Below are 288,358 nucleotides of genomic sequence, written 5' to 3'. Positions count from 1 at the left end.
GCCGGGTCTACCTGGAGAAATGGGGGCTTGGAGGTCGGTGGCTCAAAAAGGCCAGGATTCAATGGCACAGCGCGGCTCAGGAGGGCGAACACAACATGGGATCAGGCCTGAGTCAGCAACATGCGCAGCACAGTTTGAGAGGAGAAGCACAGAGCCCTACGCTCTTGACCTTCCAGACCTCAACAGCCTGGTGAGTCAACCAACCGGGATAAAGGAGAACTCCCGGATAACTTAACACCCTTATGTTATGTGCAGAGAGTCAGTGTAGCAGAACACTAACTGATTTCTGATCTTGACTATCAGTGGGCTGTATGGAAGCAGGTTTCTGCCACTGAATGAAAAATAAAAAAGGGAATTGCGACTTTTTATCTGACAGTTGTGTAAACTTGCAATTGTAAGTTCTAAAGTGAGAATGTTGTGATATAAAGTCGCAATTGTGTGTTATAAAATCAGAATTGCGAGATATAAACTTTGAGAAATTAAGCTTGTAGGGGTCGGAAACCTACGACACGCGTGCCAGCAGTGGCACGCAGAGGGATAATTGCTGGCATGCTATAAAATACTATTAAAGTGTGAGAATTAACTTACGCAAGTCTTCGGATCCAAGTGCGAATGCTGCACGTACTAGGCCTCAGCGATCTAGCAGCGCTTGTCAATGTCAAAATGACTGAGATGACCAATCGAATCAAAGTAGGCGGGTTTATTGTTCACAGAAGCAGAACACGGAGCGTCAGTTTAACGTTAAAGAGACCGAGGTAAGGTGAAGAAAATGATCGACAGCTAGCTATATCCAGTGACAAACTACTTGATTATAATTTTTTTTAATAGGGCCATTTTGAGAGAGAGTGAGCGAATTGTCTGCGTCTCAGTTTAGTTTCCTTAAAAACAGCGATTTTACCCCCCTCGTTGCTGAGAAATATAATGTAGCAATTCCGTATTGATTAATAAAAGTCACGTGGCAGCGCTGACAACAAGATTATGAGTTTCTGATTGTTACTTTTTGCACAGCATGATCTCAGATCTCTGTGTGCCAGTGGTGGTTGTGTGTGTGTGTGTGTGTGTGTGTGTGTGTGTGTGTGTGTGTGTGTGTGTGTGTGTGTGTGTGTGTGTGTACGCGTGTGGCTGCATGCATCAATTTTAAGCAGTGCATTAAAATAGAACAGTGATTAAACTAAACGGTTAATGCATTAGCATTGGCCTTGTCACTCACACACATACAGTGGTGTTCTGGATGGTCACATTGTTTATTTGTTTTTCAATAAACTAAAAAAAGAAAAAAAAACTATTAATGAATAAATCCTCAGAAACTATTTGCATGAAAATCTATTAGGCCTATTCTTTTTTTTATCGTATCATTTAAAAATATGTATGTACTGTATAAAGACAGATTGCATTGGGAAGGGAGGGTAGGCACAGTCGTGGCCTAATGGTTAAAGAGTCGGTCTCCCAATCGAAAGGTTGTGGGTTCGAGTCTCGGCCCAATCGAAAGGTTGTGGGTTCGAGTCTCAGGCCGGCAGGAATTGTGGGTGGGGGGAGTGCATGTACAGTTCTCTCTCCACCTTCAATAACATGACTTAGGTGCCCTTGAGCAAGGCATCGAACCCCCAACTGCTCCCTGGGCGCCGCAGCATAAATGGCTGCCCACTGCTCCGGGTGTGTGTTCACAGTGTGTGTGTGTGTGTTCACTGCTCTGTGTGTGTGCACTTCGGATGGGTTAAATGCAAAGCATAAATTCTGAGTATGGGTCACCATACTTGGCTGAATGTCACTTCACCTTCACAATTCTTTAATCATATAAACATGCATCTAAATCAATCCATAATCCTAACATTCTAATAGATAATGTTACTCAGTACTTAACAAGGACATTTTATATATTATATATAAAAGGGGAAACTTCTACCCACTGCAGGTGTTGGCCACATGAGCCTCTAGTGGTTAATCTGGCTCAGTATGAGCTAGCATTTGCTCTGCCATCTGTTGCTCACTGTTCCCTGACAAAGACCTTGTCACAGCGATCCTTGGTCACCCCTATCAAAACAAAGCCTTTGCATCTTTGCCCATGCAATACTGAAATTAATATATATATATATATATATATATATATATATATATATATATATATATATATATCATACTGTATGACGCAGCATTCTTAAATCAAAAACTACAAAATGCTTACCAAAAGACAAATGAATTGCTTTTGACAGAAGGCATTAAAGGGTTTTGTCTGTATGATATGCAATATACAGATTTCCTGTCACATTATGATAGTACTATCAAAATCAAGATATCAGAAAATGTAAAATAATTCAGTCAGTGCTGTTAATTATGATTTAAAGGTATAGTTCACCCAAAAATGACAATTCTGTCAATAAACCTTTGTTCATCTTCAGAACACAATTTAATATATTTTCGGTTTCTGACCCTACATAGACATCAATGCAACTGACATGTTCAAGGCCAAGAAATGTAGCAAGTACATTATTAAAATAGTCCATGTGACAACAGTGGTTCAACAGTAAATTTATGAAGCTACAAAAACATGTTTTGTGCACAAAGAAAACAAAAATAACAACTTTATTCAATAAGTTCTTCTCTTCCGTGTCAGTCTTTGATGCTTATTCACAAGAGTATTAACCACGTGTGGTGCTGCTGACAAAAAACACCATTGATATTGGCTCTTGCACAATCTGACAGACAAGAAACGTAAAAGCCGGAAAAAATTACAGTGTACGTCCAAATCTAGAGTTATTTTTAAAGCTAGTTTTTTGGCCAGTCATTTTGAAATGCAAACTGAATTCTGAAACGAGCCAATGAGCTTTCCATTCTCTCATTCTCGCCCCTCCCCTTCCACACCTGTCCTGTCAACTGAGAGCGGAACGTCTGGAGGCAGGCGAGTGGAATCTAGCGTGTAATATGATGATGATGCGTCTCGCACTTTGAAGATGCTGGAGAAATGGAGCTCTTGCAGCTCAGAGATAAGACAGATGGATGCAAGAGCGCAATAAGTTAGTCTGGCTCTCTGACTCCAAAAGAATTTTGAAGGATAAGGTTAATTGAATACTGGCATACTTGAGATGTAATTCACATCAAAGCATTAGAAACGCAGCTTCTCCCATGTCTGCGTTCACGATGGTTGTGCTAAAATATGCTTTAATCAACACCCTGAGCTTGTACTACAAATGACAGGACAATGATCAGTTTAAAAGCAGATAGCAATCGCAAAAGTGCTAAAATTAAGGCCCAAAAACGTAATTTAATATGCAAGTGAAATAACACAATTTTCTTTGCCCCCTTCCGCCTGGTCGATCTTCATGTGTGTGTTGTGCAGGTGCTGCTAATTAAAGTCCTGCACCTGCATGCTGTTGGCAGGAGATAATTTAGAAGTGAAAGCCTCCCTCTGCCCTCCTTTATACGGTCTACTGTGTCAAGATTCTCTTCCAGCTTGTCAACTCTTTTTGAATGATTATTTTCAAAAAGGAGTTTCAAAAAGGTCCAAATGTCATTACTTTGAATTTTTGCAGGCATACAGAAGGATTTTCTCAAAACCCCAATTTGTGTAATACTGAATTTAGGAGTCAGCATGCATTTTTCCAAATGTAAGATGCAGCAGAAAATTAGCCCATTGATTCACAAATGGTAAAGCAGTGGTTCTCAACCTTTTTTACTCAAGATAATATTTAAAGCTTACCCAATATATTTCTGGTACTTACAATGAAATAACAAAGCTTCTATTTTTCATTTTTAATGAAACTGTGGGTGCAAATATATTAGAATAACACTCCCCTATATCATATTTATTGAATGAAATACAATACTCGTTCCATTTTGGGGTGCTGGTTTTAAAAAAAATGCCATTTTTCTCTAGCATTGCACACTTTCTCACCAAATATATGCATTTTGTAGCATTTTTGCTTTTGACCACCATATGTAAGGTTATGAAGTCTTGTATTATTCTTCAGTCACCTGAAAAACTACCACAAAGACAAGATTCCCATTTTATTTCTTCAAATCTCTACTGATTTTCACATTCTGAAGATGACATTTTATCATCCTGATTTTCCAGATTGTAAGTTAAATTATACATTTAGTCATATTGTCATACGTTCCAAAACTTTTGACATTTGACAACACTGACTTTTAGTGTATGACCAAAGACAGAAATTCCCTAATATTGCACTGGCATTGATAACAGTCTACAGGAATCTCATACAAGTGGTCATCAACTTTGAGTGGGTAAATTTTGATAATAGTGTAATTTCCAAGTGTAATTTGAGGGGTAAGATTAATTCTTATAGTAACAGACAACAGTAACCGAAAATCCTGCTGGCTGTGCCAAATGAAAAACACTTGTTCTACATGAGCTGATCAGAGTGATGTTTAGAGTTTTACAGTCAACAGTACATCTACCTGCAGGCTGTGGGCAGCAAACCAAATAGCATCACTGAATAAAATGCAACTTTTCATAGAACCGCATAAGAGAGAATCCATCTGAAAATAATTAAACAATTTCCCGACCGGTGGTGAGTGGAGATAGCAGTTTCCCGTAGCTTTCGTGATTGCATTGCTGGTCTCTTTTGGAGTTTTCTCATCATGGTTCCTGATGACATTGGTATCACATCGATAGATCCAGGTTTTTTATATAAATAAAGAAATTAAGAAAAAATGGGAATGTTTTGAATACCCTTAAGGCTATAATGAAATTACGGTTATGGCAAATGTCTCATTACGTCTTCAAGAGGCATTTGTGATGAATAATGAGGCGGTAAGCTACGTTAGGAGCTAGAGCCTGGAATTCTACTTTAAACAAGCCTTTAAGCCAATTAAAATGCGTAAAAGGCTGAGAATTTAACACACTATGCAAAGCCGACACTTAATTTTCATTATGTAATGGAGTGTAGTAGCAAGCATTGTTTAAAATTACCAGCCAGTTTGCCTTTGACATTGAGAGCCACAGTCTTCTGAAATTCAAACATATTAATTTAGCTATTTCTCTCCGAAAAGACTCCAGTCACAGAAAACTGATATTTTCATTTGAATGCAACCAACTCGGAGCATTTCCTATCAGAACGCCTCTGCCTCATTTCCCAAAACAATCATCTCTCAGGGGTTGTGGAGTGGAGGCAGGCCCAGTGGGGGCAGTTGATACTTCTATTGCACACAGAGGGCTTGTGTAAATATCTTAGCATGAAGTGACTCACCATTGTCTTGGCTCTTGTACTGTACACACAGGGTTTGGTTTGGATTAAGACCTTGGGTTTGCTTTAGAAGAACTGTCTTTCACACATAATCAGCTGCTTCTGACTTTCAAATTTAATTTAAATCCTATTTTTTACTATTACTATCACAATAATGATAGATCACTGGCCAGTGTGAGACAGTTCTGAGGCTAATGAATATTTTAAATTTTTTGATTTAGTTGATATCCATTTTTATGCAATGCAACTTATTCTTCTCCTGATATTATCAGAACAAAATTTTGAAAATGACTTGGAAAAAAACGCCAATCCATAATGGAGCTACAAGCAGCATTATGTAATTTTTTATTTGATGTGCTCTCTGTGACCTAGTTTCTGTCTCCCGTTTGATTATGTCATTTAGTTCAGGTGTGTCTCGTTTACGAATGTACTTAAGTCCCTGTCTGTTCAGTTAGTGTTTGTCCGGTCTACTATGTCCCTATGTGTGCTCCAGTCTGATTTGTCCTGGATTTACCCTTGAGTGGGTTTATTAAAGACTATTTGCATTCATCTTCATCTTCTTTGTGTATTTATCTCCTTAGCTGTGACATTAATAAATATGAATAGGGTGATTACAGTAATTTAAACCAAAAATAACTACAGTGACACAACACAATGCAGTGCAACATTTTAAAATACAGGTGTAACACGTTAAAAAGTACACTATACAGTACTACAGATTTAATTAGAATGCTTATAATAATAATAATAATATATCTAGCTTGTTATAAGCATGTTTTCTTTTTGCAAATTAATATTTTTTTTAGGATATTTATTTATATATGGCTATATTATTTATATATAAACATTTAATATTTACATTTATATATTACATTTAAAGCAACAGCCACCTATCTTCAGCAGGTATTTAATGAAAAGCAGAGCATGAACACTGAGCCCTTCTAATATCAATACTATTCTCACAGTTTTTTCTTTTGGTGGAACGGGTGTGAAGACTAAATCCGGAGTGCTCTATTTTGAGTATTTTCCAGGACGCCTGTGGAGTTAGGGAAGACCTGTGTGTGACATTTCAACTGCATGAACAGTGGTGTGTTCCTCAGAGGCGTGTTCTCCAAGACCAGCAAACCTGTCTGCGCTCCTGGCCTACATTGCTTAAAAGCGTTCTGTAATGCATTATAAATGAGCATGGCGCTCTGTGCAGACAGCCCCCTTCTCTAAAGTAGGCCAAAGCTCTGGACATTCCCGAAACTTTCGCTAAGACTAAATTCTTAAAAATCTGAACACGTCCAGAGGATTGCAAGGATCGGCCAGTGGAATGGAGTCGAGGCATTCATCATTACAAACAGGATTAGCTTGTAGGAACGGCTTGATTAAATGTTCTGTCTTTATCTGACATTTCCATTTATGAGACTCACAAGTCTCACTCAAGTGGCAGTGGGATCTAAATGTTTATGCTCTTTCTAAGTAACTCAAGTCAAGTGTACCAGCAGTCAAGTGTGCGCTCATATGTTATTATTAATTACAAACCCACAAGACTTTCTTCCTTTCAGGAGTCCTTACACAAAGGCAGTTTTTGAATACATGGCCAATATTTTTTTCAACACAATTATGGGAAATGGAAAAAAGCAACATAAATGTACAAATGCATCCTCATTGGTTGATTTCTTGCTTATTTGTATTCGGAATCCACAATGTGTCTACATTGTTTAACAGCCGAGTTTTTTGTTGTCCTCACATACTCTATTCAGGTTAACAAATTTGAAGACTTTCGAGTTTGAACGTCTCTGACTTCCTTACAAAGATTGAAATGGTTTGTCAATCATTAAAAATCTTTAGAGAAAAATAGGTCCTTTTCTTCTTCTTTTATTTTTTTTTTTTTTTGCATAAAGCAAAAATCAAGGTTACAGTGATGCGCTTACAATGTAGGTGTTTTATAAAAGCACTTACATAAATTATTCCTTTAAATTGTTAGAATTATTTGAGCTATAAAGCTGTTCTCCTCATTTAAGGTTAATTTTAGAGTTGTACTGGTTATGTCGCCATGGCAGCATTAAATGACTTTACACAGAAAAGGTTGGAAAAAAAATTTTTTCACACTGAAATCATGTTAACATGTCGTTTATGTCTTGTGGTTAGTATTCTAGCATTTACAGATAAGCACTTGGTTTTGGTCACACTTTATCCAAGATTTTAGTTGTTCATGTTTGTGGTAATCAACATTATGCAAGTGCTGTCACTTTAAGATGAACTTGTATTGTACCTGCTTATACTGAACTTCTATTGAACCTACACAAGTGTGTCACATCAGCTCCTATTTCTAGAGAAAAGTTTACAGAGTTGAGTTGAGGTTCTCAAAATACGTTGTTCTGATTTTGTTTATGAACGTTTTGGGTAGGATCTGTGTTGTGTAACTTCTGTATTAGGTCTTATTAGCAATCCAAAGTCTCTCTGTACAGTGATGTAGATCAGCTTGTAAACAGATTGAGATTGTTTGTGAATGCAAGGCTCAATCGTGCTCCGGCTTGCCCATAGCTATGGAGCTGTTGTCTGATTATAGCAAAGCATCCACAAGGGCCTAATCAACACATCTGTTCCACTGGGAGATCCTGTTTCCCATTTAAGATCATCATACATCACTGACAGAGAATACATGCTTGTATTCTAAAATGTATTTAACATGCTTAATAAAATACGGCCACAAAAATATGGGTGTCAACAGACAGATCTGTATAATAAGATTATTTAAATTTTGATCTTGATCTCTCTCTCCATTTCCCTAGATATCCAATCAAGGATTTACTTAGTATGACAAAGGAGGAACTGCCAGGAAATGGAGATTTAAATTCAGAGACTCTTTTCCTGGTCACATCTACATTAAGGACATGGACTGTGCTGGCTACCTCCTGCAGCTCTGCTGGATGACATTTTCTCCACATGAGACTGACAGCTGCAAATGAGTTTCTCTGCCCAATAAGAGGAGGCTTGTTCAGCTGGATCTACTTTTGGACAGCTGTTGAAGGACTTTAATGAGACTGTTGTCTTGGATGCCTAATACCTTGCCTTGTCATTTCAGAAGTTAGGACTTAGACACAGGGAATAGGACTTTGAGGAAAAGACAGAGAAGAGGTCGTTGTGTCCATAAATCTTTACAGTATACAGTTCTGTGAAAATTTTTTTGCCCCCTTCCAGTTTTTTTTTTTTTTTGCATATGTCACACTTGAATGATTCAGATCATCAAACTAATTTAAATATTACACAACTTGAGTAAATACAAAATGCAGTTTTGAAATAATTATTTAATTAAGTCTGCACTCATCTGTTCTTGAATTCCTTTCGATCGCTGCCTGATGTGTTGTTATTTAAGCATGCTTCAATTTGTCAGGTTCTGCTTAAGTGATTTCTTGATTAAGCAGGTTTGTCAGTAATCAGGTCTGGGTGCTAATGAAATTTTACTTTTTAAAATAATGTGATTAAATGACAGTTCTTTCATGATTTAAAAAGGGGGCAATTAATTTTTCACGTAGTGCCAGGTAGGTTTAGACAGCTTTTTTCCCTTAATAAATGAAATTAACATTTAAAAACTGCATTTTGTATTAACTTGCATTATCTTTGTGTAATATTAAAATGTATTTAATGATCTGAATATTTTAAGTGAGACTGCCCTTTTCACGGCACTGTATGTCATGTTTACACTGCTCTGAAGCCATTGGTTGGCTTTTCTCGAAGTAGCAAAAAAGACTATTTTGATTTCAGTTTGTCCCAATAGAATCAAACACATCAGTTTAAACTGCAGTTAATATAAAATGTCTTCTTTCATACAGTATTTCAAGGTGAGGTCACAGTTACTGTTGTTCTGCAAATTTTGGCGGGTGAAATCCAGACATTTTAGGGTGAAATATCATGAGGGAGAAAAGTTTTCCAATGGAGATTTGGTTTGGATGCATATACTGTAAATATAAACTATTATAGACAATGGACCTTTGTTGTCCACAAAATTTTGCCGAAAATTTGCAAATAGATCCAAACCTTCAGACTGCTTCGGATTAAACGTGATTTGGAATTTTCTAATTCTGTTTTCCAAAAAGTGACATCATCAGTTTCAAATATTTTGTAAGATTTCAGGTATAATAAAAAAGAATGTTCTTTTATTGACCGTAAGAACCTGAAACTTGACTTCATGGAGTGTAAAGCTGGATAGTCAGATGCCTGTGGGTCACTTCATTGTAGAAATACTGCAGCATCATTTTTATCCCAATTGAACTTGTGCACTGAGTCGAAACCAACTAGACATAGGTAAAAGTAGCCACTGGTAGGCTGTGAGTATTCACCTGCAATAACACACAGCGTTGTGCTGAGTTGTGTTGTGTATAGATGAGAACTTGTTGTGATCTTGTTTATCTATTTAAGGTGAAACTAATAGTTTTCCCCTCGTGGAGGGAAGAGAGATGTGTTATGTTTGGATTAATAAGTTATAATGTTTATAAATTGCCTTACGGTAAATCTGTAGTACATGCCTAGCACCTTGTTCTGTGATAGTGGTTGGTACCTCAGTTGAAGTGTGATATGGCCATCCACCTGTTAAATTTCTCTGTTTTTATTATGGGGTTCGTGGGTGGGATGGGGGGCAGCAGAGTTGTAATTGCACTTGTTAACTTTTTACTGTTACAATCTGGGAGAAATAAAGATTTATCTTTTGCAGTGTTTTTGGGCGTCTGTCAGATCTCTAGCTATCTCGTCCTGATAAAAAGAAATAATATTAATTAAGCAAAGACACATTGATCAAAAGTGTAAGTAATATAACAAAACATTTATATTTCAAATAAGTGCTGTTCTTTTGAACTGCGTATTCATAAAATAATCCTGAAAAAATATATTATGTTTTGCACAAATATAAAAAATATAATATAAAAAATATAAATATAAATATATATATAAAAAAATTACTTTAAATTGCCATAAAATATAATAATATGAGTGTTTTCTGCATTTTTATTCAAATAAATGCATCCTTGGTGAGCATAAGAGACTACTAAAAAAATATATTACCTACCATTAAAATGGTAATAGCACTTTTTTTTTTTTTTTTTTTTTTTTTTTTGGAAATTTTGGTACAATAAGGTTCAGTTAGTTAATGCATTATGAATCATGAACTAACCATTAACATGAAAAAACATTTACGAATCTATAGGTTAAAATTAATTTTGCGTACACTAATACATTTTTAACATTTTAAGTTGTATGACATTTATGTATTATCAATGGGCATAAATTTATACAATTTAAACAATAGCACATTTATAAATTAGCAATAAACTAGAATAACAAATGCTTAATGCATCAACTAATGTTACAAATTTAACCCAATACTGTAAAGTGTTTAGTAAAGTCTCATCCATTGTGTCTCTTAGAACCGTTTTTTGCTACTGTGTCTTTAAGGCAGATATGTAAATATCCTGTCATATGTTTTTATAGTACAACAAGTGCAAAAATATCTCAAAGGAGAATTCAAACACTCCTTTAAACTTCTTTCACACGCCAGTCTGTCAAAGACGAGTGTGACCCAGCACTCTCCAAAGTTTCCCATCTCACCTTAGAACAGAGGTGCTGTTGATTACTTCTCCAGAGGAACGCCAGTAGCACCTGCCTCTGCCGGACTGGTGGAGGGGCTCCTCCTGCTCTAATTGGTTCCAGGGCTGGAAGTTTGTCTCTGAGGGAATAACACAGCTCAAATAAGTTTGTGCGACCAGCTATTTCTGAACTTACCGTCTGAACATAGAACCCTAGGCCACTAAAGTGGCACAGCCGCCGACTGACGCTTTTGGTAGACTGGCCCTGTCTGAGTGTTTGAAAGTGAAAGTTTCATCATTAAAGCCGGAGTGGTGTGAAATGTGGAGAAACACATGTGTGAAACTCAAAAAAAAGAAAGAAAGAAGAAGACAGATCTGAAGATTCATAATTGAAAAAAGAAGAAACAGAGGAAGGAAGTAAGACGGAGAAAGAGCAACAGACAATAATCTGATAATCACCTTCATTTGTCACTAGTTGTAGAAGCCTCGGAAACCGACCTCAACAACAAATCACAGAAACTGCATTAATCTATTATAGGGGTCTATTTATAGTCGTGCCGCCGTCTTGTGTCTGAGGGGAGACTGGAAGCCATTCTTTGGAGGGTGTGAAGTTAGCATTAAACGGATTAGCTCATTAAGCAGAGGCAGGGCTCTTTATGTATGCATTAAAACTTTATCATGCTCTCAGAAGAGCTATTAAATATCACAGAGCCCACTAGACACACGCTGAAGTTACATTCACCTCATATAGGCAATGACCCTCACGGGACTATGTTTGACCGCATGTGAATCCTTTCCTAAACTAATGACTTCCTAAAACAGAAATGCACTGTCTGCCCCAGTTTGAGTGTCATTAAAGTATCTTTCAGTGGTTTCCCTTAACAGCATGTCTCTTTATCTTTTCTGATACACATTTCCACAAATGGTTTTTCTTTTTTTTCACAGAGGATATTTGCTGTACCATTGCACACCTGTTCAAATGTATTTGGGATGCTCTCTGAACACATGCAACTAGGGCAACAATATACACTGCTGTTCAAATGTTTGGGATCAGTAAGATTTTTTATGTTTTTACTGATGTTTCCTGTGCTCATCAATTTATTTGAACAAAAATATTGAAAAAAACTGTTAATTTGTGAAATATTATTACAATTTAAAATAACAGTCTCTATTTTAATGTACTTTAAAATATAATTTATTCCTGTGATGCAAATCTGAATTTTTCAGCATCATTACTCCAGTCTTCAGTGTCACATGATCCTTCAGAAATCATTCTAATATGCTATAATATGATTTATTATCAATGTTGGGAACAGTTGTGCTGTTTCATGTTTTCTGGAACCAGTGATACATATTTCAGGATTATTTGATGAAGATACCAAATGTAAGAATTTTTTATATAATACATATTTATATATATATATATATATATATATAAAGAATTTATTAAAAATGGAAATCTTGTGTTACAATATACACTACTTTTTTAAGTAATAAATACTTTTGTTCAGAAAGGATGTGTTAAACGGATAAAAAGTGCTAGTAAAGACTCATATTGTAGAACAGACTTAAATTTTAAATAAATGCTGTTCTTTTTAATTTTTTATTCATAAAAGTATCCAGAAAAGAGTATCAGTTTCCAAAGATAAATACATAAATGAATTAGTATATTATAGTATATAGTATTTATAGTATATTAAATGAGAAAAACAATATTTGAAATTAAAATAATATCTCACAAACTTACATTTTTCTTTCTATATTTTGATCAAATAAATACAGCCTTGATGAGCACAAGAGACTCCATTAAAAAACATTAAAAATCTTACTGATCCCAAACTTTTGAACTGTAGTATTTTAGAGCAACCTGATTTGGGCTGTAAAAATACATTGATCTGATGCTAAAAATTACATGTTGCAAATTAATTAATTTTCTATATATTTCAAATAATTGATTTTAAGAAAGTTAATGCTGCTGTGTTCAAACTGCTTTATTTTAAAAGCAAATTAAGGAAACACTTTAGTATAGGGACCAATTCACATGCTTATTAGAATGCCTTTTATTAACACATTGTCTGTATATTCATACTTATAAAGCACATATTAACCATCCCTAATCTTACCCAATTCCTAAACTTAATACCTTACTATTAATGAGCAACAAATTAGGAGTTCATGGATAATAGCTAATGGTTTGTTAATAAGGAGAATTGGACCTTAAAATAAAGTATGACCTAAATTAACAGTTGCTTTCCTTCCCAAATTTTGAATTATTATTATGCATATTTTGGAATAATTGGAAAATATACATAGAAATGTTCTTTAACTAGCCTTCACTCATTCCTTTTGTGTTATACACCATTAATATGTGGCTTAAAACTGGTTTCTCCAAAATTATTTATTTATAAAGTCTTTCAAGACACTTGAATATACTGATTTCAAGAATTAAACTCAAATCAAATAATTGTCTGAACTAATATTTACACTCCTACATTTAATTTGTCCAGCAGTCAAGTGACTGATTGTGTCCCAAGCTAAAAAGATTCTGTGTCAAGGTGTGTTTGTGCCTCTCATTCATCAGATGTTCAGGTACTAACTACCACATGTTCTGTTTCCTGAGGCCCTCTTGAGCATGCCGAACGACTGCCAGGTCAGACAAATTCTGTTTTCTCCAATTAAAATCATTGTTATTCTGACTGCAGGAGCTGCGGTCTGCAGACCTCACTAGTAACTGCCACTATAAAGTTTACATATGCTTTGAATCAACAATAAGAATCTACATTTTTTCATGCAACTCAATTATATCTTCATTGCATATAAATAAATAATACACACACACATAAAGTACAGAAAGATTCAGACAGATTAAAAGCATGTATTTTAAAGTGGAGATTACTAGTTATGATAGTGCTTGAAGAACCAGATCTCTCTCACACACACCTTCACTTGTGTCATCACACATCTGTCTTCACTTCTTCAAACAAATCCCTGGAACACCAGATTCCAAAATCCGCTCTCTGAAACAAAGCAAAAACTCAAACAGGGAGCTGTTAGCTGTTCACACAGACTTATGGACTGAATGCTGCAGAGGTTTGGCAGATGAGGGAATCTGTCCTCGTCAGGGTCTCGGCCCTACGGAATTCAATCACCACTGGCTAATCTGGTTTATCTGGCTTGCATGGGCGCAAAGGCAATTTCCAGTTAATGGCATTAAGGGCTTACTTCAGCCAGGTAATTGATTGTTTGAGATGAGAGGGGAAATTAGATAACACAAATGGAGGGAGAGAGAACAGCGTCCTCGTGTTTGCCAAAGTTCTGTAAAGCTAAGTTAAGGACGAGAGTAAAATTACATTGGACAAACATTTAAATAGCCTTTTTGTCACTTAAAAATCCTGTATCCCTGTCTTTAATTGAACTCATTACACTGTAATAAAGAACTGTAGGCCTTTCAGAACTAATCAAACTCTTCTGCACTGTGATTAGTCGTACAATCAAAAGGATTTTAGCGCATCCTCATGCTCAACTGGAATGAAATCACATCAAATTGTATCTCTTACAGTCTTGGGTTTAATTAAAGGAAGAGTGCAATAAATAAATAAATGAATAAATAAAAACATACTCACCCTCAGGCCATCCCAGATGTAGATGAGTTTGTTTCTTCATTACAACAGATTTGGATGATTTATCATTTCATCACTTGCTTCACTTCAACGGATCCTCTGCAGTGAATGGGTGCCGCCAGAATGAGAGCCCAAGCAGCTGCTAAAAACATCACAATAAACTCCAGTACATCAGTTATCACCTTATAAAAAAGCTGCATGTTTGTAATCACAATCGACTTTAAGATTTGTATCCTCTATAGTGCTTTCCCCATGAAAAAGATAATAATAATCTTGTCTGAACCAGAAGATAAATATGCACAGATCAAGAACATCCAACATCCAAAACAGTTCTAAACATGTAAGTGATAAAAGAGGACAAATTAGAAAATCGATTTTTCACGGCAAGAAACATTATTATGGATTTTGGCCAAAAGCAGTGATTTAAAGTTGAAATGTATTGAATTGTTTCCTACAAACATTCAGCTGTTCACTTCACTAGACAGTATTTATGTACTGTATCTGTGTGGATTATTACTATGTTTTCATCAGCTGTGTTGGGACCTATCCATGGCAGAGGAACCAGTTATGTAATGTAATGCTAAATTTCTCCATCTGTTCCAATCAAGAAACTCATCTACATATTGGAGCCCCATTTATGGCCCTAACGTACAGCCTGAAAATACAGTTGATTGAAATAAAATCCTCTTTTGAAATAGACAATCACCAAAAAAGTATTTCAAAGTCATATGGATCGTTGTGCTTCTTGCATTAGTAAAGGACTCTGTCCCTCCTGCTGTAAGTGGAAGGTCAGTGCACAGCAGCTGGGCAGACGCCGGCCTCTCCTGTCCCAGCTGGAAACATTTACACAATAAATGGACCGAAGGACTCCAAATAACCACCCACAAGTGTCTGCCCTTTGCTGCTTTGTGTTCTAATATAGAATGTCTAATATAAAATCATATATATGTATTGATTTTATGTTTCTCTGAGTGGAGAAAAAAGGCAGGAATCTTCCTTTATTGGAGTCCAGTAATGACAGCTGTAGTAAACCCAAAGGAAGAAGAAGAAAAAATGCAGGGTAATGGAGCTTTCAAGCTTGTCAAAGGATGCAAATCTTTTGATTTGAAAAACCATTTAAGTATTCATCAAAGCAGTCCGAGAAACTTGAACTTACATTCCAATTATTCAAAAGCCATATCATTAACAGAAATGTCTAGATTTTCAGTCAGTAATGTCCAGTTGGTGGAAAAAGTCAGATCTTTTCAAAGAATCAATTGATCTGCTTTGGAAAATCAGTCTAAATGATTAATTTACCAATCAAATCTGGATGATCCACTTTCAATCGAGCTCACTGGAGGGAAAAAAAAGTATACTAAAATTAATGACAAAGCTATAGCATATGAATTCAGAAGGCTTAAAATACATTAATCACCTTCTGAATACGGTCTCCAGACCTAAAGTATAAAACTTAAATTTAATGCATTTTATTTTTCTGGGATTCTCAGAATCACAGGGTTCACTGCGCACTGAAATGCTTTTGATAAATGCTTTTGTTTTGTTTTGGTCATCAGCTAGAAATAAGCATTCCTCATTAACAGCAAGAAATAGGCATTCCTTTTGTTATTGTTGTTTGTTCATTTTTCTGTACTTTGTCATGTCTACTGTCATTAGTCAGTTTATTGCATTAAAGACAAAACAACAACAAGACATAAGAACAATGCTAAATACAACCACCAATTTTTTTGTTCATTTGTCTATTTTGTTTTATTATATCTTCTCCTATGCTACTTTGCTGATGGACCACAGACATGGGATTGAACCCAAATTAGATTCAATAAGCTATAGTTTGAGCATAACTTCAGTTTCAAAATCAACTGCTGTTAAATCTAATCGATAACTATATCCAGAGTCAGAAAGATGATGATAAAAAAAAAATGTAAATCTGTAAACACTGGAGCAACAGTGAACACGTGGAACGCGTTTTAATTGTGTTGGTGCCACCTGGCGGATGATGCAAGTAAGTAGTGCAGAGGAGAGGATTTGTTGTATATGATGTTGTTTAAACTTACACTGGAAAACTAATATGACAATCCAAAGCTTTCCAATTTACCTTCGAGGCACAGTCATGGCTCGTCTTTTAGATAAAATTAACTAATCTAGACTTCTATGTCGTTACGTCGCATTTTACTTTGGTGTTAGGTAATTTAACCCTTATATAATAATACATAAATAAAGATTATAATAAAAAAACGTTTATAGTTATTGTAATACGTAAAATTAAAACGTTTTACCATGTGTTTTTCAAGAAAATCCAACCGTTGTTATAAATCAACAGCGCATTTTTTTATTGGCCTCAGCCATAACACCAACACAAACTGTTCACCAAATGAACAGATATTAAACAGTTTGTTATCCACATCATTTTCACCTCTCGCCTGACTTTGGTACATTTTCACTTATTGTTGATATAAAACATAATTTGACTCACATTACAGGTTCCTGTGTGTATGAGAACAAATGTGAAAACAAAAAGTAAATAAATAAATATATAAATATATTAAGTTAAATGATTATGATGCCATTAATGAAGCATTAGACATCCTGCTTTCAGATCTCTTTTCCACGTGAGTCTGGAAGTGCACTCTCAGATGATATGACTGTTGAAATCTTTTCCCGCAATCCAAGCACTGGAAGGGTTTCTCTCCCGTGTGAATCCGCAGGTGTCTCTTAAGGCTGGAAGAACTGAAGAAACTCTTGTTACACTGAGAACACGAATAAGGCCGTATGCCTGTATGGTGCCTCGTGTGGACTTGCAAGTAGAAGGCTTGTGTGAAACTCTTTTTGCAGTCTGGGCATTGGAAAGGTTTATGTCCTGTGTGGTAGCACTGGTGTTTGAGCAACTTTCGGTTTATGCCGGGTCAAGCTGGCCTTGAACACAAATGGCTTGTCGCACAGAGTGCAATTAAAAGTTTTCTCTGTGTGGTGGCTGTCCGAGCGTGAACAAAGAGAGTTCTTTATATTAGAGTTCTTTCCACGTGGATTCTTTTTGGAGTGGGTCCTCTGGTGTTTGCCCAAAGCCCCTGGGTACAGAAAACCCTTCTCACAGACCATGCAATGGTATGGTTTCTCTTCCAAATGGATGTGCTGATGAGCCAAAAGAGCACCATGGTAAATGAAGCCCTTCCCACAGTTACAAATGAATGGTCTCTCTGGTTGATGGGTCAGCATGTGTCATTTGTATGAGGTTATGCAAATGAAGGTGGACTCATATTCGGTACACTTAAAGGGTCGTCCTTCTGTGTGGATTAGTTTGTGTCTGATTAGAGCTGCTTGACAGCTGAGCTACTTCCCGCAGGTGTTGCAGTGATGCACTGCTTCTTCAGGGTGGGTCTTGTGATGGTCTCTCATGGCACTGAGTGAACTGAAGGTCTCTACACAGTACAGACAGTCATAAGTTTGGGATTCTGGCTTTTTTGGTTAGTTTTGTTTTTCATTGTTCATTTGGTGATGTTAGGATGTGCTTCGCCACATGAGTCTATGGCGACGGAGGGCCTGGGAATGGGAGAAACTGCGGCCACATACAGATACAGGACAGAGGAAAGGATGCTCACCGGTGTGGGTGCGCTGGTGGGCTTTTAATAAGCATGGGAAGCGGTAGCTTTTGCCACAAATATGGCAGCTGTTGGGCAAAGAGGGGTCGACTGCAATCTCACTTCTCATAAACTTAGCGGAGTTGACTTTCTTTATGTGACTTCTGAGGTTTTCCTCCTGAGGGTGGCTGAATGGACACTGCAAGCATGAGAAGGTGTGAGAGGATCCATCTGCAAAAATAAACAATCATCAGCAGTAGTCATTCATTCATTTTTTTATATGTACCTCCATGGCATCTGTACATCAGAACCTCAAAATAAATAGAGGAGTGATTAGAAAGTGACTCACTTGTGTTATCTAAGGTGCAATCAGATGTGTCAGACTCCACAGGGTGACCCCAAAACCATTTGATAATAGCCTCAATGAATAGATGTGCTTGGTAAGATAAACACAAGTTAAGGTTGTGAAATGTCAAGTGTTATGCGACTCCTCAAAAACTTTATATATATTATGTAACATTAGTCATGTAACTGCTTTTCTTGAAGTCAAATCGCTCATTTATACTGTTCGGAATTTACCACGCGAGATTACATCACAGTCTCTGAACGTTATGGATTTGAGTAAACACAGAACAAAGCTCTGACGACATTACGAAATACGGTGTCAAAATAAAAGCTCGAGGCATCCGCTCCAATTAAACGAAAATAATAATAATAATAATAATAATAATAATAATAATAATAATAATAATAATAATAATAATAATAATAATAATAATAATAAAATAATGATGCTACAAGTGCTTCAGTGTTTTAAATAACAAACGAAGATGCTTTACTGCTATGATCATGACATTCAGATTATATGAATCAAAAACTGAAAAAACTCTTAAAACTGTCTGAAAGAAAGTTTTATATTGTAAAAAAAGAAATATTTGTAAATGTAGATGTATTTGTTGCAGTTATTACTGTAGATATATAATGTCATTCATGTTTAAAAAAAAGAAGAAGAAATCGTAAAAAAAATACTATTGTCTGAAATTGCTATTATTGTAAAATTAGTTTATTATGTTTAATAATAAAACTTATTGTCTTTCGAGATCTCCCTGTGGCTAGAAGGGAGCTAAAACCGGAAGCTACCAATACATTTAATTTTCTACTTATTAGATTGTGTTTAATTAACGTCTACGCCTGTTTTTATACAGTCTATTGTCTACACCTACCCGAACCCTAAACCTACCGCTTACAATAATGCAAAAAAAGTCGTTATTGTTATACAGTGTGACAAAAATTGCGCTGTATTGATGTGCGCATGCCCAGTATGTTTCCCTTGAATCCCTCTCATAGACAGTGATCCCTCTAGCCTGGGGGAAGTCTGCTTGATGCTGGAATGATGTTCACCTCTGCACCTCCTCCTAAGGGGTGTTTCCAGACCTGACCAATCGGATCCACTTACAAACCCACGTAATAGAAAAGCTTCAGAAGAAGAGGCTGCTGCTGCAGTGGAGGCTGTGGACGTGTGTGGACTAACAAGTGCTCTATATTAGGCCTAATAAGTGCTTTATATAAAAAGTCACCATGACATTTGTAACTCTTAATAATGGAGCTAAAATGCCAATTTTTGGACTGGGAACATGGAGGGTGAGTATTCACATTTTTTTTTTCTTCCTTGTGCAGTAGTTTCATTCTGGATGGTTTCAATCATAGCATTTGTTTTTTCTGCCGTTTTTTATTGTAGTGTGCCAACTGAACACCGGAAATAGTTCTATTACATATGAATTATTTTCACGTTCTATGTTTCATTTTTGAGATTTTAGCATATTTGCAATGTAGCCTACATTACATTAGATTTAATAGAAACATTCTGAAACCTGCTCCAGTCTGCTCCAGGTGAGGTCACAGAGGCTGTAAAGGCAGCCATCCTGGCCGGCTACCGCCACATCGATGGGGCTCATGTGTATGAAAATGAGAATGAAGTCGGGGATGGAGTAAATGCCATGATTAACCAAGGAGTGGTGAAGAGAGAGGAACTATTCATAGTCAGCAAGGTAGAAGCACATCTAAAAATTAGTATCTGAGGCACATGACAGGAGTCAAGGTCTCACAAGGCCAATCATGTGCCTCACACAAAATCAAACCATGTCACAGATCATGCACAAGGCATTTGTATAACATGCATTATTGTGTGTTATAATCCACTGTTACGTCATGCTTTGATTACTGAAATATATGTCATGGTTTAACACTTAAAATGTAGAAAAATGCTCAAGTACATTATTTGAAAGGAACTTTGGCCATTAACTACATCCTGCATTTTTTACAGCTTTGGTGCACTTACCATGAAAAACACTTGGTAAGAGGAGCCTGTGAAAAGACCCTAAGTGACCTAAAACTGGACTATGTTGATCTCTATTTAATGCACTTTCCCATGGGCACTAAGGTAGTACTAATAAGTATATAAATAATAATAAAATAAGAATTGCTTGTTTTTTCTGTGCATAATTAATGCAGATTTAATTCGTCAGCCTGGAAAAGAGTTGTTCCCAGTCGATAAGGATGGCCACGTAATTCCAGACAACAGCAACTTTCTAGAAACATGGGAGGTAATACATTAGAGATTTGTGTAACTGACATTTGATAGCTGATAAAAGAACAATTGCTGTAATGTCTTCTCACAAAGGCAATGGAGGAGTTAGTGGATGCTGGGTTGGTCAAGGCCATTGGTGTCTCCAACTTCAACCGGGATCAGATTGAGAGAATCCTCAATAAACCAGGACTCAAGTACAAACCTGCCAACAATCAGGTATTGTTGTTGGCAGTAAATCTGAAGAATTTAAAACGGATTAAGACCCGGTGCCAAAATCTTTCCAATAACTGCTTTTCACCTCCAGATCGAGTGCCATCCATATCTGACTCAGGAGAAGCTGATTAACTATTGTCAGTCCAAAGGCATCACAGTCACTGCATACAGTCCTCTGGGTTCTCCAACCAGACCATGGTATGTACTCTCATTCATTAGTTAATTAATAGTGAGATGGCTATAAATTACTTCATGTAGATTTGACTTTCTTTAGGGCACAGGCAGGTGAGCCATCACTGTTGGAGGACCCAAAGATCAAGGCCATTGCAGATAAGCATGGTAAAACCACAGCACAGGTAGGTGTAAACTTGAGTTTTTATTAGTTATGAAATGCTGACTAAAGTCACGTATCCAACAGCTTTGAAGTACAATGTTTTAATGTAAATTGACCCTTGCTAATATTTGCATTATTACAAATGCCTTCATTATATAACATTATATGCTAAGCAAGGAGCATTCTTTCCAGGTTCTAATCCGCTTCCACATGCAGAGGAATGTTGTGGTCATTCCCAAATCTGTAAACCCTAAGAGAATCAAAGAGAATTTCGAGGTATTTCCATTTGAATTAAACCATGTTCTACATGTTACAGAAGTACACCTGATATAAAAGAATAACCCAATCAGATTTGGTAAATGGTCAACATATACTTTTGTCCCTACAGGTATTTGATTTTGAACTGAGTAAGGACGAGATGAACACCATACTGAGTTTCAATAGAAACTGGAGAGCTTTTATGCTGGAATGGTGAGTCATCGTTATGCATATTGCAGTGAACTTTGTAACCATTTGTGTAGCATTAGGTCTCTAGAAGTGTTTACTTATTGCCTCTTTTTCCTTATTATTGCAGGGCTTCCAAGCATAAGGATTATCCATTGAATGCAGAATACTAAAGTGGTATTAATCCAGTTTCTAACTGCATCAGGGATAAATGAAGTATGTCAGTAATCTGCATGAAAGATATGAGCAAAACTACATTATCCACATTTATGCAAGTGTAATACTGTCATTTGAGGGTATGTGTGGTTAGTTTTAAGGAAATGTTCAAGTGAGCAGTTCAAGACACGAGAAACACATTTACAAACATATGCAGAGAGCTGTTGCAGAACTTTATTTTGATTTTTAAAAGCATACATCAATATATGTAAACAAGAGCTGCGCTTGTGAACTGGAAGTGCTTCTGTTGACTTTTAATGAAAATGAGTGTATTAATATTAAAAAAAAATTTATTCAAAGGACCAATACTTTCTCATGTTATCTGCCTAATTGTGCAAAGTGAGTGACATTGTTAAAAAAAGTTACTAGTATCTCCTTAGACTTTCTTATGATTCATTTGTGTTGTTTTATCTTAATACATTTAATGCAAGTCTGTTTACATTTGTACTAAAGTAGTAACAGGTTAAAATTGTCAAAGCATTAACAAATATAACTTTATGAGCAAAGAAAGAAAATTCATTTGAAGTTTATTGGCTGCTATAATAAGGCTTGCATTAAATTTCCAAGCCTGCAAATCACATAAAACAGTGGCTCTGTAAGGAAGTTTCTCAGTAACTAGAGGATTCGTAAAAGCAAAATGAAGAGATTTTCACATGCCGCAATAATGTTTTGCTTAAACAGCATGTTCCAAGAGTTCTTCTTTTAATACTCAGCATTAAATGGGTAGTCTTTGTGCTTCAAACCCCTGCGTTGACAGAAAAACGCATTGTTAAATGATGAATAAGTTACACAAAAATATTTTTTCCCTTTTCATATATGTGACCCTGGACCACAAAACCAATATTAAGTCGCTGGGGTATATTTGTAGCAATAGCCAAAAATACATTGTATAGGACAAAATTATAGATTTTTCTTTTATATAAATAAATCATACATCTACCATAAATATAATTATTTCTAGTAAATAAGATGACTGCAAATTTCAAGACTTGTCTAGGACAAAGTAATGAAAATTGAAGGAATAAATTGAATGGAATACAATTATGGAGTCTGAATGTAAATGCCTTGTATTAACAAACCTTCAAAGAATGAAACAATCAAGAGATCACCATTCTATTTTGATTCATTTTACAAAAAAAAAAAAAAAACTCTTGAAAACCTCTGCTCTCAACCACTAGAATATGTAAATAACTTTTTTTAGACTTGCTTGATGAGATGAAAATGTAGCAAGTTTTTGATTAAAACAACAATATCTGCCAATGAGTTTTGAAAAACTTACTTAACTATCTCAAATGGAAAACATGTTAATCTTTTTTTTTCTGTTACATTTCTCAGAAAACAAAACAATATATCTTTAATTTGCACCAAGTACTGGTAAACGCATCTTAATTAAGAATATTTAGATATTTGTATTGGAAAACAAAACAACAGTACTGAAAATATTAACTTTTTGCAGAGCATGCAACATTTAATGTCATAGCATTTAATTTCCATGACATTTCTAAAATTCCATGATGACCATAACCTGGGAACCATACTCACCATTGCATTGGACAAGCCCTGAAATTCTTGTTGAAGCCCAAAATGGTCTTCATGTCCTCCTGACTCAACTCAAAATCAAAGGCCTTTTGGTGTCAAAAAATATAAAAAAGTAAAATAATTAAAATCAATAATAATAATAATCTTATTGAAGATGTGATTTCTGAAGATGAACTTACTTGAAAGTTCTCTTGAATCCGCTGAGGTGTGATGGACTTGGGGATGACGATCACATTCCTCTGAATGTGGAAGCGGATGAGGACCTGTGCATGGATGTCAAAGAAATATTATTCTATAAGTCAAGAAAAAGCTTTGACATAAGTAGGACCGAGGTCTCCTCACCTGGGCAGTAGTCTTTTTGTGCTTCTCTGCAATGGCCTTGATTTTTGGGTCATCAAGCAGTGAGGGATCTTCAGGTTTAGCCCTAAGTTTGAGAGAAAGCTCAAAGGTTGTTCACAGAAAACATATATAAACTGTACCTTGAACCCTCATAGCAAAAAAATGACACCGCTTCAGTGTCTGGGAACGTCGGCCTACCAAGGTCTCTCTGGAGAACCCAGAGGACTGTATGCAGTGACTGTGATGCCTTTGGACCGACAATAGTTAATCAGCTTCTCCTGAGTCAGATAGGGGTGGCATTCGATCTGGAGAAGAAAAATAAAGTATAAAAAAAACAGGATTTTGATAATCACTAACTAATGTAATCAATCAGTGTCCCACGATTTATCAGAAATCATTCTAATAAGCTGATTTGATGCTCATGAAACATTTCTTATTACTAACAAAATTAAAAACGGTTGTTCTGCTTACCTTTAAAAAAAAATTATTGATACAAATGCTGTTTTTTACTTAGATATTCGAGATTATTCACACATTTAACAAAACATTACTGCACTCCCTATAACAAAATCTCCCTTAAAACAAGCATTAGGCCTGCGGACTAAAAGTCAAGCAGTGTCCTAATGATATTTTAAGCCTATATCTAGACGAATAGCTGTGCCTGTTCTTGACAAGTAACCAGAGATGAAAGGAGCATTGGATTACACAGTTGCTGCAGGTGAAATGCTGGTCATTAGACACATAGTGACCTTTCTCTGTCCGTCTGTAATTGTGTTTAAAGAGAAGAATACGGTACCGACCTGATTGTTGGCAGGTTTGTACTTGAGTCCTGGTTTATTCAGGATGGCTTCAATTTGTTCTCGATTAAAGTTGGAGATGCCAATGGCCTTGACCAGCCCAGCATCCACTAACTCCTCCATAGCCTAACAAACATCGCAATAATAACACTAAATTAAATACAGCTAAAACAATAACTGCAATTGGAATGAAAGTTGTTATGAATGCAGAAATATGTAAAACAGATGAGTCTGTTAAAAAGGAATGTTTATGTTTACTTTACAAATCAAATCCTTGTCGTCATACCTCCCAGGTGTCCAAGAAATTGGTGTCGTCACCAATAGTTAACCCTTCACTGTCCAGTGGGAACTGATCTGGCCCTGACTGAAAAGCAATGATGAAAGTATTTCTGAATATTGTTACAGTGAAAATGTAGCTTTTCATTGTGAAGATCAACAATAAATACTAGAAATAAATGACAGACAGGAAGGCATTACATATGGACTTTTCTCAAATATTTTTAATATTTCACCTTAAAGCCCATTGGCCAGTGAACCAGGTAAAGATCCAGGTAGTCCAGCTTCAGGTCACTTAAAGTCTTCTGGCAAGCTCCTTTCACTAAGGCCTTCTCGTGAAAGGTGCACCAGAGCTGTGAAACAAAATGACATGCAATGAATTCGTCTTTCCTTCATCTCAAAGCTACTAAATCAGCACATGACCTTCCATTACATTAAAACAAAAAAAACTATTCTTGAGATAAATGATGCAAGCTGGCATACCTTGCTGACCACAAAAAGTTCTTCTCTTTTAACCACACCATCTTTTATCATGGCCTGAATTCCCTCTCCGACCTCGGTTTCATTGTTGTAGACGGCGGCACCATCGAGGTGTCTGTACCCTGCAGAGATGGCTGCCTTCACAGCCTCTGCCACTTTACCTGGAGGAGACTGGGAAGACAGAATATAATCACCAAAAAGGAAAAAAACTGAGTGGAAAGGAAAGGAAAATATAAATGATATGGGAAAGGAAAAAAAGGAAAAAAAAAATTCCCCAAATATGATTCTGCATATGGAGAATAGTAACAATGTTCTTTCCTCATTAGTCACTTTAGTATAAATTTACCTCTCAGTATCGCATCTTATCTATCAAACAAAGCACATACTGAATGTTATCAGTTAACAGCCACAAAAAAGAATGATAAGAGGTAAAACTGCTTACTCACTATGACCAAACTACTTTCTCTAGACACATGCATTCATATTTTGAGGATTGCTCCATATAGTTTATTTGGAATGATCAAAACGTACACGGACCAACTGTCTTGTCCATGTTCTCTCACTTGAATCCTCTTAAGTCTTGAGTCTCTTGACCTTCTGCAAGCAACCCTTTGTTCACGCAGTGATTGACGTGGCGCTAGGGGGCGGACACGTGATCGGCTCGGAATGCATTTTAAATGTGCACATTGAATTTTGCTACATTCATTGCTGGACACTGAATGAAAGTGCAATCGTAAGTGTCTTGACTGTGAGTGTTCATGCAATTAAGAAAAATACCATTTGAATGTTATACATATCTAATCATTTCTGTAATACATTTTAAGTTTACTTTTGCAACTTATAAAGCGTTAAAATTAGTATTCATTTTACATATTAAAAGTAGTGTGTGAAATGGCAAATGAAAATTATGTAATTTAATTTTCATTTTGCACCAAACGTTGCACAAATGTATTGGAAAATGTAAATGTAAATACAGAAATGCATTGCCATTTTAAAAAATTGCATTGTCGTTTTGCATATTACATTCCAAATTGAATATTGCTACCCATATGCTTCCATAGGTACGTTTCGCGGGTGCGCATCCGAGTACGGAAGACAGCGTTCTCATCATCCAAACGAACCGAACTCTGACATCAATCGAACCCGGGTGCGCACCAAAAATGCTAGGGTGAAATCACCCTCATCAGAGAAGTTAGACCATACCTTCCATGTGCCCAGTCCGACGATGGGCATGTCTGCCCCGTTATTGAGCTTCACAGACGTTGCCATGGTGAAAGAGAGATTAAGCACTAGCTGTGACCAGCTCCAAACTCAACCGTCTGTGAGGTGAAAGTGTTCACATTAAGCTCTGGGTCGATTTCTCTTGTCTGGAGTTTTGTGTCGACGGAGCGACGTAAGGTAACGTCACTGAATATTTACCAATAAAACCCTCCTGTCAGAATTTTTTCTTTCTTTTTCATTTGCTACATTTGTAGAAAATTGTGACTTATAATTATTTGCATTTTAAATAACACTGTAACACTGTAAACAAAAATGTACAAAAAGGCAATGTCTTTTCTTTATTGTTTGACCAATAATTTATACATTTAATAGTGACACTTGACTTAAAAATATGTGATGCATAATTTTTCTTATTTAAATCTAATTACATTTCTGTTGGCTATTTGATTTAGGCATACAAAAATTTTGGCATCAGGAATTAAAGGCTGATGGGAAGAACAAGAACACACAAAAAAAAGGTAAAATAAATAGGCTAGATAAGGTTTGGATTCATCCCATTATATTATAATTTTTCTGAAGTAAATCCTCTCAAGCCTATTCCACACTCTTGCTCATTGACTGGATTGATCTGTCCTTCATCTAACCTCCCTCTTCCTCATCCTCCTCGTCTTCCTCCTCCTCTCCCTCCTCCCCCTGCATTGGCCTTCGACTGATCTTAGGACCCTTGCAGATTTTGAGGTGGCGTGTGAGGTGGTATTTAGTGAGAAAGCCCTTGTTGCACTTCTCACAGATGAAGTCCCGTTTCCCATCGTGAGAGTTCAAGTGTTTTTTGAGATGGTCTGTCTTCAAGAATTGTTTGTCACACTTTGGACAAGTTATCTGACGGTCTCTGGAATAAAGAAAGGATAATCAAGGAAAAAAGGTGGCTGTTAAAGCAGGTAAGAAAATGATACGCAAAGAAAAAATTACGAATATGATAGGTTTACATTATTCCATATACTTGTAAATCATATTTTTAAATGGTTTTGTCAGGGAAAGTAAAATATTTGGAGAACATGCAACATTCTCAATGCAATTTAAATTCATAATGTTATATATTATGTAAATGTTACATATTACAATAAAATGTATTTACTGCATTTAAATAAAAAAACATATATATATAATGCATATCATTAATTTATACATTTTAAAGGGATATTTCAAATGTATACTTTAAATAAGATATGAAATCTAGCCTTACAGTGAATGTGAATACATGTGCTGTTTGAGATCTTGTTTCCTCACAAACATCTTGTCACAATGGTCACATTTAATGTTCTTGGCACCAGTGTGTATAACCATATGAGATTCCACATGTGCCTTCTGAGTAAAAGACTTCCCACATACTGTACACCTGAAGTTCTTCTGACCTGCAGAAAAAAACATTTATATTTCATGAGCAGAGCAGTAAAGATGACAGCAACTTTTTCTGGCCAATAATAAAGTAATTTCACTGAAAACAAATTAACCTAATTTACCAGAATTCATAAACCACTGTTTCTAAAATGTAATGCATTTCTAAGTGGCATCGGATGTAATTTTATCCACCAGGATTTGATTCTTTGTATCATTAAATCATAATAGATAAAAATGTTATTTCCTTGTTATTATATCAAAATGGCTTGTTACTACAGTTTCACAATTATGAACAGTTTCAAATGCAATTCTCTAATGTGCAATTTACCCGTGTGGATTCTCAGGTGTTTTCTGAGATTGCTGGGATCACTGAAGGCTTTGCTGCAGTAGCTACACTTATGTGGTCTCATGCCCATGTGCCCCATGAAATGCACGTTTAGCTTAGTGGACGTAGTGAACCCTCGTGCGCACATGCTGCATTTAAACTTTCTCTCGCGACCGTGTCCAATGCTGCTGCTGCTGCTGGAATGTTCATTCACATCGGAGTGGCACTGCCACTGTGGGGAGGAAGCCGACTGGGACGACCCACTGGTCACTTTCTCCTGTGACTGAGATTGGTTGTGTGTAGCGTGAGCAGGGTGGTCCTGGGTGGGGCTGTGGCTCTGGGCATGGCTGTTGAGGTGGGATTTAAACTCTGTGAAAGAGCCACATTCTTTTCCACAATGACATATCTGGCCTTCAGGCACTCTGGGCACACCTGATGAGACACAGAGATCTTATATGGATATACTTTACTTTCTTACAGGTTAAGGCAGAGGGTTCCATGCAAGAGGAAGTCCCACCTAACTGTCTGCTGTAGTCCCTGCTGTAATAAAACAATAGCTCCTGATCTGGCAGAATCTCTCTGGATGTGCAGAAATACAGCTTCCCGTCGTCGGTATATGCCACGAGATTCTGTTCCTCTGCAGTCCTGCAAATAGAGTTGATTTTGGTGTTCAGCTACCTGATTGTTTTCATACAATGCATGGTTTCAATATAGAGCTTCCTGAAATAACTGCCATGAAAATAGTTTCTGGGGATGTGGTTACCTTGCTTTCCGTACAAACATCATCCAGTTGCATTCATGCTCATCTGTCGTCACAATAAAGAACTCTTGGATGTCATTGTGGAACATCTACATTAGATTAAATGCACAGTGACCTATTAAAGCTATTTTTAGGAATACAACATGACATGTCAGTGTAATTAATGGTGAATAAAAGGATGCAATTTAGTAGTATGCACTAGCTTGCTAATGTTTGGGGTATGGAAAACCTTTTACCATTTTTGAGCCTTTGATTCTTTTTTATTTTAATCAGTTTTGAAATGTACATTATTCCTCTGAATGCAAAGCTGAATTTTCAGCAGATCCAGTCTTCAGTGTCACATGATCGTTCAGAACTCATTCTAATATTCATGTATTGGGTTTAATGTACCTTCCATATTTGGGGGGTATCTTTATCAGACCATTCTGTAAGTTCTACACTGCTACAGTGCTGTCCGACCATCGGCCCAAAGCAGGTCCTGGAGGGTATGGTCTCTCTAGCGAACACACCTGAAGGAAACAAACAATGGCTTCAGCAATCAAACTAAATCCTTCCCACAACATCACTTCCCATTAACTACAATTAACAAGCTAACTGTTAAGTCACATTGATTACACTTTATTTTAAGCTGCCTCTGTTACATTGTAATTCCATATTTAACTACTAAGTAACATGAATTTACAACATGTACTTACTACAGTGTTAGGGTCAGAATTCGGGTTTGGTTTAGGCTTAGTTGCATGTAATCATGCATACATTACTGTTATTAATATAGTAAGTACATTTTAGATGTGTAACAAGAAGACCGTAAACTAAATTGTTAACCAAGCATCTTCAATAATCAAAAGTAGTCAATTGTTTCTGGCTAAATTTTACTAGCAATAAGATATTATATAGCTATTTCCATAATTTATTGGCAGCATGTAGATTATTGGCTGATATTACAGTTTTTTATTTTATTTTAATGGTATCATATTGGATATACTGAAAGTATAATTATATAAATAAGTTCTGAGCAATGTTAATTCACATCATGTACTTATTAGAAGGTTAAAGTTTGGTTTAGGGTTATTTGCTTGTAGTCTTGCATAACTTACTGTTATTGATTTAATAACTCCTGTAACATTTATCATAAGGACGCTACACAATAAAGTATTATAAGTAACTATATTTTGAGAATTGATCACAACGTATGTACCAATGGGTTCATCGGCTACAGAAATGCGGAGGCAGAGAGGGCGGGGCAGAGAGAGGCGGGCTCTGCTCTGAATGGGCGTGTCTGGGATGAATGTGACGGGTCCATGCTCAGGGCAGTCTGACGAATATGACCGCTCACATAAAGTGCACCCTAAAATAAAAGATCAAATGCATGAAATTGGATTAAAATGCCTTCCAATACACAAAATCAGCAAACAGATCTTACATATGTTGAAGGCAGTGGCCATGTTTTCCTTATTAGATGTTGAGTCTTCTAGTTGTAAAGTAGAGTTCACGAGCACTAGACTGTTGTCCGGCCCAAGAGACACTTCTGCAGTGATGGGTGACACATTAACAGGCTCGAGTCCCATTCCTTGTAGAGATACCTGTTCTAGTTGAGCCTGAGTGGCCCCCGTGAGCACCACACTAACCACCCCAGAGTTCAGTTCTCCAGTGGAGTGCAAGGCTTCACCCAGCGTCCCTGGACCGCCTGCTCCTGTAGTGCTGGTTCCTACTCTGCTGCCCATGTGCTCCTGCTCCATCACCCCCGGGAGCTCCAGGCCTGCTCCATGCAGGGGCATCACTCCTCCTGAGGAGTTCACACCTGTCAAACCCTCATGAGGCTGAGGTCTGGTACCCAGCTGCTGCTGGGTCTCTGCCACCACAACACTCTCCATGGAGGCCAAGTCCTCTTCCATTCCATCAGGAGACATCGGACTACTTACACGTGACTCCATGTTAAGTCCTGTGGCGTGTAGTTGAACATCGTGAGTGCCTCCTTGGTGGAGATCAGCCTGGCCTCCCACCTGTCTTGTGTCAAGGGTCACCAGGCCTTGTTCTAGAGGGCCGCCGGGGCCACTGTATGGGTCTAATCCAGAGGGGTTGTTGTTGGACACGGAAAGAGTCCCATCCATGTTAAGGCTGCTGGGATGAATGTATTGGGGAGGGGGACGATCTGCCAGATATGACAGAATACCTAAAGAGATTAAATAAAGAAGGCTGGTTTTTATTCAATTGGTACATGAATAAAAATACAAGACCCCTGGGGTTCCGTAAAGGTACTGCACAGGGTCAGTGAATTGATAAACAATTAAAAATGTATTTTAAGAGAGCATAATTTGCTCTTAAGCGTCATTAAAATGCATTTTGGCAGAAATCTAATATTTTTTATGATATATTACTCTTGCCAACAGTGCATTTTAATTAAAGCTTTACAGCAAACAAAAAAATACATTTCTGTTGATTGAACTGATTTAAATGTGCTCAATTTGCTCAAAAGTTTTATATAATAAAATGTGTCGTTTGTTGAAATAATATAGTCTAAGCCATAAATATTTCTACCAACAAAAATGAATCAAAATGTATCAGCTCTAAAGCTTTATTTAAAATACATTTCAACAGAAATAAAGCAATTTATAGAATATTTTATTTCACAATTTTGTATGCAAAATACAGACTTTGTATTTAAACACTGATTTAAAATTTCTAGAATTCATTCATTAATTAGTTCACTTGTTCATTCATTCATTCCTATATAAAATATATATATATGTATTTTAAATTAGCTTAAGTTGCCTTAAAGCTTGATTAAAAATGTATTTTGGCAGATATCAAATATTTAAATATAGTAATATAATTAAAAATATATATTTTAATGTGCTTAAATCAAACTACAAAAAAATATTTATTTCTATTTATCTATTAAAATATATCCTATTAAACTTTATATTTGCCTACAAAAAATACAAATAAATTTGTTCAAAAGCTTAATATCAAAATAGAATATTTAATAGAACATATTATTTCTGCCAACAAGAGTTTAAGATAACTATGTAGAGCAAATTAAACACAATTCTTTTTTATACATACTTTTTATTCATTATACTTCATCTGGAATAATTAAATAAACATACATTTCTCTCGGTTTGACACTAAACAGTATGGCACAATAAATTAAAGATCCTTGCAAAAAGTTGTAAAGATATGTTAGTCATTATTGGGAAATTCTAAATTAGTTGTACATTAAGGGAATTCCTAGGTCCAAATGTTTGTCAGTCACTGGTTTAAAATGCACATTAACATATTTTAATTAACATTACCTGGAAGGATATGTCTGAAGTAGCTGCTCTCCAGGTGTGGGTATGGAGGAGGTGGTAATGTATAATTTCTTTCTGGAAGGCCACACATAACGCTTCTGTCCCCTAAATGACCCATGGGTAACATCAGGGACAGTGCAGAAGGAAGAGGCCCAAGTGATGGACCCAGGCTGGGTATAGCCACTGGCATGCCTGAAATAAAACTGACATGTTACTTCTCCATACTTCTCTAGATATACACATGCATCTAAGAGGCATTTGATTCCTGACCTGGAGTAGTGATGGGATTGTGCGTTGGGGATGTGGGGAGGCAGAGGTGACTTGCACTCACAGGCGGCACGCTGAGCTGGTCCATGCCCACTGGGCTGAGGTTCATATCATTCATGCTAAATAAAAGAAAATTACTGCATTTCAATTACAACTCACATATCATATTGCTTGTGCGGAAACAGACATGTAAATAAATTATGTTTGTTTACCTGACAGCACAGATCACTTAAGGCACTGATTTGATGGATGCATTCTAGGATCTTCTTAGTAATTATGGCAGCGTTTAGTTTAGATCACAGGATTCAATTATCAACCTCTTTAAGACACGTTTTATAGTCATTCTGGCAATGCATTTACTTGACAAGCTTGCTTGGTCACTAAACCGATAGCGAAATACTAATAACTCATATTAAACACAAATATATCTATATAATATTCAAAAATATATATGTAAGTAACCGCACATCGACAAGAAAGAGCCAGTAAGTTAATGCAGCCAGTGTTTGAAGCTACTGAGTTTAGTTAACTAGTCTAAGAGAAATGCAAAAACAGAAGGTGTTCATTGCAAGGTACATATATTATTTAAAAGACAAACAAATAATTTACCTACTATAAAGAACAAATATTAATTCTTCAGTGGAAGATTTGTGGTATGAAAACAAAAACATAGATAAAGGCAAAACAGTCAGTGTATGACTCAAGGCGGGGTGGTGTTTCAAAATAAGAGTCCCTCAATATGCTTTGTCAATTTAAATATATATTATATTATATATATTAAATTTAAATTAAATTATTATTTTATATATATATATATATATATATATATATATATATATATATATATATATATATATATATATATATATATATATATATATATATATATACACACACTACTATAGATAGCCAAAAATAGTGTGTGGAGAAAAGTTATAGCGAATTAAAATAAACAAATAGGGAATACCAAATTGAAATGGCTCTCTTTCTCTCTGAATTCTTGGGGCACTTTTATTTTGAAATACAATCGCAGTTTCCTGTGTTCTTACGCAGCGGAACAGAAAAGCGCTGTGACTGTTCGTCTGAAAACCTGCTGTGTAATCTTGTCTGAACAGTCACTAACCTAATTATTTACAAAGAAAAAAAGCAGTCATGCCTGATTATTTAGGAACCGAGCAACGCAAAGTAAAAGAAGAGGAGAAAGAAGACAAACCAATTCGATGTAACGTTATTATTGCCAAGACTTTCGGGTGGATTTTAGATTATAAGAGACAGATTAGCATTTATCGACTAGCCGCTCTGCAGTTGGAATTTTTCAACAAAAGCCGAATCTACTAACTTAAACTAAAACTATTTTAATGTTGTGTCATCCTTTACTTCACATATTTACTCTCCCACGTTCATTATACGAGCTGTCAAATGTCTCAGTGTTGTTAGCTATGTCAGTCTGTGTTAGCCTGAACAGACTTATCAGAGAAAGATAAACACGTTATGCGTCTGCCGTTCTGTAAAATGATGAATATCATGTTTAATTATCTTGATTTGTTTTATTTCTCAGCGTTGGATGAAGGAGATATTGCACTCCTGAAAACCTATGTAAGTATTTGCACTAAAAAGCTGCCTGTTTTAGCATTCAGATGGCTTTCATTTAGCAGAAGTTACAGCAGTGTTAATTGTCTTTTAGTCACTTGCTTTTGTTTGTGAATAGGGGCAAAGTACGTATTCCAGACAGATCAAACAAGTGGAAGATGATATTCAACAGCTTCTGAAGAAAATAAATGAGCTCACAGGTAAGTGTGCTGTCAATTCTTTGTGAGGAGCTAATTTTATGGCTCTTTGCTTTGTAACACAAATGCATTGATGCTGTATTTTGTGTGTCTGGCAGGTATTAAAGAGTCAGATACAGGTCTGGCTCCTCCTGCATTATGGGATCTGGCTGCAGACAAACAGACTCTACAGAGTGAACAGCCACTGCAGGTGGCCAGGTAAGACAGGACAAACACATTTAACTTATTAAGGGTTACCCTAAAAGAAACAGATTATTTTCTTATGACATACTACCATTTTAAGCTTAAAAAAAATAAACAATAATAATGCTTTGATTCAGTAGGGATGCATTAAATTGATTAAACGTGACACTTGTTCAAAAGATTGATTAAAACTTTGATTGATTGATACTGGATTTATTCAATAAATGCTGTCCGTTTGAATTTGTTTCCAGAAAAAAATATTAAGAAGCACATCTGGTTTCAACATTAATAATAATAAGAAATATTTCTTGACCATTAAAATAGCATATTAGAATGACTTCTGAAGGATTTTGTAAGATGAAGGCTGAAGAAATGGCTGCTAAAAATTCAGCTTTGTATTAAATTATTATATTTTACAATATACATTTTTTCCTCTATTCTTGATCAAATAAATGCAAACAAAATAAATGAACTCATATGTAGTTTTATTTGTTCATAGATGCACCAAGATAATCAACTCTGACTCTGAGGATCCGAAGTACATTATTAATGTGAAACAGTTTGCCAAGTTTGTGGTGGACCTGAGCGATCAGGTCGCTCCGACTGACATTGAGGAAGGAATGAGGGTTGGGTAAGCTCACATGATGGATTAGACACATCATAATTACTTTATTGGCAACTTTTCAGCTTGTATCTAAAAGAGTTGCTTTCTGTTAACAGGGTTGACAGAAATAAGTATCAGATCCACATTCCACTGCCACCCAAAATCGATCCTACTGTGACTATGATGCAGGTACGAAACCGCTTGTGTTGTTTGGGATCATATACATCATCAAGGCAACACTGCAGGAATAATGATGTAATGTACATAAATAGGTGGAGGAGAAGCCTGATGTGACATACAGTGACGTTGGAGGCTGCAAAGAGCAGATCGAGAAGCTGAGAGAAGTGGTTGAGACCCCTCTCCTCCATGTGAGTCGGGAATACATCCATTTGTACCTATTAAAACCAAACAGGAGGTATTACACATCTGAAATACTGATTAAGTACTAAAATCAATCTCTATCTTTATAATTCCAGCCTGAGCGCTTTGTGAACCTGGGTATTGAGCCTCCAAAGGGTGTTTTGCTTTTCGGGCCACCCGGTACAGGGAAAACTCTGTGTGCTCGAGCTGTGGCTAACCGCACTGATGCCTGCTTCATCAGAGTCATTGGATCCGAGCTGGTTCAGAAGTATGTTGGAGAGGTACGTGTCTTTTCTATCAACCTGCTTAAGAGATAAAGGAAAAAATAGGTAGTTAAAGGAATAGTTCACCCAAAAATGTAAATTGTCATCATTTACTCACCCTCATGTTGTTCCATACCTGTGTGAGTTTCTCTCTTATGTCAAACATAAAAGAAGATATTTTGAAGAATGCTGGTAATCAAACAGTTGATGGTCTTCATTGCCTTCAATAGTATTTCTTTCCCTGCTATAGAAATCAATGGGGAACAGCAACTGTTCGATTGCCAACATTCTTCACGATATCTTCTTTTAGCTTGAAAAATGTTTATTACAACATGTTTTTGTGTTTAATTCAGGGTGCCAGGATGGTTCGTGAATTGTTTGAGATGGCAAGGACCAAGAAAGCCTGTCTGATCTTCTTTGATGAAATTGACGCCATTGGAGGTCAAATTTCCTATTTGTAATACTCTTCTTTTGGCGGCCTCAAACTGTGTGGCTTGAGGTTTTGAGGTCCCTGTCTACAAACGAGTCCTGAATATAGTTTTAGAAATCTTAGAAGTATGTTATCAATATTTCCATTCTACTGTGCTTCTTTTCCAATATTTTTCTATGTAAATACAATCTAGATGGACATGTTTGTTGATTGCGTTCATGTCATTTGCAGTTTCTCATGTATGACAGTGTTGTAAAATTGTGACATTCAAGACAAACTCATCAAACATCCATCTAGAGTGTTTACATAGAAAAACAATGGAAAGGTAGCACAGCTCTGTGTGAATGGCCTCTTATTATATTCAAAGGGATAAGTGAAAATCCTGTAATTATTTACTCACACTCATATGTTTCCAAACTTCTGCTGAACACAAAATATATGTTGGCAGTCAAATAGTTCCTGCTGCCATTAACTTTCTTTCTATGGACAAAATATGGGAACTACAAACTCGCCAACATTCTTCAAAATATCTTCTTTTGTATTCAGCAAAAGAAAGAAATAGATAGAGGTTTGGAATGACATGAGGATGAGTAAGTGGCCGAATATTTATTTTTGGGGGGAACTTCCCTTTAAAATCTCAGCTTTTGTTTTTGTCTCACAGATTTGACCTCTATGTTAAGTCTCGGTGATGCTTACGCTACCATTCTACAGGTGCCCGTTTTGACGATGGAGCTGGAGGAGATAATGAAGTGCAGAGAACCATGCTGGAGCTGATCAACCAGCTGGATGGATTCGATCCCCGAGGAAACATTAAAGTCCTGATGGCCACCAACAGACCGGACACCCTGGATCCTGCTCTGATGAGACCCGGCCGTCTGGACAGGAAGATTGAGTTCAGCCTGCCTGACTTGGAAGTGAGTGTTAGCTACAATGGCTACCATTTACTGGCTAAAGAAAGACATGTAGTATAATCTCACATTCTGATAGATATGTAAATGTATGTAACCATTTGACTCTGTTTCTAGGGACGTACTCACATCTTCAAGATTCATGCCCGCTCTATGAGTGTGGAAAGAGATATCCGCTTCGAGCTTCTTGCACGTCTCTGTCCTAACAGCACAGGTGAGTGCACACAATTTAAATAGACAATATTTGCATAGACCTAAAGGTGGAGGACTCGGAGCTGTAGTTAAAATTGCTGTGCTTTTCTTCTCTCAGGTGCTGAGATTCGCAGCGTGTGTACAGAGGCAGGAATGTTTGCCATCAGAGCTCGTAGAAAAATCGCTACAGAGAAAGACTTTCTGGAGGCTGTGAACAAAGTCATCAAATCCTACGCTAAATTCAGCGCCACTCCTCGCTACATGACTTACAACTAAACCTTTTCCCTGCATATATGTTAGTTTTTTTGCCTGATTATTCAAGAATTGTCATATGTCTTGTCACTTTTCCTGTGATATCAAATAAAAACATTATCCTTACTAATTGTCTTCTTATTGCTTAATATTAAATATTTGTCCCCTTCTTCAGGTTAGTAGACCTGTTACATGTAATAAATTAGTAATAAATGTAGAAAATTATATAAATAGAAATGCACATTTGAGGAATAGATGTTTAATAATTTAGAGTACTGTTTTGCATTTATTATACAAAAATATCTTAAATCCACACCAGCATAAAAATACAATAAAATGCACCACTTTATGCGGAGGTGCAACAGATTGTTGAGCTTTGGTCTTCATAACTGCAAATCTCAACTCGTTGGGTAATTGTGTGTGTACACTTGATTTGAAATAAAAAGTGCTCAGAGTGGACATTTCATAGGCAGCATGTGTGTCAAACATGTCTTAGACCACCTCAGCCTGTGGAATTTCCATGTAATGTTCTAAAGACAAGAACACCTGAATTGAATTTTCAAGACTTTGTGGATTCAAAAGGAACCACTGACTAAGAACCCTATATATTGATAATGAGGTTAAATTGAAATTGGTGCCAAGAACCCCTGGAGCAACCTAGATAAGCCTTTAGCCAAATGTGTCACCTAAAACAAACCGATACAATCGATATCTGGCAAGTGTTTTCTCAAAAACATCAGACTGAAGTATATCATGAAACAAAAAGCAGCATCGTCACCAACAGTGCACTTATGGGTTCAGGTCTTTAAAAATGTAACATATCGCCTCTTGTTTTACTGAAAACTACAGTCAGATATTTCAAAAAAATAGAAAATTAAAATTTAATACAGCAAAAAGGAAAACTAGCACATGGTGTACAATTGTAAAATGTAATTTCTATCATAAAAATAAGCTTCCTGGAATGTCAATAAAAGATTTGAACCAGTGCTATAAAATAAACACTGGTTAAGAATCCATCTACACTAACTGCACTTTAAAGAACTGAAGCTACAGAGTGTTTTAAAGTCATCAGTAACATTGCAGTGGAGCTTGCGATTATGTCTAGTGCAATAAAACAACAGCACCATGTCATCATATTAAGCTAAACATTTGCTGGTATATTCACATTAAATAAAGTGTTTCCGTCTAAAACTTTTTGGCCTGCTGACTTAAACTCTCCTTGTAATCATGACATCCAAAAGTGATATCCATCACTAAAGTGACTTATGAGTAACAGTACTTGTGCTCGTTTGAGCACGACTCTATCCGTATTCTGCCCCTCAGCTTGGTTTGTGTGTTCACTGGACCTCAGGGCAGACTGGGACATCCCTCGAGCGCTTACAATGCAACACTGCGTCATGAATGGTGGGGAAAATGAGGTCAGGGGTCACGGGCTCACAGAAGAATTTTAGTGTCCTGAGTTCAGAGAGCAGAGTCCCTGCACAACACACAAACATAAAAAAGATCTTACAAGGATCTAAGAAAATTTGTTACATTAATATATAGTAGCATTAAAAATTAATTGTTGTTATTGTCAACATAAACATTAGCTTGACTTGTCCACATGAAGGTTTATTAGTTCCAACTCTAGGTGGAGATGTTTGCCACATTCAACAAATAGATCACAATGAACTTTAACCTACATAAAACATATGAACTCTGGTGGAGACTCAATCATGTTATATTACATTATTTTATAGAAAAGTATAAATGTAATAAATTATTTACTGCTACATCTAAAAAGTATGAGTAAAAAAAAAAAGATTATATTAAGACACCAAATTGCCCTAAAAAAAACCAAACACGTCAGACATCAACAATAACAAAACCAAGCTTCCAAAACATTTCTCAAAAAATTATTCATCACATGATTTTCACTGAGTGGGACAAATAAAGGGGAAAAAACTATTCAAAGAAAAGAGGTTTGTTTATTAAATTACATTATATAGAAATGTATACATGTGTAAATATAATTAATTACTGTAACATCCAGCAAGTTTTCACTCAAGGCTGAATATTATATTATAAATATAAATTATGTAAAAAATTAAATTAAGTTACTTACTGCTACATCCAGCAAGCACAACTTTCACATCGACTGTTGCAAACTCCTTTATCACCTGCAGAAGAAAAGAGGAACTATTTTAACCACAAATGACTCGATATGGTTTCTACAATGTTGTAGGAGGTTGCTAAGGTGTTGCGAAACAGTTTCTAAGGTGTTATGAGTGTTTTTAGGTCACTGGACCTATGGTATTGTTCATCCACTGAGCAAACATCATGATCAGTATCAGTAACAGTAACAACACACCCTTTCTCAACAAGCCATGACATATCAATAGTACAAACAATACAGGAAATGTAACGTGTGGAAATGTAATATTAAGAGTCAGTGGTTTGTTCAAACATCTAACCCATAAAACTGATGTAATGAATAAAACAAGCTTCTCAATATGCAACAGCACAACGTGTGGTCTAATGTATTAAGCCAGATATCTCTAATCGGTCTTCAAGTGTCTTCTTTGGAAATAAAGGCTGTTGACTTACTGATTTAATGGTTTTGGCTCCTACAGAGTCAATAAAGTTAACAGGAGTAAAGTCCAGTATGATGGTGTGAATGGGGGTTAGACGCTGGAGAAAGAAGTCTTCCTCGGATTCAGACTCAGTGTGGTTCTCATTCATCTGGCCATTGGTATACACATGATCCATCTGCTTCATAGGCCCAGCCACCACCTCATGAGTGACGCCCAGCTCCACATCCTATTGTGGCAACACAGAACATGTCAGTCAGTCACTTACTCAGAAATGTTTCATCAATAAGCCGCCACATACATGGAAAGATTTTACAGAAGAAAAGCTATAATGTTTTGTTCTGAAGTTTTGTGATTGTACAGTGAAATCTGTATAGCTCTGAAATAACATAAATTTAGTGATGCATCAAAAATACAAACATGGGGAACCCATGTTGAGGATCAAATGCTTTTATAAAAGTCATAGGTCACAGATGAAAAAACATCATACCAATAAGACAACTGCATTTTTCTTCACTGAGGAGCAGTGGTTTACAGCCTTCTTCGCCCCATTGTCTCTTTTTGCATATTTTAGCTGTGATTTCCTGCCAGCGAGCAGTTTTGCTGGGTCAATTCCAGTCTGTAGTCACAAAAATAAAGTGTACTGAATTATGAAGACAAAGGCCTGCTGCTCATAGGAATCGCTCTACACAATGTATGTTTAATAAATACTCAAGGACAGAACCATAAAACACACAACATTTGAAGTTAATAATAACTTAAGCATTTGGTCTCACCTTTGCCTTGAGGGCGCTCACATACAGGTCACTGTTTGCAAAGTATATGGATGTATTGGACTGAAAAATCTTGATCCCTGAGCATTCCTCAGCCTTGAGAAAGAGAACAAACGACTGATAAGAGGACAAAGATTGTGGTGGAAAAAAGCATGACGGATTAAATCAGGCCTAATTGAGAGCCTGTGACTAAGAAAAGCTTGAGAAGAACGCTTTTGGAATGAAGCAAGTTAAGGATCTAGGTCATTAACGAATATGTTAAGACAACTGGATGCATTTTAAAAGAAATGTCCTACCTCTTCATACTCATCCACATCAAAGTACAGTTCTGTATCTGGGATTTGTCCAAGAAGAGCATTCTTAGGGCTTAAAATAAGAAGATAGGAATTAAACATTTCCTTTGGCAAGTAAGAAAGTAATAAAATGGTCAAAATAATCCAAATAGAACCCATAATCCAAACAATGCATTAAAAAAAGCTGACATACACACACATTTACACACATATACATTGTTTTAATTAAATATTAAGATTTCATACTGACAGACAAGAAAAGGGTTTTCAAGCTGAATTTTGTTATCAGTCGGTATCAGAGCAGTAAGACACGGTGTTTTACCATTGTGTTCTGTAAATAACTGTGAGTATGGCAAAGCCCATGGCAACCACCAGACCATAATCCAGACCCAGGAGAACTGATGCAAAAAAGGACACCAGCCAAATTGCCTGAAAAAAACATGTCAGACATAATCAATGACAAAAACTAATCTCATAAATCACCAATCCCCCCACCTCCCATTTATCGACTGGGAAGTTTAAAAAGAGAAAGTGTTTCATTTAAACAGATGGCAATGATTAAAAACTATATGATAAACCAAACGAAGTGCGTCTGACACTCACCAGTTCAATCTTGCTGGTTCTCCATAATGCAGGAATGTCTTTCAATTGCTTAAACATCCCCAGGAGATTGACCATGATGATAGCAGCCAACACAGTCTAATGAGAATACAAAGACGACAATAATAAACACCAACTGATCTTTGACCTTTGTCCTTTTGCACTAAGAATGCTCATGTTCTGCCAAGAGGGCTCTGGTAACAAATTAGGACTGTCCTTCGCACTTCCAAAAAAAGACCAAGACGTTTTAAACCATTTTCTTCATTTATTATTCATTTTTGCACAAAATCAATAAGCTCCACAGCAAGCACATCAGATAGCACTTCACTTACTGTTGGCAATGGCTGAAAGACAAATCCTATGGCCACTACAACCAGTAGCACAAGTATGGACGCCAACAGTCCTGCAATCTGCCGACAAACACATTAACATAATTGAATTTAGTCTTTTAGGATGCAATCTTATCTTTATGGGTTTATGGCAATTATACAGCCACTGAGATGATGTCATTATGAAAGAGACACTCCATTTCAGGAAACGCATTTTCGCAATCATCGACTGCATTCATGAGTATGTATCACAGATATGTCTCACTTACTTCAGTATGTCCTCCTGTGCTCTCCTGTACCAGGCTGCGAGACATTGAGGCGGTAACGACAAACGTGTGGAAGAATGAACTCATAAAGTTACAGAGTCCCAGCGCGATTAGCTCCTACAGTCATATTAAACACAAAATAACTTCATTAGACCATGTGATTTCATGTCAGGATCATAATCTTACCGACCAACTTTGAAATGGTAGTGTACCTGTAATTATACTGTAGAGTAGTACGTTAATATGCTATTCCGAACATCGCTCTAATTTTCTATATTAAAACAAAATTTCCTAGTTTCTATCGCTTGTGCTCATTAAGTTCATGATCTTGCCTACTCACACAAAAATGTGTCCTAAACAGGCATACTTGTGAGTTAATGAGGTCACAATCCATCTCTATTACTGTTGTTCACTTAAGCATGCCCCTCTGCACAATGTTGCCCCATATGAACTTTCCCTGCAATTAGTGCACTATAAGTCACTTTGGACAAAAGGATCTACTAAATGGCAGGTAACTAAGTAACTAAGTATTTGTAGGGTCAGGACATTCAGCTGTAATGACTTGGAAATTCAGCTGCAACTTAAAGCCATAGAAACTACAATAAAGGGCAGGTGAATAAAATACAACATTAACATTTTCTTTTATCCTCTACCTGATTTCCATCCACACTGTAGCCATGCTTAAGAGCAAAGGTTTTGGCTAATGATATTGCAATCGAGAAGCCAACAACAGATATAGCGAAGGCATCTGGGAACAGGTTAGGAAAGACAGAGAAGTCTGGAATCTTGGGTGGCAGCAACCTTAAAACAAAACATTAAGAAAGAAATATTAGAATGTAAACATTTGTAAAAATGTAAACCATTTCAGTTTGGTATGTGTAAGAAAACCTGCATGTTCTCACCCTGTGGGAATTTTACCCACAACTTCTACTCCATAGTTTTCAGACATAACCATCCCATACGAGACTCCAGTGGACACAATTACCTTCAGAGAACAAGAACATCACGCATTCACACAAAGGGATTTTGAGTACATGTGTGAACAATATGTTTCAAAGGAAGGGCGTTTAAAGATTTACCACTATGATTTCTCCAGGGATGGGGATCGGTAGCTTCTTTTTGAAGCGTTCATTGAGATCTTTAATGATGTAGAGGAACACCATACACACCAGTCCAATAATTAGCGTGACAACATTAGTGCTTGCAATGTTCCTGAAGACAGCATCAAGACTCTGGGGGAAAACAAAATCAATAGAGCTATACAACATAAAGCTATACAACCACAAAAAAAAAAAAAACAATATCACTGTTAAAAGAGTTTTTAACTCTTAAATTAGTACTATTTGTATACTAAAACAGGAATTTATTATTATTATTGATATACATTTTTATAGAATAATTTATATTTTACATTATTGTGACTTTTCAGGGTAATTTTTTTACTTTTTATTTTAGTATTGTTTTTAAATATTTTTTTATCACTGTAGCACTTTAACATTTTATTTTAGTTATTTAGTCTATTTTAATTATTCATCTAATATTTACATTTGATTTCAATTTATCAAGCTACTCTTTCCAACAACAACTGGCCTTGAAAAGACCTTTATTAATTTGTGATTCAACTGATAACATAAACACCAATGAGAATATGTGAATAAGTGTTTATGAAGTAATATGAAGTGTGTTTATAGGTGCAAAAGTGTCTCATAACAACAAAAAAACACCCTAAGGTTTCCCAAGTGTCAAAGGTTACTCACATACACCACAGAGAGAGGCCCGTTGAAGCGTGCAGTGTGCACTCCTAGCAGGTACTTGACCTGCGACACGGAGACGTGCACAGCGGCAGCTGTGGTGAAACCTCGCACCAGCGGCTCAGTGAGGTAAATCGCCAGGAAACCAAATCTCAGCAGACCCAGAACAAGCTATGGGAGATCAGAACATTTATGTTCCCAAACATCAATCTGAGAGTACCTCAGGCTACAGTAACTTTAGGAGGTTTACAGTTTTCAATGAAAGGCCATGAGAAAGAGAATACTCTTGCAAAATAGTGTTTTTCAGCTACAAAAGATGGGGGTGATCACAAACATGCACTGCTATACGCCTATGACTCAGGAATTTAACAGTATTCTAAATACAGATACTGGAGATGCACTGGTCTTGATCAACTACAGTTGGGTAAAAAAAAAAAAAAGACAAATAAAGATGAATTTAGCATATCAAGAGAGAGAAATGAAAAACTAGTTCTTTCTCAGATATTATACACGTAACCCTTAATAAAAATTTATATAATAGATATCTAAATAATAGATACTACACTCATTTTGATTTTCAAAACTTTTGCAGGTAAAACCAGATACCAGCCCACCTGAATGATTCCTACAAGGGTGGTCAGAGCTACAACCACCTCCACTCTTCTGGCATCACGAGCCTCGAAATCCACAACCTGTGATGCGTTGGTCCCGTTGACTGCAAACATGGAGTCCGGGGCCTCTCTTACAGCAACCCCACCAATCATCAAACTGATTACTGCAAAAGTACCTGAAAAAAAAAAATACAATCAAATATTACAATAAAACTGAAGGAAACTGTGCTAAAGTTAAGTATGGATCACACATTATTTTTGTAATTATTTACTATGTTATAAGCTCTCTTACCAGACATCATATATGCAAATACTGGCAATTGTTTAACAATAACTACCATTACATCATTAAAAACATCACAACCTTTTTGTGAAATGCTATGCTTGAAAAAAATGTGATTTGGCTATTTTCATAAATGCAAAAAAATGCTCATATATAAAACAATATCTGCATTTATGGCTAATAATATCGGATAATATTAGTATTTTTTTGCATTTTAAATCATAATTATAATCAGTATTTACATCTATTATTATTGCATTATCACTTTTATAGCAGAATAATAATAATAATAATAATAATAATAATAATACATCTTCAAGCAGTAACTACTTAAGCACTTTAAGGCATTTAAGTGCACGCATAAAAAGATACAACGTACTATTGCGAAACCCCGTTTCTACCTAAATCAATTTTTAGCCATAGAAAAACAGTGCTTTAGATTAAATATTTAATGCAATGGGATTTATACTATTTAAATTGTATCTTAAGACTTACAATGTAATTGTGTAAGAGTAACAGGTGGTGTAATCGCTCTTGGGTACACATTTCTCAGTGGTTCAGTGTTTTCACAGGAAAAGGACCTCCTTTATTATGTGAGCAAGTATGTCCCAGTGTTATTATGAAAATTAGCTCTGCCTTGGATCTTCATCTAGATAAAGCCCTCTGCATCTGGGGCTGTTTTACATTGCCCATAGAGGGACAGAAGGCGAGTGTTGTTTTAACAAGAGGCAACATGCTTATTTGCAGCAGGACCTTATGCCAATTCTCTCGCTCTCAAGTGTAGCCACGGGGGCTGAGAAAACAAGATGTTAAAGCAACAACACTGGTTTGGGTAACCTTTTTGACTTTTGAACCTTTGATCTATGTTCTTGGTGGTGTTTCTAATATCCTGCAGGGATTTCTGAGGATTTGAAGATCCCCACATTAAACAGGAGAAAAACAACTCTGCAGGGAATCTACCCACCCATAAAACAGTAATGATGTCTGCAACAACACTAATAAGGTTCTTAGAAACGCCACTTTCATTTCCTGCTTATGAAAATCAGGACATTGCAACTAGAGCAGCTTTAGAGCTGTCAACCTGTACAATTGGTAGGAAAAATGGAAAACTGACTTCCTGATGAGACTTTGCCACAGGAATTCAGGAAGTGCTGGGAAAAACAGAGTAAGGATTTTAAATCTTATCTAATTGGACTGCACTTGTTTAGTCTGACAGCAACACTTTGCTTATTAACACTGACTTAGCAAAACTGTAGAGAGGAATGTCACATTTCAGGTAGTCACACGCACACAGACATTAAACAAAAAAACACAAAAAAGGCTTAAATTGCAGTGTAATCTGAGCCCATGTTACCAGCATGTGTAGCAACCAACCGCAGTTTCATTTAATGCAATGCGTAGGGTTTACCTATCAAAAAAATAGACAGGTGTAGTACAAAAAAAAAAAAAAAAAAACACTGTACATGGCAGTCTCCACAAAGTCCCACTGCATGAAGTCATTGTGAAGTTTCAGCCAACCAGATTACAACTTCCCAGACTTTAGTTTATGTGAGCAATATGCACCAGACAGTCATGAACCAACCGTGGGTGGTCCGTCTGGGGCTGAAACTATTTTTTAAGTCCCAAGCATGTTATTAAAAGCCTTGCATTCACACCATTGAGTCTCACCTATTGATATATGTTTGGAGGTACCAAAGAAGGTGTATAACAGAACAGGATAAAACGATGAATATAAACCAAACACTGGAGGAACAGCTGCCAACATCGCATATGCAAGACCTGTTGAATACAACAAATCAAAAGAAAGAAAAATGATCAAATTAATATGCACATTGATCAAGGACATAAAATAAATAAAAATAAAATGAGTAAATAAGTAAAATAATTTAATAAACAACAATATTTAGTTGATATTGTTCACTATATTTATAATAATTATTCTTATTATTACTATTAAATTAAATTACTGATACTTCTAAATAGATACATTTAAGAAGATTTTAAAATAATTATTATTCATTTTTAAGATTAACCAGTTTTCAGTAACATCTGACCTTGAGGTAGTTGCATTACACCTGTGCTGATTCCAGAAACTATGTCTCCAAACAAGTATTCCTTTAGTTGATAAGATGGCAGCCATGTTAAAATGGGCAGGAATCCAAACACAACAGACTTGGCTTTCTCAGAAGAACAGCTGAAAAATAAGAGAGAGGTGACTTTTAGTATAAATATGTCATATGCTTTTGTTGTGCATATAAAAATTCTGCAAAGAGAATTTAATTTAATTCTGCAAACATTAAGAGCGAAGGAGAAGATTATCAGTTAATGATGACTTAAATTATAGTCCGCCTTTGTCCGTTAGGAAACTGAGTCATCAATTTATCCAGCTCAGACTGGGACAAGCAGGCTTAACAAAAGAAATGTCACAATTGTTGTGTAATACTAGTAGTCCTGCAATATTATATGGAGGATATGATAAAATAATAAGACTGTCATAAATGACAAATGGTTGTTTACTTAGTCAAACAGTTGTTTTATCAGTTCAAGTTGATTTTCTGAAGTTCAGATAACACTTGAACCTGATAAAATTGTTATAGTTCAAACATACAGCCAAGAAAGTCACAATAACATGATAAAAATCTGATTCCACTAATGCTTGTATTTAGATTTTTTTTTTTTTTTTTACAATTTTTCATTACTACTAAAATCATCAGAATAACAATTTGAGTGAAATGTTGAACTAAAAAAAAGATCACAAATATCAGAATGTATTTGGATTGCCTCAATCTTTTTCAAACTGCACTAACTCCACAAGTGTAAAACTGATGATCATGCCCTCATGCATGATTTGAGAATGATCACCTTGTGCTTCACTGGATCTTATCATCTGTACAAATAGCTGCATGATCAATGTCAAAAATGAGCTTGTATGATTAGTGACCTATAATACATTACAGAATATTTCTCAATACAGCCTCAGACTTTTGGACTTTACTGTAGATCAGGAAAGAAAACACAGACCTATCATCAGTAAGAAAGAAAGAACAATGTTTTGAAATAGCCCTACCGGAGATGCTCGGCTATTCTCCGTTGAACGGACTTGGATGTCCTCTTCTTCCTATGCAGAAGCTCCGAGTCAATATAGCCTTCATTGAATACAGGACGTTCCACGTGGTACATCAGTGCAGCAGATGGTTCCTCACTAACAGTTACGTGCTCCATACCAGCGGTGGAAACACAGGCATGTCAGGCTATGATGACCTTGTGAATGCACTCGTGTACTTGCTTTACTTCCTCTTCCTGTTTTCAATGAATGGTAGAATGAGAGCACTCTGTGAAGAAAGAACAGGGCTAAGAATCAACTATGTACACAAATGTATTTAACTCAAGCATGTTTTGTGGATCAGCTATTAGGTCACAAAACTTTTAATGTCACACTTACAACCCCCTTGGTTTTATTTGGAGACTTGCAACTCTGCTGGTGTATAATTACAAGCCCTCAAAATAATCGTGAATGACAGCCAACTTTAGCTCGTACAGTGATGATCTATCATGCAATGACAAACTGGATATTTAATATACCTAAATGCTGCATCAAAAGTAAGCACAAAGAAACCAGCCTGCAAGCCTATTGGCCTACAGTAACCTGCAAAAAAAAAAAAAAATGTATAAATAAAAATAAAATAATAAAAACTAAACTTTGATAAATGTTTTGCTTTTTTTATATAATAATGATGATGATAATAATAATAATAGTTCATTTTATCCATTCAGAGAAACCGAAAAAAAGTTGCATGAAAATTACATTACACAGTTCTATGATTTAATGGGTCCAAAACACACAACCTGTCCTGAGGACACGTTGTACAGCTTGAGCAATAACAACCTATCCACAGATCCAGTCCATTTTTAGCACAGTCCTCTGCAAATCACAAGACCATAGTAAAATGAATTGTACTGAAAGTGAATGATGCCAGTGGTGTAGGCCAATGTTGACAAAGCACTGATATAAACATTACAAACGACACAAGATAAACCCATGACATGCAAGGGTCATTCTGTGAAACGCGCTCTCTTATCCATTCTGAAACGGCTGATTTTTCAAGTTTTTTAAACATTCGGTCACAAACAATGGGTTGAAGTGTTAAGCAATTACACTGTGTCACCTCAACAAAAAATACAACAATGATGTAAAGCTAAGTAACAGTTATGAGGACATCAGAGTTGCCAGATTTACAGTTGGCAAAATATGAAGTGATCTTTATGAATGCATTTAGTTTTGTTTGGTTTGATAGGAGAAGCTAACTTGTCCTATAAATGTCCACATCCTAAATACATTATATCAGTATTCAATTTTATTTTCATTATTTAACTTTTTAATGAAATTAATATCATTGTACACATCTTGTGGACACAACTTTGAGTCTTTTAGTAAAGAAAGTCTGAAATGACCTTTTTTTTGTTGTTGTTGTTGTTGATTTTGCATGTAGTGCACATTTGAAGAAAATTAGCATTTTTGCTTATACATTCAGAAAAAGTAGGATTCACATCGCTAGGGACAGACTAAAAAGCTTTCTCCTGAAGAAAGAAGTTACTGGATTTGAAATTATGCATTTAGAAAAATAGCCTATAACAACACATAGTAAAAGCTGCTTTTAACTAGTAACGTTAGTCGTTAAAGTAACGTTAGCCTATTCGTTTATACATATGGTTTTGAGGAAACATGAAAATAACAACCAAACAGCATCTGACATATGCACATGTCTACAGCACAGTCATGATGTAATGACTAAGTGACTTACAACATCGTACGTGTCTTTCTGCCACACTCTGTTCCCTCACACTTTTATAAACATAAGGTAACCAGAAATTAACATTTTTGGAGAGCGTCCTCGTTCAGTTTAACCCTACGACTCCACAAACCTGTTAAGCAGGTACAATATAGCGTAACTAAAGAGCTTTGCACATTTATCGTAATTTAAATGGTGAGGGGGGAAAGCCTAAGCATCTTACCTCTCACCACGTCCGTCCTGAAAATGACCCAAGGTCGGTGAACTGAGCTGAGAAGAGCGTGAGCATCGACAGTCCTGTTACTGTATAACATTTGAGAGCCCTTTAACTGCCGACTACAGCTGCGTCATCCGCTGCGTTGCGCTGATAAGCAAAGCGAGACGTACCTCATGCGTCACTACTGACGCCAGAGAACAGCATCATGGGACATGTAGTTCTTCGTTAACTCTAACGCTAACGGATAAACGAGATAAAAGCTGTACATAAGATATCTGGTAGATTCTATAGAGATTGTTAAACACGTAAGTATAGTTATATAAGTTATATAAGTAATTATGATCAGAACAAGCGAATTTTATTCTAAGTAAATAATTTATTCTGATATAACGATGCAAGGTCGTAAATACAATGTAAGCGCGCCATCTTGTGTAACAACTATTCAACAACAAATAATTCCAATGTAGGCTATTATGTGTAATTTAGACTTGTCTTAGCTGGTTGAACCAGGTTAAATATACTCTAAACACAGATTTAAAATATTTTTGATAGTTTTAAGTTGTTTGATATTTTTTTAATTCTTAAAAAGCGTAGCACCTCATGCTATACACTTTTAAATGTCTAGTTAAATAACCTATCAGACTATGGGCAAACTGGGACAGAGTCCAGGAAAAAGAAAAGTATTAATACGAAAGTATATTTAAAATAAATAAAAATAAAAATATAGCCTATCACAATCACAACATATCCTGAAATTATGTCATGACTAAACAAGCCTTTTTGAGTCATTCCATGCTAGTTTAGGATGAACTTAATTTTTTTTTAATTGTATACACCATCATCATAATCGTCATGATAGTAAGGATGATCACACTGTCCTATGTAGTCACCCTTGCGGCCTTCAAACAATCAGATTCACGTTACAATTTTAAAAGTAGAATTATTAAAATGATATTACCTGTAGAGAAAATGTCAAGGTTTTAAAACTCCAAATCAGCACCTAGACTACTGACTTTGTAAAAAAGGCGCATAAAACAAGAAAACATAAATATAACAGTGGTGCACTGAAACTCTTCGGTGACAGATGACACCAGTTACTCCAAGACTCCACATCCTGGAGTTTTGAAATGCTATTTATAGGATAGCTGTACAAGCCCATTGAATTTATTGCACAGAAATATGGTATTGCAATACTGATTACAATGTATTGTGCAATTGTTGAGCAGAGAGGATATCATGAAACTTGTTCTGTCCCATTTCAGCTCCAGAAGAACCATTTCTTCTCAGTGTGAATAGAATTTCAATAATATGTGGCTTTTTTTAACTATAAAAATCATTTTATGCAATGCAAATATTCGTATGGATGTTAAAGGTTCTTCATGGAACCGCAAATTCCAAAAAAGAACCTTCATTTTAAATATAGGTGGGCTTGTGAGGGGTCTCCAGGAGGGGTCAGCACCTCCATATAAATTCAATAAGAGGATAACTAGTTCTTATACATTGAGCATATAATGTTTACAAGAGTATGTTTTGCTTGGTCGCACCTTAAAAAAGACTCAGAGGCTATCACAGGTGACTTGCATAGTGGAAAAGAAGAAAGTAAACGCCCACGGGTGCTTCTAGCTTTCATGCGATGGGTGTTCGGCTTTCTCTGAGTTCACTGACTGGTAATCAGGAAATTCCCTTTAAGACACAAGCCCAGATTCAGTGCGACAGACTGTGATTTTAGTCGCTCGAGGGTGTTCAGTGATCAGGAAGAGACTTGACGAGACGTTTCAGAAAGAGCCGAGCGAATGATTTAATTCTGCAGTATGGAAATCTAGATTGATAATGGTAGGTGAGGGATGAAGGTTTGTAGGTGAGAGACACATCATACACCTTCGATCATGTCAAAAACGAAAAGCGACGAGGAGTTCACTTTCGTCAGTCCAGTGGTGAAATATTTACTTTTCTTCTTCAACATGATATTTTGGGTAAGTGTTTCTCATTATATATTATATTATATTATATTATAAACATTTTATAAAGAATACATTTATTTTTCAAGTTTTTGAAATATTTGTTTAGTAGAATATATAATATTAGTAGACACAAACACTTTTCTTTTTAAATATGTACACTATATTACAGTATCCTATGCACTCACACACACACACACACACACACTGTTTATATATATATATATATATATATATATATATATATATATATATACAAAAAGACTAAATACTGCATATGTAGAGTTGTTTTTAACTCCTCCACATGATGTGATTTACTTATTAATGTTTTACCTCATTTTTAATGCAAAACCACGAAGCAAGCTTTGCATTTAGACAAACAGAATCAGTGTACTTAGTTGACGCTCAGACTGAATGATGGTCAAATTAGTCTAACAGAGATTTAAAAGCAGCTTGACCTGTGTATTCATAAAGAGCAACCTGCTTTCATGATGTTTAATATGAACAAACAATAAAAAGATCACCCATGGCCATAGGCATGCCTCAACACCAGTGTGGGTGTCTTAAGTGCACCACAGGGTAGATTCTCAGAATACCTCAAACAACACAGAACAGTTCATGACACACAGAACAGGAGCCTAACCTGTTTGATCTTGACTGAGAAACACTGGAGAACTGCCTGCATTTTCACAATAAATTGGGCATGCTGTGCAATAAGATCTTTCTAGAATAATAATGAGTTCATATTAGACCTCATCAACAAAACCCTCTTTTGTGAAGTTCTTGATAGTGCCAGTTTACTTTCCCAAACTTTTTGAAACTTGTGGCTGTTGCTAAGCAGCGGGGTCTCATTGATTCATATGCTGATAGAGCAGAGGGTGTTTGGATGAGTGGGGGCCCGTGCTTACTTTATTTGTTGCCCTGTAGCACTTACTGAATAATAGACCTAAATGAATACAACCTCTTCAGAGCGAGAATCAGACACCCAAAATATTTAAAACAGGCTTTATTATGTCAGTTGTTTGCAGAAAAGCAGAAAAATTACTATTAAGCTCCCTACAATTTCTGGACATCTGACTGAGATATTAGTGTATTGCATTCTGCTGGTGCAAAAAATGCACATGCAAATACCTAAGGATATTTCATGCTCAAAGGCTCAAAAAGAACTCAGTTTTTACAATAATGTAGTATAATACAGAGAAATTCCATCTTGTTTCAGAGTGTTGATCTGTGCACATATGTGCTCCTTTTAGTGGTACAAATCGCGACTTTCAGTGGATCGGCATATCATAGAGATTGTTTCTTTACTCTTATAATATGAAAGTATTTTGGGGGAGGCGGGAGCACATAATGAATAGATTTTGAATAAATGATTGCTGCAGGGGATGACTAAAATAAAAATGAAGATGCAAGAGGATGTATTGTTTTCAATAACATTGTTATGATAAAATAATAGCAAAGCCCTATTTTTTGCTTAACAGGATTGGATTGGATGAAAGTCAGATCAAATTATTATGTAAATGTTATTTAATAAATAAATGTTTTATTAAATGTATAAATAGCTCCTTCAAGTTACAAATAGGATCTTTTCTAGTTTTAAAGGGATCTCAGTCTAAGAATACAGACACTGATTTCTCAAAAAACGATAGGAGTTTCGTAGTAACCTGATAGCTTTGTCAGTAAAAGGGGCTACATTGTGTCAGACAAACTGGGACCTTTTGTTGTGTGAGAAACAGAAAGTGAATGAACCTTTCCCTTACGAAAATTAACAAAAGCATATTGCATATTTGTTAATTTGTGGTTATCATGGTCTCCTGTATTCTTTTCTTCTCATGAACTTTCACAGATGCTGATATAAGTGCATACAAACTGCATAAATCCTCCACTCTTTTAGTTCTTGGCCTTGGTCAGTTTTTTTTCACAATACAGTTGGAAGTGCAAAAGGCCCCTCACTAAACAGTGACCAGAAAGACAATAAGAGTCTTTACTTTTCTTAGTCAAGCCATTTACACACTTTAGTCCTTTTCTATTTAGCAAAACTAATGAATAAGTATTTGTTCCTGCCACACCCTGAAGAGAAACCACATTAGAATCATCCTGTGTTTCATCTGTTTTAACACACACTCACGGTTTATCTGTGTCACAGATAATCGCACTGATCCTGATATCTATTGGAGTTTATTCCAGGACGGTTAAACATGGTAAGTGTGTTTACTCAAAAGACTACTGGACAGCAGAGTAGAGTTTATAACCTAAGATATCTGTATTTATGTAGCTTTCTTCCTAGATGTTGAGGCTACTTTATATGGTGATGCTGCTAGCATATACAGTTTTTCCACAACAAAGTGTAAAAGCAGCAAGCAAGCTACGCAAAAGGAGCTTATAAATTTTATATTACTTTATATAACTTTTTTTTAATGAATATAAAAGAAAGGATTTGTAGTTTGCTTCAAGTTTTAGCCGTATCATCGAAGATTTTCACTTGACAAAGTTTTAGAAAGTCTGATTTAGCATGGCAACCATCGGTAACTTATACTGACATCTGGTGGTTGTAAAGGAGCATTACGCAGATGTAATAGTTTTCAGTAACCAGTGCTTTTATAGAAAGTCTGGCATTTATCATTTAATCCACGACGTCTGTTAATATAGGGGTTATCAAGATACCGTGCATCTTTTATAAATCAAATTGTGTATATACTGTATAATAGATAATGCCATAGTGCAAAAGCTGTCCATCTATCTGATACATCTGTTTTACTTTACAGAGACAGCGCTGGCCTGTCTGACGGTGGATCCTGCTCTGTTACTGATGATAGTTGGCATTATCATGTTCTTCATCACATTCTGTGGCTGTGTGGGTTCTCTGAGGGAAAACATATGCTTACTGCAGACGGTCAGTACTAAAACCAGCTGCCTGATCAGATTTGTTACATCGGTACAGGACCATTTCCTTGTCTGCTTTTCAGACATTTAATATGTTTTTGATGGTAATACAGCACAGTTTTGTATCATTCGTGATTTTAAGTATCTCAAATGTGCCTTCTAAATGTAGATTTTTAGTCCGGGACACAGTTGGCTCTTACAAGATACATTTTACATGGAAATTGAAAAAACATCAAACAAATCCTAATATCAAACTCTAATTCCCTTGCAGTTCTGCATCATCCTGACTATCATCTTTCTGCTGCAGCTAGTGGCTGGTGTTCTGGGTTTTTTCTTCTCAGACAAGGTAAAAAAATCATCATGAATGACATTAGTATACTAATACCAATGCCACATATATATGTTAATGTGTACTTGGGTTGTATTTACTCAAGTAGCCGATGCTCTTGTAATTCTAAACTGTGTCTTTAATTTTTTTGATTTACCTTTAGTTCTTCAGATTACAGCATCGTATATTTTAGTGCACTGTTAAATCCTCCTGTCTTTGTGTAGGCTTTGTATAGACAGGCATAAGTACACTATTTAAACAGTCTGGGCATGCTTTAACAAAACCCACAATCACAAAATCTGGAATTTCAGTTGACACATTGCTCCCTCTACTGTCTGTCATTTACCAGTTTGATGTGTCGAACAACAACAAATGACCAAAGATTAACAAGAACTAACATTAGATGACAATTCTAATATATGTATACTAATGTTTTCAATTAAATTGATACAGGCACGTGGAAAAGTAACAGATATGATTGACAACGCCATCGAGCATTACAGGGATGACATAGATCTTCAGAACTTCATCGACTATGGACAAAAACAGGTCAGGGTTGTGTATACATGTATAAAACATCACAACAGTTGGTAATAGTTGATAATGATGTCTTTGTTTTATGATGTGAACAGTTTAACTGCTGTGGGGGAATCTCCTACATGGATTGGTCTCAGAACATGTACTTCAATTGTTCAAAAGAGAACCCGAGCAGAGAGCGTTGTTCTGTGCCCTTCTCCTGTTGTCTGCTCTCCAATGAGGAGGTGAGAAAAGGCTCAGAATTGATTATATATGTAATATCCGACCCTTGACCACAAAATCAGTCATAAGGCGTAGTTTTATGAAACTGAGATTTATACATAACATGGAAACTTAAAACAAGCTTTCCATTAATGTAAGGCTATTGGAAAATCTGGAATCTGAGGGTGCAAAAAAATCTAAATATTAAGAAAATCGCCTTTAAAGTTGTCGAATGAAGTCCTTAGAAATGCGTATTTCTAATCACAAATTAAGTTTATATATATTCACGGTAGCAAATTTACAAAATATCTTCATAGAGCATGATCTTTACTTAATATCCTAAAGATTTTCGGCATAAACAATGCCGTACATTATATTGTTGGCTATTGCTACAAATATACCCGTGCTACTGACTTTGATTTTGTGGTCTAGGGTCACATATATTTAAATATGTGCTAAATTATATTTGAAATGTATTAAAATATAATTAAATAATTAAATAAATATGTTCAATATTATAATATTTAATTATCATGTTCTAAATATATTCAATCTAATTAATAATGCTGTAATATTTGTAAATATTTTAGTAATATATTAACTCTCCCTTCCCCTAATACCACTTTGCCTTTTTTCTTGTTTTGTCAGAATGTTATAAATACCATGTGTGGTCATAGGGTGCAGCAGCTGGAATATCTTGAAGCAAGTTCCTTCATTAACACCAATGGCTGCATTGATAAACTGGTGAACTGGATCCACAGTAACCTGTTTCTGTTGGGGGGTATTGCACTGGGCCTGGCCATCCCACAGGTACCTCTTGACATGGAATAAGCAGGCAGTCTGCTCAAAATGATGTGTTAAAACAATCGAAATATCATTGTGGGTGACCTTAGATGTCATCCGATTGCAAACAGACTTACTTTAAGCATCTATGAGTGAATTTCATTTGTACTGACAGCTTGATCTCTGCTCTTTTTCAGTTGGTTGGGATTCTCCTCTCTCAGATTCTTATTAATCAAATCCAGGATCAGATTAAACTACAAAATTACAGCCAACAACATCGCTCAGACCCCTGGAGCTGAAACAGTCGAGAAAAAAACGAAATGCATTTTTATAGAAAGCTTAGGAACTCATTGCTGCCTGAAGTGACTGACATGAACCGGATTCTGAATAAGGAGAACTGGGCTTAAAGGGATAGTTCACCCAAAAATGAAAATTCTGTCATCATTTACTCACCCTCATGTCGTTCCAAACCTCTCCATAGTAGGAAAAAAAATACTACTATGGAAGTCAATGGCAACCACCAACTGTTTGATTACCAGCCATCTTCAAAATATCTTCTTTTATGTTCATCATAAGAAACCAACTCATACAGGTTTGGAACAACATAAGGTAAATGATGACAGAATTTTCATTTTTGGGTGAACTATCCCTTTAAGAACAGGCAACCAAGACACATTTTCATATGTAAGGTCAATTGTATGATATTTTTTAAGGAATAGTGTAAAAGACAAGCTAAAGATCAAGAGGTCAATAAAACTTTGTAAAAGTATTTTATGAACAAAATATTTTTAAGGTTTGTGATCCTAGCAAAGGACGGTGTAAACTTTTTTTAAAACAAAGTTGTGTTGGTAGATATTATGAACATCGAAGATCTATATAGAAATGAAAGTATTTTTATTCACCATTTTATTTTGAATCATAATTCACTTTAACAAGTCTGTACAGTCATATGTCCTTCTTAATTTCCATGTTATTTAAGTATTGTTTCAAATAATCTATTTTTAAAATGCACAAAACATTTAAAGGTTATATTATAAAATAGCTCACTAATCAACTCACTCCATGCCATTTGGCTGTGATCTTTCTGGAAGGACTAAATATGGCCATAAAAAAACCTGCTTATAGTCTGAACAAACACAACATACTTGTGTTGGCCAGAGATTCAAGTGTTTACTTTGCTGTTGATACGCAGACAGTGGTGAGTGTCGTCCTTCTGATTGTACAAAATCCTGTTCAGAGTGGATCTCAATCGATACACACAGTAATGGATGTTACTGTTTCAGTTGTGTTCTTTTTATTATCCCTTTTTATATAAAAAAGTAAAAAAAAAACAAAAAAAAAACATAAATTCTCCTTATTATTATTATTATTAATGAATATGTATATATATATATAACAAAAAAACAATACTTTAATAATTAATACATTGTTATATTCTAACAACAGGAAACTGGTTTTCTGTTTTAATAACATTATTATTACTAAAAATACACATTTTATACATATTTGAACATAGGAAACTTTGTAGGTATTAATATTATTATTTTGGTGTTAAGGAGACATAAATACATATAGAAAACATAATTTTTCTAAATTTCATTAGCCTCTCTATTCAAATAATCCACCTGCAGGACATATTCCAAGGCTGGAATCTGACAACTGAGTATTACTGAGTTGTACATGGATGCTCAGGGTTTTTTTTATTTAACATTACAAAGACGCATTCATAGACATGGTCGGAAATGCATACCAGGTGCAGTGAAACCAAGAGTGAAGTGTATACTGAGAACAGCCGAGAGCCAGTAACTCATGAGGCCTTTTTTTTTCGAACTCTTTTTTTGACAGTATGGTAGACACCTTCAGTTTGTTAATGTTGTTTAAACGCCAGTGTAAAAAAAACACTGAAATACAAGAACAATGCAGAAAGATTTTATGTCAGTGTATAGGAAAGCATTAGATAGACTGTGCGTGTGTGTGAGAGAAGGTGAGGGAGGTAGAGGTTTTGGGCCAGGCTCTCCCATTAAGAGCTGGAGTGTGTTTGTGTGTGGTCCCCGGTCTGTGCCTCCCTCTGACTCATTCTACAGCAGCCATGTTAGACGGGCTTTTTAAGGAGGCCCTGTGTTGGGAGCACGCAGCATAGTTTACCAACCGCATCGACACCAACAAGTGCTGCTGTCTAAATCTGAAACACTGAACTACACAAAGTTTATTCCCATCCCTTTACAATTTCTCTTAGTTTCCATGGAACCAGACAAATTGTAGCTTTGTATTGTACCCATGGGAATAAGATGAAAATAATGATTTGAATGATTAAATGAGATAAACGCATGTCATGAAATACAATAACAAGATTCTCGCCAATGTAAAACGTGCCACAAGGTTTCATTCAAACTGACACCATTACTGTGGATTTATTTTTTATGTGTTTATGTATTGTTGTGTATCCAGTAGATTGTGTTCTTCATTACACGACAGTACAGATCTTTTACCATCATAACATTTGTGTATATAGTATACTGCCAACATCCTGTTCCTCTCCTATCACTATGGAAGCCCATTTCCACCACAAAGGGGGGAGGGGTTCATAATTAGCACATAGGAGTCATAAAAAGTTTAAATTATTAGACCACAAGTCATATTCATGGCATAAAGTCAAATTTAGGAGATACTTAGTTGCAACAGATACAGAAATAAAAATTTTGAGATATTAAGTAATAAAAATGAATGTTGAATTATGAGATTCAAAAAAATACAAAAAGTAAATTATGAGATTAAAAAAATTAAATTATGGGATACTAAGTAATAAATAAATGAAAAGTTGAAATTGAAATTCTGACATAAAGTAACAACTATGACATAAAACATTGACTATTTATGGCATTAATATGGTTTACCAAAGAATTACTTTTTTCTTATGCAGCATTAAAGGCAAAATGTACTGTATATATTTTTTTAAATATATACTGTATACTAGTCACACACACACACACACACACACACACACACACACACACACACACATATATATATATATATATATATATATATATATATATATATATATATATATATATATATATAAAGAAGAAAATAGATACTAAGTAATAGCTAAAATGAAAGAAAACATTTTTTGAGATAAAAGTACAAATTGGGAAAAAGCCAAATTTATAAGATTAAAAAAAGTTTAGTCAGTGTTTTTTTTATGAAAAATGTGTTTTTATATAAAAGAAATAAAGGCAAATATCAGAATGCAGAGGGTAAACACGATAAGATCAGACATGAGGGCAGGTATGAGTGAAGCATGTAAATATTCTGTAGACTGGCATGGATTGCTTTTCCCCAGTATGAGGGGGATGGGAGGGGAACAGAAGTTTTTGTTATTTGTGTGCATGTGCACCCCCTCCTTGTGCATACCAGAGTCAGGGAAAAACGGATTCCTCTGAAAGTGTAAGACATTTTGGGATCACTGGATCTCAGGTCTCTGTCTGACGAGCAGATGAGTTTTGACAACATTTCTCGCACTGGCTTTGCTGTAAACTGGGGGACGCGGGGGCGCGCTCGAGGGGGACGGAGCGCGCAGCCCCAGGATCAAGTTACAGTCCCAGTCCCATACTTTTCAAGGCAACATTTTTTCCTCCATCACAAAAGTGGGGGATGGTGAACGCTATTTGGTTTCTTCAAACTTTAGAGTAACGAATACCGCAGCTGGGGTAAACTTTGTGCTGGAATTTAAACCGCAACTTTTGTTTACAGCTTTCACGCACCGCGTTTGTACGATGAAGAGATTTTTAATAGTATGTGAGAGAGAAAGGAGGCATAAAAAACTTTGGAATCGGACGAAAAGACATGTAGACAATGTGGAATCGCGAATCTAGGAAATACCCAAATTGTGACTTGGTTTGAAACCTTCAAGCGCATCGCGCACGAGCGGAGACCGACGGTTTGTTTGGAAACATTTGATGAAACATCGCTACATTGTTGGGTCTCCAAGATGTCCTCCAAGCGCCTCTGCTCCATTGTTGGAGGCTTTTGGATGCTTTGGATCTGGGCAGCAACCTCTATAATCGCCCAGGCTGTCATCTTGCACCCAAATGAAACGATATTCAACGACTTTTGTAAGAAATCCACAACTTGTGAAGTATTAAAATACAATACGTGCCTTGGTTCACCTTTGCCGTACACGCACACGTCTCTGATTCTGGCTGAAGACTCAGAAACTCAAGAGGAAGCCTATGAGAAATTAGCCATGTGGTCTGGTAAGTTACTGTTTTATTATGTAATACATATAAATGCATTTTTATTTCTACGTTCCCATTTAGAGACAATTAAATAATGTAGTAACTGTTAGTCTGAATAAAATCAATTTAATATCAAACATTTTTTTTTATTGTATGTCAGTTTTGTATTGTTGAATATTGCTTAACGCATTATGTTTGCAATGCAGTTCAAATGCAAATTGGTTGGAGTAAAAGAACATAATTTTTTTTGCCTTTAATATCTTGTTATTCATATTAAACAAAGTTAATTATAATAAATTATATGACAAGATACAGTTTTAAAATGACAGTTGCATCAATGCCATCATGTTCTTAATTTTCACAACAGCCCCGTAATGAGCAATTTAACCCCTTCCTCTCCCATTCAAACCTTATTCCCAAAGTTTCCTTTATTGTTCCTGAAAGTCCATTGCCCATGGGTCATTTCCTATAAATACGAAAAAGAAAACTACTGTACCAAGGCTTTAAATATCCACTAGATGCAGATAATTTTATAAATATCCTCATTTAACTCTATAAATATTACTTTGATAAACTATCAGATGTTAACCAGACAGTCAATGAGAATTAGACACTATTTTCTCAGACAATCTCCCAATCGCTTGTGCTCAGGGTTGAGAAATGCTCCTCGCTGCTGGGCCGTCATTCAACCATTGCTGTGTGCCGTTTACATGCCAAAATGTGAAAATGGAAAGGTCGAACTGCCCAGCCAGCACCTGTGCCAAGCTACACGCAAACCTTGCAGTATTGTGGAGCGGGAGAGGGGCTGGCCCAACTTCCTCAAGTGTGAAAACAAGGAGCAGTTCCCTAAGGGTTGCCAGGTAAGTCACCCATTTGCATACGTCCAAAAAGTTTGGTCTGGATTACACACGATGTGACCAAATTTTGACCTTCAGAATGAGGTCCAGAAGATCAAATTCAACACTTCAGGACAGTGTGAGGCTCCCCTGGTCAAAACCGACATCCAGGCAAGTTGGTACAAGGATGTGGAAGGTTGTGGGATCCAGTGCAACAATCCACTGTTCACGGAAGATGAGCACTCGGACATGCATAACTACATTGCCATCTTCGGCTCCATCACTCTCCTATGTACCTTCTTTACGCTGGTAGGTTAACCGGTGAAGACGGGGTTTTCAAAGTCTCAAGACTTTCTGGTGTGCAGTATTTCTGACAGAATCTAGCTCAGGTTTGGGCTTCAGTCTTTAATTTTGGATGTTATTCCTGGTTACAATTTCCCACAGGCCACATTTCTCGCCGACTGGAAGAATTCCAACCGTTACCCCGCTGTGATCCTCTTTTACGTCAACGCATGTTTCTTTATCGGAAGTATTGGATGGCTCGCTCAGTTCATGGATGGAGCCCGCAAAGAGATTGTGTGCAAAAGCGACGACACTATGCGGCTTGGAGAGCCGTCGTAAGTATGAAGCCAGTGGAAAATCCACAGGTCGGATTTCATTAAATTAGAGTTATGCTGCACATTACAAATATTGACTGTCAGGAACATTTGATAGCCAAAAATGTAACTGGACTGAACAATAATAATAATATAATTATGACTTACAGGAGAATATTTCAAATGAAATAGTATGAGTAATGACCCTTTTCCATGGTTTATTTTTCTCTAGATCCACCGAGACGCTGTCGTGCGTGATTATCTTCGTCATTGTGTATTATTCGCTAATGTCTGGAGTCATTTGGTTTGTTATGCTCACTTATGCCTGGCACACATCGTTCAAAGCCCTGGGAACCACCCATCAGCCTCTCTTTGGAAAAACATCATATTTTCACCTGGTCACATGGTCTGTTCCTTTCATTCTGACAGTTGCTATATTGGCCATTGCAGAGGTGAGGCTGCACTTGTTATTTTATTTTTTGTTGTTGTTTTTTTTTTTTTTTTTTATGGTTAATATCAGCATATTCAGAGTGCTTCATTTTGACTCTATGAAATATTCCACAGGTGGATGGAGATTCGGTTAGTGGCATTTGCTTTGTTGGCTATAAGAACTACAGATACCGTGCAGGGTTTGTTCTGGCTCCTATCGGGGTGGTCCTTGTTGTTGGCGGCTATTTCCTAATAAGAGGTGAGAGATATATTTTCAATTTGTTTGACAGTTGCACATGGCATAAAGACAGGGTTTCATCAGTGTGGATTGTTTTCTAGGGGTTATGACATTGTTTTCCATTAAAAGTAACCATCCGGGACTGCTCAGTGAAAAAGCTGCTAGTAAAATCAATGAAACAATGCTGAGGCTTGGTAAGTTTCAGATTCCTGTTTATATTTTTTGCATATTATACTGCTTGAACAGCTTTCATTAAGAACAAAATGATAACTACCCCAAATGTTCATTTAAAATACAACCCATATGAAAGTACAAATGTCAGTAATAAAGGTGTACAGTAAGTACACTGCAGCTGTCGCAATAATATTATGCTATTTTATTATAACATATATTTAATAGAAATACTTTTAATATAATAACATTCTCCACAAACAATGTAACACAAGAAGTGTCTGTGCATATGTGAATAGAGTAAATTTTCTCCACAAACAATGCATTGTACATATAAAGATATCCACTATACATAATATAGTTTACTTGCGAATAATATTTTTAGAGATTCTTCACCTTTTGATGTAAATTCTGTGAATCAGTGACTTAATTTACAAGAATGAGCAAATTCCATTTTTTCCCCATTTCTCAGGCATATTTGGATTCTTGGCCTTTGGTTTTGTTTTAATTACGTTTGGCTGCCATTTCTATGACTTTTTCAACCAAGCTGAGTGGGAAAAAAGCTTCAGGGAATATGTACTGTGAGTCTTTTTTTTCTATCATCTAGCATTTCTTGACAAAGTAGCATTTTATAGACATGTTTCTATAAAATGTGTTACCTTGTCCACCAAATATTTTTTAGGGGTGCACAATAAATATCGGCCGAAAATTAATGCGCATCTCATCAATAAAGCCAGTTCTCTAATCTGCTGTAAATTCCATCTGAGAGCCGGCTTTACTGACGAGATGCCCATCAATTATCGGCCGATATTCACCATGCACCCCTAATATTGTTTTATGGTTGTGATAATGTAGAGGGTTACTAATGCTGTCATGTAACAAATCTGGTTTTGAATACAGATGTGAGGCGAATGTCACCATTGCTCACCAGACTAACAAGCCGATCCCAGAGTGTGCCATCAAGAACAGACCTAGTCTGCTGGTGGAGAAGATCAACCTCTTCTCAATGTTCGGCACAGGCGTCGCAATGAGCACATGGGTTTGGACGAAGGCCACCATCCTTATCTGGAAACGCACCTGGTTCAGGTAGCTAACACACATACAGAGACAAATATGTTTCACTAATTTAAAAATGTTATACATTTTATAAAAAATATAAGTAAAACATAATATGCATTTAATATACATTTTTATTGAGATTATGTAATATTTTGTGTTTTAATAAATTAAAAATTCTAATGTGAACCATTTTCTCTCCATCCAAGAATCATTGGCCGAAGTGATGATGAGCCGAAACGCATTAAGAAGAGTAAAATGATTGCCAAGGCATTCTCAAAGAGAAAAGAACTGCAGAAGGATCCAGAAAAAGAGCTGTCCTTCAGCATGCACACCGTTTCTCATGAGGGACCTGTGGGTAAGCACCTCCTCATATATTCTAAAGATCATTTTCTACATTTTTAGGAGCACACTGGCACATAGATGACCTCAAAGCTAGTCAATCAGTCAAAAATGTAAAAGTGTTTTGCTTCTGTATTTTAGTCATAAATCAACAACATTCAATTTTTTAACCATTTGTACAGCGGGTATCAACTTTGACCTGAATGAGCCATCAATTGAAATGTCTTCTGCATGGGCCCAACATGTGACCAAGATGGTGGCTAGAAGAGGGGCAATTTTACCACAGGATATCTCTGTGACGCCCACTGGAACACCTGGTTAGTGCTCTAGTTCTTAAATAACAATTCATTGATATATATTCAATAGTTAACTTTAACCAGTGACCAGTAGTAGCTGTTTTTTTAATTAAACAAAACAATATGAATAACAATAAATTATTTACTATAAAAAATGAATGCATTATTCCCTACAGTTCCGCCTCCAGAGGAAAGAAACAAACTTTGGATGGTTGAAGCAGAAATTTCTCCTGAAATGATGAAAAGAAAGAAGAAGAAAAAGAGAAGGAAGGAAATACGGCCAACAGGTCCTGCAGTAGACGAAGGGAATCCTGCCTACCACCGAAGAGAGTTTGGTCCCAGCTCAGTCCCCCGTCTCCCAAAGCTTCCAGGTCACCGGAGTCTGGTGGCTAACCTTCGGGAGCAGCAGCGACAGCAGCAGGAGGAACGGGATATGCTACCTGGAGCATTCCCAGAATTCAGGCCTTCGTGTCCTCTTCCTTATCAGGAGAGGTATGGTGGTTTGGGATACTTACACAATAAACCCTCCAACCTCCCCCTTGTTAATCCCCTGACTCTACGAGATAGCATGCAAGATGGTTTGGGCGGCTTCCAGCAGTCATCATGGCAACCAAATGGGGTTTTCCGGTACCTTGGGCAGGAGGCTTCCGCGATGGATTCTGGCAGGACTGCAGTTGTGCCACGGGTCGATGGTAGGAGGGGTGTACCAATACACTCCAGAACCAATCTTATGGAGGCTGAGCTATTGGATGCTGACTCAGATTTTTAAATTTTAGTAGATGTTTGTGCAGTGAAAGGTGCTGGATACTCATGCTGAACAATGAACTTGGAGCAGAAGTGGTTTTGAACTGCTGTGCTGGCTCTGCTTGTCTAAAGGATAATACTTTTTTATGGAACTCTCATGAAAATATGAATTATGAACTGGATTTATTAAACATTATTAAAGAGTCATAAAGACATTTGTGCCTTCGACATGGATTTTGTAACATCCTACATGTGGTGTTCAGTTTGCTAGCTGAGCTAATATGACATAATTTTGATTTACATAATTCCCTTTCTTGGTTTGGAAACAGGTTAGTGTTTAAGGGGGCTTTATTCAAAAATGCCACATTATTGGGATCTTAGCTTAAAGAGGAATTGTGTAATTTCTGCAGCACTGGAGTTACCAAACAGAATCATACATTTTTTTTCCAGGTTTTCCAGTCTTTCAATAAAAAAGATAGACCCATCCAGAAGACATGCCATTACCTGAGCCAGCGTTGCTCTGTTCGCGTATTTGAATATGTTGCTTTGTTCAAATAATCTCTTGACCTGTAGGTGGCGCTGTCACCAAATTTGGTATTTGCCTTCAGATCATGATACTGATGAAGGTTACCAAGTTTGTTTTCAAGAGATTAAAGCACTAATCCAATTTTGGGTCAACATTGTTAACTTAATCTCAAAAGGATAGTTTGCCCAAAAATGAATATTCTGACAGCACCTAAGGCTACGTTTATGCTAGTGCCTTTTCAATTTAAAACGGATAACTTTTGCTACGGTTACGTCAGTCATTTATGCTACTCAAAAACTGAGAATTTTGAAAATGCTGCAGATCCTGTTTTAGTTTGAAAACTTTGGGGTTGCGTTTCAGTGTAAATGGAGCAAAATGGAGACTTTTGAAAATGATGGTGTGGTTGCCCAAATCCTCTCTGCATATCCTTGACGACCGTGTAAAAAATATCATGCTCATTGTTGTACACATATGAATATATAAGTAGATAGATTCCCAATTCGACCGCTCCAAGCACACAGACTATGGTTATATTATCATATCATATAGTTATATTAACCATACTATCTTATGGTTGTGTCTGCATGAATGGTCATGTGACATATATTTTCGGTTGTGTAGTGTAGACAGAGATAGTTTCTGAAACGCAGTAAGAACGCCAGTGTTGACAAGGATCATTTTAATTTTTTAATACTGATTTAAAATTGAAATGTACTAGTGTAAACATAGCCTAAGATTATAAAATATCTGTTGAAGTTGTTATTTTTGTTTTCTTTGCACACAAAAAGTATTCTCGTAGCTTTAGCTAAAACTAAGGCTGAAAAACTGATACCACATTTATTATTTTAAAGATGTGCTTACTACCTTTCTGGACCCTGAACATGGTTTTGCTTTGCTGTCTATGCAGGGTCAGAAAGCTCTCGGATTTCATCAAAAATATCTTAAGTGTTTTGCATTTGAACGAAGGTCTTACGGGTTTAAAACAACATGAGGGTGAGTAACAAATGACAGAATTTTCATTTTTGGTTGAACTATTGTGTCAGTGTCGTTATTATATTGAATGGAGCCCAAAAAAATATTCAGTCACTTCATTCACTCCTCTCAATGATCATCTGGTCCAAATTTGGTAAGAATATTTACTGTTTTCGAACAGGTTTTCCTGTCAGCCATTGGTTAGTCTAAGAGTCAACATGCTCAAATAAACATACAGTGTATGAAACAGTGTACAGATGGCTTATTTAAAGTTGCCCCTACATATTAAACTGGGATAGTATAAATTAATATTGAGTAACTTCATAGTCCTTCATAATAACTTCATAGTTTTTTCATAGTGGGCCTACAGGCCATTATATGACATTTGGTATGAAAAATTTTACAAACAAAAAACACAATCTGTACTAAATCAGTTGAAAAATCTCACAATTAAACTTTCTTGGCCACACCTTGAGAATGAACTTACAAAAGTCTTGGTAAAAAAAAATTGCCTGGTGCAATTACAAACAAGTCCACCTCTCTCATTCAAAGAGAAAAAGAGAATATAAAGGGCATTGCTTTTGTTTAAAAACTATAGTTGAAAATGGCCATGATTATGTAAGATTCTGTTTCCATTGACAATTATTTCTGTACAGCGCTATTACAAAAACTATTTTTATATTTTATAGTCCTATTGTTTTTTTTTCACCAGTTTTATTGTATATTATTTTAAACTGTACATACTTCAGATCACATTTTTGTTGCTTACGCCCATTGTAGTGATTTTTGTTTCATACACATGGATTTGCTTCTCGGTGTGAATTTATTTTTAAATGTTAAGGTTATTTACACATTTTATTATTTTTCGTTTTAAAATTTTCTTAGAGCGTTGTTAATATCTGTGTCATTATTAACAAACAAAGCAGCTGTGCAGCATTTTTTTTGCTGTCCTTCAAGAATGTATCCTTTTTTCCCATCACCGTTGCTGTTATTCCCTCATAAGAGCCGGTCTGTCCTTATCAGTAGTATTTTATTTTAGTATTTTCATGTGTGTTAATGATGTTTGCTATTTTCCTGCCATTCCATTGTATATATTTTTAATATTGACCTACCATTAATGAATAAAATGTACTGAAACCTAAAGGATTCAGATTATGTTGAATGCTTCCAGGTTATTTTCATTACGCATAAAAAAAGGAAATAATGTTTAGCATTACTGTATAGTATAAAAATAATGTGACAGTAATTTTTTATTTTGTAGAGAAACATAATAATATATATACAGACCAAAAGTTTGGAAACATTACTATTTTTAATGTTTTTGAAAGAAGTTTCTTCTGCTCATCAAGCCTGCATTTATTTGATCAAAAATACAGAAAAAAATTAATATTGTGATATATTATTACAATTTAAAATAATTGTTTTTAAATGTATTATATTTTAAATTATCATTTATTTCTGTGATGCAAAGCTGAATTTTTAGGATCATTATCACATGATCCTTTAGAAATCATTCTAATATGATGATTCATTATCAAAGTTGGAAACAGTTGGAACTGCTTCTTAATATTTTTTCAGAACATGTGATACTTTTTTAGGATACTTTGATGAATAATAATTAAAAAAAAAGAATCATGTGATAGACTGGATGTTACATGTGACACTGAAGGCTGGAGTATGATGCTGAAAATTCAGCTTTGCATCACATTTTTTAAGTATATTCAAATAGAAAACTATTATTTTAAGTTGTAATAATATTTCACAATATGTCTATTTTTTCTGTATTTTGGATCAAATAAATGCTGGCTTGATGAGCAATGAAAATTAAAAATAGTAATGTTTCCAAACTTTTGGTCTGTACTGTGAATATACAACGTGTGGACATGAAAAATACCCCACGAAAAGAATGTTTAAGTAGCCCGTTGAAAACGGCGGACTTGTCAACACCTGGCGTTTGTTGACGAATGAATCATGGCGTGAATGGTTCAGCGACTCACTTGTAAGGACAAGTAAAATTTGTCGCCACCTTCTGGCTTGACGTTGTAACCTTAAATAAATGTTTCGTCCAATCCAATATATAATAACGAGATTAAAGTTGTATCAATTACAGAATTATGAAATTAAAGATATTGTTTGGAAAATAACATCTTTAATCTCACAATTCTTTAATTGCTCATATTTTACTCCTGCAATTTTTACTTTTTTATCTATATATTATGACTTTATGTTGTTTTGCTATGACTATATTAATAATAATGTTAATAGTAGTAGTCTTGGTATGTCGTGGGTTCAGCTGGAATCTTGTTGACAAAATTTTTAAAAAAAGTAATGATTCCAAATTAATGAAGTGAGTGCTAAGAAGCGCGTTCACGGCAGGCGTGGGCGGCGCGCACAGGCCTTGACTACAGAAGAGCTGCTGGTGGTGGTGGCGCGCGATTGTAGCAGGATGGCGCACACCAAACACAGCATGTCCACTGATGTAGAGAGTCGCAGGCGACGGTCCACTGAGGGCTCAGGCGAGTATTACAATCTTCTTAAAGTTATTCAGAAGCTCAAAGAGACTTTAGTCTAATTGTGCAGTAATGAGAACTGTTTTAATATATTTTCTTTGCTTGTCTGCTTTGTTTGTTTTGGTTCCGGTGATTCTCCTAATCTATAGAAATTATTTAATTTCTTTATTTTTTACTCTAAATTAAAGACACTTTCACATCAGTTAGTCGTTTAAGTGAATGGTGACAAATAAGAAATTACTCAGATGTGTAGTGGGATTTTGGGAACGTGTGACACCTGTAAGGAGAGACTGATTTCACTGGTTCTACCAACGGCATTGATTAATGTTTTTTTTTATTCTACTGCAAATACAAAGTTAAAAACATAAGTGATATGCAAAAAAACAAAAAGGAAATATTTAAGTATTTACTTGTTTTTACTCTGTCACAAATTTAAAGGCCTTTTCCATACTTCTATTATCAATACATTGCTTAGATCTAACAAAAAAAAAATTATTTGCTTTTTCAATTTGTTTTTATTTATTGTTTTAAAGACATTGTGCCTTTTTCTGTTGGAATCATGTAGTATTGTGATCTTTGACCTCTAAAATATATACAAGCGTTTTAAATATAACAATTAATTCATGCTCATAGGAACATTTGGCTTATTTTGAAATATGGTACTATTTGTCTGTGGTTTAATTATTTTTATTGCTTGGATTTTTTTGATGATCTCATGCCATGATATCAATTAGCAGTGCAATAAGACACAGTTAATTCACTGATGTTCTGTGAGAAACTGATGTTCTTGTGACCATCAGGAGTCTTTCGTTAGTTCCAGACTGACTGGTTGGGGACTCCACCTAGTCATCAGATGACCATGAGAAACCTCTTAATCTGCCGAGACATTTCTTTCTTTCTCTGTATGACCTTTAGAGCCCTTCTGGGACCATGACCCCAGAAGCCGCCGCTGTAGCTCCCAGTGTGACAGATTGTGTGTAGCTGGAGCATATCTTGAGATCCCAGACACTCCTTCCCCCTGCACCTCCCAGTACCTTGGACACTACACTCCAAAATGCCTCTCTGCACAGAGTGAGTGTCTTCCTATAGCCTGTCTACTAGTTCATAAGTCAAAAATAGTAAAAAAAAAAAAAAGTTTCAGGGTTATATATAGTAACCAAAAATACAGGTTAATTTCGTAAAAAAAATATATATACATACACACACACACACTTACATTTATTATTATTAATAATTTGAATTAGTTTGATTCAAATTATTCAGAATAATATAAATTAATATTAATAGCTGATAGTATCTAAATTATCTAAAAATGACAATGAAAAGGGTTAGGAAATTACAGCATTTTTAAAATGTTCATAATATAAAGCAAGTCAAATAACTTTCTAACTATTTCTATATTTACTGTATAGAAGTTTATATATATATATATATATATATATATATATATATATATATATATATATATATATATATATATATATATATATATATATATATATATCATATAGTTTTTTTTTCTCTTTTCTAATAATGTCCCCCCCCCAAAATTGAGCAAAATATGCTTGAGATTAAGATTTTTGTTATGCATCTTTTCTTATACAGCTTCAATACTCTGCAAAATGTGTGAAGATATTATTTGTGCAAATTATATGCAAGAAATATTAGCTATGAAATTTGCCCTTGAAAGAACAAGCAATCACCATTTTTATTCCAAAGAATTACTGTAGACCTTTCTCCAAAAAATGATTTCTCTTTTTGTTCTTTTTTTTCTTCAGGGCATTCACGGTGCACAGATGATGTCTGGCAGGAAGCGAGCATCAGAACCACCATCCGCGCAGAAAACGAGGTGGAGGCACATAAACTTGCCAACAACTACAGGGTGTGTAAATATGAGCGCTTATTAAATATTCCCGTTTTAACAGTCAGAGATTTTTCCAGAGTGAGAGTGAAAATCCTTGGAATAACTGCAGGAACTGTTTCAAATGATTTGTTTATGTATGTATGTATGCATTCCAGTTTGGTTTCAGGAAATGGAAGAGTCATGTAACCGAACGACCCATTGAAGACAGGTCTGATGTAGTTAAAGAGCTCTATTCTGACCTCAACTATATCAAACACCATTCAGGTTAGAAAAAAATGAATGAGAAAATTAGATAAATCCCCAAAATCGCTGTATGTGTATATATATATATATATGTATATGTGTGTGGTTTTTATATTTTGACTTTTAATATACATTTATATATTTTTTAACTTTTAAATTATAGTGTGTTTGTTAACTGTGATGTTTCTACTCCCTAGGATCACTGGTCTCTGTTGGGAATGTGATCTATGTGTTGCTCTTTGGCTGGTGGATCTCCTTATTTTACTTCTTGGTTAGTCTGCTGATGTTTTGCACCATTGCAGGGATCCCATATGGTATGTCAGGGTTCTTTTGTAAACTAGTTCTTATTAATAGTCCATTCCAGTTGCACTTTATTCTAATTTATTCTAATCATATTTCATGATAGGAAAGCTCTGTTTGAAGCTGTCAGGTTATTTCTTATGGCCATTTGGAAAGGCATTACAGAAAGTAAGTGAAAAATCCGCAGAACTTCCCATAAACGTATACCGGTAGCCTATTCATGTACTGTATTTTTTCTTTTCTTTTTTTATTCTGTCACACTGTTGAATCGATCTGAAAAGCCTAGTTAGATAAGTTTCTCTTAATGCCTGCAGCAGGGCACATGACATTCATTCCAAACTCTGCGGTTTTCCACGTTTAAATCAATTTTGACTTCCAAGACTTCAGTGTCACTGATTCTAAATCCGAATGTGAATTCTCTCGGCTGACTGCACGTTTTTAAATTCTTTTTTCAGAGCATCAGCCTGGTGAAGAAATGTTGTATCAAATTCCCACATTGTGAGGCCATTCCGGAGGTGGATGAGAGAAAGGAGTCTTCAGAGGTGAAAGAGTCTACACCTCTGCTGCGCTCCGCTCCTGCGGTCACCGCAGAAATCCCTTTGACTGCGCTGCCTCCAAAACAGACTCGTTACTGGGTGAGACTTTCAGTTTTGAGCTGTTTATTAAGCTGATAGGCCTGTAAATCATTCTTGAGGTTTAGCAAGTTGAGGTTTGTTAACCAGAAGGTTTCTTGTTTGAAGACCAATGAGGGGTAAGACTACAATTTGAATTCCTAAATGGATATCTTGATGTTTTCTTTCTAGTGTCGGCTGAGTACGTATGTTTGGCTGGTGTTGGGATACCCCCTGCTGGCTGTGGTTCATTTCCTGGCTATCTTCCTGTCCTGGATGCTGGTTTTCACCATCCCGGTGTCAAAGATGAACGTCAGGACCTTGAGCATCATCCTGCTTATGCCACCAGAGGAGGTCATAATCCGGACTGTGAAAAAAGTAAGCATTATTCTGCTCTTTACATTAGTAGATTTAATGTTTTGTACTAATGGTTGCAATGTTTTAATTTTTTTTCCTTTTTTTTCTTTTAGCCACAAGGTTGTGAGACCAGAGTTCTGCTGTGCTGTTACCGTGCCTTTAACTGGTACTACTACAAATTTACTGTGGATGGGATCAATGTGTTTGCTGTCAGTATCCTTTATAATGGGGGTTTATAAAACTCGCTTACATAAAATGGTATCTTTTTTTATTTCTGATTTATTTACATTTTGTGAAATATACAGGGTGGGAAAAAATAATGATAAAATCAAGGAGAAAATAATCATGAAAATATAAAAAGATGTGTAAGAATAATACATAGTAAAAAGTAAATAAATATATACTTAATAAATGGTACACTAAAATGATTGGAGTAAATACTATTTTTAGTTTTTTCCGCCTTCAGATATTTTGCATTTATTTTTTTTAAATTGCCATTTCTTTGTACTTGTGAAACTGAGTGAAAATGCTTCTACAATTTTTTTTGGGGTGTATAAATAACATGTACAATTGGTACCTTTTGATAAATACATTTTGCTAGCTTTATTTTATTATTGATATGCACCACTTATTGTCATGGTAAGATCTTTAAAAAACTTTATTCAGATCTGTTGCCTCTGGTCATTATCACTCTGGTGATCGGCTATATAGACAAAGAGGATTATTATGTGAGCTCAGAGGCAAAGTTTGCCACAGCAGTGAGCTCTATTATCCCATTGTCTTACTACATTGGGATGGGGATAGCAAGGTAACATTAAAAATCCTTTTTATAATTTATATTACTTCTCTTACTACCTTTTACTAAAAATTATTTAAAATAATTGATTAAAAAGAAAGCTGAATTTTACTTTTGAGCTTTTTTTCCCTGTAGTATTTCCGCACAGAGTAACTTTGCAGTGGGAGCGGTAGTAAACGCCACGTTCGGCTCGATCACGGAGATGGCCTTCTACATCACAGCTCTGCTGCAGGGTCATCGCGCAGGAAGCAAGTGCTACGCAGAGATCGTCAAATCTGCTCTGACCGGCACACTGCTGGGCTGCATCCTCTTCATACCTGTGAGAGCCTGTGTGTGTGTGTGTGTGTGTGTGTGTGTGTTCCTGTGCTTCTGCTGCTGCTTCCTCACACTCTCTAAAAACCGCCACTCGTACAGTACATGTTGTACATTATAACATTTCCTCTAACAGCTGCATTCTGTGTGAGTGTGTTTTAGGGCATCTGTATGATCATCGGCGGCTGCAAACACCGAGAGCAGCGGTTCAACAGCAGGTCGGCGGGAGTCAGCTCAGCTCTGCTCTTTATATCAATAGGAGGTGAGAGGGCTAAACAATTCACTGCGTTAAGTAGAATGAATTATATTTGACCTTTCACCTCTGTCTGACCACAGGTGTTTTCGCTCCCACGCTGTTTTCAAAGGCTTATGGAAACTTTATATGTGAGGGCTGTAACAACTCGCCTGGTAACACCACAAAGCCCTTCTTATGTAACAACTGCCATTATGACCTGGTATGTTGTTTACTTAATAAAATTCATGTCATTCAAACATATTTTAATGATGCAAAGCACAGTAGTTAAATATATTGCCATGATGTTTTCCTACAGAGCGAAAACAACCGACCTCTTTTTTTGAGTCATATCGAGTGAGTATCTAAACGCATTTGTTTTACTACATAAAGACCTTTTAAATGTCTAAATGATGTCTTTGTTTTCAGGCCTTTAGTGTACACAATCTCTGTCCTGTTGCCTTCTGCATATCTGATTGGTCTGATCTTCACCCTTAAGACTCATTCGCATATTTATGATATCCACATCAGTGATGCCCACTGTCATGGTGCGTATTAGTGGATTTGCTTTTGGATTACACCATTCTGGTTGAATGTTGTTTAGTTGAATGTATGAATTGTTCTGTTTGTGTTAGTTGTTAGTGACCATGGCGCGGTGGTTCACTGGTCTAGAGCGAGAGCTCTTGTGGTGCTCATATTGGCTACAGTAATGATGGCAGCTTGCGCTGATCTCAGCACAGAGCACATCAAACCCATCATCTCCAACTCCAGTGTCTCACAGGTACATTTTTATTTTATTCTTTATTTTTTTAAATTATAATATATATATATATATATATATATATATATATATATATATATATATATATATATATATATATATATATATAAAAATATAAATTATAAAATAATTTCTAAAGGTATTTTATTTATAAAATGAATGTTTTTCCCATTTTATTTTTATTTTACAAATTAAATTAAATATCTCCTATGTACAGTCCCTATTCCTGCTCTGTATTTAATCTAGAATATTCACTCATTATAAATATTGCAGTATTTTATTGGAGTTACTGTATTGGCTATGGTTCCCGAGCTTCCTGAGATAGTCAATGGGATCCAGTTTGCTCTTCAGAACAACATCAGCCTCAGGTTACAATCATTTGGTGTTAAAATAGATGTGCATTTCACTGTGCATTTCCACTATGTAATCTGGATGTGGCTTTAATATGGGTATCTGTTATCTTGTAGCCTGGAAGTGGGGAGCTGTATTGCCGTTCAGGTGTGCATGTTACAGATACCGCTACTGATCTTGTTCAATGCTTTTTATGTAAGTCACACTCAAAAAAAATTAATAGTTGTTTCACTTACTCAGTTCTGCAGTGTGACACAAGTTCTTTCTGTTTTTCCCAAGGATGTTGGATTCGTTCTCATATTCAGTGATTTACACCTCTGGGCAAGCATCTTCAGTGTTATTCTGGTCAACTACATATTTATGGATGGAAAGTCAGACTACTTCCAGGGTAAGTGTTATTAGTATTATTGGTTTGTACATCATTTACACACCCTCCTGTAACTGTACTATAGCTTTATGTAAGGAACAATTTACTTTCATTGTATGAAAAGAAAAGCTTAGACATTCTACTATAAATAACTTCTTTGTATTCCATTGAGGAAAGTCATATAGGTTTGATAACATAAAATGTGTGTGTGGGCTAATAAAATAATAATATAAATTTAAGGTATAATGTATCAACTAACGTGTATCAGTTTTTTTTGTGAATTTTTCTTGAGCTTAAGACTGTTAATAGCATCATTAAATGTAATGCAGTTGGTTTAGGCAAGTACAGTTAGTTCAGGCTGCATTGTTACATAAAATAGTTATTAATAACTATTGTTTTTCGTTGAACAGGAACGGCTCTGGTGGTCGTGTACCTTATTCTTCTGGCTTTGTATTTTTTTGCACCTGCTCCTCTTGGATGTTGAGAAAAATGACTTTTTCCTTGTTATTTTTTTATTGTTGACATGTTTGTAGTGTTTCTGTGTATTCTTGTCTTACATATATATTGTAAAATTTTGGATATTTTCCAGCATGTGAAGCATGCAGACTCTTACTTGTGAGCCGGTTAGAAGCTGGGAGCGATTTCACTGTGTTTACTTGAAAATGCATAAAAATATTTTACATTCACCCCCCCCCCCCAAAAAAAAAGATGTCACATCAAAATTAAACTAATAAAAAAATGTTGTATTCCATTCATGAACTTTTCTTGAACTTGTGTATGTATGAATAGCAGAGATCCAATGCAACCACCAGTTTGAACAAGTTTATTAATTTTTCAACAATAAAACACAAAACGGGAACACAAGTTACAGGTAACGGGTGAGTTTTGGACATTTGCTGCACAACTGAGGAATCGAAGTCCAGCGAAACCCCTAGTCTCAAAAAAACACGAATGTAGGGACTCCCGTCACTCCATGCAGACGGAGTGAAAATGTTCTCTGAAATAATTTCTGGAAATAAATGTGGAGTTGTCACTGTTTGCACATCGCCCGTATGACAAAGCACCCTTAAATCCTGACCCATGCAAACAGGAATCCAGTCATGCAGAAAGAAAATGGCAGGTAGGCACATAATATGGGCATGTATGTGATCTAATCCCAGAAAGAAGCTACTTCGACAACATAAATCAAGGGGTTGCAATTGTGAATCTTTTAAAATTTTACTCCATTACATCAACTGCTGGTGGCTAATGAGTGTAGTTAAATAAATGGCCATGAAATGTAACCGGTTAAATAACCCAAGGCAAAATGCATTAACTCTGAATTCAAGATGCTGAATATGGTTTTTCGACCAGAGATGTTTTGAATTCAGAGCTTTTTTTTTTTAATAGGTCAGCATAGTAAAAGATGCTCCGCTACATTATTGCTAAATGATTCAGTTTTTCTGTACAGGTATACACAAGGCCCAAAATATCATTAGCACTGCACTGACCATAGTTTTAAATTTAAGTTTCATTTACCGCAAATATATCAAGTGCTAGAAAGCTTGATGAAAATAGTAAGTGTGCGTCTTTGTTGTATTAGAAATTCAGGTCAGCTTTTTCTAGAATATAATTTGAGTTAAATAATAAAGTGCTTTTAGCAAGGCTTTGTTTAATTTAGCACATTATCACATCTTGCTCAGTAAAGGCACTACTAGATCAATTAAATGTGTCAATGTGTCAGTTTAAACATTTGGATGAGGGATGATTCGATTTAAGGAAAACATTTTATTCAGTAAAAGCATGAAAAGTTAATTAAGGAGCACCTAGTTCACAGTGATGGAACGATTGGTTTACAAAACTGGATGAAGCATGGGAACAGCTCTGCTATGACTGTACAGCTTTGTTCAAACATTACTCGGTCTGGTGTTTGTGCCTCGAGTGCAGACCAAACTGCAGATCTAAGCAACAGCATTCAACCTAAAAATCAACAATCTCTGTCAAAACCCATTTTGTTAAAACATTCAACTTTTCAACACTGTTTTGCACCGTATTCATTGAAGTAAAACCTTAAATCACAATCCCAAGCATCAAAAGTTCTGCATAAGTCTGTTCAGATATCCAAACAGTTAACTGAACCCCGATTACATCACTTCTGATTGAATATTCATGCCGTGGTGTGGTGATTCATAAAACTTAAATAATTATTTGACAGGAGAGGAAATAGAATTAAGATACATCAGTAAAAACAATATCACTACTGAAGGCCAATAAATAATAATAATACAATCTCAAGAAGAAGAAGAAAAAAAAAACAGCTTTTCATTCAGGTCACTGACCTGTAGTGTTTGAGAAAAGAGCCTTCTACTGGATATTTGTAACTTTTGTATTGATTTTCAAATTATTAAAAGGTGCATACGCAAAAACAAAGGCATCCTACAGTTTTTGGTTTTAAGGCGGGCTGTGTTAGGATGGAGTGCCTTAGTCGATTCTGTTCCTCTCGTCCACAAGCTGGCTTCAAGTGCCGTCGTCCTGCCCATAATGAGCTTCAAAAAATGAACGAAAACTAAAACTTAAATAAAAAGGTACACATATAGTACATAGACGATCTGTCTCTCACACTCAAAGCTCCCTCGCCTCTTTATTTCAAGCGTTCAATGAGTTCCTGGGTGAGGCCCAAGTTTAGCAGCTGTATCGGGGTAAGTTGGGCCAGGTGTGGGAAAGATTTGAGCAGACGCTCCCAGCACAGCTCTAGCAGACTGGGCACTACCAGCCAGATCTTAAAAAGGGAACCAGTCCGCTTATTCTCATGGATGTTCACCACGCCGCCGTGGATGTACATGCAGCCGGCCTGAAAGATAAAAAAAAAAAAGACGTTTAGAATGATTTTAGACCCTTACCTGTGTAAAAGAAACTCTGTTAACTCTTAGAAAATTGTTAACGCCATTAACAGCAAAATAAATGTAAATGTACAGAGAGAACAACAAATAATAATAATCCCTGAGCTGACCGGGGTAACAGCAGCACAGTGGAAGTACGCAGGTTCAGGCATCACTGCAGGTAGTTTATTCCACTGAAACGTCTGCAGATTGATTTTCCACAGGTCGTCTAGTATTACTTCACCATTGTAACCTCCACATATAAATACATCTGTCACAGAGAACAACAGTGATCACACACGGAGCTCTACAAAGTAACTTAAATTAGATATTTACATTATTACCATTTTTGATTTGCACACAACTATGACATCTCCGAGGGGCTGGGTATCCTGTGGGGGAAAAAAAAAAAAGCACAGAGTAAGCATGTAATACAAACACTCACAGTGTGCTTTCCATTGTCAGATGTCAAATGTATCACTAAGATGGGAATTTCATTACTAACCTATTCTTTCATGAGGCTTAGTTGTGATTTCCTCCCAAGAATTTGTTTCAAGGTTATATGCATGTATCTGATACAAACATTTGGGACAACGGTCATTTAGAATAAAATTTGTAAAACAAAATAACCTGAATGCATATGACAATTGAATTACACAGAGATGTTTCAAGAGCAAGGCACATTAGTTCAAGTAAACAAATGAAGTCATGTAACACTGACTAAAACAGTGATTCATGGAAACGTTTGTACCTTGTCTAATGGGTAGGAAGTCCAGGAAGTTCCCCCTCCTAGAATATATATCCTCTGTCCATCATGGGCTATCTCGTGCCTATATCTACACAAAACAAATTTAGAAGGAAGTTTGCCATATCTCCTCATAGACTGACATTTTATCATCAGACAGCATTCAGAAATACGTTTAGTCATTTAAAATAAAATGAAAAGGTCAAAAGTCACTTACCGCTCCTCAGGCAGGTCATCTGGAGGGTTGTTGGGTTTCAGATGAATCCACTCACGTGTCGTCAGATCCAGTCTGTGCAGATCTGTGCTGTAGATGTAGCCTGTCGTACCTCCAAATACATAAAGGAAGCCGTTGATTATGGCCATCGCCTGCAAAACAAATCAAGGATCGCTCGATTAATCAATGCAAGTTAGTATGCTTACTAGTTCACTCACTTTTCATTAGTGGGTTACATCATATCAAGGCTTTTGTACCTGTCCATATATTCGATTGGGTTTCTTGCCCCTGCAGTTGAGGAGGGACCAACGTTTGTATTTAACATTGCAGACGTGAACATCATTCCCATTGTTTTCCCCAAACGGGATTCCGGTCCCGCCAAACACAAGCAGGTTGTTTCCGTGCAAAACAGCTGTTTGATGTACACAGAAGATGGTCATATACCTAAAATACCTAAAAGATGTGTGGCATTTCTGCCTTTTCTCCATCTCTATCTCATGTTACCTGACATTGAGGCCAGTTCAGTAGGCATAAAACCCTCGGTGCGGATCTGTTGCCATGTCCCTGTGGCGAAGTGGAACCTCCACAGCTCCCTGAACAGTGGGTAGTCTTCGTTCTCTGAGCCACCTGATTCGTCGTAGTCAGGGTTGTATCCTCCAAACACATAGAGGTTGGTGTTGTCAGCCACACAGCGATGGCCGCTCCGGGCCGGAGGGGCTCTGTGACCTACAGAGACAGACAGCAGCCTATTGATGGCGAGGCAAAGATAAATAGCTACACAGCTCAGTTAGTGGCGAAGATGAGATGTCCTCACGGAGTATCTGTATTCAAAAGGTAGAAGGAAAGATTTAAGATGTGAAAAAAAAATGATATCCAATGTTTGCTGCTGTTTTTGCACTGTAATTATTCGAGTAAGCACAATACAACATTAGTGGGACAGCTCTTGAGAGAAAATGGAAGATTAAAGACATTAGAGTACACAAAGTCACCTGTGAAATGAAAACTGCTATTAGTTTAGTTATAACACAATCATTATAATTTTTTACTAAATTTGAAAACGAGCATTTGAAAACAAATTTTTTTACCTGCATTTCAGATATAAATTAGATGAACACACTCAATTTTAATTAGATTGAGAGTTATAGAGTGAGCAACTCTAATCCACCCATCCTACTAGAAATGAATACTTGAGGCTGTAAATTAAAACAGAGTAATCTCAATCTCCAACCAGATTTATTCATATTTAATGCAGCCAAATTTTATAATGGGATGCAAATATGGACAGCTGTGAAAGTGACTCGATTCAGGAATCAGGATTAGCCTTAGATGAACTTCCTTCTCTAAAGCAAAGCTTCAGAATGTGCACTTTTGTACTTCACATATTTGTTCAGTATCAGATAAATACAAAAGAAGAGCATACATATAGGTAACAGTGACCCCAAATTAATTAACAACAACTAGTTCAAATCCGCATAAGCCCTCATTTATTGGCAACCCCTAGTTAATTAAGCTATATCAAAGAAGCTATGGCAACTGACTCCAAACACAATGCAGAGATACACAAACAGGATTTTGGAAGAAACAACTGTTTCTAAATATATGCTTTTATTTCTATTTATTAATATAGTAATATTAATATTATTATAATAAACTATATTTACATTATATATTTAAATATACTTTGTTTATTATGATTTGCATAATAAACAATATTTAATAAATACATATTGATTATAGTAATAATATAAATAACATTTGTCATATAAATGTATACATATTAATTTATAAATACATGTATTAAATATTATTAATATGAAAATGCAATACATTTTTAAATATATAGGAACACATTTTAAATTTTAGAGAGTGAGGGAGAGAGAAATATTTAAATGTAAAATATTATAATTTACCAAAGGGGCGAAAGGTATTGTAACATTTGCATACTTTTTTTTTTATTTTGTCCCAGTGTGCAAAACTTTGATAAGCTTACACCCAACTTGGTGGATTCATCTTTTGAATCTCTGAAAAGAATTGATCTAAACAGTCCACTAAGTCTTCTACAGCACGTGCAAGCTAGCAACCTCACCCTTGCAAATTTCTTGCCAGTGTATTTGCCTTGAAACCAGGAAGCTGCACCTGAGTGAAAGCACCACAGGGAAGAGCTAATAAGGATGGGAGGGAACTGAAAAAACACACTGACACAAATCAATAAAAATAAAAAGAACCAATACATCTCACTCACAACCAGACAAACACTTTGACCCTTCCCGGTTTTTATTTTCTTATTTAACACCCAAGCCATCCTGCCCCAGCTTTGCCCCCAAAGAAAGCAGAAAGTTGCAGAAAGAGTCCTGGCAAAAGAGTGGTGGTCTTTTCTATTTTCACCACAGTGAGGAAAAGCAGTTTTGAAGAGAGGTAGGATGGGGACAGCATGGGGACACCTCCAAATTTGCCATGTGGGTTTTCTTTTGGAAGTTCAGATAAAGGCGGATTTCGCCTATTACCCACCTTCTCTTAAAAACCTGTTAGGGATCCGTAGACTGGGGCAGGTCTGGCCAAGGAGTCTTCGAGCTTGTACCCAGGAAACTCTCTTCTTAGAGCCTGTTACCACAATCACCGCAGTCAGACAGACAAAATAACAACAACAAAAGGACAATGGCAAAATGAAGGACAACATAAACAGACAAACTCCCTGCCCAACACTCAAGGGGTCAATAAATGGGTTTTGGGAATAGAGAAAGACTAATGTACAATAAAGTGAATTGGTATGTCACATCTCACGGGTCAATAAAAACTTCTGCACACGTTCCACAGTTTAAGTAATCTGTGCAATAACCAAGAAAAACCTTTAGAGGTGCATTTAAAAGGACCACAATATACTTAAAGATGCCATAGAATGCAAAAAACACTTAAAAAAAAAAAAACACTAAAATGGTAAAAATCCACTCACTCATAGTTTTATAATTCCCAAAAAATCATAAATAGTCTCTCCACACGAGCAGTTCCAGACTATAGCCCCTTTCACATTGCATGTCGGTCCCAGAAAATTGCCGGGTCGCCTTGTGTGAATGCAAACATGTCCCGGGATTGATTCCGGGATCGATCCCGGTTTGGGGACCTAGTAACATTGCTGGGATCAGTCCCAGAACTAGCTCTGTGTGAACAAAAGCCTGATGATGCACGTCATCGTGCGACACTTCTACCAGGTGTTTTGAAGGGAGATCAACGTTCACAAAAAAAAGTGTGTGCAAACTGTAATGAATCAGAGATCAGTTAGCTCATCACTTTCTGCGCTGAAGCTGAGATCGTTCGACAGCTTAAGTAAAAGTACACGAAAACGCTAGGCACGTTAACATTACACGTCACATCCTGACATCACTTGTCATTACGGGACCAAACGAGTTGTGTGTGAATGCACGCAAATATTCCAGTTAATCATTGACAGTGGGAAAGGGTCAAAATCTTGCGACCCGGGAACAATTGCTGGGAGACATTAACCGTGTATTATCCGGAATCGCAGTGTGAAAGGGGTTTATGACGACATAGTCTGTGAAAGTGTCACCCATTTGTGACTCTCTCTGCCCTATTAGCAAATACACAGCCCTGAGTGAAGAGCTGCGGCCCGCCATTACTGTTCTCTTGCTGTAGCTGCTGGAGGTACAATGTCAGTGCCAAAGAGTCATGTGCTGGGATGCACCAACGCACATAGGAGTCTCCATAAACCGCTGAGGACCAGCTCACTGGCATTTAAAGGGCGTTTTGGCTCAAACCCTAAACGTGGCAATTTCAACAAGGTATAAAAAATTATCTTTGGGGTATTTTGAGATTAAACTTTGCATACACACTCTGGGGACATCAGAGAACAATTAAAAATATTGTATCCATGCATTCTATGGCACTTTTAAGAGTTCAGTGGCATGTAAAAGCAGCATAAAACAGACTCAGACGTAAAGCACCCGGACCGTAGGCTAAACGTCTGATGTATATGGGACACAAAAGCAGAAACACTTCAGGAGAGTCGAAGATGTCATCGGATTGGCTGAATTCTACAGGATTTCCCTGAGTTTTGGGGTCTGCCTTTTTTTTTTTTTTTTTTTTTTTTGCAAGGATCCATTAAATTGATCAATGATCCATGACATTTACAAGGTTACAAGAGATCTTCCAAATAAAAAAATTTTGTTCATCTGAAGATTCTATTTATCAAAAAAAAAAAAAAAAAAAAAAAAAAAAACCTTAAGTATCACAATTTAAGCAAAATTATTATGGTTTTATTGCATTTTTGATTATAAAAATGTTGCCTTGGTGACCATTAGATACTTTTCAAAACATTGAAATAAATAAAAAAATAAAAACTAGGGATGCACCGGTTGACCGGCCATAAATTGGTTTTTGGTCTTTTTTGGGCCGATTTTTCTGGAAGTGCGCCCACTTGCACATACAACATTGTAATCGTTCGCTATGTCATTTGTGTGGAAATATTTCGAAAACTGAATGCGGATGCTAAATGCGGATGTCTGAACCATCTATGTTTGTATTAAATGTAGTCTACTTACTGTGCAGTTACTGCTGTTAATTTTCAGATGGCTATGGTTATTGTGGTCAATAGCCAAAAGCCAGTTTTGGCCTATTAAATACCAAATAAACATCTTGTTTATGCACACTCTCCTTCTTTCTTGTTTGTTGCTTAAAGATTAATAAATAAATAAAAATCGGAAATCGGTATCGGCCAGTTTGCTTATGAAAAATCGGTATCGGCAATGAAAAATCATGATCGTGCATCCCTAAAAGAAAACATTGTCACTCAAAGAGGGATTTAATCAGGGTCTCCACACAATTCAACCAATTAATTATTTTTTTTTTTTTTCCTAAGCGTTTCTAATTACTGGAAAGTGATTTTTAAAAAGGCATTTTACAAAGACTGGCAATTTGTACACACACACACACTAAATATTTAGAGATTAACAAAAATGTATATTTACTTACAAACATATATCATTTTTGTATTAAATCAATAACTTTTCCCGGCCTGCGCAAAAACAAATCCTAATATTTACAGCTTTTCCATGCCCATTGGAACTCTGTTTAATGTACTATGTTTGATACATCTGAAATGAATTCAATGTTTGGAAACAACTGAAAACACACCGATAACTGGTTTGCTTTGGTTTAAGCATTTGTATTGGCATCTATTGGCTCCACAGAAAGCAAATGATAGTTGCACACCAGTGATGTTTGACAGAGCATTGCTATGCATTTGCTAAAACGTTCGGGGTGGTTAGAAGTCACCCAAAGTGCGAGAACAGACAGTAAGCCCCCTCAAAAGACAACCCGAAGATGTCCACTGAAGACATGAAAACCACCGGCCACCGCAGCACGTATTACTATTGCACCAAGCAAGTCACATGATTAGATTTGAGGTTTTTAAGATTGTCATATGCAAAACATCATCCGAGGGAAACATTTACAATAAACCAGCTGCCTCCACATGAGAAGTGTATTGTGCAAAACACTAAACAGCCTCAAATTATATGTTAAGAACAACCTTTGCAATCCATTTAACTAGGGCTGCACGATAGATCGCATGCAATATTTAATGCTTGTCAGTAAAGACGGTTCTGTAATCTCCATCACCTTTTTTAATCATTCATCATATATAAACAGGAAGGAGGATACAGATGGCTAGATCTGTAGGCTATGAGATGGGCGGTTGAATATCATTAGATGTCCTAAAGCGACACTGCAGCACTGTTTTAAAGCATTAGAAACAATTGCTGTGCGTGTCTTACAGATGAAAGATTACACAATGACTTTGAGTAGAACCAGACTGGGCTTTGAAAGAGCTGGGCTTTTATTTACTCTGAAATTGTATTTACCCATGTGCTGATCTGGGGCACAAGTGAAATGCATCCCTGTATAGACTATAGACATTACACTAAACACGGAGTAATTCTGTGTAGAAGTCTTGCCACATCCATTCTTTTTACTCCTGGTGTGCTTTAAAAATCATTTAGTCAAACATGCAAACAGAATTTAGCTTTGACATTTAATCTAGAAATATAAATAAACATTTTGGTTACAAATTAGCCACATTTATTTAGTAGATCATTATGCTAACAAGTTCAAAATGACTGCAAACAGGTTTGTTTATTTATGGCTGAAACAAATTAAATCTGGAAACCAAATGGATAAGCTAGAGTTAAAGCACCAACTTATTATACATTTAAATATCTATTTTGGCACCTTTCGTAGTATATTGGCACTTGACAAACTGATCAAATAGTTGATAAAAAATAAGGAAATGCTATGTTCCTATCACTTCATTACATCGAAAAAATAGGTCTGACAGCTTTAACGTTAACATTAACTAAAATGCAAATGAACTCGTCAAGCTAGATCCACAAGCTATCAGTAATTAATGCAACTTTTTGATAGACAAACTAACATAAAATGACGACTACAATGCACAAACTTTTTTCAAATATATTAAGCGCTAAACATAATAACAACAACATGTGAATTTGTAAAGTTTGTAATCAAAACAATGCCATTAGCAAAACGGCTAGTGCTAGATGCTAGCAGCACTAGAGATGTGAAATATAAAATAACTTCATTTCGTGGTAAAAAAAAAAAAAAAAAAAAAGCAAAACAAATGGGAGTTTCTTGAAGAAATAGTGTTATTTGTGTGCTTAATTCAATCTGTTAACGGAGTCCTCACTGACCTGCGGCTCTCAGCGGAGGCCTTCCAGACAGCCGCTCAAACTGATTGAGTCTGTCCGGGCTGTGCGCTTTTTCTGCGGCAGACATCGCTCCAGAAATCACGCTGATATCATCCACCTACACGCACTCAGACGACGGGGCTTCCTTCAACAGACAGATGCGGACCGCAGAGCATAACTCAGCCCATTCTCCCCTGGAAGAGACGTTTAAACAGAAATGGATGGACCTGACCGGATCTCCTTTGCAATGAACGTGAAGGCAGAAACGCAGAAAACCTTCAAGATGGCCACAAAAAAAAACACACAAGCTATGAAAACAATCAGACATAATTGGATGTTTTTATGCCTTTCAAATTAAAAGACTTCATAACAAACGTCAAACTTTACAAATAATGGATCCAAAATGTAAAAAAAAAAAATGTAATGCTGACCCCAAAATTTCCAATCTAAAAAAAAAAAAAAAAAAAAAAGCTTTAGCTTGCTGCATAAACTATATTTTGAAATGTAATGTTAAATGTCATACAGTACATTAATTTCTAAATGAATTTAATGTATTATTCACTAAACCTGCAAAATAAGGACTTTTTATTTGGGGGGAAACTGAACAACATTTAAGCAAGTTTTTTTAAATTTTATCTGTGATTTTGCATGAGAGACACATTTATACAAGTAATGCTGGTGCTTTAAGAGCTGTTGTTCACTAGTATAGTCTTAAGTGAACTGCTCATGCATTTTATTTTATTTTTGACTTAACTTGAATGTTAATCTCTCTCTCTCTCTTTTAATATTTAGAGAAGGGATGAATTTTTAGGGTCAAATTATTAATTTGAATATCTCCAGCAAGATTATTTAATTGCACACAAACTAAAAAAAAAATCTAATTCAAAACTGTACTTGCTAAATAATTTTGCATATTGAGAATGGCTTAGATAGGCCTATATTTGAGAGGGGACTTATGAATTGTAAAATATTTTCACAACACAACTGCAGTCTGACAGTGCAATTCAGTCAAACATCAATATGAGACATGTCTTGGCGTGGTTATTTTTGCTCACGCCTCAACCAGCTTGTGTCTCAGCTGAAAGTATCTGCTCACATTGAGTTGGACTGATTACAGAAAAACAAATGTCTCTTTCCTAAACTGATAAATGGTATCTGTTACTGCACAAACACCCTGTTTGTATCAAGTTAATGTAATACTAATGTAGCCTAACAAAGAATTAATTATTCAACCCCATATTTACAAACTGTATATGTGGTTAAATCGTATACTTTTGTATTTATTTGTCTCTGATGAACATAAAATGAGATTAATGAGAGGAGCATGAAAACAAAACGAGATCATGGAATGCAGCACTATCAAGTGCTGAATAAACAATTAACATCAATTAAACTATTATTATTTTGATGTTAGGAATCACTGTCATCAAAATAAGAAAATTAGCAAAATGACAGAAAGTGTGCTTTACTGTTACCATGGTACGTTTTAGTAATGGAGGGGGCGGAACTGTGTAAAAATGTTGATAATTGATATCTTGCAGCGGAAGGGTTTGGAGACAGACACCGAACATGGCGGCGCTCGGCAGCCGTGCAAATCGCTCAGAAAACGGCGAAAAACAAAGCAAATCTCCACTAGTATCTCCCCTGAAAGTGAGGGAACTTCTCAACGAAGGGGTCGCTTCGGAAGACTACGTGTTAAATTGGTAAGAGTTCCGCTGTAATTAGAAAAAAAGTGGCAAAAAGGTGAGAATGTGTGAGAAGAAAACGACAGGGGCGGTGCACAATTCAGCAAACGGAGAAGTTTTTACTGTAAACCTTGGTGGAACGTTGAACTGAAATGGTAGTTGTGTTTTTGAACGTGGGAGATGGTACAAAATAAACATGAACTGATGCACACTGCTAGTATGTATTGGGAAATCATCCATCTATAGAAGACTACCAGTTAGACTTTAGACTAGAAACAAACCACGTTACCAATCTACCTGTCAATCTGGTAGACCTTGTTAGACCAAAACAAACCAGCCACCAGCTCATCAAGCTGGTTTTTGCAGCATGGTAGTTGGAGCTGGTCTACCACCTTTTTTCAAATTAAAATCTTAAAATGTATTTTTCTGCAGAGTGATGCACGACTGATAGATGTTTTTGGACTAATGCATGCATTTTATTTCATGTTAGAATTAAATAAGTGCTGCAAAGGTACTTTGGTTCTATTTATGCCTGGAAAATATGGATTAACGGGAACATTGGCGGCATAGTTTATGCATAACACTGATTGAATTTCTTCCCCATATCTCAGTTCGCAGCAGGATCCAAATACACTGTCTCCAAATGGCCTTGGGAAAGCTCCTTGTGAAGCAGCAAACAAAGAAGCATTTTTCACCAGAGTGGAATCCTACTCGATATCCTTTTGAGTTGAGTTGAGTGGCTTGATGCGAGAAGCTCAGAAGCAGTTTCTGTTGCATAAACTGGTGTAAAGATTATTCATAAACTCAGTCCACTGATTCGTCTCTCATTCATTGCTTTTGCAAAATTCATCCTTAACCTAAGCACTGTCTGAAATGGGCTGGAAAGCCCCATGCTCTCTCGCCGCTCAGATGTGCGCGGTACGGCTGGATCAATGTAGACTGTGACATGCTGAAGTGTTCTAGTTGCCATGCTTTCCTCTGTGCATCAATCCAAGCAACCTTGGACTTCCAGAAATGTAAGTTTTGAAACCTTTGAAGTCCCTTCTTCCGACAAGAGTAGTCTGCTCTGATTGGTCAGCTCACCCAGTGCATTGTGATTGGCCGATGCACAAAACTCCGCATTTGAACATTCAGTAGCAAATACTTAAACTGATAACAAAACATTCTTTTATTAGCTGATTCAGAAGTGCCAGCTTGTCATAGCAAAGTCAGAATGACTTCCTGTCCTAGGTTCACGAAACGGTTGTCCATAAAATATGTTGCTGTTCTGTTGTAAGTAATCTTAAAGATTCCTAAATGCATCTACTTTCGTAAAAGCAAAATAAAGTGCTTTTGTTCTCGCCTAGATACACACAGCATCTCCCTGACATGACTGGTTTAACACTAACTGCGGTCACTGAAACCACGCCTGCGGGTGTGTTTGAATGAGCCGTTTTAGGGGGGCGTGGGAGTCTTAACTTTGATAAAGAATATCTCTTTGGATTTGAGACTTAGTCTTTGCAACTTTACAGATCTTCATTCACCAAAAGCTTGTAACACTCCAAAGAGAAAGGAAAATTTTAAATCGCATCATATGACCATTAATTTTTCTCTTTTTTTAGATGAAGGGCGGATTTCGGAGTTGCTACAGCAGCTTCAAACACAACATGAGAAATTCTGTTCCTGGCCAGATTTTCCATGTCCAGGTACTATCTTGAGAGGCCTACTACTACTAGTCTGTCTGAAATCTTAATCAGACATTTCTAGTAAATAGGGCGGTTTGTTTTCCAGATCGCTTCTGGATGGTTCCTGTAAATGAGCCTACGGTATTACTCAGTGCCTTTCTAGACCGTTACAAGAGTGCTTGCCTTCTAGAACAGCAGCTGCCTGCTATGAAGCCGGGGCAGCTAAAAGCCATGGTATGGTGTCTTAATTTAAAGGGAAGTCCAATGATAATTCTACTGTGCATTTGTAATTTTGTTGTTGTTTGTTTCTCAGACCTTGACTGAAGATGTAATAAGTGTCCTCCTTCAGCTGATTGAAGATGAACAAGTGAAGCAGGGTGGTTCTCTTTCTAAGGTCTCAACAGATCCATGCTCTGTACAGGTGGCAGCATGCATCATAGCTCTTTGTGGTTGGGCAGCCAGGTAAACATCCAACCAGTCACGTTTGATCCAGTCCTGGCAAATTTTCTGCTGAACATTTGTTTCACCTAACTCGTTCCGTGTTTCTATTTAGCCCGTCTCTCTACGCTATGAATCTGCCCATCCTCACTTGTTCTTACTGCATGAGAAAGGTAGGAATGTGGAACTTCTATCAAATGGACACCGTTTCAGAGAGCGAAAACCCTCCGCAGTCTCCAACATCTACTACCACCTTGACCCCATCTCAAGGCACAAGTGGGGAAAAGGGGACGCCCCCCTCACCATCCCAGTCCCCCACTCCATGTCGCATGAAGCTGCGTAGTCAAGACTCCACACGCTCTGAGCAGGTGGTTCTTTCAAATTTTGACATTATTCAGTATATCTGGATATAGTAAAGGTTTGTGTGTAATTTCTATACAAACAAAACTGGCAATGCCCATTATATTCCATTGATGTTCTACAGTCATAACCATCTAAGCCTTGTCAACATGCATGTAGATGGAGAGTACACCGTCCCAACTGGTCCACCGTGCCAGAAGCAGGGACTCGCCGATCCCACATGAGGAGCTTCCCAGCCCTCTGTCCAGGGGCAAGAGACCCATGACCCGCAGCAGGGGCCAAGGAGATAACCTGGCTCTGGATGTGCCCTCCAGTCCACAGCGAAAGACAAAACGGCCACGTCTCTCCTCTGCCAGTGGCCCTGTAAGGACAATCCATTATCTTTTTTTAAATATACTAATAATAACTTCTATTATAGAAATAATAATGTTTTACTATATTATTACTGTTATTATGATTGTAGAATGATATTATATTATCACATATATTTTTTCAGCATAACTCTATGTATTCTGTTTCTTTTATACACACACACACACACAGGGTCTGTTACTATTATTACTGTATATAAAGTTATTTTTACTCCAGAACGATTTTTATATTGCTATACATGCATGTTATGTTTGTTTCTACCTTGACAAACACTATATAGTTTTAAACACCATATCTAAGCACTAAAGCCTGTTTTGTTTTTCTCTTATAGGAAGGGCCCATGCACCGAAATGTGTTTGACCCAGTAGCCCAGCACAGAGACTGGTGTCCTTGGGTGAGTGTGGAAAGAGAGGATGGCGGTGAAGACGGCTCTGTCTTTGTTGGCTGTGAGGCTGAGGTCCCTCAGCCAGGCTGGAAAGCAGCGCTTGCTCTGTTCTTATCCATGAAGAGAAGCCTCAGTCCAGTCGGGGCCAGTCCATCTCAGGTGACCCAAATACGCCAACACTTTGCCAAAGCAATCATTTACATCGCTCTAATGCCCCATTTTTTATTATTATTATTTTTTTTATCCAGGCTCCTCATGACAAATCTAAAAGGGTGTTTTCGATATTCCGACAGTGGCAGGTATCTTCCCCATCCCAGTAGGTTGTTTCAGAAGGTGGACTGGGAAACGCTGGTGATTATTTTAGTGGTACGCTGTCCTTTGTAACAGTGGCGGTGGCTTTCAGATTGTTTCTTGATCAAGTGAGTCTTGTTTACAGAATTGGGTTTGGTTGGGAAAGGGAGAGTAAATTCACATGGATCAAGCGGCCCGTGCTGAAACACCTTGGGATGGAGGAGTGAAGCCCGATAGAGTTCTTCTCAGAAATTCCATTTTAGCACACCGTTTTAAATCTGGGCCTGTCCAGTCGGCATCAGAACATCAGAAGACTGGAGACTGACGCTTCCTACCTCGCATGCACAGCCAGATAGTCCTCACCACCTCCCTGGGTATGAGACTTCAAAGGGTTTTTAGGGAAAATTTTATTTAAATTTAGGGAAAGCTTTAGTGAAGCTTCATGAACTACACTGGAAGACGTTAGTTGTATCAATGCTTTTCACATAATAGTTTAGCTGAGGAGAACCAGTGTTTTCAGGTTTGTGTGTGTTTTCTGCAATGTCTAGGTAGGTATATTATATTTACTTCCATAAATGTGAATGGGATGAACAACATTTTTATCTCTCTCATTTTTTAAAGACGTTTCTCACCTTTATCATCTTATAGCCACATGCCAGCTGAAATGGATGCCATAATTAGAAAAGAGTGCCAATATAAATCATTTTGATTTTTGATTCACTTTCTCTGGAAGTACTGCTTGTAGTGCATCCATGCATGTTAGTCTTGTGCATGTCTGCCTAAATTTAATAAACATTTTCCTTTTGCTGGTTTTCACTATGTATGTCTTGTCATTATGCTGTCTCAAAGGGGTACTCCACCTTTTTAACCTTTGATTTCTATGACTTGTAAAATGCTATATTATTATTTAGTTATTATTAGTTATTTAAAAAATACAAATAAAAGAGGGGAAATGGTTTTATATATATATATATTAGTACCAGAATTGATCACTAAATCCGTTTAAATACAAATACACATAAATACAAAATAAATATGTTCGGTAAAACAACAGCTTTTATATTAAAGATAATTGCATTGTAGTCATCCAAGACTACAATTTTGCAAATATACTACAAATGTGAGTCGTCCGCTGTTTATGACGTCACCCGAAACACCGCATAGAAGGAGGGGGACACCTTTCGTCGAGTAGACGTGACGTCATCGGCGGAGGGATAGATAGCTGTGTGTGTGAGAGAGAGCGCAGTGTGGGCAGAGGACTACCAGTGCTATCCGCTGCGGACAGAAAGTGGAGGGCGAAAACTCTCGGAACGACAGCTTGCCGTGTGCCAATGTGCAAAACTATACAGTTTCGGTAGAGGCTAAGGGATCGAGAATCAGTCGCAAAAGATTCGAGCTTCGGTCATCAGAAAGAGGAGTATATAACGATGTCGTCTCCAAGTCCGGGCAAAAGACGAATGGACACCGACGTGGTGAAACTGTATCCTTTAAAATATAAACAACATAATTACTGTAACGCTATTGCCGTCAAACACCTCCAGTGTTCGTGAAAACAGCCCTAAAACGCTTCTACTACTGCTTTAAACCCATTTTGGGCGCCCGTCTGGTCTGAAAAACAGTTGTCAAAGCCAGTGTAATGGTTTATTGGATGGTGATCAGCTTTTGACGACAAAAGTGTTTTGATGGTTGCCAGTGCGGCCAAGCAACAAAGCCAAGACTCATAAACGTCCATTTCTCAAATAACACAACTTAACCTACAAATCTGATTTTTCTCGACGGGATTTGTTTGTTGTCAGCGTTCAAAGGCAGAAATGTTGAGGATTATTTATAGCAGATCTCTTGTTTAGTGTCCTTTGAGTGTTTTGTCATAGCTTTTCTCTCCAAATCCACCCCAGAGCTTGACATCCACAGAATTTAAACACGTATTTGTATAGATACTGATCGGATATCGATATTTGTATGATCTCTGAAAAAATTAGACGTGTTTTTGAACAAAATGGTGAATGTTACTGTGCATTTGGCCTGCTAGCGAGCTAGCACAACCTCACAAGCCAGTTATTTATTTATTTGTTGATTGTTTTTGTTGCCGTGTTATAATCAAAACAGACATTTGTTAGCCTTTCGAGCTATTTTAAGACGGATTTGTGTGTATTACACGAAAACAAAAGAGATTCTCACATACAAATTGTTGATTTAAATATACGTTAGACATTTTAAAATGCTCTTTAAATAACAACAAATGACAAACTTCACATTCGGCGTCGTTTTATATTCATGTCTGAATGTGTTTTTCTTTTTCTGGCTTTTGTGAAGCTCGAATGTTCTCGTTTGGGGTTTAAATGTTTTGACAGGAAATTTAGCCTGTATTTACCATCTTTCTTTTTCTGATTTTAAACCTTTTGACATGAGAACAGGGGAAGTCGTGTTGTTGCTACTGTGGTTGGGTGCGGATGTTTGTCTCTATATCACTAGTCCATAAAAATCATTATAGTTTGTATGACATAACTGACAAACAGCAAAAGTTTGTGGAGTTGTTTTTCGTCCACTTGTGCTCAAGAGTGCCGTGGCTATTATGCGTGTAACATGCCTTTTTTCCTAATGTGGTTTGGCTGTGCTGTCAGTGTGTTTTGTTGAGGTTTTTGTCTAAGCATCTAGAACACGTCGTTCTTTTGGTCTTTTAAACGTATGGTTGATCATTCATGAAGTGCAGTTATGTCGAGCTGTTTTAAACAAAAGAAACCCGCATTTATTTGTTTGCTTTAAAGCTCGAGAAAGTTGTCTGTCTTCTGACTGTCGTCATGCGACTCAGAGCTGTGTACTGCTCGTCTTATGTATTTATATTAAAAAGTAAAATATGAAACACTCTTTGAGATGTTTGTAAAGTCCTGAAAGGCTCTGGGAATGTCTCGTTATGTTTTTGTCTGGAGCAGTAGGAACTAGCCTTATGATTGGCCGCTCTGTTACTACCCGGAAACTGCAAGTAGGTGGGCTTAAACATTGAGTTGAGTGACAGTATTTCCTAGTTAAACCCGAGGTGTGTTTTTTCTGATGTCAAATAATACTGTTTTCCTGTATAATATTAATTGACATTTATCTTTAAGCTATTATTAGGTTAATTGCTCTAAATAAAATTAAAAAAAGTGTGAACGGTGTAGATCTGTGAAAACATTGCTGTTCCTATGTTCTAAAAGTAAATATCATTTATATATCACTATTTTTGGCATTTTTAATTATGATAGGACTTTATAGGAGGTGAAGTGGGAGAGAGATTGGGAAAGATCCGCTAGCTGGGAAGGTCGTTAATGGTGTTGTTGAAGCCATAATTCACATCATTTTAACTTTTTTTATTTTTTTTTTTATTTTTTTTTTTATAATCGTGTATCTGCAGTAGAATTCCTGGTGGAAAACCTACATTACCCATCATTCCCCAGAGAAATCTCCTTCAATCAGAAGCTAATCACGGCAAAAGAACCGCCCACTTCCATGAAGCACTTGAATGACTTAAACAAGTCAGACTCCTGCACTCTCAAATTTTAATGTATAATATGCTTATTTTATAGTAAAAATGTATATTATTTCTATAAGCAACATTTTTGAGTCATATAGTACTTCATCGTTATTTTTTGATTGTCATTTGCAGTGCTTCTTGGGATTGTAGTTCTTTCCCTAATTAAAGCTGTCTCAGCCCATAGTTCAAAGGCACAAGCTTGTACTTTTTGTCTTTTTGCCCGATTTTAAATACTTATATGCTTCAAATCAAAGTTTATAATGTTGAGATTCACCTTGTAGTTTAAAAAAATTTTTTTTTGAGGTATAAAATGAATGGGGGAAATACTAGCAACAAGGAAGCTAAGAAAAGTGCCCCTATGAGTTTAGAGGTGGTGTCATCCGTTTATAAACCAATAGTACTAGGGAAACCTGTTTGGTATTGCTATTAGTGCAGAAAATACACACTTCTGGAGCTGAGGGTAGAGGTTAAAGGTGAAGGGCTTTAATTACTAAAAACAGCTGATGGCAAGGGCAACTTTTTAGAGCCCTTTAAGCAGGTGGCAAGAATGACCTAAAAGTTTCCTCTTAAAGTATTTTAAGGAAGTTCGGAGGTGGAATACACACACACACAAATGGAGAGATAATTACAGTAATGATGTAATTTAGCTTCCTGTATTATTTTGGTCAGCTGTTCCCCACAAACCTTTCACTAGAAGAGAACAAGACCACTTTAATTGTCCAGGCTGTCCGGTCACCTGTTGGCTGACATATTAATGGCAATTGAGAGGAGTCTAATCACTCAAAACTGCTCAGTTTGGTGATGTTTGTCACATTTACATTAGCTTAATCATGTGAGAATTTATTCACAGGATCTAGGACAGCTATGCAACAATATGGTGGGTGGACAGTCACATTTCTGTCATTGCAAAACCCATGCAAACAAGCCCACCCTCCCCCAGAATACACGCTGACAGCCATGAGAAAACACATTTTAAATGCCAAATACCCTTAAGGGGAAACCGACAGACGTGTGACAACTGGGAGCAGGTTTCGAAAGTGCCTCCTGTTGCTTGGGACAAGTGTTTGTAACTGGGATGTGGAGCTTTCCATGTGTAAGTTGTTTTCTGCATTCTCTTATGAAGGGCAAGCAGCAGTGCCGTTAAGTTGCTGTTATGATCGGACACCATGATCCACTCTCAGTAATTTGCTGTGGGCACCAGAGAGCTGCGGATCTGGATCACGCTCAACTGGGAATTCGCAAATTGAATGTCATAATGACCTCGCCGTGCCGAGCTGCCTTAAGCACTTCCTAAGCTCGAGCAAGAGAGAGATGATGACCCATCTTTGACATCAACAGATACTTCTGAAACATGTTAGAACAGGTCAAAGCTGGCTGTTGGCTTTGACAGGGCAGCATGGAATAGCATAATGTCAATATGTTGTGTAACATCTGTTGCACTTCTGATTTAGCCTATCGTCTGTTCACTGAGAGATAGAGGTCTTTTGAATTTATTTATCTGGGACTCAAAGACCTCCTGATTTAATCAGTGTGGACTGAGCTCTAGTGGTTCTTATCTCAAGGTTTTTTTTTGCCAAACCAAGTCTTGATCTAATTAGCTAGAGCAACTGTAACCAAAGCGCTCTAGCTAGCAAGGTCAGTTCACCTACTGAGTGTAATGATTTGTCATTTTGAAATCTATTCCATTACTAAGATTTCACTCGACACCTCAGAGTTTAACTAGTCTTTTTCGCTATTATTATTTTTTTTATTTCTATTATTATTATTATTATTATTATTATTATTATTATTATTATTATTATTATTATTATTTTGATCTACATTGATTTCTTAGTGCTTGAAAATAGGCCTAGCTTTATTATAATTTTTTTTTAAATAAAACCACTAAACTTTTGTACACCATTTGTGCTATGAACATAATTTATCATGTGAAATATGACTTCCACTTGTTGAATTACTGAACAGAAAAAATTAATAAATTATATATATATATATATATGTGTGTGTATATATATGTGTGTGTGTGTGTGTGTTACTAAAAGGAATCAAAATATTTAAGGGATTAAATGTTGCGTGTCGCTTACGTTAATCAAATGGACAACGCAAATGAGATGATCACTCACGGCTCTTGACTGAATAACTTGTTAAGCTTTAATTAGAATCACTGTACAATATATTTAATTCATATAGTGAAGGCTACACAGTGCTTTTTTTTACATTTGATTATTCCTTTTTAGACTTGAATGCCACTGTTAAACAGACGTACTGTACCAAAAGTTTTTTATTTCAGTTGTTTCTTATATACAATTTGCATCTTTGTTTAATAAGTTATGTATATTCCTAATGGACTAATCCAAGCTACAAATGCATTATCTAGGTCTTTTAGTTCAGCTTCACAAAATATGGTCTGATTCAGTCAGACTAAAGCTTTTACAAAATAATTCAAGAAGAATTATTTACTTCAGCTCAAATTGAAATTAGAAGTTAAAAACCAAAAGTAAAAGGGAGAGTAAATAAGGGACCTTTGAGCAAAATTAAATATTATTTTTAAATAACTTACGCAAGTCTTAGTGTTTGTTTTCACTGTCTCTATAGAAATATATAACGCACTGAATCTGAACTAGCCATGATAAGTCTCTTACATTCAATTTCTAGTTGTTAGATATAATGTAGTGTCATGCTAAGTAGCCCTTCCCAAAGTACAATCTCATTAGCCCAAACTTCTACTTCACATGGCGTATTAAATATAAAAAATGTTCTGATTGTGCCATGTCGTGAAGCATTTCAATGTGGCACCAAAAAAAATATGTACTGGACACTTGCAGCATTTACATGTGGTTAGAACGTGGTATCATGTTAAGTTCAGTGTTCAGAAGGTGTAACCTTTTTGATTTGATGACTTGTGCCGGGTTCGAGCTTTGTATATCAAGGTGTGCAGTAGATCCATGACTGCTTGTTATTTTTCATGCACAACTCGTTGATCTGTAATCAGGTGATTTTTGTGCTGGATTTTTGTAAACTTGCTTCCACTGTGAGCAATAGTTTGGCGAATAAGAGCATTTAGGGCCTGTTTTATAGTCTGCAAAATGGCCACTGGCATCACTTTGAATATGCAAACACTTAAAATATCTAGGTGTTCCTATTGTGCAGTCCTTCTTTAATCTTGACTACTAGGAAACAAGTAGAGGATTATAAATTGAAAGCAAGTCTCCTTCAGGAATGCTTTGCGTTTCTATCTTCTTGTTTGACTGCCAAGTCTTTAGACGAGCAAACAAAGGCCACATAAGGGATTGTACACAGGAAAAATAAAGAGATTGACTGTTAGTTACAAAGACGATTACTCAATCCCACCTTCTCTGAGACGTCCAGGCATCGCTGTTTGTAAACAGGATTTGTTAATGTAAGTGAGCTCTGTGGTATGAATTCCCCTGTAAGGCTGTTGGTTGTTAAAACAGTTGGTTGTGTTTCAGTCATGCTGTCGGCCTGAACATTTCAGCTCCATGTATGTGAGGGGGAGGGGGATTCCTAGTGTACCAGCATCCATTGTTCGGCTCTGCTACATTGAGGAAAGATGCAGGGAGCAGCGAAAGTTTTCCGGGGCCCCTGCCAACATGGAAAACCAGGGACATTAGAAATGCCCCCTGTGTTTGTTGGAGTGGATCGGATCCCTGTGGTGCTGAGGCAGAGGCCCCGGTGTGTAAGACCAGTCGAAGGCTTTAACTGGTGCGATCGGCCTCTTTGTGCATGAGCTGACATCCGGCCTTCCCCAGCCTGCTTTCATATGCCCATGGAGTCTTATGACTGTGCTGCTGCTGTATTAGTACCTGTCTGACGGCTGCTACTGAACGATATTCCCCATCATTCTCATCTTTTTTTGCTGTGAGAATGTGCATGTTGAACTGAAATGGCTTTGAAAGGCTGACGCTTGGTGTCAGGTTTACCAAGCATTGATATCCTGTTGAGTTCCACTGGTAGAGAATGGAGCTAGTAATTTATACATGATAAATATACACACTACACACACATTACATACATAAAACCTTTTACTTTGAATTCTATTAATCACAATTAATCATTGCCCAGCACTAATAATTTTTTTATATTGAGTATTTATTTATTAATTTAGTTGTTTTTATTTTATAATGTCTTTGTTATAATCATTCATTTTTAGTTATTAATTCATTTTATTTATTGTCATTTGTTCATTTGTCTTTTTGTGTAGCTTTCCAATTGGATTAGCTATTCTCTTTGATGGTGTGCAAAACAGTAGCCTGAACATTCTGCTAAACATCTCTTTTGTATTCCTTGGATGGAGAACGTTATATGGTTTTTGGATAGTGTCGAGGGCGAGTAGGTAAATCAGGACATCATTTTCAGTTTTGTATAAAATCTCTCTCGTTTCAGTTTCTATGTCAAAAGCGTATCACTTCATTTTCAAATTTCATTTGATCTGCAAGAGTCTAAATGTAGATGAGCTTATTGGCTGTAAAGGATTGTTTCTGTTCAAGTGGGTTTGACGGACAGGGAGGGCAAACGGTCGGGTCGTGGATGCATCTGCCCCTTGACAGTGGGAGATTTGAGGCCCTCTGTAATCCCACAATAACACTGCAGTTTCCTGCACGCATGGCCAACCTCAGGCTGAAAGCAGATGGACTGAAGTTCCTCTCTTTGTCTGATGATGTTTGGGGCTGCGCCGCGTGTGCGCTTTTTTTCCCTTTTGAGAATGGAAGGGTTGTTTTACAGCAGTCCAAAACACACAACGATTATCTGTTAGATCAAATCTAAATGCTGCAGATGAAGGTGAAACTAGATAATCAGATTAGCTTTGATGTATATGAATATCTTAGTAACCTAAATTAGACTATAATGGCTATACTTATGTATAATATGTCAATCTTAGGTGCCCTTATTTGATGGAGAAGTTTTGCATTTGTAAGAGTCGTGGTGTAATCAGCTGAGTGCACAGGCGTTTTATCGTGTAGCTGCAGGATGTTTCAGGTGATATGGTTGCTTGAGCCATGGTGTGTTGCATGCTGATGGACCCTGCCCTTTTCCACCCACAGAAACCTGTTTGGAGCAGCCAGAAAAAACCCTATAGAGATGAAGATGTCAGCAAATCTTGTAAAGAGACAATGTTATTTAGAAAAAAAACTTGTATATAACCTCTACAGCCTTTAACATTAGCATTGTATGTGTAATTATTATGGTAAATATTTATAGCATTATAAGATTAGACCATTTTTTACTCCTCGAAAAGGTAGCATTGTTAATGTTTAGCAAGTTGTTGAAACTAAATTCTTGGTGCAATACTTTAAAAGTATAAAACAGTTTAGGAAATTCTATTTAATGCAATTCGGGTCAGTATGCCGAAGGAGGAAATAAACGTTTTAAGCAGCATCAGACAGGGTAATATTGATGAAAGCTCATTGTGGCACTCGGTTTCGTTGCTGTTTGTCTATGGAAATAAGAGCAGGGTCCACTTGGCCACAGCATGTGATTGAGATTCTGGCAAGAGGTAGTGTTTGGCTGGTTTGTGTGTTCTCAGGAGCCGGCCCTAAGAGAGCAGGAAAGAGATCGAGATTTCTCACAGGAGATTCTGTAACTCATAATAGCAGCGGAGCCTTGTGATGCCTCCACTGTAAACTTTATGGCCTCATTTATTTGTCATTAGCATGAAATACGTTTAGTCAAAGTCACTGCTCCGTTTAGAAACTCTGTTGAATTCACATGAACATTTTAAGTCTGAAAGTACAAGTCGTGCTTAATTTTGTGTTCTTTGTGGAAATGCAGTTGAATTGTATACTGTATGCCAACAAGTTTTCTCGGGTCGTCCGCGGAAATGCACAGGTTCAAGTTTTACACACAAGGGCATTTCAATTTGGATTTTGCTGCCTTTGAACTATGGGCTGAGACAGCCATTGATATGTAAAGTGTGCCCAGGCTTTTCTTTTCCCGTCTCTTTTTCTCCATCAGTATTCACAAACTCTGTTCAGGCCTCTGGGATCAGAGTTTTCATCCTAACAGAGCGCTTCAGATTGCAGCATTCCACTCGGAATAAGAAACTTGTGATGTCGGAAGGGAGGTTAGCTGCTTGGTACAGAGTAAAATCAAAACAGATTTGGATCCTGTGCTACAGTAGATCAGAATACTTCTCACTCAGCATGCCGGTAAATCATGGGCCGGTCAACCTTGAAGCAGTGCCGTATGTGACCGTTTCTTTAGGATTGTGTGTATGTTTCATAGAGAGTTTGGTTATTAGAAGGAGACCATAATGTGTGTGTGGGGTCCTTCTGAAAATGGCTTTCAGGAAAAAGTAACACTGATTCCAAGTAGCAATCATTTCTCCTGCAGTGAACAATAAAGTGCACCTCAAATGAATCAGAACCGTAATGAACTCAGCTGCTGGTGTTAGATTAAAAGCGAAGGTCTGTCGGGTCCCATTATATTGGTTTGTGCAAGAGACTATTGCTACAGACATGCACATCTGAAACCATTTTAACTGCAGAAAACGTGAGCCATGTCAGGTTCCATGATGTCATTTCCTGTTCTTAAGGTAACAACAGAGGAAATCATATGCCAGGCAGTTATTTTTGTATTGTTTATATACTATTATAGTGTTTATTAGTATGTTGAATTGGCCTTTATTTTTACACTTTAAATTTTTTTTTTTTAGTTTTTATTCTATTTAGCCTTCATTTGTTTTGGTTTTTAGGAATTATTATTATTATTTTTTTTTACTTCAACGTAAACCTGTTTTATTTCGGTTAATTGGCATTTAAAAAAAAAAAAAAGTTTTCATTAATATTTGTATTTCACCTTATCGAAATCTATTTTAAATAGTTTCAGGTAACAATAAAATTACTGATGCAAAACCTTCACATAAATCATGTCTGGCATAAACACTTTTCCTGCAGATAATCGAAGTTAAAAAATGGTCAAATCTATTGTGTAAGATTTTAGTTAAAGTTTCAAAATTGCAATCCGCTTGACTCCAAATGCTCGATATGTTCAGGCTGTATCCTGTTAGTGTGAGCAAACACCATCTAACTGCATCTAGCAATTTGTACTCCAGTATTGCCAACAGAAAGCATTATTATGTTCAGGTCAGGATTTGGACTCCAGGTCTTTACGTGACCCTGTGTGAAATGACACGTATGTGACTGCCCAGAGCACTGTTTTACAACAGCTCCACTTATTTAGAGGGCACGGCCTGTCGTGTTTAAGGTTAGCGTCCATTTGGGCTAGATAGGCCAGAGGTCAGCTGGACTCGGAGGCCAGCAGTGATGGTCACCACTATCACTGCTGTTTAAGATCAACTGGTTAACATAAAAAAAAAATAATAATATAATAATTAATTATATATATATATATATATATATATATATATATATATATATATATATATATATGATCTTATGAAAGGGGCAATTTCATTAAGGGAAAAAAACAAAAATATTATTACTGTCTGATCATACTTGTACTCATTTTATTAGAAAAAAATGGAAAAAAATTATTACAATGATAAAGATGCCAGCAAATCTTGAAAAGAGACAACATCATTAAGGTAAAAAAAATTATTAATATTGCTTGTTCATACTTGTTGGATCATTTTATTAGTCGTTATTATGTTGTGCAAAATAAAATAAAAAAATCATTATAGAGAAAGATGCCATCAAATCTTGAAAAGAGAAAACATCATTAAAGGAAAAAAAACTATGAATTCTTCCTGTTCATAGTTGTTGGATCATTTTATTAGTAGTTATGTTATGGCAAAATAACATCTTTTTATAACTTCTTTAATATAGATTAAATGCATGCCATTTGAATGCATGCATGTCATTACATAAACATTTTAAGAAGCATCAGACTACCATTAATGAAAGCTATTATTATTGATTTAATTGTATTACATTTTTAGCAAATTCAGATTTTCAAATTTCCTTATTTTTATATTAATTGTAATTAATATACATTTCAAATTAATTTTTGGAATAATTATAATTTGCTATCTTTTAAATCCCATATCAACCAGGGTTTTATTATAGTTAACAATTATATTTAATGGTTTTAGTTATCTGAAATATAAATTCTAAAAAAATCTCAGTAATACTAAAACAACATATCAAATTTATACCAGCCTTCACCCATATGCTTCCTTTTATACTCTATCAACCACTAATAATAGGCTATATTTTGGTCACTGGTTTGTCTTTTCTTTTTTTTCTTTTTTTTTTTTTTTAGTAGGTTAGGGTTAGTTTCGATCTGAAACTCACTTCATGACTTCATAAAGACCCATCATTCATTCTCTAAATCACTTGTCTTCTGTAGTTCGTAATGCCACTGATAATGTAAATGAAAAGTCTTAGTAATATTAATTTCCTGCTGTGGTTTCCTGAGTGGCTGCAGTAGGTTAATGCTTAGTTAATTCTATAAAAGATGACATGGAAGAGGTTGCCAATCTTACAGGTAAACAGTTTCATCCCTTAAGGCCCTGGGTTGTGTTTTACTGAAAGTGAATGGTAGAGCCAGATTCCACTCTCTTCCCCCCTCCTCACTCATCCGCTCTTATACACACACACACACACACACACATATAACCAGGCAGCTGCTGCTCACTTTCAGATCAACAAATGCACACGTATGGTACCTACTGGCAATGTTTATTCAACAGTTCTTTAGTGAAGATGGCTAAAGATGACTATGCCTTTATGAGACATAATGCAAACAGACATATCTAGAGTTGTGCACACATCTACAACAGTCCCACATAGCCTATATAAATGTTTGCACTCCTTGAGTGCACTTCTCTGAGTATGTGCTTTAATGTGGTATAGTGTATCACATGTGTCACAGCAGTGTGGTGTTTCTGTTCTGGCGTAGGACTGTGTGATGTAGCTAGATTAAAAAAAAAAAAAAAAAGAAAGAAAGAAAATTATATTTGATATCTGTATAAATTTACTCGAATTGCATGGTGGCAATTGCTATGGCAAACAGCCATTGTTACCATGTATATTTCAAATGCTTAATGTAAGAACTATGACAAGTTAAAATCTAGTTTTTAAAATAACCAAGGTTTTTAACATGGTTTTTCACTGAAGGGAAGCAGGAAAGAATATTTATTTATTTACAGTAATGCATATATCCACATTAATTATTTTCCACTATACACAGTATACTGTATATTTTAAATGCATATTATTGTTGCTATATATATATATTTCAAATGTTTAATATGACAACTAAGACTTAGTTTAAAAGTATATTAAATTATTAACATGTTTTTTTTTTATGTAATTATTTAATTTTTAAGGATGATGACCGTTGAGTTGTTCACTTAATTAATTGGAATGAACAGTTTGAGCTAATTTAAGGAAATAAATCAAACATTCATTGAAATTTAAATGACTGTTACTATTAATCCCTTTTAATTGCTATTAAGGCATGCATACTAATTGGCAAGGACTACTGCAAATTTTTTTCTAACGGCACAGTCTTTAAGAAACATGATAGCCAAGGAGCCATTAATGCTTAAAATAATTGTCATATTCATAATGTTACTTGATTTCATATCACCAGCCAAATCACAACTATATAATTAATATTTGATATTTTGCCTAGCCTTAGTCTGGAGTGCAGCAGATGTCCAGGAGAGATAATAACAGGCTCAGAGCTGTGCATGTGCCTGCTGATCAAATGAGAGCTAGTTAATTAGGAAATTAAATAAAGCCCAAATGGATAGAGTTAGGAGAAGGGAAGGGAGATTTTTATGCAGTTCTTTCCAGGAATGGTCACTGTAATAATGCACACTTTTCACTAATTAACCAAATCTCTTTCTGAGATCTAACCAGATTCGAGGAAAATCCTTGGACTTTCATGCATGTGACTCCAGAGGTAAGCTGCACACAGCAGAACTTCAGTTCTGAGAAGAGCAGACTTACACAGCGAGTCATTGAGCCAGACAGCTGGGGAAGGGTGTGAGGTTACACTAGGATAGGAAGTTGTTTTTGGGGTACTGGAAATGACCATAGATGGCTTCCCTGTTGGGTTTGATGTCTGTCTTTTGAACCCTATTTCACCTGATGCTAATCATGACACGCATTATCGCTAGATGGTTGAATGGAATCTTAAACCTTAAAGTGCGTCTTGTCTGTTTCTCCATCAGTGAACCCGTGTACTTCCTCTTAGCATCTTGCAGACTAAAAACTGCCACACTTCCTGTCTTTCATCTGCCCAACTTGAGCAAAATAGTGTGCTTATGACTGCATGGCACCAAGAGAGAAAAAAAAAACGGTCTGCCCTCTTTGCAAAAAGTCACTCTTCTCTTAAAGTGTAACAGTTCTGAAATTTAATTTTCAACATCAGTATAAGTGAACTCTTGTTGGGTACTGTTAGTATATGCTTCTGGGGAACCCATAAAATTCACATTTTCCTTCATGCGAAATTTTGCAAGTGAAATTCAGTCATTTTATTAGGAATCCATATGATCTGGTATTTCGCTCAAGAACCAAAGATTTCATAAAACAATTTTCACATGGGTTCAAGCTAGTCATGCAAAGTGCCATGTTGACCAACAAAAAGTTGGTGTGCTTTGGACATCGCTGCACTATTGCTAATGGAAAATGTGTTGCTTGTGAAATTTAACAATCTGTCTGACAAAATCCTTGAGTTTCAGCAGAGAAGTTCATGAATCATGACAAGCAGGATGCAGAGTAGCTAATTACCGTTAGCTAATGGTATTTAGCTAGCTAGCTGCCTATCTGTTTGTAGAAGTTTCCTTATTAGAAAATGCATTGAAAAATTGTGTCCAGGCTTGTTCGGTGTTAGGGATGCATTTGGAAAATTCCAGGTGGTAAGTTTGGAACACAATTATACCTTAATATGAGGTTTAAATAAAAATAGTTAGTACATTTAGCTTGTGTGAGGGCCTGTCTGTTTTGTAGATGTGCACCACTAGCTCCAGCCGGTTTTTTTTAACAACATTAGCAGGCTTCACACTGTTAGTGGACTGAGGTTTCTGAGTGGATTACAAAATAGAAACTCTTCGGACAGAATGACCACAGCCTTTGGCATACACATAAATATTTTAAACCACAAATCTTTTACTCAGACACTCTTACATGTACCGAACTGGCCTGCGGTATAATAGTGATGTATTGCCTTAAATCATCTGTAAATAATGTGGCACTAACAAGCAGACAGTGTTTTCCACCCTGTTGGCAGTGGGTAAATATTTAGCCTGCACCCCAAGGCCAGCCGTTAGCATTAGGTGTCAGAGAACAAGATTCCCTCCTCTCTGTGTTTGTCTGTAATGATGAATGAATGCGTCTCAGAAAAGAACATGCTGCTACGCCGCCGTGTCTTGGCAGTTGATGTCTGCCCGCTGTTTTCATCCTTGGTTATCCAGAATGAACACGGAGGGATTTGCTCCTGCAGGGAGGGGGTAAACCTGGCTATTGTGTTTGTGTATTTTTATTTTTTTTGCATGAGACCGATTTAATTCTAACTGTACCCTGTGGCTCATGCTGTGATTCAGCGTGGTGGCCGTCAACTTTCTAAATGACTGAGAATGCACTCCACAGACTGCATACCTGTATTTACATTTTTTATATGTCTATTTAACTTTATACATCGAATAGTGTAATAAGTTTGATGATTTGAAATCTAAGAAATTATAAAGTTTTTGAATTTTTGGTTGCAGTTTTATTTTAAATTGTTCTTGTTACAGTGAAATTATACCGTTAAGTTCGGAGTAATATTAATTTATGTACTTATAAGTTAAGGTTTATAATTTGTGATTGGTTTAGGGTTAGTTGCATGTAATTATGTACACCTTATTGTTATTACTATAATAAGTACTTGTAATGTGTAACGATCAAACTGTAAAAAAGTTTAAAAAAAAAAAAGTTAAATGCATAAGTTGGCAAAGACTTCTGATGCTGTTCATAAAACAATATGTAGTTCAGATGGAAGCTCCAAAAACTTTTTTTATTTTATTTATCAAGTTGACAGAAAGACCAAAATAGTTCTTACTGCACAATAAGTGTTTATTTGAGCATAGTCAATGTCTTTCTTTCCATGCTGGGTTTGTCGCTCATTTGTCTGTCCAGTCGAGTATGTTGTTTTCTCACAACAGACTTCTAAAAGAAGGTGAACCCCCTGTGGTTTTCCTCTGCATGGGGTGACCATTTACACAAATTGTCTTTTTTTTCTTTCTTTTTTAACCCAAAGTACAAAGCAGAAAAAGAGTGCTTCTCTGTAAGATCATATACCTAGACATGTGCTTGTCTGGACCTGTTCATTCACACAGGCTTATAAACACTCATAATCATGTATGCATAAGATGGCATTGTGCAACCAACCACAACAGCTAGTAGGAATCCATGTCTAAGCGTGTGTTGTTTCAGTGCTAATGTGAGTGGTGCTCGCTCTCGTTCCATAAATGTCTCTGATATTTTTAAATGAGGTGATTGATCAGTCTGTTTAGTGTGATTAGATTATACATGTGCGCAAAAGGAACACTGGGCCATGGGTCTCCTGTAGGTTATGGCTTAATCCATACAAATCCATTGAAGGGGGAGGGAGCGTTGAGATGGGTGAAAACAGGTGGGTGCCAAGACAGCATTTTGTGAGAAGAGAACACAATTGGGCTGCTTTGTCAGCAGCCGGATTGAGCCTTGGGCATGGGTTAAACCCTTGTTTATGAGAATTTAACATTATCAGAGGTGCCGTCAAAGAAAACACAGCATTTCTCTTGCCTGCATGTTTGGGGAAGGGATGCACCACTGCTGTGATAAATAGTACAATGTGGTTTCGCTTTATAAGAACTATACAAGTAGTTGAGTAGATTAAACTTAGGCTTGAATAAATTAAAATTGATACATTTATTTTTAGTTTGCGATTTTAATTCTAATTAGTTGCCACATTCTTTTTAAATGTTTTGTCTATTATTTATTTTTTTATTTCAGATTTATTTAAAATACTAAAAATGACTTTTAATAGTTTTAGTCTTAATTAATGCTGTGACATTCTTGCTTCAGTGAATTGCAAAAAGAGATGTTTTGAAGAATGTTAACAGTGCTCTTTTAAAAACACTGAAAGTGAATAGGGACTGGTGCTGTCTAGCTTCAAAAATACCAAAAGTCACCATAAAAGCAGTCCACACAGCTTGTTTGTTCGGTTTTAAGTCTTCTGAAGGTTTACATTGAAATATATAGTAAATAATGACTCGAATTGTGTCTTTTCTAACTCAAAGCTGCTTCAAAAGTCTTCTACTTTTTTTTTTTTTCCACATTTATGGAGTCGTAAGGAAAAGGGCAGCTTAAACTATCTATCTACTAAATATCTCCTTTTGTGTTCCACGCTGGAAAAAACTCAATATGTTGTTGCGGTGACTTGAGGATGATTAGGTAATGACAACCAGTTCTTCAATGCGTACAGGATTTCCAGACAGTTAATAACGATCTATTTTAAATCTGTGTCACCGATGCCTCAGAGGAGACACGTGCCTTGCAGTTCAGATGAAGAATTGAAGGAAAACTGAATTATCAAATCAATAGAGGTTGTAATGTACAGTGCTGATAAATGACTCCCTAAGGATGAAGGTGGAGAGGAATATGACCTGTATTTTCAGTATGAATCCATCTCTTCCTGTGTAGTCTTCAGGATGAAGGAAAACAGCAGGCTTCAGGCATGAGGAATGGAGTAAAACCCCTGCAGCCTCCAGGCTTCTGCTTTTCTGTGTGTGTGTCTGTACATGCATGAGCATTTGCTTTTGTGTCTATCCAAAAGAGGCTTAATATACAGGCAAAAAGTAGTCCCACGTGTCATTGGGCACAGCCAGACAGCTCAGCAATGGTGCTTCTCCACTGGAGGTCTCATGATCTCAGCAATGGGCACGGATTCTTTAACAGGTCTGCTGAAGCTCCACACACACACATACACTCACCCCTTTCTTTATCTCCCAAGTCTCGTCGAGAGCAACCTGTACAGGCTGCCAGACGACTACATTCCTACCTGAATGGAAACTGATCTTGTGTTTAAAAAAAAAAAAAGGTGTGTGAAATTCATGTTTATTATGCATGAGTCATCAGTCCAATCTTCAGGATCACGTTTGTTGCGAGTCAGTGTTGGTTGAGGATAAGCAGCTAATGATGCTTGTGTGTTGTTCAGATTTAGATCAGTGAACGTGAAAGCATGAACGCATTGTGCAGAAACACACTCTTACTGGGTGCTTCCACTATTCTCTCAGTCTTTGCAGATGCTTCACAGCCTAAAATAAACCCTTGATGTTTAACACCTTGGTGACCACAGCCTCTTAGAGCTACAACTGACAAAGAAGCCAGCTGGTGTCTTGAAAAAGAAAACACTATCCCTCTGTGTCACACTCAGCCTCTCTCAATCTGGCTCCCTTGCATCACTGTGGAGGACTAGTGGGAATACAAAAATAAAGGAAGGGATTATTCACTGAAGAGAAAAAATAAACAAAAATAATAAGTTCACAAATTCACATTTAAAATAATAAACTTAATGTGTAAAATGTGCTAATGGAAAAACTGTTATCAACCCTTAAATTAAATGTAAATAACGTTGTTGTTGTTTTTTCTTAAACGTTTTACTCCTATTTTAAATGTATAATAGATACAGTGAAAAAAAAGGATTTGGAAATTAGGAACAAATCAGTTCATTTTAAAAAATACTTTTTTTATGGGTGTATTTAAAATTGTTTCATTTAACAAGAATTTTAGACTTGGTTCACTCAAAGAATTCTATTCTTTCAACAGTTACTCTCCCTCATGTCATTCCAAACCTGTTTGACCTTCTTTGTTCTGTGGAACATGAAGGAAGATATTTTGAGAAATGTATCAGTGCATTTTAGTTATTCCTTACATACAGTGGAAGTCGATGGTACTTTATCTTCCACAGAAGAAATAAAACATGTATGAAATGGCATTAAGAGTGAGTAATTAGTGACGTGTGTGTGTGTGTGTATGTATATGTGTGTTTATATGTATATGTGTATATATATGTGTATATTATATATACATATATATATATATATATAAATAATATATGAGATTACATTTTGAAGATTACTCTTCAACCTGACAAAATCTGACATTGTGGAGCCAATTAATTGAATGCCACACAAGGTATACAATTCATTTGCTTCACAATGTCAGATTTTTGGAGATAAATCTCTGTATAATTACAGTCATTCAGTTCATGCAACTTGAGACTCTGGCATCAAAAAGCCACAATGAACGATAATCTGACGGAGAGCGGCTTCCACACCTCTCCCTGGAGCCCTGATGTCTCTCGCAGCAGATGTTTAAAGGCGACCACTTTCGTATGACAGCTCTGTTTCCCAGTGGAGCCCAGAATCAGCAGCTGATACAGGCACCCTTGAGACGAGCACTCAACTGGTTAACTCTCACACGAGTCACAGGACACATCACCGTTTCAACAGACCGTAAACATGTTTGCCTTCATGAGCCAGTCTGGGCAGCATGTATGTGTGGTTTGAGTCACGGTGCAGCCTACACAACAGCTGACACATGACACACACACACGATATAATCAGAGCATCGGTAACTCATTCAATTAAAATGCAAGCCTTGACAAATTCTGCTTGAGAACTGTGTTTTGGATGCATGTTGTGTTCAAGCCGAGATGGCAGACTGTGTGTGAGTCCTTGAGAGCGTCGGGTCTCTGTCATGGACTTGGTGTGGTGGTGAGCATGTATTGTCTTGCTCAGTGAGGGTCTGACTGCTGCTCTCTGCACCAGCAATATGAGAAGTGACAGCCTGACAACCATAGCTAATGACAGGAGTGTCGTATTGAGTTGCCCTGATGTCCTCCTGTGTGCATCAGTCGGAGAGCTGTGGGTCAGACCCACGGATTGGGTTTTTGCCATCCGATCTCCGGAGTTGAACCTCTTAATAATTATTGATGGTCAAAGAATAAAAGCTAAGTGAGAATCTCAGTTTGAGAGATTGATCTGTTGGTGTAAATCTGCTCTTTTTGTGGGTCGAAAGGTCATTTTGTTGCATTCTTCCACTTGTCTCTTTCCTTAACTTGAGTTTAATTGTCATTTTGATGTGAATGGGTCTTTCTTATTTGAACCTTGTTTAACTTTTTTCAACTTTTTCCCCTTAAGTATTTTCTATAAATGAATTGTGAATGTAATTTCTTGTCTTTGCTTTTTTTTAATTGCTTACAGTCAGTATCAAAGCTCTTGAATTTGCCTTAACAGTCTCTATTAGCATCGAGAGTAAACATGAAGTCACAATCCTGAGTGGACTCAATGAATTCGTAGTGAAGTTTTATGGACCACAAGGAAGTAAATATTTTTTTTACTTATTTAAACACACGTTGAATTGAACCTCATGAAAACATTACAGGTCTTATTTCACCGTCCCCCACCTCCATTTCTCTTTACTTTAATGCAAAAATAACATACTATAGAAATAAAAAAATAATAATATAAAAATGTATATACAATATAGTAATTTGAATTGGAGGAATTATTTAATGCATAATAGAAATACTATGAAAAATATAAATGTCGTAATATTTACAAATAAATATATTTGTCATAATTGTAATAATAATAAAAAATGAGTGTCATTTTTTTTATTACTTATACAAATCAAAGGAAACTATACTATAATACTATACTAAATGATTTTCTTTTCATAAAAAATTAAGCACATACCCTCCATTTTCTTTATTGTAAAACAAAAAAAAACAATGTTTATAAATTACTTGAATAAATGTGTACGTGCGTGTATGTATTTATGTATATAAAACAAAATCACATTTTATGTTATGACTACTACATGAATTACTACAATTATGATGACAGTTGTATTTATTTGTAAATACTACAGTCGTGTTATTTATTAGACTCATATTGTAGTAATGAAAATGTAAAAAAAATCTATATATATTTAATATTTGCGTATTTAAACATGCACATCTTACACAACTCTTGGTTTGGGACATGACGTCACTGTTTACAGTCTGCGACCCCGTCTTTAATGATCAGATCATCTGCTTTTACGATTAACGATCTTTCATTTCTCTGCTTTGAGATGTAGGAGCAGGTCTTATCTGCGGCTGGGCTTTACCTTTCGTAGTTTGAGCTACTGGCCACAAGGGTCAGATTGCACGGGGCTATTCTTGGAGCAAGCACACGTTGCACCATACTCTATATCGCACGCAGCACAGCTTCCCGTCCACATGTGTGCCATTCCACATATAATTCATAATCCTCTAATCAAGTATTACGGTTACCCCCACACACTGTCACTTCTGAATACAAAGACCTCTATGCTAGAGTTTGCATTATATGATTATTGCTTGTCTTTTCATAGTCTCGGTTACATGCTAGAACAGATGTGAATTGTTTCTTGAAGAGTCATGTGTCTCTGTTTTTCCTGTCAGCTCCATATGAGGGGGGCGTATGGAAGGTGCGAGTAGATCTTCCAGACAAATACCCATTCAAATCTCCTTCTATAGGTAAAGTATTACTATACATTTATCCAAAAGTGGCAGCTGAGTGCCCTTTAAAAGTCACACACGTTGGTGTGGTGTATGAAATGAATGGGAGTACATTCAAAGGTGTGAAAGGTGAAAAAAAGCATGTGACTTTACTGTGATGTCATATTTAATGTTCTGTAAAGATGGTGTGGTTGGAGAAAGGTTAGGAATTGCCTGTTGTGCAATCAAATGCTGTCCTTTGTGTCTAAGACCATTGTTTGACATCTGTCACAATATTCATAACAATTAAGCATACTCCCTTCCTCCCGAAATCTTATTAATGCAATGCACATAAAAAAATTAATAAAATAAATGACATTCATTAACCTATGCAACTGAATGTTTTATTTCTATCTCCATCCATTCTTCTTCAAACTCTGTACAGGATTTATGAACAAGATTTTTCATCCGAACATCGATGAAGCGTAAGTCTCTTTTAGTCTAAATTAGATTTTTAATTTGCCTTTTGGTGTGCTCTTAGGAAAACATTAGACCTTTTAATATGTGTTTTACCCACACGTTATTCTAAAGCATTTGTTTTACTTCTGTGGAAGTCATACATTAGTTTTCTCTCTCACTTTGTGTGTGTGTGTGTGTGTGTGTTTTTATTTATTTATCCACCTTTACACCATGAAACATTTGAATCTATTTTTATTTCCTTTTTGTTTTCAGCTGTATTTTTTTTAAATGGCATCATAGTATTATTAATGTTGATAATTAGCATTATTTGTATATTTTTAGTTAAAAAAAAATTGAGGTTTCATTAATTTTGTGTATGTGTATATATTTCTATATATATGTAATCAGTTTTATTTCAGTGCTTATATTTAAACCTGTATAGCCAAGCTAACATTTTCATGCACAGTTTTCATCTAATATTTATATTTTATTCCAGCTTTTTTTTATTACAGAAATTTGTAGTTTTAGTTCAGTCATAGCACTAATTGTCAGCAAAAAGTTTTGTGTTCATGTGATATCTATTATTTTGATGTCTATTCCCACAAAAAGCCATTGGACAGAGCAAAGAAAATGCTGTTTAGAAAAGATTGCATACCCACAAAATTCAACTGCTAACACTAAGTGAAAGTAAAACAATGTGATGGTGTGTCATAGGAGTAGATCGAGGCATAATGTTAATTCTGGTCATATTGCCTACCCTCTAATGCCAAGACCATTATTCTTTGTCCAGGTCAGGGACTGTGTGTTTAGATGTGATCAACCAGACATGGACCGCTCTTTATGGTACGTATATGTGAGAATGATTACTCTGCATGTGTTTGCTTTCATGAACATTGATAATAAATGCTCATAACTTGCACTGATGCTGCCTGAGGAGTAGAATAAAGTCTCCGGCCTCTTAGACAGGATCTCGGTGCCCTGTAATCCTCTTACCCTCTCTGAATGAGCTAATACCTGTCCTGCAAGGTCAGAAAACAGCACTAAACAACCACACTTAAGCGGCCTCATCCCACCAGTTATCTTTCACAACACCGCTGTCTGGTCTTTTTACAGATGTCTGTCTGTTTTTATCTATATAATAATGCAATAATTCAAATGGTATTATATGGTTAATTGATCTTTTATGCAGTAGTGTAATTGAGTTTGTTTGCTGCCTGGTTTTGATGAGATTTTGAAATACCTAATTCTGATTGGTTTGTGTTTTTGTTTGAATAGTTGTATATACATTCTGGTCATCATTTGTATTAATGACCGGCTGACTGTACATTCTGGTATTTGGTTTAGATGTACTCAGCTGCTTTGTGCCATTGACCAGGTTGTGTTTGTGTAATAGAGTGACAGCTAGAACACACAGTACTGGCTATGAGAGAAAAAGAGAAAGACGGAGAGAGATCTATGTCCACAGCCCCCACACCGAAAGGGAGATTAGGCCATAATCATGTCACTCAACACAAATCCTCCATTTTGTGCTGCACGCAGGGCTCATAAGACTTTTGCTCTGCTCCTGTATTAAAGGCTACTTCCTCTCTTTCTCTCTCCTCACAGATCTCACCAATATCTTCGAGTCATTTTTGCCACAGTTGCTGGCCTACCCGAACCCCATCGACCCTCTGAACGGGGACGCCGCAGCCATGTACCTACACCGGCCAGAGGACTACAAACAGAAAATCAAAGGTGATTGGAAGAGTTGCAGTCGTTTAACCTCCATCTGGCCTCTGGGTTTCTATCTGTCACCATGTTTCACGTCACAGTTTTACGATGTCTTCTGCTCTAAAAATGATGCATGTTGTTTGGTGAAAGGTGCTTTGCTTGACCCCAGCCTGACCTTCCATTCTAACGAGAAGTATAAAGTAAAAGCTATATCAGTCTTGACTTTTAATTCCGTTTCCTCCGCCAAAAGTAAAGACTTTTAATATTGCAAAAAGACAAAAAACAGTATATGTATGTCGTAGTATTTTTAAGCAGCATGCTGGATGTGTTGTCATTTGAACGCTTGCTTTTTGCTTGGCAGCTGTTTCTAAAAGCATGAATGTTAGTGTCATGACCATTTCCTGTCTTTATGATTTTAGCTTTTTCATTTTGCGTTGCAAAGATGAGTAGGTGTTTTTTTTTTTTTAAGAAATCAATACTTTTGTTCAGCAAGGATGCATTCAATTAATCAAAGAGACAGTAAAGATGTTTATAAAGTTACAGAAGATTTCTATTTAAAAAAATGTTTTACTTTATTGAGCAGCACAACACTGATAGTAATAATGCATGGTTCTTGAGCACCAAATTAGCATACTTGAATGATTTCTGAAGGATCACGTGACACTCAAGATTCGAGTAATCGCTGCTAAAAATTTAGATTTGTCATCACAGGAATAAATTACATTTCAAATTTGAAATTGTACGAATATTTCACAGTATTACTGTTTTTTTTTTTAATCAAATAAACGCAGCTATGGTATAGTTTTGAGTGGTAGACTAAACATAGGTAGACATACATATATTTAATTTAGCGATACAGAAGTGTGAAACATCATTTTAGAATTGTATTTTTTTACATGATGAAATGAGTTAATTGTCTACATAATTTTTTTGTAGTGAAATATTTGCTTTCTATGTCTAACATATTTTTCCCATCCATCTCTTTCTATCCCCGTTTCTATTCAGAATACATCCAGAAATATGCAACAGAGGAGGCTCTGAAGGAGCAGGAGGAAGGAGCGGGCGACTCTTCTTCAGAAAGCTCCATGTCCGACTTTTCAGAGGACGAAGCTCAGGACATGGAGTTGTAGTTAAGGGTGACAGTTTCTCCCCTTAACCACAGAGACTATATTATTTCCTAACCATGCGAAGCAGACTATAAAAGATTCATATTTAAACAAGGTGATTTTTTTTTTTAATCATTATTATTACTAAACCAGGATTTTTATGGATATCTAGCGTTGATGATGATGAATACAGCACCCTCTCAAGGTGTTCTATCTCTACTTCTTGGTGGTTGTTTTTTTCCCCCTTTCTCTCTTTCACTCTCTCACTCGCCCTCTCCTTCACCCCAGCAAAAGAAAGGCTTGTAGTTTTCCCCCTTGATTCCACGTCGGTAGCTGCGTAGCTGGAATGCATGTCATCGCCTCCCTAATCCAACTTTTCTGACGCAGACAGCCCGGACAGAGGCTGTGTTTAAACGGGGGAGCCCTTTTTTTTTTTTGTCCCCTTGTGATATTACTAATGTACTGAGAGTTGTGTCCGTGATGCTCTGATACATGAATCCCCTCGGCTTAGACCTTTTGCCAGGACGGTCCTCAGATGGAGTTGTTGCAGTTGGATCGGACACGTTTTGCCTCATTACTTCCATCCACCTTCCCGACGCAAGTCATTTTGAATTAACGTTGCTTCCCTGGTTGTCTCTCCCTTATTTGAATTTTCCTTTTTGTTTTCTCTTTAAACAGCTGTTTTAAGATAAAAACGCTCAAGAGAGGAACTCTCTTCTTTTTATTTGGGAACGTTTCCACGCTGTACGTTAAAGCAATCATCAGGATTTTACCGAACGCCGCTCACCGATCAAGCCCTCGATACAGCGCCAGTGGAAAATCTCAATATGACTCCCTTTAAGTTCCTCGAGCGTTTTTTTTTTTAAAGAGGATGTAGATGTAGAGGCTAGCACAGCGAGGCTCAACTTTTCCACTAGCTCGATGTTTCTGGCTTTTGTTCTGTTGTTGTGGAAGCCCCACATCACCAAACACGGCTCTACGCTTCCACAGTGACCTTCACAAAACGACCAGGAAGTGACTGTCCTGCTTCACGGAGCACAAATCGTTTATTTTGTACCAACAATGTATGCACAGAGTGTTTGTCTTTTTCCTCTTTCTGTCTCGCACCCGCTCCCTATTTACGGGCATCTTTTTCTTTTGTACATTTGGAAGTGGTCGTGTAGGACTTTGTTGGTCTAGCCTAGAAGAAACCTTAAAGAGAAAAGAGACAAAAAAAAAAAACATAAAAAAAGATTTTTACTAACATTTGTAGAGTTCATCATCTTTTCCTATTGCTTGTGCATAACTATGATAGCTGTTGTTTGACCTCATGTAGATCTAGTTAGTTTTACTGGGTGGTGAAATCAAAATTAGATGTTCATATGGATTTAGGTTTTGTAACCTGCTTGTCCGAATACAGATATTATCCGAAGGATCCCATTTGGTAAGATCTGCCTCGGAAGGACTTGTGGGTTTTAAGAGTAACGGGGTGGAAACGGGGCAGATATCTTCTGTATAAAGAGCTTTTGAATTTCAACATCTGCAGATGTCATCAGTGGCATGTTGGTACCATGAAGAACCAGATTAAGTTTGTGTATGTGTGTTTTTTGCAGTATTCTCACAATGCACTTGCAGATTCATTCATCGTCCAAAATGTAAATGAAACGGGGCTGAAGTGTAGAGAAAAACGGACATCGACCCCAACAACAATGGCTTAAGGGGAGGTGTTTCAGTTCAGCTCGTGTGATTTGATCAAGAGCTGCCAAGGTTTTTTTTTTTTTTTTTCATGGAGTGGCTTTTTATATTCTCAACTTTTTTCTTCTTCTTGTTTTTTTTTTTTTTTTAGGTTTTATGGGCTAGACATTTGATGTTGTTATAGCCCGAGTCAAGAATTGGCCAAATTGTGCAATGGAAAAAAGAAAAGTGTCTCAGTTTTGAGTCTAAATCTGTTCATATTTTCAAGTAAAAGAAGAAAAACACCACTTATATGCAGTATTGTATTAAGAAGTTACCTTACAAGGAGAGAGAGACTGCGTACTATTAGAGGTGGCTTTGTTTCACATCTTTGAGACACGTTTGGAAGAAAATGCTTCTCTGCTGCGGTTTGGTTGTTATGGTAAACATTTTGCCATGCCTAGCAACACATCCCCGACAAACAAGACAAACTCAGCTTCTCTACTTCATTTCTGATCCCCAGACTTTAATATGAGAGACAAAATATGGACAATTTAGTTTGAACTATATATATATATATATATTTTACTTAGTTTTTAACTCAAGTCAGAGTAAAATGACTAAAGAGTCTGAGAATCTCAAATAAACATGTATAAGTGTGCTTCCATTATTATTAAAAATTTACTTTTTTTTGGTGAGAATTTATTTACTAATTTTTGGATTACTGTGCCCCCCATGTCAATAAAAGAGATGCTCATTTGGAGCAAGTAATACATGCTAAAAAATATGTTTGGGATTGAAGGGAGTTATTATTCTTTTATTTAAATTTACTTTTTAGTAGGTGGGGTGAAATAAATTATTACAGTGTGTCTTTTGTGTTTTGCACCCATAAGCCCCCAGTGCTTACACACACACACATCCAGGGTACAGCAGTTATTAATGTTGTGGTCTCCAGCTGTTTGATTGCCTGAGAAAGAGCGAGGAAGAAGAGATCAGTCTTTGGCTGCTGCTGTGGCCTCAGAGGCCCCGCCTGCTGACCCTCTCAGCCAATGGCATCGTGTCTCTTTCACTTGTGTTTAACTCTCCAGTGCACTTTGCATGAGTCCGGTGTAGAGTCCAGTCTAGTTCAGTCCTTTAGTCCCTGTACCTGTGTTCAAGAGGGTGCTCAGACATGGGGCTTATGTGGGCACACAGCATGGATTGTTTTTTTGTTTTTTAATAATCTGTATTTAGTACCTAGTGTTTGATACGCTGACTTAAAAGGAAAATACACTTTTTTTTTATGTTTTTTTTTTCTCCCCAAGATATTATGGTAATTTGCTCTTTTTATTTCCTTATCCATTAATCTTACACTCTATTTTTGCCATTATTTTTTCTTTTCTTTTGCATTGTGAAGTGGGCATGCCTGTCGCAAAGGACAAATGCTCTTTATCTATAGGATTATAATCTCTTAAATAGCTGTGTACAGTAAACTGTAATAACTTCTTTTTTAATAAAATATTAAATATGTGTACAAACTGCTTTGCATCTTTGTTTTCTGTGAAAACAGTCAGTCTTTTTATTCAGAACGTTTTAGTGCCTAGATGTGTTTCTGTTAAACACAAAAGAAGATATTTCAAAGAATGTTGGTAACCAAACAGCTGCCGGTTGCCATTGGCTTCCAAAGTTTTTTCTTTTCCCCCCATATTATGAAAGTTGACTGTTCGTTTGACAACATTCTTCAAAATATTTTCTGTTGAACAGAAGGAAGAAACTCACAGGTTTCGAACAACATTCGTAAATAAATGATAAATTTTAATTTCTGGGCAAACTATAACTTTGAATTCGACAAATACTTTTAAAGAAAAGAAAGAAAGAAAAAACATCTGGGTATTTAAATAAGAAGTTTAACAAAATGTGGCCCATTTTAGCTGAATTCGCTCTGTATCTTAGATATTGGGCAATCAAAAATTTTTTTATTTTTTTTTAAATGGTATCACAATTAAAAAACATTGGGTGAGTTCAGAGTGAATGTTTCCTTGTCATGTTCATGTCCTTGTTTGGTTTCCATATTAGTATTCAAGACATTTTAGTGTCCCCATCATAACCTATTTCAATTATAGACATGGGGTTGACTAGCGCATATTTCATATATTCTTTAATAATAATTTAAAAATATTTAAATTACCACACATTAATAATAATAATACAAGTCTCAAATGATACTGCAGTAATGACTTAAATTATATTCCCATATGCTATATTTGAATGTATATTACAAACATTCAAAAATATTCTAAATGCCAGCCACAATTCAAATTCGATAAGTGGGGCAAATGGGAAAGCCTCAGGGGCTACTTGCTCAAAACAAACATTCCCACAGCATTTTGTTTTTACTCTATACCACCACTAGATGGCAGTCATGTCGTCAAAGTGCCCGAGAGGAGAATATTATACATTGAAGTCAAATATATTTTTAAATTCTTCCAAGTCCACCAAAATGCCTTTTTATTTGATTCCAAAAACAGACTTTATAAATTACATCACAAAGAAAAATGAATTAATTCAGGCCATGTCAATGTATAAAGTGGGCCTATGAACTGCATCATCTAATGTATTATATTATATTATATTATACAGATTTTCTGTGCAGAATACAGCATTGACCACCAGGTGTCCCTCAAGCTACACAAAGTAGAATCGTAATACATCTGTAGTACCATTAGTGGCCTGCAGGGGACGATGTCACTGGTTTTACAACGGGGAAACAATTTAGCAACATAAGGCAAATTAATCTTTTCAACCAAAATGTCTCTGTCACGCAGCAATCTGTCCTCTCTTGTTACCTCATGCTTTAGAAAGAGATGGAATTAAAAAGGAGTACAAATGTAGCTCTACTTCACCCTCCCACATTTTCCTCTCCTTTTCATTCCCTTTTCTATTTCTCTGGGCGTTTAGCACATCTGTTTTACTACATTATAACTCTTCCTCCAGTCTTTCCCAAGTAACATTTCAACTGAGTCAGAACCTGTCCGTGAACGGTCAAGGACGAGCTCTGACAGAAACGGGACAGTGCGTATACCGATTTTTCCAAAGCCCTGACCTCCAGTGCTGGAGGAACATGAGCTCCTCAATGAAATATTTAAAGACCTTTATCTGCAGTGCGATGGTCAAGAGGACTACAGGCCTACATGACGTAATGCCCAGTCCCGGGCGGCCGTTGTGATTGGCTGGAATCAGAGTTTGCCGTCACGTGACCAGTCCCAGCGGTCCACCGAACTCGCTGGAGAAGCTTGATACTCTCTTGTACATTCGTTAATGTCTCCATTATTTTCGCTTAAAACTATTTCGGACTACAGAAGCTTAGAGGTAATGTGTTGGGATTTGCTATCGCAAGAAATGATAGATGGCATAAACGCAGAAAACGCAATTATGGAACAATATACAAAAAAAGTGGTCGAAAGTGCTGCGGAATGAAGGACAAATTTAAAAGGACTCCGGCTTTGTCATGATTCCTCATTTGATGTCCATCACATTAATTATCGCTCCTTGCACTTCTGAACTCTCATTAGTAACTTACATGAGTTGCCAGATACACCCAAGAATCATAATACTTTACGAACTTACGAAGCCTAATAAAACGCCACAACTGACCGCGTTATTGTACGATCAAATATAAGAATATAAAGTGTAAGAAACAGCTAAGACCGGAAGCTAAACTACTGCCTTATTTATTTATTTATTTTCTTTTTCATGTCAGAGTGTGTCTTGTGTGAAAGGGCATCCCGATGCTGACATGTGAGACGAAAGATCACGATCACGATGAGCGTGTCTCGTGTCGAGGACTCGGTTACTGAAGCAGCCCAGCTCCGTTATTAATGGATGAGCGTCTGATTAAAAACTCATCAGACAAAGACACAAATGGCAGATGCTCTGACTCACTGTCTCCATGGCTACTGATGATGCCAACTTGGTCAAAATGAATGTTGCCGATGGTAAGGTGATGACATGCAGAACGACATCTTCTATTAGTAGCATATTAGTTGAATATATCAATATGTTGTAATATGCTAAATAACTGCATAATTGGATTCATCCAATTACTATCGAATTGCACAAGCATTTTTATACTCAGTTATCTTCTGAAATGTTTCTTGCCATTTAGAGCTGAATCAAACAATATCAGATCAATATTAATTATATTGCATCCCTATGCAGTTTATTAACAGCATCTATTTTCAAACCATTATTCCCTCTTGTATGATAAAAATTAGCTTTTTGGCAGTCTGCAATGAAGATTCTTCTTCCTGTGTCTTTGCAGCTTGTTTTAAAGCTTTTAAGTTTAAGTGATGCTGTGAAATATTCTTTAGAAATGAAACTGTAATGCATGCATTTATCTGTTTATAAATAAGTGACTAAATTATGAGTGACAGAGTGACATTGGCTGCAAAACATTTTTATTGGCTTCAGTTAATCTTTTATATCTTTCTGTATTTTAAATGTGTATATGCTCAAAACAATGATATCATTGTATTTATAATTTATGGAGCATATTGAATTACATTTCTGTATCATCAGGAAAACAATTTTTTGTTTGTTTTTGTGATTATTTAAGAAGTATTAAAGATTTAATCTGTATAGTGCATTACAAGCAGGAAATTTACTGCAACTGAATAATATCATATATCTCTTTGTGAAAGTAGTTAACACCTGCATAGTAATAAACAAATTACAAAAAGTAATAAATACTATTAAATAAATACATTTCCTCAAATGATATTTTTTATCTCCATTAAAAAAATTGCTTCAACAATAAAGGCTCGAACTTTAAATTGTAATGCTGACCATAAAATGCACTTAGAACTCAAAAAGGCAAATAATCAGCTTTACAACTAAAACATATTTTAAAATCTATATATTAATAATTCCAATTACAAATTCTTACGGATATCATAAAACCTAAACCACAAACAGTGACTTAACTGTTGGTGACACATTGCCTCAGCATGTGTTCACAAGTTTATTATACTTATAAGTGTATAATATTTAATAGATAATATGACAGGTGGGGTTCATGGCAGTGGATGGGAGTTTGTCAATACATCAAATGCTCCGTTGATCATCTGTAAACTATTCCACCACGCTCTTTGTTTCCGCGGCCCGTATCATGTATCATTCGATGAGGGGCATCAGTTGTGCCAGAAGAGTGGCCCGGTTACACCCGATACCCATCTTGGCAGGTGGGGAGGGCTCTAAACGTCATATGGACCGACAGGTAGCTGCAACGAAATGACTATTTTAAAAATTCAAGAGCTTAACTTCCCTCATACAGGTGATCTGCGGCTCGTGTTTCGAGGTTAATCAGGTGAATGGAGAGTGGACGGGTGAGGGGACGACTCTACCAGCGCTGACTGGTCAACAAAGAGCCCCTGGGATAGATTTCACTCTGGCTATTTGGTTTGAATAGATGTAACAAGAGCCGCCAGACTAACACCACTGGCATAATTTAAAAATATAGAGCCGTTTTTTTCCACTGAGGTGTCAGTATAGGCTTCAACTATCAACAGCAGGTAAGTGGACTCGGGGGTTGAGGTTAACGTGGATGGGTATATATACGAAGAGAGACCCAATGGAGGACAGCATTGCTTCCAGGCTCTGTAGAAGCACTTGGAGTGTGATGCACCGACTGCACTGCGGCTGCTTTGAAGAGCTTTCCAGGACGGAGGGATGCTGTCTACGATGTCTCCCACATGGGGTAACCATTTATACCAGTTTAACTTGAGATCATTTTATCTATAGACTGCTAAAATGTTGTCATAGATCTGTGAATAATTGACATTGGGGCATAGGCTGGTAGGCCTAAACCTATTATTAATATAATAGACTGAATTATAGATTCCAAATTGACAGAATTAAAAAGACTTGATATAACAGCAAACAGTCCTATTTAAGGTAATTTTTTTGAACTATTCAAGCAACTTGCTGAGCACAAAGATGGACTCTGGCTGCTAACTGAGTGGGGACCGTTATGTAAAAGGATGCTCATAGCTGATAGGGCCTGCAGGCATAGAGCAGATGAAATGGTGCATTTGAATGCTTGTTCATTACAGGCCATCTGGATGATGTCATCTGATCCCAAACCCCAAGACCTGCGGGACACACACAGAGAAAATCCTAACCAAGGCAATGCATTATCACATATTGATAGGCTTTTCTGATTATATGTAGCTTTCTTTTTCTTTTTAATTTTTATTAATTTTTATTTTTTGTTATAATGATCATATAAATATTGTTTTGGGGAAAAAGGCTCAACTGGTTTTAGATAGTTTAAGATGGTCTAGTCTGCTCCCTCGCCTGGTCTAGCTGGTCCTAAGATGGATTAGCTTCCAGACAGATCAACTGAAAAGTGCACAAAACCTCATTAAAACCAGTTGGCAATCCTCTTTGATCAGACCAGCTCAGAATTTAGACCAGAAAACCAATTTAGTCTGGTTTAAGATGTTTTTTTGTTAGCCGAGTTCTTTCATTCCCCCTTTTGCTCTCTCTCTCTCTCTCTCTGCAGACAGAGCCTCTTTGTCTGCCAGTAATACAGGTAAACACCTGTCTTGGTCCTCTACAGACACAACACGTCACATTTGGTCAAGATGTGTTTGTTTGTAGGAGTCTGTGGGCTCTCTTGCTAAACAGAAGGACAAACTACAAAATATTGCGTTAGGCTATTAAAGAGATCGCATTCTAAAGCACTATTTTCAGAGTGTATTTACAGATTTGTTTAGGCTGTCATAGTTTTTCGAATTATTTAGGCCTATTACAGCACTGATAAATAAAGGTACAAATGTACCGTGTCAGAGTCACATGTATGCTACGCAGTTCGAAATTAAAACGGCGAGAACGCGCTGCATGATGGAACATGACATTTAAAAAAGTAGCCAATTGGATGTTGTGGCCAAACGAATATATCACGATTTCAAGTCATCCCATGAGGGCAAGAGTGTGAAATATTTTTAGAAATAAGTAGAAATATATATAAGTTTAAACAACGTTTTATTAAAGAGAAAAAGTTCGGATTTCCTCAGCATTCGATAAATAAACATTCGCGTGATGATGTAATCATAGGAACCGCTGTCGATGATAAAATATAAGTAGGCCTAGCCTACGTGATATAAAATACAAGTGAGATTATTTATCTCGTTGTTGTAGAGTTATCAACAATGTACAGACAGTAGCCTGTTATGTTTAAAACGGGTTTATGGTAGGCTAGCTCACAGTTAGCTAACTGTGTACAATTTAGATTCCGCAAGACGAAATCCTACTGACGGGAATTATTTAAAAAAATGTGTTCCCACACTCCCGGAGACTATGAAAAAATTAGATGCTGTCGTAGCAATTAAAAACCTGCTCTTTTCATCATTTTTCTATTGTAAAATGAAAACCCGTCTCCAGAATAATTCGGTACTGAAATGACAATCTTTTAATCCGAAGATGATTTAAAGCAGCGACAGCTGTATGGTCGAACTGCAGCAGAGCTCCAGAGAGCCTCGCCTCCGTCAGCTCCACCTTAAAAGGACAGAAAAAAAGCACCTGAGTTAGTGACATCGCAAAACGCTGGAGACAAGAGGAGGGTTGGATTATTCCTTCGGCACTGGGGTAAGATGCTTAACTAATTATCTTTCCATTGGCAAATCCTCACGGTTGCAGACCAAACAGGCGGACTGCCTTCTGTGCATTCTGTTTAATTTAGTCTGAAACTCTGGAGTCGTTTGAGCACCTGGATCTGCGCAGGTACAGCGACTCTTCAGGTGGAAAAGGGAGAGAGGGAGAATATGTAAGAGGGGGGGAAACTGGGCTGTATTCGTTATTTGATACTCAGGAAGTAAGTGACGACGCTTTGACTTCTTTGTCTCATTGAAAAATGCTCGATTATGCGGCGAGAGAGCTTGATAAGTCCCGGGAAGCGAATGCGTTTAAATCAGCGCAAGCTCTGCGTGCAGTGTTGGGAGAAAAAGTCAGCTCGTTTTTGATAGCAGGCGCTCAGATGTTCGTCGAATCTGTGCAAATCAGGACGATAAGACCGAGTTTTAGATTTTAGTTGTGTTTAAAGCTTTGTGAGTGTACACAAATAAACTAAAGGAAGAAGCCGAGTCTAAAAAAAAGTTATTAGGATTTTGAGACGCACGCATCAGGTAAGCTCTTGAATATTTTTTTGAAATCACACGGAAATTTTAAACAGAATGTGTAGGCTATATAAATACTGTCCTCTCTTTGAAATGCTGCCCTGCGTGTTTTCCTTTGAATAGGCTACACTTATTAATTTTTACGGGTTTTATGAAACACAGATTATTATTTTTTATTTATGACTAAAACATATGAATATATAGCCTATTGAATTGAATGTTGTTTAGTTATTAAATAGGATAATAGTCTCAACGCAAAAAATAAGTAGCGTGTGTGGATTTGCATTCACAGCATCCCTCTTGAAAAACAGGACTGGATATTTGGATGGTTGACGCAACGCTTTTATCATTATTTTACGTTAATATGTATTTAAATTAAATTTAAATAAATGTATTTAGATATTTGAGGGAACGTGTATGTTTTAGGTCTTCTAACTGGTCGCCCTTTTCGCTGTTTTAAACACTTTTTGCCTTCACTAATTCGTTTATTTGTAGTTTTTAAATTTGATGGTTTTAAAAGCACAAGTAATTAAAAATGAACTGTAATATAATAATAATAATAATAATAATAATAATAATAATAAAACAATGTAGCCTATTATAATAGCTGTAAATGCATTATTGGTTATTTTAGGTTTAAAATGTTTTTAGGAGTAGCCTATGATGTCAGACCGCGGGGCAAGTCAGCTTCCCAAAAGTGTTTCATGTCATCAACCCATCAACACCTTTTCCTGGGTCCCGCCAAAATGTAGCCTAATTCTACAATTTTTCTTTTTGATTTTCAGTTTGCCCCTGCGTCGTTTGCATAGACTTAAAGCAATTTGTTTAGTAAGTAAAAGTCGTTATGCTAGCAACTGCATGTGGAAGAAAGTCGAAGTAACTCAAAATCAACCTCAAGAAGTCTGGGTTATTAATTTTAATAACTAAAATGTATTATGCAGTGACGTTATGCTATAAAAAAACCCTAAAACAATGACGCTGACAGCGATTATGGTACGATGCCAAATATTAAGCCCACAAACAATTAACTAATTATATTTCACAATTTATTATAATATATAGGCCTATATTTGTACAATATTTTTTTTATATTTTACAAGTGCATTTTTTTTTATTTTCAGTTTATCACGCTTAACACAAAAAATATAAATGCATGAATTAAATAGGCCTACATAAAAAAATAAATAAGTGAAGCATATTTAGGCTACTTAAATATTTAAAATTAAATGTATTCATATTTTCTACTAAAGAAAATAGTTTTATATTTACAGGTAAACAATCCACGAGACACTACGATTGTTTTGTCTACAATCACCTTGAGAGCACAAGTCGCCCCGGGCGTTGTCCTTTTGGGGGACACTGAACTGGTCTGGCCAAATCTTTCCTAAAATAACTAAAGTTCTAGGAGATGCTCGCTAATTAGACAAATGCGATTAACCGGGAGCTTTGAGGCCGAGGTTAACAAAAGGTGACCAACGCACCCACACAGAACTTATTAATGATGATCAAAATTATGAGACTTAAATCTTCCAAAAACTCTGGATCCGTCTGACGCAGAAACAACCGGCCATGAATGTGACGCAGTGCAGGCATGACGCCATGTAGGGTTCAAAGACACTGCATTGGGTTACCTTAAACGAAAAATAATAATGGCTATAATTTTATCAGGCTCAAATGAATTAATCTTTTAGTTATTGTGGATTGACCTGAATTTGAAAAATAAATAAATAAAATCACATAATACTTAATGAGTCTGGATTTGAAAAGTAATGAAAAATGATAATAATAATCTGCATTGTTACAGTATAAATACGTGCAATATTCATTTTATTATATTTCTATAAACCTTTCCCCTTTTTCTTTAGTTACAGAATGGAAATAAACATATATGGATGATTTGTTAAAGTAGATCTTTTTGACATTTTATATGGTTTTGCCCGTGGCACTATATGGTTTCACGCATTTGTATTCACGTTTTAGGAAATCGTGAAGGGGGATGACATTCAGTTTCGAGCACTTTCGTTTTTAATGATGCCTTGTGCCAAGACAGCCAGCAAAAATAGACCATTAAGTCGTCATGATGTTATCATATGAGAATTTTTTCTTTCATTATGCAGGGGTGGGGGGCGAAACAGAACCAGCTAGACCAATTTGACTGTGCTGGCTTCTCCACTTGGCTTTTTAGAGGTATTGATTATACCAGGAAATTGCAAGAGGAGTCCTGCTCCGGGAGCCATTTGGGCGTCTGAAAAATCACTTAGAACATCATTTTTGATCTGGAATCAATCTGGCCTCCATCTCCTGCAGGAGCAGAGGGAGCAGGAGCTAATGGCTGTTCCTGGGTCCTCCTGGGTGGGGCTGCAGGCTTCGCCTATAGGGGAGGAGGGTGCTCTAGGTCTGGTGGCTTCTTCTATGGCAGATGGCGTGTAACCAGAAGATATGGGGTCTCAAAGGCAGCAAGCTCTCTTGGGTGCTGTGTGTTTGGGGTTTTTTGCTTAAGGCTAGTGAACCCAGCAACATGGCGTCTCTCGTGTCACTTTAGACAGTGATTATGATGATGCTCAAAATGATGTTGGCGGATCTCTGCAGGCTTTTATTGCTTAGGAATTGTCTGCTGTGTTTTGAAGGAGATGTTTTTGTGATCTCATACTTGGACATGCATTTCACAGTAAAGGGATCATCCTTTTGGTGTAAATCCAGAACTTTGTTTGATAATCTCTGAAGATTATCTAAAGACAATTTCATCCAAGGAAGAGACTCTTCGTTCTTAAGGAGATGCAAGTCCTTGCTCAGTATAAAGTATTATGATTATAAATACAACTTGGTTTAATCTCCTCAAAAGCTAATTAAAATGTCTGTCTGAATTCAGAATGGAGGAGAGTCAGCATTTTGCGAATCAATTGACTGAAAATGCTCTATCCATCTATTCATGTGGAAAAGCGTGTCCTAGTGTGTCCTTTATAATCCCATTGATGATCCAACAAAAGAAATAGCTTTGAAATGTCTTAAAAATAATATTTTTTTTATAGTTTTCATTCTCCATAACTGAAACAAATTAGAAGAGCCTTTTTTGAAGGCACCTCAAACAGTAGAGCTTGGTGAAAGGAAAGCCAAGGTTGCCAAGGTCATGGGTTCGATTCCCAGGAAATGTGTGAACTGAAATACCGTGCAATTTTTAGTCAAAAAGCATCTGCCAAATGTGCTAACTAGTCTTTGCCTCCACTGATTTAATATTTTCATCATTACACCATGTTATTCTGTACTGCAGTCTTGGCTTGCTGTCTCTCTGAATCTCCTATGATGAACTTTTGTGTTCCTTTCTCACTCTCTGTCTCTCTCTTTCTTTCCCTTTAGGAAGAAGGGTTCTTCTCAACTTCCTTAACCCAATCTCCCCCCACCTCCCCTCGTACACCCCTCTCCCCGCTGCTCTGTCGTTCTTTCATTGGTGTTGCTGGAGGACGCAGGTTGTCTTAAAGGGGTGAAGCTGACAGACTCCTGTTCTGTGTATGGCACTGGTAGAATTCACTGTGAAAGCACACTATCAGTGAATTACCAAAGGGCCATAAACAGAGCAGAGAAAGAACCACATGATATCCGGTTTGCTTCTCTGGTGTAAGTGGGTCTGGATTCCAAACTCTCGGATACGCTCTTGTCTCTCTTCTTTGCCTGTTTTGGCACTAGCACATTTTTGCTTTTTTATATATACGTTGAGCAATTATGTGTAGTGCCAATATGGGACAAGACAGAAATGCTGCTAAAACTCATGCGCTCACAAAGGACGGACAGCAGGCCATTGGCGTGGTTGATCCTCTCATCGCAGTCATGTTCTATTTTCAGTCCTTCTGTCCAGTGTAACATAAGAAGTGACCTTTGCTGTGGAAAGCCGAAAGTTCGATAATCTCGTACCTTCATGAAGACATTTTCCTTTCGGTCACTGCAGCTGAACCCCAATAGAAGTAGTCATGGTGGTTTTTGCAGAGAGATGATTTGCACAGATAGATTATGACACTAAGAAGGTGCATCAGACACCATGAACTGTCATTACTGGAGGACGGATATTCATCTCCTCTTGAAAGCAACTGCATCTTTATCGATCAATGCAAAAATTTGTATAAACTGTTTGCTGTGTTTCTGTGCAATGCTATAGTTGCTGATGAAGGAGATTTGCAGTTGAGTTTTTTTTTACTTTTTAGAGGCTATTTTATGCATATATTCTCTCTAAAATGTTTTTTTTTTTTTTGATACTTGATATCAGTTTACAGATTTATTTTTTGCATTGCACAAAAGGGTATTTAAAGTGCAATATAAATATATTTTTCAACTATTCAAATATTCTTCACACTAAGAAAAAAACAAGGGTCCTTTGTAGAACCCAAAATGGTTCTTGTACTGCACTGCTATAAAAAAAGTTCCTTTTGGAACCTTTATTTTTTAAAGAGTGTATTTAGTGCTAGTAAGAGCCTTTGTTTCTGGCTCAATGTAGACCTTTAATCATTTTCCATCTCTGGTATTACTGTATATCTGTTGTGGCCATGAATAGCCCTTTTCTCCTCTGCTACAGAGTTCAAGGACAAAACTCGAAGGTTCTCCGTCGGTATTTGGCAATGGTAGAACTCACACTGGTGAGGTAGTCAGATCCGGTGGTTCTAGACTTGCCAACTACTACCTGAGAACATCTCCACTCTGAAGCATGGATATCAGTCTCCGAAGAAATGAGAGCACAGGTTCGAAAAGTCACAGGCTCCGTCCCCTGAGTGAGTGACTGTGAGTTGTGCTGGTTGGGGTGAAATTCAAATATTCCCCCACTGCACACCACAGTCTCAAAGCTCCTGATTCTTCAGTCATTGATACAAGCTGTTCGCTGATACTAGTCGGCCATGATTGGTTTTCATTCTAGTGCCATTGTGAATCTCATTGTGTTGGATCGGTCTTCCTTATTTCTCTTTTTTGGGCTGTGTCAGCCAAAAAAGAGCACTGAATTATACACATTATAGGTTTCTAATCAAAGTCTCATGTACACAATAAATAAAAACTGACTGTATGGAACACAGCTCTTGGAGAACTCGGTGATTTGGCATTTGTGTGAAACAGCTTGTGTTTTGTCGCTTGGTAAAGGGAGAAGCCGACCCTGTATCTGGGTCAGGGGCTGCTAATGTAGGTGAGGAGGGGATTGCTGGATTAATTCCTCTTTATCTCCTTTTGCATAAATCTATTCACACAGAATGAATGACAATATGAAAACATTAGCCATCAATGAAGTTTAATGTTATTATTCCTAGTGTCTGTCATCAATCACTCTATTTAGGTCTTTGGTTGATGGTGAATGCATCTGTTGAGGAGGAACTGAATCTAAATTAATTTGTTAGAGAATTTATGTTTATGCATTACAGAAACAAAGCAGTCAAATATTCAAATATATGATCATTGAAGAACTGTTTTGAGCCACTATAGAGGTTGCAGCCTCTATAGTGCTGTTCACTTTTATGCTGTTTACCTGCCTGCATCAGAAAATCCAAAGCAAACATGCATATATTGGAGAAGAAAGGAACATTGTGTCAGATTCCTGCCGAAACTTCGGCTGCAATAATTGCTTTGTGGGAAATCTATGTCCATGTGGGCCTTCTCCAGATGGGCCGCCTGGGTCGGGTTACACAGCATTTTTCAGGCCTCCTCCTCTGTACCGACCTCCTCTCTCTCTCTCGCCCTCTCGTTCAGTGAATAATCCCTGGTTAGGAGAGAAAGAAAGAGCATGGCCGAGACAGAGCTCAGTCTGTACTCTAATGTAAAGCGAGCATTAGTAGAATGAGATTAGGGTCCATCTCTCTTACGCACTGTCTGGTGCCGAGGTGTGTTTGATGGTGAGAACATCATAGTAAGTGACGATGACAATGATGATGGTGGTGGGTTGGAAAAAATCCCCTACCTCATGAAGCATCTGCATTTTTAGTCACTGTATTTTGATTTTAGGAAATAATTATTTAAGGGTAATATAAGTGTGTGTGTGTCTGCATGCTGTTTTAGTAATACATAATTACTAATTATCTCTCTATCAATAATATCATGCTACAATTTATAGATGGATTCTGAATAATATTCTGAATCACAATCTGAATAATATTGTCTGTGAATAATATTTATCATTCAGTCAGATTTGTGAATATTCTGAATAGATCGATGGATAGATTTCTGAATATTCTGAATATATATATTTTGAATGGATGGACAAAGATAGATCGATCGATGTATATATATATATATATATATATATATATATATATATATATATACATATTTATATTGATTATTAAATAGTATTCTGAATAAAAATCAGAATAGTTCTGAATAATATACAATCATTTAATACAATTTTTTCATATTCTGAATAGCAAAAGGAATACTTCTGAATAATAAATCAATCAGATGATAAATAGATTTCCGAACAATATTCTGAATGATAATCTGAATATTTTCTGCATAAAATATCAAATAGATAGATAGACAGGTTGGATTTAGTGAGGGGGATAATCCATTAGTTTAGAGCTACTGCTAGCATGTGCACGCGTGTGAGTGTGTGTGTGTTTGTGTGAAAGAAAGAGGGCCAGAGGGATGTAGTGTGTATTAAGATACGATTAGTAGAGATTAAAGCTCTGCCCCAGAGTTTGTGCAGCTCCAGGCTGGAGGAACAAGCCCCCCGCAGAGACTGGAGCCGTCAGAGCCATATCCTCTCCTTAACACAATCAATACCTCTGCCCCATATTCCCCTGATGACACAATACCACCAGACAGCCAGTTACCATTTGTTCCAGCTAATGGCAACCCTCATAAAAAGATAAAACTAATGAGTATTCCTATACATTTACAACTCTGAGACAAAGTGTTATGGTAACTTTGTCCTGCTTGTGTTAGCAAAGCTACACTCAAAAAAAATATTTAACCCCAAAAGTTAAAACTTATTTAATTCAATTAGATGTCAATTTTCCATCCAATGTAATCACATAAATCCAACGCAAAAGTTAATATTTTTTTAAGCTTCACCTTTTCATGTTCAGTTAACGTAAATGAATTAAATACATTTTATGAAAACTGATGAACTGTGATTTAAGCTTGTATAATACATAAACTTTACTCATTTTCAATAACTTATTGTTACTTGCTTTATATAAGCACCTTACATTTTCTTAATTCTATTGAATAAATGGACAAAACATGTTACATTTTCAAACCTTTATTGTTGTAATTGAAAGTGACAAAAGTGACGTGACATTCAGCCAAGTATGGTGACCCATACTCAGAATTTGTGCTCTGCATTTAACCCATCCGAAGTGCACACACACAGAGCAGTGAACACACACACACACTGTGAACACACACTCGGAGCAGTGGTCATCATTTATGCTGCGGTACCCGGGGTGGCAGTTGGGGGTTCGATGCCTTGCTCAAGGGCACCTAAGTCGTGGTATTGAAGGTGGAGAGAGCACTGTACATGCACTCCCCCCACCCACAATTCCTGCAGGCCCGGGACTCGAACTCACAACTTTTCGATTGCCAGTTCGACTCTAACCATTGGGCCGCAACTTCCCTATTTTTAAAATTTTAGCTAACTTGGCAGGTCCTCAACCCAACCACAAGCTCCACACTTCACCACAACGGTAACTCGCACAAAATACACCAATATAAAGTCTTTTAAAATGCCCATATAATAGAGCATTAGACATGAAAAAGTCTCCTTATGATCACATTTTACTAAAAACTGCATAAAATAACACTTTATTTCAACATTTTCTCTCCCCATATCCAGTCCTGTGCAAAGCATGATGGGAAGTGTAAAACTTATTTTGAGGTACTTGATTGAAACATGTTCTTTCAAAATGAAAACTTTATGTTAAACCAACGAGTCACAGTTTTAAGTTAGTTTAACATGACACAATCATGTTGAACTGAAAAATAGCCAAAATGGCATTAATTCAACATGAATTGTTCAGGTAAAGTGAACAAATGTAAAAAATCATTTTTTTGAGTGTAGTTTCCCTCTGTCTGTCTGATTACATATTATAAATAATGAGGTCTAGAAGTCATGAGAACAAAAAAAAAAAAAAGTGCTTAAAAATTGCTAATAAATGGCACAATTCATTACAATGAAAAAATGAGCAACAACGATATTAAATATGACATTTTGTATTTGGAAACATTTTAAATAGCATTTTTCTATTGTAAAATGTACAATACACATTGAAAATGTGCATGCTGATATTACGGCAAAATTGGGACATATAAAATAGGAAATTCTGAAATTTTTATTAGTTAACACTAGTTATTGCCTTTGCTATGTACTAACACAAAACAAGAGCATTTTAATTGTATTTATATAGGTTAATATCAATTTCTACATTTACTTATGCACTTTTAACATTCAAGTTGCAATTGACTATTTAAATTTAAATGAACCTAAATGAATAAATGTTGTAAAATTGAAAACTTTATGAATTTAACCAAATTATAATTCATTTATATATATATTTTAAATATATTAAATTTGAAGAAAAAAAATACCCCTTTTATTAAGGTTATGTAAGTATCTGATATGCACAAATTTGCTCAGTGATTGAACTATACTTGTCAGTGGTTTTATGTATGACATCACACTTAAATCAAGTACGTAACGCTCTGATGTTAAAATAGAATTGTGGTTATGTATTAGGATTAGAGCTAAACGCTGTGTGTTCTGTGAACATGGCGCCGACTGAGGAACAGATTGGCCCGAGCACTTGGACGGGATGAGGGTGGGGCCAGGGCCGATTCTCAGAAAGCGTGCTAATAAGAGTCCCTTAATCTGCAGCTCACGACTGACGCACGCGTGCACTGAGCAGCTCCTGCCAGCTGCCACCATGACCTGAAAACCACAAACACACGAGCCCTCGCTCTCCCTACACACTTCCCTTAACATCTCCCTCTCATTTTGCTCTGTTCAGATCGGATGTGGTCGGACAGGGATTAGACAGTCTCTCTCCGATCATGTTGCCCAGCTCTGATAATCTAGAAGTGGAGTGGGATGCTTGGATGTGCGCCGTGCCTGATGGATTAGCACGCTTCCCTCCTCCTCCCTCGGCAGAAGGACACAGTCCTTAAATCCAGGTTTTAGCCAGGAGGGAGGGATCAGGGCTTATGATGCAACAGGAGCCCCATCCATCACAACAAGCTGGAGGTGGGGTGCGGATGTCACCATGTGGTTTTCTTTGGTAAAGAGGTCATGGAGTTTAGTGATAGGATTATTTAACTTTAGAAAAACAAGTGGACGATGACTAGTAAACTTGACGTCTAAATGCACACAGATTACCAACTTTTATATTAATTTTGGGGATTTATTACACTATTGGTTGAGGAAGGTCCAATACAGTTTTAGTCCTGGATGCTGATTGGTCAATACATTGCAGCTTAGGTAAAATAAGCAATTTAGCAACTTGAACACAATTACGATGTGAAACACCTGTTGATTTCCCAAAATGTAACTTCTGGAATATAATGAACTTAATAAATTGTTCAAATATTTGATGATGTATTCTTACGTATCTGTATTCTAAAATAAAATGGCACTGTCTGTCACGTGTGATTATTTTTGTGTAATAATTTTCAAAGGCACACTTTTGAATAGTAGCCATTTTATTTCCAAGACTGGATAAAAAGGGGAAGATGAACTCCGCCAACGTCACCATCATTCATTCACCGGCAACATGGGAGAGTTCGGTTTCATCAAACCTTATATTTTACAAAATTTACATAAAAAGCATCTTGTATGAGGTTTTACAATTGTATAAAAATTCAATCCGACCAGGAGCAGAGACCTTGATGGGTTATGGGTGGAGGAGGTGCTTAACCATAACAAAACATCTATATTTGCATTGTAGAAACGATATGGGAGTTTCTGAGAGAAAGAAGAAGATATGAACTTATGATTCTTTAACTTTGCAATAAAATCAGAATGTGTCCTCTATCATACCTTTACCTCTTTCAATGTGTGATTTTGTGTGTTGTTCTAAAGATATGAGCGCACATCTAAACATTCAGAAAAATAAATAAAAAATAAATAACATTTTCATGACAGAATCAGTTATGCACAGTTCTGTTCATGTTCTGAAGTATAAAAGTTGACATTAATGGAGTGCTACATCTTCAGCCTCATCATTGGTAAGTCGTCGACATTTATAGTTATCGATTAATAGTTTAATTCAGTGAAAGTCTATAGATGGCTCTGATCGACTGTGCTCAAATATCAATAACAATTCTGTACCGACAGGAAACAGTGGTCTCATTCAACATACCACATAATCATTCAAGGTCATAGCATTTTTTACATTGGGAGTTAATGTGAAATGCATACAAAGAATTCTACATTAAACAGACTGACAAAAAGCAAAAAAACATGCATGTCACCTCAGTAGTCAATGGTATCTAACACTAAAATCATAATGCAGTTCACACATATTAATAAAATGACTCAAATATGGCACAAGATGTTTTGCTATATCTATATATATTTATATGCATGTATGTGTGCATGTATGCATTCATGTCTGTATGCATGCATGCATGTATATGAAAACTAAGGAAATATCAAGAATGACCAACACAATGCTTGCATGGGAAGAAATTAAATTATACCAATTATTGAAGGTTGAAAACATGGTTGATTTCGTTATCCTCTGCAATACATTTATCAAACATCAGCTAAAAAAACGAAAAACAAATTTAACAACACTAGCAAAGAAAATATAGACAATGAACTGTGTACAATGTAAAAGAGAAAAACAAAAGAACTATCCAGCCCCCTGCAGACACGTGAACAGCTTCAAATCTTATTTTTACACTATATTCCAGCAGCTATTCACATAGACGCCGGACGTCCTGTCCCACACACCTGCAGGGGTAGAGTATGTCACTGTTCTAGGGTCACCACTTCCACCGCCTGTCCGTCAAGCGTCACCGTGTTGTCGATGCGCGTGGTTATGGGAGCCATGGCCACCTGAACGGGTCGATTTCCCTGGGCCAAACTGGTGACCACAGTCTGATACATGCTGACTGGAATCTGGACGAGACCTGGGATGAGACACAGACCTGTTACAGATGATTCAAGACCATTTCTGTTTTAACTGTGATGTCATCAGTGTAGGTGGAGGCCTAGCAGTTTGGGACGTTCGTAGTTGTTATTTGAGACAGCTGGAGGGAGGAGACTTTAGAAGTGCGGTCGGATGAGGCCGCAGAGCATGTGCGCAGTCCAGCGGCCTTGTAAGAGTTTGCGTGCAACGTGGATAGGGCCGGCCCCTAAAAAGGGGGCTGAGGGCAGGGCTACTGCATCACACTGCAATGCAGAACAATGGAGTAATTGAGGCGACCGCTCCCAGCTTCCGTTTCTCCCTCTCTCTCAATCTAGCTCTCTTTCCATGGCCAGCTGTGAGCGTAGCAACCTGGATTACTGCTGCAGTCACATGGGGCGAGCGGGCGGGAGGGTGGCCAATCTCTCCGGACCGAAAACTTGTATGGGCAAAGCGGAAGGTCAGAACTAAATGTGACTAGTTGATGCATCCAGTAAGTTTTATGGTAACTGTAGGCCACTGTACTTGTGCATTACATGTTTCTGATAAGTGTGCCTAAAACTGTCTCATGATGACGCACAACCCTGTCCCAGCGTCTCAAGGAAAGGACTCATATTTCAATCAAATTTGCCATATAGCCTGTCAGTTATGTTAACTTTTCAAGCTGACACAATTTGAACTAGCTAAATGTTGCTTGTAATCGCAGGTCCACACAAAAGCTGATCAGTTTTGACCTTAAATGTATCTTAAACAGGCATGAAGAAATGTTGATTTTGTCCTTATTGTCCCAGAATCCTTTCATGAATTCTTAAGGTAATTCTCACAAAATCGGTCAAGAAATATTAATCACAAAATACAAATTGGAATTATATGAAATATACAAATTAAATTTTTCAAGTTCTTGACAGTGACAATTAAGTTTCCTAATCATTGTCATAATTAGAACTAATAAAAAAAATGCATATTAATAATATAACAAACATGATTTATAAACTCTAAATACTATTTATTTTATTTTTCTACATATTTTGCTATTTTTTATGTTTAAATGTGTATTTCTGGGTGTATATATACACGTGTGTGTCATTTTTGACAAAATAAAAAGTCTACCTAAAACTCATACATTTCTTTGTGAGATAAACCCTTTAAAACGTCAGAAAATCATTTTCCCCACATGGCATATGACTCAATCCAACTGCTCCGATTTCTGGTAATCACATTGTGTCTCAATAATTGACGGGGAGTTTGGAAGCATTGTTTTTTTGAGTGAAGTGCTTACAAACCCTCAATCACTCTGACACTGAGGGTTTCTACCAGGCTTCGGAGCGAAAGAGGGGCACTGGCGCAGGAAACAGAAATCAGTCACGATTACCTCAGACCAGCCTCTTCAAAGCTGCATCCTCACTGCCATTTCACTGATTGAATAAGCTCAATAAACGCTGGCTGACTGTCAAGTGTCTGGTGTTGACTACGCTCTATCTCAAGCCTCCCAATGCTGAAGCGTAAATGAGGTTTAATTGCGTAGCTTAAAGGTGAGGGCCTCATTTTGGCCAGAAGTAGCTCTCTGGGACTCACTGCTGGTTCAGAAGAGCAGTCAACATGCTCGGTTACATATAGGGGAGCTCCGATCAGGATTTTTGAGTCTGATCACCGAAAGCGGTATCTGCCGATCCGATCATCGATACCAATCTTTTCAAAGCCTTCTTTTTATCATGTAGAATTGTTTATGAGTGATGATCCAATCAAGATTTTTAGACATGTCTTCATATTTATCTCACCTAAATGTCTGATCATGCACTGTATTTTTGTTTTTACAATCGTGTAATTGTTGCACAATAGCTTACACAGTTCAAGCCTGATTTTGTGAGCTGTATGTGAGGCACACACACACACTCTGTTTGCAGTGTGTATGTGGTCCATGTGTGGTACAGAGGCAGCACAGACTGTGCTTTCACACAGGAGTCTGCTCCTGATCCACGCTCGTTTACCACAAACACAACATTTATCCATTCTTCTAATTTTAAATCTAAATATTGTTACTTAAAATGTTTTCTTTTTCAAAAAAAAAAAACTTTTGTGATTTTTTTGTACACAGTACAGTAATACAATCTTTCATCAATTATTCAATGCTTTTTACCTTTACTTTTAGATTTATATATTAAGTTGCTAAAGCAAAACATTTAACCTACTTTTCTTACATCACGCCAAACATTCTAAAAATCAGAATTTACCATTGAAAGAAACAGTCAGCTCTACTGCCTTTCTTTTGCATTTAAATCTTTATTACAAGCAATCCTGTGGTTCATAAAGAACTTTAAAATTATACACGTCTATCTAAAAGTGCTCTTTTTTAAAAAAAAACCTAGCCAAAAAAAACATAGCTTATGTGTAGGCTATGAAATACAGTAGACTTTAATTATATGCATATACGGTGTAATTACTATATTTTTGCGTCAATGCATGTTCATAATTACCGCAAACAATATGCTGTTACTTTAATTCACGTGTGCAGTACAACAAAACTCGGTGCGGAAACTTTCTCAAAACTGCTGGAGACGCATCGCTTCTAAATAAACTGCCTGATGGCAACCGTGTGTGCAGTGTGAACGCTTTATCCATTAACAAGAGCGCGGGAAAAATACGCACCACATACTCACTGCAAACGGAGTAATGTGAACCTGGCATCATTACAGCGATTCTAATTTCCACTCCTCACACCCCCCAGCTCTGCATATTTTGCACGTTTCTCTGTTAACACACCTGATTCAGAGAACCAGCTCGTTAGAAGTGAGCTCCGTGCATTGACATGGTCCCTACACAGTGTTCATTGCTCCCTACTCCCTGAGCAGGGGAAATCTGTTGGAAGTTTACCTGACGGAACAATCATTCACGGATTTGCGCAGCACAACGTCTTCAGACATGGATAGGTGTGACAGCATATACCTTGGTAAATAAATACGATTAAAATTCAGGGCTGCATCCGAAAACTTAGCAAGCTGACTTGTTGCATCGCTGTCGTATCAGGCAATGACTTTGCAGGCAGCATTTTTGCACGAAGGCACCTCATGAAACTGATTTTGGACAGGCTACTGAGGCAGAGTAATGGTTCAAGTCAAGTCTGCTTTATTGTCAATTCTTCCACATGTACAGCACATACATACAGAGAATTGAAATTGCGTTACTCTCAGACCCTTGGCGCAGACAGATAACACTAACAGTAGAGCATAAAAATACAGACAGATACAGATTAAATATAAAATACAACTACACAAGTAAGGAAATAAAATCTACAGCAAAATATAGTGTTTGGTGATAACTAAGTGGATATTTAATTACTGCAATATTAATTCTAGCTAGAAATGACATCAAAAGTGGAAAACGTTGATCAAAAACGTACATTTAAACAAAAACTGACCACCGAGCTCAACTTTCAGGCGCCATCTTTATTTTTTTGCTTAGCGGTCACAGAATTGTACGCACAGGATTGTGGGATATTAAAGGCAGCGAAGGATACATCTATGCTGCCTTCAAAAATCAGCCAGATGAAGGCATCTCAGAAGACAGGAATGGAAGCTAGCATTGAATTCGGACGTGTCTTGATGCCTTCCTACCTTGGAATGCGTCTTCCAAAGGCATAATTTTTCAGTTTTCGGATGCAGCCCACGTCTCGCACGCTTCAATGCACTTTGAATAGAACAGATATGTTTGCTTCGAACTGGATTAATGGTGGGATATCCTGTGAGGTCCACTTCGCAGGGCACTTACGTTTGACTAGAACAAACGTCTGAAGCATAAGAGAAACATACAAAATGTGCAGGGGGGCTGGGGGGTGGATTTAAGAACCGCTGCATTAATATGTGTGTGCGCTGCCAATGTGCATGAGCGTTGAATGGATTAAACATTTGCAAGAATTGAAAATAAAAAAATGCTATTTATAAATTTTTGTGACGATGCGACACTGCCTCGATAGTGCAAATGACAATTCATGTGTGCGTGCAGCTCGCTTTTATAGTGCAGTCGCGATGTGATTTGAAGCCATTTGCATTTTGAGAGAAAAAGAGGGCACGCTGTGATTCATTCATGCCGTTTGTGAAATTATGTCTCATAGATTACTCTATCAGTTAATTAATGAAGAAATAAGAATTGTACTTCACCTAAAGCATTATAATTATTTCACCCGCGCCGGACAGAGACTGAGATGGTGCCGCTACATGTTGAGCCAAACTTCTCACAGCAGGTGTGTCATCAGCTTGAGATCAGTTTTATGAGATCTGCCTTTTTAGAGACCGCCGATCAATCATCCCAAACCGATTATCGGACGATTATTATCGGTGGCCGATCAATCAGAGCAACCCTAGTTACATATGTGGGAAACGGGACGTACTAGCATTCTCTGTACACAAGGTCAGTACAGTGTTATATAAAGTGATATCCGCTTATCAGGCAACTATTTTCCTTCATTCACATTAAAATTAAAAGGGGGAAAAAGAAATAAACCAAGACAGTGAGTCTACAACCCCCCTTCGAAGCAGTGGGACCCAATATGTTAGCTAAATCATTTTAATCATTGATCCAATAATATGAAATACTAAAGCAAATAAAATATCAAAACCACGGTCAAATATTTATACCAAGAGTGGGGAAAAGCCTGACACCAATGTCTTTAAATGTAGTTTTAATGCCTGCTAATCAGCTTTTATGTTTAAATACACCCCTTGCTCCTGTCTATTCTCTTAATGTCATATGAGCGTGTGTGTGTGTGTGTTTTACAGAGTGGGCTGACAGCTGGCTCTGTGATTAGACCATGCACTGATAATGGAGAGGATCAAAGCCCTTTAAGAGGGATCCTGGGGGGTTAGGAGGGGGGCGAGGAGGGGCTTCTCTTTGGTCAATGGGGGCAATGGGGTAAGCTAGGACACTAGGTAAGATAGGTCACTGGGAAATGGCCATGTATGATTGGAGCAATCATTTTACCCATCAACATTAAATCAAAACGGACCCTGTTTACTATGTTGATACAAGTTCCTGGCCATACTGTTAATTATTTCATCTTAATAAATAAACAGATTAAGGATGCAACACACTGTTGATTATTTGTCATTATTGTGATGTAAAGTGTAAATGGACACAGTCGTAATAATTATAAAGTCAATATGAAAATATTAAATTACAACGTCAAATTTTTATCTAATAATTCTGACTTTTTCCCTCTTATGACTTAGTAACTGATCATTTCTACTAAAATCATACTTATTTTTTTATAGTTTTGTTTTTTTCACATAATTTTGTTGTTTTATGGCGTAATTATGACTTTTTAAATCTCATTTTCAACTCATGACTTTTTAATGTCGTAATTTTAATTTAACAAATGCATGATCCTTCTTTCTGTTAAATGCATGATTATAAAAATAAAATAAAAAAAATTAGGATGCACCATAATGATTGATTGTTACAGTACATATTAAATATATATTGGCTGATATTGTAGGATTTTAATTGTCACATTTGAATCCATAATAAGTGGTCACTGTTAGTTCATGTTAGCTCAGGTTTATTAAATAACATTGACAGGTGCAGTTTTAAAAAATATATAGTAATGTTGAAAAACATTAACACATGATTATTATTTTGAAATAAATTTTGCTCTTTTTTGGCATCTTGCTCTTCCTTTCCAATAATTCTCCATTTCCGCTGACATCGGAAATGTGGCATTACAGAAATACAATGGGTTGCAATACTTTAACTGGAAGAATGTTATACTCAGAAAACAAAAATGCATAGATATTCTAATTTCTTTCAACCAATTTTTCAATATATCATAGCTAAAAGGAAACGTGTTATGCGCCACTTCACCGAGCAGTAACGAATGCCTCCAGGAAACATTAGTGCTGCTATTCCACTGTAACATGGCTTCTAATGCATGTGTAAGCACTAGTACTAGAGGCTGCCGTGCATATGCAGAGCTCTTAGAGGTTGAAGCAAACCGAGGATTAGCAAGGAGTGTAGAGGCTGGAGTCTGTGACACAGGTCACACACGCACCATCTGTCCCACAAACACCCCAGGGCTTACAGTTAGACCTCCACAGACTTCCTCACGCTCTGACATACCTTACATGAGATGCATAGGGTGCCCTCACATAGCAAGACAACTGATGACCAAAAGGATGTTTCATCATATGTTTGCCCACCTTAAACTGTCCTGTTTAAGTTTCATCCATTGAGTGTGAAAGGAGACTAAAGAGGGTAAATGTGGCTGCTTGTGATATAGAGAGGAGGTTCGTACCACTGCCATCCGAAACGCCAGTTAAAGCTCCTACTGCAGCCGCTGTTTCTCCTGCTAACACAATTTGTCCTCCTCCCTGAAGAGTCGCTTCTGCTAACGTCGCCACTGCGTGAGCTGCTGCTTCACTGCAACACACACACACATATAAAATATTGAAATAATCTCACAATAACCCTGCATCAATAAAGATTTTCCATAACGCTTTATACAGGATTTAAGCAGGATTTGAAGTCAATTGAGGTGGACTGGGGTGTACTGCCCCCTAGTGTAGGAAGTCAATCAAAGGGCACCATTAAATCAAATAAACACTCCCCCATACAAGTCCATTTCTGTCACTTAAGAAAAAAAATCATGCTTTGGTATAAAGTCATTATCATTTAAACTGTCTAATTCATAATTAAGAGAGAAAAATCTGAAATCATCCCAAAATGGATCCATGTTATAGTAAAGCATGTTATAATTTAGACTTTTCTAATTTGTAATTATGAAATGTTAAGTTGAATTTGACATACTAAATCATAATTGACATAAAAAGCTGAAATCGATAAGTCATCAAATCAAAAATCAAAAGTTTTTTTCAAAATTGAATTGTAATTATTAGATAAAAAGTTGAAATGATATAAAAATGGCATGAAGTCTAAATAAAGCACCCAGTCAAAATAATAATAAAAAAGTCCCTTATAAAATGTCTAAATTATACTTTTTATTTATTTATTATTTTTTTGATTTGTCCTCATTTTGAATCATCTCAGTAAAACCTGATCATTTTGAATAAATTCACACTTTCGACTTTGAACATCAATTTTAATCATTACTTTGACTTCTCATCATTTTGTCTCATCTCAATGATTTTTAAACACTCATTATGACTTGGCATATTAGTACTTTTAATGTCATAACTTTAGTTTAACAAAGTAATTTTTTCTTGCATGATGTAAATGAGTTTCTATACTAAACAGAGTATAAAGGCAGTCTTATTGTGACTTCCTTTGAGATAATGATAAAAAATAAAGCTATTAACAGTGCTTTGGGGCTTTAGTAGAGGAAAAGAACACTTTTTTTGGTTCCGTTTATCGATGTCCTGACTATGCTCAGCAGACTGATGGTGGATTTACTGCTTTAATGAAGGCCGCTGAGCAGAAAACAATGCCTCCTAAGCCTAATTGTTGTGGGAATGGAGTATGAACCAATTGTTCCCGCTGTGCTGTATTTCTGGGCTGCTGCTGCTGCTACCTGCTTGTGATAAACAGGAGACCAGGCTCAGGTAACAAGACCCTGGAGACCTAAACCTGAATCTAGGTGCTGCTGTGGTTCAGAATTTCCTATCTCTCAACTTAACCGCTACTTCCCATGAGTACCTGTTGAGTGCCATAGTAACAGTTGTCCCTGGCTGCATCTCGTGCGAGGCAGCTACCGCAGCTTCGGCTAAGGAGGCCACCGCCTGCGTGGCTTCTGACGGTTGTGTGGTCTGGATGGTCATCTCGCCTCCCTGTAGTGTGGCCCAATTCTGTACCTCCTTAGAGATACAGAAAAAAAAAAAAGGTTTGAAGAAAGAGATATATCCTAAAAGCACAGTATGTGTGTAAGGACATGACAGAAGAAGCTGGAGATGCAAACTCATGGAATATTCAGATATGAAGGTGTGTGTGTGTGTTGATGTTACCTCTCCATCTGTCACTGTGGAGTAATTCACCTGGGCCACCGTCACCGTGCCGGGCAATTCTGACGCATCTGCCAGTGTTGCTACCGTGGCTCCAGTTCCAACCTGACAATAATATGATATTATGTTAGAATACTGCTGTAATACTATTTAAATACTGTAATGTGACCATTAGTGATTTTAGATGTTTTATTTACTTTTCTAAATTATATAATTATATTAGAAGCATAACAGAAATTAACTTTTCAGGTTTGGGTTTGGTAAGATTTTTTTTTTTTTTTTTAAGAAGTCTCTTATGCTCAAAGGATTGTTTTGTGTTGTACTTTAAATCCCAAAAAGATAGAATAATAGTTAAAACATTGTCAAATTAAATTATTATTATTTATTTATATTTTAAAAATCATCAGTTTTACAATTATTTTATTATTACAATATATTACAACTTTTCTATATTACTATTATTTATATGTTCTTTATTCTGTGATAGCAAAGCTGAATTTTTATCATCCATTACTCTAGTCTTCAGTGTCACATGATGCTTCAGAAATCTTTGTAATATGCTGATTTGGTGCTCAAAAAACATGTATTATTATTATTATTATCATCATCAATATTGGAAACAGTTTTGTAGAATAATACTTTTGTGGAAACCATATTTTCTTTTCAGGATTGCTTGTGGTAAAAAAAAATTAAAAGAAAAACATTTATTTAAACTGATTTTCCGTAACATTGTAAAAGACTTCACTTTGATGAAAATTAACGATTTTTTTTTGTATTTTCTTTAAAAAAAAATAATAATAATTTAGACAAATTATACAAGATACAAGTGTTAAAGAAGTAAAAAGTAAATCTATATTATTGTTGACCTGAATATGACTTATTCTCTATTTTTCAATATTTTGGTCTCGGCCTTATCTAAATGAAGTCCTCCAGTTGAGCTAGTTTATATCATAGTGAAAAACAAGCGTGTAGTTGTTCCCACAGCTGGGACCTGGGCTCACCTGTATGAGCGAGACGGTTCCATCAGGATTACTGATCGTCTGCACTACGGTCTGTGACGGCACCAGGTGTGCGATGCTGTGAGTGGTTGTTGTGGCAACTTGTGTGGTGATCTGGTCCTCAAAGGCGTAGAGCAGGTCCTCTCTCCCATGCTGCTTATAGCAGTTTTTAACGATAGTCCTCAGGGCTTGCGTCCATGACACCTGTTTCCAACGGAAGTAAGCCCTCGATAGGTCAAGATGATGCAAGCTTTAGCTCATTCGTTTCAATTCAGATGTCATTTTATGGAAAGCTGACAAAACAAGTGTGGCTGATTCAATAACTTGTTTGCGTCATCACGCGAGACATTTTTCGTACAATAAAATGTTTTAGTGTAATGTTTATGGTGTACTATAAAAATCAGTGCATATACAATAAAATCACAAATAAAACCAAATTTCTTCAAAATGAAAGAAAATAGGCTCCATATATAATCTTTCACAACTCAGTTGTAATAAGAGCACCCAACACTACCCTCTGTTTCTGCTCTTCTGTTCGGACATCACTGCGTACGTTGGCCCAGGGAATGTCCTCTGGCCACCAGATGGGCTTGCAGCTCTCTTTCCCCCAGCCAGGCTTGCCACGGCCTGTGGAATACTTTAGCATTTCTGGAATGAACGCTCGGAGTTGGGCCTGCAAAGCAACAAAAGGGCGCACATAATCACTGTGGGAGTTTAATACTGGGAGTGGCAGAGCGAAGCATGGCCTCTGGAAAAATCAAATCTGTGTGAAATAGAGTTTGGAAACAGCAAGCCATTGATTTTCCTCTTCCTTCAGCAGCTGAGTGCAGACAGTCTGTCCACACATATAGCTTGCGAAAAGCTAAAAGTAGACTATTAGGTTTCCATTTAAAGACTAATCTATGGGTAAGGCTCCAGTGCACACTGACTGCAGGAGATTGAGAGGATGGAACATACACCACTGAACTACAGATTATGTAGAGAGAGGCAGGAAAATACTTTTAGGGTTGGTACACTACCATTCAAAATTTGAGATTAGCAAGATATCTTTTAATTTTTTTGTAAAGAAATTAAGTTATTCAGCAGATGCATTAAAATTGAGCAAAAGCGACTGTATAGATATTTACAAATGTTACAAAATATTTTCATTCAAATGAATGCAGTTTTTTTCAATCTATTTATCTAAGAATGTTTTCAACATTGAAAATAAGAAATGTTTCTTCAACAACAAATCAGAATAATTTCTGAAGGATCATGTGACACTGAAGACTGGAGAAAGGGCTACTGAAAATCCAGCTTCGCCATCACAGGAATAAACTACATTTTAAAACATATTAGATCATAATTAAACCATAATAAAAGTTCACAGCATTATTGTTTTTACATTATTTTTTAAGAATTAAATATAGCCATGCTTAACTTTTCAAAAACGTTACAAAACCATCCCCAAACTTTTATCATAACAATACTTTAAAATCCCACCCAGTTCTAGATTGCACTAATCTCAATGATGTCTGAAACTTCCTGTGTCTATTCGCCTCCTTATGATGAATGGCTTATTGTATTCCTCAATTTAAATCCCATTGGATAAAAGCGTCTGCAAAATTAATAAATATAAAAAAATAAATAAAATAAAAATAGTCTAATCAATAATCACAAATCTGCTAATAGATGCAAAAAATTGAAAACAACAAATTCTTTACAAGGATGCCAACTTGCTTATGCAAGTTAATGCCATAAAAGTCATGCCCTTAAAAAAAATTAAGTATTAACTTGACAATAAAGGAGCTTATTAAGTCCATTGACGTTTTTAAAATCCACACTGAGTAGTAAGGGGAAGTCCATTAGCCCAGTGACAGCTCCATCCTGAGGGTGAAGCTGGAGTTTACCCCAGCGTCCTCAGTGCCCTTGGTAATTCCATAGGCAGGCCAGGGATTGTACTGCACAGCACTCTTGTAGCAACGTCTGTTCACCTCGACATCACAGGCTAAATTTGGCTCGGGAGGAATAAATCGGTTCCCAAAAGAGCTTCTCCCTCACTCCCTCCCTCCCTCTCTCTCACTGTCACAAACACACTTGCTGTAAGCCTGACATTGGACGGTGACAGACGACAACATTGTGAAGAAGAAGGACTTCAGACAAAGAGCTAAAAACGCAGTGCAATAATACATAAATATATGCTTCATAATATATTTTAAATAAAATAGAAACAACTATTTAATAATAATAATAAGAAGAAGAAACGATCTAAATACACATTGTATGAAAATAAATCATGATTAATCATTCAAATTAAATTTAGGCATAGAAAAAAGTATATAAACAATTATATACACACACATAAATACATACTACATATGCATATATATATATATATATATATATATATATATATATATATATATATATATAGTATACAGACTTAAAAAAAATACATGCTTCTTAATGCATTTCGAATATAATTAAAACAATTTTTATTGCAAATATAAGCCAAAAATAAATCCTGCTTAAACCTGAATCATCTGAACTATTAGATACGGATGTTAAGTACACTGTTTAAAGTCATGTAACAGATTGTCCACAGCGGCGTCATGACTTGTAGGCTCTTCCTTGTGTTTGTGCAGATGGACTAATTACGTGGCGAAGGAATTAAGAGGAATCTCACGCCCCAAACACATAGATCAGCCGCCCATTCCCTCCCCCAGCTCTGCTTTAAATCCACTTGGGAGCCAATCAGAAACCTCTGTGCTCGGCCACGATGTGCCGGATAATTACTCGCGCGCACAAGCCTCACCTGATGATCCCTGCACAGACCTGCCTCCAACTGCCACAAGCCAAGCAAGGTGTGTCTGTCCTGAGGGACACTAGCTCTCAGCAGTCCGGGGTAATGAGTAAGGGGCGAGCTGGTAAATGTAGAGGTTATGTGGTCTTATATATCAGGCTTCAAGTAACCTGTGCTAAAGCCCTTTAGTGGATGAAGTGAGACTTATTCTCATTTTAACTGCTGCCCCATGAGCCTAGAAAATGTCACATTTGCATGTCAAAGCCGAAACCTCAATAACTTGCATTCCTAGCTCATAGTGCCACCTGCTGCCCACCTGTGTCATCTTGTCCACAGATACTGGTATGCCGTCAATAGTCAGAGGAGGCAGTTCAGAGGTGAGTTCTCCACCGCCAGGGGGTGCGTGTTCAGCCAGAGCGTTTTCCAAATCCTCCAGAATCATGCTCTTGTATTTTCTCACCTGAACACAAGACATGCCAAAACAGGGATGAAATCTGAAACAAACAGTTCAAATGGTATGAAGGCAAGAAACACAGTAGATGTACTCACCACATTCTCTAATGGTGCCGCTCCAAATACTCTAAACACAGGGTTCGGTTTAGAGGGAGAGATGCACAACACGATAGCCTGTTGGCCAACTCGTGTTGTGTACTCGTCCAGAGTTGCTCTCAGCTTCCTGCAGACACATAGTAAGAGAAAGGGTTGTCGTTGTGAACTATTAAATAAGTGTAATTGGAATTGACATTATTGGAGAAAATTCAGAACTCGTTTTTTACTACTTCTAAATACTAAAATTACTAAAACTCAAATAAAAAAAATAGAAAATAGCTCAAACATATATTTTTTTAAATAATATGAAAATAAAGGCAGATGACTAAAATCAAAAATCTGAACTATAATTTAAATAAAAACTTAACTACAAATTGAAAACAATGAACGCTAAATCAAAATATGAATGAATAAATACTATACAGTACATAAAAATTTAAAAATGAAAGCACTGAAAGAGCATATATATATATATACTTATTTATATTTAACTTTTATTTTAATAAAGTTGAATGAAAATACTTAACCTTAAATAAAAAAATATTTTAAAATAAGAAATACAATGAGAAAAACAAAAATTAAAAGGAAAACTAAAAATATACAAATAAAATATTAATAAATACTATAATAGTGTATTAATAACACCAACATAAACGAAACTGGTAACAGTACATTTTGAATCCATCTATTTGGATATGTATCCAAATATACATAAAGTTATTTTACTTTATGTTGTAAAACGACTCATATTCGATTACAATACAATGAACAATATTGAAAATACAGTTCACCTAAGTAAACGAGTCTGTTGTCTTTTACGGATTGAAGGGTTCGATTCAAAGATGTGCGGTCGCTTTCGTTTCTTCCCTGTTGCCACAGCTGCGGCTGCTGCCATGCCAACAGGCCCTGAAAAAGAATTAGTGGAATTAAATAAATTGTTTTCAGACATTCTATATCATTCAGAATATGCATGCATCCATGGGAATACACAAATTTCCATGAGCTTTACAACTGTTGCAACTACAATCTTTTGCAATGAAGCAGCTGACAATTTATGGTTTAAGTGCGCCATCTAGTGGTTAAAGTGATAACCACAAGTCAGAATACAACAATGAGCACAAACCTACCTGCAGCAGCCAGATGTGCGGTCACCTCATCTGTTCCAGTTGAGTTAAGTATATCAGAGTCATCGTAAATATCATCATCAGGCGAGGACGGCGAATCTTCATCAGCGCTCAGCATGCCATGCTCTGTGTACGTGGCCACGTGCACCTGCTGACTGACGGCGTGGGCCTCAATAGTGGTCATGTGCTCCGTCTGATGCACCGTGTGGTCTTCCATCACCCGATACAGTTTCTCTCAAACACACTTAGACACAAACAAACAATTCATTAGCACACAGATTCGTCAAGCAACTGCATCATTCAGATTCACAGATGAGGTGAGTGTCATGTACCTGTTATTTTGAGGGTGAAGAAGTGCTCAAATACATGCATTTTAATTTGCATTTAAAATGCATAAAAAATATATGAGGAAGCACATGTTCTGATATTGTCTTATAATGACCAAATCACCTTTTACTAGTAGTACATATGATGCATCTGCGTAACAAGGCATTATATTAATACAGTCTTGGCAGACAAGCTTTTATATAAAACAGCATGACAAAACATTTAATTTAACACTGGATGTGATCTCAATGTCAAAAAGTGGCATTAAATAAGCCAAAAATGTTTCGGCAGCAGCTATTTACACTGTGTGTAAATGTATATGATATTTACCCCAAGTTTACATTTACTGTGAAGGGAAAAAGAGCCTGTTCCTTTCTATTTATCATATCTAATAATCAATTAAATCACATAAAGCATTGCATCTATAATTGTTGCTTTAAACATCACTCCATTAGGGGGTACTAACCATCAGATATAATCAACAATTTGCTCTTAAAATGAATATTTATTTTACAACATAAATTTTTTTTTACGAGGTTTAGCTAGTGGTAAGTCTATGGTATTTATCCAAAATAATATGGGTATAATAAAAATTGATAACAGCATATACATTAGCTGTACATAATTTTTTGGCAATATGCAATCGTGTGAAAATACAACACTATTCATTTTCAGCAAGAGTTTAAAGCTGTATCAGTGACAAACTAAATGACACAGATCAAAAATCTTTTAACGTTATGTTTTTGTTTTATTGAATAACAATGACACTGTAATTACAATGGATATTTTAAAAATATGAAACAAAAATAAAAACGTAGGTGTGTGTGAATAATGTAGGATGACGTGGGTGCACACAGATAAATAAAGCAGCTCGCGCAGCTACAGTAACATTCTGTTCAGTTCAACAGCCTGACAGTCTGAGGCTCTTGAAGGAAAACACTAACGTTACATTAGATTTGACCAAGTCAACAAAAACATTCACAAACACGAAAAAAATACATTTCAACCACCACAGGTAGTCAATAATAAAGGTAGGTTTGAATCTCCGAAATAACTAAATCGATATATACTAGTTAAGTCCAGCATCAATAACAAACACATAAATGGCGGTTATTTTCAAACTGTGAATAATAACGTTAACGTTACGTGTAAAGATAGCGGGCAGTATGTTAGAGAAATATTAAACACTAAATCAACGCAATTTAAACTGTTATTTTAAACACATTCTGTTAAAGTAAACATTAATTCAAGCTACAAAACATCTGAAATAATCTGTTAACGTTAGATCAAATTTAGCCGGGCACCGCTGTCGACTCGACATTTAAAGATTTAAAAAGTCGAGTGATCGATAACACTGCACTGCTAATATGATATTAAACAAACATTCAAATTTGATCAAGGATATAAAAAACACAAGTCACCAAGCCTTGAAACACCATTTAGCATCTGAACAAAACAGTAGCGATTCGACTGCACATCTAAATTCGCTAACGTTAGGCCAAAGGCCTGCGACAGCGCCATGATTCTTTTTGCTGCTATTTGAGCGGGGTGAGTAATAATTGCCATCGTGTCAAAATTGCTCGATATCATCCCGAGTTCAGTGTCGCATCTTCGCGATCTGCGTCTGAGTGCGTGAAAGACAAACGCTGCCGGGTTGTTTGGTGCGGCTGCGCCGGGGCTGAAATGTCTGGAGATTGCGCGGTAGGGCACTAACCTCAGAGCGGCTGCGCTACTTCGGGCCTGCGCTGTGCGGCTGTGCGGCGGAGCTGCGATCACCAGCTGTAATGGAGGACAAAGAACGAGCAGCAAAGCGCGCGCGCCCTGGCCTCGGCGCGGCCCCGAGCGGTGCGCGCGGAACAAACCCCGCCCCTCCTCTCAATCTACACACACCGAAGCCTGGTCGGTTGCATAAACTGTTTAGACAAGTCTTAGAAAGTTAGTCATCATTTTTTTCCCTTCTTCTTCTTCAAGACTGGTCATAACCATAGGTCATAACTTTTTAAAATTAAGTTATGAAAAGGTAGATTGGTCTCATTTGTATAGGAAACGTAAGACGTAGAAACGTAGCTGTTCAAACTTGTTAGTTTTTTTTTTCCTCAGGTTCTTACATTTTCAAAAACTATGCCTTTTTTTCTCAAAACACATATTCAAGAATTGCACACACAAAATGCAGAATGCCTCACATCTCTTGCAAAAGGAAGCAATGCATTCAAAATATCAAATATATTCAAACATTTGCAAACACCTTTGCCATAATTCCTGTTTAATTTCTGTATTACATAGAGAATTGTGTGCTATGTTTTATGAAACTGAAAACTGAGTCAAAGGCAGAAAATTATGGTTTTGCAGATAGATTGGACAACTGTGGTTCTGGTGTTTGAGTTTCAGGTTTCAAGTAAAGATTTTGTGTTTTAGCAGTTGAAAAAAAACTGTAAGACACAGTCTTAACATGGAGTTAACAAGTTAATGCAACTGGCCCTGAACTACACAAAGCTCCAGCAACAGATTGAGGGTAGGACTTTGGGAAACAGATATTTCTATGAGTGACTATGATTCTATGATTTATTTTTTATTAATATAAATATCTTTCAAATGCACAATTGTTTGAAACTCTTCATTTTCAACTCTTCTATTGTTTGTTATCATAATAGAATGTCTAATTCCTATATTTATTGTCTGATTCCTATTATTATTATTATTATTATGTGAGCGTATTTGTGACTCCATTGATTTCAGATGTGTTATTTGTCATTCACATTTAATTGTAAATTACATGAATGCAAAATAAGTTACAAAGTTGTTTATTAAATATAGTGCAAAATATATAGATTTTTATGAATAAATAGAATAAATAAGCTTTCTATTGATGTATGGTTTTGTTGGCTGAGATACATCTATTGGAATCTGAGGGTGCAAAAAATCTAAATATTGAGAAAATTGCCTTTAAAGTTGTTCAAATGAATTAATTTCTTAGCAATGCATATAACTAATCAAATATTTAAGTTTTATTATATTTACAGTCTAAAATTTTCAAAATATTTTCATGGAACACAATCTTTACTTAATAAGCTAACGATTTTTGGCATAAAAGAAAAATCAATCATTTTGAACCATGTATTGTTAGCTATTGCTACAAATATACCCCAGCGACTTAAGACTGGTTTTGTGGACCAGGTTCACACATGTGTATTATTTATTGCATTTTTATTATATGTTTTATTTATTATATTATTGTATTTATTTTATTAAGATAATTTCTGTCTTTTATTTTTAATTCTCATCTTGCTATAATAAAATGTTTTCTATGTTGTCAGAATAATTAATAAATGCTGGATGGCATGATGGTGCAACAGAGAATAATAAACATAAAGAAATACATATTTTTTTATTAATTTATTAAATAATTTATTTTGAATAATTTAGTATTTATATATTATTTATATGGCAGGATGGGGCAACAGATAATGCAATAACAAAGATATACAATTAATTTATTACATTCATATTGAAAAAATCTACTTATTTTAAATAATTTAGTATTTATATTTATTTAAAATATATTTTATTGTTGTTATTTTAATAAAATATCTGAAATAATATTGTCAAAAATATATACTTTTATGTTGTTTTTTGTAATTATTGCTTTCAGATGTGTTATCTGTCCTTATATTCCTTGATTTGAATGAGAAAGGAAAATTCTAATTTAACTGTAAATTAATCTAGTGTGAAATAAGATGTTAATTAAATATGGTGCAAAATATGTTTATTATTTATTGCATTTTGTTTAATTGATTAAACAGCATTGCATTTAATGTATTTTGGTTATTTAAATCTATTTGAAAGTTTTATTTGATATATTTTTACCTTGTTTTACAATGCTTTCTTTTATGTTGTCAGAATTATTCAAAGATGCCAGAAGGCCCAACTGGATGTCCATACTTCGTTTTATCCATACAAATCTTGACTTTGGTGAGTACTTTTGGATTTTATTTCGATAAAGAAAAGATAGCCTATTTTTTTTTGCAGATAATATGTCTAAACCCATGACATAGGTCTCATAAAGCGAGAGTGAACTGTTACCATTTATGTCTGTTGGTAACTTTGATGACAAGACTAGACGAGAGCTTAGTTAATGTCCGTTGTTTAGTTTAATAACATCCATAAGAGGGCAATATAGTATCACAAATGCGTCCGTTTGATTTATGTGTAACACTAGATGGCAGAAAATTCTCATTTTTGGGTTGCTGTATGAAGACTGATGACATGAGAGTGTGTTTGTTTGTGTTTGACTGAATGTCAGATTTCTCCAAGACTGAACAAACCAGCATTTGTGACTTTGTAAAGTTTATTGAATTTCGTTTTTGTCTGCATCTAATCCAGTGTAATACGATGCAGGCTACTGTATTAGAAATGCAGTTTAATCACTGGGGAGATTGCAAAGCTAATGAATATTATTAAACTCCATTAGCTTGGCATCTTTTGTTATTGGCAGAGGACCTGCAGTCCACTTTAGTTTATTGCATAAAGCTTTAGTTTAAGGTTGTTTAGACCAGCCTAAGCAGTGAGAGAGCGACTGCAGGCCCATGCGGTATTATGCCAAGCAAATTCTCAGGTGATAAAGAGTCGGTCTTTAGAGGTTTCACAATCTGCGATCTATCTCCACCGTGCTGCCCTGCTGGGGAGAACCGATAAGGTTTTGGAGGAGTTCAATAATTCTCTTAATTGATTGTCTGGAAGTGAAGATAATTCCTGGTAATTGTCAGGCCAGCGAGGAGCTCATGAGTTGAAGCCACTGAGGGAGGAATAATGGAAGCTTCACTCACTAACATGGCAAAGACAGACCTGTCACAGATCTAAACAGACTATGTTAGTGCAGTGAACTGTGAGGGAAAAACAAATTGTGCTTTGCTTATTATATATACATCAGACCGAGATAATACACTCATGAATAAAGACATAACCACCAGAGTGCACTATGGGACCATTTAATTAGCTTTTATTAAGATTATTCGATTTAAAGCTGAAGCATGTAATTTCTGTGTGACTAATGAAAAAATTAAATCCGCTTTCCTGTACATGACGTCAGTTTGTAGGGCCTGGAAGGCTAATTCTTTGTTGGTTCCCTTTGGAATGTCTAATGATTTTTTAAAAAGTAATTTATGAAATAATCTAAGTTCCAACACAAGGACGACAATGACTGCCTGATTCATCAGGCACATAATCTCATGTTCTTGTGATAGTTAGGTTTTAAAAACACAACCTAAAATGACATGACATTTTTGAAATTCACAATTGAGACTGAATGTAATTTATGTTAAGTCTTTGCATATTAATCTAAGAGAAAAGGTTTTACTATAAAGACTGATTTTTTTATATAAAGAAATTAAATGCATATTTTATGAACATTATGTCAAGGTCTAAAATACATGTAAGTTCCCTGGTAAAAATGTATAATTATTTTAATGATTTAATTATTTATAGATTTTAAAATGTGGAATAATTTCTGTTAATGAAGAAGTCTGAAAAATATGTCAGCTTTGTCGTGATAACAGAAGTATCTTGGTGGCCTTCAAATATCACCTTTAACAATGAGGGGCCTTGGAGCAAAAAAGGATGAGAACTGCTGATGCAGGGCTTCCTCAACATAATGCTCATAAATTGTCCTAATTCCATGTTAATTTAATAATTCAAGATGTTTTTCATAAGCATTTGACAAATTATAGATTTTCATCAGTGGAACTTTCAAAACAAAGGACTATTTACATTAATGACTCAAAGTAGATTCTAAAAGAAAATAGCAATGCAAAATGTTGTTTTCACCAAATCAGCCATCTAGAATGATCTTTGCCAAGCACAGTCAGTCAGGCCTTGCCTGTGGTGGGAATGAAGGAATGAAGCCAGAAATAGCCCAAGCCCTTTAACCATGAATAGAGGCTTGTATAATTTATTCCAGCTGTAATCAGAGCAGGGATTGCTGTCAGTGCAATCAGCTCATAATTAGCAGAATTCTCTGTTGTTCTGCTGTGTTTTCTGGGAGGCCCTGTAGTGCTGAGTGTCTGTCTGTGGGCTGATGTGTAGCAAACAGCCAATTTACTGAACCATTAAGATATCGGCACCTTTTGCTTTTCCCTCGTAACCTGTTGCCATGCCTGCTTCTCATCTCATATTATCTCTCCTTGGCTTCCTCTATGTTCCCTCTGCTTTCTCTCTCTCTCTCTCTCTCTCTCTCTCTCTCTCTGTCTGTGACTTCCTCCCCCGCAAGTCCTGTGGTGAACAGGTGCAAAAATTATCTCTCATTCACAAAGGGCAAAAATACTTTGCGTATGGTGTCTTTGTCACACATCAGAAAGGGAGCCAAAGCCAGGTCCTTTCCATGCATTTGCAGTTGTCAATAGAAGAGAGAGGAGGAATTGATAGATTGGGCAACTTGTCACTTTTCTCCGTTCTCTGCCTCTGATTTTCCAATATGAATACATATTTGGTATCATAGGGTTAGGGGGTTTGTGAAATGGCTAAATTATCATGCAATATCTGTGTGAACATGAGCGATGCCACTTGTGAATGAGGCATGTTTTATTTCCTCTGGCAAAACTGAAAAAAATAAATAAATTTGTATATATATATATATATATATATCAGTGTGAAGATCAGTGTGATATGAGTTGCATTATGGAGCACTGATCATGGTCAAGATGTATCTTGGTAGACATCAGGAGAAAATGAATTTGAAAGGGACAAAAAAAATTCAAATTCAGAGCTGATCATCTCATGTTTGAGGGTCATTTCAGAGGTAGACTTCTATTATAGAAGATTTAGGTTCAGAAGAAGGGGACAAAAAACCATCTGTCGATGTGACCGGGTGGTCTAAACAGTGTTGTATCACATGTCTACAGTAGAACTAAAAGGGTCATTCTCCGTCTCTCTTCGGTGTGAATGCTTAATTTAACGCTCAGGAGGGGACTGTACCACTCTGACATCAGTGCCCCACTGTGACATTTCTTGCTCTGCAAGTAATGACAGGGCGGAGGAAGATCGAGGGGGCTAAAAGCAAGAGGGAGAGAAATAACGACAGACAGAAAGACATTGTGGCCTGTACAAACAGTCCAAATCTATCCCCCTGTCCCCCGCACTAAAACTTTGTTCTCTTGATGGGTACAGACAGTGGGGTCCAAATGTCTGAGACAACATAAGAAATCTGGATTTCTTTTCATTTTTATTTACTGTAACTGTCACTAAAGAAAAAAAGGGGTGTAAAATTTATTTTGATACACTAGTTGCTAGTTGCTAGTTGATTTTACAAATAATGACAATGAATTGAAGACTGAAATAGTATTTTCTTGGAAAATGTACTGTACTCCAATAATCTTTTTCTTTTGTTATTTTTGTATTTATTTACTTATTTATATTTTACAGTGCTGGAAATAAAGCATGTTCTATTATAAAAAAAAATGCAAACAAAACTTTAAATTAAGAAATATTTCTACATGTGTTCAACATAATTATTTAAAATGTACAAGAAATAATAATAATAATAATTATTATTATAAAAATTATAAATGATATATTGTTGTTTAATTGTTTACATTAAATGATTGTTTATTTAAATACATATTTAATTGAATTGAATTGAATTTAAATTATTTATTAAATATGGCACAATAGAAGCATTGTTGCTAGGGTCAGACCCCACTGTATAATATTGGATTTGAGCAGCTTTAGGTGCCTTAATACATATTTGGAAGGTGGCTACAATTCAGATACTCCACTGCATTTATTTTCTTAAGAGATTGACAAGAACTCCTCATTGTGAGTTGGTCATTCAACACACACATGAGGCATTTAACTCCGCTTACTGTGAAGCTCAAAACGATGGCTCCTAGTGCACCTCTCTCACAGGTTGAATTCACAGGAGACCTTATTACTTTGAGTCTTTACACACAGTTTGGCTGACATTGCACTGCTATAGTCACCACAGTGTTCAGCTGCCCAATTATGTCAATAGCCGGGATTTGAAACAGAATATGATAATGCCCTGTAAAGTTGCTAACTCCCCTGTTTTGAACTTATTAGCTGCGGCGTGAAGTGCTGTTCAGTAATTTATCGCCTCTTGGAGTAATAAATGGGGAAACTGAGCTCTGTTTCTCTTATTGATTCACAGTGAGTGTTGACTTGCAGGTCTGGAAGAGTGTTCTTGCTCTCAGCACTTATTTGTCAGCCGTTTCTTGCTTCTGAGAGTGTTGACCAAATCTGTTCTGCATGCACAATTATATTTATACAGCATAAGCTTTTAAAACAAAGTGCAAACTAGCTTGAATACAAAGCATGGAAGTGCAGACATACTTATTAGTGTCTAAAAGATGAGCATGGCCGTTTTTCATTGTGTCAACAGCATTTGCTTTTGCACAGTCATTGTGCTGTTGTGCTTGGTGGTGTTTTTTCTCTTGAGGGTGGGCACATGTCTTGTCCTTTCTATAATTGACTCTGGAGCTACGTGTTTAGGTTTACAAAACCCAGCCATTGATTCAGGGCTGCAGGCTGTTTCACGGTGTGCTTATTGCTTGAATTGCACCTCTGTGTAAGTGCTCACGGAAGGTGAAGGGAAGTGACGTTACTGGTGATAAACAGTGTATTAGCAATCAGGCAGCTGTGATATTGCTGATTTTGGTGAAAGAAGGAAGAAAGCGATTGGACAGGGAAAACAATGGAACTATCAATCAAACTACATGTGTGCAAAAATGCAGAACTGACCATTATATGGTAAAAGTCTGTGCAAATGTTATAGTGGCTTGATCCCATTTGGGGCCAGTAGAGATTTGCAGGTAAACTGGTGTAATCAAATGGCATATATTTCCAATACCACATATGAACAGGATACCTCAGTTCAGACCTTTTGTTTGATCAATATTTTGATATTTCTATGCTCTGCTTGACAGAAAACAAGCTCTGTAATCCAATCCTACTTCTCCTGTATATGAATTAATTGCAAGTTTACTCATATTTTAAATGCACGGTCTGTATTTACTTTGATCTTATATATATATATATATATATATATATATATATATATATACACACACACACACACACACACACACACACACACACACACACACACACACACACACACACACATACTGTATATTTATTAATTTAATACTGTAAATAATCCTGTCCTTAAAATTATATAAGCAGATCTTCAGCTAGTGTCAAAAATTTACTTTTTCATTAAGGTTCAGTATTTGCTACTGGATTTTTTGGGGCTTTTTTTATGTTTCAAAAAATGATTGAACTCTCAGTTTGAATCAGCTTCTAATACTGATGCAAAAAACTAAAGTGAAAAAATGCACAGAATATCATAAAACAAATCTGCTAAATAAATTTTGCATAATTATCTGGTCTATATATTTTATAGCACTGTTGAGTGTCATGGTAGGCTTTTATGTCATCGCTGTTTCAAGTTTTGGCAATATTGAGCCTGCTGAGATTTGTTCTACTCATTTAGTATTTGCATAGCTAGTTTTAGTTTCTGACCCATCTGTGACCCATCAGGTGTTAAACACTGATAAAATTCCACGTAGAATCGCTGAAAAGTCAAAGGTTCTGTGATTTTTTTCTGTGGCTTTTTGCAACATAGTTGTTTTATTGATGATCTAAAAAGGCAATAAAGTTAGGTTTTGGAGTAGGGGATGGAAAATATAATTAGCCAAGTATACATCCCGACCATGTTAGAAAAACAAACATATGTGTGTGTGTTTAAAGTGATTCTTCACACTCCAGTTGACACTGCCTTGTGTGGCTGTGTTGATATGTGGATTCAGCAGGTGTGTGAATCACAACCCCATATTAAATCTAAATTTACCTTTCATTTCCAAGATGATGAATGGAAGATTGAGTGTTTATTTATTTATGCAGCTTTATGGTGATTCAGGCTGCCTAACATACAGCTTGTTAATGCATATGTATTCATAGGAACATAACTTTCACCTTAGAACGTGTGTATATCACTTCCAAACCAAGTTTTTTCTTCTGCTCACAGTATCACAAATCAGTAAATCCGCAAATATGGGCCAATATTTCAAAAGGCTTTTATTAAAACAACCTGGCTGTGCCGTTATAGTAATATATTAAGATCCAGGCCCCATCGATCCTGTCTTTGTATTCCGGTTTGTTCTACAGAATCCAACTCTGCAAATCATTAAATTTTTATTGTCTACTTATATCCAGCTGAATAATTTATCAGGCGGTAGGGCGAGTGATTCAGAAAGCACTTGATTGTCTGCATGCTGGGGGTCTGGGGAGGTATTGAACCAGGAAAGATGATTTAGAAAATGTATTGGATGGAACGGTGGCAGTACGGAGATGATTGAGCAGAAAGATGACAATGTTAATGACTGGAGAATCTTCCTGATTCAACCTTGCAGCTTTCCAATGTAATAAAGCAGACATTCCTTTTTCATACTCTCTGCATTTCTTTGATGAACATTCTTTGATTAAAACATTAATATTGAGAAATATTATTACAAATTAAAAATACTCCAGTCTTCTTAGTAACTTGATTTGGTATTGTCACAGTGTCTGTTCTGTGTTTTCCTGGGTGTCCACTAGTGGTCTCACTTCCCCATAGTCACCCCACTGCAGGCACTACATTTCCCACAAAGCCTTGTCCCTTCATCACTGTTAACTGCACACCTGTTAATTGCACCCAGCTGTCTCCACTTTCATCGTTTTTCATGGAGTCCTTGTTTTTCTTCACCTGGCTTTCTTGTGGTTTTTCATGGTTCTTTGTTTTGGACTGCTTTCCTTGTTATTGACCTCTAGCCTGTTTTTGGATTTAAAACACTGCAATTGGATCTCTCGTTTCCTGTGTGCATTCATTACAGGTATTCAAGAGACATTTCTTATCAATGTTGAAAACCGTTGTGGTGCTTATTATATTGGAAACTATGATATTTTTTTTTCAGAATTCTTTGATAAATTAAAAGTGAAATAAAAAAACACATTAATTTGAAATCGAAATCTGTTGCATCAATGCAAGTGTTTAAACTGTCACTTTATCTGTCAATCAATCAAAAAATGACACCAAAACTTAAAACTTGAACTTAAAAACCAAATAGATGAATGGATATTTTTCTTCTTTTGCAAAGTAGGTAAGAGAATTTTCTTTACTTATGGTAAAGAAATATTTATATATGTGACTCTGGACCACAAAACCAGTCATAAGGGTCATTATGTCATTTATTGAATAAATAAGCTTTCTGTTGATGCATATGGTTTGATAGGAAATTACAGTGTTTGGCCGAGATACAACTATTTGAAAATCTGGAATCTGAGGGTGTTAAAAAAAAAAAAAAAGTATTGGGGAAAAAAAAATCTACTTTAAAAGTTGTCCAAATAAAGTTCTTAGCAATGCATATTACTAATCAAAGTTTTGATATTTATGTTTGGAAATTTACAAAATATCTTCATGGAACATGATCTTTTAATATCCTAATGATTTGTGGTATAAAATAAATCTATAATTTGAACAAAAAAGTTGGCTACTGCTACAAATAAATCCGTGCTACTTAAGACTGGTTTTGTGGTCCAGGGTCACATATGTGCTTTTACCTCATTTATATAGCCAAACCGATTATTAATCTGAAAACCAAAACCCCCAAATTCTGGTCTGAATGCTACAGTTGAATGTTAAAGTTGAACTTGTAAAAGGCTGAACTTCAAGTGCTACATTTTTACCCTATTAGTTCCTACTCTTATATGGCATCATTTTCACTGACAACACAGTTTTGACAAAAATATTATTAGGATTAAGTCACTTTAAATATTCAGAGATTTAATGCAGAAGTTGAAAGCCATGAGCGTGATGCCATCAGTGGTAATCAGCAGAATCCATTAAACTGTAGCTGTAGTGAGAGAGAAATTTAGCCTCACCTCCTCCTTCCTGCCGCCGCCTCCTCCCTCCTTACTGCCCGCTTGTCTGATTGTTTTTACATTCCTGCATTATGTAAATATGTGCATTGTGATTCTTTGGGGAGCATCTGAGCATTAGCAAGGGCAATCTGGGGCCTTTGCTAGAAATGCTAGATAACATATGTCCACTTGTCACGCAAACACAAACACAAACACACAAACAAATGGACATTAATACACTCACGACCAGGCCCCATCTGCAATCGTGCACCATTTGCAGATACCCCCAGGTGTCATTTACAAATGACAAACTTATGGCTGTGAATAGACATTATTAATGGAGCCCAAAGTGGAGATACAAGGAGCTGCTTAGCCCTGAACCCTTGGTGAATATGAATAACAATGGGTGAGGGATCATTACCTCGGCCTGGAGGGAACACTTAATCAGGTTTCGCGTAATGAAGGCTGTTGGCGTAAATCGGGCACATGCATAATGTGACGTGTGCTCAGCATTGCACTAGCCTCACTGCCAATGCCATGTTAGCAGAGGTGTAATTGAGTCAACGAAATCTGAAGAACGGAAAAAGTACATCCTTTAACAGTATTCCCCCCCCCCCCCACATTGTCATCAGCTTAATATTCACACGTTTGATGAAAAGAAATGCTTTTTAAATTCACTGGCATGAAACGACATTGATTTATCCAAATTATGCTAATATCAGCGAGGATGCCACAGATTCCTTTTTTAATATCTAATAGCTTTTAGTTTGTCAAAACCACCCTTGACAAGTACTGTGGACAAAAGCAATTAAGTCACTGTCAAAATGAATGAATTCTAGCCACTTTCTTTGCAGCAAATTGATGGCCTGGAAAAAGAAAATAAATTATGAGCATTAGTGCTTACTATTACATTAGTACTTACTATTGCAGAGGAAGGTGGTTATTATAATTTAGGGGGAGGGACATTCTTTACCTAGAGCAGTGCTTTTCAACCAGGGACCCAGGGCCCACTTGTGGGTCTCATGGTGACTAAAAACTATTTAATGTGTTATTTTAGTGACATTGAGATATTATTGTAATTTTTTTTATTAATATTTGAATTTATTTTTGTTTTCCGTCTTTATTTTAATTTTAAACACTTCTAAAAATGTTTTGGGTTTAATATGGAAAGTTTTAAATTAAATTTTAAACCTACAATTGGATTAGTCCATATCTGACATAAAATTGGGTTGAAACAACCCACCATTTTTTAGATTGAAGTTTTAATATTTTTATTGTTTTTTTTTTTTTTTTTTTTCTCATTTTTATTCTATTTTATTTTTATTTTAATTGTTTTAATTATTTTAGTTCAAGTTAATACGAAATAAAAATTAGAAATGTTGCCCTGGCGGCTAGCTGAAATAAGTTTTGTATTAAAGGTTATTTAATATTAACTATACATCTTTGTAAATCAATAGTCATTTAAAAAGATTTAACTTTAATCTAAAATATAAACTTCAAAATATAAATGTAATCAAATTATTGAAATTTAATAATAATTTAAAACAAAGTGTTGCTTTTGATTTAAGAATGTTGAGTTCTTGAAACCAGTGAACTGCAGTTAATTAAATATATTAATAGTCCCAGTTTCTGTTAATTATTATTATTATTTTTTAATTTATTTTTTAATGTAATTATTTTTGATTATTGTCTTGGACAAGTTGGAGCCCTCTGTCTCAAAAAAGATTGAGAAACACTGCTCTGAATGTTTTAACTGGATAAAACAATATTATGTTTCTATTTATAAGTGTGTGTGTGTGTGTGTGTGTGTATATATATATATATATATATATATATATATATATATATATATATATATATATATACATAGACACACACACACTACATTAATCAAAAAATGTCTTTGGTTTCTCTTTTTTTGTGTTGTTGTTTAGAGGAAAACTCAGAAGTTGTTTCAGCTGGACACTTTCAAGATGATGGTTGATACAAAATGCAGAAGACATCAAAAGTAAGTTAAAATTTGTTTAGTCAAGTTGAGAAAATGCTGTTAGATGCTGGACATGAATAAATATGATGCAGATCAACACAAATCCTTTTTTAATTCTCCGGAGTCAGTGTGGAAGACGACTCAAAGCTGATGCGTTTACGCAGCTGTTCTGACTAATGAAGTGCAGTGGTGAACAGCGTCTCACTCTCATGTCCGTTTGATGTCGGCACGTCTTTCCTTTTGTACAGAGGGAACAACAGCGGGGGCCTCGATCAGCCAAACCCTGTTTAATCTAAATTAAAAACTCGCTAATCTTGTTATTATGCTGACCCCTTTGCGAAACACACTTCCACAAGGCCCCCTCATCCCCGTCACCCAAACCTTTTCATCCGACTGAGACAAAAGGATATGGCGGGGAATTAGATGACAGTGTGGCAGTCTGAAGTTGGAATATTGATTTCAACAGGCTTGTTTTGATCACGAAGGCTTTTGAGCGATTAGGGGTTTCACTTTTTGTCCCTTTTGATTGTTTGTAGTAAGTTGCGTGATAAAACATCTTGGGTCTGTTCGAAAATAAGGGGTGAGTTTTCACTGTTAATGCCGATTTGGGATCAGCCAGTTTGGGTCACATTGCTCAAGGTTAGGATTTGGGAATGGAATAAGCTGTGTATGGAGCCGTGAGGATGAACGCGTGACCTCCTCCTAATCCTGCGATGTGTCCTGCATAAGACTTTTCAGAGGACAGGCCAGACCCCGTACTGGAGATTGAGAAAGTTCCATTTCCATATGCATGAGATGAGCTGTTGTTATTTTAATGAAGGGCATCCTCCCTCGAGCAAATAAAAAAAACTGAACTGATGCTAGACATGCCTCTGTGATCAGCTTTAATGGTCTATCTTTGTAAAGAGATGTGGCAGAAAGAAACGCATTAGGGTGATGCCTGTGTGTGTCTCAGAAAGACTCATTTGAATCATTGCAGTGATGATCCTAGACAAATGAAAAGTGAAAAACAAAGCAGAAAACTCCCGCATTTATAATGTTTCTGCAAATGTCCTTTTAAATGCACTTTTTTTTGTCCTGCTGTCTTTTGAGGAATGAACCTGCAGAATTTGACACAAACATCCCCTGCTCAGAGAAAGGTGATGTGCACAGGCATACAATTATTTTGCTATACATTTTTGCATTTATATAGTTACCTTAGATCATGGTAAGTAATTGGTACTATTTTCTTTATGAAATTTGTAAAAAAAAAATTGTTAGGTAGGTCTGATAATATAATATAATTAAGTGATAATTTAATATAATGTAAAATATAATTAAATGATAATTTTATAAAAAGTTCAGATTTGTATTAAGTAAAAATAAATGACAAGCTGTTAATTAGAATGTATCATTGCAATGTGGTTTATAGTATACTTAATACAGTGGCTGTCCTCAAGGGTTTTCATACTAATTTAATATTTTATCCTCATAATAACCTGTTAACATTCTTGGATATATATATATATTTATGAGTATTTAATAGTGAAGACTGCTCACTATCATACGGTCATATGATGTTGCTAAAAGTAACATTATTTGGTGTAATGCAATGTGTCTGTGATTTAAGGTAAAAAAAAAAAAAAAACACATTATTTTCGACGTATTGTACATTATTATTTCTCCTCTATGCCCCACCTTTCTGAAACACATCTCTGGCGAGTGGGGTGGGGCCGAGGGACGTGGGAACAAGGAGGGAGGCCGGCGGAATGATTGGGAAATCAGCAACACCTGCGCCCCACCGCAGTCCCACGTAGGAGATGGAAGGATTTAAAACTGGAGCGAAGACAGTGAAGGACGAGAGAGGACCAGGCCTGGGCTTTTAGTTGTGTTTTGGTTTTTATTTGAGCTCACCAGTCGTCCGTGAGGGGCTGGTGCGCTGTTTTGTGTTTATTTTGGATTATTAAAGTTTCTGTTTGATTGTCCGCCGGTTCCTGCCTCCTCCTTCCCGTAGTTATGGAGTTTATATCATTACAACATCCATTTTTTAAAAAGCTCATCGTCCTGAAAAGCGAGTTGTGTTCTGATTGGCCAGCTATCCAGTGCACTGTGATTTGCTGAATATCTCAAGAGTGTCACAGAAATGTTCTGCCCCTTACCATACTGTGAAGCTGTGTCCCGGTGCGACAAGACAAAACCATTAAACCCATTACAAATGAGGCATTTGTTGCATCCAGTGGGGACATAATTACTGATTATAATGGCTTATACTTTTTTTTTAATGCGTTGCATTGTGTATTGCACTGCGCAAACATAAAACCATGCCTGCATTTCTGGTCGGAGAAACAAGGTCTACTATACACTGCTTTAAACTCATGTTTGACTCATAAGTCGCAAATTCTTTGAATATGAAAACATACTTACAGACTGAGAGTCAGAACAGACAGCATTGTAGGCTACTCTCCTAGGTTCAGGAAACAGTCCTCCGTAAAATGCATTGCACACATCTGAATATTTGGGATAAACTGTTCTGGAACAGTGTTGTACTGTAAATACAACTTAATCACGGATTTCTAGTTGTGTCCTCTTTTGGAATGCCAAACGAAGTAGTTTTGCTTTTGCAGCGAAACACACAGCATCTCCATGACATGGTGGCCTTCTTTCTTTGCGTGAACATTTGGGTGGTGTTATGCAAATCTTCCCACACAGTGACATAGATGTGGTGGTGTGCTTAAATGAGGCATTTTAGGAGGGCATGGATGAGCCTTAACTTTTTAAATAGAGACTTGGGTTTGAGACTTTAGTCTTTGCAACTTTAGGGATCTTCTCCATTCACAAACAGCTTGTAACACTCCAAAGAGAAAGGAAAACTTACAAATCATGTCATATGACCCCATTAGAACATAAAAACTAATGTAATTGATTCTACAAATTCATGCTGGGTTTGTGAGCTCTTAGGGGTGTTATTCCTCAGTAGTCATTTTTTCTCAAAGTCAAGAGTGAAAAGATGTCGTCTCCTTTTGTATTTGTATTATAATAACTTACCTAATGATTATGCAGCAGCAAAAGTGATATGAATCATAAGTAATGAAAGAACCGGGACCTTGTAGAGATGAGAAATGCATTCAAACAAGACTGAAGAAGTAGTAGTAGAGGCATCCAAAAGCCTAGGTGAGATGGAGAAATAAAGGGACTATGGACAAACCTTTTAAACATCTTTTAATTATATTAGTTTTGAATTGCGTTATGTTGACTTAGTTGTACATCTATATTAGTAAAACTTTGTCTACAAAGGTCTATGTCTGAAAGTTGTTGGTTTCTACTGTAAGTTTTCAAAGTTTAAACTATTAATTTGTCACCAACATGTCATATTGAGTAGTTGCTGACGAAGCCCTGAACCTGTCTAAAGATGGAAAGATGGAAACTATATGATTATTTAATTTGGCTCTCAGAATAGCATTCTCTATCTGTAGGTCTGGAAACATTTTAGATAAAGGTCACTTTTCTTTATAAATAGGACAATGAAAAAAAGACTTTCATAGTGTTTTTTTTTTTTAAAGTGCAAGACTAATTTGCGTAGAAGAATATAAAGTCATACTCATACCTGTGTTGAGTATTGTATGGCAGTCTAATTTGTCATGTATGTGTGTGTGTGTGTGCATGTGTGTTTTGATTCTTGAGTTACCAAATATTCATGAAAGGATAGTTGAACCTGAACATTATGGAAAATGGCTCCTCAAACAATATCTTAACAAAAATTTTAAAATGCAAAATTATTTCTGTGAGTGTGAAATTTAGGGTTTAGTGAGAAAAAAAAATCATTAGTTCAGTATAAAAACTATAGACGTCAATAGAAAGCCCTCACGTTAGAAAACCAAACGTCTCTCTCTCTGTCTGTGTGTGTGTTTATGAGAAGCAGTGAAAGAATGAGTGCCACCTTTGACTTGCTCCTCTTCCAGCCTCAGATCACTCACTGTCAAGATTTTCAAATTCAATTTATCTATAGATATATCAGAAACTCATTTGGAGGTGATTTTCTCCCTCTCCACACTGGCTGGCTCCGGCTCCAGTCATATACACCTCTCCCGTAGGCGGCCGTAAGCCTGATCCTGAGCTGTACTATTTGATTTAATTTGAAGGGCCATCTGTAATCCCCCACGGTACTCTCTGAATCCCTGGGCCTCTCTGCTCTGCTGTGCTGCGAGTGTTATTGTGCTTGCTGCAGTGCAGGGCTCCTTTGTCATTTACAGCTCACACCGCTGAAAAACCAGCAGCACTCGGAGAAAGTTTGAAAGAGTTTTCAGCTGCTGTTTATCTGCAGGACTCATTCAAATATGTGGGAGTATTTCTCTGTCACGTCGTGAATAATTCATTATATTATATCGCACAACAACACATATTACACATGCACAGAATTGTATGAATTATGATTCAACAGGGACACAGAATCTTTTTTTCTTTCTTTTTTTTTATTATATTTGGATATTCTGACTTTTAGTCCTGTAATGATTCTTTGGTTTTGTTTCAGGACCAAGTTTTGATATTTGATATCAAGTGGAGACCCTATGGTATTGAAAATGTTTTAGTGTACAAAAGTAGCCTAACAGATGTCTAATATTAAAATGTATTTAAATGATCATGACTGAATATTCTCTACATGATTGTTAAAATGGAATCCAAATCATGTATTTAAAATTGTAATGGTATTTCAAAATATTACAGGTTTTTTATTAAATATAGCCTTATGTCAAAAACATAAAAATCTTGCTGAGCCCCAAAACTTAGCATTTTGTTATTTGCATTTACCATTGTTTTTTTCCTGTTACCCATGCCATGACTCTCAAAACAAGTTACAGCTCACCAGTTGAGAACCACTGTTTAATATTAAATATGAATCTGTTTTATGTTGTTTCATTACATCAATGTGTCTGTTAGATCCCTCTAGTGGCTGATCCTAATATTGCTTCCATTCTTCTCTTGAGGTTTTCAATTGGGTGCAGTGAGGGGTCGTGAACACCGGGCAGAGATAAGCACCTGGAGAGCTTTTATATTTTCTTTTTAAAGTGTCCAGTCAAGAGGAGAGCAATTCGGCTGCACAGAGGCCCTACGTTCTGTCTCCTCATTTCTCTGCAGTCCTTTTTTCTCTGAACTAAATATGTTTAGAGTGATACACCCACAGCCAATCAAATGAGCTGTAAATACCATGCGACCAATGATGTTAATGGATTCAAACAAAAAGGAATGCATTAAAGAAGTAATGCTAATTGAAGAGTTGAAAAACTGAGGATGATGAAATCTTCATCCTTAGTCTCAGTCGGTGTGGATGGTAAGGGTAATAACCCTTTCTGTGCAGAGGCAGTGAGTCAGCGGTAATTACGAGTGCTGCTTTGACTCCCCTGACCCTGAAGTTCTTGTCTTGCGTCTATAAATAACAACAGTGATGGGTCAGCAGCATCACCCACATGAGCACCATCACAGCATAGCAAATGAGATCCCATGAGCTGTATGTAGTGTACATTTAATGATACAGAATCTGCAACCATAGGTTTGTCTGTGTGTGTGTGTGTGCGCGTTTGTGCATGCGTATGCATCTCACATGTGACCCCAGAAAGGGCTGAATGTGTTATTAATACGTGTTTGAATTTGTAATTCATAAAGTGTAAATGGGTTATCGGTTGGCCCATAAGTGTCAGTGTCAGGGCTGTAACAGAGAACTGCTGTCTACACTGTAACTCCTTCTCCAATCGATCCACACGATCCACATGCAGTAATAAAAGGATGGACCTCAGGATCTGCTGCAAAAGCAGTTGAGGTGTCAAGTGGGCTGGAGAAAGAGGGGAATTGATAACTTATGGGCGCCCTCACCGTTTCCCGCCTACTTGTTAATTGTGTTCTGTGTTTTCTGTTTGTAACCTTTTTTTTTTATGTTCCAAAATGTTTACAATCTCACACCCTTGCCTCACCCACATAACAGCATGAAGCTGGTTCTTCATGGAACATGATGTTTACTTAATATCCTAATGAATTTTGCCATAAAAGAAAAATCGATAATTTTGACCCACACAATGCATTTTTTTTTTTTGGCTATTGCTACAAATACACCCCAGGGACTGGTTTTGTGGTCCAGGGTCACATAGGATAATATGGTATTGTGTGTTTGTGCGTTTATATCATTGTAATCATTTTGAACAAAAATCAGCTGGGGTGTATTGTGACCATGATGAATAGTAATTCAATTATGATCTATTGTGACAACATGCTTTATTTGTTATTTAAAGGCCCTCAGACGTATTATGAATTCATGCTTGGTGTAATGGTGAATTTCAGATCACTGTCACTGTCTCACATGTATCACTGTGTTTCAGGTAATTATTGTTTTATTGACAAGGCTCTTGTGTTTACGGAGTGAAGTTTGTCGCACTGAAGTCTCAAGGACATGGATGGATTTTAGTCCATTTAAGTCATTAATATGTATTGGAAATTATTTTCTTCTTTGTGGTGAATTCTAACAGCTTTGAAGGCCACTGAAGTGTTGAGGAAGGTTAGAGTGCTTCGTCATGTTCATTCTCTAGCACAAAGGTGCTCAGTATTAGACTTTCTGCCCTGATTCACAGGGCCTGGATCATCTCAGTCTGTCTGTGGGCTTTTTTTTTTTTTCTCTGTCTGCTTTTTGGCTGGCGGGTGGTAGAGACCCTTATTGCACTGCCCTGACAAGAAGTAGGGAAGAAAAATCATTTCCAATTCGAACAACAAACAGTTTGTGCCCGAGAGATATTTTGGAGGAATTATTGTTTTGGAAGAATATAAACTTTGCAATTAGTTTTAATGTCGGTGTATAACTTTAATTCACTTAAGTTTTAATCAAACCTCTTTTTGTAAATCTCATTAGTAACTCTAATATACATTTTGAGTAAGTGCCTTTTGTGAAGTCTTCTCTCTCTTTCTCTTGGTGTTCATTTATTGTTGTTGAAGAGAAGCTGTGAGTTTTTTTTCCTGATGGAGTGTGATATAGAGATTGCTTGGGGCGTAGCTGATTTTAATAACCATGTAGATCCTTTCTAAAGCTGTTTATTAAACAGCACAATCGCAAACAGAGAAGACAACCTCCGTGCATTCATTATTTCCTGAATGAATGAAAAGTGAAAGCTATATATGGACACCAGTCAGGAAAATGCTGATGTTATATTTCTTATATATTCTTCACATAGATAAATGATCACAATGTAATCCTACATTTGTGAAAATGACATTTTCATATTTCTTTGTATATTAAAAGGTGAATCATGTTTTCGGTGCACTCTCAGAGGAACGGGACCTTAAACATAGATTTCCCATGATGCTCTTGCTGATTGTTTTTTTTAAAGAACACATTTATTTAAGCGTTACATTACTGGCTAGCATAGATTTTAGAGCATAGAGAGTAGATTAGATTTAATCTAATAAAATCCATCAGTCAAAGTTATAGAACAAATATAATTTGCTTTTAAATAACATTTTATGCCATCAGAACATTAGAGTTAATTTTATGAGAATAGTATCAAAGATTGGGCTTATTAGATTTAGAGTTAATACATTTCAAAGAACACAAATTTCCCTATTTTAAAGAAATGTCTGTACAATTGGTAGCAATGTCATTATTTTAAAGAATGTTGGTTACTATTAAATGAGTCTTATTATTGGACTGAAAAGTGCATGTGCATAAGCCTATGAAAATAAGATGTCCCAATGCTTTTTCAACAAATTGAACACCTGGTTAAGCTTAAAAAAGGTTTTGCAATGTATGCTTGGTGCAAATGTATAAAGTCACCTCATAGTATTCCTCATAGGGTGTTCTAAAATACAAATGTCACATTTTCAGAGGATGTTGGTTACTATTAATTGATAAATGTTCAGATCATTACTCTTAAATTGAAGAGAGAAAGCCATAGTTCATATAAGTAAGCCTAATATGTGCTGAAAAGCTTGGCAATGATGGTGCAACTCAATGTATTGTATTGTGAGTGTTTAGTTAATGAGACGTATGGTTTTGCACTGTAAATTGGGGCAACTGTTGTAAATTCACCACATCATATTTTAAAAGCAGAAAAAAGTAAGTGCATCTCAGAAAGTATGTGAAAGAGAGAAAGTGTACATGGAGGAAAGAAAGAGAGCAATGATCTTCGGCCTGCATCTCTTTAGAAATAAGAGGCAAACATTTAAATGGATATGTCAGTTTGAAGATGGATAGGACTCTGTTAATGCATTTTCTCTCACACGGCGAGGAATTAACTCTTCGCCGACTCTCCCGCCCCAGATTGAGGCTGTGTAATGAACCTTAAACAGAAAGTGCAGAATGTGTTTATCTTTCTTTTCGCCATTCCACCGCCAAAAATAAGAAAAAAAGGGAAGGAGAGCTTGAGAAAAATGCCTTGATACAGCTGTGACTGATTGGAAATGCAGCACTCAAAGCCCATTTGAGCCACACAACAGAAACTCTTCCTTTAACTCATTTCTGTGAGCTGGGAGAAAAAGTGAGGTGTGGAAATGAGAGTGTTCTGAAGATGCATGGAGGGAGCTTGTGAAGGATATCTAACAATTGGAGAATGTGTGTGTGTGTTGGTTTGTGGTATATGTTCCAGTCTCCACAGGAGCTCTGGAAGTAAATCAAATCGGTGTGTGTGTGTGTGTGTGTGTGTGTGTCAGTGCAGACAGATCTTAGTACCATGCATGGATGTGAGTAGTTTTGAAATGCATGGCTTCTCCACACAGGCCACCGGTCATGTCTCATTTCCGGATGAAAGCGAAGAAACCCCCACCCCGCTGTTCTTGTCCTTCCCTTAAAAAGCAGGATGCTGAGGCTTCCCATCAGAGCAAGGATGCCCCGCTCCTCTTCATCTGCGTATGAGGGAGGGGGTCTCTCTTCTGTGTCCCCCCATCAAGCTGCCCCCAGCTGGGCCTTTGTCCCGTTCCAGCATCTTTTCTCCAGTGCTGTCGATTCAAACGTCTCTCATGATGCTTTGGAGGACTGTGAACTGTTTACAGCAGGGAAAAGCACAGTCTACTGGAATGTATGTGTGAAAACAAATGTGCATGTCTTTAGACTGTTACCTCAATCCAGACTAGGCTGGACAAAGGACTTCTGTGGTGACATGTGGAATATTCATCGTACTAAGCTACTAATGTGGTAAATATGAGATGTTGTATCTTTTATTAAAGTGAAAGCATTTGTGTTTTGCATTTAACCTATCCAAGTGCACACACACAGTAGTGAATAGGTCACCGTGATTTTACCAAGTAAGACATGTTCCTGGTTCAACATCTTTTGATGATCGTGGATCAACATTGTTGTACAAAGATCTAGACTTAATCCAATCCAATCCCCACCCCTAACCCTACCCATATTTGATTACTAAAATCAGTGGGAAATGATAGCTGATTAACAAGGGAGTAGAAGCACCCAACTCTGATTGTAAGCCTAAAACAGGTATTTTCTGAAAAGTTATATCTCAATTCTGATTGGTTGATTGGAATGTTGTTCCAGGATTAACAAGGATGTTGATCCAGGAACATGTTGTACTTGTTGAAATCACGCTCATCGTAGTGAACACACACACAACCCGAGCAGTGGGCATCCAATGCTGCAGCGCCCCGGGGATCAGTTGGGGGTTCGGTGCCTTGCTCAAGGGTCTCACCTCAGTCGTGGTACTGAAGGTGGAGAGAGCGCTGGTTATTCATTCCCCTCTCCCATAATTCCTGCCGGATCTGAGACTCCAATCCACTACCTTCGAGTTAAAAGTCTGACTCTCTATCCATTTGAACATGACTGCCCACTTGAAGTGTACTTCAGTTGATTAATACTTTTAAAATCATAACTTATGTTATAAAGATTTAACAAAGTAAAAATAGTAGAGCAGTCACAAGGCTACAATTAATCAAATTCATTTCATTATTTGTTTTAGTATTTAAATTAGTTAAATCATATATTTTTAAAAGTATATTTATATATCTATTTTATATTCATCTTTTTTTCATTTTCACTTATTAATGTGCCATTGTCATACAATATTCTGTAAAAAAAAAAAAAAAAGAAAGAAAAAAAAAAAAGTGCCAGAAATCCACAGTGAAAAGAAAATTACATATTGGTGCCTGCATATTTTATAGCTTATAACTTTAAATATGTACCTTAATATATACTATAATATAAATATGTACTACAAAATATACACTAATAACTACTACATCTATGCAGGTGATACAAAGGCACATGATGAATTAGATTTCATTGTAAGTGGTTTGTCAATAAGACATGAACAATACTTGTATTTACAGGGCCATACACAAGACAAAACACTGTTAGGGTAACACACTTTTAAATAAATATAAATATAAATATAAAATATAGCACTGATGGCAAGTATTGACTATCGAACTAATGGAATTGATGCTAAGTAAAAACTAAGTATACTGATGGGTTATACCAACCTACATCATATATAATAAAGTAACTTACAATTAACTGATTACTAGGTTTTTCTTGTAGTATTTTTTGCATCTATAGATAGATAGGTAGATAGTATATTTTATATTTTGCATTGTTTTATTCATGTACGTACAGCAGTCACAAAATACTGTTTTCATGGCTGGTAAGACATATTTATGGATGGCAATTTTGCTGAATGCACCTGCCATGTCAAAAGTTAATTGCGGACCTTGCACATTCCCATACTCCTTTTCTGCACTCCAGGCACTTAAGCCTGCCCTTATAGACAGCTTTGATTGATATTGGTGCTAATTATTGCTTCTCTTGCAAACATCCTCCACAGTTTCTCTGCATGGTTCGTCCATCCATTAAAGTTCTGTAGTGTGCATATTGAATATTTCTTTTTGAGTAACAAGATAACTCTTCATCTGTCACTGACCAGCTCTGCTCAAACGGGTCATTTGACCTTGCTAAAAAGAACATTATTTTGTGCATTTGGTGTATTGCAATGCATTTATGCAGTTTAAGATTCAAAAAACTTTATTTTATCATTATCATTATTCTTTCTTTGCGTATACATTTGGGTGGTGTTATGCAAAGCTTCCCACACAGTGACGTAGACATGGGTGCATGTTCAAACGAGGCATTTTAGGAGGGCTTGAACGAGTCTTAACTTTTATAAAGAATATCTCTTTGGGTTTGAGACTTCAGTCTTTGCAACATTAGGGTTCTTATCTATGCACGAAACAGCTTGTAACACTCCAAAGAGAAAGGAAAACATGAAATGGCGTTATATGACCCTTTTAATGAATGGCTTTGGCTATAATCACAAATAATGCTTTTACCCTCTATCACATTTAGCATGATCAACCTTATTGATGCTTTCAGCAAATGTGCATTTGATGAAATTTCTGTCATTTACTCACTCTCAAATCATCCCATTCCATCTATATTCCATTCCATCTATATCATTCTATTGCACACTCAATGCTGGAATGTGTAACCATGTATGTGTAAACATGAATTAAGTTAATTAGGTCAATTTTGATTTCATGTTAACTTTAAAATGGACAGTGAATGATAGTGATGACTGCCATTAACACTATTAACTCTTTGTAGCTCTGATGATCTGACAGGAATGATATTTCTTATAACAGAGTCTTGCAATTCATTCCTTTAAATATTACAGCCTCCAGTGAGAAAAATGTGAAATCTCCCCCCCCCCTCCCTGTTATTTTCCCTGCAAGCTGTCCTGAAGTTAATCTCTGTGGGTAATGACCAGAATTTGATTTGTCCCTGAGGAAATTTATTAATTTAATCCTTATCTCTTGCTTGTAATAGATCTGTGCTCTGATTGCTTTTGGCAGCATTTGAGCAGAATGGATGTTATTCACATTGTGTTTCTGAGCATCTGCCTGGGAAAATTGTCCCGTACGCTGAGATGAGAAAATTTGTCCTAGGTCCTGTAAATTTAATTGATACTTCCTTTCTCAATGAACTATGATAATAAAATGACAAGAAAGTTAATAAATAACTGGTATTCAGCAACAATTTATTTGCTGTAGTTATTACAAATGCAATGTCATTATGTGTTATAAAATTACATATTATATTATATTACATATTATATCATATTACAATAAAAAAAGAAAATCAAACAAAAAACATACATTTTTAGCAAGGTATTCTAGGATTAGAATTTAAATAGTGGCAGCATTGAAATATATCAGCTTGGTGATTTCCATGGTATTACTTTTGAGTCACTGTGTAAGATGATTTTTTCAATATTAAAGAAGGAGTTTGAGAGGTGTTATGTGCTTGATCCTGCACTTCAGATTACATTGAAAAAGAGCCAACTTAACTATACTTTCATATTGGTGACCTTCGCCGCTTGTATGTTTCTTAATTCTAATCTGCGCCAAACATCATATTGAGTTTTGGACCAAGGAAGGGTCTTCCTTTTTAAATTATTGTGATGATTTCTCTGGTCCACTGAATGTGAGACCCAGAAAAAGAAAGCTGATAACTCTCTTCACAGGCCTCACATTTCTTTATCAGCGATCTGTCGACATGCCATGCACTCTCCGACTCGGAATGTCATTTTTATTACCAGCTTGCCACAATATTAGACTTTAAACAGCTTACTCTCACCTTCTCCCTCACGATAGACACCAGTGCATATAGCACATGAAGACCCCGGCCAATATCAAAGCTTAGATAAAAGACTGTTTGTGATTAAAGTAGGAAGGGGTACGGATGGAACGTGATGGATTCGATACAAATAGGCTCCTCTGGCTGTAATGCATATCACAGCCTGGTGTGGCTTGAGCTCAGAAGATTGCTTTTCCCTTCTCCCTGCTGTTACAACCCACCCCAAAGTGACCGGCACTCTGTCACTTTCTCAAAAGGATTGGTCAAGATTACAGCATTACGCGTCGTAGAACCGAAAGGCCCCGGGGTGAATTTAATTGGCAAGAACAGGAGTCGGCAGCTATTTTCTTGGAGAAATAGTCATCTGACGTACAATGTGATGTAGCATTTAATATTACATATTTATATAGATAGCCTAAAGGACATCTATAACTTCCATTTCATTTTCTTGCATCTTATCTCTTCACCTCTGGCAGCATTTTCCATTTTTTCCTGCAAGTTTTATTTTATTTTGATATATATATATTTATATATTTACATGCCATTATAATTTTTCTTGCTATTATTATTACTATTTCTCTTTGTAGCAGAAAACAACAAAAAGAGTTATGAATAGAGTTATGAAGAGGTGGAGAGTACAAAATGTCAAAAGTACTTTGTACAGAGAGTACTAAAAAAAGAACAAAAGATGTTTTTTTTTTCAGCTGTTTTCTCTGTTTTTAGACTTGATGTTATTAATATTATGCGAACAGGCATACAAATTTAGTCTCTTTGTTTAAAGCAATTCATATCAAAATGTATCACAAATGAACAATTTTATCGTGACAATCTCTTTTCTCCATTCAATTGCTCTTCTGGATATGCCTTAAGAGGCACTACAATAATCAGAGTGACGATTGGTTTATAAATCACAAGTCCAGAAGTAATTGGCTGAAGTGAGTATAATTTGATTGCTAATTGGTCCATGCGGCAGAATGTAATAATGAACAGCCTAATTATCTGACAGTTTCGATGTGGTGCCATAATCCAGTGTCTGGCAGAACCAGTATTTATAAACCGTTTAATACTTCCATTCTCATGATTCTGAGTAGCATTAAAAAAGCGCAAGGAACTGACACAGGAATTACAGTGACAAGTGCAATCGTGTCAATTATGTTCTTGTTTACGGTTTCCTTGAAAAATGTATCTGCCTTTAAAAGTTGATTTCTCTCTTTTTCTCATCTGTGTAAGTTTCTGAAGAAAATAAGTGAGGAGAAATTGAATTGTTTTGTAAATGGTGTTTAGAGTTGCAGTTGACCCAGTCATTATGCCATGTACTGATCTGTGGAGCGTTTCCCAAAAGCTTTGTTAGCTATGGTTGTTAATTATAGCCTATTGAACTACAGTATATTATTAATGATGGAACTTGCTACCATAGTTGTTTTTGGGGAAACAAACCCCTGAAATGGACTGAGATCTCTGTATTTTATTTTATGTTTTAAAGAAATATATTGTCATGCAATTCAGCTAGAACTCATTAAAGTGATCAAAAATGATATACAGTTGTTATTTCTATTTCAAAGAAACACTATTTAGCAATTTATATTTTTTAACATTGATAAAAAACAGCAAACCAGCATATAATATTTTCTGAAGGATCATGCGAAGTAAATTTACCTTTGCTATAACAGGAATAAATTACATTTTAAAATATATTTTTTATGTTTTAATGTTTATAATGCTTTTACTGAATATTTGATCAGATAAATGCCTTGGTGAGCATTATTTGTTAAACATAAACACAGCTTTCAAACTTTGTTTTATATATGTGATATACATCATTTTATGTGGATATATTATATTAAATGATGTCTATATTTAAAAAAAAATACAGAATAAAGTGCCTACTATAATGGTATAATATGTGCTATTATAATGAACTGAGCAGTATGTGATCTGACTCTCCTTATGGATTTAATTTTCTTTTAATATAAACAATTCTTTTGAACAATAATTGACATTCAGTGAAGGTAAGAATAAGTGAGAAACACGAAAGAGGAGTTCCTATTCTGGCAGTTTTTGATTTCTCTGAGGACTCAAAGTGAGCTGCAAAAACAGCAGGTGATTCACTCTGTAAAAACACAAATGTGTGCTATTCAGACTGGATGAGAATCATAAAATGCAGTCATGAAATGTCCAGTTTACCTAATCGCCCTAAGGGATATAGGGTCTCCTCGAAATAGGGTTATTCTCTCTTAACCTTTTTTCTCTGTCTCCCACCCTTGCCTCCAATATTCCTTTCATCTCTCTCCCCCTCCTTAAAAATAATCCCCCCTTTTTCCACGGTGGTTCTTTGAGCAGTAACTGCAGGAAACTAATCAGAGGATCAATACTGTGGATGTAGCGGCCGGCTCATCGCTCTGATCGTCAGCAGAAACAAAGTGTTTATATAGCAGAAGCCCTGGCGATGCAGCAGTGGCGCAAGCGTCAGAGTCTAAGGCTGTGGCGGTCCTCCTCCTGTCGATACCCCCTGAGTGTGTAAAGCATGCCTGTAGCATCTCGAGAGGAGTTTATCTGACAGCATTCTTAATTGCCCGATCCTTCTTTTTTCGCTTACACAAACACTTTCCCTGGTCACTGAAGCGAAATGTTCTTTGTTTTGTGTCTGACGCTGCAGCAGGTTTGAACTCCCGAGGGCAAGTTTACCTCTCAGCAGCAGAGATTGATATTTCTCATTCCAATCGCTCAGGTGATATTGGTGATTATATCAGACAGATCATAAATGGCGGGTCTTTGCGGTCGGTCATTGACGGCAACAACCACAGCCAGTCTTAACCTTTTCTACACTGAATTATTTCATGGCAGATTAAATGTGAAGGAGGAAAATGATTTTCGGTGGAAGATGGAACAATGGCAGGATCACATGCGTGGAATTAATGATCGATTCATTCATTAATGTGATATACACTGCTCTAAAGCGTCTTCCATCCATTATAGCACCCATCATATCAAACGTATTATCAGACAATATTTGTGGTTCATGCATGTTTAAATATCCATGAACAGCAATTATATATAACAGGGATGCACATATATTTCAATTCTAGCTGATACTATTTTATTATATTTTTAATTTGATGAGCTCAATTATCATGTTATAGCCAACTATTAAATGGATGAAAAGTCAAATATAACATTATCAAGTAAAATTAATTGCTTTAAATGCAGCTTTTTTTTTAATTGACAAAAAATGTCTTATATTGGCATGTTATCCAATATAGTACCAATATATTGTGCATCCATAATATACATGATTAGCACTTTGAGACTAGAGTACATGTTCTGTTTCTGTCATAGCTAGGAAATATTTTGCATGGATTTAAAAAATAAAATAAAAAGTAAATTCATGTTGGAATGACACATGTACACATTAATTACCATTGTAAACCTTTTTTTCCCTTCTTCTTTTTTCATAAAATTTGCATGTCATTTTATTGTACTATTAAATGCATTTTAAACTGAATTTGGATCCTTTGCTGTTCACTATGGTTTCACTTGTAAGATGAAACTTCCCAGGAGGACACAGACGGAGTAAGGACTAGTTTAGCAATCCAGCCGGTGTGTATTCTTAACTCCCTGCTCTGGTATTTGCCAATAATGTGATTGTGCACTGCATAGCAAGTTATTCTGGTAAGAAAAGATCTGCTAAGAACATAAATGTACCCCTGTTTTCCCTGATTCTGCGTGATAGACAGAGGAAATAGATCTGTGCATCTCAGAGCTCCAGCTAGGCAGTGGAATAATCAATCTCCCATTAATGGACTAAGTGGCTGTGCAGGGATATTAAATGTTAATTGCTGTAAAGTATTGATCACGTCCATTGATCCCCATGATAATTGCAATCGGTGCAAACAAAGATACATTATACAGGGTTTTTGGAGCTTAGCTTACAGTGGATCATGGACTGGAAGAAGGGATGGAAGGGTAAAGAGCTTTAAATGGATGGGTTTGAATCGGTTTGATTTATTGATCTCGATTGACATGTTAAAAAGTCATTTCCCATTACCTGCTTTTCTGTACTCTTGGGAGTTTCTGTGAATAGATGTAGATGCTACAACAGACTGGTCTGAAAACTTTCCAAAGTCACCAATTTGCTCAGGTGTGTTTTTTTTTTTTTCAATTTTCATGTATTTAAGAAAGAATGAATTTCAAGATTATGACTAAGGAAGGAAGGCAAATTATATAGTTATCACGTCAAGTGTGTATTAAGTGTCCACAAAAATGAAGGAAAACAAGAAAACAAGGGCGACAAGTGTCTGACTTGCCATGCCAGATTATTCTTTAGATTTTCAGATGGTTGCTCTGGATGTTTGGATGGTTTTGTTCTTGTTGTTTTCCGCCCTCCACTGGGTCAGAGCAGGGGGGTTGTGATCTCAGATTGTCTGCTTCATTTTCAGCAGGTATAGACAACTAGTCTGTGAGCAGTTCATATATTAACCTCTGGCTGCTTTGGGTCGATGAATTCTCGACAACATTCTGGCACCAAAGCGGGCTAGCTAGGGGCCAGTGGGTATGTGAGTGAGCGAACGAGCGTGTGTGTGTGTGTGTGTGGCCGGGGAAGTTAGTCACAGCTGAGCTCCTGTTGCCCTGGGATTGCTGGCTGCCAGTAGAGCTTGTCAGCTGCCTGTTGAATAATGCATGGTGGAACGGTTTGGGTCCTAATACCGCATGACTGAGACATCCCCTACAGGTCCCAGATCAATAGCACTTAGCTGCAGCTTTATAATCAAGAAGACTTTAAAATACCATCATCACGCAATTAGATTGAGTCTCCAGCCATCTTTATTTTTCTCTCCGACATCCACAGCCCACTTATCCCCATCACACCGTCTATTTACAACCCATTCATAACCTACAGGCCATCCTTTCTTCAGAGACATCCTAGTACTAGTAAGAAACCCATTTTAATGGTGAATTCCGCTGAATTTAACGAGGCAAATGTCAGGTAGTTTTCATTCAGGAATGTTTGGAGAGATCTGCCAGGGAAACATGAGGGCTGCTGTGGCCTAAAGCCTGTTTCACACTGAATGGGAAAACAGTGTGTATTTTATTCTGGCGCCCATGTTAACAGGTTAGAGTATTGACACAGTGCAGCATTCAGTCTATTCAGTAAACCTGACTGAATCCAGATGATCTAAACACTTTACAGCTAAATTTTGGGGGTTTGGGTTCTATTTTGTGTAGATTAATCACCATTTGTACATTTGGTCATCCTCATGTAAATTATAGATCTCAACATTTATCATGATTCATTGGAATCTGTTTGTGCATAACTGCTTTAAGTGCTTTTCTGTATATTTGAGTTGCACCTGAGTTTTAGCTTCCTTGTGTGTGTGAAGCTGAAATGCATTTTCTAGCATGCCATTTTCTGTAGATTGAGTTAGTGATTGTAGCCTCAGGCAGATGCAATAAAATCTAAAGTCACTGCATGTACTATGAGCAGTATGGACACGTTTATGTGAGTTCACATCTTTGTGGTTTTGTATGAATGATTTTCATGAAATGGCAGGTCTAATGGTGCAATCCTTGATGGCCTGAGCAAATGAAAATGCCCTAAAGAAAAACAAAATATGCAACTAACAGTGACTTCACACAATGGCAAGGAAGCCTAACGCTGAACTGGTTTTAACAATATTCAGAACTGATATATGGTGTCCAAATTTTATTTTTTTGGTTAACTATACCTTAAAGATTTGAACACAGTAAAATTAATGTATATAAGAGAAGCATCTTACATTTTTCAGGGCTGATTGTGTTTGCTCTGGTGCTAAACTGTTGAAAGATATCTAATGTGACCAGAGTAGACGTTTGCACACGTCTAAGATCAGTCAGTAAGTTGGAGATGGGCACTGAAGACTGAGGTCAGTTCATTAGTACATCCTGCCAACATAAAGATGGCCTGGATCATTACAGTCCATTATGTATGGTTACATCATTCCATGTGGTCCGGTCTAAGTGCTTCTCAAAGTCCCTGGACAGATGATCTTATCCACTGAAAGTGTCTTCTGCCTATAGGGGGAGTCATTATTTAGGAAATAGTTTCAGGATATTTCAGAGAACATATCTTAAAAGTCTTCAAGGCATCTCTGTTTTCAGAAAACCAGATACTGTCCAGATTATTATTATAATTTTTTTTAAATATGGAATTAATTTGGAATATTCTGTATACTTTTATTATGCAAAACTACATTATATTGATTAAATTAGACTGTAAAGAATTTCCTAATGGTTCAAAACAAACAGCCACTTTTCTAAAAAGAAAATAAATGGCACATTTAGCATCTACATAAATAGTAGCATGCAGAGCTCTCCTCAATGTCAAAAGCAGCTTTCCATTGTGCCACCCCCTCTATTTAATTCATATTTGCCATTAATATACATCTAATACATTCATCCCCAGCTCTGCAGCTTGCAGAGTGGAGGAGTGGGGCCTTCAGCTGAAATTGGCCAGCTCTGCGGATTCTTATCACTGGGCAAGAGACTGGTGCCATTCCTCAGTCAGCTCTGAAGAGCTCTCCTCATCGCTGAAGACCACGAGGTTACACCCGTGGCAGGGGCCTATCAGTCAATCTGCAATAATAGAATAATTGCGTAATTAACAGGGAGGAAAATTGCCCCGGGCGTGAACGCTCAGTGTCCACCATTAAAGGAGATCATAGGGCCATAATTAGGTCTTTGCTGGCCACTAATTGTCCTGCCGTTATGGCATTGGGGTGTTTCTGTTATTTATAATGAGGGCGCACACTCACCCACAGAGTGAGGTCACACTCCAGCACACTCGGGGGTCCGTTTTAGAGAAGGCCTACTGTGTGTGTTTGTGATGGATAGTGAGAGACTGAGAGGGGAAGAGACAATGAAAACTAAAATATTAAAGCAATAAGCTACGAACGAATTGGCCACATTTTGCATGAAATGTAAATTACTCTATATTATTGATTTTTTTATTTTTTATTATTGATATTGCTACTTTTATAAAGCAGTTTTGCAAGCAAGATCTTATTCAAAATCAACTCGCATTTCAACCCAGGCTTATTGGAAAAATGTGTCTTTGGTGATATATTCCTGTTTCGCAAAACTTTCCAAGTGAATTGTCCAGTGCTAAAAGCATCTACAAGCAAACAGATGAAGGCAAATCTAGCTACGTTTTTATTTTATGCTGGTAGCTGTATGCATTGCAGCAGTTCAGAATAATGGCAGTTAAATGTTCTGTTGCATATAATATACCTCGCTGATAATATTATCCAAAGTAAATGTGAGATGATAAACCTGAGATACTAAAGCAACCATGCCATCTTAGCTTGTTTCTAATTATCATGCTTTCCTTCAAAGGTTTCATACCCAAATGCTGTACATCATAAGTACAATGCTGTACCAGGTCATCTTTCGAGCAAGTTTACATATGGACATGTTTTTGAGATGCAAATATTAAAATGTATTTGTTTGCAAATTATGCGCTGTAGGGTTTTGAGGTCAGTAACGTTATTGTTTAAGGAACTGCAAAAAAAAGTAAGTCTTTATTATTTGCTCATGTTCCCTGTAATCAAAATTTCTGCGAATAAACATTGGTGTTGTTCTACTGCCACTAGTGTTTATTTCAGCTGGAATGCTTAACAATGAACACTAAAGCCAAATAGCGTCCTTTTCTACTTAAATATTTGAATAAAATATTCAGTTAATGTGCAATCTCATTCCAATACTGTTCTGCTGTTTGTGTTCTTAAGAGGGAAGCAAATCATTTGCATTCTTGTTCATTTGTAGCAGCTAAGAACGCGCTCTAAATCAAGCTGCAAAAAATGCAGCACAATGCCAATGTACGGTTTACTCTTTACGGTATTTGTAGAAGAGATCAAGATGCATTAGGCAAACTCTCTCTGTGTGACTGATTACCTTTTTTGTGAAGAGACAAAATCCAGCTGAAGTGACAATTGGCAGTAGATGTTTGAAAAATGCTTTCAGCAACTATTGTTACACGTCAAGTTAAAATGGCTCTGTCACGTAGGACAAAAGCGAACGGAGATGGAGGGAGAGGGGAAGAATGAGAGCATGATAATGAAAGGCGAAGATTAGGAGAGGTGTGTAAGAGAGGGAGACAGCATTGTGATGAACCGCAGGTTTGTGCTGTTCTGTTGTCATATACTGGCGCATTGCAGTAAAGAAAGAGAGAGGAAAAAAGTGAGAAGAGTGTGTGATTTATAGAAAATTTGACAAGCTTTTCATTTACTGTCTCTGTAAATCAACTCATTTCAGTTCTCTTTCTCACACACATGCACAGAAACTCGCTCTCTCACGACTGGGCTCAAAGATGTGCCTATTGACCTTTTATGCAAGTTTTTTTTTCTCTTTCGCTGCTGTAAAGAATGAAAATCACTTTGAAATGTAAATGTCACATTCAGCTCTTTTTTTTTATTTAATGAAGTGTGGAAAGAGGGAAGAGTCAGAGTTTGAGGTAAATAACAGTCCTCAACTTTAAAGAGTTTGTTCTTCATGGAATGAGTTGTAGCCCTGTCTACTGATGTGACCGTTCTTTAATGCATTTGAGGGGTGAAGTGAAACAAATCCATCAGTTACAAAGGACAATTGTGAAATGAATTGAAGCAGACTTAGTTAAGGCAGCCTCTTGAACCTTTTCCAGGCCAAAGACCCCTTGATGGATAAAGAGACGGATCAGGGATTCCCTGCTACATATTGTGTGAAACTGAGTGTTGCATTTTAAATCTGGCCTATAATGTCATGCATATAAAATTTCCTATAACACTGAATGAACACACTTTATGATGCTTACATTGCAAAAGGCCTTAACAAGCTATAATCATTGATACAAGCCATGTACTTTATATTTTAATTTTGCTTAATATGCACAATAAAACATGAATATGGAACAATTAAACATTATGGACATAGCTATTTTTTAGCTTTATGTTTATTTATTTTATTCCTCTCTGCTTTCGCTTTTGCCCTTTGCTTTATTTATTTTTTTATTTTATATGAGTTTGAAATCAAACCAGATTTTGAGCTGTGCCGCATTTTATTTAAGATGTAACATTAAAAGTGATATGCATTTCAATTTTTGCATGCTGTATTCTCCTTTTTTACAGACAAGTAAGTTACTAATGAAGAAGGAACTTATTCAAAACTACTGTCTCTGGAATTGTGTGTTTTTGTACTATGAAGTCTTCCATTGTGGCAGATATTGCAGTGGTTCAGGGATGGTGCTGGTCTTCATGTTTGCTGTAGAAACAGTAAAAGCCTAATTTCATGACTGGCTGGGCTTTATGTGTGAGACATTATTTAAAATGTGCAAAAGTCCACACAATATATCAACCGGTTTTCTCTCTTCCCGATCATCTGTCCTTTTTATAGCACCCTCAGCGTCAGCTCTTTCTTTTTCCATTACTTTTCCCCCCTCTCTCTTTTTTCCCCTCACCACCCTCCTCATTTTTTTTGTCTCACGAGTTCCTTCAGCACAGCTGATGACAGAATTTGACTAGCTTGCAGCGACCACAAATAGATGTGCTAAACAGCAGAGAAAAGTGTTTACTATAAAAACTGAAGAATCCTTAAAGTAATGTAAGCCTGAAGCACCAAGGTCAAAAATATACTATATGCCTTGTCACTTTGCTGATTTACAGTATTTTATCTTACAAAGGCAAACATATTAGTGAAACCAGGGCTAGTTACATTTATTAGTAACATTATTTGTTTTTCATGTATGAATAATGACCTTGGTGCTTGATGAATATTTCTTATTATCATCAATTTGGAAAGCAGTTGTGCTGTTTTAAATTTTTAGCAAACCAATTTGCTGAACATTTTCCTTTTTTTTTTTATGCTAACTTTTAATTTAAAAAACATTCTTTTTATTTTTTATTTATTTGTTTTTATATTTCACATGATCGAATAATTCTATTTAGTAAATCCCCAGCGAGCCTCTTCCGTGTTGGGAATATTAGTATATTATGCTGCCTGTTTGCTCTGAGCCAGTGTAGAGACTGAGCTAACATGTTTACGGTGGACTGCATAATCCTGTAGAGCACTTTGTCACATGCCCGCAAGGTCCAGAGACTGATAACCTGAGCCGAAGATCTGCAGAGGAGCTGAAGTGTGCTTACAGCCCTTAGCATTTGTTCGTCTTTGCTGTCAGAACTCAGTCTTGTCAAAATTGGCTCCTGTCCTCCCCTTTTCAAATTTTGCTGGTGCTTTACATTTTAAATGTGGAGATAATCCTTGAGGCACTTAAAAAAGGAATACAAAAGTGAAATAAAAGTAAGAAAAATCCAAGCAAGAATTCATTACAAAAACAAGCTTCAAGTGGATCCTTCAAGTCAAGAAGTGATAAATAATAATAATAATTGTGACAAACTCACAATTGTGAGAAGTCAAAATTGTAAGATAAAAATTGCAATCCACCATTTTATGATGGAAACAAAAAAATAGAATTGTTAGATGTAAACTACGGTGCCTGTGAGAGGACATGGTCGGTTCACTTAGTTTTAACTTAAGTTTTAACATATTAACTCTTGGGAACATCATATTATGTCATGGCCTCGAGATATTATGTTGAGGGAACCATAGACATATGGAGGGACATTTACAAATCAAACTACGTGAATGATTATTTCCTCAACGAAACACTATTGTATTTATAATTATGTCCTATTAATAAAATGAAATATGTTAAATTTAAAACACATTCCAGCAAAAATTGCAGTCAGCATAATTAAAGCTTGATTTGCATGTCCAGAGTTTACAGTAGGCTATTATTTACTTATTAAGTATTCAGAACGTTAAGTAAAGAGATCGAAATGAAGCAAAAAAATAAAAGAAAAATATAAAAGAATATAAAATATAACCAATAAATAGTCTAATAATAAAGTCCAGTAGCCAAGGCATATTGTTAATATAATAATTTAATAATGAAATATTTTCTGTGATGATATAATAATTTCGTAATTCAAAATAAAATATTAATTAATGCATCTCTGATAATCCCGGGTTGCTATGGTCACGCAGGTTTGTTATGCATTAAACTCGTGGCCATGAGAAAAACATGCTGTTCCCTCAACATAACTTCTCGAGGCCACGACATGATATGATGTTCCCACAATTTAATATGACATTCCCAGGAATTAATATTTCGTGGCCACGACACATTATCACGTTCCCATGAGTTATGTCGTGGCACTGTAGTAAACTAAAAATTCTGTGGAAAAAAAGTCAAAATTGAGAGATGTACACTCAATTAAACAATAACCACATAAACAATTACCCTGACATATCTTGCAATTACAAGATCTAAACTCAGAATTGTGAGAAAAAAAAAGAGTTGTGAGAAATTATTCTTTGCAGTTAACCATTTTATTTCATGGTGGGGAAAAAAAACTGAATTGTGAAATGTGAGAGAGATACTCAGAATTGTGAGTAAAAAAAGTCAGAATTGTGAGATATAAACTCAAAATTAAATGAAAAAATTATTCTGTTCTAATTTATTTATTTATTTATTTATTCTTTAATTTGTTTTGCTATTAAATTTTCCAGCTGGTGTCAATCTGCTGGCAGAGGTCATATCGAGGCCACCAGGTGGCGCTTATCCAGTGCTCTGGGTCAGTCGTTTTTCTCTATAGTGCCAGCCAGACTATACTGTAAAAAAGATTTATTGTTTTATTATCATCCACATAAAAGCACTATCAGTATGGTGAATGATGGCACTGCGAGCATCTGTTAATGCAGCAGAAATACTTGTCAATTATCGCTTGGCCCTTTGTGTAGAGTGCGCATAATGTTTACATCTTAATGCCCCAGTTTGCTCTTCATTAAAGCTGAACGCAACAGTTCAAGATGTCAAAGAGAACCTCAGGCCTTCACACGTCTCAACACATAAAGCTGAGAAGCAGCTGCGATTGAGCACCATCAATCCAACCTAACTCGCCCTGCAAACTGCGGCGTCCGTGACTGAGATGGAGGGTTTCATTAAGAATAATTAGATATAGCTGTTTTTGAGGAGCGCGTGGGAGGCAGGAGCGCTTATGTGTGCCGCAGGTTTGAACGCTGGCATTCGCTGGCTCCTATCCTTCTGTGCCATGAGTTTTCCCTTCACACTGATGCACAAGATTCAGATGCCATCTGTGGTCGTTCTTCTGCAGTGTGTGTGTGTGTGTGTGTGTGTGTCTTGTGCATGACAGCACTGTGTGTAGCTCAGATGTATAGTGGTGATGGATGAGCCAGGTCAGTGCAAAAATAGAATTTGGAACACGCTGCGGCTGTGACTGTATCTTCTGGGTATATTTTCATAACAGTAAGCAGAGAGACTCTTGGAAATCAGCGGTTAGAAATGAATGTATTTTCAGATTCTTTGCTTTGAATTTGCTCAAATTTGCTCTTATAGGCTTAGATTTAAAGCTTTGGATGAAGAAATGCATTCAAATTAGTTCACATCTGCTGCAATCAGGCGGTTTTTTAGCTTGTTGTTCGACCTATTCGCTTTGTAATAGCACAGTATTGATGCTTCAGTCAAACCCTGAAAATATACAGTGCATTATAATCATAGTTTAATTGTGGTGTTTTAGCAAGAGATAATCTTAATATTTAAAACATTAAGTCACTTGAAAATATTACTAAAAAAATATTAACTGTGACGTAACTGTAGCTGTGGCATTTTGTTCTATATTTTTTTACTGCCACCTACAGTATAGTGTTTACTGTTTTATTTATATATATATATATATATATATATATATATTAAAAAAAATATTTCAGACCCAGACTTTTACTTTTAAAATTAGAAAATGCACCATATACATTTTTGATAATCTAAACACAGGTTATATGATCCTTCGGTATTTATTTCAAAAATATAGCCATTTCTTGCTACACACATTATGACTTTCCTTCAGTTCCACAGGAACTTTTATCAAAAAGCTTTTTCAAAAAGCACATAGTGCACTATAAACATGCATGTAAATACTTTAGAACAGTGTGTGTATATATATATATATATATATATATATATATATATATATATATATATATATATATATATATATATATAAAAACAGTAAACACTATACTGTAGGTGGCAGTAAAAAAATATAGAACAAAATGCCACAGCTACAGTTACGTCACAGTTAATATTTTTTTTAGTAATATTTTCAAGTGACTTAATGTTTTAAATATTAAGATTATCTATGTTTTTATAATATACAAACAAAAATATGAGGCAGTCTTAAATCGTTTAAAGAAAAGTGATTTCAGAGCATTGAGTTTCTGTGCAAGAAATGGTTTGCAAGAGCAAGATATTGTTTTTATGTCATCTGGAGAGTCTAAATGTGATGATGAAATCTCTTAGAAGCAGCATCACAATAAATCAGCGCAGGCTCTCCATTCTGGCACTCGGCATACAATTCTCAAATCAGATTGCTTCATAAAGATCCTATGAGAGGCCCTGGCCCCGATCTTCTGTGGGTGACTGCAGTCGTGTGTCTAGCCCGTCAAAGCAAGAAAGTGATATTTTCTTTTCTCTGCCTATTTCTCATTTTCGTCAAATTCAGTGTTTGCCATCTTTTAATCACTCTATCTAACAGAAAATGGAGTAAAAATGAGCCATGCCATCATCATCATCATGTCTAAATCATTAAATCATACAAATGTCTGACTGCCTTCTGTGCTGGCATGTAATTACAATGAGGCTCACCTTTTTCCCTTCTGCCGCACAGCCTCTGCTGAGTGGCTCTAACAGTTCGTTAAAATTCAGCATGTTTTCTTTGTGGTGCCATATTGTCTTCCTCGCCCATCATCGTGTTGCAGACTGGTTCAGTTTAAGCAGTATTTGTCATCATGTTCAATCACATTGTTGTGGAATAATTTGACAACAAACCCCATCAGCTGACCACTAATTTGAATATCGAGGGTGGACGTGTCTAAGGCGGTTATAACCCGGCGTTCAGTGTTTGTTGCCATTATGTAGGTGTGCAAGTGAAATGTTGTCAGAATGACTCATCAAAGTCGGCCCACTAGCTAGATTGTCATAGTTTATCTGGCCTGTGAATGAATGTGGGCAGCAAAATAAGCCATTCTGCCTATAAAATGATTGTTACAACCACACAAGCCTGTATTTCCAAGTTCTCCCCAGCATACAGTGCTATATTATGATAATAGGCGTTGCTAGAGCCTGTCTTTTATTTCAACCCCCATAGAAATCTGCAATTAAGCTGTCCCCTAAAATTGTGCATTTATATGATCTCTCCTCACATTTGGTAAAAACAGCGGGAGCAGTAAGATATCAGGTCATTTCGACTCTGAATCTTCCCTTCCCAGTCATTTAAATCATTGAAGCTTGTTACATTAAGTATTACTTTCACCATAGACAGTGTTTGACCCAGTCATAGGGCGGTAATGTTAGTCAGTCTCTTATCCGGATGCTCTCTTTTTCAAGTTAAATCTCAAACTAAAGTGCAACCAAATACTGATGTACTGATATACAGAAACAGATGAACAAATGCACTAAACTATTTACTTATTTATTTTTTACTCTGTTGTGCGAAATCACTTAAAATTGTGTTGTGTTTTTGAATGCAGTCATATTTACTAATATTTGGCAATTTTTCTTCCAGTAATTTCAAAATAAATTATTTAGAATTTAAAATTTTAATTTTAAGCTCCACAACTTAAAACTTAAAAGTACATTGTGAAGGGGTAGGAGCTATCAGTCAATTAAAATATCCTCAAATAATAAGGATTGAGTTGATATTGCATAAGTACAAAGTGTATATAAGTGCATAGTGTATAGTGAGTCATTTGGGATGCAGGAAGCATGAATATTTGCTAAAATAAAGTGTCATCATGTGTTTACGATAATGTTGAGGTGCTCACTGGCGCCCCCTCTAGCTGGTGGCACTTTAGGCAACTGTCTAGTTGGCCTAAGCCTAGAAACATAGCTATAATATTACAATTTAAAACCATTGTATTAATTTTTTTTCTCTTTTGAAGAAATTCTGCTACTGTGACTGCACCTTTAAGCAACTATTGGTGTTGCTAGAATTAATGGACTTTATAACTGTGTTGCTGCTTTAGATGAAGGTGCTTCCAGTAAGTTCCAGCGGCTGTTGTTTTCTTCCGTTTGGGAGAGTGATGGCTCGAGATGTTGTAAATTAGTTCGCTAATCACAAACAGATTAGCTGCTCTCATATTACTCCCTCCCACTCCCACTCCTTTTGATTATTATGCCTGAGCTTTAATAGAATCTCTAAAACTCCCCTAATTGAGAAAGAGAGATGAAGATATGGGAAAGTGGGAGACGTGAGATAAAAAAAAAAAAAAAAGATTTAATCTCTCAATTACTCCATTGTGTCCATGCACATATTGTTAACATCTGTTGCTATTTTGTTTGAATTCAATTTCATATTGAACTTTAATAGCTTGCTGTATAGGCTCATTTATATAGCAGTAATGCTAGGTTGGTGTTAAAAGTTTGGTTTGCAGTGGCACTTTATGCAAGCATCCCATTAGCCAATATTTGAGCATATTTTCTTCATTTACGTAATCATAAGGAGTTGGTGTGAATGGCTGGGTGGGTGTTAACAGCTTCTTCGACTGAACTCTCTTCACAGTTAATGGCCTTATTGGCCCTCAGACAACATCCAGCAAGTTTGGAAGTATTGGAGGCAGTTGATACTCTGCATCCTGCTCAGATTTGATGCAGATTTTTCCAAACACAGTCACATATTGCAAACACTGATTGTTACCCATGGTGATTGTGTAACCAAGCATTTTTCTGGGGTTCACCTACACTTACTGTAAATAACTGAAGCAAAGGCAGAACAGTTTGTGTTTATTAACTGCAATTTTTTTTTTCCTTGCTGAATCCGTGTAGAAATATAAATATATTCTGAAATATATCATTAATCCTTGTACAACACTGTACTAAACCTGAAATATTCCTAATGTGACAACAAATGGTCAAATTTTTGTAGGTTTAATGTTTATATATATATATATATATATATATATATATATATATATATATATATATATATATATATATATATTAGTGCTGTCAAATGATTAATCGGGATTAATCACATCCAAAATAAAAAGTTGGTTTACATTATGTGTGTACTTTGTATACTTATTATTTGGATATGAATACACACAGTATATATTTTGAAAATATTTACATGTATATACATTTATATATTTATATTTATATTATATATAAATATATTTAATATAAAAACATAACATATTTTTCTTAAATATATACATGCATGTGTTGATATTTATATATACAAAATAATTACAGTGCACACACATATCGTTTGACAGCACTAATATATAAATATATATTTGTTTATTTCCCAGTTAATTACATGATATACTGTTAGTTAGAAACGAAAGGCCCCTTTTCACCAATGATAATCATTTTACTAAAGCAGATTTGGAGGTTTGGACAGAAAAGGTACTTACTGTACAATGTTTGACAGTTTCATACTTTCAGAGCTCCTCAGTCATCTAGTCAACTCATAATAAGCACTGCAGATCTGTTCCTTATTCAGTGCATTCTGGAGAATTGTTGTCTTTCATTGCATTGTGGGATTTAGATGGCCAGCCATTTATCAAGCACAGGTCTGACTAACTGCCTTTCACAGTCCCGCACAAAAAAAAATAGCTCTGATAATACAGACTGATGGAAATGGAAAGTGTGTACACGGCTGTGCACATTTTTAGTCCGTAAACTAGATTTTGCTTTTATTTGCTCAGTTGCATCTCACAGTATCGTCCTTTCTGTACCTCAGGGAATTTCCACAACAAAATTAGCTTAAATGCAGAGAGAAGTTTATCACAGACTTCTTTCACTCGATTGTTCTCTTACTTTTTTTTGTCTGTAATAAATCGCCAGAGGTCTGCAAATCCAAGATTGATCACTTTCCTTCATCGGCTGCTTATAAACTGAAGATGAGTGACACAATCTAATATTCGGCATTTAAATGATGAATAATGTCAGACAACAACAAGCGGAGGGTACTGAAGCCTCTGAATATTAAATGCCCAAACTCAATTTGGATCCGAAGGGAAATGAGTCGTTAATGGGGAGAGAGAGGCATGCTGTCGTCTCGGTATGAGATTTCAGGTTTGTTCCATCAATCCAGACGCCCAGCCAGGTAATGGCACTGTGGCCACAGAGTGGCAGCTTATCTGCCCTGTCATTAGGCCCTTAAGTGGCGGCCCCTAGTGTCACTGCTTGTCTATCAGGAGATATTTGGGGAACAGGGGTTTCCTATTAAAGGCCTGGAGGTTAAGAGAGGAGTAATGGCCTCCAGAAATGCCGAGAGAGCAGCACGAGGAAGAGTAATGCAGGGCATCAACTGCTCTTACAGTATAACAGACTCTTAGTATATCAGCACCTCTTTCCTGTTCTTTCTTTATCACAATCTCTCCAAGGGCTGAGGAGATAAAGCATCAACAGTCCAGCTGCTGTTTTGCTTGCTGATGTGAATGAGTTTTGCCAAGGACTTCCTAATCCAGATCAGATTTCAGGTCTGCTGGCTAATTACTCAGACTTAGTTTTGCATTGGGTCTGATAAGGGAATGAAAGCTAGAACAGCACACCAGAAACAACAGAGACAAGGTTTGATTAGCCAAATTAGTGTACTTTATCTTCTTATTGTTTTCATAGCTCTGACTCTTTTATTGAGTAATCTAGAAGACTGATAACAATGTTCCCTTTGATTCTTTTTCTGCAGTGCTATAAATTGATTGAAGTCAACATGAAACAGCATTTTGCAACATATTTTGTTTCTATAATAGGTTTCTATAATAGCTTTGTTTTCACTGGTTCCAAAAAAAAAAAAAGAGAGAAATTATATATATATATATAAATTGTATATTAAATATATATGTATATTAAATATTATATATATATAATACACACACACACACACACACACACACACACATATATATATATATATATATATATATATATATATATATATATATATATATATATATATATATATATATATATAAAAAATATATTGTATATTTAAATGTATATACTCTTACCCAAAACACAAAAGAAATTCTGTCAGTAAGAAATTAATACTTTTATTTAAGATGCATTAAACTGATCAAATGTGACAGTAAAAAAATGATGTTCTTTTTTTATTTTATTTAATCAAATAATCTTGAAAAAAACATAAAGGTTTCCTTAAAAATGTGAAGCAGCTGAACTGTATTCAACATTAATAATAATAAGAAATGTTATATGAACAACAAATCAACATATTAAAATGAAGGATTGTTATTAATCCTTGTAATTAAAGGCTTGTTATTCATATAACTGTTCTACTGTATTTTTGATCCAAAAAAAAAGAGACTTCTTTTAAAAGTATATATATAAAAAAAGAAGGAAAGAAAATACCAACACTAAACTTTTGAACAGTATTTATTTATATAAAACAAAATGAATAAGCTCTGGCACAATGAAACAGGTGACAGTTTTATCAACTGTCCTTTAAGCTTCTCCCATTGCAATGAATAAGAATAGATATCTCAATATCTCTTTCTCAATAGGCTATAGACCTTCTTGGTTGTTCAGCAAGAGCAGCTTTTTATTCAATTTGTTTTGTCATCATTTGATTTTCATCATTGACTAAACTACTTTAAGGAGGTGCTAATTGGTCTAGACAGAATTATCCTTTTGAACCTGTGGAGAAAAGCGTTGTGGGGGTTGGTGAAGTTCAGTGCATTATTTGATGGCCTGCTCACTGCTCATCCATTGAGAATATCACCATGCTCTGACACTGTCAACACTTTCGATTGAGTATCCTGACACCCCCCACACCACCACTTGCTTTTCAAATCTCTGTTTGCTTCTCTCTTGTCCTCCCCTTCAGTAGTAATTAGTGCTTGCGTCACATTGCTGTGAGCTGATTGGACCTGATGTCACTGCGCTGGTTGAATGTCTGCATGAAATGTGGGGTAGAAACAGAGAAAAGCAATGGGTTACCTCCCATAACGATCAATGCTCAATCAACAGAGAGCATTTTTCTTCTGTCACTCCATCTTTTTCCCCCTCAATGTCTCTGTCATCTTTTCTTTCTCCATGATTCTACCCATGATTAAGGCCTTTAGGCAATTATGATTCATCTCAGAGTACATGGGAAAAGAAGTATCAAGATCAATCTTCTCTAAGCTCGCTCATTCTGCCCACCCCGAAGCAGATTGTCAAATCTTTTGTGTAAAAGCAACATTTTTTCTTTATTATCTGCTAGACGGTAAGCATTGTAACACCCATATATAATTTTTTCCTCCAAAGCTTACAGTCTGTTGTTTGATGCAAGCTTTTATTGATTGTCTGATTTGACATTTGTTTTACTGAGAGATCCTTTTTTCAAACTGTTTGGATGAAGGCCAGATATTAATTCTCCATTAAAAACAGGATATTAAAATGGCCTTTCATTAATATAGTATCTCAAGAAAGATTGTCTTGTAGAAAAAAATGCATTTCCCTCTTTGTATGATACTGTTTGTTCTAAAAGCTTTTGGATCCTATATATTTTTTAATTAAACTCGCATTTGCCATCCTCTTTTAAATTGGTGAAAGTTTATGAGCAACATTGTAGCTTTGTGTTCCTCTAAAACGATCTCTTGTTCCCACTGAAGACATTCTCATAACAAGCAATAACCCTGATGTTATAGACGCCTCCAATAATGCCCTCTCGTCCCCCATCTACTCTGAGATTCAATTCAGTTTCCGTATACAGTTTATGGATTGTGTTCTAGCGCACAGGCCTTTGTGTACATGCCCTAGTGTGTACAACGTACGTGATGTGGAATATGTGTGTATATGGGACAACTTGTCAGTGTGTCTGCTGAGGGGCACAATAGCTGAGGTCCAAATCGTTTAAGCGAGGCAGGTTTGTGGGTCATTAACTAGCTGGATAATGCTTGAGCGTTCATCACATTGGAATGGGCCTGCATAGGAACAGGGCTCATTAAAAAAAAGATAATTGACAGAAATGTGATAAAAAGAAACCATGCTTGTTGTTGAAAAATGCAGGCAATTTTTGGAAATAGGAAAAAATATAAAAAAATAATTTCTCTTTTAATTTTGCTTCTTTTTATTTTATATATTAAAATACATTTATTTAATACGACTTAAAATAAATTGTTTAAAGATTCCTATACTTTATTGTGATTTTTCGTGCTGTGTGACTATTTTCATTATATTAAAACAGTCACTCATTGAGAAGCATTAAATCAGTCTTTAGTGTTATGCAGTTACGCTTGTGTATTTTTCTTAAATGGTTTACAAATCGAAAATCTCAGTGAGTAAATGTTTGTGTGCTTCTGATGATGTTAGGTTCAGCGGTCCATGAATAGTTTTGCAAATAAATGGAAAATATCATAGCAAGAAAAATAATATTAGCTACAGGGTGCGCGCAAGGGGTACAATGGAGCGCTGTGATTTTCAAGAAATAACGTCACAATATAATCCCTTTAAAATTGACAATGATGCTGTAGCTGCCGCTGCTGCAGCCCATTTACTTTTCATTAGATTAAAGCACTTTTGACTTTGAATGAAATGCCAAGTGTGAAGTGAAAAATGTTCAGTGTCAGACTTGTCACTTAGTCACGAGTTAATCACAATTTTTAGCTGGACAGATTACAATTTATCCTTTTTAATTATTAGATTCAGCCATTAATACACGATGTTTGGGTGAAATTTTGAGGGGAAATTAACCATAAACTATGAAAATCAAATTATGTGTTTTAGAAAAAAGAATATTGGAGCTTAAAAGATGGAGGAAGATATAAAATGCAATAAATATATCAAATATATAGCAAAGAAAGAAAGCTGTTATTGTAACATTGTCTTCTCATGTACCAGTCAAGGTCTCCTCCAGTTTCCTTGTTAATCAATTTAGTTGCATGTGATGTCATTGGCCGTCCCACTAATTAGGCCAGTGAGTGGTTCGACACTGATCTCAATTGTCAGAATGTAAATATCTCCCATTTCCATGACGAAAAGTGCCTCAGTCATACAGCAATGCAATTATGCAGTGGGCTGCAGAATTTGCTCTGTTGGGAGACCAATTAGCTTATCTCCATGTCCATTCAGTCTTTGTTTTGATACCACATTACAGCATCTCCATTTGCATTGATGAGGGGCTTGACAAAGGACTAGTTTATAATAGAGTTTAATGCGAGATGGATTTTTTCTTTCTTGGTTGAGTGGAATAGATGTCATTAATTAGAATAAAGGCTGTGACAAGAGGATTTAATTTTCTAAAAATAGCGACATGAGAAATCCTGCTTATAGGAAATGCAACTATGGTCATGCAATAACTAGACAAGGTTTTTTTCTTTCTTTCTTTTTTTTAAAGTCTTAGTGGTCCTACCCTCAGCTATTTGTTATTTTATAACAAAATGTATTGTATTTTTGCTGCTGAATATTTCACAAATAATGACCAACAGCTTTCAATTCATTCTGACAGGCACAGTTAGCAATATGTCATATGGGTAAGGGGAAAACAATCCCATTAGATCGAATTGACTTACTATTCCCACTTCATGAGATCTATCATTGGTGGGTGACTTGAGAAAATATACCAGCTCTAAATCTATGACTGCAGAATGACTTTTCCTTGCAAATATGTAGCAAACAAAAGGTCATTGTGCCACTTAAGATTAGCTGGTGAAACTTCACCTATGAGGTTTTAAATTTTATATCAATTAAAGACCTATATTAATAAAATATAAAAATAAATGTAAGTTATTTGACAAAGTCACTGTGGGAGATATACAGTTGCATTCAAGAGATATTAAGTTACTATTGCGAGAAATAACTTTGCAATAGTAACTTAAGTTTTTTTTTAATACTAATATGACAGTAAAGCTGACAATTAACATCCAACACCTTTTGTTATTTTATAATTATTATTATTATTATTATAGTATGTAATACAATTCAATTAACCTTCCTTTTTATTATTAAATTTAATTTCAGATATCAATTTAACTTTTTTTTGTTTTTAGTAATTTTTATTTTTATATCATATATATATGTATGTATGTATGTATGTATGTATGTATGTATGTATATATATATATATATATATATATATATATATATATATATATATATATATATATATATATATATATATAATTATTAATATAATTATTAAAACAAATAAAAAAGATTAAATAGAAATTATATACAATTATATAAATATATCATATGTGTGTGTGTGTGTGTGTAATTGTATATAATTTCTATTTAATTGTGTTTTTTGTATTTAATAGTTTTTGTTCTACAACTTTTTTTATTTCAGTTAGCTGCAAATGCAACATTTGTAATTATAAAATTTTTTTCCATTTAATGTTTATTTTATTTCAGCTTTAATTTAATAATATAACAACACTGGGAGAAAAAGTCTAAATGAAATCAGGCCAAGCTAAACTCAAAATTAATGCAAAGGAACCTATCAACTTATGCAAGCAATTTTTTTGTTCTCTCCTGAACTGCGTCGTTTCAGTTTAATAGAAGAAATTCCAGCAGCATGTTGACAATAATGTTTTTGTTCCACCGGTGGATAGTTATTTATTTGTGGTTGTAAATGACAGTGTATGAAGGGAGAATTTGTGGTGTGTTCACTCGGATGCTGCTGTATTATTAGAGGGCTTTTGAGTTTCTCTGACTTTGCATCAGCTGAATGATGTTTTTCAAGGTTGACTTCAGGCTGCTGTGGTCAAGACATAATTTAAATGTACTATCAGCAAGCCTCTGCCCCCAAACCCCAGAGGCCACAAATACTCGGCTTTAAACGAATTGGACTCCACCATCTCTGGAGTCTGCTGTTATCAAGTCATTTCACAGGCCATTTCCTAATTGCCATCTGAAGCCCATCCGAGCGTGCAGGTGCTCTGAAGAACACTTTAGCATTCAGGGTTTTCGAGTTCTGCTCTCGTTTTTCGAAAGCAAAACGGTGGAATGGATTTCTGCCAAATTGGAACATGTTGGATAAACACGCAAAGAGGCTTCGGTAAAAAATACACACCGCTATTTAATGAAGAGCACATAATTGTTAATTCAAGCTTGATTTCTGTGCATTAGGGTATATGTATGTTTCACATGTTATGGTTATAGTGGGTTGAACCTTTAAAATCTTACCTGTTGCACCTTTTTGTTTTATTGGGTTTTACTATAGTGCTGGTTCTGCTAGACATCAGCAGTGGCGTTTTTTCATCTCAAAGTCAGCTGTCAACCACCCAGAGGTCACAGTCTGCAATCTGAGTGCTGACCATAACCTCTCTGGTCCAAGGCTTTGAGTTGCACAGACATATCCGTCTCCCACCTTCTGCTCCAAACCCCTAGAAACAGCCATATGGGGTCTTGACTTTGGGCCCGTGACTCATGACTCGCCAAGCAACAGATGGACGCTTCCTAGAATATACAACAACAGCTTCGACTCACTCTGGTGAACATTACATGTCTTATTCAGCCTGAACCTAGAGTCATATATGGTACAGTGCATGTCTAGCATGTAGCGACAGACACCTACACTGCAAAAAAATATTTTCTTAATCAGTATTTTTGACTTGTTTTACAGTACAAATATTGTGTTATCTAATCATTGTATTCAAATCGAGTTTATGCTTAAAACCAGAAAACATGTCAATATGTTGAGGAAAAAAAGTAATTAATAGGGAAAATGAGTTTTGATGAATAAAAAACAAACAAAAAAACATTTATTCTTGTTATTTCCTCAAGGATATTTAACTTGATTAATGATTGTTTAGATTTTTATCAAAAATGCTAAATACTTGTTTAAAAAAGTGTGCAGTGTGCATAATCCACATCTGCTTTATAGAGAAATAATTAGCTTGGATATTAAATATAAAAACAATTTACTCTTGTCTTCTTTTTGGTAAAGAAAGAGAACTTTTTGGATTTGTTCAAATCCCACAATTTGCACTTAAAAGAAATCATATAAAACAGAGTTATCAATAAAACTGTCCACAACCCTCATTAACTTAAACAGACTCAGTGGTTCAGGATAAAAAGAGTTGTTTTAAGTACAGGAGTCCTGATTCAAATGCTGTCTTTTGTTGTAAAAGCCACAATGGCACAGTGGTTGAAGCATATAGTTGCAGACAAGGTTGTGATTATGGGTTCAAATCCCACTCTTACATACATTAAACTGTTGTTATGATGGTGCAGTGGCTAAAACATGGTTAAAATGGAGTTATGGGTTCAATCCCCAGTGCAGTGATTAGATATGTGGCATAGTGGTAAGAGTGCTACCTCATGATTTCAGAGGTTGCTGGTTCAAACCCAGCCAGATCTCTGTGATGTGGGGGATCATGGCATCCTCCCCTGAGCTCCAGTGGGGGTTATGCTTCTGCCTGAAAATATACAATTTGCTTTAAATTGATTGAAATTGAAATGTTATAAGCATTACCTACAGTATGCATCAGCAGATGTCCATCATTACAGTCAATGTCTGTCCATATGTCACAGAGTTCTGTTGGTCAGATGTCAGATGTTTGGTTCAAACACATCCCTTAATCTGCAGAGGAAAGACAAAAACACAGATGCTACTTCATATTGTTCTTGTAAGAATGCCGGCGTCTCAAGGTTTTTGAGTTCTGTTTGCCTGATTTACCTCTACATTGGATCGGTCAGTATTTTGATTCGGTTTGTTTGCCCAGGCTGCTACAGTGGATGTCAAGCGCGATACACAATTATCTCACTTCCTCAGGCATTTGGATTCCTCCATTCTATTCTGTCTCCTAACATTCCTCCATGTGCCCAAAGGATTGTGGGAAATCTGATAAGAATACATGACTTCATGACTGCCTGAGGTTTTTATCCCTGAGATAACACCTGTGTTTTCTGAGACTGCAGCATCCTGTTGTGCAACAGGGCTAGACTTGAGCTTATGTGTGCATGTATTGTCAGGCTTTTCATTCAAACTGTAGCTGAAAGTGATGGCTTTCCCGTTCTGTGCCTGTGGTGGCGACAAAAGGCATGGTGTTTATAGCGTTTTCAGACAGTCACGGATATGTTTAGATGTGAGATATGTTCCAATCTGCTGAGAACTCTTAGTTTTTTCTTTCTTTTGGTATGTATTGTGTCATTACGCTGGCAGACATACGCATATGACTTAGTGCTTCAGTGAAAGATTACCACCACTCACCACTGATACGTCTCAAATTCTGGACTTTGGGTGAACTAAAGGCTGGTGAAAATATCATATTTCCACGTATTTCCATAGACCTTATACGTTAGAAAATCAAGCGTGCAGTCAAAAATTTGTCTTTGAACTTCCATTTTTGCGAAAGCACTATAGCCTCACTGTTGAAGAGTAATTAGCTGGGGAAGTTTCTGACCCAGTTTTTGGGCAGTGAGAGTGATGGCCTTGCCTTACATAAAATGTCCATTTACATTTTCTGAAGAAATATGAATGGTTCTTGTCTATGCAAAAAGTGCTGCTATAATATTAGTGTTTTCTGGGTGTCATTGCTTGCAAAACTTTTCATGTAACGTCTTTCTGTTAAAAGATTTGTCATGTTTGAATTAATCCCTAATCCTAAATATGAACATTAGTATGTTGTTTTTTTATTGCTTCAATAAAACTGCCCTAAAAATGACCTTTAACTAATTTCATTTACAAGCACTGATTCATTCAGGAATTAAACGAGTGAATGCCTTTATAAGTGACTCGTTGAATCACTGAGTCAACCGATTCATTGTTTCTTCAGTAGAACACAAACAGAGATTTTTACAACAAACTGTTGCAGTCTGTCAGTCAGACTGCCTAATGCTGAGTGCACACCAAAAAGAATCGGGCTGATAATCCTAGCTATGTCCCGATTATCTTGATGGTTCTACAGATTATTTTATCAGATTTTCCCATGGTGTGAGGTGTGTTAAGAGTGTCTGGACCTGAAGAACATCGGAGCCGCCCGATCGTAAATATTCAATGTACAATCATGTTTAATATTTATGATCAGAAATCCTGATGTGTGGGGGGAACCCTGAGGACAAACGTGCACGCTCTGGAGATTTTCATGTGAAATTAAACATCTGTGTGATTTTGTGACCGTTGCTCACCTCTAGCTCACTCTGTAACTTGTACAGACGATGTCCCCACCATCTCCACGACTTCCCCCCCAAACCCTTTTCGTTCTTTTCGTGAATTTTCTGTGAAGATCATTCCAAACACTATCATTGCAATTTCTTCCTGTGTCCACAATGCTTATTCTGAAGTCTCGTGAGATTTTGCGAGATTTCCTGTGTTCACAGTCGACACTCTGGGTGAAAATCTGTTTGTGTGTGTTGGATTTGTCACATCATGGCACACCGCACACTACAGGAGCAAAACTGTTAAATATAGGATTTTTTTTATCCTCATGTTTGTGGTCTATCACATTTTGAGAAAAAAAATTATAATCTTTTGGTGTGTACCCAGCATAAGAGTAACTCATTGAGTTGTTTAATTGATTCATTTAAAAAACATAGATTCATTCAGGAACAATAACTAGATTTTTTTTATTGTTGCACTTTGTTGTTGTACTGACATTCTCACAGGCAGTGAGTTTACAGTGATAAATTTGATTTCTCAGGCTTTTAATTAATTGAGAACATATGGATCTCATCTCAACAACAGCTGCAATGCTCTGTTTTCGAGCCAAAAATAACAATACAGGAGACTAACCAGAAAGGGTCACTTTGTATAGTAATTTTTGAACCTGTCAATGATTGGGTTTGTCTGGGCAGAAGTGCATACTGCCTAAAAGATGTGCTGCTAATTTGATCAATGTGCATGGAAATTCATGAAAAACATCAACCGTAATATATTTTTCTGATACATGTAAACACATTACTGTAGTTCTATCTTAAGTGCAGTGTTAATATTTGCATGTACAGTTACTAAAATTTGCACCTGATATTCTTTGTTAACTAAATAAACATCTAATCACATATTAATCACTGTTAAGTTATTTTAAAACAGTAATTGCTAAAGGTGTACTTTTCTATTATCTTATAGAATCAGCATAATGCAATACATGAATGTCTATATGAACTATATTTTACCTCAAAGCCTACTATATAATTTGATGAGTAATTTTTATATAGTTGATCATATTTAAAGATTAACATTTATTTGATTGTATCACACAACTTGTCTTTACATTGTAAATGGATTGTATACAAAAAGTGTCCAAAAGCACTACATGCTGGAGACCGGCTACAATACTTCATATTGTAAAAAAAAAAAAAAAGCAAAATCACACTAGAAACCTTTGCCTTCTATTATCAATGTTGAAAAGGCTGAATGTTTTTTTGTGGAGACTGATAGGTTACAATTTCCAGGCTTATTTGATGAACAGAAAGCTCAAAAGAACAGCAATTATTTTAATATAAATCTTTTGTAACATTTTCTTTTAGTGTGTCTTTATAAAATGATTTACAAGCATTGAAAAACAGTTTAAAAATTTTACTTTATGGATATCTTTCACTTCATATGAACAACCAGAAAAAATGATTTGCAGGCTCTGTTAGTTAAGGCTAATTCACTAAAAATAACCATTTGAATCATTCGTTCGGGAATCGTTTGTTTTGATTCACTAATATCAATCGCCAGTCAGTCATACTACTCTAGTTGCTTTGCACTGAAAGTTTATCAGTTGTAATCTAACTTCTACAGTCTGTAGTTGTAACATTTGTCATTTTCAACAAAACTTATAATCGGTTCATAATGAATCAGCCCGATCCGGCTGATTCAGCCGATTGGTTCACAACACTGAATCATTTAGGAATGGAATAACACTGAAATTGTTTTTGATAATTAGTCATATGAATGCAGTTTGTTTTTAATAACCCTCACATATACAGTGCAAGTCAAGGATTAATCCATGTTCAAATCTGCTGTTGTTTATGGTGAAGGAATATCTGGGAAATCTTACCTTTACCATATTAAACATTTACATGGACACAAACTTAAAAAAAAAACTAATACATGTACACTATACATTTATGTATTTTCTTTTATATTGTGTAATATATAGTGTATGTTTCTGTGTACAGTATTTGTATTTTCTGCATTTCTGAGTCTTTCTGCTGGGTGATTGTTATCCCAACTTGGTGAGGTGTGAGTTGAACCCTTGCCTCTGTTCCAGCCTCGTCTGTACTAACATGTGTTTAGCCATTATCACCATCATGACTTTCACACTGAGCATTGTGTTTCTGGCAGCTTTGTTGGATATGATGTTTATTATGAGTTTAAAAGTTGTTGGATTTGAGCCAGTACTTTAATGCTGGCAAACAATTATCCCTTGTGCCACTTAATTGATGAATATACTTGTAGTTGTGCTATATGTGTATGAATTAAGGTTATATTAAAACAAAAGCTTGTTACTTTGGGGATTTGAACCCAAACTGGTTCATTCAAGCCTTTATACTTTGCTTTAAATAAAGGAAACTTTAATTGTTATGGGATTTGAATCAAGATCTTTGTATTGGAAGGCAAACAATTATGTTTTGCACCACTCAATCGGCAGTTTGTTGTGTGTATTTGTAGAAGTATATTGTGTATTAATTTATGAAAAAGAAGTCGCACAACTGTGGGATTTGAGCATATACTTGTGTTGTGGTTTTGTTTGTCAAAGACCTGCTTTTAACCACCACACCAGATGGCCCTTAGCAAGTGGAGAAAAAAAAATTGGGGTGAAGACACAATCCTCTGTTTTGTTTTATATAAAAGAAACTTAAATTATGAAATTTGACCCAAGGCTTTAATGTTGGAAGGCGAAAAGTAACCCTTTATGCCACTGAATTGCTCAACAACAAGAAAAAACTAATTTATGGGATTTGAATGTATGCTGGGTTTTTTATTTCTTATCTTTTATTTTTTATCATAGACCTTTTATTAACCACCACACCAACTGGTCTTTTATGAAAGCCGTTGACATTTTGTTTTGGTGAGAACTCTTAGCTTTTATATAATGAAACCTTTAAACAGTATGGGATTTGAACCAAGATATCCAACTTGGCAACTTAGACCTGGCATGGCATGAGTAAAAGCATAATTTCCAAGCCCCATATCTATGACTGAATGACAGTACAGTGTGTAAAACTATTTTTAACTTTCAGACAAGGCATTGACAAATTATTTTCAAAGTTTGTTTTGACAAACTTTAGCTATCTAGTTGAATGACTGGTTTGTCTTCAGGCTTTGCTGAAGTGGATAGTTGTGGGGCTTTTTGTTTCCTTTTTTGTATCTCTATCCATCTAAATGACCAAGAGAGAAAGCCAAACCTTTTTCCTCAGTATCACACCCTATTTTCCCACGAAAATCGATTGATTTCGTCTGGCTATTAATCATTTAAAGTATCATTCAATGACAACTGGAAGGTCCTTGCCTCCCCTGACAGGATTGATTGATGTGTTTTGAAGCCAATAGGAGGCACAATGTCAAACTTTTAACTTGATAGTAAATGTCAGATCAAACATTAGCCTCACAGAAAGCTAATAGTCGGAGATGTGGATTTTTATTGTGACATTCATCCTCTCATGAAGATAAATGGAAATTTTTATCTTAGCAGGCGTTTAAGTTATAAAACTCATTATATCAATGGACAAACATTATGGGCAAATTGCTCTCATGAATTGTAATGTCTGGTCGTGAAAAAAAAAAAGGTGTTTGCTGCTTGGATCTAATGAGATTTCCAGAGGGTTACTGCTAACATCATTTGCATTCTGCCTGCATGTCTTTATAGTTTTTATGCTCCTCGAAGCAGTGGTAGTGTTTAGACAATGTCCAGCATTCTCTCATAGCATTCTTAATATTTCTTCATTGTATAGTATTTATAATGCATGCCTGGAATAACAGGCTACATTTGCAAAAAAATTAAAGTAAATAGAAATTTTTTTATGTTTTAAAAAGTAGTCCTTATGGCAAAACCAACTCCAATGTGACCAATCAGAATCAAGTATTCTAACCATTTTAATTACTCTTGAAAATAAGCTTAATATTTTACATAATTTTAAAACCCTTGACTAAAAGTTAGGTTATAAAGGAGAAAAATGGAATGTAGTGTGCAATATACTATGCCAACTGTAATATAACAGTTTCTCATCGACTTCCTGAACTCCTTACCGTGTCTTGACCTCTCACCCATCATGGTGTGTGACTGCACCATCAGCAGAACGAATAACATACAGACAACTTACTACAATTATGTACTTTTAACGCAGAGGGATGTGAAGAAAGTGCACTTTGCATGAAGGGCACTGCTGTTGATTCGTTTTCATGCCAGCCTTCGCCGCAGAGTCTGTGTGAACGATGACTTCTCCATATGGGCGAATAAATTGAAATGAGCTCCAACAAAATATAGTTGCAAACTTTCTTGGATGCACCTATCTGCTTCACAGCGGCCGTGTGCCGACCATCTCTGCATTTTAATCTCATACCCAGTGGGTGGAAGGAAACTTTAGAGTGCGGATGAAATATGAACAGTGCAGTGTGTGCAGGGTTGTGGGGGGTACGAAGATGCTAGCATATTTTATTTCAGTTAGCGGAGACGCGACAACCTCGTGAACTTCTAGCTGGGTTGCTGTGACATACGGGCAATTGAATCCTCATCCACAGAAGTTTATTTGCTGGATCGCAGGTCACAATTCATCAGGCACACACTCGCCTCTATACGCATCCTCTCAAAGCCGTCCCACACTATCTGCGAGCCTCATCGGCGATGTATTGATTAAACACATGAAATTTGAATAAATGAGTCATAGCATCTGTATGGAGCTTTTGTAGACACCCAAAGCACTTTACATGCAAATGAGACTCACCTCACCACCACTGCCCACATGTGCGCACCGCAAACACATGCATATGGATGAGCAGACAATTTTAAGATATACAAAGCTCGTCAAAGGTAGATGCAGAATTCGTACACAGTGTTGTGTGCCACTCAGCTATGGCCGAAGTAATGATCTTGTAGCAGCATGCTAAGTTTTTGTTAGCTGCATGTTGGAATCTAGGAGTATGAGAGTCTTTGAACATTTGTAACTACCTGAAATATGTCTCCATTGATATTCAATGTTACATTAATGTTGCTTTTCGTTAGAAAATATTGCTTGTTCTTTCTAGTGCACATGTTATATTCCCAAAGGACTGCAACAGAGACGTGGCATGTCTGTTGGCTTTTCTGATATTAATCAATAGCATGAGAATGAATGCACAGTCAGTAGTTGGTGTTTGCGATGGGTTTATTCAGGCAGTGCTGGGAGAGGGTGGCCAGACACAGGTGATGGGCATCTTTCCACTGTTTGACTGAAGCGATGGGGAAGGAATTTAATTACAGCAGTGTTCATATTGGAGAAAAGAGTCACAAGCATTGGAAAAGTGACAAGGGACAGACAGATTCAGAGGGATTGAGTGCCTATGTTTGACAGAAAAAGTACAGCTAGCTAGTTGCAATCAAGTGCCATCGTGCTTCCATGTACAGAAACACTAGTTCTACACTGTTGATTGTTAAAGTCTTTTGCATTAAAAATGCTGAAATCATATGAATGTGTGGCATACGGGGTCTTATGTTATGGATGTTTGTTACCAGGCGATATATTCCGAAGGACATTTTCAATTTACACCAACATCAGTCAGTCCCTACAGCGTTTAGGGTTGTTTTACAGTGCTTGGGCATAATATCCCTAAAGCTGCATAATGAGACACAAAACGAATAAATCTCAACTGGTTTTGCTGCAGGACCCATATTTTACTTTGGATATTAAACCGCGATCCAACACATTACCAGCACTGATTGTTGCACAAAAGTAAAGAAAAATTTATGTATTTATATTGCCAGGAACTTAACAGACACAAAAATATGTATTTTAAGGATAAGCTAAAAAGGCACAGATGTATTATTTATGCCTGTTTGATAAGATAAACAATCTTTGACATCCACAACTGGGAAGCATTTTCCCCTTTTTAACGTTGCAATGAAACATAAGTAGCAACCGATCGTTTTTTCTGTTTACTTGAGTTTTATGATTTAGTAAAACATTTCAGCATAGGAACTTATTTTTACTAGTTGCTTATTAGCCTGCCTTTTATTAACATATTGGCTGTTTATTAGCACATATTCTGCATGACCATATTCTAAATCCCAAATCCTACAGTACCAATACCTAAACTTAATTTACATAACTATCTATTAATAAGCAGCAAATATGAGTTTATTGGGTTTGTTAATGGCGAGAACTGGACTTCAAAATAATGTGACACTATTCAACATCTTTAACATAACATTCAAAATAGGCTTCAAAAGATTATTTTGCTGTCATTACTATCCATGACCATATGATACTTTGCATTTTATTGTTTGCATTTAGCATTCTTGTTTCCTGACATCCACAACCCATCAAAACAGACTGGAAACCAATTTTTAAGGTTGCAAACCACCAGTTTAAAACCACTGATATCAAACAAGTGTTCTGCTTTGTATGCCGTTTTACGAGACATTATATACTCCTCTATTGAATCCAATAGATGCACTCCATGTGAGAGTACTTATGTTAGATCTCACCACACAAGAAAACGGTAATTAGATTATTAAACAGCCAATTCTGTCAGAGGCATGCAAACATAATAATGCAATCAGAACTTGAACATGGTCTGCGCCACAATCAATTTTTCCCTCATATGAAACATGCATTTGCCAGAGCGTCACGCATTTATTCAGAAATTAAGCATCGCTGCACACACAATGAAATCCATTTTGAAATTGAACCCGGGCTGGTAACTGATTCCAAAGCAGACACGACTTGCAAGTCAAAGCCCATGTTTTAGTTCTGAAAAGGAACGGATCAATAGTTTTAGAGGGGTTGTGTTTGGCAGAGACCGAAGCAGTGGAGGGCAGTGCTGCTCTATCACTGATACAGACATTTACAGTGGATGTGTAAAAGCGGTGTGCTTTCCAATTTTTCATCTGCGCCTTGTGAAATGGTACTTTTGGAAAATGAGCAGCACCACAAGGGATTCAGCCTGACTTTAGACACTCAGAAGTCTTAAGAGTTCTTATTCAGCTGTCTGTTTCTTAGCTCTACCTTTCGGGCCATTTCTGGTGAATTTGATAATGATTGCGTCTCCGTTCCTCCAGATGGGCGCAGACAGCATGTTGATATTTTTATCATATTTATTTCTAAGCTGTTCTGTTTTCTTTGTGGGCCGTGGATGGCAGATCTCATTGCTGTCTGCAGCGTCTCTGTTCAGTTGAGCTGTTTGGTTTCTCTGTTTACTCGACGGGAGCCCTTGCCGGATCTGTTGTCTTTTCACAGATGTTTACTTAGACAGATAGGACAAAGCTCAACCAACTAATAATGCTAATTGCTTCCATCTGCTCCGCCGCAGCTGTCAATAGCCATTTTAGTCAATCCCAGCAACCATCGTTCACCCTGCATTCTTATTAGCCGGCCCGCACTGCGTCTGCAGCTGGAGAGAATTCTGCCGGAATGTTCCGAAATGAAAAGATTCGGACGAAAACGAGTTTGTAGATTGGAACAGAGGAGCAAGGTTTAACATTTCAAAAGAACCAGTCGGACCACTACGTGGAAAATCCTTGCTGTTACGATGACCTTGCGCTCTAGGCTAAAACGCAAGAAATCACTCAAAAGGGGCAGACGCTTTTAGCACCTGTTGTGAGGTGGCATTTTTGTGAAGAGGTTTTAAAATCGCCACCTCGCTCTAACCTTCCTCCAAGAGAGCCCAGAGACAAATGCTGAAAGGTCAGGGGAACGCACTGGAGTTGTGGAGGGGAACGGTTTCTCGTTAACTGAGAGAAGCGATACAGTCCAATGAGATGAAATGTAATAAAGGTGGCAATTGAGCCCTCTGGCACTGTGAGACAGCAGGAGGTTAAAGCCGGAGTCTTTGTTTTTCTGCAAGATGACGGCTGTAAAAATGCCCTAGTGTTATTAAAGCAGGAAAAGAAATAGTAACGGTCTGGTTTAGAGGGGTGGACGTGAAGGTTGAGGCCGTATCCAATCAGATTAGAGGTTGGTGCACAGAACTGAGTGAGACTGTATTCTTTCATAGACAGCCGTGTTGAAAATAGATTATTTGGAATAGTTGTGAAAGTTGTGTGAATGGGCTTTGTGTGAGCAAGTGCTGCCGAGCTCTTTTGCCGCAATTTCTGTTTCTATGGAAACCGCAACTTCTCCGACTTCCCCATTAGGCTAATTCAAAGCAAGGCAGAGACACAAAATGAATCTTTTTCATAATAAAGTTTATTCTATATTACAAATAGTATTTTGTTCTCGACTGCAAAATAGGAATGCATTATATTTACATACACAGGTATACAATTAATTATAACAAAGTTAGAGAAGCTTGCCTTTCCGCTGGTCTCTCTCTTTCTCGCCTCCCATCAGGATAAATCTATCTTGCATCAAATCTGGAAATATTAAAAAGTCTTTTCCGACAGGTCTGTGTAATGCCTGTTGTAACACTGAGCTAAAAGGACTTTTTAGTTCTTATAAAATGTTTAAGGTGGAAACTTTATCAGGTATTTTGGGTGTAAAGGAAAGGTTAAACGTACATGAGAGATGAAACGTGAAACACAGGATCAGAGTAATGAGGGAATCCAGGAACATATCAGCTTTCCAATCATCATCAACTCATTTAAAACCTCTGTGGACTTTATAAATGAGTTCCCAGAAGAAATAATGAAACACTTTATAGTGTCAATTCTGAACTCATTTCCAAGATTCATTATTCATTAACAAATATCAGTGTTGAAAGATTTACTAAAATAATAATAATAATAATAATGAAAATACCTAACGTGGTGACAGTGGTATTTTATTAGTTTATCTCATTAAAATCATTAGTCGGGGGCAGCTGTGTACCTGAAATCCTCAAATACCTCAAAACAATCCTCTGTCACTAAGCTACACCAAAAAACAACAAAACAAAAGGGAGCTCAAAGCAGTCACACATACAGAGAGACAATATCCAAAACAACATTAAAAAATAATTTGGTGTAATGCTAATGGAATCCTGAAAACATTAGGTTGCATCAAAATGATTCAAATGCACAGAAAAAGCAGGAATAAAATATACAGACAGATAAGGAGAACAATGACTGAACACATTCAGGGAATCAACTCTTTAGAGTTGCACATTAAAGACGTACAGTAAAAAACACAAATGTAATGTGTTGTGATAGTATGTTAGGTGTCACTGGACTGGCATGTGAGGTTGTCATCACATTTGCCCAGCGTGAACGAGAACTCTCAGATGGACGGCCTTCGAGAAAGGCAATCCACCTGACAGGAAGAGCAAAGGAGTCTGATGGAAGTCTAACAAGAGTTTGGTTTGGTTTAGAAATCCCTAGTAGTATTAGATAAATTGATAGCAAGGCAGTTCATTTCATATCATCCAAATAGGTCAGCATGCAAGGGTATACACTATATCTGCTAAAGGTTTGACCTTAGTCTTATTAGTATCTAACACATTCACATAACATGGTCATGGCAGTTAAATGGAAGGGTCAGGATAAAGCTTCCACCTTAACAGAGGTTGCAATTTTGAAGATGACAGCCACTTTTTCCATCTCGTTCTTCCAAGCAAAAGAAAGAAAAGAACACATCCACATCATCAATTGCAAGGCTTATATTTTTCTGTTTTCCTTTTTTCTTTTTCTTTTTCTGAAGTTTAAATTGAAATACATGCGCTGAAAAAGCCAATAAAGCACCCAAGGTGGACCTGGGCAGATTCTCCACACATTCACATCACCACATAGGGTACGCTGTCAAGGGGAAAGAGGGGTTCAGAGGACAGAGGAAAGGTGGGCAGCTAAATTGTCTCTTTCCCTTTGTCAAAGTTACATCCAATACTTGTCACGTCCTCGTCATGCCATCCGTTTGCTTTTGGAGTGGTTAAGCCCAGGTAAGATTCTTCTCTCAAGGCTGCCAGCAACACTTTAACAGCAAGCCCTTAAACTTCAGATCGGGATTTCTTTCTCCATTCCCAGTTGTGCAATAACCGAACACGGACACGCAAGGGTAAGTACGGCCTCTGTGCTGCACACAGAATAATGGACAGAAACAAATACGAGGCTGCAGACAGAGCCATAGATTCGTTCTGCAGGTCATAAAACAAACAATGCCTTGTGTTCGCTTTCTTAGGGGTCATTTATTCGCTATGCTCTTTTTTAAAAATTGGGCTCCTTTGGTTTTCTGCTGACCACCTTGTCCACGTGTGGGTTTTTCTAGAGGCTTCCAGAGTGTTCGTTTGGGTGGGACCCTGTGGCAGTTTCAACATCCCACCATTTCCCCATTTAACAGCTAATTCTGAGTAGGATATTTTGTAATTAAAGTCCCCCTACTGGATGTGTGAACTGAGACACCTATTGAATGTGCTTTTTTTGTTGTTAAGATTACTTCGTCCTCTTGCAGCACAGCGTAGGTCCTGGCGACCTCGCTGGAGTACAGAGAGAAGGCGTCGCTCTCTGGAAGAGGGGTGTGTGTGCTTGATTCTAAGGGGGTCGAACCTTGGCTTCTCCTCCACTCATCTGGATAAGAGAGGATCAATTTAGATGTGCACAAGCCGGATAAATGCCGAAATGAAGGCTGGGGGTGAAGTGGTGAAGATGTGGGTATCCCACAAGAAGACAGGTCTCGTCTTTTAGTTTCAGTGTCAAGTAAGGTCCTGGAAGAAACAAAAGAATTGAAGCACTAACTTGCCACGTCCTGCTAAACGCAGAGGGTTTAAACAAACTTCGCTGTCTTCAAAGTGAGAATAAGCAGTCGGGATTCTCAAGGCTTGATTGTTCTCTTATCAAAGCATATAAATGATCTTGCGTGTCCCATAAATCCAGTGTCCTCAAGGTGTTTTGTGTCTTTTGAAATGGCCCGAATGGACTGCATTCTTCTGATGCATGCAGTACCATTTTTTGTCTCGCGTTTCTGTGTTTAATAAAGGTACTACAATGAACTGGACTCTATATTAGCGTCGTACACTACCCTAGTCATAAAAGTCAGAACAAATTGACACCAAACATTGTGGTTTCTGCTTATCAGCTAAATTTTGAAGGCAACAGAAATGTTTTTTTTTTTTCTTTTCCAGTCATGGGAGAAGGATGGAGGATGCAGTGACGTGGGACTCGTAGGCAGCCACCCCTCCTCTACACAGCAGAGCAGGATGGCCGCCCACTCTACTGCATCATGGGTAATATAGTCCTTGGCTCCTCCGCCTACCCTCCAGTTCCCATCTCTACTCTTCTAGGAAGCAGAGCTAATATGATGCAAACGCTTGTTTTGTGGGAAGATTGCAAACAGAAGAGATGAAATAGATGGACAGGTCTTCACTCAGGCACGGCTCGGTTTCTGATGGATCTCCCAGTGCACTCTGGGAAATGCGGTCCTCAGCTCTCCAGGCTCATGAAGGCAACCACCTGCTCCAGCTTATAGGCCAGTCTCTGTTTCCTGGCACCATCATCCTGCTCCAGAGCAGACACAATCTGCCAGAGGGAGATGACACATCAGTTACACATGCCTTCAAATAACCACATATTCCTCTCATCTGCACTTCTCACTTTTATTATTATTATTTGTTAGTAAAATATCTCTTGGACATTTTTTTAACAGGCATAGTGGTGATTTAACAGGTCCACACCTCTTCTGTATATTTGCCCACATAAGAGTAGATCTCGCTGAGGGAGCTCATGCTGTTGAACTCGTTCATGTGCATACGGGACTGTTCTGCCAGATATGCGTTCATATCCTGATCACTGATCGCAGGCATCTTACTAATGTCAGAGTAATATCTGCAGAGAAACATAGAGAAACAGAAATAGCACAGGTTATTTAATGAACATTTAGAACTTGGACAGGTGACAGGACTTCAGTTCTTGCAGTCTTTTTCTACTTCATGTGGAATAAGAATAGCATGTTTCAGGGTCATTTCTGGGACAGAGTGAGAGGCGTCACGCCTCTCCCAATCAGTTTGCCATTCACTTTCTGTGGCAGTACAGCTGCGGCTTACATCAGTGAGTGACTGTGAGTCTTAATGAGCTGCTGTCCTTGAAAGTTTTCCAGAGATCAGCGGAATCTATAGGATGCTGGAAATACTCAATAAATGTTTACCCATGCATATGATGACACTAAACACACTCTAGCACATCCAAAACAAAATGTTCACAAAAAAGCACACTGTTATTAAAGATACAAGTACTCTTCCAAACCACTGCCTAGGCAGACAGCATTGCAACAGTCATACTGTATGTGATTTGGAACACCCTAGTTAGGTAGAAGCTTTTTGCATCAAAAGTTGCATTTGTGTTTGATGTTACCATGTTGATAAGCTTATGCTGTGATACACTAATAAGCTTAAAAACACAGTGCACACAAACAGTTTTTATCCAAAACTTTAATTTTGAATGAAATATGGTTATTGTAGTACATATTTATCTTGCTTCATTCGCCACCTTGGATTTTTCCACTCAACACGTGAATGCATTGTGGGATTGCCTTTTCATGGAGGATACATGTGATGTTACGGGGTAGCATCTTATGAGGCAGTATAATTAAGATTCCTATCTTTTGGAACAGCCTTCATGCCTGGTGAGTGCCCACGATGACTTAAAATTCTGTCTCTAGGCAGCTCACCAAGTTTTGGAACAGAGCAACACTATCTGTTGTCTTTAGGTGGCTGGTGCGTGTGAGTGAGTGTGAGTGTGGAGGAAAAGCAATCAGTCACTGTCACCTGCAGCTGCAGAAGCTCTGTCGACTCTTTAATTAAGGCAGGTCATTTACATTTTTAATTCCTGCACCATGCCAACTCCTGGACTCAACACATTGACTGACTAACCGGTGGCATGCGTGTCTGTTTCAGGCTCCCTTGAGCATCCTGAGTAGCAAGTACGTGCTGCAATGCACCATGGGGCATCAGTGGGGGAGAATGGCATTGTGAAAAATGCGAGATAGTGAGGGTTTGTAATCTCTAGGTATGGCCTTTCCAAAGGAATCTATTCTCCAGTGACAGGTACACCTAAAAAGAGTTTAGCTTCTCTCTCTGCGCCTCTCTGTGTCCAGGCTAATGACTGGAAGCTTGTTTGGCACTAATTAATACCACGTTTAAATGTCAGCTGTTCGTCAGCCAGAACGAGTCCATGCTGGCAATTCCCTTGTATCGTGCATATACTGCAAATGGCTAAAAACAGAGTTGCTACATACTATGACTTTTACAGAAATATTCATGAAGAACTGGAAATGGCATTTAAAAATAAATGGCATAGAGATTAGAATTATAATATTTATATGTTAATTACTATACATATATATTTGTGGTGTAACGATACACATATTCATATTGAACCGTTACGCATTACAAAAGGAATGATTCATGGGACTAATCCTATCAAATTTGGAAAATAAAAGAGCTTTAAGTGTGTGAAATATAATGTTCTCAGTGCCACTGCGCTCAACAAGACAGCTTAAATGACATAACAGGCAACATGTGTTCTGCCCAGCAATAACCTCCTCTTGCTGGGGTGCTTGTCTTGTATCGACGATTTCCAGAGTTATCGTCAAAAACAACTATTATTGGCAATATTAAGAGGATTTGGCATTTTCAGTTAATTTAGGCCTGTTATATTCTTATTTTCACTATGCCGGTTATTATTATGAATTTACTTTTCGGCTTATTAAATTAAAATTACAACTAATTTGCCCTGCAATATTAGACTACCACATAACTGACGCGCTGTGAGGATAACTATTTACTCGTCTATTGTAAAAAAATATATATATATTTAAAAATCTTTTGAAATTGTTGTATAATGAATTATAGGCCTATAATTAAAATATTATCACTCGAGTTATCAATTAAAAAAATCAATGAAATAAAAAGCTTAAGCCCACTTCAAGCACCGACTTTCAAAAACAGCCTGTTTAACACGAAATACTTTTCTTCTCATTTTCCACTATGTATGGGCCACAAGATAAAATGTTAAGAGAATAAATGAAAACAGTTAGCTATATATCGTTATCAGTGTATGTTGAAGAAAAGGTCTCTCATCGTCTCTGAGTGGACATGCAGCATCAGATACAGAAAGCTTTGTCAGATCTGAGATGGCCACTGGCATAACTCTTGTGCAAAGTTTGATATCCATTGACTCGCCTTCATGTTTTATAACCAAAATTGCGACATTAGCGTTCCGTATATATATATATATATATATATATATATATATATATATATGCTGGGCAATGATTAATTGTGATTAATCGCATACAAATACAAGTTTTTGTTTATATAATATAATGTGTGTGTGTGTACTGTGTATGTTTATTATATATATATATTAGGGGTGTAACGATACGCGTATTCGTATTGAACCGTTCGGTACGACGCTTTCGGTTCGGTACGCGGTACGCATTATGTATACCGAACGGTTCGTTGGAGTAATTAATTATATTTGAAAAAAAAAAAAAAGAGAGAGAAAGAAATATAATGATATGCGTTCAACAAGGTAGCCCAATAACCCAAACAACGTAACAGGCAACGCCCCTGACACTCCCGAAGAAGAAAAAAACACCATCTTATATGTTTATGTTAGGCTACTCAGCAGGCGCTCGCTCACTCAGTACGCGCTGAAGGCTCGTTGCAAAATAGCCAATGCGTTTAACAGACTAGAAATGAGAAGATCCTCCAATGACCAACAGGTCTGGTGTTTGGGTGCACTTTGGATTCCCTTTAAGCTATAATGGTGATGGCAAGAGAGTGGTGGATAAAAAAACAACGGTATGTCGCATCTGCAACATGACAGGGTACACCAGCGGGAATAAAAATAAAAATAAAAAAAACACCAGCGGGAATATCTGGGATATATGCGTCAGTACTATCTGGGAAAAGACGAAAAAAAGGAGAAACATGCACGCAGCAAACTATCCCTGCAGCATTTAGAAACTATAGCTTACAGGGAATCCAACCCAAACACCAGACCTGTTGGTTATTTTAGGATCTTATATTTCTGGTCTGTTAAATGCATTAGACATTTTGCAACGAGCCTTCAGCGCGTGCTGAGTGAGCGAGCGCCTTAGGGGCCGTTCACATATCGTGCCTAAAAACGCATGGAAAACGCTAAGCGCGTCTTTCTCCTGAGGCGTCTGTCTTTGCTAAGCAACAATGACGTGCTCTCTCCATGAGACGCGGAAATTTCAGCGAAGGATAAATGGATTTGCAGCTCTAAAAATCGCTTGCAGTAGCTCTGCTACTGAATTTATTTCAAAATTGCAATCCATATACAACTATGATCAGCTGTTCCTTCATCTTGGCTGAGCTCTCAACGTTGTTACGGGAAAGGATGAAGCTGATTGGTTGGTTCTTGTCACATGACCCGCGGTGCGCTTGCGGCATTCTGAAAAGTTGAGATGTTTTTACATTTTGCTGTATCTAAAACGTATCGAACCGAACCGAACCGAACCGTGACATCAGTGTATCGTATCGAACCGAACCGTGAATTTTGTGAACCGTTACACCCCTAATATATATATATATATATATATATATATATATAAAGAGACATACACACAGAATATACTTTGAAAATACATATACATAAAATATCTATTTCATATGTACATAATATATGTATTTACATGTGTATATATTACATAATAAATATTCACAGTACACATATATTATGTACACAACAACTTTTATTTCGGATGTGATTAATCGTTGTCCAGCATATAAAAAAGATTTGCATGAACATGTTCTCAAGGGCATGGTACCCCTGACAGTGAATTTAGCTTCCTCCTCTGTTTTAGGGGAAAGAGGTAAATGAGGCAGCGTTTGGTCAGTGTTTGTCCCTCATTTACCTCTTTCCTCTAAAACAGATCAACCCCTGCATTTATGAAGACATGAAAGGATCAAAGGCAGCACTTCAGCACCTGTCCTTGACTCTCTCGCTTTCTTGCTGTCTTTTTTGCTGGGTAATTTTAGCATGGCCCTCTTCATGTGCCCTGCAGTCTTGAATGAGTGTACGAGAGAGTCTCAGCATGGTGTGCATTTCTAATCTGTAACTCTCTCTTCTCAAATCATCTGACAAACAGAAAACAGAAGGACTGTCTCAGTTCGCACAGATTTGTCACCTATCAGGATATCACCGAAAACAACCAATTAAGGAGCAACGTGAGAGCTGTAACTCAGAACAAAGAATGTATCTTTGAGAACGTATTTTACCTGGTTTACACACGTAGATGTCAGCACCTATAATTAAAGCAGGCTTTTCTCACCTCAGTAGGCACGTTTTAGTATGATCTCAGTCCTTAAAGATGTGTAACACATTAGCTAATGCATGAAAATGAGCTTTCTCTCCATCTCAGCTCTTTTGTAGTGAATGTGAGCTGGCAGCATGATTACACTCTTATCATTTTCCCCATCACGCTCGTCTGCCAGCTACCCATCTCCTCCTGCAGCCTCTAATACCTCACGGCAAATAAACACGTTAGTCAGAGGCTGAGGGTCAGTGTGCGTGAGCAGAGACACACGGCGCTGATGAGTTTTATCAGAGCTGTTTACTGTAGGGTGGTGAGCTTGAGTAGACCAGCACTATGTGCCAAATTGAGCACAAAACAATAGAATCATTTAAAGCTCCTTCACTGTATTCCATATTATATAGCATGTGGGGGAAAAAAATCAAAGCATTCAAAAAAAGAGTTGAATAGAAGTACCATAGAGCCATGGGAGAGGAGATGTGAATAGCAGCGAAGGTCATGTGACAACATTTGAATTTCATTCATACTATCTATATACCAGGGGCGTTTCCTCTGATGAGACAAGGGAGACATTGTCTCCTCAAAATATTTACTGAGAAAAGAAAATCCATAGTCCAATAATAAATCAATGCCAAAATATAACATTAAAAAGTGTAAAGAAACATTGTCCAACAGACCCCTTAAACTTGCAAAGCGTTTGGTGAGTTTCGTGGGGGTGAAAGAAAATGAATGGGGGCAAGTCATGGGAGAGGAGGCAATGGCTCCATAGCGATGTGACTGAATATGATTGATTATGTTCGGCGTGAATTAACGGTAATGACCCAGATGCAGTACCTACTAGACAGCATGTAATTTCGGATGCAGCTTTTTACAGTTCTTTAGCTTTATTTACCTTTTTTTTTTTTTTTTTTACCTTTTTACCTATTTCATTCTCCTTTTTTGGCATTGTTGAACACAGAGTTTCTGACCCAGTGGATTGTGGGAAAAGCAGAAAAGTTTGTCTCTCTCACCAAACAGTGACTAATTGCTCTGGTGCAGTGTTGGGTAGACCCAGAAGATCTACTGAACCACAATAGAGCTGCAATTCATCATCCTGGAGCTCTACAACACACTTCAGTCTGATTACCAGCAGCTACACACACACACACACACACACACACAACCTGCAGGACATAATAAAATACCGGGCTTTTATTCACACCGATACCCACACAAACACTGTATCTTTGCATCTCCTCTGATTAAAAACAGTGCACCTTATAAATAGTTTCTCATTCTCCCACACACTCACACTAAAACATTCTAGCAGTTTCTACAGAATTGCTTCACAGTAAGACCTTAGAACCATGCAAACTGTAGGAAATCTACTTTCCTGATAGGTGTTTGTCAGGTTGCAGTGCTCCACCAGATACCATGAATGACAGTCTTTAGGTTTGCCTGTTTAATCACTTATAAACATAGTAATGCTCGTGCTCACCTCTCCACCCAGCTCTTGTAGCTGGGAATGTCCTTGGCATACAGCAGCTTGTTAGAGGGGGAGTCTTTGCCCAGGCGGTGCTCTGACGTCGAGCAGGAATCCATGAAGGTCTGCGCTACCACAGACAGACAGGCGTCCGTGATGCTGCTCTTATGGATGTCGAACACAAACTGTGGGTTCTTGATCACATTCACCCAGAACCGTAGAGGTAGACTGTGGAGAGCAGAGAATGTTTTAATGACATTCTATTTTCAAAAGCTCTTTTAATGCATAAGAAAGCAGTTTTGGAACAGGAAGCATTGGCTTTATGGAACCTCAGACTGCTTTTAAATGATCTAAATATATATTGACTAGATTCAATTATTTTAATTTAGATGTGCAGATTCAATTTTTCCAGTCTGAAATGGCACCATGAGTATTTGCGCTATACTCAGAGAGCTTTACTAATACATCTCATATTAGTTTGTTTGTATCTGAGCTCTCCCCTGCAATTGTGCACCTGTCCAAAACAATAAACGTATACAAGGCTACTTTATACCGCTGTCCATTTGTGCTAAAATGAAATCAACTTTGCACGTGCACGTCTCAAGGGTCTCAGATGTTGTTTGGTCTGGGATTGTGTCAGAGACTGCAGAGTTCTGATTAGTTTTCAAGACAGCTTGGCTTTTGTCTTAGATAACAAAAACTGAAGAGAGGAGACGAGGGACTAAGAAAGGACACTGCAGTGAAATGGACGCAGTGTTTCGCATCAAAGGAAAAGAGAGAGAAAACAGTCAACAAAAGCTTTTCCATAGCAGCCTCCTTTCTGTTGCCCTCTGAATTCATTCAACAATAAAAACTGCACCAAAGAGGATTTAGAGCGCAAACCATGTATTATGACTCCCAAATTAATCAGAGAGAATCAACTGGGATTATCTGCGCTCTATCAAAAGGATATCAATGCTTTAACAATGAGCTGACACTCTCGTAAACCTGCCACAGCTGGCATCTGTGAAGATCATATTCTCTGTACAGAACAAAAAGCAGGACGTGCCTAAAGCGCCATACTTTAGAGAGCTCTCAGCGGAGAGAGTGAGTGGATCAGGAGATGGGAATGATGTCTGGATGGACTAGATCCCAGCTAAATATAGCACTCAGCTCAGCGCAGCCCTCTCTGGGAAAAGCCTCACATTCTTCTCTCAAATCTTTTGGGTTTCTTGTGTAAAGGTAGAAATATTTGTAATTTGTGAAATGGTTTCCGATGTAATAGGGAACCACTGCTTAATGTCCAATGGAGTGCCTAAAATAAAGTCTAATTTATCTAAATATTCAAACTAGTTGATTAGTGAGGTTTATATAGAAATGCATTGGAGGTCAGGTGAATTTAGGTGAACCTAATTCTACAGGACATTAAATGTGCGATCACATCGTTAAAATTCTGTGAAACTTCTGCCAAATTTCACAGGCAAGAAAGGTGCACCGTGTTGACCAACTTGAACCCATTGTGAAATCTGCATGGAAAAATCTTTTTTTTCACCCAATTGTGTGGAATCCTAATGAAAAAACCCACAAAACTTTTCTGAACAATGCTGAACGTGACTGCAACTTGGACCAATCGACTAGTCTATTTTGGAAATATGTGCTTTTTGACTAAAGTATGTAACAGCATCAGATGAATAGCACATTGGTAGCCACTGCAATGTGCCAATGATCATTTGCACAGTTTAACTTTAACTATGTTGCATCATCACCGTTGCCTCAAATTTCCAACTCATAAACTCATTGCAACAAATCACTGTCAGTGTGCACACCCCTTCAATACTAAAGCAATAGCATTCATTTTGTTCATCTGCATTTTGAGTAGCTCAACAAAGAAAGTTAATTTAACCACATTAAACAAACTGCTTTGATTATCTGTATCTCTGCATTGACAGCTTCTACTTTGATTGACAGGCTGTACCGCCCAATCCTCGCCCAGTCACAAGAAAGACAATGGCATGATGGATGATTCACAAGCGCCTCGTCCATCAGCAATCCATCTCTGCCTGGCTTTGGTTAAAGATCTGATGCTTAAGGCTTCCTTTGATGCATCTGAAGAAGAGATTTGTAACAAAACTGGGGAATCCATCATTTAAGTTGTGATTTATTTGAATGAATCCCTTTGGGTTTGATAAAAGTCAATCTAGATGTTTATGGGATTCACACAGAAAGGACCGCACCCACTGATAGTGCTGTTAATTTGCATTTGCTTTATGCATTGTTTTAGCACTAGATTCACCTAATCTATGTGAATCATATGGCCTTTAAAAATTGTTTTTAGGTTCAATGGTTCAAATGTGCTTGATTATGGGTGGTTAGTGATTAAAGATTAAAGTTTTTTGCTGAAATACTTGATTTGGCCAGTTTAGACTGTTATTCTCGCCACTAATATTAAATAAGTGTTTGTCTGTGTAGGACACACTCAAATAAGAGGACAAGGAAGAGATTTGGACATCATAAGTTGCCATCCGGATTGTCTGGAAGTCTCTCATTTGCAAAATCAATCAAAACGAGAAAAGCCTCACTGCACCCTGTAAAAATAATTTCACTTCCCCATTAAGAACAATAATAACTGGTAAAGAGAATTGATGAGCAAACACTAACAGGCTGTAAACAAAATAGTGATTATGCCTGTGCTTTTATGGCCAAAAGCATTTAGCTTTAGAGTGTTCAAATCCTCTATAGACAGCAAATATGCCCCACCCATGGCTCTGGTCCAATTAACGACTTGTGTGGTGGCAGCAGCACATCGAGCCACACAAATAAAGCTGAGCCTGTTGTTTTGTGCACAATATCTGAAAATGGAGCTATTTCATTCTCTGTGAGAGACATTAGTTGTCAGCAAAAAGCTGGGTAGCAGTGCATTAGTCCTGTAGAAGACCCTCTCACACGCATTAAAAAATATCACAGATGCCACAGTGGCATCGGGCTGTAATGCCCGGCGATGAGTGTGAGATGATAAATCGCTATTTAACGTTCCACTCTTTGCGAGAACGATTCCATTAATGTGCAATGCAAGAGTGACCCTCTGTGCTCTCCTAAAACACTTAACGCTCTCAAATGGCCCCGAAACACACTGCAAGGGGAGACGGGGAGAAATTAGGTCTATAAAACAGAGCAAATAGGGACTGTACCCACCACCCCCCTGCCATGCCCTCACATCAATAGCATCACTTTATCCCCCGTAGCCCTTTGGGGTGGTGCGTGATGGGACGTTGGTAGAGGCTAATGATAGATTACCACTCATTACATGTAATGCCAAGCTTTCCTTTCCCCTCTCATCCACTCCACCCCCTCTTCCTTTCTCACTCAATCTGCTAGTTGTTTATTTAACCCCCACAACCCCCTTCCACCATGGGGACATGCCTCTAAATTGGTTGGGTGAAATTAATTTGGAAACGAGCTTTATTAATTCCTCTCATACTCATTGCCATGGTGATGTCCATGGTTACAGATACATTAGCGGCAGTTTCAAGGTATCTGCTTTTATGGGTCTGTTACTATAGTTTTGCCATTTTTAGTTTATTTTTAATTTAGCTTGCATTATATATGGACCTTTTTTTCATATATACATTTTATTCAAAATTATACGAGGTAATGAGGTCTCCTCCTACCAGTTGCTCTTCCATGTGTGTCTGACGTGCGGGTCGTGAATGCTGTGCTTGTCGGCCTGCTCATCCAGGAAGTCAAACATGTACTTGATGGCGAGAGGAAGGGCACTTCCTCTGTGTGCTGTGCTGAAGATGGTCTCAAACAGGTCATCAACAAACTTCTGTAGAGTGCCCTGAGGAACCACAAAGTGAAAAGGGTTAATTTTCATCCATCCCATCCAATTCACTCTGTCCTATGCTTTATTTGAATGACAAATACACTTGTGTTATCAGCATTACAGAGGCAGGCCATATAAGAAGACCCTGCATGGACCTGATATTTAGCAATGACATGAGCTGCTGTGTTCCTCAGAACAGTTATCTGTTTATGAGTATTTGTGGGCCACCTGTCAGTAATCCCACCATCGAAACCAGCGTTCCTGAATCAAGCTCTTAGATAGAGAAAATGTTACTTTGAAGTTCACCTTTAATATCACGTAACAGAAGCGATTGTGCCTAAGCTGCTTTGTGCGGATGGATTAACGTCCACCCCGCACCATTGACCCTAATTTGATTTAATGGCAGCGAGTCTAAGAAGGAGAGAAGACGACAGAATCTAATCCACTTGTAATGAAAGAACTGATAGGATGCACGGAAGAGAGAGAGAGGAAAGTATCAAAAAGTGCCACCCGTATCTCGCAGCCAGCACCGGCTTCGCATCCGGATGAGGTGTGCACAAGGCACAGCACACAAAATCCTATTTCCGTTTGAGCAGACGGCAAGAGTCGACGGGGAAGAAGAAAAAAAATCCCGTTAGCTGACAATCACGACAATAATTCTACTGTGTCCCAGATCCCTGACAGCTTATCTTTTCCCTATGAAGATGAAAATACATATTTCTCACTCGCGCCCTGTATCAACCCAGCGACAGCTGCAGGAGGCAGGCAACAGGGATGGCTGCGAGGGTTCTGACAGGTGTCATCCTGTGTGACGACTGACATCATCATTAGTCGCCCAGAAACCAAAGTGGCTATTTGCAGCCGTTTGAAATGTACCTGGTCATTATAGCGCACTTAAAAGCATGCTATCAGACACAGGCAGGCAGTTGGAGAAGCATTAAACTTCAAATAATCATTTTCTGGACAGGTGAGGAAAGAACATTTGTGTAATTGCAAACAGAAAGAGGAGGGAAAAGTGCAGAAGACAGAACGGTGGAGGAAGAAAGATTAAATAAAGCCTGGCATAATGGAGGGCGATGGAAAAAGGTGAAGCTCACCCATCCTCAGAGACACTGATGGACCGAATGCGGAAAGCATCAGCACCCCAGGCAGATCACTGGTATTTATTGCAGGGGTGAAAGCCAAACAGTCAATTACTGTGCTGTCACACCAATCATTTTTCACCAAGAGAGATGGTGTCTGCGATAAACTGGTTATTTCACAGAAATAATCCATCTAAAAATATGACACACAGTCTGCAAGTGGAGTAGGGTAATCATTAGGGCATTTGTGCATTCGAAAAACTTCATGTGAAACTCCTGCTTGGTTACATCAGGAACATTGCGTGATGGTCAGAATCACAGACACATGCAGTTCTGCAAAAAGCTGGTTTCTGTGGCAGTACTTCAGTTTCTCAGCCTTTTGGAAAACATGGACAGGGGCCTTCACATCCAAGTTTAACAAAACACTAAATCACAACTATGGGGTTTCTTTGTGAATCTTCCCTTTGTGGATCGTCCAGTTATTTTTAAAAGTCATAGCGTAACTGTCATCAATAAACTGCTATGTTCTGAGGTTTACAGTACAGGATGAAATGAGTGGCAAAGTACAACTCTGATGGTTACGGATTTGAACAATGATTTATAGTAATAGTGAAGCCTGCTTAATCAAACAAAACCCTCTATTCCATTTCTTTAGCTTCCTGATGTCATGAAGCACTATTCTTTTCTGGAAGTGAGGGATCAGTACTCTGTTTACCAGCTCTTAGTCTCAGGTCAGTCAGCGTGAAACTAATGGAAAAAACAGGCAGACTGCAGTTTGGAGCAAACAGCATAAACAAGAACCATCTGACACTCTGGCCTATTGCGACAATCACTAACTCCACAATCTTGCCATTTGATCTCATTCTAGAAGCTTTGCATGTTTCAGGAAGGATTAGATCTGTTGACAACTTCAACCCTTTTCGGGGCCGTTCCATACGTTCTGGCATGTGTCTGACGACTGGAATATTAAACATGGTGGCAGAGCTTACCTTGGTGGCCAACAGTCTGGTCAAGTAGATCTCCGAGACCATCTTGCTGCCACGGTCTCCCTCCTTCTGGTCTCCATGCTCATGGTTCTTCACCAGATGCCACACCTTGACGCCGCTCTCCAGGTCAGGTGTGATCATTGGTGTGCGGGAACGCAGGCTGTCCGGACTGCCCGTGTACTTGATCATGTTTTCTGTTGGAGTGAAAAGACAAAGACCCATCAGATGACGGTTCCTCCTCAATCTTCCTTTGCTGTCAATTGTCCCATGCAGCTGTTCAAATCAGTTCCTATCTGTAAAAAACACATTGCCTCTTGTTGTGCAGTACTCCAGATTGGATATGAATCATTTAGAACGTATAGATGCTTAATTTTTCATCCCTCGTCCTCCAGCTCACTTTCTCTCTGGCGAACGTGCGCGTTTGCTCACTTTGGTGGACACAAAATCGAACAGGTGTCAAGCCAGATGAAATATTCATGCTTCAGCCAATAGGGAGAGATCAGCCATGACATTTTAAAAAACACAGAGCTCAATGAATGTTTACACAGTGTGAAAAACAATTGATTGGCAAAGGCCTGATTTGGTAAGATAAAAAAAAGGGTTCAGTGGCAGATGCAACAGAAATCAATCTCTCCAGGGGAAAGAAGCAGAGAGAGAGAGAGAGGAAGATGAGGATCCTGATAAAGAAAGACAATAACACCTTCAGGTAAAGAAGAGGATGACAAACAAAAAAGGAATGATGTTGAGTGTGTATATATGCATTTCTTCCCCTGGTGCGGATCTCGGTGTGGCTATGTTCACACCGCCTCAATTTGGAGTTAAAATATTCAAGACTTGACCAAATTTTGAGAGTGAGTGTTGATATATGCTGCATTAACCAAACAAGTTGTCTGTAGCACAAACTGTTCATTATAAGCACTGACTGGGTGAGCGTAGCCTATATTTGGTAAGATCTAATTAATAACCCGCCTCACAAAGGTCTCACAAAATGTCTTTCCAGGTGCTTCAAAAGGTGTCTCTTGCTGAACCTGTTAGAAGAGCCTCAATGTCGTTTGAAGCTCATTCTGAAAGAGTGAAGTGATGTATGGCATTTTCTTTCTATCTTTCCCATCAGTCACACTCCCTCTCTTCTTTAAGGCTCATTTAGAGTGGAGGAAAGTATATGGAGATGAGATGATTTTAATGGTCTATTTGATGTCTATTTGGACTGCTCGGACGGCCCTGAGCTTTGATCTTGCACTTTATCAGACCCAGTCGTACTGATGGCGGGTGAATGACAGCGACGGATTCAGAGTCTCAGGAGGGAAGTCAAGTGCAAAGAGACTCATTTTCCCTGCTTCCCCCTTTGTATGCTGCAAGACTATCTCAGCTCTCTCCACATAATTCTGTTTGAGCTTCGTTCCGGTTCTCTTTTGTGAATGGCTGAGACATTACACATTTAACATCTTTTACCTCCGAAAAACAAGACCGTTTTTTTAAACTCCTTTTCTGTTCTTAGTGACGCTCAAGGGGAATGTTACCATAACCCGCTGAAGACACTTTAGTCAGTTGATTATTGTTTTATAAAGTGGGCCGTATGTTTTGTTTCGGAGATATGGATGCATTTTAAAATTAGAAAATGAGTTGACAAACACAAACCATATTTGCTAGCAGAGGTTCTGGAGACAGTGGAGTTGTTCACAGAGTTGTATGCGGTGACCTGCTTTGGTACGAGAGCTACCACAGAATTATCAGGCACCTGCGGACAAAGAAACAAAGATTATCATACAAAACATTTCAGACATCTTTAAAAAAGCAAGTATGATGTCTAGAGCACCCTAATGGTTGCACAGAGTTTGGGTCATTGGTCCAAAAATATATGATTTTCTCATCTAGGTAAATGTTACACTGCATGAGTGAGGGACGGGATGAGATAATCTGCTTCAATTTCAATAAGTCCCTTCCGGTGGGATGGGTCAGCTATTTAACTATATGCCTCAGCAACTGCTAACCACAGTAAGCCTTAGCATGCCAAATTCAATTAACACATGGGGGCCTCTACTCCCCAACCACACATCCCTCCATCCACATAATTTGCCATTGGATGCCTGCGGCGCTTACAGGGTTAATTGAGGTGACTGTAGATCTAGATGATGTGGGCTCAGAACTGCATGGGGACGCAAATCACAGCAGGAGGGAGAATATGGGCTTCAAAGACCATTAGGACATTATCCTTACACTCTTAACCTGTTTTCTCCCCGGACAAACTTGACATGAAATCATCCTCATTTACTCCCGTGGCCCATGAGGACAGCTGTCCAAACTTCAACTGAATCAAAAAGATATTTCTCACACCTCAGCGTAGATGAACGACTGTGGGAAAGGAGACTTCAGACAAGGGCTATATTTCCCTGGAAAGGGGCAGTTTAGAAAACAGCAGAGATTTTCTCTTTTATCTTTCCTCTGCGGGCAAGTTTACGCTTTAAGAGAGACTCCGTGTTCCTGATAACATTCAGACACGTCAGATATCTGAGATGGGGCTTATACAACCCCAGTGTGAAACTTCCTAAGAAGACATCAAAGATTTAACGTCAGAGCCAGATGCGTTTGTAGCACCTCGATTTGGAGGAAAGTATCAAAGATGACTTAAGACATACATTAGAAATGCACAGAGGATTCTTAATTATTTAGAATGATTTAATGTTGTATACTAAACAAGGGGAATTCGGTGCTATTACAATTGAAAGGAAGTCTGTCATGAGCATATATTTGGTGCAAGGACAGAAATGAAGAAATGGAAGATGGTACAGGGTGCACGGAGGGTCTCTTTCTCCCTCTTCAGCTACTCTAACAGGCTTAGGGTGTCTGATAGCTTTTTTTGTCAAGGATAGCATGCCCTCCCCGACTGAAAATAAATTAACTTCTGTCTTCATTATCTCATCTCCGATTCCAATCAACAGTTAATCCATCCTGCCGCTTGCAGCCCTGCACCCATGCGCCGCCCCATGACATTTAATTTGAGTACTGTGCAGACTCCTCTCTCTCAAAAAGCTCATTTGCAGGGTGGCTTAGGGAGGAAATTATTTACACCATAATGAAGCGCCGCCTGTCTCCTCTCCACCCTAAACTGCCCCTCGCAATTCTCACATTTTGAGTGTTTATATAATTGCAGATAGACAGATTTTATCAGTCCCCTGATGAGACAGCATTGCCATACCTGACCCCTGAAACTCGATGGTCCCATCCAACACGTTGGAGATCTGTAGGTTTTCTAAATGACCTGGAGGTGCCTTGACTGCACCCTATTATACAGGTCAACTGGGGCATAAGTGTTCGATAGGGCTGAGATGCAGTGAATGTTGACTATTAATGTGTATGTTTCCCTAAACTAGATCAACTAAGACACACCAACCAAAAGCAATTACCATCACAGAGTATCTTTTCTCTGCTTATCCTTTTTTGTGTGCTAATCACCTCATAAAGGTTCCCTGTTTCATCTGAGATGAACATAAATAGAGCATTATACTTCTGAGCTTCATGAAAGACATTCAAATCTCTTTGTTCCAGTATTAGTTACTCTGTCAGAATCTGCACTATTATTGAAAGCCCACGCCAAAAAAACTCACGTCACGCAGAGAGCTGTTTACCAAAAGTCATTAGCTAGATCATCTAACCTGGGTGTCAAGCTACAGATCCGCCTGCACCTGCATCCCGCTGCTGTCAGATTAAATGTACTGGGACATCTGGAGATGCTGCTTTAAATAGAAACCAGCAGGTACAATGCTCATCCTCCTTCTGATTTAAGATAGATTTCAAAGGCTCAAAACAATCTTTTCCAACAGCAGATATCTTTATATGCACTAACTGAAAAAGATTTAAGTCTAAAACAGAAAATAACCACTTTAACAATTTTTCTCACATGAAGCCTTGAAGTAGATGGTAGGGATGTTAGAAAGAAGAAAGAATGTACCCCTTCTGAAGCATTCATGTCTTGGACCTCTGGCAGTATAAAAATCTAAAACTGAACAGCTCGTTACAGGAATAAGTTTACCTGGAAACGTGTCTGGTCGGGAATACTGCATACACAGGATCTTACCTGGTAGTGAGTCAGCATGTTGAGTCTTTTCCAGTCACACTCAATCTTTGTCGTGACATCTTCATCTTGAAGAATGACTCGTACTACTCTGCCTTGACGCCACTCTGCAACAAGAACACAATGATAACATCCAGTGATTAATACTCAAACTAATTTTGAAAGTGCAGCAGAACCAATTAAATTCAATTCACATATATTTGTATATCACTTTTTACAAGAGAGATTGTTTTAATGCAGCTTTACAAGAGCATGTATTGCAATGATGCAATGTCATTTGTTCCTAATGAACAGGGAATCTTATAATTATAAAATATTAAATTATACTGTATCATTAAAGATATTAACTGTTTACAGAGTGAAATAACTTGTATAATTGCCTCTGAATATTAATTGGGCACAGAAAGTATTCCAAGCACAAAAACTTGAGCAAACCACAGCAATTATTTTTCTTTGGAATAGAAAAGCCACTTTAAGCTTTCACAATCAAGCATACACACCTACTGTGATAAATTTGCTGCTATTTATAGTATACAGTAATCTTAAAAATTATTCTCTTTTTTTATTCAGCTTTGAAAGAAAAAGTAGAGCTAAAAAATTGACTTTTAACCTAAAAACGAAAAGGAACAATAGAAGAAAAGAGGCAAGGGATAAAGGCTATACTGAGAGAGAGCAGGAGAAAGAGATAAAAACGAGAGAGAAAATAAGGGTACGTGAAGGAGCATTTGAGAAAGGGAGGAAGGAAAGGAAAGGTAAATTAATCTCTTCTGCCCTTTGTTAGAGAGCCGGGCCTTCGTGGCCAGTGGATCGATGGGCGTGATTACAGCCACTGCTGAAAGTCACTTCCTTTTTCATCTGTAGTGGGTCGAGCATCCTGAGCCCAAACGGCCCTGATCGACCGCACTAAGCCTCCCGCTGAGCTTGCTCTTATTGTAGTTACAGAGCTCACTAGAGATGCACAACAAAATGCGAAGATATTCTCCCACCCTCCCCTCAGCACCCACCAGCCACTGTCTGCAGACTCAGCAAAAACAGCAAAGTGAAACGGCAATGCGATGGGAATCAGCGCTGAATGAAATAAACATATCCCTTTGCAATATGATGTACAGATAACATGGCCAGGAACAAGAGAGACGTCTCTCTCATTTTTTTTTTTTTGGACCCTCTGCTGCAAATGAATGTATGATTGGAACGCTAGAGGAGCGAGGCCTCTTCATGCCGCCTGCTGCTATCGTTCGCTCTGATCCCAACCAGAGAAGCAAAACAGCAATCACAGGCAAGATGATGAAGCATGTCTCCGGGTGATGAGAATAACTTCAAATCTCCAGGAGAGGCCCGACCATTGTTTTATATCTCACTACAGTGCTGTCTATAAACATGCAAATGAGCCTCGGCTCCAAGCACAAACAGAAAAGTAAACAGAGGGAAGAATAGAAGCTAAAAGAAAAAGAAAACTAGAAGAAAAGCCAAAGAAAAAGAAAAAAACTATAAAAGAAAGATGTGAGAAAACCTGAAAAGAAAAAAAGTGACTAAAAAACTACAAAAAAAGAAAATAAACTTAATAAAAGTGAAATGAAAAGGATAGAATAGAAATGAAGATAAAATATTGCTGAAAGCAACAACAGCAGCAGGATATAGCTGGATAGAGAATAAAGCCAAAGAGATTGTTAAAATAGAGACTGAGATGGGCTGAAGTGCATTGATTTGTCTGCATCACTCTCTCCTTCTTTCTCTCTACCTACTCTCCCTCCATCCCTGCCCTCAGGGGACTGTGACAGAAAGAATTAAAAACAAAGGCAAGGGACAGAGACACTCCGGTCCAATCTGTCTCAGAGGGATCGAGGAGATGGAGGCTACCTCATTCCTATTACCCATTATCTTTATCTGGCTCCCGGATCAGGGCCAGAGAGTGTGCCGGGGCTCAGGAGACCCTCAGATCCGTTTACGGAATGCCGAGATGCCTCCTCTCAACCAGGGACAACCATTGCTTTATCTTACAACACACTCACAGACAGTCGTACAGACATCGTCCAATTCTCCCCCCTAATAAAACAATAATAAACCAAAACGCTTGCCCTCTGGGGCCCATAAAAGCATTTTACAGAGGAGAGCCTGTCAAAAGAGGGTAAAATTATTTCTTCACTTATCATGGTCCTAATCCCTTATGGATAGACTATTGTTAGGCTACGACTAGAAATATGTCAACGAAAAAATAGATTGGTCCAGTCAGTGTGGAAGGTGTAGTGTACAGAATAAACAATCAGATTCTCATTTGGAATGTGTGGAAAAATAGATCTGCACGGATCAGCCTACCAATTTTTTTTCCCAGTACCTGTAGTATGCTCCCACCTGTCAATTAGGTGTGTATAAATAAACTCACATACCGTCACAGTTGATATTTGTTTATCAGCATGTATGTTTAACAGATGCATGGAGGCGGGAAAAGCTTAGTGGTAAAAGTGCTGGAGTTGTAATGAGTATGTTGCCAGTTCAATCTCCAGAAATCAGGACAGATTCACTTTAAAATCATGGCATCTCCAATAAACTTTGGGTTAGGGTGTTGGAATTTGGTTGGAGGATGTAAAATCTGCTTTGCAATACAAAAGTTATTCATGAATCAATGTTTATTGGCATGCTCAATCACTTCTGAGCAAGACTAAACCAGAAAAAGGGTATTTAAGATGGATCCTCTTTGATACTAATGTATTGTAAGCTTTTGGCTTTGGATAAGGTGGTGTGGGAAATAACAAAATGTGCAGTTTGGAGATGGAAGGTGTGTAAAACATATTTGTAGTTCCAAAGGTTTGAAGTTAAAATTCTAGAGAAGACACGGATCCTCAGCTGGTATTATGTAATTGTATAAGCCACTTTTGTACAGTAGAGGTGCATTGACCCTGCTTCGTCTCATGTCTCTATAGATAAAAAGTGTTTACCAATTGTCTTTGCTAGTGGAGTGTTTTTTAAAGAATTGGGCTAATAATCCCACGGTCAGTGGATCGAATCCCATAAGGGCCGATTTATGGACTTTATTATTGGAACCTCTATCACGATTATGCCCTAGGACCCTGTCTGTCAAATGAGAAATAACAGAATTTTAGATAGGCTGATATTGATACACCAGTCACCTTGATTTGACCCATCATTCCACAAACATCAATGTCATTGATTCACGCATTGAATCTCCTGTGCAAGAGCAAATGAAGGGCTGATGAGGAAAACAGACCTTAAAGGGTAAAGGCATCTAATGTTATTCTTACCTAGGTCCATGTCAGAGGCTTTTGGTCTGTGCGAGTAGGGCACGTTCTTGTAGATGGCGTCCAAGATCTTCTCTTTCACCTGGCTGATAGTGTCACAGTTCAGCACCTTCACCTGCACCTCTGGGCTCTTCTCATTGTCTGGATGCATGCAGTTCACCACCTACACAACACAGAACAAAATTACACCAATTAGCCCACGTGTGGGGGAAACATGAATATTTATGTGGCTGTAAAATGATCTTTCTGCATGAATTGAAATGTATTGAGAGTTTAAAAAATGCTTAAATGCATCCATGTATGTGATATGACAAATTTCTGCTAAAAGGTTTAACCGAGCTGTACGAAGAGCTTGTAACATGTACAGTATATCTACTGAGGCCATATAGTAACTGATCTAAGATCTATGCTTAACACCTAATAGATCATACTTTAAAGGATGACAGTTGTCTATTCAAACCTGTAAAGGTTCACTTTTGTGAACGCAGTCAGCCGACGTAATGGCACAAACGTAAAAACCCATTGGCCACCCTAAGGGAGCCGTCACCTCACTCACCTCAGTTTGCAAAAGTATGCAATTAACACTCTAATTTTCCTCATCTAAGTTCCTGTTAGAATCTCTGTCTCCCTTGATAGCCGTCATTAACGCCACCAATGGTACTGTCATCATCATCAGACGTAATTACATAGCTCATAGTTGGTATATAAAGGCTGTGAAGGCCCTTGTTGGTGTCTGTTATGATAAAATGCACACACACTGCAAAAGAGCTCATGCACTTACAGTCCAGTAGTATAATGGACTCTCCTGAAGGACCCAAACCAGAATCAATACAATTAAATGCACTGTGTGTGGGCTGTAAGGAAAGGCTTTGTCAGACCTTTAGAAGGGGTAGAGCGTGTTTTCCCACAGAATAACCTCTAAACAATAAAGGCCAGCGCTAAGCCCTCTCTTGGACTAAAAAGCTGTCGGAAAAGCTTTTGCATTGAAAACAAAACCAAATTTAAATAACGGTATCTAGGTGCCCTGAAGTTATAACAGGAAATATGTGTAGAAGAAGAATTAAAAAATAGTATGAAGGATTTTAAATCTGTACTAAAATGTTGTGGATGTTGATTGGTCAGTATAATGTTACCACTCATATCTTATTGTGTAAGAAAGAACTGACTGGAAAATGTCCTCCATCTTTCTAGGGAAGGCAGAATGTGCTATTGGTAGTGGCTTGTATTGTGGCGAGTCTGCAGCCGTTTAAGTGTTTTGGAAGTGAGGACAGAATGATGAAGCTGAAACGGCTCCAACAGTCATCAAATCAGTGCGGTGTTCAAAGGAATGGGTCGGATGCCAAGAGATGACACTATTTGCCACATTCCTCCTCTTTCGTTTTCTTAGTCTCACACAGAATACAGATTACCCTCCTGATGTGCAGTCCCAAGTAAACACCCCGTCCTGGCATACGTGCAGCCCTGACAGCATGGGCTTAGCTCATGCCTGTCACAGTGGCCAGCCAAACACAGCACTGCCAATCACCACAGAACAGCAGACAGGTCAAAGGTCATAACAAGCATGCATGTTCCCTGTCAGGCGTGAAGACTGTGGGCATTGCATGCTGCGTCAACCCAAACAAATTACCTTACCCTTCTCTCTCCCTCCACACCTGTCTGCTTCTGAATGCTTTCATGCTCCTTAGCCTCCTTTCCACCCATTTATCCTCGTCTTTTTCTTTATTCCTATTTTTGTTTACTCCTCTCCTTCTCTATCCTTCCAAAACTGTTCCCTCTTTCCTTTCTTCATCCACGGTATGGTTCGGAGCCTTACCAGTGTCTTGTAATCAATTTGCTGTCTGATGAGCTTGTCTTCACTGAGTGAGTAGCGGGCTTCTCCGGTGATAGAGTCGATGGGGCCTTTTTCCATTTGTTGCTTTATGGCACAGAAAAGAGAGAAGAGGGGCTCCCCAGCACATTCCTTCATGAGGAAAAAAAAGACACTGTCACTTTCAGTCTCTTAAATTTCACACCAACCACCTACAGAGAATGTGGGCTGTCATTACATCATTCAGTAACAGTAATAGACATTTTGAAAGGAGCTTTACAGTTGTGGCGCTAGTGTGTCAATTTCAACTGACATATCAATTTCACTCATATGGATTTCAGTAATAGTTAAACTCGATCCCTGGAGGAAAGACAGACAGACAGAGCTAGGACCCAATGTTAAATATTGTAAAAAAAAAATTTTGTTATGATTATGACACATGCCGTGGGGAAAAAATGTCTATTCTTAATGGCCAGATCTGTACATTTACATCACAAAGCCAGTAAATAATCATTTTATGTTTTAATTTACTACATACATTTTAATGTGGCGGGGACAATGAACATTTAGATAAACATTATCTGTAACTATTTTTGAAAAAAAATTAAATGTACAAAAAACAAAAGATCTAACAACAATTGGTAGACCCCATGTTGAAGATCCCTGCGCTAGAAATTAAGCTGAACTGCAGTGTCTCTGGCTGAATTTGGGCAAATATGCTTGTTGAAATGAGAAATGGACTGTAAAACCGACTAGTGGTCTGGGCAGCTGGTCAAGCACTGTTCAATAATACTCAAATCAATGTGCTGTGACTACAATAATAATGTTATGGTTTCGCATGGATGAGGTCACAATAAAGTCCTTCGCTTACAGTAGAGTCCAATTTGAGCTTAAATGAATCCTGAAGCTCTCGAGTGATGTATCGGCTTCATTCACTCAGGTCTAATCCGTTAAACCAGACTGGACAAAACAGCCTTGACTTCCAGAATTTCTTGCCTGCTTTGTGCTTTCCAGAATTCAGGAAATTTCTGTACACTTGCAAAATTGCACATGCCATGTTCTGATTGCAGCAGATGTGTTTATTAAGAGATTAATGACAAGTGCTAGAGAGGACCGTGGTGGTGCTGACGGTCACAGTGCTATATGTAGAATTGAGCAGCACCTGCTAAGCCGACTGTCTCATTATAGGAACAGAAATACGCTGAAGTCAGCAAGACTTGGCCAACTTTAAACCCTCTTTGATTAAAAAGTGTATGCAGGCACACTCACATACAGATGTACATACACACCTAAACATATTCATACACAAGACACACACACACTCTCTGTCAAACACCTGCAGTGCATCACTGCCAGTGCTCCCACAGGACTTCACTTGATTCCTCTGTGCTCAACAGGGCATGTGCCAAATGACCTTGAAGGTGACTGATCTCTTTTCTTTGCATATCTGCCAACTGCTAATCTGAATATTCTTCAGCAATTTTAATGGTTGGTTCTTAATCATTACAATTAGGCTGCCCAGACATGAGGATGTGGTAACACACACACACACAACGTGCACACATACAACGTGCACACACACACACACACACACACACACACACACACACACACACACACACACACACAAACCTGAACTTACCTTGAGGAATTTGTATAGCAGAAAAGTGAACCAATTTGTGAGCATTTTCTCAGCCACAGACTCTGTTCTGAAAAACAAACAAATAAACAGAGTAAGTAAATAAATTAATAAAAGCAGCACAAAGCCACGATTATCACTGTGAGTGTCACGCACAAATGCGATTACCACGACCATGCGAAATTCACTTCACAAAGGATGGTGTCTCCTAATGAATGGGACTTAAACAAACATAATTGCTGGAACATGAATTGTGCTCTGGAATCTATAGCGCCAATCTGCAGGCTGTCTTTATTACCAAAATAATTCACAAGACCCTAATACAAGAAACCCAATTAAGAGCCTTCATGTGATCTGGCTGGATTGATGCCAAGTGAACCTGCTCTGGCCTGGAATAAGACCGGACTCATTTTCTCCCCCCACAGTCCGGCCATTGAGCTCGAAATGGATCAGGTTACAATAAAGGGTGGCTGAATGGAGGGCCGGGGTGCATCAGAGTACATCATGATTGGCTAACGCCTTCGCTTGGACCACAGGCTCTGATCCGGCATGAGAGATGTACATACATAATAACTATAACAAAGTGAAACTCAATATACGTGGATCCAGTGTCTCCAGTCTGTGTGTGCCGCAGGGAGCTGGTGAATTGCCAAGGCGCCTGCAATGAGCCATGGCACAGAGCATCAATATTTCAGGATTACAGCATTGTTGTGTGTGTGCGTCTACGCCTCCTCTGCCATGCCCTGTATCCCAGCTGCCACCTGCATTCCCACTGTCCCGCTGCCGTACTGAGAGCTGCCGCTGTGCAGTACCGTGTGTACATGTGAACGTATTTGTGTCTGCGTGTGCCCGCTAAGCTGGCGCAACACCTGGAAAGGATTAGTGTCCCCATGTTTTGTAGCCACTGCCTTGAGTGGGCCAAAGGAGGACAGGTCCAGGGGTCAACAGGGTCACGTTTCATCTTTCCTTTCATCTCCATCCTAACACTGCCCTGTAATCATCCTCACCCTGGACTGTTTCTCAATGCCTGGACAAATTACAAGAGAAACGGTAGGCGGGGGAAACCCGGAGATAGACCGCAGTATTAAAAAAAAAAAAAGGATAAAAGAAGAAAACAGCTTTTCGCCACCTTCTTGCTTAGGTGGACTGTTATTCCCATTAGCTTTCTCTTTCTTGTGCTATCGGCTGGTTTGATGGTAATTATTGTTGGCAAGACCCCATAAACTCACTTACCCATATCCTGTGTTACCTCTCGGCTTACCGGAGGGGAATAAGTAGCCTTGTTGCCAGACAATCCTGGCAAAACCTCTCCATAACTTTGCCATAGCGCCAACTATCACTGTCCCCCAAATCCTTATGTCACATATCACTGCCTAAGAGAACGAGCGCTTGTTTGGCTTTGGTTTTGGGAGGCAGGAAAAGTGATGCCCATCCAGCGGTGAGGAATGGGATGTGGGCAGCACCTGGTGCTTAGTTCCCCCTGATTAAACAGCCATTTTGAAGTGGAACGAAGCTAAATCTGCTGGAGGTTTCCTTCACATCGAATGTGCAAAGAGGCACACTGAAGCTACGCTCCATAAACAAGAGAAAGAGGGCGAGGAAAGAGCTCCATATATCTTCCTCATCATCTCTTGCATACAGCAAAGGCCATTTACATTTGATGCTGCTTTCTGCCACCACAAATGGATGTGAACAGCCAGCTCTGCCAACTTTTAGGACCTGAGAGAGGTTTATGATTCCAGACACCCTGCAAAAATGAGAAATGTCACTCTATGACAGATACTGCACTGCAAATGTGTGTTATATGCAGAAAAAGCATCTTGTTAACAAGTTAATATATTTAACTGTGTTGCTAAGTGCGTGGCATTAACTGAATAAAGGTTTTACTGAGAGTTAGTCTAAGCGTGCTATGAAACTGAAACTATGCTTCAGCTAAAAGCTGACCAGGAACAGACACACACTTGGCTAATGGGCTGACGTTATTCACCTTGCAGCATCATAAGCTTTATTTTCCTAACCAAACAATCGTCTGTTGAAACAAACTCCCCTCCTTAATGCACGTGTGTTAAAGAACGCAGCTTGAAGCCAGGAATAATTTCAATTTCGCACTCTGCCTCACGCGGGGAAGATTGTCCGCTCTGCACACTGTCGGGTCCCGCTGCGTAACCATGGTCCCCCTTCACTAAGGATTATCCCTAGAGAATAATCACAGGACTCCTATTCAGCTCTGCCTGGCAGTGTGTGTATGTGTATGAAAGTGTGCAGGAACGCGTTGGTCACTAAATGTCTGAGTAATGTGTACGAGCATATGCAGGAACAGGAGACCCACGTGGACTTCACCGATGCTATACATATAGAGAAAACGGGCTACATGATCCGATAGGTTATTTTTATTCGTAGATGAGGAGAGTGGGCTGCAGTGAGCGAGGGAGAAGGAGAAATACGACAGATGGTTCTAGAAGCCGCCCGTTAGTTAGCCTGTTTGTGCTTGTGAACTCAGGTTGATGCTGGACAGATGGGGCGGCCGTCGCAAGCGCTTTCTTGGAAATCGGGAAACGAAAACTGGTTGGAGGCTTCTGCCAAAGATGTCCTGCTTCTCTGCATTTTAAACACAGATTTAGAAATCATGCAGTGAAAGAGAGACAGGGATGAGAAAATTATTCTCAGACAACAGCTTAAGCTTCTCAGTTCTGGCCCAGTGCTCTGTATCGTCCTTTGCTAAGCAGCTGCTGGAGGCTAGACAGGTTCCATGTGGTGAAGATCGCTCTATATACCCGTGAGCGTCTAATCCATTGAAATATATGGACTAAAATGGCGCTTCTCATCTGCACACTTCATGGTTTAATAAATGTCAGTGTTTCTTTTTAATGATAATTTTTATACAATAAAGAATTGTAAAATGTTGAATCTGGAACCTGAAGCAGAACGTGTTGAGAGCCACTGGTTGAAAGCTAATTCCTGATGACACATCCATCACAAAATGCAGATGTTTCGGGTGCATACAAAAAGGTGACAGGGTTGGTTTTGACTCTGACAGAAGCCTGACTGTAACAAAGAAAAATCTCTTTTATTTTCCATCGCTAATATGCACTGCAGCTCTTTGTGCAATTAATCTTCCCTTCACTTGTTTCAATTAATCACGCCTGTAATCAAGGGTGTTGAATCAGTTATGATTCAGTCAAGGAGCTCCTCTTGTAGTTCTCACATGATCAGCCTATCACTATTAGCAAGCTTGTTTTGACCAACTCATTAATTTGTATTATATATCATTTTTTGCTCTAAAAGCACTATTTTTTTCATCCCAGTAGTTTCAGTTAGCAAAAATCAGAAGTGTCAGTCATCTAATGTTCACTAGAAATTTAAGAAACATTAGAAGTTTTCAAATGAGCAAAATTAATCAAAAATCAATATTGTACAGTAATAATACTATCCTCTGTGCTGTTAGAATACAGAGACACAAAGGTACTTGATTGCATGGGGAACTGAGGTTCACATATCTCCCAAAGTTCAGTAGGTTTTTAGTACACTGTTAATTGGATCTCAAACTAATTAATCCTAATTACAATTCAGCGATGAGTATGTCAGTGCATTACATGTTTGGGAGAGAAAATGTGCATTTTGATGTCCCCAAATGCAATTACTCCCATTCAGTGCACTAGAGTCCACGTATCAAAGACAATTTGCAGAGGTCATCTGCTCTCCTTTATGAAGTTGACTATAATTAGAATCAGGCAGATTGAAATGAGCCCAAAATTTTGAACATGTGCTCTGTTGAATACACTCACTCGAGGGGCATTTATAATCAGTAAAACCCACTGGACTGTAGGGCTAGATTTTTTAAAGATGACTCTTCATGTGCAATGTGTATAGTACCTTCTGAGTAAGAGTTTGGGATGGTTCTTGCTTTCCAGGTTCTTGTCAATGAGGTCAGACAGCAGGTGTTTGAGCACATCCGTTGCATACTCCAGTTTACTTTGCAAAACGGTCATGATCAAGGATGCAACATTACCGCGGTCTCGCATGGAGAAGCCTCTCTGAGACTCTAGGGTTCGGATGAAGGACAGCAGGAAAACCTTGTTGTTGATAAGCTGTCCAAACAGTTTAAGGCCCTTTTCCACCTGTTCCTGTCTGTAACCTGGCACCTGCAGGAAAAAAGAATGCTCACTTAAACATCAACTAGGCTTATGTGGCTGAAAAGCTTTTTCCAACTCTCTTATTTGGCCTACAGCATCCTCTGCTAGTGTCCAATGAAACACCCACATGCATTTAAACTAAAGAGAACCGAACACAGTAAACAAATAAAAAAGCAAACCTAAGGCTAAACAATCCAGGATACAAATGAAAAGCTTACATCTAATAACAGCTGCTCACTGGGCTAAAATGTGCACTTAGAATACCCGATGACAAACACTTAACCACGCAGAGACCTCATGACATCATTTGATGCCATTTGCTTTCATCAATAATTATTAAACACCTGTCAAATTCTCGAAACGTTCCTGTCATTAGCTGTGATTTTACAATAAACTTTTCTAAGAGAGGGGACATTTATTCCAATCAAGTCTTAATTGATATAGCTGATTACAAGCAGAGCTCAACTGGCATAAGCAGGTAATATGGTTCATATGTTGACTGAAGAAATGTGTGATTCAATTAAAACTGTCCATCACTGCCATAGCGGGGCGTAAATAACCCGTAGGTCGGTGTACCCTGCATTGGATTTTAATTCTCTTCCCCACACTCAGAAAAAAAATAAACGGTTGAGACGCATGTCATTACTGTTATTAACGAAAGACTGATTGTGAATCAGAGAGCAGCTCATTACTTTAAGAAAAAAATGAGTGAGCGAGAGAGAGAGAGAGAGAGAGAGAGAGAGAGAGAGAGAGAGAAAAAGCACGCATGTAGATTATAATGAGAGCTGCTGCCTTTTGTTTACCGAGAGTGAACACAAATGGCACAGTGACAGCTTTAATTCCCAACAACCCCACTGTGCTGTTAGTCCTTCAGAACCGAAAAACAGAAAGAAAAAAAATATACTTAGCAGCCATCACTGTGACTGTTCCTCACACATTTACAATGTGCGGTAATTACATGCATACATGAAAATGCTAATGTATGTATGTGCATCTCAGAAACTCAGTAAAGGGCCCTTTGGATGCAAATGTATTATTTTGCAAAACCTTTCTGCATCAATTAAATTGTTAGATTACCTCCAGGTCTCTAAGGACAGGGTGCTCCTCAATGCCAGGAAACAGGACTCGCATTGTGTATGTGCGGTAGTCTAAGAATGGAATCCCAGCTCCGTCCAGATCACTGGTCAACTCATGAATATCTGTCTGCAGCTCTGCAAATGCTGTGGAAGACGCAAAACATGAAGAACAAATAGATTGAGATCACTGAATACTTCTTAAAAAAAACGTATAATCTGTAAAAATGTTGCAGATGCAGTTTATGAATTCTGCAAAATCACCTTTTTACTCCAGAGCCAAACCACTTCCCGACTACTTACCCTCTTTGCATTCCAAGGCTACTCTGGACTCCAGGTTGTCCATCTGCATCTGCAGGCGCTTAAGAGTGAGGTCACTCTCACGGGACTTGCGCTTGTATGCAATGAGGACAATGACGATGAAGAAGATGAGGAGGCCTCCTGCCCCAGCAATGCTGATGACGGCGGTGCTGCTGAGGGGGCTGTCGGAGGTGATGTGGACCACACCTGGAGAGAACTCGATGCCACCTACACGGGCCTAAAATCAAGCACATTTTGTGAAGATTTCAATTAATGCAATAGTTTTTAGTAGGTTAAATAAGCAGACTGGTACCTTGTTCAATAACCTGTGCTACCAATTGAAGCAGATCAATATACATCTAAAGATCTAAAGTTCATGGCTGTAAAGGTTTGCAGCACTTTCACTTCACAGGAAGTGAACAAGCAGGCAGTGAAGCAGGCAGTAATAATTCTTATTGAGGAAGTATTTTCTATTGCACAGTCAACTTCTCAGAAAGTACAATAACCACAAAGTCCCCAAAGAAAAGTAGTTCATTGTGAAAAATGGATATGCGCCGCAGTATTCAGCAGCTTACCAGAACCTTGTGTCGTCCAGTCAGATTGGGCGATTCGCAGAGCAGTTGAGTATCAGATACAGTTAAAGTACAAGGTTTGTCTCCAATAAGAACCGTGTAGTTGAGCTTCCCGTTCCCACCCGGGGCTGGAGGGAGGAAGTTTCTACCCTGAAAATCACATTCACAAAATGTAGTAACTGCAACAGACAACTGAAAGACCAACAATGCTGAAATTTATGTAAATGCTTGATTTACCTTGAGTATGATGGGAGACCCTGGCTTGAGCTCCTGGACCCCAGTCACACTGAGCGGTTCAAACACTGGATTTGGGTAGTAGATGAAGTTGGTGTTGTTGAGGGCCAGCACAGACTGAACGTTGTCTAGGATGAAGCCGAACTCATCGGGTCTCTCTAGCTCTTCCATTTCCCTGCTTAGACTGTAGGGAAGCTCTGGGGCCATGCACTGCATAGTGGAAGGACTCAGAACCTGACATATCTGGCGGAAACAGATGATATTGAACATTCAATAAGTCATTAGCAGTCCATGTGCAACTGAGAATAAAATAAACATGTAGATGTACAACTATACTCCATTTAAATTACAAACAGTAATTCAGATTAATACCTGGATTTAACCTCAACTCCCTACAAAAGAGGTTTAGCAACAAAGCAGCATTAAATAAGCACTTTTAAAATGGCCACAGAGTGCTTGTGCCTACAGTGCTGGTGACTCACCAATGGATAAATAACCACACTTCCCTGAGAGAGATTTGACATTGTCATCTCTCCTTGATGCTCTGTCTGTCTATAGGTCACATTATCAGGACTTTCACTCCTTAATCTGATTTTGTACACATCATCATTTAAAGGAAGTCAGTGTTTCTCAGCCCACTTCTTTACTTTCCCCTTTCTTTCTTATTAACAGGTCAGGTTTATCAAATGCAAAGTTATGGGCATGGGTTTATTCAAACCTATATATGCATTCACTTTAAAGTGTATAAATAAAAAGCCAGACAAGACCCTTGAGTTTTTGAACCCACAGTGCTTTGCAGTTGGCTGTTAAAATACCCAGACAGCAGACTCGCCATCAAAAACATCCCTACAGATATCTCCAGTCATTTTAATTGGATTCCTCTCAAAGCTGTAGCAGCCAGGCAGTCGAACTTTCACTTCCTCTAACACAAAGGCTTCTATAGAAGGTTGTAACGGGGGGAATTGTTCAAGATAAAATAGATTTCAGGTCACCTTTTTTTTTTTTTTTTTTTACCGCACAAAGTCTGGTCAAACTCTTTTCAGACTAGTTATGAGCGATCACATTACAAACAAGGATATGAGATGTCTTGTGCCCCACAAACAACTTCTTTCAGAGACTGCAAGGTAGGGTATGACTTCTTTCTGCCGTGCTTTGAGGAGCAGTGTGCCAAAGCCTAATCATATCGCAGCCCAGATGCTAAATGCGGCCATGTGTGAGATACGTGCCCGAGATAACATTACGCTCTTTTGTCTTTTGCCTTTCAATCAGATCTCACTGAGTGCAGCCTCCCATGGCTGTTTGGGTCCATTCTGAAGACGGGGAACATGATATCCTTGTCTATGCATCCACCCTGTGTTACGGCATTCTCCTCTTTCCCTCACAATGGGAACATTGCTGCTACTGCTGCTGTGACCTGGCAGTTTTCCTGTTCTCTGTCTGTTTCTTTGTCTCTCTCTCTCTCCTTATTTCCCTCTTTTATGCAGCTACTGTCTCGGATCCAATGGTGCACAGCCGACACAGGTGATTGGAGCAGGGGGAATAGTCTGCTAATGGTCATTCCAGTTCACTAGCCTCAGGTTAGGTGAAGGTCGAGTCATCGTTTACTGTGGAAAACGTTTGCACTTACATTGACCGTCTCCATGTTCTTATACTTGGCTCTGATGAGAGGAGTCTGGATGATGTCCAGGTTTGTCCCGGTCACAGTCACTGGTGTGTTGCCACTGTGAAAACAACACCATGTTTGTTAAACTTTCACATTGTGAGGTTCTTTACAATAATCTTTAGATGTAGTTTTTTTTACTACAAAGCCATTGTCTTAAATGGCTTTGTAGTACACACACCTGAAAATGCTCCATTCAGGTTCGAGTTTGGTGATAGTGGGGTCCTCCACATACTCAAACTTGAGATCTTTGTGAATGTGGGCTTTATCCACAAACACCGATACGGACACGTTTCCGTAGCCTTGCATAGAGGCATGAGAACGACAAGTTATCCATTGTCCTCCTCGCCTGATTTTTCAAACAGGAAAAATAAAAACAGTGTATGAGTAGACGTTCTTTAAACTTTTCAGTATTTAAGAGTTTTAAACTAAATTAAACTTTAAATTCAAAAAACATTTTTTTTTTTAATCTATTATGAATATATCGATACCTGCTTTAAGAATTGGTTCAGTTAATTGGTTTTGTATTATTAAAGAGTTGCTTTTATGTGGCTGTAAAGAGTATTCCCTTTAAAGCAAAGCATACTAGACCTAATTTAATCTTCTGCTCATATGATTAGACTCTGTGGCTGCACCTGATGCAAGAAGAGAGTGATGGCTATTGATGTTACTGATTACAGATCAGAAACTCTCAAGTTCTTAAGATAAGTATTGGCTTTCTTTGGTGGTTTGGATCCGCCAGAAACTTTGAATGACTGGCAAGCTAACCAAAAAGCATGATGACATCTCAAAGGGCAGTGTGCTGTACCTTTCCATTCAAACCCTACCGTTGATAGGTGCACTTCTGGTCTTTAAACATGATTGAGACATTGCTGCCTGCATCTAGGTTGCTGCCGCTGATGTTTACTATGGTGCCTCCAGATACTGGCCCTCGGTTCGGCTGTAAACTCAACAGTTTAGGGACCTGTAAAAAGCAATGGGAATTATTTACAAGCTCACACATCATAAGAAAAGGTGAGGCAGCAATCCCTTATGTTTTCATTCTTCTGTATCTCTTTCCCTATCTGATTATCACCTCCTTTTCTCAGAACACCAACTGCCCTCCTCACCCAAGAATCACATAATCCAATTACCACATCTGAATGAGAAATAAAAGCCATTAATGTTTGCATAAAACTGATAAATGCTATAAAATGGCTCTATAACAGGAAAAATGACACTGCAGCTCAATTCATTTGGATGGCTGGATCACAATCTGATTATGGGTGTTATATCAGCATGTGCACTGGGAGCACTAGAAGCAAGAGAAAAGTGAAAGATGGATATAAAACTGAGTGTGGCCAGCGTCATGCAAGATCCTATCAAAGACAGAATTCTACTGGCTAAAAGAGATTTTCTCGATCTGAAAAATCTTACAAAATCACTTTATATATGTGGTCTCAAGCATATAAATATGCTGATGAATGTATGTATAACCAAAACAACTAAAACTTACATATGCTTAAGCTTACATTGTTTTATTCACTAATTGTTTTAGTAAATCAAGATCCCTATCAAGGGAAATTTTAAGTAAATTACATTATGTAAAACAAGCACAAAAATGCTTGTGCAATGGAGGAAAGGATGCTGTGGGAGGAAACAATCTTGCACAACAGCAGCAGTAAAATGCAAGTTTTATGGGTAGACTCTCCGGGTGTTGACCGAACACTTGGTGGGGTCAAGTGCCCGCTGATATGACTAAGTACATCAGCAGGGCTACATGGCCAAAGTGTTCACTCTTTATTAGTGACACAACAGTAAATCCAAGCACTTTCAACCCTGAAGCGGCGAAGACTTGTAATTATACAGACATGGTTCAGAACACGGTGGACAGACCAGCAGTTCATTGGGGGTTATTTTATGGCCAGTGATTTGCTGAGGTACTCACCAAAAAGAAGTAGTACTTAGACGACTTGGCCATGAACTCGGGGCGACACTCTCCCACACACACTTGGACATTTCCAGCAAACTGGCTCATTTCTGCTTTTCCCATTTCGCACACAATCCTGTAAAACACACACACATTCAATTAGTCAACCAGATTAGTTCCTCAATAATAAGCAAACCATTTATGAAATTTTACACAAGAGACTTTAATGTCTATCCCTGCCATAATAATATATGCATGAGATAGGTTAATATGAACTAGTTATTCTGCCTCATCATTCCATGACAGGTGTCAGACTCTCTCATGCACCGCAGTAAGAGGCTTATCACAGCGTCCAAATAATAATAATAATAATAATAAACCTGTGCTGCAGCAACCTACAGCAGAGAAACTCAGAATAAAAGAGAGGGTTTTTCAGGTCAGGACAATAATACTGGAGAATTTTTCATGTTGTCAGCAGGGCTTTCTCAAATGCTTGCCAAATAACGCATAATTATCTTTTGCTGTCCTGACCTCGGATTAAAAGTTTCTTTAATGTTTTCTCTGTGTTTACTGCCAATCCATATCAGGCACTTTTAAGAGACACAGGGTTCTTGGCAACATTTATCAGGCCTGCATTATGCTAACTCGGGCTGCGTCTGTAAAGGACAACTGTTTAGAGACTAAAAACAAATCTATTAAGGCGATTCAAGGGAGATGACATAATTTAGCCATTAAATCCAGGTTAAAAATATGCCATTATGACAACGACCACAAAGAAATGTCAAATCTGGCCTGGTACTATGGTAAAACCTGAATGCTCTCCAATTTCTAAATGTAAACACTTACTGTTCTGCTGGGATATATCCCTCGGGTACTGGTATACATTCCACATCTGCAACCTTTACATGGTCCTTAATCTCACTGAACTCCAGTCCCAGGTTCTCGCCACGAATAGTCACCAGTGTTCCGCCTTCACGCGGTCCTCGAAGTGGAGTGATCTGCAGACAAGTCGCCACAGAGACATTCCCATCATTCCCATTGAACAAGAAACAACATGGAGAGCTTCCACATCCCCCGGCATTCCCACTGTTGGTACAAACCAACAGGAAGTGAAGAATGACTCAGCAGCCGATTCTTTCATGCACCTGCAGGAGTCAGTGATTGCGAGACGGTGTGCGGGGCGGGTGACAGCGAGCGAAGCTGTGAGTGATTTGGTTCAGTGGGATAATTGGGCCACTTTTTGTCAGAGCAGTGCTTATGTTGAATAATGATCAGCCGCACAGCCAGCTGAGCCAGCCGAGCCCTGCCTATAGCAAAAACAAAGCCATGCTAATTTATGAACACAGTGTCAGCATCTGGGAAGAAATATGCCGACACCAGCATGTAAAATCATATGCTGCTAAGATTGGAATATAAACACGGGCGTTGCACGAGGATGCTTATTTTCATCTGAACATGTCAGGGCGATCAAACACCTTTTATTCTTTGCTCCTAGGGATGCTAAGCAGTACCAAATCTGGCTGATTAGAGTTAACGTGTCTAATGTACTTGCATGGTGCTATCTCTAGCATCTTCATGCTTTTGCTAGTGTTATACCATTAACACAAGAAACACTTGGCTGCCGATTCATTAAACACTGTTAAAGGAAGGCATTTATGGTGCATTAAAATGTAGCGAATCACACTTAATAATTTAATTGGCAATTCATGTGCCATAAAACATGTCTTGTGATGTTAAGACCGAGACATGTCTACTCGATGAGGGTATTATTATTAAATGATATGCCATACGCCAGGTCCATATAATCATAACAGACCCAGCAATCCAACCAAAATGAACTATTCTTCAAACTCTATGGTTCTGATCAGTGGGATTTTAACAATTCAAATAATAAATAAAATAAAAACAGATGTACAATTTCTCTGGTAACACTAACCTGCCGAAATGTGGGGGGAAGGAAAGAAAGAGGAGTAATGCTAGCATGCAATTAATTCCCACAATGCAGTTTTGAATAAAAGTACAAGCTGAAACCATACAAGACGAACAGCTCTTTTATCGAGTGGCTATCCATCAATCCTAAAAATAGAGCCTATCAAACAGTCTTGACCCACGTGTCTGAAGTCGGGCCCCATATGTGTATTGACAGCTGGGCTATTAGGCCAAATGTAGGACACCCATTCCTCATCTTGGCAAAACGAGGGGCCGCTGGATCCCAAAGGGCAATATAGACATGTTAACATCTCGGCTCTGTCATTATTTCCTGCCTGATAATGATCCAACTTTAGGTCAGAGATCTCATTAGCAGCCTGGTAGAGGGGTAATTTCCCTTTAACCCATCACATGTACTGATCGTAGCAGAGAGATTCAAGTTTTTCATAGGTTCTTTATTGGCTTCAGAGCACTAGGAAAATTGATTTCTCTAAGGCTCTGACTGTGTGTTTAAATTTTAAACATGCCAGTGTACTACGAACACACCCTGTCTGGACCAAGCATTTTAAGGAACATTATTGTACTGTTGTAATTTATCTCTCCAGTAATTCAGTTTAACTCTTCTATGTTTGAGACTATCAATGTCTTTACAATGCCTTTAGGGCCTTAGCTTTTTGGGAAGTCTTTGAGTTTTACGATATGCCAGATGATTATTTAAAATGAAATAACAGACCCACTTTACTGGTAAGTCACTGTAAAACTGCAACCTTCCGATGAGAGGATGAAGCAGGAGTTTAGATGAGTATGAGCTGGAGAGAGAAACAGAGTAGTTTCTTTTCATTAGGAGATGGGGAGTTGATTAGATTTGTGACTTTGACAAGCTAATTGACGGTTGTTGGAGGAAAAACACTTAATCACCATCCACTTCAATGTCAGCGAAAGATTCCTCATCTACAATGTCACAGTAATAGTGCATTAGAATACATTACGACCTGTGAGCCGATCAATTGAAAAAGACGCCGAGAGTGATAATCAGAGAGAGTGAGAGTATTTATGAGGCACGGGGAGAGCTTGGATCTGGAGATGGAATAAAAATAGAAGAGCTCAGTCCAGGAATTCCCTTCACAATACCCACAGCTCTACTTGGCTTACTTCCATTTCAGGCTTTCAAAGTGTTAATTGGCTATTAGAATCTCAGCTCTATCAAACAAAGCACTGAAGTGACTGTTTGAAGTGATAGTGGTGACCAACTTTAAACAGATTGTAGAATGATGCAGAATGAACTGGTTTTATGATATAATTAGTATTAAACGCTAATACTTTAACTTTTCTAATTGCTTGGCCACATGATGGATGATAAAACTAGTCATAAAACTTCTACTTCATTCCAGTACTTTCTATAATTTTTCTTGAATTTTTCTGTGAATGAGGATTTGCTCTTGCCAACAAGTTTCTGAGTTTGATTAACAAGCTTCAGACACAACTGCTGTTCTTCATTCAGAGCCTGTGGCACTCAAACAGGTAGCGTTCCCTTTCTGCTATATGTTCATCAATCATTTTGATGGGGCGCTACAGATGGAGTTGATGGTGCAGAGGCTTCAGTGTTCCTCATCTCTTCCATCCTTGCCACTCTTCCTCGCCATTCTTCCACCCTCAGTATTCCGCCCAAGGTCACACTTCCATCATAACTCTTTCAGCAACGCACCCATCTGTTCCCCCTCAGCCTTTTCTTTCAGTTTATATCAACTGTTCATCTTCACAATGATGGTTAACCATAAAACATGCATATTTCAGTGAGTACAACTGAGCATTTCTGTCACATCTGTTTATGTTACCAGAGTTTTATTGTACATTTGGAACAATTTTACGATGAAAAAATAATAAAAATGATTGTAAAATGATTTGGATTAGAAAACTGAAAAACACATGCATTTCAATGAGTGATCTCACACTTCTGGGCTCTATACGGTCTATTTTGTGTGTGGATTGGTGCACAGGTTTTACCTTCGTGATTTTGGGGTGCGTGCACTTGCTATTGATGCCATTGTGCTCGAGCCACATGCTCTGCGGGTGAGGACAGTGCTGTTTCAGAGAGCAACGGTTCTCTCCCTTACACCACACACAGCCGAACAGAGGGTCCGCCTTCAGACAAAGTCCACAGCTCTCCCTCCGTGCGTCACACTTGTACAGGTGCACTGAGGATACAGGGAAGGCAAAGGGCAAGTCAGGTTGGGAGACCCATTGGACATTGATCAAAGCAAAATGGAAACTGATATAATTTGCGGCAATGGCTTGAAGTACTTCTAAAATAACGAAAAAACAAAAAAATGTAGAATCGAAATCATATAGATCCCAATTTGTTAGTTTCCTCTCAGCCCTGAAGATAACCGCTCATCTCCTCCTCTCCCTGGTACAGTGATATTATGTTTCATCTCCATGGCAACCAAAAAGACATTCTTAATTGCTATTAGATGCTTTTATGATCTGTCCATCATCTGCTGCCCCCTGAGTGGCTCCCCCTCAGTGGGAACCAAGAGAGAAATCTCAGATACTTTATTTCCCCTCATAAATTAGCCTAACCTTCAGACAGACATACACACACCTAGTGCTTTAATAACACTCAGACACATTCGTGCTATGTTCATTGATTTGGATTAAAGCAGGGGCACGTTTAACTTGAATCCAAATCCCATTTCATTTCACTGAAACTTCTGAACTTCTAGTCTTGACATTGGGCATACATGTTTAAAAATCTCTGAGGACTCAGACTGCCTCTGCAATTACTTTGAATTTTATTTTAATGGTCAGGATCTTCTTAAGCGCAGAAAATCATTTTCTTAATCAGTATTTTTGTCTCGTCGTTTTTATCTTCCAGTAAAACATCTCAACATCCATTTGATGAAAACCATTTCCGATAACCACATATAAACCAACAAAACTGCATTAACATTAAGATGTGGTATCATGGAGTAAGCTATTTTTCTTACCCCACTTGACATTTTTTAAGCAAAAATCTGAAAAAAAGTATACTTTGTGTGTGTGAAGTAAAATGATTACATAGTTAATTAATCACATAATGTATATGTATATGTACTGTGTATATTTATGTACATATAAATACACACACATGCATTAATATATTCAAGAAAAATGTTGTTTATATATTAAATATATTTATATATAAATGATATGGATATAAATACATGTAAATATGTTCGAAATATATGCAATCAATCATTTCACAGAACTAAATATATATATATATTTCAATAACATAATACTACATATATTGTTAAATTATTTTATAATAAAATAGACTATATAAAATTATGATCAGATAAAATAATACATAAAAATATTGACCAATAAAAAAGCAAATTTTGTGTGAAAATAGCAACCAATAAATCTTCAGTTGTGAAAAATGAACTTCACATACTTCGAAAAGCTAGCTCTCGATTCAACCAATCAGAAGTATTTCCCATTTTGTGTACTTTATGCATCACACCGCTGGTGTGACGTCTGAGACTAGGGTGAAATTATTCAAGGTTTCATATTGGATTAGGTTTGTACTGGGTGGAGTTTAAATTCATCATATTTAGTTGTCATTATCATATCTCTCTTCCTCTCTGTTGAAAGTGTTTGTTGGCCAATGAACAGCTGTCTTTGACAACAGATCTCTGACTGGCTGTTTAACAGGTGGATACACACACAGGTAAATTTAACGCAAACTTAAAGACTATGGTAGATCTAATTGTCACATCATGTCTCTGACCTTCTGTGTGGTGCAAAGACATACACACAGGGAGAAGATGAGAGGTGTGAACGTGAGATATTGTGATGTATTAAGTTAAACAGAAGGTCAAATTAAACAGAAATAAACAGACGAGGAAGAAGTTAAGCAAAAACATAGGCTATCTGCAGTCAACTCCATCAGGATTTCAGGGGGATGGATGCTGCAAGTCTGTTGCTATGGAGACTGAATCCAGAGGCACTAGCCGGGCCGCCGGATCAGAGGCCTTACCTTTGTTTTGGGCCGGGTTGTCAATGCTGAAGTCTCCATTCCAGATAACCGTCAGATCCACAGGGAGGCTACTCATCTCCATCCCATCATACGAGTACTGTAGCCATGGGAACAGAGTCAGAGAGAGCGTGAGAGAGAAAGAGAGAGACATTTGCTAGTTATATTCTGCCGGAAGAGTGCTTTTATCATTCATCCTCAGGTAAGTCATCACAGCACAGTGGAGAAGACTCCAAAATCCCTACATTGCTGATGCTGGGACAACAAGCAAACATGCACTAAATATTCAGGACAGAACACATGTGCCACTAAAATAAGCTTCTCTCACACAATCTCCAAACAACAACTCGCTTTTTGCATTGCTTAAAATTCTGCACCTTGTTTCTGAGAGTACCCTTGAGTCCACAGACAAATGTTTGGTGTACACTAGCAGTGTCCCCAAACAAGTATTTTCATTGTTGAATCGGATTAATTCAAATCTTGCCGATATTTGACTGATAGTCCAATCATATGTTTCGGGGGTGGGCCAAAATACATTATCAAGAGTCAAGTCAGAAATTCAACAGTAATAATTACATAATAACACACAAGGAAAATGTGTAAAGGACGACTCAAAAGATGCAAACCAGAAAAATGTTTTATGTTTTTTTTAAAAGATAGAAAACATTAAACGTCTGTGAAACCCTAAGAATGCACAAAATGTTTTACAATAGTGCTATCATTATAACGTTATGTACAGGTGCATCTCAAGAACTTAGTATGTCATGGAAAAGGTCATTTATTTCAGTAATTCAACTCAAATTGTGAAACTCATGTATTAAATAATTTCAGTGCACACAGACTGAAATAGTTTAAGTCTTTGGTTCTTTTAATTGTGATGATTTTGGCTCATATTTACCAAGAACTCACCAATTCAATAGCTTAACAAATTAGAATACTTGATAAAACCAATTAAAAAAAAAACCTTTTTAGTGAATTGTTGGCCTTCTGGAAAGTATTTTAATTTACTGTGTATGTACTCAATACTTGGTAGAGGCTCCTTTTGCTTTAATTACTCAATTCGGCGTGGCATGGAGGTGATCAGTTTGTGGCACTGCTGCGGTGGTATGGAAGCCCAGGTTTCTTTGACAGTGGCCTTCAGCTTATCTGCATTGTTTGGTCTCTTGTTTCTCATTTTCCTCTTGACAATACCCCATAGATTCTCTTTGGAGTTCAGGTCTGGTGAGTTTGCTGGCCAGTCAAGAACACCAACACCATGGTCATTTAACCAAGTTTTTGGTTTAACTCATCATTTATTTCATATAGAATACGCTTTGTTATTTATACAACATAATGTTAATATCATGACTTATAGGCTCTCTGCCTAAAAATGCCCTGAATGCATGAATGTGTCTTTGCAGCTCTTAATGAACTCCTTATGTGGACGCGTTCTTCATGCAACAATGTGCAGAAACATGGCAACTAAACTTAAAATTCAGAGCATTTTATTATAATAGTGTTCTCATTATAATGTTATGTATATGACAGTCCCAGTCATAGTTATTAATATTCTGTATTGATGTTTGTCCTGCTCGCAATGAAGAAATAATCACTGTAGTACTACAATTAACCGCTTGACTCCAAATGCATCTTATAAAAGCTAAATTATATATATACATAATATATACAGTATAAGCCAGCTGAAATGTTTTGAAATCACTTGTACCCTACCTGATAAAAAAAAGAAATCCAATCTTTTACTCTCTCTGTGTCAATTTGAGTCTTGTTAAAGTTTTAAATCCCTGCCGCCAAGACGCTCCTCTGTCGGTCACGGATTATGGAAAAGTGAAACTTAAATCTATAGGGGTGGTTGGATTTATTCACGCACATTAAAATATTTATTTAAAGGTTCTTTCATTTCAGATTCTTATTTAAAGCATTATTTTAATAGGCTGTATATTAACTTATTGGGAGAAAACCAGTGGTTCTATGTGAAATCAGACATTTGAGCCCCCCATATAGCCAAAATGGCATGATCACAACACCCTGTGAATTTTCGACTGTCCTCCCTACTGAACACACACTCTCTCTCTCACACACACACACACTTGAACACAGACTTACTGATGTGTTCTGGCACTGTACGCTGGGAGCTGTTGAAGCGGAGAGCGGGAACTCTCTGCTCCACACCCTGTATTGTGAGTACACACTCGTACCCACGCTGACCTGACTGTGGCTGGGGCAGGTTCTTGGCCCGAAGGGTGATGGGTTTCACCACGTTCACTGGAACCAGGATACGATCAGCTGGAAGCAACTGAGGACATTCCTGCAGGAAAACAACAAACTGCAAGGTCAAAAACAAACCAAAAAGTATCCTTTATTAACACAAGTCAGAAACTCCCTGGTGTTTCTCCTCAGAGTGTGAGCCCAACAAATCCTCAAAATGAGCATGGGCCTATTCTTAGCATCAAAATCCATCTTGACTGTTCCTTAGGCTGAAAGGACAAGCCAATAACGATGGTCTGAAGCTCATTAGCATGGCTGAATTGCTCTGGGGCAGAGTTTAAAAAAGCCATTATAGATAATTTGAGAGGCTATCTGCAAAAAGAATAAAAGTGAGTGCCGTTAATTCAAGCAGACAAAAATATGTAATTTTAAAGGAAGAAAGAGGGTAAAGAACACTTCAGTGTGTTTTTTTCTTACAATCTATAAGACTGATGTAATGCTGTCTTTCCGATACTACAAAAGAAACCAACGAGGTGGTGCAGAGTGGTATTTATGCAGTGCAGGGATGTTCAAAGTCTTCAGTAAGCTTTTGTAAGATGAATACAAACTGAGGTGCTATCTGGACCAAAGCGGCTATGGAATGCAGATAGCATACTGAGTGCAAATTTAAAGAAGCACCGCAGTCCGACTGCAGCAAGGTAATATTTTGTATGGGCATGAGGATGATCCATAAACCCCTTTCATACCGGATATTTACAGTACAGGAGACACTTAGTGTTTCACTTAACCACACATGAATGCACACCTTTGCAAGCACACCAATGCTGGGAAGCATAAACACTTATCTTAACATGCCAAATAAACAAATACACCACCCACATGCATAATTGCAGTCTTAAATAAAACAGCATAGACTCTACAACACGCCCGACTCTCATATCTCCACCCACACAGGCTCCAGATATTAAAGTCATCAGTAAATGCCGGGCATAAAATGCACACCCATACTGCCGAGGGCAGCCTTACTGTGACCCGACGTTCAGGTCTCTAAATCCCCATTTAGAGCCCTCTCACCTTCATAATAGCTACCCAGCCCCATGGTCTTCAAGGGCCTCTCTCTAAGTCCTTCCCCAGACCAACCTCCAAGGATTTATCTCCCTATCGCTCTGATATAACGTGAACATGTTTATTGGCAGTGGTCTTAGTCATAAATATGGGACGACAAGGGAAAACCGCCCACTAAAAGACCAATATCTCCGTCCATCCACGCCCAAGTCTCTCCGGTATGTGCTTTCTTCTTTGAGGAAAGTGTCTGGCAGGTCACCCCTTTTTCCACGCCTCTTATTGACGGATGAGTAGAGCTCCACTGGCAGCTTTATGTGAAGGGAGATTGACTCCAAGCATAACAACACTATAATTGAAGGCTGGGAGGCTCTAATACGGAGTCTTCAGAGACACTGAAGACTAGGGCCAGGTTATTAAGTCTTTACAAGGTGGCAGAGAAAAAAGGACAGAGATAGACACAATGAGGGAGAAAACTGGACGGGAACAAATGAAACGCTCTATTGCTGATTTTGAAACCTAAGGCTGCTTCCATTTCAGGCCTCAATATACAATTTGTCACCAAAAACTTTGAAGGACACAATGACGAGCACATCCCCATGTCAGCATCAAACTAGATCTTGTGGTCTTGCAGCTTTGAACATAATTGAAGAAGATCAAAAAAGTGGCCACACTTCCTGTCTTGAGGCTCAGAAAAGAGAGCCAGTGTCCAGGAAGAGAATGATTTCTGTAGCCTCGAGCCAGATATGGCTGAAGAGTCTTCCTGGAAAAGACGTTAATAAAAAATGCAGAGACTGTAATTCAACATGCATTCATGAGACAAATGACTCGACACTGTGGTTTCCGTCCTTGTCCATGATGCGTGTCAAATCTGACAAGAGGAGCCCGAGGCGGCTCATTTGAGGTGGGAAAACAAAGCAGGGTTTGATTAAAAAAAAGGGAAATTTTTATTAAGAATAGGCATTTTACAGATAAAAGAGGCTCTTGAGAGTGTGTTTACAGTCTTGGTCTGAGCAAGAGAGGCCTGAGGGTGAGCTGAAGCATGATTTATTTGTCAAAGGGACGTGGAGCGAGGCAGACAGCAATTGGTCTCTCGATTGTTTACTACTGGGGGGGGTGGGGGTCTGCATTTATCTCACTGCAGCTGAATCTCTAACATCTCAGAACAGGACTGATATAATTAGACGCTGAAGAAAGAGTTACTGTAGGTGGGAGAAAAGATTGAAGTTCAGTGCGTGTGCTTCTGTTAGAGATGCGCTGAGACAAAGATAGTCATTGAGTGCGAGCAGGGAGGAAGACGCCCTGGCAAAGAGAACAGAGGGTAGCGATCTGGCACGGAGTGATAGATCCATAATTAGAGCTGTTTGAGTATGTATGCATAATGGCAGCGTTCAGTCGGGTAGAAGATGAAACGCCTTATTCTCTCCACAGCTCTTGTGGTGTTAGCAGGATGATTACTGAGGCTTCCCTGCCCTCCTTGTGCTTCAGCGTGCCTCCCTACCGCCACGGGCAAAAACCCTCCCCTCCCGTTCCTTGCCACATTTCACTTCCTGCGGCATCACGCGTGTTCTTATCTTCTCTTACCTCTGACACTTCCCTCCTTTTCATCTGTTTGTTTTCACTCTCACTCCCCTCCCAAGTTGGTCTTTTCTTCTTCAAGTCTTGTCCTCCACCTCGATCTAAAAGATTTTTTACCTCAAAGTTTCTCCCTGAGGGCCGTAGGCGAAGCAGAGAGGCCATCTCACGGTTCTGAACTCAGACCCAAATCCTCCTACTCACAATCTGCAGCTCATTGCGCAAAGCTGCCAATTTGGCCTGTCAATTAACATCTTAATAAGATGGTAGAGACTACACTGGATCGATCAGTTCCTGCTTCCCACAACCCTCTCCTTTTCTTTCTTTCTCTCATCTACCTCCATATTGTTCCAAAACTGAGTGAGCTGCCTTGCTTCCTACTGTCTACATAGGCAACAACAAGTGACTAATTTGGACAAATACTTACAATGGCAAGCGCATTGAAGATTCCTCTCACTATTGATTTCACTACATGCTACATGAAAACAAAATGTGGTATTGTAAGAAGCATAATTATATTAGGCATTGTTGCATACAATTCTCTCATACTTTTATCAAATTTAAATTTTACTTATTTCTGTCCATTTAGGCATAAACATTCAGATAAAAAAGGTTCATAAGTTCAAGTGAACTGTTAGTGTATCTATTTTTCAAAATCACACCACAATTTCACATTACCCATCGGTAAGGCATGTAAACAGGCTCTTTGCAATTCCTAAAAGGATGTAAAAAGCCAAGCCATAACAGAAGTTGTTTTCTAAAGTGCAGTGGATGTCTGGGTCAGACCGGTGTGCGTTTAGTCATGCAGCATTATGCCAGCGGCCAAGAGTGAAACATGAGGGACCAACACAGTCAGCGACTGACATGATTCAGCACTATCCTTAGTATACACAATCTTGCCAGAGAGGAAATCAAGACCTGTATGGGAGAGTTAGATTAGCTGTGCTATGATGGAAAAATAGTGTTTAATCCAAATCCCTGGACTGAACAATCAAACACAATCATTACTACATAATTCTATATAATTATTCTCCATAATTCTGAAACAACTTCAGGGAAATATAACAGAATTTACTAGGCTTATGGTGTGTTTACACTAGACGCGAATGAAATATTAAGCGTGAGTGATTTACATGTTAAGTCAATGCAAAGACGCGAACAGACATCCTGCGGTGTGATTCGCGTGAATGACATGGCGCGAGTTGAGCGTTTCGGGTGTTTTGAAAATTCACGCCACGTTAACCAATCAGGAGCTTGCTCTAGTAGTGACGTGATTATGACAAAGGGAACAGAGGCAGAAATCCGAAAACCACAATGGAGGACAAAATCATTGTCGCTGTATGTGGATACCCGGAGCTGTACGATACATCTTCGTACTTTTATAGAAACAGTGGCTCCATTTATCATTTGAAAACTATAACAATCTAAACTTGAACAAAATACACCTCTGCCTCCTTTAGTTTTCATTTAAACATATTAATAGCCGCAGAAATGTAGTTCAGGGAAATGTGTAGGCCTATATAGCCTTCATTACAATGAAATGAAATACTATTTCAAACAGTATTGCCCCTTTTTATTTTTATTTTAACATATTAACAGATTAATTGAATAAAGACCAAAGATTTCCTGTTAGATTTACACAAAACAAATTATATTTTATATTTAAAAACTAAAAAACCTAAAAAGTGATTTATTCGCTTAAGTCACGTCTGGTGTGAACGTACAGTTACTATCAACCATTATTTAATCCGCTGACAGTGTTAACCTCAAAACATCTGACACACTTTACCTCACAGCACTACTATTTAAAAAAAAAAAAAAAAGCTTTATTTAATAATTCCTGACTAATACATAGGCAAAAAACTAATGTGTATGGTTTTGTACAATGGCAATTTATCAAAATACATGTCATATTTCTAGACCTGGAAAAGTTTACCATCACAACACTCTTTACTTGCCATACAGAGACTACATTAAAAATGCTAATCACTTTTCTTACATGCATTTTACGCCAAGTTCGCCTACTTTATATAACAGGATAATACTAATACTGTACATCCTTTTCACTAGATAATTTATGATTCAAAACTAGAAAATCTGATAAAAAACTTACAGAGAAGTGAAGGATGTGACATCTATATAATATTTGAATTTTGCCACTAAACAATTTCTCTTGCTGTTGTTGTTAAACAAAAAACAAGTGTCACACAAATTGAAATATGATAAAGAAACAAAAAGCAGACAGCTTAAGAAGACCCGTCAGATATTTAAATGTGAGAGACTGTGAATAGCACACACACTGTTATTACATCTTGCCAGAGACGGGATTCTGATGCCGTGGCACGTTTTGTTTGTTTGAATGTGGATTGTTCTCCTGTGCTCATGGGTGCATACTGAAACACGCTCTGACTACAGGGGGCCTTCTCACTTCCAAAAACCATTGAAAGACTAGTCTAGATTATTCAGATCACTCTCAGCAATCCCTTAATAGGTATAAAACACAGAAATTCATCTGCGGAAGGTCAACGCAAAAGGTCATCTCATTTCTCCATGCAAAGTTGACTCGTCAGCGTCTGCTTGGAGGATTTGCACGGTAAACATCGCCAGTCATTAATTCTAAGCCACCCAGAGTTTGGAAGCAGCTCTGAGACCTCCAGTATGAGGGGTTAATGAAATCCAAATTAAACTCATTAACCAGACAAAACACCTGCCTTAAAACAAAAATCAAACAAAAACATCCAGTGGAAATGTCATTAACATGTGCTAATATTCAGTCGCTGCTTTGTGTGCAAGTCGCTCGCCACACAATAGGGAATCCTAATATTACACTGGTCAACATTGACAGCGTGTCCATTTGATAATTGGAATGCTTAATGCTGGCAGCCTGAGAAACGCTCTGTTAAGAGATATTAATGAATGCTAAATGATGAGGCTACACATTTGTGTGGCTAAAACACATAGCCTGGGGAGGCAGGTGTCCTCATAATTCATTACGCATTTCAAAGCTAAGCACGATGTATATAATCGTATCTTCATGGAAGCTTCCGATTTCTCTTCAGTTGCGTGACGCAAATGAAATAAACACATTGTGATCCACACCATGTAGACCCTCGGGATACAAACTCGTCGGCTCGACCCTCCTTGGCATCTCGGAGAGTGAGCTCGGGAAGGGTTTGGCTCGGGCAAAAAGCGCAGAGCCCCAACAGCAGCTTTTAATTTATCTGATGGGCCTGCGGTGGCCTCCAGGCATGCAAGTAGTGCCAATATTATTGATAATTTACATGGAATAAGATGTTGGTGGGAATCCAGACAGAAATATTAGAGATTAATGAGAATTAAGTTCAATTCAAAGCCATCAGATGTGCTCAGCGTGACGGGGTGATGCTGGGTAACTTCTCACAATCAGGACATGACCTGAACCGTACTCCTGCACCAATTAAATCAGTTAAGTGCAACTGAGAATGATGAGGGTCAATTACAGAACTCGATGTGTGACCAATCACAAGTAACTCACCTCTGGCTTTTTGACACGGCCCTCCTGGAAGGAGCAGCTGCTCGGATCGTGGGTGCACGTGTGACGATATTTGCACCAGTGGCACTGGTATGGGCTTCCAACACAGGACAGACATCTGGGATATAGGTAATGGGTGTGGATTATTGCAGTTGTTCATGAAAGTATACACGACTGCACTAAATCATTGCAAATATAAAAGTTACTCACGACTTGTGAACGCTGCAGTTGTAGAAGACAAAGCTAGTGTTGGCAAAAGCTAGTCCTGTCTCCTTTGACTTGAGGTAGAGCTGGACAATCTGATGGTCACCTAAGAGGCAGAGGAGAGCAAACATTAAAAGTGTTGAAATAGCTGAAATTCTGCTGTCAACAGAAATATCAGTTTAAAGCCAAATGAGCTGCCTGTAGAGACCACAGTTTGTTTCAAAAGGTGGGTGACAATGAACTGCAACAAGGTTTACTCAATATTTGTGATATAATAAGACATTTTACAGTATATACCAAGGTGGTTAACTCATATTATGATGAAAGGGAGAATGTGCAGTGAGCAATATGGCAGAATATGTCCTGTCTTGTAAATAAAATAGCCAATTACCAAGTCATCGCAACACTGCATCAGCTTTAAGAAGCTCCGGTTCCCATAGAAACAGTCCTGAAATGCACACTTGGTACTTTACTTGCGCATTGACTGGACCAACCTTACAACATATATATACTTTTTTTTATCATAACATATCAGATTTTGTTGCTGATTTTAAATATTTAAATGTGAGTTTGGTAAGCAGTATGTTATTTCCTCATACACTGACTTTGCTTGAAAGTGATTTTGAGTCTACAGCATTTAAAGCTGCAGTCGGTAACTTTTGATGCTCTAGCGGTTAATAAACAGAACTGCTTGCATCTTGCGGAAGAACATCGTAGCCGGAACTACTTCTCTCTGTTTATGTCTATGAAGAATCACAAAGGTACTGGGTTACTCCGCCACGCTACCCCCGAAGCAATCTAAAATAGTCCGAATATAAACACTTATTGTAGGTGCACCCTAGTGATTCAGGACAAGCCAAAAACACAGTTTGGAAAATGGATTCATGGTGTACTCGCTTATTATATACATTTTTCTACATTTTGAACACAAACAAAGTTACGGACCGCAGCTCTGATTGGTTATTTTTTACCGGGAGCGATGGAGTTTCTGCAAATGGCAATAGGACCACTGGGAGGAGCCAGAGGAGCTTGATTTTTTCACAGATTATCGGTCTCATATTCTACTGTCAGGACATAATGACAGGTTTAACAAATATGTAAAAAATATATTTTTACAAAAGTTACCTACTGCAGCTTCAAGTGCTTAGAGTTTCAGGCTGTAACACACTCGACACACAACTCTATATAAGCAAACTAGCAGTTATCTTTCATACATACAAGCTAAATGTCTAAATATCAAATAGGTTATATAGTGTGTAGATTCAGGTGACTGCTCCTCTCTGCCAAAAAATGAGCCAAAACCTTTCCCAAAAAACATTCCTGAAGAAGTGGAGAGAGCGACAGAATGAGAGAAAGTAACCTGTACGAGTTAATGGAAATGTGGCACAAAAGTGCCCATCTTCAGCGTGTTTTTGTCTGAGCTAATGAAAGAAGCTCATGTTTAATTCAACATGCCGGACTCCACATCTCCCCTCTCGAAGGAAGAGCATACTTTTTCACCCTCTCTATCTATTCCTGTCTCTCCTTTTTTCGCATACTATTCTTCAACCTCTTTCTTGTTCTCCTAAAGCACGTCCCTTCCCTGTCATGCGACGTTTCTTCAACAAAGAGCGAATCATTCATCAATCAATGTAAAGTGTGCCTGACAATGAATCTGTCCTAATTAGTTCACCTAAATGTTTCTTTGATGGCTGGTATCTCCGGAGTGTGTGTGCATGTGTGTGCGCAAGCCCCCTGCCACCCGCTGCAGAGTGTGTCTGCCTTTAATGAGTCACCCAGGACACACACTGTTACCATGACACTAAGAAACGGAAGGAAAGTGAGGAATATAGGGAAGAGAGAGCAAATAAATGACCTATAACTGCAGGGGTATGTGTATGTGTGCACACAGAATCCATAAAAACACATCTTGATCCACTACTTTAAAGTTTTTTTAATGAATGACAGTGGTGTTGTATGTATCTAGTAGTGTGTGTGTAAATGCCCGCAGCCTCAGGTGTGTAATAGTGTACTTATCCAGTGGCATGAGAGTGTGTGCTTGCACTGCGGCGTTTCAGAGCTCCAGGCCCTTGCAGATTGGACCGACCTGTAATTTCATGGTGGCCTGACTAGCCTCACATCTCCAATGAGACTTGCATGCATCATTATTCACACACCTCACACCCCTGCACACGGCTCTTTCTACCTCACATCCAGGCCGCTGTGCTATTTACTAAGGTAATTTGCGGGGTGTTTCTACACAAATGCTTTGAAAGAACAATGTTGCTTCTATTCTGCCTTGTTTTTTGTTGTGTTTTACAATCTTTTTTTCCCCCTCTTTTTGCCCTGGACACACATGCAAAGAAAAGTATTCCCCCATATTCACTGTAGTGCGCGTCTTCATTATCTTTACGTTGAGACGTTTTTATATTATGAAAAATTACCAGCCTCTAGACAGCTGCCCAGATGTTTGCTCGTTTCAATTACGTCGGGGTAACCAAGCACGTCGGCAGGAAAACAGAGCAGCAAGAATGGCATCAATGAGAGTACGGAAGAGGATGGCGAAATGTTCTCTCTTGAAAAATCTTCTCTCTCTTATCTGCTGGAGTGAATGCTGTCAAAATCATTTTCAGCCGAGCAGATGGAGTGAAGAGTGTCATCAGTTCAGGAGATCCAATCCAATCACTTTACTTGAAAAAATCTCTCGAACCTCAGTGCCAATGGAGCTTCAGAATGAAAGAGCGAAATGGAGAGCGACAGACGAGAGCACAGGAGACAGAATGCCAAAACTGCCTCCCTCTTGACGACCTTTATTCACTCAATTACAAAACACGTCCTGCGGCAAAAGTCAACAGCTGCAGGCAAGATAATGAGCATGTAAACTTCCATCTCTGCTCAGGTGTTTATGCCTATCACACCCTCTCTCTCTTTCTAAGACTGTCTTCTCTCCTTCCTTCTGATATAAATCCGGCTTCTCTGGAGTCTGGAGCAGATCTCCCAATCCAGCATCTCCAATTATAAAGCTGTCACAGTCTCACTTTGCCTCAACAAATGCCAACATTCAGTCATTTCGCCCCAATTTTTCCATTGCATTTGATTGGTAAGTGACAGTATGTCTTCATACCTTGGTCTACAATGATGCGCGGGACTTCTTTCTCTGCAGGAGAGCTGCAGGTAATGCGGTTCCCCTCGACCAGACCGTCCATCTCCGCCAGGTCCTCAAAGGTGCAGTTGACCCCTGCAGAAAGTTCTGGCACGTTATGTGCCTCCAGCACTAGCTGTCAAGGTAAAAGAAAAGACAAGTTAAAGTTATTCAGGAGAGAAAATAGAAGGCAATAACGGACAGGACAAACTTTGGTGTGTCTAACAAACTGACACATTAACTTTGTACACAAAATAAACTCCTTTGTGCTGCCGCTGCCCCTAAAACTGCTGTAACATGGATATTTTCTCATGTCCATGGTTTGAAATGCTCTTGAGAGAGAAGGACGTCTGCAGACTCCACACATGGGAAATCTCAATCCAGCCGCAGACATCAAGACATCCCAGAAAACACACGCAGCTGTTACATAAATATCCCAGCTGACACGTGGCCAACCGCACAGCCAAATCAGGCCATTGAACCAGTGGCCACATATCTCCTAAATTTCCTGGAGGAAAATGTCCAGAGACATCAAGAGACTTCAGTCAGCCATCAGTCAGCCTGTACTGACTCTAATGTGTTTCACTGAACACAAGTGGGTGGGAAATTGAGAGAGAGAAGGAGAGAATGAGAAAGAGAGAGGGCTATGGGGTGAGAGTTTTCATTCTCTTTCTTCTTTATGACTCTCATCTGGAGAGCCGCTGCTCGCTCTCTCTCCTTGTGTCCTCTCCATCTCTGTTACCCATAATGCCCTCTGGCTCCCAGCCTTCTAATGAATTTCAAGCCCTGCTCCAAAGCACATGTGTTGCCTAACACCAGTCATATGAAGTGAGAAACAGAAGGGCATGATGGCAAAGAGAAGAATGAGAAAGAGCAACTGTCATGAAATTCCCCTTTTCGAGTCCCATTTATTATCTGCATACAGCCATGTGTTTATTACAGAAGTTGCACCACCAATAATCAGTGATTTTCCAATTAACATTTTTATTGTCAGTATACACATTAACGCAGTAAAATATACTTTTAAAAAGTCATTTATATCAATACATTTGTGACTTTGAAATCACAAGAACTTTCAGAATCTCTTTTTTTTATCTGAATACTATATGAATCACGTTAATGTCAAAGAAAGCTCAAAAATAAGGAGATCACAGAAAGAGAGAATAATGAAGTTGTATACAGATAAGAAAATATAAGAATTGCCACAGTGGTGCTCTCTTTCAGTTTGACTCAGTTGGGGGGTCTGTTTTGGAAAGCATGCAGTAATGCTCTGTGAGGGCATCATGGGAAGTGAAGTGGATGAAATCGGAATATCCACACTAATAGGAAGCCGCAGCCTTGCATGGAGTGGCCCTGCACCCTGCATTACACTGGTGATACGGCCTGAAACACCCTTTACTCAACAGAACGGCTGACCGGGGCTGTTTTTAGATTGCTGTTTAATGAAAAGGCAGGGACATGTAGCAGACACTCTTTTCCCATCTCGCCCCCTCTCTCACTGTTTTCCGCTTTCCCATTAAAGTTCAGGATGCACCGGTGGATGGCGGCACCACTCTGGGATTTAATTTATTTTTCCTTTTAGAGAGGGATGCAGAGAGAATTTCTTCAATTACATTTCAAGCAGCGACGAACAAACCCTCGCTGCCCATGATAAATATGAAAATCATCCCTCTCTGAGAGGGACCCCGACAAACAAACAAACAAAAAGGCCTCTCGCAGCAGAGGGTACGACATGAGGAATATGGTGTCTTTGATTACCTCCCGCCTCAACAGAAGAATGCATCAAGACGGCAGACTCTAACGGACTTCAGATGCTGATGCAGGTTTCTAATTACGCTTCAGGATTTGTGAGAGGAGGGAAACAGAGATGTCGATGTACCCCCAGAGACCCTGAGAGCTATGAGACTCTACCTATTGTACCCCCTTGTTGCACTTTAAAATCGCATGGATAAAATCAATCTACATTTAAATGAATTCTGAGAGCACCTATAGTGTCAAATCCAGTCAGGATTGATGTTTTCCGTAAACAACTAGTTTAATCCTTCTTCAGAATAATGCTAAAGCTGTGCTGTGCTCTGCTTATCACAGCCTTGGTATTATCTAAAAAGAAACTTCTTTGGTCAATGCACGTAGTAATTTGAACAATAACAGTTTAAAAGAAGCAAATTCCTCTTAAGATAGGCTTTACTGTGGTTTTGGAGGAAGTCCGGGAAGGCTTATGGATAAAATGTGAACTAACATGAAAATATGAAATAGTCAAAAAAAATGTTTTCTTTCTTTTTTTTTATGAGGAATTTACTTCAATCCCTTCTCTCCCTGCAGACTGAACAAAGGATCTTTGTGCTTATCTCCTCAAACAAATATTTAATAATGAAAAAGGTCAAGAAGCAGCATGAATGCCTATAGTGTGTTCTGTGCACAGTTTGCAATTTATCGCATTGCAGATGTGTTGTTTTCCTCTCGGTAATTCCAGTTTGGAGGGAAAAGGTCAATCTCTCTCTGACGCTGTCTGTGTAAATTGCATACCAGTCATTTCATAACAAACATGTACGTTTATAAAAAATACTGTTAAAATGGTAACTTTCTGCATAATTTAAAATTACTTTTCTGTTTTAATATTGCTGTGATTGCGAAGCTGGATTTTCAGCAGCTGTTACTCTAGTCTTGTTGACATGATGCTTCAGAAATCATTTTTATTATTATTATACTGAACATACTATAATGTGATGTTTATTTTTACCTATATACATCAAACCAACTCAAGTCTACTGGTCTAAGCTGGTCTTTTCAGCAGGGATGTAGTCATATTACGATTCAAAGGATTGAGAAAATGAAGAGGATTGAGCTCATTATTTAAAGCTTATAGCCTTAGCACTCTCAGAACACACCTGGAGAGTTTATACAAGGACTTCTTTTGATATGATCACATCAACTCTTCAATGACTGTGAACGGCTACTCCTGAATCTCCTGACATCTGCTAGATATTGTGTACACCAATGCTCTGATTGAAAGAAATACAGTACTTACATATGGAGAAACTCTACTTTGTAAATGATTTAGTGTTATCGAAACATATCCAGATCCTGGTTAAACATCATTCTGTGGAGCACAGATCTTGTGTTATATGGTGACGTAATGGGAGTTTATTAGCTCTTATACAGCTTAGCAGTTGAGGTTTTGATTTTGGGCCCAGAATACAGATCCTGAATCAGCTGAAAGGCCAGCTTCTCTGGTGGAGACGTTAATCTGATATAAAGGCTCAGAGGAGGTGCTGGATTACATGAGGATAAGGTCTGAAACCATGGCCTGCTTTGATGGATTTTATACACACACACACACACACACACACTCAACAAGCTAGTGGCAGAGTCAGCACTTAACTGGGATCAGCCAACAAAAACACCAACATGAAAAAGTAACTGTTCTGACAAGGTATAGTGACTGGCATGAGAAAACAGACCTGGTATGACACCCCTGACTGTGTTTACATGCACAACAATATTATGATATTAATCAAAATTTGGTCTCATTCATGTTATCACGTAAACCAAATTAAGCCAATTTTCTAATTTCCAGAAATCTGAATTGTATAGATTATTCACAAACCTATAACATTCATTCAGATCTATGTGTGAACAAACAGGCAATTTTGGGTGATATTTGGTACAAACAATCATAAAAATACTAAGCTTCAAAGAAAAATGTATGGAGCAAGGAGGAGATCCGCATTAAAAGAAAAATCATGGCCTACATTTTTCGGAGTCTCTCCTACATTTTGCAGTTAATCAAGCTCTTGTGTGTTATTGTTAAGACCATGACTGAAAATGAATGAATTTGTTACATTACTGTCCAAAATTACCAATAAACATATAGCATAATAAATGCCAAGCAAGGAAAAGCATCTCCAGTATTTCTGAAAGAGAATAGCAGTTTATCTTTTTTAGAAAAACAAAATGAAAAGTCCACCACCCAGAAAAACAGTAAATTAGTTTTGTGTGTGACTCGATGCAAACGTCACTGAAATAACATGGCACGTGTGGTACGGTCAGGCTGCATGACGTGTCCTCAGAAACCCATCAGTGTAACGGGCAGATCCATAAAGGCTGAACTTAAGACTATGATCACATTAATGATGGAGCCAGAAGAGTAATGGGCTCTATAACTGAGTTTGTGAAGGCTAATGTCAATATGTCCAGTGTTTGGCTTTATCCTCAGAAACACTTAAAAGGGTTCTGTAATTCCTCAGTATTCCTTAAGGATATTTTATGGTACGATTACACAGACAGAACTGAGGTGAGAATAGAAAATTAGCGCTCACCATGACACTGTATTGAGACACGGAGATGTTGTTGGGGTGAACGCTGAGTCTCACACACTGCTTTATATCAGAGGCAAAACGACGAGGCTCGGATGACCGCTCGCACTTCTCCTTCCTGGTGCACCTGGAAAACAAAGACGAAAAGAAATACGTGAGAAAGACAGTGTGTAAATGGAAGACAAAGCATTTGACAGTATGGGGGGGGGGGGGGTCAAAACAGCTGCACAAATGCGTTCAACCATCTCCCATCTGTGACCAGCACAGCATGAAGGAAATAGAACACAAGCTTGATTACTAGTCCAAATCCATGCATTATATTTCTGTTTCATATTTCAGGAGAGAAGGGGCAGTTACAGAGAGAAAGAAAAGACCAGTTGGTTGTGGGGACTCTATCCTGTTTCTGTTCTCTCGGCGGTGCTAAAACAACAGCGTCTCTATTTGTGGAAGCAGAGCAGGCCCAAAGGGGCGAGGGACAAGCCAGCTTTGTGTTCTACCCTTAATGAAGCGTATTCATGGCTGCCGGGTTCTGCAGGTGGGGATAGAGACCCTCCCTTTAGATCCAAACACCCTCCACTCTGATCCGTTCACAACACTGGGTCACAGAGCCGATGAGGAGACCACCCTAACACTGTGACATCTAATCCAGACACATCAGATTACAGGACCAAGGTTAAGCACATTTAAGATTATTTTACACTAGTGACTTTTAGTTCTGACCGCTTGACTTGCAAGTTATAAACTGCTGCTAAAGAACCCAGACACTAATACAGAGTGCTGTTTTCCTGGACCCTGTTAATTAATATTATATTTAATAATAAAATGTAATTATAAAAATTCAATGCTACTGAGTAAAAAATTAAACACAAATGTACTTAGAATTAAATATTAAAGTTAATATATTAATTTAAATGTATTATAATAATTATTTCATAAATGTATATATTAATGAATTAAATGTTTTATGTTTTTATTAGTTTTTTTACATTAAAAAAAATAATAATCATAAAAAAAAAAAAAAAAAAAAAAAAACATTGCAAGTTTTTCTAAGAACCAAGATACTACTATAACATTTTTGGGTAAAAGACACATAGTTCATAAAATATACCTGCATATGAAAGTGTGCAATTGAGTCCTAAACTTCAGCATTTCAAAGGTTTTTTTTTTGCTTAGTACAACAGTGGATAAAATATTCTGCTCTGACTGGGTTTTTTAGCCTGTCATTCCCCTGACTAATCCAGATTGGCTTTATTCAAATCTGTGAAGCAATTAACTACAAATCAGCACAGAGTCCTTACGAGAGGGAGAGAAGTTTATAACGGATGACAGTTGTGACAGGGTTTTCTTCCACAGCGGGAGAGAGAGGTAGGACAGTGAATGAATTGAAAAGTTAAGAAGCCTAACGTGGAGAACTCTGAGAACAGAATGGGAATAATCTGCTGGTGAATGAAAGAGGAAAACGAAAGAGATTTAAATGGCAACAATCATCCTCTTTCTCTGTGCTTCTGTGCTAAGCAGGTCTAAGATGCGTTTAATCAGAATGGTCTCCTTTGAAGCTCCAATCACTCAGCCTGCATCCCTTTTTGGATGCTGATTTAATAAGCATGCTGTACTACGTGTTCAAACGCACACATTCTTATTACACTAGGTGGAAGCTATGGGTGGTGAAACATTGAACTCTAAAACGACAGAGAGTGTGTAGCATTCTCAGAGCACTATGGGAGAGACAAACTGTCTTGTGCGAGTCTCTGGATAATTTGGTGGGGCTGTGCAACCCGGAGTTAAAGGCACTTGTCAAAAGCCTTTAATAAAACATCACACCTAACAAGTCCCTCTCGGTCCGCACCCATTACACAAGACTAAAGGAAAGTGTGCAGGCAGTGAAGCCTGTTTAAACACAGACACTAGTCTTTCTCACCAATAGGGGGCGTATGAGGGTTGTGTGTTTATAATTGGGAGATTACAGGGGCTTTGACATGTTGTGGCTGAAACAAATCAGCTCAGCTTGTAAGAACGGGAATATTTCTTATTTAAAAGGGTTATAAAGGAGATGCCTGCTTATGGCCTGAGAGCACTGTAAAAACATTTATGAGCCTTCATTTATGAGCTTGTGTAAAAGGCCCAGAGACAAATATCAGCAGGATAAATAGCATTGTTTGTGTCTCTCATTCCTTTAATAAACTAAAAATGTATTGGATAAATAAAAGGAGTGTAAAAATGGCCTTATTTACTTTTTCTATTCACATTTCAAGTTAAATAGTGAACAGTATTTATTTATTTATATGTAATATTTATTTAATTGTCAAATGAATATACAAAACCGAGTATTATACATTTCATAGTAGATTTTTGTATTTAAAAAATCATAATACACTGTAAATTTTATACATATGAACGTATTAATATAATATAATATAATCATATTAATATTCATACATTAATACAACTGACTTCTATTAGTTAATTATAATTATAATTATAATATATTACATTATATTATATTTGATCGAAGATTAAAATGAGTTGCATTTCCAGTTTCAAGACTTTTCCGGTGTGTAGTTCTGTGTGTACTTTATTAATATTTCTACATGTGTGCATGTGCAGTTAAATGTGTTCATTAAAACCATCTCGATTCTCTGCAAACGCTTTTCCTCCTGATGAATTGGTGATCTCCTTGATAAGTCATCCAGTGCGCACCTGTCAACACGCGGGAGGTTTGTTTTAATACCTTATCATTAGTAAAGTAAACTGCTCTATTAAATGACTAAGGAGTAATTTGTTTCCCTCGTTATGTAAATGCTGCCCGAACATGGAGAAATGCAGTACTTTGATGAATAATGAACAGGAAATGAAATTGCATCAAAGCGATCAAGCAGACGGTAGCGCTGGAGTGGGCACATGCAAAACACTCAGGACGGCCTCCTTGCATCTCACCTGCCCCCGTGACCCTCTGTTCACTATGCTCTCTGACCTAAATACCATTACATCACCCATGCTAGCAGACGAGGAAAGGAACAAATAAATAACTATGCCCAACGGTGAAAGAATAAAAACATGTAATTAGTGCATTCAAATTCATTTTACTTGCCAGTCAAGAATTGTAGTGACGTTTTGCCGTTTTGCAATGCCACCCTTCACGTCAAACCCACAGATAGGGAGACTACAGATGTCTTCAGAAGAGAGCAGCTAACAGAGTAAGCCAGAAGCAGCTAAATTAAAAAGTTCTGTTAAAATAATAAATCCCTTAAGGCGTTTTATTCAACAGAGTTTCACTTGCTGTGCAACTAAAACTGTTAATTTACCATAAGAATGAGTTCGGGCACATACTGGAATACAGTACCAACCTCGCTTTGCCAAGACTAATTTATAATAAACACGTGGAGGTACATTTCTCATGTGTGACTGATGACAGTGGCTTAGTGGAGTTTAAAGCGTGAAAGTCCCAAGGTCTGACCAGCAGCATGAAGCAAAGACAGGTCTAATGGGAAAAAATACTACAGAAGTAGGTTTCTTAAGATAGAGACTGTCTACGCTTACAAAAGCAAACCAAAACAGTTATTTTAGGATTTATGGAGTACATGTTGTTGTGATGAGTGGGGCGGGGCCGAAAGCCGTGGGAACGGAGCGAGGCTGGTGGAGTGATTTGGAAATGAGCGACATCTGCGCCACTCACCGGTCTCGAGTCCCAAGGAGGAGATCAAAGGATACAAAAGAGGAGCTACGACAGTGAAGGACGAGGGAGGACCAGGCCTGGAGTTTATTTTGTGTTTTTCGTTTTGTTTGTGTGGGCAGTCGTCTGTGAGGGGCTGTCGAACTGTTTTGTGTTTATTTTATTATTAAAGTTTAATTTGAAGGTTCGCCGGGGTTCCCGCCTTCTTCTTCCCGACATACTTACAGTGTTACAGTTGGGAAGGGAACTTTTAAATGTAATAGATTACATATTACAAGCCTATTTTAACCCTATTTAAAATTTAATAAGTAGTGTAAAGTAGTGCTTGACCTCACCTTCTATTTCCATGTGAAAAACAAACAGAAATTAAAATTTCATAATTTTTACCTTTTTTTTCATGTCTTGAAATGAATTTAAAAAAGAAATTGGATTAAGTTACTTCAAGAAAGAGAGTACGAGGCGGAGAAAGGAAGAAAGATAAATGTGAAAGCACTAAATATATAAGTTTGATTTCATCAGTTTATCATTAGCATGTGGCTAAGCTAACAACACAATAATCTAAAAAAGCATAAACACATCCTTTTCAGTATTTAATAAAAACAGAAGTTGAGTTTCTCTCTACGCAGTTTTTTGAGCGTATTGCAGTGCATTCTGTGATCGCAGTTTTAGAGTTTGGCCATAATTACTGCAGATAACTTATGCTGCAGAAGATTTTAGATCCTACCTTTTACAATAACCTTGGAACTGCAAGTGTGTTTTAAATTGCTACCACCATAGTCATAGTTTTGATAGGAGAAGAAAAACCTTTTACTGTGAAACGCCTACCATTCCTAAGCCAATTCTACTCTAAACATCTCACAGAAATTCCATTACACTCAAAATAAAAAGCAGAGCCACAATACTGTATTACTATTGAGTTCAGCTGCTAGAAAACAGTCTTTTGAACTCTAGCCAGTTCACGCTCTACATATAGTACAGTATCATGCTAATATTACTTATGGATGAGTCAATGCATATTTGAATATGCAGTTAAATATACATTCATCCTGATGGTTATCAACCCTCCCTTTGGGATAGATTCCCAATGTTTAACGGATGAGGAGCAAGAAGAGGGAACTGAGCTAAACTATGGTCCCATGGCCAAACAGACAAATCCCCTTCGAGTTGCACAAATAGAAAATGAGATGCCTTTAAAATCAAGTGATACCCAGATAGAAAGGGAGCCAGGGAGAGCACACAAAAAAGAAGGTGCAGGCACACTGACAAATGGCAGGTTTAAATTTAGAGGCAGCGCTGTGAGCCAGACCCTCAGAGCCCCCTGCGAGAGAACAGCCAGTCGGTCACCATCATTATGGAGTGAGCAAAGAAGAGGGATGGAAGGAAAGAGGAAGTCATAAAGCAGATAGAAGGAAGGAGGGGAGAAGAGACTTGTGGAGAGTCATTACGCAGCCCAGTGGCTCTGACCCGATTATTCCCAGCAGAGACCTTAGGGCCACTGCCCCCCACTGGGCCACAAACCTTAGCTGAGTGGAAAATTAGTGTGGAGCACCCCGGGAACGACCCCAACACACTGATGCATGCTGAGACACACAAACAAACACTTGCACAAAAAACATCCACGCTGCAGCACTCATGTCCAAAATACAGAACCCAATATTCATTACATATATAATGCTCATTTAGTCATGCAGTGAATTAAATATTTAAATAAACATATATAAGGTACTTTATCTCATTTTCTATTTGGAACTTAGAAAATGAAACTGAAACTGAAATTTGATTATTCATGACAAATGAATAAGTTTCACAACAGTGCAAAGATTACATAATTTGCATTATGTAACAGTTTGGTTTATAACAAAAGACTTAAAACAGAGCCAATTCAACAAAACCCTGAAAGATTTGTATAATTTGATATGATTGATGATTATATAAGTCAAAATCTGCTAAGGGGTAATTAAAAATAACAAATCATGTACAAATAATTGTTTCATTGTCAAACTTTGCCTTATGGTTTACTTTAAAATTTAAATTAAAAATGTAATTTATGCATTTAGCAGATGCTTTTATCCAAAGCAATTTACAGTGCATTCAGGTAAAAAAAAAATGTACCTAACATGTGTTCCCTGGGAATCGAACCTTGCGCTGCTAACACAATGCTCTACCACTTGAGCCACAGGAACTCTAATATTTAATATTTCTTGATATTAAACAAAAAGAAGACATTCTGAAGAATGTTGGAAACAAATGAAATGACAGAATTGTCATGTTTTGTGTAGACTATACCTTGAATGGTTGTTTGGAAGTGTAGTCTACAAAGATTGCCATGGTTTCTTGTACTTTTGCCCAACCCTATTTACTTAGACGCCAAATCTGCCTAAAAGCAACATGACCTGAGAATCTGAGCTGCATTTTAAAACACTTTTATGTGACTTGAATCCATCTGACTCCAGACTATGGCACAGCTGGAGAAACACATTACCTATCAAAGTTGCACACACCCACACAAATACCCACAATTCATCTCAATGCCATAAAAGCGTCAAGTTTTTCGTGACGCAGCAGCGCTCGGCTCTAAACTCGCATGCAATTTCAGGAGCTGTCAAAAACACCTCAGACCGGCTCCTTCATCTCATCTCCCTGCTGTCCCGGTTCCTCCTGGACCAGGAGACCCATCTTACCCTGCTAATATTAAACAGATTATCAGTCTCCTCCAACACCACATCCCCTACAGATCTGATCAAACATTGCACATATTAACACCCGATCTGTCTCCTGTGCCAGCCTTCCAGCTGTCAGGATCCAGCTCAGAGGAACGTATCTCTTGCTGTTTAGATCGAGCAGACAGATCTTTTTCCTTTCAGCTGCAGGGGTCAACTGAGTTTTCAGCAGAAAGAAATACAAAACACGGAAGACCTCTAAGAATGACTGAAAAAGACAAAGGCACAGTGGATGTGAGGACATTTAGACTCTTTGTCTTCAAAGTTATACAAAGCATTTTAAAGAGGTCACACTCAATAAGACTCCACCTAAGAAAGGAGAGTAACTTGAGAGTGTGTGTGTGCTATAGATAGAGCGTCTGTCCTCTTTCACAAAGGGCAAACAAGCGGGTCTTCAGCCACCTGAGAGAATGATCCAACAGGTCCCACGTGTCCAGAGGAAAAATCAATGTGCCGCTCAAATTAGAGAGAACAATCTGATCTGGTCGAACATTTCTGAAAACATTTTGCTTCTGTGCCAATGCAAGGTGAATGGCAATTACAAAGAGTTTGTGAACTGGCATATCACGTTTCTGGTGTTGTTTGGAAAAGAGAAACACGCATGACATTTGAAACCTGTGTAAAATTAGGCTACGATGAACACAAGACTGTGTCTCATTCTGTATCCTACCTGTGCTGGTTCAAATCCGTACACCTGCTGTGATGAACGCAATGTTCTTTCCATAATTCACAGCGGTGCTTATTCCCACAGCTTTATGGACCATTCAAAGACTTGGAAAATCATGAAAAGGAAATTTTCCACAAGATAAATTTAGAAGCACATTCTACCAGCACTTTTTTAGCTGCTATATCACACTGTGAAAAGAAGTTTCTATTGTTAAAAGAGCTCAGAAAGGTTTTTATAAACCTCAAATATAATTTTTGAGAAGTTTGATTTTTGGTTGGAATTACTAATTTAAATCAATGGATTCATTGAGTCTTTTGTGAAATATACTAACTAACTAACGTTAAAGTTTGTTACACAAGATACACGTGCTTACTAGTATAATTACAATAAATTATTCATAATTACATGCAAGTAACCATGAGCCAAACCCTAATCCTAACCCTAATAGTATTCAATACTTAAATGTATAATTACACTGTAACAAGGACACCTTAAAATAAAGTGAAACCAAAATATTCTTATAATTTAATAACTGTTTGTTCAATGGTGTTAATATAAGTATAATATAACAAAACAGATAATTAATCAAATCAATTAAAATGTGTTGTTGGTGTCACTCCAAAATGTATTACCGACTTTGTTCTGCTAAACACAAAAACATGAAATATGAATTTCTTTTCACTTCTGGAAAGCAAACAGTAATGAGGTTTGGAACGACATGACGATGAATACATAATGACAGAATTTTCATTTTTGCTTGAACTATTCCTTTAACTTCCTCCACATCCATTTCCTGTCTTTTCAATCAATGCCTGCACGCTTTCTCTCTTTCTCTCTCAGGTGTGTCTATCTCCATGTCTAGTTCACGCTCTGTCACACCAGGACAGGCCACCCCGCTTGCTGTCTTCTACCCCCTCTCCCCTTTGCCTTCTCTCTCTGTGTCTCCTGCTCTTTCTCTGGTGACAGCGTGGTGACAGTGAGAGATAGGTTGAGTCGTGTAGGAGTGCCCGCTCTCTGAGAGATCTCGCTGACAGTCGTGAATGTGGCTGTAGTTCTGTCCTGATGCTTCCGTCTCTTTTGGAGCATGTTCCTTTCTCTCAGCCAGCTGCAAACTCCTCCTCCCGGCTCTTCAGGAGTTCAGCACCAGGGGCGACAGAGCCGGTCCTGCTCCCCCGGGGAGACGCCACTCTCTGCTGGGCACAGAGGGTGCCATGCGTGTTTTGGGTCCAAAACAACTCAGGACTGACTTGACAGGCGCAGGTGGAATGCACTAAGAATAAATTGCGCCTGCTGATAGTATTGTTTATTTGTATGTGCAGTCTACATCATTTTAGAAATGCCAAATGCAAAAGTGCAGTAACTACTTAGCATGTCATTGTAAAAAAAAATAAAAGCCCAGCACTGACAAAATTTATTATGTTCTTGTGTTCAACTTGTTGAATATAATTTTCAATACAATTATTATGTCAATTTGATTTCACGGTAAAAGGAAGGTGCACAAAAGTGTATGCTGCATTGAAGCCGTACATTTAATTTTAATTTTAATTTATATATATATATATATATATATATATATATATATATATATATATATATATATATATATACAAAAGAATTTATGAAAGTGAATCTGCTAGGAATGAAACCCATAATCTCGACATTGCTAGCTCCATGCACTAATGTTTGAGTTTAAAAATGTATTTTTTAAAATATAATCAGTCTAAAATTGAGAAAAATATTTAACAATGTAAAAAAAAAAAATCTGAAAAATGCAATAAAAAAATTAAGAGTGATCTTATGACGAAAACGTACCTGTGGGAACTTTTTTGCAAGACGCAAAATATGTAGCGCCATGTACGCTTTTTTCCCGGAACAGATGAAAGTACATATGGTATGTTTTATGTGATGTTAGTTTTGTATGTGTCAACACAGTTCTGATGTGAAATGTCCATTAAGTGGCGCTATAAATAATATTCTGTGATGGTTTAAAATAACGTACCATCTGCACTACACCTAAACCTACCCGAAAGTATAAACAAAAGCGAATGTGACGTAAAACTGCATGCCATTTTAGCTTGTTTTTTACCGTCTCATCTTTCAGCGTTTATTTCTGTTGGAAACTGCAGTGATATGTACTCATTGGTACATAGTAAGTACATATCTACAGGGGAAATTTACCTACAAGGACTTTTTTGTCATGAGATCAGCTTGTAAAAATCATTACGTTTTTTGTAATATAAGTATTATTGTTAAAAGTTTTAACCTGATACCTGATTTTGAAAAAAATAAACAAAATTAAATAATAATAATAATTTAAAAAATGAAACAAAAAACCTAGTCACTTGTGGATGCAATCTGTAAAGTTTGTTCCTGAAGGACACGATGGTCATTACAGTTATAAACAATGATCTCATCTCTCATAAAGCCTCAGTAACAAGCTGTCAAAGATACTGACGGATAGAGGCATATTGATATTCTTGATATGCCCTAAAATAATATCCATCTCATACCCATCCTAATAAAGATACATAAAGATATTATAATGGAGTGTGAATTTGCATCTCTGTCAATCTGCTCCAATCGCAGCCTGTCAGCCTTCTTCGAAAAGAGAGACGGAAATCTGACAGCCTTATTTTCCTTGTCTTAATTATGATTTACAGCCTATCCGTCTCCACGCCATTCCAAAGCATCACAACCGCTGCTCATTTACACCCTATGCAAAATTCTGGCAATGTTTCCAAGACATTTGTAAAAAAGTCAGGGGAGTTATTCATTGCAGCCCTCGGGAACTAGTGCGGTCGTCAAGGATAGATGTATTGTTGTTAAACTGTGGTGAATACGTTTTCCACTCAATCTGGGATTATGAAATTAAATGAATACTGTAGACTCCACAGATTGACAGAATGCAAACATCCTTCATTCACAAAATACTATGCTGATTGCAACAGCATTTTATTTATCACTTATTTATTTATTTTACTTGTTCCCTAATTCAATTTTTATAACAAAAGTATAAATATGTATCCAATTTGTTTGGGTCTAGAATATACAACAATACTAATGGTCTTTTCTCACATTAAAAATCCCTCCCTCTTCTCTCATAAAGACGATAAAAAACGATCCTCTCCAAGTCAAAGGGGCAGAGAGGGTTCAGATGGGAAAAAATGAAAGCCTTAACAAGTAAACAAACCGCTTTATAAATTACACATCTGAACATTTAAACTTGGGCAGCGCCCTCCCCTTCTCCAAGAGTTATTGATTTTTGCCTCTCTGGTCCTGTTTTCCAAGACTAACAGACTCTTCTGGAGATCTTCTGGGTAAACAGAAGTCTGGAGCAGGGGGCTTTGCTCCTGTGTTGATAGTGAGAGGGAAGGTTATCTGAAGGTTGATTGGAAACAACAAACTTGCAAAGAGGCCCTTAAACCAAACAGCATCTCAAAGATATTTGTCTTTTCTCCCGTGCTATCCAATCAGCCTTGTAAGTCAATTTCTTTGTATGTTTTAATGCCCATTGCATTTAAACTTTCAATGCATCAAGATTAAGGATTAGTTTACACTGTTCACCAGTGGTAAAAGAGTCTAAAAACTGAAGGTCAGAGCCAAGCATCCTGAGACTGAGTTAATGCATTGTTAATTTAGTGATATACAATCTTCCCAAGTGGATTATACACACATACACAAACACGCACACTCTCTCTCAAATAGACCCCCTGACCCTTAACCCCTCTGCTCCATTTTCTCCATGATCAATAGCAGTGCGAGCAAATAAGCCCAGCCATCCCTCCATCCCTTCTGCGTGTTGTTTTCCTTCTCTCTCTAGTGATTGTGTGGAATTCTTTTGACTTTTGCATCCCTCTTGAGAACTGGAGTGATCTGTCTCATCACAGAGTCCTGTTCTCCAGAAGTCTAGATTATTATATTTATGCTCTGCTGGCCAACATATTGACCTCACTTAACACAAAACAGCCCTCTGAAACTCTGTTGCGTTGTGCCATTAGACTGTGTCATGCTATTTGATGTGTCGGCAGAGTCATGAGAGAAACAGATACAGGAAAAAGAGCTAATGACTTCCTTGAGTGATCTGAACAAACCTCTAACCCTGGTGTTAAACTGGTGCCTCAGAGGTTTTGTTACAGACATGAATGATACCTAACATTTCCTGTTTCTAAGCCATCATAATTGAATTTTGTGCATTAACACTATTAAGGATTTTTTATTTTATTTTATTTTTTACCAAAAATGCACAAAAACTTGTATTTGTTTCTATAAATAGCCAGATATTCCTCTTCATGTTCCTCTAGAGAAATCTATGGGTAACTATGGTAACTGGGATTTTCTCCGCAGAGGAAGAGTAACTGTATGAGTTTGCAGAGACAGTTTGACGGTCTAGTAAGATGAGCAAAATTAGGCAATTATTAATAACTGCAGTTCTTATTAAAACATTTTTAAATTCATATTTTTCTTAATTTTTGAGAAAGATAAACATGTATAGTGATGAAAGTCAAACTATTACATTTCACAAATGTATATTTTCTGGTTATTCCACTATTTTGTAGAAAGGAGTCAAAAGGACATTTTTAACCTGAGATTTGGAGCCAATTTACAGGGATGTAAATAATGTTTTTGTAAGGTATGTTTGCATGCCTATAACTCAAAAAGTATTACAAATGTATTTAATATTCTTTTATATTCTTTCATATTTTTAACAAACTGTCCTTTAGGTATATTTGTTTTAAAGTACCTTAATGGTTCAATCCTAGAGATATGGTGATCTTAATGCAGCTCCATGAGTAAATTGGCAAATTGTACATGTGTTCAGTGGACAAATGCAGCTGATACTTTTGTATTAATTTTAAAGAGGAATATTTGAAGAGCAAATGATGTTGAAACTAGAAATGTATCACGTGATTTTCTATCAACACAATTGCATAGAACATACCTGTCGGAGCGCCATAAATATTATGAATTTCATGCCTGTAACTTTAAAAGTATTCAAGATATTTTAATATCCTTAGATTCTCATTCATAATGAACTTTCCTTTTGAAACCTTAATTTTCAAGGCCCCATATAGTTCATTTCCATAGATATGGGGATTTCAAAGCAGCTCTATATTCAAATTGTATAATGTTTACTCATTTTAAATGTAATATTTTGGCTTTCATCACTATGTGTGTTTGTCTTTCTACCAAAAAAAAAAAAACAAGAAAAAAAAGAAAAACTATAGATTAGAATGAATCTTAGACAAAGAGAGACGGACAGACAAATCCCTCAAACTCTCTGAAATGAAGAGGGAGAGAAGTGTAGTCCATCTGATCTCTGCACTTCTCTATTGATCTGTTTACAGTGTCTTTCATTTCTCATTAAAATGACAACCATACAGTTGCTGTATGACAGAGAATCTCTTTGTTTCATATCAGTGTTAAGGTATGCTGCTTTAAGCATCATTACCTATGAAAAACAGGTAGATTACAGCAGACAAATAAGGGGAGCACTGGCAGAAGTCATGCTTGGCGTGAGAGAGCCCTCTCCGGACAGGACTCGAGTTACAAGGATCCTGGTTAAGTATGCAGGGGAGGAGAGGATGGGAAAGGTAAACTCCAGGGCAATCAATCAGCCGGGGACCCAGGGAGGCCAGGTCGGATTGCATGACTCCGTCAGAGAGTGGTGCTGTTCACTTTCTCTGGGCATGAGGCCATGGGAGAGGAGAGAGAGAGTGAGAGAGTGCTAGGAGAAAGTAATGAAAAACACAGAAGGGACAAATAGAATGGGGATATGAAAAATGCAGAGACAAAAGAGTCCAAAATAAGAAGCGACACAGAGCCTGAATGGAAGCGAGGGTTGGCCTCTGCGGATGCAGCCATACTGGTTGTGTTGCCAACTAACATAAAGACCTCCTGCGAATGCTGGCCCTTCTACCACCTGAGGCTAAACAACAAACTGCTGCTGTTTTTATTAGCATTGTGTCCCGTGTACACTTGACACTGTTTCTGCTGCCAGAGGACAGAGAGAGAACTGACAGAGTGAAGGAGAGAAAGAGGCAGCTCTCTCTCTAGCTGCACAGTTTTCAGTCACAAATGACCTCCTTCCTTCATGGGCAGTCATGGCAAGTTGATCAGCCTGCTCCTGCAGAGCGAATACTGGACTCAATACAAAACTAATAACATCATTCTCAGCAGTAAAATAAAATATGTAACAAATAGGACAAAATTCTAATCGAATAAAAACACAATCTAATTCGAAGCAACACTACACATCTGCCTTCAAACACACTTGAATCAACAGGTCAGTCTGTGAAGTTTATATCCTCTATTGGTCTTATGTCTTGTGAATTCACAAGTCAAAGGTGTTTAAGATTTTTTAATGGGATTTGTATTTAGTATTTAAATATTAAAAACAATTGTGGGCCAATTAAAAAGTGAGTTGAAAAAAATGATGATCTAAATAAAAAAAATGTATAAATGAAACCTAAGTGGTGACATGAATATACAGCTAAATCGATATTTAAAGGGCTAATAAATAATATATAAATGATATGACTTAAATATGATTAAAAATACTGTTAAATAAGTTGATAAAATTGGTAAAGAGCTAAAATAATGAAATCATTAATAAAAATATGAATTATGTGATACATTATATTTAATGGACAAAATAAATTACCAAACTAATAGCTCAAATTGCTTAAAATAGCTTAATGTCAAAAATGACTAAAAGGATAAATAAATGGTTAAAATGACTGAACTAATATTATATAATTACAAGAAGTACAACGTGTCTCAATTCACCTGCACACATCCTTTAAACATGGTCTGGATCAGGAAGTGCTCTAGAGCTGACAAAGCTCAAGCTAGCAACAAAGCTTAAGACCGAACCTATCAAACATCTCAGGAGGAAATGATACATGCACAGGCCATTTGAGCACCTGTCTCACTGCCCAGCACTAATGCAGCTCTCGCTTTTACAAAAGCAAGAGAGAGCGAGAGAGAACGGGAGGGCGAGAGACAGATGAGTGTGAGATTTTAAGCATGCCTGACCTTGAGCAGCCATGTGGCAAACGCCATGCCCATGGCCCCTGTAGCGTCTAGAGCACTCAAAAGCCCTGAGAGAGACAGAGAGAGATAGGCCCTGAATCTCTACACATCTCTTTACTTTCCTCACTGTCCCTCTCTTTCTCCTGCACTTAAGAGTGCAATGTTGCTTTTGGTCTGAAATACTGCAAATGTCTGCTAGACCCTCTCTGGCCTTGTCACTCCTTAGTGGCACAGGTGATGTGTGCATGTGTGTGTAAAGGGTTTTAAGACCTAGACGTCACTGAATATGGAGCTGCTATGATGTGAGAAAGCTTGAGCTCACCATGCCGCACACACACTCCTCTGGGGTCCTCAAAAGAGGACAAGAATCCAATTTTCAATTTACAGTGGAGTGGGAAATGTGGTCCCTTGAGGGCCTGAAGCATCCATCACCCTCACTTCCTAAACAGTAGGTGTAAAGGTGGCCGTGCACGAGTATTTGTGTTTATGTGTTTCCATGTGTGTGCACGTGTCTGAGATCCATTAGTGGGAAAAATGTGAGGCAGTAAAGAGAGCTGTTCCTTAACTCTAAGGCCACACAGTTGCTTAAATGTGACTTACTTAGTCCATATACTGTACATCCTTTATATGATCCTTAGGAGCTTGTCAGTGCAGGAGGGTTGTACTCACATGCTATGAAGCACACACCAGCCGCAGTGAGGATCTCCAGATCCCAGACACTCTTTACAGGATGAGTACTGCTCGCAGGCCTCCACTGGGACACGGGTCAGCTGCAAACAGAGAAACTGAGAAGTTAGACTATATGTGGAGTGAGACTTTGATTCATTTATGTCTCTCTTAAGGTGTGTTCACATTGATTACAACATTGGAGGCAGACAAAATGACCTCATCTCAACTGTGCCTTATCGTAAAGGTTCATATTGTCAAATTTCACTGAAAATTTAAGCTGCAAGCAGCATTGAAAAGGTCCTTGCAGCCAGGCTCACCGCCACCAGGTGAACACCAAATGGTCAGTATTATGCATTTAAAGTAATATCAGAGGAATAATGACAAAGTCGTTTATGTGTGCCAAACTATTAGCTGTCAGCTGGTGGCGCTATAACTAAAACTGAATATCTTCAAGCCAGGACTTTGATCAAACATGACGTTTGGTGTAGATTGAACATGGTACATTTGAGTTAGTGTAAAACATGACAAATCCTGTTGCCAACAGGTTGCGCTATATGATTATATGATTATGGCTGAGTTACAAAAACTTCCTTTTCCATGGTGAAACATCAAACTTTGTCAGGCCTCCAAGACTAAATCCTTTGACAAAAACTCAAGATCTTCACAATTGAACATTGCAATGGACTTTAGAGTAGATTGAACAAATATAGGGCCCTATCATACACCCCGCGCAATGCAACGCAAGGCTTTAATTTTGCGCACGAGCAGATCGGTTTGTTAGCTTGAGAAGTGTTCAGCTTTTCCGCCAACAAATTCCGCCATGTAAACAGCGATCTGCCATGGCGCGAGCTTCTTGAACGTTACACCCATTACTTTTTAAGAGAATAGGGACAACGCATTCCAAAAATGCGGACCGCTTTTTCATCGTTAAAATAGCAAAAGTGAATTTGGACACGCCCTGAGTGCACCTGGGCCGAGCGCTTTACACTTTGCGTTTAGATCGTTGAAATAGGGCCCATAATGTTGATGTCATTAAATCTCTAGGAGGAAGTCATTAAAGTATAAAGCCATTTTCTGTTGCCAGCAGGTGGTGCTATGACTATCACTGAATATGGGAATGAGCATGTGTTCAGGCAGAAATCTTATCAAATGTGAAGTTTGGGGCAGATATAACATTGTATTCCTGAATTATAACAACTTCCTTTTTCATGGTGAAACAACAAAGTTTGTCAGGCCGCCACTGACACACCCTGTACAGAAATCTAATGTCACAAAGTGCTTTGGATTACATTGATCAAATTTGGTGACGATCTGTTTTAACTTGCACAAAACTTGCTGAGAAAATTGAAAATAACAGAATTCCTGTTGGTTTTTGGACTTCGTACTGGGAGACTTTTTTGTAGGTATTGGTGTGTTTTCTTGTGTCTGCCGAATTTCGTAGATGTATGTGAAAAATAACTTGAGGAGCGCTTCTGAAATTGTATAGGTGGCACTACTGAGCCATTTGGCCACACCCACTTCTGAAACCCATATCAGATGCATTCACCACTTCTGGCGTGGGTGCAAAATTTCATGAGTTTGAGCATGTTTGGGCCCTCAAAAATGTGATTCATTTTAGAGAAGAAGAATTAACTAAACAATTCCAATAGGTTCCTCAAACCTATCGGTGCTTGGGCCCTAATTAACACTTTCCAGGTGTTCAATGAAATCTGTAAATAGAATGGCATTCCTCATTGTTTTAATTCAATGACAAAAATAATCATCTGCTGGGTAATAGTTTGTACATAAACTCAAACAGAATGCAAAGAGACTTGCAGAGAGGCTCACGAGAACACACATGTGTACATCTGCTAAATGTGTCATTTGGTCACACACAGCAGGATAAAGATCTGCAGAGAGAGCTCATCCTGGGATGTCAACTCCAGCTAGTGCATCTTACGGTTTACAGCCAATTAGCACTTGAGAGAAAGAGAGGCGCTGTGGAGCTGATGGGAAACAAACCAAGAGCCGAACCAAAGATGTAAGAGCTGGGAAAGCGAGGACCCTCTGCCATTCCTGTCTCCATGGATACGGCCCGGAGCCCTCAGTTTTCTTTTGCTTTGATTGATGACTTGTCACTGGTGGATGACTACTGTCAATCACAGTTTAGATGACTGCCGATAGGTCCAGAGCGGTCAGGCAGGACGAATGACAGACGACATCATTACTGGCCTCACCACAGTGGCGTTTTTATTTTTTAAGAAAGAAATGAGCCTTTTTTTCCATTTAAGTCAGGCCCGAGAGTGAAACGGTGTTTTAAGATTGAGAAGATTTGACTATAACATTTATATAAGAGCAGAGTGACCGGTCGCAGTGAATCACGGCTCATATTTACTTCGCTCTTGTTCTGTTGTCAGCACTCATCCATCAGCGTGTTTACTGCTTGCTGTGTTTTGAAGTTCTGTCAAACTCTTTCTCTTTCTGGAACATTCTTACCTATATCTCAGCGACATTTATGTGAATAATTCGGACAGATGACACAAACTATACAGAGTTCAAAACAATGCAGAAAAACTAAATCAAGAATGTCATGACACCCATTCATGTGGTAAACTTTTTGCGAGGGGATGCGAGGTCATTTCAGCATTCGTGGAGTTATTTTATTGTCAGTATTTTCTCAAACTATCCAGGAGATAATTCTAGACTGAATTATCTACTGCTATTTTACAGAGGCACCTGATATGATTAAATACTCCAACCCAAATTGACATCTTAAAGTGTACAAGGAGAACAAATCATTCTGAAAATCTCTTTTGGCCACTGCTAAATGCCTTGGAGCTACTATTGGCCACTAATGACAATTTAGGTATTAGGCACAATGGAAATGAATAACATGAATAAAATTACATGACGGGGCATCACAGAGACTGGGAGCTTGTAAGAAAATACGTAGGAGAAAAAAATAAAACCTTACTGGGTTCATAGTCAAAATGTGCAATTTTGGAACAATCTCATAAGTCTTGGCCTTTTGACACATTTTGAGAAAGACAAGATGAAAAATATCTTTCACTGTCTAAAAGCACAATCCATTTAAACCGTATCTAATATCGGCCTCTGATTTCTCCATCCTAAGGCTCTTACAGTAACATTTTGACCGGGATTTACAGAAAATATGAGCAAAAAAGAAAAAAAACTGTTTTCTGAATGGCTTTAAAGGGATAGCTACATTTACAGCTATTAGAGAAAGAGAAAGCATGTAAATTGTAAATTATATTTACATCTCTAGATTGTGCTCAAATCATTAACCTTAAAGGTCAGGTGTGTCATTTCTGTGCCAACAGATTCACCAAACACGAAGGCAAAAATAATGACTGCATTCAAACAGGTTTTTCAAACACCCAACTTTATGAAAGTGTTTAAACAGATGAAATCAGTTCTTACTGTACATTAACTGTTAAACGAATGATTCATTTAAACCAGTCCTTTTAATGAATAATTATAAAGTCACGTGTTAAACAGATACTGAAACTTCAAAGTTTGGGCCCAGCGGTTTATCATTATATATATTATAATGTTTTGTAAAAGTAGAAGGTTGTCTATATAATTTATTAGCTGAGAGTATAACCAGAATAGACAATGTAACTATAAGAGATATATCCAAATGAATCGAATTGAATCAAAATTTTAAATTGAATCAAAAATCTACGTAATCAGATCAAAAAACAGAATTAAATCAGGAAGTGCATCATCATCCTAGGTAGCATATATTCCATGCACTTCCTGTGAGATGCAGCAAGTGAGTCTATGAATAGTGCCCTCCACTGGTGTAGAGAGGATGTGCGCTCTCTGCCGTCGCTAACGCATGACTATGAATTCTGCACCGTGTCCCAACGGCCAAGAACAGAGCGTGCTTTAACACACTCCCCACGGCGATAGAGAGAGACAGAGACTACAGAAGAAGGAAGAAGACAAATGTATCCAGAAAGAGGACTTCCCGCTGCCCTTCCAAGCTGGAAAAGGAGTGGCGCCGACTCAGGAATCTCATTATGTTGTAAATCCGTTAGATTATTAGTCATTTATCTGAAAGCTCTGTAAAAGGATTGAGACCAGCAGATAATGAGGCAAAGTGACAAATGACACTGCCCAACAGATTAATGCAGCAGTTAACTCAGAAAGGGGCATCTCTCGTTCTCTTTCAAAATACTAGCTTCCTACGAAGGCAGCATTTTAAGGAATCAAAGGCTCATTCTTGATGGTAGGAATGTTGTGGAACAGAGCGCATGTTAATAAAACTATATAAGAGCTTCCACAATGATGGCTATAGCATGAGACACTGCGTGTCAAATTAAAAGTGGGCTTCTCATCACCTGTTTCGTAATACCTGGTCATTAAAGTCCACTTTAATCACCCTGCTAACCTAATCAAACATAAAGTCCTCTTCCATTTCTCTTTCCTCACCAAATCCGTCAGTAAATCCCACAGACCTGACTGACTGGCA

At 37.4% G+C, this 288,358-nt stretch overlaps 14 protein-coding genes, 1 long non-coding RNA gene and 1 pseudogene across 26 annotated transcripts in view; 9 read left to right on the top strand and 7 right to left on the bottom strand.

Moving 5' to 3' along the window:
* The window catches only part of LOC113060703 (protein shisa-like-1a), a 27,772-nt gene extending 18,987 nt beyond the window's left edge, over positions 1 to 8,785 (top strand). The window contains exons 4-5 of one of the 2 annotated variants that reach the window (XM_026229839.1): positions 1 to 190; positions 7,982 to 8,785. The exon at positions 1 to 190 is cut by the window's left edge and continues 101 nt beyond it. In XM_026229839.1, coding sequence (XP_026085624.1) covers positions 1 to 190; position 7,982 — 191 coding nt within the window. In that variant the 3' untranslated portion in view covers positions 7,983 to 8,785. Of the gene's footprint in view, positions 195 to 7,981 lie in introns of those variants that run through there. The other variant, XM_026229830.1, reaches the window with a different exon arrangement.
* A 7,528-nt stretch (positions 8,786 to 16,313) lies between these two features.
* LOC113056710 (zinc finger protein 664-like) lies at positions 16,314 to 18,610 on the bottom strand (annotated as a pseudogene).
* Positions 18,611 to 19,319: 709 nt separating this feature from the next.
* LOC113060681 (aldose reductase-like) lies at positions 19,320 to 21,785 on the top strand. Its single transcript, XM_026229810.1, has 10 exons — positions 19,320 to 19,601; positions 19,841 to 20,008; positions 20,284 to 20,400; positions 20,486 to 20,563; positions 20,641 to 20,763; positions 20,852 to 20,958; positions 21,035 to 21,116; positions 21,287 to 21,370; positions 21,483 to 21,565; positions 21,669 to 21,785. The coding sequence occupies exons 1-10, from the start codon at positions 19,539 to 19,541 to the stop codon at positions 21,709 to 21,711; spliced, it is 948 nt and encodes a 315-aa protein (XP_026085595.1). The 5' UTR covers positions 19,320 to 19,538; the 3' UTR covers positions 21,712 to 21,785.
* Positions 21,786 to 22,167: 382 nt separating this feature from the next.
* Positions 22,168 to 26,495, bottom strand: LOC113060692 (aldose reductase-like). The gene is made up of 10 exons (XM_026229818.1): positions 26,389 to 26,495; positions 25,189 to 25,356; positions 24,942 to 25,058; positions 24,716 to 24,793; positions 24,433 to 24,555; positions 23,831 to 23,937; positions 23,636 to 23,717; positions 23,473 to 23,556; positions 23,297 to 23,379; positions 22,168 to 22,499 (listed from the first exon to the last, which is right to left on the bottom strand). Exons 1-10 carry the CDS (start codon positions 26,452 to 26,454, stop codon positions 22,457 to 22,459), a joined length of 951 nt encoding a protein of 316 aa, XP_026085603.1. The 5' UTR covers positions 26,455 to 26,495; the 3' UTR covers positions 22,168 to 22,456.
* A 217-nt stretch (positions 26,496 to 26,712) lies between these two features.
* LOC113060661 (PR domain zinc finger protein 4-like) lies at positions 26,713 to 33,147 on the bottom strand. 4 transcript variants are annotated; one of them, XM_026229781.1, is made up of 12 exons: positions 33,059 to 33,147; positions 32,662 to 32,712; positions 32,453 to 32,568; positions 32,186 to 32,374; positions 30,313 to 31,062; positions 30,088 to 30,237; positions 29,280 to 29,398; positions 28,893 to 28,978; positions 28,647 to 28,774; positions 28,133 to 28,561; positions 27,650 to 27,818; positions 26,713 to 27,295 (listed from the first exon to the last, which is right to left on the bottom strand). In XM_026229781.1, the coding sequence occupies exons 3-12, from the start codon at positions 32,565 to 32,567 to the stop codon at positions 27,046 to 27,048; spliced, it is 2,385 nt and encodes a 794-aa protein (XP_026085566.1). In that variant the 5' UTR covers position 32,568; positions 32,662 to 32,712; positions 33,059 to 33,147; the 3' UTR covers positions 26,713 to 27,045. The 4 variants fall into 4 exon arrangements, with proteins under 4 accessions (XP_026085566.1, XP_026085584.1, XP_026085560.1 ...); XM_026229799.1 differs by having other exon boundaries at positions 32,662 to 32,715; positions 33,063 to 33,147; XM_026229775.1 differs by having other exon boundaries at positions 32,662 to 32,768; positions 33,059 to 33,142.
* Positions 33,148 to 33,487: 340 nt separating this feature from the next.
* On the top strand, positions 33,488 to 37,554 carry LOC113060654 (26S proteasome regulatory subunit 7). The gene is made up of 12 exons (XM_026229762.1): positions 33,488 to 33,671; positions 34,008 to 34,045; positions 34,158 to 34,239; positions 34,335 to 34,434; positions 34,919 to 35,050; positions 35,140 to 35,212; positions 35,296 to 35,391; positions 35,500 to 35,664; positions 36,000 to 36,087; positions 36,788 to 36,990; positions 37,102 to 37,198; positions 37,295 to 37,554. Exons 1-12 carry the CDS (start codon positions 33,602 to 33,604, stop codon positions 37,450 to 37,452), a joined length of 1,302 nt encoding a protein of 433 aa, XP_026085547.1. The 5' UTR covers positions 33,488 to 33,601; the 3' UTR covers positions 37,453 to 37,554.
* A 117-nt stretch (positions 37,555 to 37,671) lies between these two features.
* LOC113060640 (prestin-like) lies at positions 37,672 to 50,070 on the bottom strand. 4 transcript variants are annotated; one of them, XM_026229736.1, is made up of 20 exons: positions 49,918 to 50,060; positions 48,487 to 48,550; positions 47,972 to 48,236; positions 46,959 to 47,098; positions 46,573 to 46,683; positions 44,625 to 44,797; positions 44,017 to 44,181; positions 43,339 to 43,491; positions 43,162 to 43,244; positions 42,913 to 43,060; positions 42,263 to 42,376; positions 41,997 to 42,074; positions 41,668 to 41,763; positions 41,387 to 41,493; positions 41,068 to 41,137; positions 40,775 to 40,867; positions 40,489 to 40,617; positions 40,015 to 40,227; positions 39,533 to 39,587; positions 37,672 to 38,905 (listed from the first exon to the last, which is right to left on the bottom strand). In XM_026229736.1, exons 3-20 carry the CDS (start codon positions 48,124 to 48,126, stop codon positions 38,766 to 38,768), a joined length of 2,223 nt encoding a protein of 740 aa, XP_026085521.1. In that variant the 5' UTR covers positions 48,127 to 48,236; positions 48,487 to 48,550; positions 49,918 to 50,060; the 3' UTR covers positions 37,672 to 38,765. The 4 variants fall into 4 exon arrangements, 3 of the variants coding, with proteins under 3 accessions (XP_026085521.1, XP_026085513.1, XP_026085530.1); XM_026229728.1 differs by lacking the exon at positions 48,487 to 48,550 and having other exon boundaries at positions 49,918 to 50,070; XM_026229745.1 differs by lacking the exons at positions 48,487 to 48,550; positions 49,918 to 50,060 and adding an exon at positions 48,347 to 48,477.
* A 1,291-nt stretch (positions 50,071 to 51,361) lies between these two features.
* Positions 51,362 to 56,909, top strand: LOC113060632 (tetraspanin-33). Its single transcript, XM_026229717.1, has 8 exons — positions 51,362 to 51,884; positions 54,016 to 54,070; positions 54,635 to 54,762; positions 55,024 to 55,098; positions 55,534 to 55,629; positions 55,713 to 55,841; positions 56,467 to 56,628; positions 56,799 to 56,909. The coding sequence occupies exons 1-8, from the start codon at positions 51,798 to 51,800 to the stop codon at positions 56,898 to 56,900; spliced, it is 834 nt and encodes a 277-aa protein (XP_026085502.1). The 5' UTR covers positions 51,362 to 51,797; the 3' UTR covers positions 56,901 to 56,909.
* A 3,095-nt stretch (positions 56,910 to 60,004) lies between these two features.
* Positions 60,005 to 67,536, top strand: LOC113060624 (smoothened homolog). The gene is made up of 12 exons (XM_026229704.1): positions 60,005 to 60,857; positions 61,491 to 61,699; positions 61,775 to 61,984; positions 62,120 to 62,292; positions 62,504 to 62,723; positions 62,836 to 62,959; positions 63,040 to 63,132; positions 63,582 to 63,690; positions 64,010 to 64,195; positions 64,375 to 64,523; positions 64,690 to 64,824; positions 64,980 to 67,536. The coding sequence occupies exons 1-12, from the start codon at positions 60,593 to 60,595 to the stop codon at positions 65,570 to 65,572; spliced, it is 2,466 nt and encodes an 821-aa protein (XP_026085489.1). The 5' UTR covers positions 60,005 to 60,592; the 3' UTR covers positions 65,573 to 67,536.
* Positions 67,537 to 69,432: 1,896 nt separating this feature from the next.
* LOC113060606 (low affinity vacuolar monovalent cation/H(+) antiporter-like) lies at positions 69,433 to 76,467 on the top strand. Its single transcript, XM_026229671.1, has 20 exons — positions 69,433 to 69,561; positions 70,471 to 70,626; positions 71,334 to 71,437; positions 71,575 to 71,683; positions 71,860 to 71,976; positions 72,069 to 72,130; positions 72,418 to 72,597; positions 72,766 to 72,951; positions 73,044 to 73,143; positions 73,597 to 73,738; positions 73,862 to 74,045; positions 74,201 to 74,300; positions 74,375 to 74,493; positions 74,590 to 74,627; positions 74,700 to 74,818; positions 74,906 to 75,051; positions 75,325 to 75,419; positions 75,519 to 75,597; positions 75,682 to 75,790; positions 76,180 to 76,467. The coding sequence occupies exons 1-20, from the start codon at positions 69,492 to 69,494 to the stop codon at positions 76,251 to 76,253; spliced, it is 2,289 nt and encodes a 762-aa protein (XP_026085456.1). The 5' UTR covers positions 69,433 to 69,491; the 3' UTR covers positions 76,254 to 76,467.
* Positions 76,468 to 76,578: 111 nt separating this feature from the next.
* LOC113060613 (kelch domain-containing protein 10-like) lies at positions 76,579 to 86,617 on the bottom strand. Of its 2 annotated transcripts, XM_026229685.1 has the most exons (10): positions 86,306 to 86,617; positions 82,095 to 82,187; positions 80,091 to 80,312; positions 79,844 to 79,998; positions 79,590 to 79,738; positions 79,379 to 79,463; positions 79,133 to 79,199; positions 78,972 to 79,019; positions 78,759 to 78,898; positions 76,579 to 78,599 (listed from the first exon to the last, which is right to left on the bottom strand). In XM_026229685.1, the coding sequence occupies exons 1-10, from the start codon at positions 86,388 to 86,390 to the stop codon at positions 78,390 to 78,392; spliced, it is 1,254 nt and encodes a 417-aa protein (XP_026085470.1). In that variant the 5' UTR covers positions 86,391 to 86,617; the 3' UTR covers positions 76,579 to 78,389. The 2 variants fall into 2 exon arrangements, with proteins under 2 accessions (XP_026085470.1, XP_026085477.1); XM_026229692.1 differs by lacking the exon at positions 82,095 to 82,187 and having other exon boundaries at positions 86,306 to 86,609.
* Positions 86,618 to 87,832: 1,215 nt separating this feature from the next.
* Positions 87,833 to 92,316, top strand: LOC113060597 (nuclear-interacting partner of ALK-like). Of its 2 annotated transcripts, XM_026229662.1 has the most exons (11): positions 87,833 to 88,005; positions 88,599 to 88,701; positions 88,853 to 89,003; positions 89,589 to 89,672; positions 89,758 to 89,885; positions 89,965 to 90,113; positions 90,205 to 90,457; positions 90,609 to 90,812; positions 91,153 to 91,365; positions 91,455 to 91,557; positions 91,643 to 92,316. In XM_026229662.1, exons 1-10 carry the CDS (start codon positions 87,872 to 87,874, stop codon positions 91,524 to 91,526), a joined length of 1,491 nt encoding a protein of 496 aa, XP_026085447.1. In that variant the 5' UTR covers positions 87,833 to 87,871; the 3' UTR covers positions 91,527 to 91,557; positions 91,643 to 92,316. The 2 variants fall into 2 exon arrangements, with proteins under 2 accessions (XP_026085447.1, XP_026085437.1); XM_026229652.1 differs by having other exon boundaries at positions 91,455 to 92,316.
* Positions 92,317 to 92,695: 379 nt separating this feature from the next.
* LOC113060592 (ubiquitin-conjugating enzyme E2 H) lies at positions 92,696 to 118,931 on the top strand. Its single transcript, XM_026229637.1, has 7 exons — positions 92,696 to 92,977; positions 111,268 to 111,344; positions 112,451 to 112,525; positions 112,932 to 112,971; positions 113,736 to 113,788; positions 114,551 to 114,679; positions 115,661 to 118,931. Exons 1-7 carry the CDS (start codon positions 92,925 to 92,927, stop codon positions 115,783 to 115,785), a joined length of 552 nt encoding a protein of 183 aa, XP_026085422.1. The 5' UTR covers positions 92,696 to 92,924; the 3' UTR covers positions 115,786 to 118,931.
* Positions 118,932 to 135,206: 16,275 nt separating this feature from the next.
* LOC113060584 (nuclear respiratory factor 1-like) lies at positions 135,207 to 152,232 on the bottom strand. 2 transcript variants are annotated; one of them, XM_026229614.1, is made up of 11 exons: positions 152,092 to 152,232; positions 150,054 to 150,294; positions 149,718 to 149,832; positions 148,927 to 149,053; positions 148,694 to 148,837; positions 146,110 to 146,268; positions 145,599 to 145,799; positions 144,601 to 144,702; positions 144,296 to 144,453; positions 142,938 to 143,062; positions 135,207 to 136,658 (listed from the first exon to the last, which is right to left on the bottom strand). In XM_026229614.1, exons 2-11 carry the CDS (start codon positions 150,265 to 150,267, stop codon positions 136,498 to 136,500), a joined length of 1,506 nt encoding a protein of 501 aa, XP_026085399.1. In that variant the 5' UTR covers positions 150,268 to 150,294; positions 152,092 to 152,232; the 3' UTR covers positions 135,207 to 136,497. The 2 variants fall into 2 exon arrangements, with proteins under 2 accessions (XP_026085399.1, XP_026085409.1); XM_026229624.1 differs by lacking the exon at positions 152,092 to 152,232 and adding an exon at positions 150,383 to 150,693 and having other exon boundaries at positions 136,498 to 136,658.
* Positions 152,233 to 152,763: 531 nt separating this feature from the next.
* Positions 152,764 to 223,036, top strand: LOC113060576 (uncharacterized). Of its 2 annotated transcripts, none has more exons than XR_003278270.1 (4): positions 152,764 to 152,889; positions 154,275 to 154,346; positions 164,219 to 164,292; positions 222,607 to 223,036. It is a non-coding gene; the product is annotated as an uncharacterized LOC113060576 (long non-coding RNA). The 2 variants fall into 2 exon arrangements; XR_003278271.1 differs by having other exon boundaries at positions 152,770 to 152,889; positions 154,287 to 154,346.
* Positions 211,183 to 255,357, bottom strand: LOC113060567 (plexin-A4-like). The gene is made up of 23 exons (XM_026229589.1): positions 255,233 to 255,357; positions 253,133 to 253,229; positions 251,116 to 251,306; positions 248,029 to 248,180; positions 247,201 to 247,318; positions 246,101 to 246,237; positions 245,455 to 245,622; positions 245,241 to 245,334; positions 243,617 to 243,856; positions 243,383 to 243,529; positions 242,811 to 243,045; positions 242,512 to 242,654; positions 241,175 to 241,443; positions 237,305 to 237,371; positions 235,669 to 235,815; positions 233,859 to 234,018; positions 230,605 to 230,708; positions 228,168 to 228,267; positions 226,533 to 226,723; positions 224,307 to 224,476; positions 220,675 to 220,887; positions 214,591 to 214,741; positions 211,183 to 214,435 (listed from the first exon to the last, which is right to left on the bottom strand). The coding sequence occupies exons 2-23, from the start codon at positions 253,212 to 253,214 to the stop codon at positions 214,340 to 214,342; spliced, it is 3,375 nt and encodes a 1,124-aa protein (XP_026085374.1). The 5' UTR covers positions 253,215 to 253,229; positions 255,233 to 255,357; the 3' UTR covers positions 211,183 to 214,339.
* Positions 255,358 to 288,358: the final 33,001 nt, after the last annotated feature.

This window comes from Carassius auratus, chromosome 4 (genome assembly GCF_003368295.1).
Source record: "Carassius auratus strain Wakin chromosome 4, ASM336829v1, whole genome shotgun sequence".
Taxonomy (NCBI): Eukaryota; Metazoa; Chordata; class Actinopteri; order Cypriniformes; family Cyprinidae; genus Carassius; species Carassius auratus.
This window is presented reverse-complemented; position numbering and strand designations above follow the sequence as displayed.

What these genes read in the sequence shown, in the direction of transcription:
- LOC113060681 (XM_026229810.1), top strand. Translation starts at nt 19,539, where the DNA reads ATGACATTTGTAACTCTTAATAATGGAGCTAAAATGCCAATTTTTGGA. An exon ending in AACTATTCATAGTCAGCAAG is followed by an intron (nt 20,009 to 20,283) that starts GTAGAAGCACAT and finishes CATTTTTTACAG; the next exon opens with CTTTGGTGCACTTACCATGA. An exon ending in GGTTCTCCAACCAGACCATG is followed by an intron (nt 20,959 to 21,034) that starts GTATGTACTCTC and finishes GACTTTCTTTAG; the next exon opens with GGCACAGGCAGGTGAGCCAT.
- LOC113060692 (XM_026229818.1), bottom strand. Translation starts at nt 26,454, where the DNA reads ATGGCAACGTCTGTGAAGCTCAATAACGGGGCAGACATGCCCATCGTC. An exon ending in GGTTCTCCAGAGAGACCTTG is followed by an intron (nt 23,718 to 23,830) that starts GTAGGCCGACGT and finishes TCTCAAACTTAG; the next exon opens with GGCTAAACCTGAAGATCCCT. An exon ending in ACAAAAAGACTACTGCCCAG is followed by an intron (nt 23,557 to 23,635) that starts GTGAGGAGACCT and finishes ATCCATGCACAG; the next exon opens with GTCCTCATCCGCTTCCACAT.
- LOC113060661 (XM_026229781.1), bottom strand. Translation starts at nt 32,567, where the DNA reads ATGAATGATATGAACCTCAGCCCAGTGGGCATGGACCAGCTCAGCGTG. An exon ending in CTTCAGACATATCCTTCCAG is followed by an intron (nt 31,063 to 32,185) that starts GTAATGTTAATT and finishes TAATCTCTTTAG; the next exon opens with GTATTCTGTCATATCTGGCA. An exon ending in ACACCTGAGAATCCACACGG is followed by an intron (nt 27,819 to 28,132) that starts GTAAATTGCACA and finishes TTTTTTCTGCAG; the next exon opens with GTCAGAAGAACTTCAGGTGT.
- LOC113060654 (XM_026229762.1), top strand. Translation starts at nt 33,602, where the DNA reads ATGCCTGATTATTTAGGAACCGAGCAACGCAAAGTAAAAGAAGAGGAG. An exon ending in CTACTGTGACTATGATGCAG is followed by an intron (nt 35,213 to 35,295) that starts GTACGAAACCGC and finishes GTACATAAATAG; the next exon opens with GTGGAGGAGAAGCCTGATGT. An exon ending in TTGAGACCCCTCTCCTCCAT is followed by an intron (nt 35,392 to 35,499) that starts GTGAGTCGGGAA and finishes TTATAATTCCAG; the next exon opens with CCTGAGCGCTTTGTGAACCT.
- LOC113060640 (XM_026229728.1), bottom strand. Translation starts at nt 48,126, where the DNA reads ATGGAGCACGTAACTGTTAGTGAGGAACCATCTGCTGCACTGATGTAC. An exon ending in GCACAGGAGGACATACTGAA is followed by an intron (nt 42,075 to 42,262) that starts GTAAGTGAGACA and finishes GTTTGTCGGCAG; the next exon opens with ATTGCAGGACTGTTGGCGTC. An exon ending in GTTATTTACAGAACACAATG is followed by an intron (nt 41,138 to 41,386) that starts GTAAAACACCGT and finishes TCTTATTTTAAG; the next exon opens with CCCTAAGAATGCTCTTCTTG.
- LOC113060632 (XM_026229717.1), top strand. Translation starts at nt 51,798, where the DNA reads ATGTCAAAAACGAAAAGCGACGAGGAGTTCACTTTCGTCAGTCCAGTG. An exon ending in ACATATGCTTACTGCAGACG is followed by an intron (nt 54,763 to 55,023) that starts GTCAGTACTAAA and finishes ATTCCCTTGCAG; the next exon opens with TTCTGCATCATCCTGACTAT. An exon ending in TCGACTATGGACAAAAACAG is followed by an intron (nt 55,630 to 55,712) that starts GTCAGGGTTGTG and finishes TGATGTGAACAG; the next exon opens with TTTAACTGCTGTGGGGGAAT.
- LOC113060624 (XM_026229704.1), top strand. Translation starts at nt 60,593, where the DNA reads ATGTCCTCCAAGCGCCTCTGCTCCATTGTTGGAGGCTTTTGGATGCTT. An exon ending in CGGCTATTTCCTAATAAGAG is followed by an intron (nt 62,960 to 63,039) that starts GTGAGAGATATA and finishes ATTGTTTTCTAG; the next exon opens with GGGTTATGACATTGTTTTCC. An exon ending in AGCTTCAGGGAATATGTACT is followed by an intron (nt 63,691 to 64,009) that starts GTGAGTCTTTTT and finishes TTTTGAATACAG; the next exon opens with ATGTGAGGCGAATGTCACCA.
- LOC113060606 (XM_026229671.1), top strand. Translation starts at nt 69,492, where the DNA reads ATGGCGCACACCAAACACAGCATGTCCACTGATGTAGAGAGTCGCAGG. An exon ending in CAAAACAGACTCGTTACTGG is followed by an intron (nt 72,598 to 72,765) that starts GTGAGACTTTCA and finishes TTTTCTTTCTAG; the next exon opens with TGTCGGCTGAGTACGTATGT. An exon ending in TCTTGTTCAATGCTTTTTAT is followed by an intron (nt 75,598 to 75,681) that starts GTAAGTCACACT and finishes GTTTTTCCCAAG; the next exon opens with GATGTTGGATTCGTTCTCAT.
- LOC113060613 (XM_026229685.1), bottom strand. Translation starts at nt 86,390, where the DNA reads ATGTCTGCCGCAGAAAAAGCGCACAGCCCGGACAGACTCAATCAGTTT. An exon ending in TAACAGGTTTTTAAGAGAAG is followed by an intron (nt 80,313 to 82,094) that starts GTGGGTAATAGG and finishes CTGTCTCTGTAG; the next exon opens with GTCACAGAGCCCCTCCGGCC. An exon ending in CCAATCGAATATATGGACAG is followed by an intron (nt 79,739 to 79,843) that starts GTACAAAAGCCT and finishes TTTGTTTTGCAG; the next exon opens with GCGATGGCCATAATCAACGG.
- LOC113060597 (XM_026229662.1), top strand. Translation starts at nt 87,872, where the DNA reads ATGGCGGCGCTCGGCAGCCGTGCAAATCGCTCAGAAAACGGCGAAAAA. An exon ending in GCCAGATTTTCCATGTCCAG is followed by an intron (nt 89,673 to 89,757) that starts GTACTATCTTGA and finishes TTTGTTTTCCAG; the next exon opens with ATCGCTTCTGGATGGTTCCT. An exon ending in ACTCCACACGCTCTGAGCAG is followed by an intron (nt 90,458 to 90,608) that starts GTGGTTCTTTCA and finishes ACATGCATGTAG; the next exon opens with ATGGAGAGTACACCGTCCCA.
- LOC113060592 (XM_026229637.1), top strand. Translation starts at nt 92,925, where the DNA reads ATGTCGTCTCCAAGTCCGGGCAAAAGACGAATGGACACCGACGTGGTG. An exon ending in GACACCGACGTGGTGAAACT is followed by an intron (nt 92,978 to 111,267) that starts GTATCCTTTAAA and finishes AGTCTCTATTAG; the next exon opens with CATCGAGAGTAAACATGAAG. An exon ending in GACATGGACCGCTCTTTATG is followed by an intron (nt 113,789 to 114,550) that starts GTACGTATATGT and finishes CTCTCCTCACAG; the next exon opens with ATCTCACCAATATCTTCGAG.
- LOC113060584 (XM_026229614.1), bottom strand. Translation starts at nt 150,267, where the DNA reads ATGGAAGACCACACGGTGCATCAGACGGAGCACATGACCACTATTGAG. An exon ending in CGCACATCTGGCTGCTGCAG is followed by an intron (nt 149,833 to 150,053) that starts GTAGGTTTGTGC and finishes ATTCTTTTTCAG; the next exon opens with GGCCTGTTGGCATGGCAGCA. An exon ending in CCACAGTGACAGATGGAGAG is followed by an intron (nt 144,454 to 144,600) that starts GTAACATCAACA and finishes TGTATCTCTAAG; the next exon opens with GAGGTACAGAATTGGGCCAC.
- LOC113060567 (XM_026229589.1), bottom strand. Translation starts at nt 253,214, where the DNA reads ATGGAGATGAGTAGCCTCCCTGTGGATCTGACGGTTATCTGGAATGGA. An exon ending in CAGAAGTGCACCTATCAACG is followed by an intron (nt 245,623 to 246,100) that starts GTAGGGTTTGAA and finishes TTGAAAAATCAG; the next exon opens with GCGAGGAGGACAATGGATAA. An exon ending in TGCTATACAAATTCCTCAAG is followed by an intron (nt 235,816 to 237,304) that starts GTAAGTTCAGGT and finishes TTCCTCATGAAG; the next exon opens with GAATGTGCTGGGGAGCCCCT.